Genomic DNA, 245,933 nt, shown 5'->3' with positions numbered 1-245,933 from the left:
AGCATCCGACTTCAGCTGAGGTCATGATCTCATGGTTCGTGGGTTCCAGCCCCGCGTCAGGCTCTGTGCTGACAGCTCGGATAAAAATTACTCACTTTTAGAAGTGAATAAGGAAAGAACTAATCACCCGATAGAAACAACGGACAAAAACACAGAACTCAGCACTTCAGAGATAAGCCACAAACAATGAGATGTTCAGCTTTCTCTGTAAGTAGGGAATTCAAATCAAAATTGTAGTTCGATACTATTTCACATCCAACTGACTGGCAGAATAAAGAATTTTGCAAAATAGTGAGTATCGAGGGGATAAGGATCAAGAGGGTGGGTCCCGCTCAAGGGAGGAAGTGTAAATTTGTTTGGGAAAGTTTGACGTCACTTGGCAAAGTTGGACGTTATCCACCCTCGGACCTCGGATTCCAATCCTAACTCTGTGCTCAGAGTTCATCTGAGCACCAGGACGCATGTATAAACACGTTCACGACAGCAGCGTTTATAATGGCAAACACATGAGAACAACTCAAGTGTCTACAGGCAGGAGAATGAATACGTACATCATGGCGTAATCGCCAAATGGAATATTACACAGTCATTTGAACCACGACAGCATGGTTGAATCTTAGACATCGAATATTAAACGAAAAAAAAAATCTCAGAAGATACCGCTTTTATTTATTTTTATTTTTTTGATAGCGTTTTTATAAAGCTAATAGTTAACTAAAATTAAGCAATATTTCAGCACCACGCACGTATGTGATAAACGCAAGAGACAGCCGTGCCAAGTGATGTCAACGAGTTGGCAGAAGAGGGGTTACCTACATCATCCTGGCACAGAATATTGATTTTGGAAACCAACCAGGGATGAGAGTATCTTTGTGGGAGTCCAGGAGTCCAGCGAAGTTCCAGCACCTTCTTGGAAGAAAACATTTGAGACACGCTGAAATGGATAAGATGATCAGTTTCACGTTCCCTCATGGCGCCTTCCCGAAGGCAGCACAGCCCAACGCGGAGAGAGACCCTCCCGCCCCAGCCCGTGATGTCTCCCAGGGGCTAAGGCGAACGCATGGTGAGCGGGTACCCAGTTCCCTCAGCGGTGCAGGACACTGCCCAAGGGACACTCTACTTCCCCGCCCCTCCCGCGATCCTGAGGTATTGGCAGGAGAAGGGGGTGGAGAGGCCGGGAGCACAGCAACCGAGGCTCAGAAGTCAGCAAAGGGCTGCCAACCTCAGAGTGTTCAAGGCATCTGTCAGGAAGCCTGTCCCCAGGCCGCTTAGAACAGGTGTACGAAAAGATGCTCAACATCACGGACCCTGAGGGAGATGCTGACCGAAGCTACGAGAGGCATCATTTCACACTTGTTAGGATGGCTACTGTCAAAACGGCAAAAGGTATGAAGTGCGGACAAGAGCGGGGAGCAAGGCCGACCTGGTGCGCGTTTGGTGGGAAGGTAAATTGCTTACAGCTGCCGTGGAAAACAGTCTAGCGTTTCCTCAAAAACTTCAAAATAGAACCACTATATGATCCGGCACTCGCGATTCTGGGTATAAACCCAAAGGGAATGAAATCACACTCTCGAAAAGGTAGCCACACCCCCGTCTTTACGGCGGCATTATTCACAATAGCCAAGGCGGGGAAGTGAACCAAATGTCCACTGATGGATGAATGGATAAAGGAAATGGGGTGCGTACATACAATGGCGTATTCTTCAGCCTTACAAAGGAAGGAAACCCTGCCACTTGCAACAGTGTGGATGAGACTAGAGGACACAATGCTAAGAGAAGCCAGACGCAGAAAGATAAAAACGACGCGATCTCACTCCCATGTGGCATCTTAAAAAGGTGAGTGGTGGTGGCCAGGGGCTGGGGGAAGGGGGGAAGGGGGAAATGGGAACAGGTTGGTCACTTACAGTTATGAGATGAACAGATTCTGGAGACCTGATGTACAACACGGGGACTAGAGTTGATAACGATGTATTGTGCGCTTGAAATTGGCCAAGGGAACAGATTTCGCCTGTTGTCACCACACACATGTGAGGTGATCGATCTGTTAATTAGCTTGATGGGGGTAATCATTTCGCAGCGTATACATATATCAAATTATTGTGTTGTGCACATTAAAAATTTTGTTTTGTTTATTTAAGTACCTCCATACTCAACGTGGGGCTCAAACTCATGACCTCTGAGATCAAAAGCCCCATGCTCTTCTGACTGAGCCAGCCCGGTGCCCCCATGATGTATATCTTCAATATATATATAATTTAATCTGTCGATCATACTTTAATAAAGGTGGGGAAGCAAGAAAGAGTTAATGCAAGATTCAGGATGGTGATCACTGTGTGTTGGGGCTGTCAGGGAAGCTGGTTGGTGAGAGGCACATAGGTAGACACGAGTTCTAATCAGTGTTTTCTTATTTTTTATTTATTTTTAATTTTTTTAATTTTTATTTTTTTAATTTTTATTTTTTTAACATTTATTTATTTTTGAGACAGAGAGAGACAGAGCATGAACGGGGGAGGGGCAGAGAGAGAGGGAGACACAGAATCGGAAGCAGGCTCCAGGCTCTGAGCCATCAGCCCAGAGCCTGACGCGGGGCTCGAACTCACGAACCATGAGATCATGACCTGAGTCGAAGTCGGACGCTCAACCGACTGAGCCACCCCGGCGCCCCTATTTTTAGTTTTTTAAATGTGTATTTTTTTTTTTTTTTTTGAGAGCGACAGAGTGTGAGTGGGGGAGGGGCAGAGAGCGAGGGAGAGAGAGAATACCAAGCAGGTTCTGAGCTGTCAGCACAAAGCCAACACGGGGCTCGAACCCACAAACTGTTGAGATCACGACCCGAGCCCAAGTCAGGCACTCAACCGACTGAGCCACTCAGGCTTCCCTTAAAAAGAAAAGCTTTAAAAAAAAAAAAAAAAAAAAGAGACTGGAGAAACATTCTTTTTAAGATCTGGAATGAGACAAGTGTGACCTCTGTTGCCTCCATTCTCCAAGAAAAAAGCCTGCTCAGACTCCTTCGTGACCTTTATGTGAATTGCGCGACAGAGACACCAGAATGCCAGACTCCCACAAACCCTAAATGCCTCCTCTGCTGGCAAGTTCTGAAAAAGATCCCATTTGTGAAAGGCAGGAAAGGACATTGGGAACTTGAGAAGCAGAAGGGTGACTTCGGGAAGAAGCCACGCCCCCTGCCAAGCAGGCCTCTGCCGGGTTCCCACGGAAGGCACCACAAATGTGATCTTGTCTACTCTGTGTCCAAATTTCCAAAATTGCAACATCAGACGCGAATCCTTTTTGGAAGCAGAAAAAGAGAGCCAGGGTTCCGAGGGGCGGCCGCAGTTTGACATTTTCCTCTCTGCCGTATCTGAGTCTATCTTCATACTGTGTTTTGACTTTTAGTACGGCTTGTAAATTTTTGTCCGCAAGCCAGACAGCAGGCGCGGGGTGAAAGAGACGGCTATAAATAGACCTTTAGTGATGCGCCCGCCAGGTGTGGGGGAGGGGAGCCCTGTTAGCGAGCCTGGGTTCCCTGGGCTGTAAGCTTCACAGGTGCTTCTCAGTTACTGTTTTTAACTGGAGTTTCGTTTGTTCCTTGATTACTTTTTAAGTTTTATTTATTTAATCTCTACGCTCAGCATGAGGCTCCAATTGACGACCTCAAATTCAAGAGTCAGATGTTCTACCCCCTGAGCCAACCGGGCGCCCCAAGTTTGTTCAAAAAATTGTTTAAATGTTTATTTTGGGGGCGCCTGGGTGGCTCAGTCGGTTGGGCATCCGACTTCGGCTCAGGTCATGATCTCGCGGTCCGTGAGTTCGAGCCCCGCATCGGGCTCTGTGCTGACAGCTCAGAGCCTGGAGCCTGTTTCAGATTCTGTGTCTCCCTCTCTCTCTGACCCTCCCCCGTTCATGCTCTCTCTCTGTCTCAAAAATAAATAAACGTAAAAAAAATAATTTAAAAAAAAATAAATGTTTATTTTTGAGAGACAGAGCATGAGTGGGGGAGGGGCAGAGAGAGAGAGAGAGAGAGGGAGACACAGAATCCGAAGCAGGCTCCAGGCCCTGAGCTGTCATCACAGAGCCTGACGCGGGGCTTGAACTCACGACCTGGAGATTAAGAGTCGCATACTCTAGCCACCCTGGAGCCTAGTTGAGCCACATGTATTACACACATTAGTTTCAGGTGCAGCAAGCTTCCCGTTCTTTCTCCCCCTCGGGAGGGCCAGAACCACTAGGGAGGGCTGGGAGTGGGTATTTCCCTCCTGCCAGGTGAGTTAGGTTGTGATTACATTTCAGTAGGTTAGGCTCTGGTAAAATAGCTTCTCTGGAGGCCAGGCCTTGGCAAGAAGGACGGAATGTTCCGGATATATTTCAAAACGGCTACTTTTCCCTCCCCTGCGAGGCGCAGAGGGGGATTTCCTCCCCATCTTCACTGTAAGAACCTAGTGGGGCTCTTGGAGGGGGGCTCGAACTCGCAGTCCCGAGATCAAGAGTTGAGTTCTGTTCCCGCTGAGCCAGCCGGGCACCCCTCTCCCTGGGGTTTTTAACTCTCGGACTTGTCTACACTGAGCCCCCAGCAATTCCTCAAGAGCCACTCAGTTGCCCCCCAACCTGATGGAGGTTTCTGCTCTGGTAAGTTGTAATTCTTAAAAAAAAAAAAATTTTTTTTTTTTAATGTTTATTAGAAAGAGAGAGAGCGAGGGAGGGGCAGAGAGAGAGAGGGAAACACAGAATCCGAAGCAGATTCCAGTCTCCGAGCTGTCAGCGCAGAGCCCGACCCCGGGCTCGAACTCACACACCGTGAGATCGTGACCTGAGGGCGGAAGTCAGACGCAAGTTGTAATCCTTTGTATCTGCCCGTCCGTCTCTCCATTTCGGGGTGACAGCAGCTTGCTGCCGTGACCTCAGTTCTCAGATGAGTCTAAGAGTTGTCGGTGTTTGCTCTGTTCGGCTTTCTACCTGTTAGGCTGGAGTGACAACCCCCAAGCTCCTTAACACGCAGGACGGGAAACTGGAAGTCTCTCTCTCTCTCTCTCTCTCTCTCTCTCTCTCTCTCTCTCTCTCTTTTTGAATGGCAGCTTTACCGACACGTAACCCGTATCCCATCAACTCTGCCCTTTTGGGGTGTTAAGACTTGGTGATTTTCAGCATATTCACAACGTTGGGCGCCCGTCACCACCAGCCAATTTCAGAACATTTTTATCATCCCAGGAAGAAACTCCATGGGCAATCGATTCCCTATTCCCCCTTCTCCCAGCCCTAGGCAACCGCTCTTCCTGTCTCTATGGATTTGCCTGTTCCAGAAGTGTGATATAAATGGAATCGTAATATGCGGCCTTTTGGGTCTGGTTTCTTTCACGATGTTCTCAAGGCTCACCTATGTTGTGCCCGCATGAGGACTTCGTCCCTTTTTATGCTCAAATCATACTCCGTTGTAGGGCCCCACCGCGTGTTACGTATCCTTTCGTCAGTTGATGGACATTTGGGTTGCTTCTGTTTTTTGGCGGTTGTGAATAATGCTGCTTTGAACATTCCATGTGCAGACTTTTGTGCAAACGTGTTTTTAATTTCCTCGGGTAGACACCGGGGTGTGGAATTGCTGGGTCGTACGGAAGCCTGTAGTTAACATTTTGAGGAACTGTGTTCATTGGCCGTTTTCACATCTTCTTTAGAGAAATGCCTGGGAAAATCTTTTGCCCATTTTTTTCTCCTTCCCTGTCCATCTTTTTTAATGTTCGTTTATTTTGAGAAAGAGAGCGGGAGAGCGTGCGAGCAGGGGAGGGGGAGAGAGAGAGGGAGATGGAGAATCTCGAGCAGGCTCCGCACAGAGCCCCATGTGGGGCTCGATCCCACAAGTCATGAGATCATGACTTGAGCCAAATCAAGAGTTGGTCGCTTGACCGACTGAGCCGCCCAGGCACCCCAAATTATTTTGGGTTTTGATTTTTCCCTAAGTAACCTCTACGCCCAATGTGGGGCTTGAACTCACAACCCCAAGATCAAGAGTTGTGAGTTCAAGCCAGCCCCACACTGGACATACAGCTTACTTAAAAAAAAAAACAAAAAAATCACATGCTGTACCCACTGATCCAGCCATGTGTCCCTGATTTGAAAGAGGAGGACGCCTGGTGGGTGTCTAGGGAAAGCTTGCCCCAGGCCAGTGGTTCTCAGCCAGTGGTGATTCTGCCCTCTTACCCCAAAGGGGTGATTTTTGCCAATGTCTGAAGACCTGTGTTTGCTTGTCACGACTCAGGCTGGAGGAGAGTGTAGTAGGGAGGGGCCCTTGACATCCTACAATGCACAGGACGGCCCCCACAACAAGGAATCATCTGGCCCAAAGAGTCAGTAGTGCCCAGGTTGAGAGACTCTGGCCTAGTGCAGGGAACAGCCGGTGCAAGGGGCCTGTGGCTCACGTACCTGGTGCTTGCAAAACTGCTGAGAGCCCGCAGGGCTGGAGGGAGACAACAGCAGCCAAGTTCGGAGGGGATGGGCCACCCGACCTAGGGCAGGGAGGCCCTGTGAGGACTTTTACGGCGGCGCTCTTTGTGACAAGAGGAAGGACCTGAAGTCGGGGAGTGATGTCATCTCACGGAATGTTTTAGAGGCTTAGCTGGCTGCTGGGTCGGGAACAGGCGGAGAGACAGAGCTGTGTCAGTGGAGGGACAGGAGCCACAGGAGGCCAATGCTGGGACCCCAGGAGCCAGCCGGCCGCCTGTTTGGAGTCTTCTCTCCCCTGAGGACCTCACCTCGGGCTCCAGAGTTTGAAAAACGGCAGCTGTCAGCTTGGACTTAGCCTTTCCCCCCCCCTCCAGACCTCCAATCCTGCAGGCCCTCGCCTTCAACACACAGCCCGCCTCTGATCCCTCCCACGTAAGCTACAAACAGCCCAAATACACAAAACTGCGCTTCAACCCCGGAAACTCCGGATGGGGTCCCCTCTCAGTGCAAACCTTCTGCGCCCTTGAATTCCTCTATGATGAAGGGCCCTAGGGTTCCCGCCATCTCCCAGAAGCATGCGTTCCTTTTGCAAGTAAAACAGAAGGGGAGAATTTTAAATATTTGACCAAAAAAACCCAAACAGCAACAACAAACTGATCAGATCTACTAGATAACACCCTCCCACCTGCCCCGGGGCGGGGGGGCCTTTGGGTACCACCTGCCCCCAATATCTGCCACCTTCTCCCCTTGGGGTCCAACCGCTGCTTTCCCACCTGCGCCCAGACTGTCCTAACCGGCCTGTGAGATCTGCACGGCGGACCCCTCCCCCTCCCTGCCTCCCTCTGCTGGTGGGGGTGGGGGTACTGCTCCCCGGGGTGCAGGGAGTTCAGCCTGACTCTCCCCGCCCCCCTTGATCCTCCCCCTGGGCTTGAAGTGCCATGTATTTAAAATATCGCTTCTACCCTCAGCCTGGCTGCAGCCCGGAACACCCGGGGTGCCAGCCAGATCTCGCAGAGGACAGCGCCTTTGTCTGCAATGCCTTCCTCCCCCGGGGTCCGCGGCTCCCTGTCCGTGCGGCACCCACGTCCACCCAGAGGCCTGAGCCGCCAGAGCCCGCCTCCGCCTCCGCCTCCGCCTCCGGGACGGCGTCCAGGTCGTGCGCTGTGCGGGTTCAGGCCGAATGCGCCTCCAGGCAGCCCACACCCTCCGTTCCCACCGCCTCCCACTTTGCCTAAACTGCCAGCATTCCCCGCCCCGCCAGCTGCGGGGCCTCTAACCCGGCTGCTTTGCTTCGCGTGATCTTTGTCGGATCAAGTCTCCTCCCTCCCGGGCTCCCAGCCGGTTTAATGGCTTCCCTCTGTCCTCAGGGTAAACTCCGAGCTGTTGAGGACGGTCTGAAGGCGGGCAGTTCCCTCATCGTGACCCCAGGGGGGGGCCTTCATCTGCCGTCTGGGGATGCTCTTCCCCACCCCACCCCATATATTATCTAGGTTAACATATTTCTTACCGGTTTTTCAAATTTTTTTAATTGTAGGGGGCGCATGGGTGGCTTGGTGGGTTGAGTGCCGGACTGGCTTACAGCTCAGGTCACGATCTCACAGTTGGTGAGTTGGTGAGTTCGAGCCCTGCGTGGGGCTCCGTGATGAGCATGGAACCTGCTTGGGATTCTCTCTCTCTCTCTCTCTCTCTCTCTCAAAATAAATTTATAAAATATTCTAAATTGTGGTAAGACATGCATAACATAAAATTTATCACTGTACCCATTTTTTATCTCAACCATTTAAAAAAATTTTTAATGTGTTTTTTGTTTTTGTTTTTGTTTTTTTGAGAGAGAGAGAGAGACAGAGACAGAGTACAAGCAGGGGAGGGACACACAGAATCCGAAGCAGGCTCTAGGCTCCGAGCTGGCAGCACGGGGCCCGACGTGGGGGCTCGAACCCGTGAACCCCCGAGATCATGACCTGAGCCACCCAGGCGCCCCCGCCATGCTGTTTTCTCTAGCAGCTGCGCCCTTTTATGTTCCCACCATCAGGGCACAAAGGTCCCACCTTCCCTGCCTCCCTGCCAACACTTTTATCTCGTGGGTCTTTTGTAGGTTTCCAATGGGTGTGAGGCGGTATCTCACTGTGGTTTTGATTTGCATTTTCCTAATGACTAGAAATCATTGCCAAGCTTTCTCCCTGGTGTGTTTTCTTCCAAGAGTTTTAGAGTCGTAGCTGGGAATGTTCATAAACTTCTCTCTCCCTGGCTAATTCCAATTCCAGTTTTGCTGCGTGACGAATTTCCTTCCCGGGAGGCCATGTTGCCACTTGCCCTGTGACATTTTCTCATGGCCCACACAGTACATCCTTCCCTTCGTGGCCCTTTGCACGAGTGCGCTGAGGTTTTTTAATTGGCGGGCATTTATGGTCTTGAAGATAGGAGTCTCTTGTTCTCGACAACCAACACCCAGTACGGCACCTGCTACCTCCCGGGTACATTTTTGTTGAGTGAATGGACGGCTGAATGAATGCATGAGTCAAGTCAATGGGACAGACAACCACAGGGGGAGGGTAAAGTCTGTGGTCAGAAAGAGGAGAAATCTGAGCTAAGCCTTGAAGACCAGGAAAGGTTTGGAAAGAAAAGAAGTTTGGGAAGGGCTTCTGGCCGGAGGGAACAGCACAGCCACGGAGATGACAATGAGCAAGGCCATCTGACATCGATAGGTGGCCAGCCTGGCAGGAGCAGGGCGAAGGGGGCTGGGCGGTCCCGCCTGCCCTGGGCACATGAGTCTGACCAGAGGGATGAGGGGAGCCAGCGAGGGGTCAGATCCACCCTGTGACAGACTAAGATGCTGCTTCTTGGGGCGCCTGGGTGGCTCAGTCAGTTGAGCCTCGGACTTCCGCTCCGGTCCTGATCTCACAGTTTGTGAGTTCGAGCCCCGCCTCAGGCTCTGTGCTGACGGCTCAGAGCCTGGAGCCTGCTTCGGATTCTGTGTCTCCCTCTCTCTCTGCCCCTCTCCTACTCATGCTCTGTCTCACTCTCTCTCAAAAATAAATAAATAAGCCAACAAATTTTTGTAAAATGCTGCTTCTGGAAGATTCTCTGGCAGCAGGGTGCAGGATGGCTGTGAGTGGGGGAGGAGCTGGAGATACAGAGGCCAGCATGGAAACCTCTGCTCCTTTGAAACCTTTTCCACACTGAGAACCAAGCTCGTTTCTTTCTTTTTTCTTTTCTTTTCCTTGCCTTTCTTTTCTCTTTTCTTTCCTTTTCCCTTTCCTTTCCTTTTCTCTCTTAATGTTTATATTTGAGAGAGAGAGAGAAAGGCAGTGCATGAGTGGGGGGTGGGGGGAGAGAGAGACACAGAATCCGAAGCAGCTCCAGGCTCTGAGCCGTCAGCACGGAGCCTGACGTGGGGCTCGAACCCTCGAACCCACGAGCCCTGAGATGACCTGAGCCGAAGTCGCCCAACCGACTGAGCCCCCCAGGCGCCCCCCAAACGTGTTCCTTCAGCGCTGTGGCCTTTCAAGCTTTTGCAGACCTCTTTGCTGATTCAGCTCTTTGCTGGTTCTGTCCCTGTCCCCGCACCCTCCCAGTGGGATGCGTGGCGGGCCTGGAACGACAGGTCAGGTGGATGGATGCTTTAACACAGGGGTTTTTTCAGCTCCCTGCAAAACGGGGCCTGTCCTTCTGTGGCACTTTAAGAGAGAAGCCTGAAAGGTTTCCTCAGAATAAAGCCTGGCCGGGCAGGACACCGGATACGTTCCTTGTATTCAGCTACCATTTCCTGTGTGTGAAAACCGTACGAGCAAATTGCCTCTTACAGCTCCTTGCATGCGAGTGAGGGCTCAGCAAATGAGTGTTAGCGGGAACAGTGCCTCACGAATTGGCTGACTAGCCCAAGCATGACTCAAGAACATAAGAATAGAAGCAAACCTCAGCATCCAGCAAAAGCCCGGGGACAACGCTGCCATCGGTGTGGACATTTGGTGTTCAATGGCGACCCAAGGTCTAACCACCACGTCTGGGGCATTAGGAGATGGAGCTTTGCACCCTCGCTGGAGGCCTCAAAGCCAGAGATTTGCTTTCCCAGCATCCCTTGCAGCTGAATGGGGGGGGGGGGGGCACATGACATAATCCATCCGTCTTGGGGCCAGTGGCGCCCTCCAGAGTCTGGGGCCAGCGGTGCTGGCCTTCCTGGCTGTGTGTCTGTCCTGCCGGGCCTGTGGCAGGTGTGTCCTCATCAGGGCAGATCGGCAGTGAGCTTTGGCCCCTGTCCATGCTGCAGGTTTCTTATCCAGCCTTTCTGGTGGTTCCAGAAGCTACCTCTGGCCTTCCAGTAAACTCCTTTCCTGCTGAAGATTACCGGGGCGCTTTTGAATTGTAAAAACTCTCATGGTTCCAGCACAGACAAGAACTTGAACGTGAAAAAAAAAAAAACAAAAAAAACTTGAACTCGAGCTGGAGGCTTTTAGTCCTGCTGGTCTGAGGGCCATGCATCGGTTTAGGGCCTAGACTCCATCCAGGGGCCCCCTCCAGTGGAGCGTGAGCAGGACCCCGTAGCTGCAGGGACAGGCAGAGAAAGCCTCACCAGCAGCACATCCTGAAACGCGAATTCTCCTTCCAGCCACGCAGAATCAGAAACCCTGGGGAGAAGGCCCGGCAGCTGGTGTTTTCACAGGCCCTCTAGTGATGCACATGCCCCCCAAAATGTGCCCTAGCTCCTCAAGGAGGAGCCGTGTGCTCCAGAAAAAGCAACAGACACAAATCAGAGACCCTCGGGGCGCCTGGTGGTTCAGTGGTTAAGCATCAGATCCTGGCTCAGATCATGATCTCGTGGTTCATGGGTTCGAGCTCCTGATAGAGTTTGGCACTGACAGTGCAGAGCCTGCTTGGGATTCTCCCTCGGCCTCTCCCCCACTGGCAGGCCCTCTCTCTCTCTCAAAATAAATAAACTTAAAAAAAAAAAAATCAGGGACCCATTTCTAGCCCTTGACTCATTGGCCTTGTACACGTTTGCCTTACCTCTGAATCTACTCTTTCATTTGGAAAATGGGCATCATTGTATCACCAGAGAAGTTTTTCTAAGGATTAAATTAAATAATACTGGGGCGCCTGGGTGGCTCTGTCGGTTGAGTGACCAGCTCAGGTCATGATCTCGCAGTTCGTGGGTTCGAGCCCTGCATCGGGGTCTGTGCTGATGGCTCAGTGTCTCCCTCTCTCTCTGCGCCTCCCCTCCTCTGTCCCTGTCTTTCAAAAATAAATAAATATTTGAAAAAATTTTTTAAATTAAATAATACTGTATCCATACAGTGCCCGGCACTCGGCAGGGAAAAGCAAAAAAGAAGGGAAAAGAAGGGAAAAGCAAAAAAGAAGGGAAAAGAAGGGGAAAAAAAAAAAAAGAAAAAGAAATATCCTGCCTACTAGACGCGAGCACAAGATGAGGTGGGGCTCACTGTGGGCTTGCTGTTTAGCAGCCCCTGGGCTCCTCCCGAGCACGGGAACCGTGCATTAGACACTGGGGACCAGCAGTGACCTGGCAGATATGTTCTCTGCCCTTGAGGCTGCTTGTAATTTCATTTTCCACTCCTTCAGACCTGACTAGACCGCTTATATTTCTACAATGGAACATTTATATATAGGTATGGACATAAATATGCTTATATACATTTATAACTACAAAACTCTCTTTCTCCATCATATATATACATTTGTCTCTCTCTGTGTTAAATACGTATATGTGTAGGGGCGCCTGGGTGGCTCAGTTGGTTAAGCGTCCAACTCTTTTTTTTTTTTTTTTTAATGTTTTATTTATTTTTGAGACAGAGAGAGACAGAGCACGAGCAGAGGAGGGGCAGAGAGAGAGAGGGAGACACAGAATCCGAAACAGGCTCCAGGCTGTTAGGTCATGGGACCACGACTGGAACCAAAATCAGGAGTCGGACACTCAACCGACCGAGCCACCCAGGCACCCCCCTCCTGCCCCCCCCGCCCCCCCCCCAATTCCTTTTCAACCGAAGAAGCTGTTGGTAGCAGTTTCTTGTGTCTCCTTCCAGACGCACAGGCTGTGCCCGCACAAGAGTGCAAGACGTGTGTGCGTTCCACGTTTTTGTTTTCCACTTTGCCGTGTACGTGAGAGCTTGTTTCTAAAATGGTGCACGTGTACGTTAGGTTTTGTCCGGTGTCTCTACCACAAACAGTTGTACAATGAAAAAACACACTGTTTTAGAGTGGGCCGCGAGGGGACCCCAGCTCTCCGCTCCCGCAGAGCGCTGCCCTCACCCGGGTCGGATTTCTTTCCAGCTCGTTTTCCCTTCCGAGACCCAAGGGGCTGGGTGGTCCACCCAAGGCCTTGCCAAAGTCCAGAAGCCAGTGGAGCCCGGAATCCAGGTTCCTCGTTTACCAGCTCACCTCTGGCCACGAGGTGAATGGCTGTTGGCCATACAGGCTTTTGATTTTTTTTTTAACTAATTTCTGCATTTACATTTGACTTCCCTAAATGGTCTGAGGCGGCTGCCATTGAGGTATCGGGAGGTATGTTTGCTTTTACCACATTCTCTCCTGCATACAGGGGGGCCGGATGGTCTGGCCCATCAGAGCCAAGCTAGGACGGAGACGAAGCTGTCAGCTCGGGGCCAAGGCTACGGCAGGTGCCAAGGGCCAGGGGCCGACACGGCCGAGTCTGAGCTTCAGGCCAGAAGGCCAGAGGGTAGACTCACCTCCTGGCCCCCTCCTGACACCCAGTTCTTGTCTGGGCTCAATCTTCCTTACTTTGCGACACGTATGTGATGGATGGAGAGCTGGGACAAAAGTTAAACCGTGTGACCCAGGAATCTCTGAAACAGAGAAGGTGCAAAAGCCAAAGAAGCCGATGAAAGGCAGGCGACTGCCCACCGGGCCTTGAAATGCTGACCCCGCCTCCTCGCTCACGACATCCTCCCTCGTCTTCAAAGCTGGGTCCTCTTTCCCCTGTGGAAAGGAATGGAAGCTTCGAGGAGAGACGAGGTCTGAATTCTGGTGCCTTCACTGCCAGCTTGTGGCATCTGAGCAAAATCACTCGTCTAATGCAGCAGATGTCCACGGGATACCTGCCGTGGGTAAGGCACTTGGCCGGGTTCGGGGACACAAAGGCAAATAGGTCACAGTTCCCGCACCCAGGAAGCTGACAGTAGGACGGCGGGGTGAGTGACATGATGGGGATGGCGAGGGTCGGGCTGAGCGCGGGCAGCACAAGGCAGGGGGAGGCCCTAACCAGGGAGAGCACAGGCAGAGCCCCTGAAAGGCCCCTTGGGGCACTCCCTGGGACCGGCCGAGGAAAAGCAGCCGTTCATCCAACAAATACACAAAGTGCCTACCGCGCACCAAGCAAGGCGCTCGAGACACAAGGGTGCTCAAGGCAGACATGTCCCCGGCGCTCAGGGAACTTGACATTCAAGTGAGGGAGACGGGCAGCAAATATAAACTGTGGTAAACAGTGGTAGAAACACAGTGTCGTGAATAGGCATACGGGGGAGGGGATGCGAACACGGGGCGGGTCATGAGGAGGAACCTGGAGGTGTCGGACCAGGATCACAGGTGACATTACACTTTTATTATACGATATTTACATATCCTACCTCTGTCTGACAAAGGAGCCTACAGTCGGTGACACTTCCAGGAGAACGGAGTTCTTCTGTGACCTTGGCTTCTCAATAACCTTGTCCGTGACGGGAAACAGAGTTCCTCGAAGAAATGGCTGCTGATCCCAGAGCTGGTGCTGCAGAAGGACGAAGCGTGCCTAGAACATCGTATGGTGGCAGAAGAGAGAAGGCAGAGACAGAGGAGGGGGGGGAGGAGGAGGACGAAGGCAGGAGGCGGGGAAGGAAGCGCTCAGAAACTGTAGAGGACCTAGGAACCAGATGGAAAAATTGGGAACAATATAAATATTAAAATGATAATAATTTAATGGATTACAATACATTAAAAAATACAGGGGCGCCTGGGCGGCTCAGTCGTTTGAACTTCCGACTCTTGGTTTCCCCTCAGGTCATGATCTCCCGGTTCTTGCGTTGGTGGTGCAGAGCCTGCTTGGGTTTCTCTCTCTCCCTCTCCCCGTGCCCCACTTGCGCACACGCTCTCTCTCTCTCTCAAAATAAAGCAATACAATTTAAAAAATAATGAAATACAAATTAAAAAATACCCAAGTAAAGAGTGCATGGTTGTGCTAAAAATAAAAACAAATAGATGGGGGAGAAGGGCGATTACTGTCGAATGTATTTAATACGTGTAGAGGGAGAAGTAAGAAATCTGATCTCAAACCAACAGAGTCATCGTTGATTCAGGCAAGAATCACTTACAGATGCTAAAATCTTTAGGTAGAAGTTTGATGGAGAACAGGATCCTGGAGAACAGTCTCAAATGTCTTTCCACAGACTATTCATTGCAAAGACGATTGTAACTTTAGGGTAGAGAAGCCTGGTACACGTGACCTTGAGCAAGGGCATCAAAGTTAGCATCACCAGTAATGGAGTGAATTGATGTCCTGGGCTAGGACATCAATTTTTTTTTTAATCTTTATTTATTTATTTATTTTTTTTTTTTTTAATTTTTTTTCAACGTTTTTTATTTATTTTTGGGACAGAGAGAGACAGAGCGTGAACGGGGGAGGGGCAGAGAGAGAGGGAGACACAGAATCAGAAACAGGCTCCAGGCTCCGAGCCATCAGCCCAGAGCCCGACGCGGGGCTCGAACTCACGGACCGCGAGATCGTCACCTGGCTGAAGTCGGACGCTTAACCGACTGCGCCACCCAGGCGCCCCAATCTTTATTTATTTTTGAGAGAGAAAAAGCAGCAGCGGGGAGGGGCAGAGAGAGAGAGGGACACAGAATCCGAAGCAGGTTCCAGGCTCCGAGCTGACCGCGCAGAGCCCGATGCGGGGTTCGAACCCATGAACCGTGAGATCACAACCTGAGCCAAAGTCGGACCCTTAACTGAGCCACCCAGGCGCCCCAAAGATGAATAAATATTTAAAAATAAAATAAAAATCCGCAACCTGAATTTAACCGTAAGAGAAAAATGAGGGGACATTCTGTGCTCTTGTGATTTATACTAAATACAGAATTTCACTCTTGTCCTGATCTCTGGCACAGACCTCCTAAAACCCTTGGAACAATAAGGACAACGGGAGCATCTGTTGGGCTCTTGGGGTTTGTCATCCGGGTTCCGGGGAAAGCGCTCCCGAGCCAAAAGAGGTGAAAGGCGTGTCGGGTGTCCTAACAGCCCCTGTCAACCACACCCGACTTTATGTCAATGAATTAGATTAATGGAAGCTCTTAAAGGTGGGCTGGTTGCCAGGAGGATCCTGGCGATGATAGGGTTGGGACTTTCTCCCCCACCTCCCACCTCCGGGGAGGGAAGAGGGACTAAAAGGTTGAGTCCGGTCACCAAGGACTGGGGATTTAACCCACGGGGCCTCGTGTAATGAAGCCTCCATAAAACCCCCAGAGCCCCTGGGGGAGGTGTGGGGAGGGGGGCGCCCCCCCCCCCCCCACATGCACCTCGCCCGGTGCACCTCTCCCTCTGCCTGTCCCGGAGTCGTGCCCTCTGGTAATAAAACCTTGGTAAGTGAACTGCGTTCTTGAGTTCCGTGAGCTGCTGGAACGGATTAATCAAACCCGAGGAGGAAGTCTTGGGAACCTCCGATAGCCCGCCAGCCAGAAGCACGGGGGCCAACTTGGACTTGTTGACTGTGTCTGGAGTGTGTGGGGGCGGGGAGAGCCCCTCCTTCACCTGCAGGCCCCACAGCTGTCTCTCAGAATAGAGTCGGTCATCTGATGAGGGAGCCTCGGGCCAGCCGAGGGCCAAGTGCAAGCCAGCCCCGCCCAGCCCCCCAGATGGATGCGTGTGACATTCCTCAGGCACTCCCGGCCACCCGAGAAGAAAGGAGGGGAAAGAAAACCGAATGGTTAACTGATAGAGATTACAGTAATCGTGCCCATCAGTTTACAAATACCGTAGTAAATACAAGAAAAAGGCAATCTTATCAATGGCCTCATCTCCAGACACCTGTAGACTCAGTTTCCTGGAGCCCCAGCATCACCCTCCCCTCCACAGTGATGTGGGGAACAGAGGCAGGAAAAAATGGCAGTGACGTTAAATGTCCTGATAACCGGCAGCCCATTGAGGCAAATCCAGAGAACATTCCTCCAGGAAGCCCCTACCGTCCTCCTGTCGATGCCTCGCTGGAGGGGAAAACAGCCTTAGCCTGACAATGGCTGGGCCTTGGGTATCTTAGGAGTCCTCTTTGGCGTATCAAAGTCCTTCTGGAAACCTCCCCAACCCCTTAGTATATAAGCAGCCTTCACAGCCCCAGGGCAGCTCTTTCTCCCCAGGGGAGCTTTAATAAAATCACTGTTTTTGCACCAAAGACATCTCAAGAATTCTTCCTTGGGTCAGTTCAGCTCCGAACCCCCATCTCTCCAAAAACCCATCACATAGGCGGCTCAGTCGGTGTCGCAGAATCGGTCGATGGGTGGGAAACCCACGTACCTGCCGTCGGAAGTAAAGCCGTGTAGCACGGAGAGTAGAGGAGACACACGCAGAAGTGAGTGGGTCCCTTACACAGTCTAGAAAACAACAGACCTGTGTTCAAAAATGTCAACGTCACAGGGGCTGGCTGACTCAGTCGGTTAAGCATCCAGCTCTCGGTTTCAGTTCAGGACATGATCTCACGGTTCATGAGATCGAGCCGCGCGTCAGGCTCTGGGCTGAGAGCCGTGAGCCTGCTTGGGATTCTCTCTCTCACTCTCTTTGCCCCTCCCCTGCTTGTGCTCCCTCTCTCTCTCCCCCTCCCTCAAAATACATAAATAAACCAAAAAAAAGAAAAAATCAATGTCACAGGGGCACCTGGCTGGCTCAAGCTGGTAGAAGATGGAGTGCTTGATCTTGGGGTTGTGTTGGGAGTTCGAGCCCCATGTTGGGTGTAGAGGTCACCAAAAATAAAAGATAAACTTAAAAAACATTTTAGGGGTGCCCGGGTGACTCAGTGGGTTAAGTGTCTGACTTTTGCTCACGTCGTGATCTCATTGTTCATGGGTTCAAGCCCTGCGTCGGGCTCCGTGCTGACAGCTGAGAGCCTGGAGCCTGCTTCTGATTCTGTGTCTCCCTCCCTCTCTCTCTGCCCCTCCCCTACTTGTGTGCATGCGAACACTCCCTCCCTCTCTCTCTTAAATTAAAATTTTTTTCTTTTAAAGCATTCCCAGTGTAAAATACTCTAGGGTGAATTCAGCGATCAATTACGGAATGTGTATGTAGACTCTTGTTAAAAAACAAATTTCAACCAAGTAAATTTGAAGAGCTCATTGGCATTATTACTTTTTATTTATTTATTTAATGTTTTATTTATTTTTGAGAGAGAGAGAGACAGAGACAGAGTGCAAGCAGGGGAGGGGCAGAGAGCGAGGGACACAGAATCTGAAGCAGGCTCCAGGCTCGGAGCCATCAGCACAGAGCCTGATGCAGGGCTCGAACCTGCAAACTATGAGATCGTGACCCGAGCCGAAGTCAGACGCTTAACCGACTGAGCCAACCAGGCACCCCCACTTTTTTTTTCTTTTTATGTAATCTCTTAGCTCCACGTGGGGCTCGAACCCAGGACTCAGAGATCAAGAGTCACAGCCAGGCGTCCCTCTCGTTGGTTTCATTAAAGAGAAACCATTCACGAATGGGGCAGCAGGACGGGATCCAGCAAGGAGAGAGACACGGGGAAGGGTAGTACAAAACAGAGGCTTTTATAGGAGGAGGGTGGGGCCAGAAAGTTATTGGCAAAAGAAAGGATTGTTCCAGGCAGGCCTGCTTTCTCGGGTGGCGGAGGAGTGGGGAGCAAGGTGTCTCACTGTGCACAGGGCCTCATCCTTCCCTGAACGACAGGGATGAGGAAGGGGGGTGGTGGCCCTCTCCCGCCAGACCCCAAATCCCTGGATGACGTTAGGACTACATTTCTGGGGGAGGTTAAAAGAAATGATGTACAGAACACTGCTTTGGGGACTCTGAGTGATACCATTTGGGGCCTGCGATGTCTTTTTTAACACGTTCAACAAACTTTTGCTGGCACGGAAAACACGAGGCCAGCGGAACGTTCCCAGCCCCCACCCTTACAGACCGTGGGAAATTCCTTCTCTGCACATAAGCGATATCAATCAAACTGGGCCTCTAAAAACAAAACAAAACAAAACAAAAAAGCAAAACGAACAACAACAAAAACCCCCAAACCCCCAAAGCCTTACTTTCTCTCGTGATAATGGTAGAAACTTTGAGAAGAAACGCGTAAAAAGCCAGAGGAAAACAAATCACAGTGACGATTTCCTTTCGGTATTTTTCCTACGATTCCCTCTTTTCCCCAGTCACTTCCACTTGGTGTCCAAAGAAATGCAAGTTAATTCTCGCATTGGCCACAAACCAAGAGCAAAAAGGTTAAACGTACTGAATGAATTTTTCAAGCCAAAGTTAAAGGCTCAGAGGGCGATGTGCGGTCTCCAAGGGTCCAATCCCTGTTTTTTTCCATTAGCAGGTGTGACCCCAGGCCTGGCGGAGGCCACATGGCTCTCCCCCGCTCAGCAAGATTCCTGCTTTCTTTTGCAATTTTTTTTTTCTTTCTACAAACTGAAATGCTGCGTTCACTTGATAGCAAATCCAGCAGAACAGAGATTTCCATGGAAAACAACACTGCCTCACGCCTTCCCATCCAGTCTCACCCCGCCCCACCCCTTCGACCTAGACACAAGCACCGTTAACGGTTCCTGCTCCTGCTTCTTCTGGAAGTTATTTCCGAAACCCTAGCTAAAACGAGCGTACTTGGATTTGTTTTCTATATTGCCTTTAGCGAATATTGACTTTCCGACACACAACGTGAGGCCTTTAACTCACCCCTACTTCTTCGTCCCCTTTTTCCAGTGATCACTGCTTGTATAAATATTTTTGTTTTTGTATTACTCATTTCTCTTAAAGAGGTGAGCCTCTGTTCTAATTTTATCAGTGCCTTTGGCGAGAGAAGCCAGCTCGTAACTCCTCTTTCTCCACTTCCACAGGCAACCTTTTCTTGCCTCACAGTTACAAGGTTTAAGATTTTGAGTATCAACAGTCTTTCCTGCAACCATAACCAAGTGTTCTGGAATTTTCTACAGGTTGACTCTAAAACACAAGCCGTACATGTCCTACTTCCTGCATGCAATCCTACAGTCCAGGAGAACGTTTCAAGCATTCAGGGTCATTCATTAAAAGTGTATCAGTTAGGGGCACATGAGTGAGTCAGTTAAGCTCCTAACTCTTGATCTCAGCGTCCTGAGTTCAGGCCCTGCATTCGGCTCTGTGCTGGGCATAAAGCCTACTTTAAAAAAATTAAAAAAAAAAAGCATATCAATATTATGTAAGGATTTTCTTTTCTTTTCTTTTCTTTTCTTTTCTTTTCTTTTCTTTTCTTTTCTTTTCTTTTCTTTTCTTTTCTTTTCTTTTCAGGTAGGCTCCACACCCCACATGGATCCCTATCTTACTTTTCGTTTAAATGAAGAGTTTCTTGGGGCACCCAGCTGGCTCAGTCAATGGAGCATGTGACTCTTGATCTCTGGGTGGTGAGTTCAAACCTCACATTGGGAGTAGAGATTACTTAAAAATAAAATCTTAGCAGCACTCAGCTGGCTCAGTCAGAAGAACAATTCTTGATCTTGGAGTCGTGAGTTCGAGTCCCATGCTGGGTGTAGAGATTACTAAGAAAATAAATTAAGAAAGAGCTTCTTCTTCAGTTTTGGAATTTTTCTACTAGAGATTCCAATTGTTTTTCTCTCTTCTTGTACTCTTTACCTATATAATATCTTTTTTGTTTGTTTTTTTAAAGTTTATGGGGTGCCTGGGTGGCTCAGTCGGTTAAGTGTCTGACTTTGGCTCGGATCATGATCTCACAGTTCGTGGGTTCGAGCCCCGCGTCGGGCTCTGTGCTGACAGCTTGGAGCCCGGAGCCTGCTTCGGATTCCGTGTCTCCCTCCCTCTCTGCCCCTCCACCCCTCATGCTCTGTCTCTCAAAAATGAATAAATATTTTTTAAAAATTAAAACAAAATAAAAATAAAGTTTATTTAAAACCTCAGGGCACCTGGGTGACCAGTGGGTTGGGCATGGGACTCTTGATCTCAGCTCAGGTCATGATCTCACGGTTCATGAGTTCGAGCCCCACATTGGGCTTTGCACTGACAGTGCTGAGCCTGTCTGAGATTCTCTCTCTCCCTCTTTCTCTGTCCCTCCCCTGCACATGTGCGCGCGCTCTCTCTCTAAATAAAAATAAACATTTTTAAAAAATAAATAAAGCTATGTAAAACCAGACCAGTTTCAGCCATTCGCTGCTGATGAATCCAAAGGCAGAGAGATCCGTGGTGGTGAAGCAAGAAAGGACTTTATTTCAGGGAGGCCAGCACCAAGAGCATACAGTGTCTCAAAGACTGCGCTGAAAAGACTTGTAGGTTTACGGAAGGAAAATTGGGATAAAAGATGGTGTGTGCGGGCAGCTGGCTGGACCACTGTCTTCAGGTCGGTCAGGCAGGGTCATGCGGGCTCAGGGCAGTACTTATGGTTCAAGGGGATGGTTGGGTTCCCATCTGGGGATGCTTTGCCTCCAGGGTCTTTAGGCCAAGTTAAGAGATGCGCTGGAAAGAGGAACTTCATCAATTAGAACATTCAAGGTCATCGTGGAGGTACTCAAGGCCCTCATTCCAAAACTGCAGGAATTTCTCAGGGCACCCAGGTGGTTCAGTCATTAAGCATCTGTCTTGATTTCGGTCATGATCTCATAGTTCGGGGGATCGAGCCCCCGTTGGGCTCTGTGCTGATGGTGTGGAGCCTGCTATGGATTCTCTCTCTCTGCCCCTTCTCATGCTCTCAAGCACTCTCTCCCTCTCTCTTGGCTCCTGTTCCTTTGGAGACAATTTGTTTCTTCTCTTTAGAAACTTTTAACATCTGGGGCGGCCGGGTGGCTCGGTCGGTTAAGCGTCTGACTTCGGCTCAGGTCACGATCTCGCGGTCCGTGAGTTCGAGCCCCGCGTCGGGCTCTGTGCTGACAGCTCAGAGCCTGGAGCCTGTTTCGGATTCTGTGTCTCCCTCTCTCTGACCCTCCCCCGTTCATGCTCTGTCTCAAAAATAAATAAACATTAAAAAAAAGAAAATTTTAACATCTTCCCTTTATTCCTGATGTTGTGAAATTTCACGAGGAAGTATCTACACATGGATAATTTTTCATTCATTAGCTTGAGCACACAACAGACCCGTCCAGAATGAAGACAAGCCTTTCAGTTCTGGAAATTATCTCTGATCGTTTCCTAAGATATTTTTCTTCCCTCCCTTTTATTCAAATTCATTTCCTAGGATTCCTAATAACCGTATAGTCCTCCTGGATTGGTCCTCTGCGTTTGCTATCTTCTCTCCCTGATTTCCCGCTTTTCATCTTTTTTGCTCTCTACAGTTGTTTTCCTCAACTCTGGTTTTGTTTTTCTTTTTTTAAGATTTTAATTTTAAGTTATCTCTACGCCCAATGTGGGGCTCAAACTTACAACAGCAAAAACAAAACAAAAAAACAAAAAAAAACCCTTACAACCACGAGATCAAGAGTCACGTGCTCCACTAACTGAGCCAGCCAGGTCTCTGTTTTTAATCTTTCTATGAAACATTTTATTTTTATGGTGCCGCCTGGCTCGCTTAGTCGGAAGAGTGTGCAACTCTTGATCTTGGGGTGTGGGTTTGAGCCCCAGGTTGAGTGTAGAGATTACTAAAAAAAAAATAGGGGCGCCTGGGTGGCGCAGTCGGTTAAGCGTCCGACTTCAGCTCAGGTCACGATCTCGCGGTCCGTGAGTTCGAGCCCCGCGTCAGGCTCTGGGCTGATGGCTCGGAGCCTGGAGCCTGTTTCCGATTCTGTGTCTCCCTCTCTCTCTGCCCCTCCCCCGTTCATGCTCTGTCTCTCTCTGTCCCAAAAATAAATAAAAAACGTTGAAAAAAAAAATTTAAAAAAATAAATAAATAAAAATTGTAAACAATTAACAAGAGGCACCTGGTGGCTCAGTTGGTTGAGTCCAACTCTTGGTCTCAGCTCAGGTCTTGACTTCAGGGTTGTGAGTTCAAGCCCTGCATTGGGCTCTGCACTGGCATGAAACCTACTTAAAATTATTTTATTTTATTTTGCAACCATATTTTTAGCCACTGGGAAATATTGCTTTCTGATTGTTCCTTTTTCATGTAGTATCTACTTATGTTATGAATGCTTTGTCTTCTTCAATCTCTTTAAGGGACGCCTGGGGGGCTCAGTCGGTTAAGCATCTCACTTCCGCTCTGGCTCTCTCTCTCTGCCCCTCCCCTGCTCGTGCTCTGTCTCTCTCTCTCTCTCTCTCTCTCAAAAATAAATTTAAAAAAAATAATAAAAACATTAAAAACAACAGCAAAAAACAATCAGGGGCACCTGGCTGGCTCGTCGGGTAGAGCATGTAACTCCTGACCTCAAGGACATGAGTTTGAGCCCCGTTTTGGGTGTAGAGATTACCTTAAAAAAAAAAAAAAAAAAAGGCTAAAACAAATCAGCTGATTATCAACTGACCGGTTACACTTTAAGAGTATTTGAGCCTCTCACCTTGTTGTGTAAATTCTCCATGATTCCACCCTAACCCTTACCTACCTTAATCAACAACCCCTGTTCCTGCCCCTGCATGGGAACACCTGCTTGAAACCAGACTTCAAGGTCTCAATAAATGTCATGGGCTTGCCCATTTCCCTATGAGGTGTCAGACCTTTGAGGGGCAAGCAATCAAGTCTAATTTGTCTTCTCAACAGTTTGTTCTAGTGACGTTTGGGGAACCAGCATCTGACAAGGTGCTGGGAACATAGTGAATAATAAAGTCCTCATAGAATTTACCTCCTAGAAATAGACGCTTCTTCTAGAAGCAGAAGCCAGAAAAGATATCATTTTATACTTTACAATGTAGATGGGGAGATAGTAGCCAAATCTATCATTATAAATTGTGAGAGCTGAGAAACCGATAAGGGGTACCAGAACAGAGAATGAGGGAAGTTTGGATCCTGTTTAGAAAAGATGATCTGGAAAACCCTCCAAAATGACTTTGAGCTGGGGTGGTCTGAGTGTCCCAAGTATGGGGAATAAAAGTGACAAGACCCTGAAGGAGGAAGGTAGGTCAGCAGGTTCCAGAACAAAAGGGCAGGACGACACCGAGCCTCAAGGCAGAAGGTTCTCCATATACTTCCCTTAGAATCACTGCTTTATCCTATTTAATTATTCCTCTTGCAACAGAATTGTTTGCTAATCCTTTTTGACTGCAAATGTGCAGAAGTGAATGTTAACAGGTGAAATGCATTCTTTTTAGTTTTTTTATTTATTTATTTTGAGAGCGAGGGAGAGACAGTCCTAGTGAGGGGAGGGCAGAGAGAGGAAGAGAGAGAATCCCAAGCAGGCTTTGCACGCTCACCGAGGAGCCCGGCGAGGGGCTCGAACGCAGGAAACCGTGAGATCACGACAGGAGCTGAAACCAAGAATCCGAGGAGCCACTCAGGCGCCCCATGTGTTAAATGCGTTCTTGAGGGTCCGGCTTTTACCAAATTCACTTATAGGGCTCTCGTAGCTCTCCTTGAGCTCATTTAGGCCCTGTGATTACCGGAAGCAGCCCTTGTGTTTCCAGACACACGCATTTGGGGAACACTAACGGGGCGGAGGATGACGCAACCCACCGCCAGATGCTCACGTTTTTCAACGGACCGCCAACTGATCTGCCCAGAGTAGTGAAAACAGGACCCGCGTTAACCATGTCCTCAGGTTCTTTTCCAGTTCCTCGTGATGGGGTTTTGAAGAGGGCAGGGGGTTCAGAGCTGAGCTGACAGCCAAGAAAGAATTCTTGAGACATCATTGGTGCAAAACAAGATGATTTTATTAAAGCACGGGGACAGGACCCCTGGGTAGAAAGAGCTGCCCCGGGGGGTTGTGAAGGCTGCTTATATACTAAGGAGTTGGGGAGGTTTCCAGAAGGACTTTGATATGCCAAAGAGGACTCCTAAGATACCCAAGGCCCAGCCATTGTCAGGCTAAGGCTGTTTTCCCCTCCAGCGAGGCATGGACGGGAGGACGTAGGGGCTTCCTGGAAAAATGTTCTCTGGATTTGCCTCAATGGGCTGCCGGTTATCAGGGCATTTAATGTCACCTGCCATTTCCTTCTTTTTTTTTTTTTTTAATTTTTAATGTTTTATTTTACACTTGAGACAGAGAGAGAGCAGGGGAGGGGAGGGGCAGAGAGACGCAGACAGAATCTGAAGCAGGCTCCAGGCTCGGAGCTGTCAGCACAGAGTTCCAAGCAAGGCTTGAACTCACAGTGAGTTCATGACCTGACCCCAAGTCGGAGGCTTAATCCACGGAGCCACCCAGGCGCCCCATACCTGCTATTTCCTTCTCGCCTGTGTTCCCCACATCACTAGGGAGGGGAGGGTGATGCTGGGGCTCAGGAAACTGAGTCTACAGGTGTCTGGAGATGAGGCTATCCATAAGATTGCCTTTTTCTTGTATTTTACTAAAATATTTACAGGCTGATGGGAGACTCAGGTCCTGCACGACTGTGATCTCTATCAGTTAACCATTCGTTTTTCTTTCCTCTCCTTTGTTCTCGGGCGGCCGGGAGTGCCTGAGGAATAGCACACACATCCCATGTCGGGGGTGGGGGCAGGGGAGGGCGGGGAGTGGGGGGATCGGGCTGGCTTGCGCTTGGCCCTCAATGGGCCTTAGGCTCTCTCATCACTTGCACGGAAGTACCGGCCTGCGGTGCAGCCGATAAAGCCCCAACTTGCTCTGGCCCCAACCACACCGCGCGGTGACCTCGGGCAGGAGCCTGAAATCAACTAGACCCGTCGGAGGCGCGGGGGTCCCGCCGCCAACGCCGCCGCCGCCGCCCCCGGGCCGGGTGGAGGCCCCGCGCGCCGCGCCCCCCGCCGCCCGCGCCGCCCCCCACCCCCCCCCCACCCACCACCCCCCCCCGGGCCGGGGCCCCTCCCGCCAACCCCGGCCCCGCGGGCGCACGGGGCCGACGGCGCGGGCCTCCTCCCGGGGTCCGCGCGGTGCACGCGCCCGGCCGCCCGCGCCCCGGCGCACGAGCAGCGTCCGGCTTCCTGAGCGCTCCCCTCCCCGGGCGCGTCCGTCGCCCCTCCCTCTCCGCCGCCCGCTCCGCCCGCTCCCCCTCCCTCGCCCCCGCGGGTCCCGGAGGGGGGGGCGGCGCGGCAGGCACAGCCCCCCGCCCCCATGGCCGGGCCGTCGGAGCCAGAGGCGGAGGGGGCTCCTGGGGGAGCCGGGCACCGCCCTGCTGGCCCCGCTCGCGCTGGGCCTGGGCCTGGCGCTCGCCTGCCTCGGCCTCCTGCTGGCCGCGGTCAGCCTGGGGCGCCGGCCCCCCGCCGCCCGCCCAGGTGAGGCCCCTGCGGCGCAGCCCTCCCGGGGCCGGCCCGGAGCCGCGTCTGCGGAGCGGCGGGCGCGGCCGGGTGGGCCGAGGGCTCGGGGGCCAGGAAGATGGGTGGAGGGTGAGATGTCAGGTGGAGGAGGGCTGGGTGACGCTGCCTCCTTCCCAGCAGGAGCCTTCCCAGGGGGAGCTGGTGGCAGAGGAGGACCCGGACCCGCCGGTGAGTGGCCGTGGGCGGCGGGCGCGCGCGTCTGGGCGTGGGGAGCGTGTGCGAGCGGAGGGTGCGGGGTGTGCCCTGGCGGCGCCGGCCGCGCGTGTGCGCGGGGGTGTGCACCGCCGTGCACGGGTAAGCGAGGGGGAGAGAGGGTGACGGCTGCGTGCAAGGGGTCTGGGTCACCCGAGTACGGAGTGTTTATTGGCCGCGGGTGAAGTGGGGGTATGAGACGGGGTGGGGGGGGGGGAGCCCGCCGCCGGAGGAGGAGGAGGAGGAGGAGGAGGAGGGATGCTCGTGATGTGTGCGTGCGGGGCGTGTGCCCACCGTGCACACTGACTGGGTGTGGGCGCGTGTGCCATGTGCCTATCGCGCCCAAGGGTCTGTGCTCGTTGTGTGTGGTGGGGGGCTCGGGAGGGGGCGCGGTGAGGGCTGGGGCAGGCCTGACCCCCGGACCTTGCCTCCCCTTGGACCCCCCCCCCCCCCCCCCCCCAAGGCTTCTGTGCCTGCTGCTGGCTGGTGCCTCTTCTGACGGGGCCCCCTGTCGGTCTCAGTTTACGTCTCTGCTGGTCCCCAGGCAAGACCCTGGTTTAGCCCTGCCCTTAATTCCCTTAGGAAATGAATCTCCAGATAGAGGAAAGCCGAGATGCCGGGCCTTTCCTGAAGCGGCTGGCGCGGCCTCGCAGAAGCGGTGAGCACCCCCTTATCCCACCTTCCGGAATAGGAACAGTGACGGGTCTGCCGTGGCTTCTGCACTCATTATTGCGTTTGCTTGCCCTAATAGCCCCACAAAGCGGGCAGAGCCGAAACCACGAACCTCACTGACAGGCAGGATGGAGAAACTGAGGCACAGACAGTGTTGGGGCGGGGCGGGGGGGGGGGCGTTCACAGTCATGCAGCTAACCAGTTGAGGCACGCTCAAACCTAGAATTCTGGCCCTCTCTCTGAAGCCTGTTCCATCACTTGGACCTGCTTCTCATTTCAAACCCTACACCAAATAGGAAGGAGGGACGGTCTGGGGTTAGGAGAGCCCCTGGGGTCCTGATGGAGACACAGAGGGGCGTTGGGGAGTCAGGGGCCCCGGGCCCAAATAAGCTAAGAAACTTCTGAATGGGATGATCGTATGACTACAGGCCCAGGTTTGCACGGGACTGTCCCAGCTTACAAGTGTTTTGTCAGTGCGATTATTAATAGCAAGACTTTTGTTCTCAGAAACAACCCAGTTTGGATGAGAAATCATATAGTCGAGGAGATAAGGCCTGAGGTTCTGAGGACAGGAGCCTGGACCAGAAGGGGGATGCTGGGCTTCTGAGAGGGAGAAGGGGCTGGAGAGTGGCTTCTGGGCACTCTTTTGCCCATCTGTCTTTCCTTGATTCTCAGCACCCAAAGGCCGGAAAGCAAGGGCTCGCAGAGCGATCGCAGCTCACTATGAAGGTGAGTGATGGGGGAGCTATGCCCAGGGAGGGCGGGTGGTGGAGGGGCAGGCCAGGTCTCACCCACCCTTTCCTGTGTCTTACAGTTCACCCACGACCGGGACAGGACGGAGCGCAGGCCGGTGAGACCCCATTCCCACCTGCCCCTGCTCTCCCCTGCCCCCCCACAGCACTGACCTCCTGGACAAGGAGCCCCTCAAAACCTTTCCCTTCCCACCATCCTCCCTGCCTTCAGCTGGGGAACCCCAGAAGCCAGTTCAAGAAAATCTTCAGGGCCTCGGTTCTCTCAGCCCCCAAACCTGGACTTTGTCTGTGACCCAGGTGTGGGAACCCGGGCAGTCTGCCCCCACCCAACCATTAGGCCTCGCTCTTGTGCAAGAAGCACATTGGATCCTTCCCTCCTCTCCCCCGCCACCCCCCTCCCGTATTCTATGAATCTTCACCACTCTGATCACTTTTCTCAAAATGTTTCTACTGGGCTCTTCTTTTCCACCTTTACCCGACCTCCCAACTCAGCACTATGACCTCAGAACCTCAAACCCAGTCTCTGGCCCCTTCCCCTCCCAGACTCTCCCCCCCCCCCCCCACTACTCCATCCCACCTGCGTTGCCAAGGCCTCTAAGTGAAGTAGGTAGATTCGGTATGTGGCTTGAGGCTAGCGGCTTGCTTATGAGTCGGCTGTGCGGGGGAAGGGGAAGGAAGGAATCACAAATGACTTCTCGGTTTTGAACTTGGGCATCTTTGGGAATCGTGATGCCATTTATTTTTTTTTAACGTTTATTTATTATTGAGAGAGAGAGACAGAGCACGAGCAGGGGAGAGGCAGAGAGAGAGGGAGACACAGAATCCGAAGCACGCTCCAGGCTCCGAGCTGTCAGCGCAGGGCCCGACGCGGGGCTCGAACCCAGGAACCGCGAGATCATGACCTGAGCTGAAGTCAAGACGCTTAACCGACTGAGCCACCCAGGCGCCCCTAATGATGCCATTTATTGAGGTGGCGTTAACCAGGGGAGAAATGGGTTGGGAGATACGTAAATTAATCATGAAGTGTTTAATAATCAGCCAGTGGCTTCCACAAATAGCTGGCCGGACATCGTGGGCCGGCTCAGGCTAGGTCAGGACGCGAACAGTCAGGAGTCACAGCCACAGACGTGGTATTTAGAGCTGTAGGGTTGGATGAAACACCGCGAGGAAGAAGCACCCCCAGAGTGAGTTCCTGAGGCTCTCGGACATCCAGAGGGGAGGCCAAAGACAGCCCAGTGGACGCTGAGAAAAGCAGCCGGACAGAAGGGAAGAAACCGGGGAGGGGAGTGTCCTGTGATCTGGGAGAAGACTCGGTCTCACCCAGGAGGGTGTGGCCATCTGTGCCCCATGCAGCTGAGTGGTCACATGAGATGACCGCTGGGTTTGGTAACCTTAAAAGTCAGCTGGTGACCTGGACATGGGCGGTTTCAGTGGCCCGTTAGGATGGACGCCAGTGTGGATTGGGTTAAGAGAAAATGGGAACTAGGAATTGGAGACGGTGACAACCCTTTCTAGAAGTTTCTCTGTGACGAGCGGAGCAACAGGCCAGTAGCTGGAGGGAGCTATGTATGGAGGAAGGGTGCAGTCCTTCTGGTGGTGAGCAACCCTACAGGGGTCTTAGCCAACGGCTACTGAATGGAACATTCATCCAGTCTCTGCAATAGCCCTAAAAGGAAGCTGTCAGCACGGAGCCCGATGCGGGGCTCGATCTCACGAACTGCGAGATCATGACCTAAGCCAAAGCCGAGAGGTGGGCGCTTAACCGACTGAGCCACCCAGGCAGTCCGGTAGATAGAGGCCACTTAACCTGCGTGAGGCCTCGAGGATACCCAGGGGTGGAGCCCGGGTTTGAACCCAGCCAGCGCGGGCTTGTGTCCCGGACATGCCTGGTGCGGGGGTGGGGGGAGCCTGCAGGGCAGCGTCCAGGAAGGGGGCCAGGGGTGGGTTCCAGAACCGAGAGAGGAACACATCATCCCCTGGAGAGTGTGACGACAGGTCAGTTTTTAGTGCTGGTGGGGGGACGTGAGGGAGCCCTTGCATGATGACTTCTAGGTCCTCGGGGAGCATGACGAGGGAGGGGGGGGGTGGTGAGCAGAGGTGGTACAAAACGCTTATCTTGAGGACTACAAGAGCGAGCTTCGTGGGGGAGGAGCAGGAAGGCTGCCAGGCTATAAAGAATGTCCATTTGAGGTTTGTGGTGGTGACATTGGCGGACATCGTGGTCCCAGGGACCCCGTGCCCCCTGGCCACAACCAGCCTTCGCCCAGGCTGGTCCCATAGTGGGGCGCGCCCTCCCTCCTCTCCCCCTCCTCTTCAGGCCCCGGGCCAGCCTTCCTCCCCTCCAGATGGGCCATTTATTTTAGCCCAGACATTCATTCGTCCCCTGACGGAACACACACGCACTGAGCACCTGCTGTTGGTAAGGACCGGGCCGGGCGCCCACGGGGGATGATACCCAGACCTGTTCTCGAGAAAAAGTCACCGTCTCGGAGAGGAGACAGGCATAGGGATTTGCAAGTTACGGTAGGCTGGGACAGGAACAAGAATGAAAGTAGCCAGAGGGAGGCGGTGGCGGAGAGGAAGACACCCAGCTTTACAGTGGAGTCGGGATTCCTGTCTCAAAAAGGCGTGGACCCTGCAGCACGAATGTAAGATGGACCGGGGGTCAAGGGCGCGCCAGGTGGAAGGAGCCGCTTGTGCCAAAGCCCCGAGTCTGGCAAGAGGATGATGAGGCCGGGCGACCAGGAGAAGCCCAGCGTGGTCGGAGGGAATTGGTGGCGGAACAGCATGAGACTCGAGGTTGGACGAAAACGTGGAGCCGGGCCACACAGGCGTTCTGGAAGTCGTTCCAAGGTCAAAGCAAGTAGAGGCAGGCTCACATCTGCGTTTTTGAAACCTCACTCCCCGTGGCTGTGTGTAGGGAATATACTGGAGCCGGGGACCGGGGAGACCGGGGGAGGGGGGGGGCCAAGGAGGAAGGAGGCTGGGAAGAATCCCTGTGAGAGTGGCGGAGACCACACTGCGGGGGGCAGAGAGGGGCCTGGGTACCCCGTGGGGGCAAGAACCCGGAGCTAGATGCGGGCACAGAGACAGAAAGCGAGGCCGGGGTGGAGGGGCCGCGCTCAGTTTGGGTCCGGATGATATTACGGTCCGATGGTGACGGCACAGTGAGCGGGGTGGGGGAGGACGCAGGAAAGAGCGGGGCTGGAGGCCCACATGGGAGTCTGCAGGGTGACGGGTATCTCGTAGGTGGGCAGGAGAACGCCCGGCAAGCGTTACCACGTCCTTGCGCAAAGTAGCAAGGACAGCGCCCCGGGGCCGGCAGAGGGGGAAGGCCGCCAGCGAGGCCCGGGACAGCAGCCGCCAGAGCCACACGAAGCCAGAGCCGGGGGGCCGCGTTGGCCACCCCCCCTCCTTCCTCCCACCAGTGTCCCCTGGGCGCCCACTCCGAGCAGGCCCAGCCCCGGGGGCCACGGCACAGTAGACAGTAAGGCCGGGTGGGACCCCCCACTTCCTCCTGTGTAACTAAACCGGATGACTTCCTGCGACGGCGGCTGCTCCGAAGGCGGGGGGCCGTGGCGAGCAGGTGAAAGACAGGCCGGACTGGCCACACCAGGGTGGCCGGGGAAGGGTTCCCAGCGGAGTCGGGATCTGGCCGAGGGAAGGTGCCAGGTGTGCGGCGGGAACAGGAAGGAGGCGGGAGTCCTGTGAGCTGGCGCAGCGAGAGAGGGGTGACATTGGAGAGGTGGACTGGGGCGGGCCTGGGAGGACCCGGGAAGCCACTTGAGTTGTGCTCTGTCGTTTTACTATTTACCTTCTTTGCAATTTGTAACTGGTCCAGTTCTAGAGTGGTGTTTTTTTGTTTGTTTGTTTTGTTTTTCCGGTACATCTTTATGGAGCTATGCTTCAGGGTCCATACAATTCGCCCATTTAAACTCTATTTTTAAAAGTTTACTTATTTTGGGGTGGGGGGGCAGAGAGAGGGGGCAAGAGAGAGAATCCCAAGCAGGCCCCACGATCCCAGAGGAGCCCGACAAAGGGCTCAATCCCACGACCCTGGGATCACGATCTGAACCAAAATCAAGAGTTGGACGCTCAATTGGCTGAGCCAGCCAGGCGCCCCCATAGCATTTCTTTTGGGGGTTGAATAATTTCTCATTGTATGGATATACCACAATTTTCCTTACCCATTCATCGTCTGATGGACACTTGGGTACCACTTTTTTTTAAATGTTTATTTATTTTTGAGAGAGAGAGAGAGAGAGAGAGAGAGAGAGAGAGAGAGCACAAGCAGGGGAGGGTCAGAGAGAGAGGGAGACACAGAATCCAAAGCAGACTCCAGGCTCTGAGCTGCAGGCACAGAGCCCGATGCGGGGCTCGAACTCACGGACCGTGAGATCATGACCTGAGCTGAAGCCGGATGCCCAACCGTCTGAGCCACCCAGGTGCCCCTTGTTATTTTCAATTTTAATAATCCCAGTAATATACGATTCAAGTACCGTATATGGTCTCAAAACAGACAAACAGTAGAGACACAGGGGCTTCCGGGTGGCTCAGTTGGTCAAGCATCTGACCTTTGCTTTCAGCTCAGGTCATGATCTCAGGGTTCGTGGGATCAAGCCCCTCGACAGACTGCGCTGAATATGGAGCCTGCTTGGGATTGGGATTCTCTCTCTCTCTCTCTCTCTCTCCCTCCCTCCCTCCCTCTGCTCTCCCCCCACTCGTGCTCACTCCCCCCCCCCAAATAAATATTTTAAAAAATATTTAAAAAATTAGAGACACAAAATATCAACCCCCCCCCCCACCTCTCCTTCCATCTGGCTCTTCTCCCCAGAAGTGGCTGGTGACGGGTTGCTCCCGACCCCTCTGGTCACACATACGTTGCATTTCTGCACAGAACTTCCTATGGCACTACAGGCTCCGTGGGCCGTGACTCCACCCGGGGCCTGGGGCCACGTGTCTGTCTTCTGGGCCCAGCGGGCCCCCGAGACTTCTGTACCCGATGGGTCTTTGGGGAGTGTGAGGAAGTCCTGGAGAGGGACTCTCCCCGATCTCTGAACACCCACATTCAGGTGTGGACGGGACGGTGAGTGGCTGGGAGGAGGCCAAAATCAACAGCTCCAACCCACTGCGCTATGACCGCCAGAGCGGGGAATTTACAGTCACTCGGGCTGGGCTCTACTACCTGTACAGTCAGGTAAGCCCCACCTGGCTCCGGGGGGGGGGGGACGCGGGAACCGGGGGACAAGGGTCCGGGTCACGGGGCGGGGGCAGCTCCAGGTGGGCGGGGAGCTCGGGCTTTGGGCTGGGGTTGGGGGGGGTGGGGGGGGTGGATCCCTGGGTCACCGAGGACAGGGGACACGGAGACCGTGTCGCCTCCCCGTAGGTGCACTTTGACGAGGGGAAGGCCGTCTACCTGAAGCTCGATTTGCTGGTGGACGACGCGCTGGCCCTGCGCTGCCTGGAAGAATTCTCCGCCACGGCCGCCAGCTCCCCGGGGTCCCAGGTCCGCCTCTGCCACGTGTCTGGGCTGTTGCCCCTCCGGCCAGGGTCCTCCCTGCGGATCCGCACCCTCCCCTGGGCCCATCTCAAGGCCGCCCCCTTCCTCACCTACTTCGGACTCTTTCAGGTTCACTGAGGGGCCCTGGTGGCGCCCCGGGCCCCACCCTCCGCTGCTCCTCGCCCCAGACCCGCCCCCCCCCTGCAGGCTGCTTGGACTGTTCACGTGTTGCCACGCCACGTAGACAACCCCCTTCTCCTCTGACACCCACTCCCCCTCCCCCCTGCACCTCACTAGCTCCTGAATCCCTGGTCTTTCGACGCCCCCCCCCCCCCCCATTTATCTCCTGACTCCCTGCCCTGGCCACAACCTCCCCACCCTGCCCCCGGACACTGTGTCTACTCTACCCTGGGTGAGGGTGGGTCCCCACCGCCTGTTCAGGCACTAAGAGGGGCTGGACGCCAGGGAGACTGAGACGGGGCCAGGAGTTCCCAAACGTGAGGGCTAAGAGCAAGACGAGATCCTTCCCGATAATTCCCTGTGGATTTTTAAAACAGATATTATTTTTATTATTATTGTGACAAAATGTTGATAAGTGAATATTAAAGAGAATAAGCCACGGTCTCTCTCTTTTTTTTTTTTTTTTTAATGTTTTTGAGAGAGAGGGAGAGAGAGAGACAATGCACGAGTAGGGGAGGGGCAGAGAGAGAGAGAGACACACACAGAATGTGAAGCAGGCTGCAGGCTCCGAGCTGTCCGCACAGATCCGCACGCGGGGCCCGAACCCATGAACCGTGAGATCGTGACCTGAGCCGAAGTCGGAAGCTTAACTGACTGAGCCACCCAGGCGCCCCCACGGTCTCTCTATTGGGACTTAGGGAACAGTTCTCAGGGTAGCCGAGGGCCACGGCAAGGGGGGCCGGGCATCGAAGGGTGGGGTGCGGGACGGCTGGGACTCCAGGGCAATGTACAGGCTCGGGAATGGGGACCCACATGCTTCTGACCCCTGAGGCATGAACAGAGAGTCAAAAGGCAAACTGCCAGGAAAAAAAATCAATCCTCTGCCCAAGGTCCAGCAGAAGCCGCCTCATTTACCTAGGAGGCGGGCTTCCTCCCGAGGGTGATCCCTGGCTGGGAGGAGCGGGAGCCTCTGGACATTCAGCAGGTGCGGGCCCAAGCCCTGGCCTGGATGTGGGGTGGGAGCAGGCTCGCAGGGGAGCTCGGGGTCAGGAAGCAGGACGTGGCCGGGGGAGTGGGGGGGGGGGCCTGGGTCCAGGGGAGGAACCTTCCAGCGGTAGGGTGCTTGGGGCTGTCTCTTTCTCTCTTTGACCAGAGCCTTATGTAAGAGCTTTTCTCGGGAAACAGGAAGTCCTGCTTGCCAAGTTCAGCACAGGGAGTAGCGCAGGCCTTATTCCAACACACCCGGCCTGGCCCTAACCCCAGAACTCGGCCAGTTTCTGGCTTCCGCGACCCTGGTTCTCCTCCCCATCCGCCCCCTCCCCTCCTTTTGCACGTTCAGTCATTCCCAGCCAACTTGCCCAGAGACCTCTCCTGTGGCTCAGCCAGAGGGTCTCCCGCCCTCACCCCTTGACCCCCAAGCTGCCCAGCTTGTCCCTCCATCCCTGCTCTTGGCACTGTGCCCCGGGGCAGCCGACCTTCCCTCCCCCACTCCTGGGGCCCTCCCAGGGTTCCCGTGCTCGGGCTGCTTCCTGGGTGTCACTGGCAGTCCCGTCCTTCCCAGACAGATTGTCACCAAATTCTCCTGAGGCTGGAGAAGGGTGTGGGGGGGAGGGGGGCGGGGGAGCGTGTCTCAAGACGCCACCGGCCCCGCAGTGGGGTGCCAGGAGCTCCAGCAGTGCCCCTAGCCGGTTTTCCTCCTCCTTCCTTTTTATTCTCAAGTTCCTTTTTATTTCTCCCTTGCGTAACACTCTTCTTCTTCCCTTCTGCACCCCCACCCTCCCCACCACCTCCTCGCCACCCCACTCCTGAGGCCACTGCTCTCTGCAGGGTCCCCAGCTCATGCCAGCCTCGTCTCCTTCCTTGCCAGCCCCCAGAGGGCCACCGGGAGACATGGGGGCCCCGGCCCGAGAGCCGGCGCTCTCAGTCGCCCTCTGGTTGAGTTGGGGGGCGGCTCTAGGGGCTGTGGCGTGTGCCATGGCCCTGCTGACCCAGCAAACAGAGCTGCAAAATCTAAGGAGAGAGGTGACTCGGCTGCAGAGGACTGGAGGGCCCTGCAAGGAGGAAGAAGGGCATCCGTGGCCGAGCCTCCGGGAGCAGGTGAGTGAGGGGAGAAGGGCGTGGGGGAGTAAGGGATGGATGGCGGGGCCATCTCCAGACCTCTTGGTTCTAGCCTCTCGGTCTGTAAAGTTTTGAGTAGGTGCAAGAGAGGGTCCCAGGTTTGGAGGTCAAGGGAGCAGCCATTCCAGGAAAGGAAATTGTTAAAGATTAATGCTTCTCGTACCTAACAGATCCTGGAGGAGAGCCAGCACCGAGACTCAGGTTGCTGGGGAAAAGTGCATGAGAGATGTGAGGCACTCCTGGGGCGGAGGGAGGGGGCGGGCTGGGAAGAGAGGCTGCCTGGGACCCTTGCATCTCAGCCTAACCCCGACCCTCTTTCCGTGAGCAGAGCCCTGACGCCCTGGAAGCCTGGGAGAATGGGGAGAGGTCCCGGAGAAAGAGAGCAGTGCTCACCCATAAACAGAAGAGTGAGGCCTCGGGGGTGCAGCCGGGGAGGGAGGTGACCCAGCCGCATGGGGATCTGGGGACAGTTATCCGCAGCCAGGGTGAGGGTGGAGGGGCTGAGCACAGGGCGGCCGGGGCAGGTGGGCACTGCTCAGATTCCCTTCTCTCCTCAGAGAAGCACTCCGTTCTGCACCTTGTCCCCATCAACATCACCTCCAAGGGTGAGCAGTTTTCTTCGATAACGGCTTTCGGGGAGGGGCCGGATTGGGGAACTGGGGGGCTGGCACCTGGGCCCAAGAGACTCCTGGGGGCGAAGAGTGTCTGAGAATGCAGGGAGATCCTGACTGCCCCACCCCTCACCCCCAGAGGACTCTGATGTGACAGAGGTGATCTGGCAACCAGCTCTTAAGCGTGGGAGAAGCCTGGAGGCCCAAGGATACGTTGTTCGAGTCTGGGACACTGGAGTTTATCTGCTGTATAGCCAGGTAATCCCAAACATACCCTACGCCTCATGTGGGGGGCCGGAGGTCTGTTCTCCCAGGGCCCGTAAGTCCTGCTACTGAGAATTCCCGACCCTTCTGTTCATACCAAACTTAGAAGACCCTCCTTCCTTCCTTGGCTCTCTTGTCCAGGCTCCCGAGGCCTCCCAGCACTGAGCCATCTCGTTTCTCCTCCGTTCCCTGCCAGGTCCTGTTCCACGATGTGACTTTCACCATGGGTCAGGTGGTGTCCCGGGAGGGCCGGGGAAGGCAGGAGACGCTATTCCGTTGTATACGAAGTATGCCTTCCAATCCGGACTGGGCCTACAATAGTTGCTACAGTGCAGGTGGGAGCCCTGTGGGCGGTGGAGGGGGTGGGGGTCGTGAGAAGAGCAGGGTCTCTCTGACCCCGGGGGGGGGGGGGGGGGTGATGAGGAAGCTCCGGCAGGGGGTTGGAAGCCTGGGTGGAGAGGTGGGTCTGGAATGAAGGACAGAAAGCGCAAAAGAGGTTGAGCTGGAGAAGGGAAGGGAGACGTCAGTCTGCGCGACCGTGACCTCACTGAGCATCTCTTCTCTCCTCTCAGGTGTCTTCCACCTACACCAAGGGGATATTTTGAGTGTCACAATCCCCCGGGGAAGGGCGAAGCTTAGCCTCTCGCCATCTGGAACCTTCCTGGGCTTTGTGAAACTGTGATTTTGAGGTGGTCTCAAGCTCGGAAGACTGGGGTGGGGACATACTGGAGGCAGCCAAGAGCTAACAGGAACAGAGGCCTCTTCCAGGGTTGACTGGAACCCGGGGTTTGACGACTCACGAATCTCCGTGCCTCCCTTTTCCCTTTCCGTCCCCATCCCCTGGACTTCGACTTCACGGATATTAAAGAAGTGTAATCTCTTGCTCTCGTCCCCATCCAGCCCCACATTCTTGGGGGGTGGGGGGAGAAATGGGGGGCAATGCCAGGCCTTGGTGGAGACCTACTTTAAGTCCCACTGGAATGCTTCCAGAACAGCACCACCATCTAGCGGCAGCTTGAGAGAAGCAGCCTGCCTGTTGGCAGAAGCCCACGAAGCCTCCCTCCACTCAGGAAACTCCTGGTTCCCCACGCCACACCTCTCTCCAGGTACCCGCTGCCTCCTCCCTCCACAAGAAGCCCCGCCCTCACCTCCCTCTCCACCAACGGGGCCCCGGGCTCGGCTCCCATCACTATCTCCAGGGGTGTGTTTATTGTGCGCCCGTCTGGGGGGGGGGGGGTGCCCGACGACGACGACGACAGTCCCTTTGCAGACACACCACCCTACGGGTGCCAAGTTCCGCCTTTCCTGCCCTCCGCTCCCCTAGCGTGACGGGCCCTCCAAGCCTCTCGGGGCTGGGACGGGTCGCCGGGCAGCCTCGGGTAAATCTTAGGCCCGAATGCTGGTCTTCCTTCACTCCTCGAGCTTTCTTTCTGCTCAAGACCCGCTTAAACTTAAATAGGAGAGTAAACGACTTCCACTTCCCCCGCTGCCTTGCCTCAGCCCCGTCCCTGTACCGGGATCTCCCCGCCCTCCCGGCTGTCCTCCGGCGCGCCGCCGGGGACCGAGGTACCAAGGCCCCGGGGTTCGGGCCCCGCCAGCGCGGAGAAGCGCTACGCAGCGGGACACGCAGCGGTGGGGGACGCGCAGGCGCAAAAGGGAGCGCGATGGGCTAGTCGCGCGCGGCCGGGAGCAGCGAGCGTGCGCAGGCGCAGCCCTGCACGGGGCTCGGGGGCGGGACGGTCCCGTGGCGTCTACGTTCGGGGGTAGGCGGGACTAGGCGCGCGCTGGCCGCGCCGGCGCTGTTCGCCGGCTGTGACGTACTAATCGTGCGCCGCCAGCGCCGGTGGGCCTGGGGCTCGCGGGAGGGGAAGGAGGAGAAGGAGGAGGAGGAGGGGGAGGTGGTGGAGGTGGAGGCTGGAGCAGAGCAAGCGGCGGCCGCGGCGGGGCGGCTCGGCGGCGCGGCGCGCGGCCCAGAAGCGTTGGAATCCTGAATTGAGAGGGCTGCGCCTGAAGACAGCAGGAGTGGCGGGGCCGCCGCCGTCGCCGGAGAGATGAGCCGGGAAGCTTGAGGCCGGAGACGCCCGCCCTCGGGCCCGTCCGCCCGGCTTCCCCGCTCCCGGTGAGGACGCCCCCTACCCTTCCCCCAGCCCTGCCGCGGCCTCTCCCATTCCTGGATCTCATTCCCACCAAACCGGGGCCCAGGAGGCCCTCGAAGGGGCTTCTTCAGGCCCTCGGGCGCCGAACTGTCCAGGACCAAACCGGTGTGGGACGCATTCTGGCCCCCGGGAGCGGAGCAGGAGAGGGGGCTGGGCCAACCTGGCTCACGCGGCTCAGTTCTGTCCCAGCGGCTTGATCCGGCTGCCTGAGCACCGGTTGGGTTCTCTTTCAGTTTCCCTTAACATTCTTCCGTTTTCGTTAGATTTTACTACCTGAACCATAGCCCTGGGATCCCCATTCCCTCCTGCGACGACCTGAGCATGCCCGTACCCTCCCCACCCCACCCCATTCATTCCGAGGTGGTAGAGCACTCTCTCCCCACTCTAGACCCCGGTTTCCCCGTGGAAGCTGTGTTCTCAGGTATCTCTTTATCATGTCAGGAGTCTCCTGCTGAGCCATTGCCCTTACTAGGTTCTCAGTTAGGATACTCCTGGTGGCATTAAATACTGACAACAGTGGCTTTAACCTGGGGGGTCCGAGAAATAAGATCCTGCCGCTTAGCCATTCTCCCTTGCTCCTCTGTGGTTGGGGGAGAGATGGTGGCATGGACTCTGAAGGGCCCTGCGGATCTTGTTAACCGAAAAGATCGGAAATTCGTAGGGGTTTTGCGCTTTTTCCTCTTTTCTTAGGTCATTCATATCTGATTCCAGAGGAGGCATGCTGAGGAAGAGAGGCAGGATCTGGGGTGCGGGGTGTTTGCATTCTGACACTCTAACCGTTGTTTTACAGGCTACCGGAAAATGAAAGAGACTATACAAGGGACCGGGTCTTGGGGGCCTGAGCCTCCTGGACCTGGCGTGGCCCCGGCTTACTCAAGTCCCAGGCGGGAGCGTCTTCGTTGGCCCCCACCCCCTAAACCCCGACTTAAATCAGGTGGAGGGTTTGGGCCAGATCCTGGGTCAGGGACCACAGTGCCAGCCAGACGCCTCCCTGTCCCTCGGCCCTCTTTTGATGCGTCAGCTAGTGAAGAGGAGGAGGAAGAAGAGGACGATGAGGATGAAGATGAGGAAGAGGAAGGGGCAGCTTGGAGGCTGCCCCCCAGATGGGGTCAGCTGGGAACCTCCCAGCGGCCTCGCCCTCCTCGCCCTACTCATCGGAAAACCTGCTCCCAGCGCCGCCGCAGAGCCATGCGAGCCTTCCGGATGCTGCTGTACTCAAAAAGCACCTCGTTGACATTCCACTGGAAGCTTTGGGGGCGCCACCGGGGCCGGCGGCGGAGCCTCGCACACCCCAAGAACCATCTTTCACCCCAGGAAGGGGGTGCGACACCACAGCTGCCATCCCCCTGCTGTCGTTTTGACTCCCCTCGGGGGCCACCTCCGCCCCGGCTCGGTCTGCTAGGTGCTCTCATGGCTGAGGATGGGGTGAGAGGGTCTCCACCAATGTCCTCTGGGCCCCCAGTGGAGGAAGATGGATTAAGGTGGACTCCAAAGTCTCCTCTGGACCCTGACTCCGGTAAGGTGGGAATGGGGTGTGGGAAGGGTGGGGGCAGGGTTCAGATCCAGGAGGATTGGGAGCCTCTTGCTGTGGTGAGAGCCGGGCCTAAGGACAGTGGGACGGCAGAGCGAGGGGGTCCAGAATAGCTGTGAAATATCTTAAGCCCCACTTTGAGCAAGATCTAAGTCTGGGGAGACGGTCAAGGCCGGGTGACAGAGTCCCCGAGCCGAGTAGGCGTCCTGTGTACAGATGAGAACGGGAGATGAGGTTTAGAAAAGTTAGTCTTATTATCCACGCAAGCTCCCTTTTCGTTTGGCCTTTCCGAATAAAGGGGCCCTTGCCTGTGCATCTGTGAAGGGTGCTACTCTGGTACTGGGATGGGATTTCTCTGCAGTTACCACCTGTATAGCCGTGTGTGACATTCGCACTCGGGATGTTTCTTTCGGGGACGCAAGCAGACAATGTCGGGCTGTGTTTTTATCAGTCCCTGGAGTATTTATCGAGCCTTCGGTGTGCACCGGGTGCCGTACTCGGTGCTAGGTATACGGTGGTGGTAAATGTCTCGGACGCGTGCCTCTCTCCGAGTCTGTCTTTTCTTGCTTCTGTCCTATGACGAGCACCTCTTCTCTTCAGTTCCTCTGTAACCTGTTAGACATGCTTCTCTCGCGCTTTACGGTTTCCATCCCCTAGAGTTCCTATCGGGAGATTCCGTTTCGGTTCCTCCCCGTGCTCTTAGAATTTGTATCGTTTGATCTCACCATTGTTCCTTGATCTTAGCCAATTTCTCATCCCCATCCTGTTTCCCCTGCGCTGTAGGCCTCCTCTCCTGTACTCTTCCCAATGGCTTTGGGGGACCGCCCGGGCCAGAAGGGGAGCGAGGCCTGGCACCCCCTGACGCCAGCATCCTCATCAGCAATGTGTGCAGCATCGGGGACCACGTGGCCCAGGAACTTTTTCAGGGCTCAGACCTGGGCACCGCAGAAGAGGCGGAGCGGCCCGGGGAGAAGGCCGGCCAGCACAGCCCCCTGCGAGAGGAGCATGTGACCTGCGTGCAGAGTAAGGGAGCCCGGACGGCCGGGCCTTCTCTTCTCTCCGCCAGCTCCTGAGTTGGAGTGCGGAGGCCTCACACTCTCCTCTTCCTCTCCGCTCAGGCATCTTGGATGAATTCCTTCAGACTTACGGCAGCCTCATTCCCCTCAGCACTGATGAGGTGGTGGAGAAACTGGAGGACATCTTTCAGCAGGAGTTCTCTACACCTTCCAGGTGAGGCAGGACAGAGGGGTCCTCAGGAGAGGGCCGGGGCCTGAGGGGCCCGAGGGGTCAGGGGTCGGGAGAGAATGCCGCCCAGAGGGACCGACTCAGGGGAGGAGGAGGGAGCAGGGACCGAGGGGGAGGAATCTGCGGGTGAAGCGCGAAGCCCCTGTGAGCAGATGGGGCGGTCCTTCCCCGGGGCCCTGAAATATGCCCGGTGCTCACGTGCCTCCTTCCCAGGAGCGGGCCCTTCAGCAGGCCCTCGGAAGGCTACGCGAGCCCCAGCGGGGACTAGTTGAGACAGATCCCGATTCTGGGCAGCAGAAGGTCCTTCTGTACGCCCTAGCCCCTCGTCTCTTGTGTGACTCCGCCCTTGGCCTACTCAGGAAGGGCCTGGTGCTGCAGCTCATCCAGTCGTACCAGCGCATGCCAGGCAACGCCATGGTGAGGGGCTTCCGAGTGGCCTATAAGCGGCACGTGCTGACGATGGACGACCTGGGGACTTTGTACGGACAGAACTGGCTCAATGACCAGGTGAGGAGGAGGGAGAAACGGGCCCCGGAGGGGGTTTGGGGAGTGGGGTGTCTGGGGCCCTCTGCTCGGGGGAGCCCTGTGCCCATGCCGCACCCTCCATGGCAAGTTGCCGCCCGTCTTCTCCCCAGGTGATGAACATGTACGGAGACCTGGTCATGGACACGGTCCCTGAAAAGGTAGGCCTGACAGGGTACTTCAGTCCCCAGGAGAACCTCTGCAGATCCCAGCAGCTTTTCACTCCCTTTGATCTCTTCCCTTTTCACGGAGGGAGGATCTTTGTTTGGGGGAGAGGTGGTAAAAGGCGGTCTGTTAAATTCAGACCTGTAACCTAGGTCCCGAACTTCTCTGTTCCTTTCCCCCCAGTCGGCAGTGGTTCTCCCCGTGGCTCACCCCACCAGTTGGGAGGGGCAGCAGGAAGAGAATTGGGTTTCTGCCCCCAGTGGAGTGCAGTGGAGGTTGTTGAAACTGGCCCTCGGAGCCCCAGTGACATGGGGCGGGGACTGGGCGGAGGAGACTTGGCAGGGAGGCCTGAAGCTCTTTTGACTCCATCCAGCTCTTTTGTGTCATTGGCACAGGTGCATTTCTTCAACAGTTTCTTCTACGATAAACTCCGTACCAAGGGTTATGATGGGGTGAAAAGGTGGACCAAAAACGTGAGTTGCCAGTTCACGTGTATGTGGGTAACGCCTTCCCTGTAAAGGATTAGAGTTCCGCTTTCTAGGAGTCCCTTCCCCGAGGCTGCTCACTCAGTCTTTCAAGTAACATGGGTCTTCTGTGCGTTCGGTACTGTCGTGGGCAGCAAGGACTCGGTGTTAAGTAAGGAAGACTTCTCGCCTTCGTGGAGTGTGAATAAGTAAGTTAAATTTCAGCTAGTGTTAGGCACCATGAACAAATTAAAAGGGAGACGTAGTAGCGTGGAATGTGGGTGGCTCCAGGAAGGCCACTCTTCTCTGAGCCTGGAATGATGAGGGCCTGGTCACGTGTGGCTCGGGGGCAAGAGTGGTTTAGGCAGAGGGGACGGCGAGTACATGGGACACAAGGTGAGACTGTGGGGGGCCCAGAAGGCCCACAGGAGTGTCTGCTGTGGTTGGGGCAGGGTGAGGGGGGGGAATATGATCAGAAGCTTGGCCAGGGCTGATCGCGTGGGGCGTGGAGGCCGCTGTCACCGTGTGGCTGAGGCGCCGTTGACGAGCCTTAAGCAGGCTGGGAAGAGCCTCCTGTTTTGTTGGAGATTGGAAGTGGGGCAAGAGTGGCAGCAGGCAGACTAACTAGGAGGCGAGCAAAGAAGGCCAGACAGACACTTGACCAGGATGCTGAGGGAGGAGCAGGAGCGCTCTCTAGGATGGGTTTTGCAGGTAGAATCGAAGTACTTTCTGGCGGGTTGGACGAGATAACGAAGAAAAGCTCAGAATCAGGGTGATGCCTGGGTTTGTAGCAGACGTTACTGGGGAAGACAGGAGAGAGCACGTTTGGCGAGGGGGAAAAGATCGTTCTCGTTAGTTTCCCTGCCCTGCAATTCCAAGGCCAGGAAATTTCTACAGTGAGGTAGGACCATGGGCTGCAGCATTTCTTAGTTTCTGTCCCCGGGCTCAGGAGCTCACACCCTCCCCGACCTGGCAGGCCTACTGCTCCCGATAGAGGTGGGGGGACCTACAGTGAAAGAACTTGGCCTCTGCATACTGCATCTGAGTCCCACCTCTGCCCCTTCCGTGGCCTTCAGCAAGTTGCCTAGTCTTCTAAGCTGCTGTTTCCTCCGTTAGATCGAGGGAGAGAACTTCCTCAGAGGATGGTTGTGGTAACTGACCGACCACTTGCCGGGGACCCAGCGTTGTCCTCGGTGTGACTTAATTCTCAGAACAAACAGAGGAGGTAGCGGCTATCGTTTCCAGCCTTTTACGGTGAAGAGAACTGAGGCATGTAGAGTGGCTCGCCCATGGCCACGAGCTAGGAAAGGCAGGAGCTAGATCTAAACCCCCGCAGTCTGGCTCCAGAGTGCTGAGCCTCGGTCCTTCGCTACTGAGCGCCGGTACCTTTAATGTGTGGAAAGTCCCCGGGCCATCCTGGGCTCTCAGGTGTGTGCTCTGACACCGCCCCTTCCGGTGGAGGGCTGGGCCTTGTGCCCTCCCATGCGGCTTCCTGCCAGCGCCTCCACTCGTCTCTAGACCCCTCATGACAGTAGGCAGGACTCTCGTGCCCTCTGACCAGACCCCTGGCACTGCCCCCCTTAGGTGGACATCTTCAATAAGGAGCTACTGCTGATCCCCATCCACCTGGAGGTGCATTGGTCCCTCATCTCGGTTGACGTGAGGCGACGCACCATCACCTACTTTGACTCGCAGCGCACCCTGAACCGCCGCTGCCCTAAGGTCTGAGTGGGAAGGAGGGAGGGGGGAAGAGTGGGGAGGAAAGCCAGTGGCGGCACTCGCGGCGGAGGGGTGGGCCTGGGGGCTCTGAGGAGCAAACCTGGGCTCGGTGCCCGTGACCACCATACCCCGGGCTCCTGGGGGAGACACCGGGCATCGCTCCCTCCTTTTCTCCGTCTGCACAGCATATTGCCAAGTACCTACAGGCAGAGGCCGTGAAGAAAGACCGGCTGGATTTCCACCAGGGCTGGAAAGGTTACTTCAAAATGGTAAGTTTCTAGAGGGAGGAGTACGGGGTGGTGACAGAGGTAAGGCAGGAGGCAGAAGTTGAGGCCACGCCCCTAGGAGCCTCTAAATGAAGGGCCTGCCTTCTTCTCCTTTTCTAGAATGTGGCCAGGCAGAATAATGACAGCGACTGCGGTGCCTTCGTGTTACAGGTAAGCAGATGGCAGTTGGATTAAAGGGCTGGGCAAGAGGAGGGAGGCTGTCCTGCAACCCGCCCCTGCCCCATTGCCCACAGCCCCTTGTGGAGCAGAGGGTAACCTTAGGTGTCAGAGAGCACAAACATGGATTTCGTTGGCTCTCCTGGCTTCCCCGTCCCACATCGGGACTGGGTCTCTTGCTCCTTGGTTTCTGGCCCTAAGGAGAGTTGCCTCCTAACCGCCAATGCAGAGTATTTTAACACCGGGCATCTCAGGTACCGAGAGCAGTGATGTTAGACTTTGAGCCCCAGGCTGGGGCACCTTGGCTCCCTTTGTGAAATGTGGATGTTCTCTGAAAGTTCCAGGGAGGTGGATCTCACTCACGCGAAGGGGGTAGTACGGGTCCTGACTTGGGGGGCGGGGGATGCTCACGGCCTGCTTTGTTAACACCCAGTACTGCAAGCACCTGGCGCTGGCCCAGCCGTTCAGCTTCACCCAGCAGGACATGCCCAAACTTCGTCGGCAGATCTACAAGGAGCTGTGTCACTGCAAACTCACTGTGTGAGCCTTGGATCCCAGGCCTCAAGCCCGTTTATGAATGGGCGTGAGGACATGGGGGACCCTTCCTTCCCAAGAAACTCCCATTCCTTTCCTCTCTTGCCTCTCCCCACCCAGTTCCCTTTTGGTTTTTCATATTTAAATGTTTTAATTGATTTCTGTATTTTTTTTTTTCCTTTTGAGAGAATACTTGTTGATTTCTGATGTTCAGGGGTGGCCGTGAAAAAGCCTCTTTTTTCTCTGTGCCCTGGGGGAGCGTGGCCTGGCGGCCTGGGTGGGGCACCCATCCATCCCCCTTCTGTGTGCAGGGACGGGGGCAGGAAAATCTGTGCTGGGGGTGGAGGGCGGGCAAAGGGATTCCGGCCTGCCAGATCTTCAAACTTTTTTTTATATATATATATAAATGCCACGGTCCTGCTCTGGTCAATAAAGGATCCTTTGGAGATACACAGTGGTGGTCGTCCTTAAGGGGCATCAAACTAGTGCGTATGCTCGCGCTCAGGCTTTGATTCAGCAGCCCCTGTTAGCTCCCCTTTTCGTGGTCATGGAGACCTCAGCCTTCCACCCCTGGCTCGCTGGCCAGCACCCTGTCTTCATCATCCCTAAAGAGTCCCGTAAGGGAGCTTGAGAGGTGCTGGAGCTGGGCAACAGGACACTTAAGAGAGCCAGCCAAAGTTCATGACAGCGACCCCAAATGCTGGGGAAGCCAGGAAGTCGGCTGTTCCATCCCTGTCCCTCCCTGTGGCCCGGGGGGGGGGGGGGGGGGGGGGGGCCTGTCGCGGGGGCGTCCCGCCTGATCCCATCATCCCCGGCACCTCCGGAACGGGCGGGACGGTGTCCGATCTACCTTTGCTCCGGGAGAGAACGGAACAGAATGTAGGTCCAGAGCAGACTCAGAGCAGAGGCGAAGGGAAGCGGCGGTCTCTGGAGCCCGGAAGTCCCCGGAGGCTGAAGCCTCGCCCCTCTCGCGTGATAGGGCGCGCCGGGCCACATGACCGAGGCGCTCTCGCCTCCGCACGTGTAGGGGCGCTGGGCCCCAAGATGGCTGCCAGGCCTCGAGGCCCGACTCCCATATGTCACTTCCGTACCGGCGAGAAAGGCGGGCCCCAGAGCCAATGGGGCCGCGGGGCGGGTCTTCCCCTTGACAGATGTCCAGGCGGTCCAATGGTGGCCGCGTGCCGGAGCTCCTGCGAGCTGACGTCACGCCGAGTCGCTGAACGCCGGCAGGCGGGGCCGAGGTGGCCAAGCCAATGCGATGGCTGGGGCGGGGTCGGGCGCTCTATAAGTTGTCGATAGGCGGGCACTCCGCCCTAGTTTCTAAGGATCATGTCTGCGAGTCAGGATTCCCGGTAAGAAACCCTTTTGCAAGAGGTCGAGGCTACTTACCCAGCCGCTCCCTCCCGAGGGCCCCGCGGGGGGAGCTGAGGCCCACCGCCCTGGGCACCCCTCCCCCCACCCGGGGTTGCGGGGCAGCCACGCCGGGAGGCCCGGTCCTGGGGAGCGAGTAGGCGCGGCCCGCCGGGAGGCCGGCGCCGAGCGCCAGGCGAGGCCGCGGCCGGGCGTGGGAGGCGGAGGCGGAGGCGGCCGCCGCCGCGTGTGGCCCGAGCCGGCGGGTCCGGGCGCCTCTCTGCCTGAGGGAGGGCTCGCGCGCGCTCGGGATTCCGGAGGGTTCCGACGGGACCACTGGCCGGAGCGGGGACGCCCGGGTCCTGCGAGCCGGGCGCGTCGTCGCGCGGAGCGATGGGTCGGGGCGGAAGAAGCCGGCCGTTCAGTGTGCTGGTTTTCTTGACGGCCAGGACCGAGCCTGACCCCGAGGAGCGGCCGCGTGAGGCACCGGGAGCCCACCCGGCGCCGGGCGGGCGGGTCCATTTTGCCGCACGAGCCGGGCAATTGGCAAACTGCGGATGGGCAGGTCCACTTTCCTTCGGGGGTGAGCGGCCTGAGGTATGGGAGGGCGACGCCATTTCGCGACGGGGGCGGGCGGGATGTGGATTGTGCCGTGGCGGGGGGCGGGGGGAGACGCCGCTGGGTGGTCGAGGGAGCGAGCACATGGCGGCCCGAGGGGCTCCCCTCCCCCAGCCCGCTTCGCTTCTCAGTGTTGTGCAATCGCCCCCTTCGCTAGCTCGGCTGGGGCTCATTGTGCGCGAGGCCGCCACCGCCCGCGGCCTCCCACATCCGGGCACCGCGAGGGGGGGAGACGGGCTGGAGGGGGTGGGGGAGGGCGCGGGCGGAGTGACGTGGGGGGAAGGGGATGTCCTACCCTCGCATCGGGGAGGTGCGGGGCGGGACTTCCGGCGCGCCGGGGCCGCGGTGGGAGGTGCGCGCGCTCGGACTCGGAGCGGCCCGGCCCCGGACACGTGGGCCCGGCCGCGGGGACCACCTCCGGTCCCCCGGAAGCGCCGACGCCGTTCCTTCCAGCCTCCGGGCCTTCGGGGGTTGGGTCGTCCCCTCGGTGGCGGGGCCAGAGGCCTGATTCGGTTGTAAATTGAGCACTGTGTCTCCTGGGGTCCAGGATGGGGTCGGGTCGGGGAGCGTGGGCTGATGGCATCGTGCGAGGCCGGTTGCTGGTAGGAAGAGCCTGGCCGTCGGGATTTCTGGCGTCTCAGTCGGCCTACTTCTACTTTAAACCAACAGATCCAGAGACAATGGCCCCGATGGGATGGAGCCCGAAGGCGTCATCGAGGTGAGATGGCACTCCTGCGCCACTGTCTTTAGTCCCTGGGAAAGGCAGTGTCTCTAGCAGCGTCTCCTGGTTTCTGGAGAGCTGCTTGCCTAACTGCCAAGTAGATGACTTCTCCTACCCATCCTAAGTCCTTTCCAGTGATCTGTTCCAAATCGGTAGGTCCCTGAGTGTGTGTGAAACACGTCCTGTGTGTTGAGTCTCCCCTCTCCTATGCTGTCCAGCCTCTCCTCTTACAAGTGGACCGGCCCCTTAGAGTGACTTCCCAGACCGCGTAGAGCCAACCAGCTTCCCAGGTGGGAGGAGAGGCTGTGGGCTCTGGAGCTTTGGTCGTTTGCTCCACTTCTGGGACACCGCGTCGCCTCTTCTACCATTTGAATTGTTTTGTGCCCCACAGAGTAATTGGAACGAGATCGTTGACAGCTTTGACGACATGAACCTCTCCGAGTCCCTTCTCCGGGGCATCTATGCCTATGGTTTCGAGAAGCCTTCTGCCATCCAGCAGCGAGCCATTCTTCCTTGTATCAAGGGTAAGATAAGATCCCTCTGCCCCAGAATGAGTTCTGCATGGTCCCTGACCTGGGTGGAGTGGCACCTGGTCAGTGGTGCCAGCCTCATATCAGTCTGGGGCAAAGCAATTCCTTGTTTATCCCAGCTTGGCTTTTGGTTTGTGCCGGTGCCTGGTTCATGCCCTGGACACATGGATGGTTGGTTGGATTTCAGTAAGGTGGTATTTTAGCCAGTTCTTCACTGCTATTGGTATTTTAGGTCAAAGGTCAATTCTGGGCAGTCCTAAATGAATGAATAATCTAACTTGGTTTCCAGATGTTCCCATTTGGGCACTAGGTTGTGGCGCGGTAAAGTCTGGGAGGCACTAAGTGCTTGGCACTTAGCTCTTATCAACTGCTTGTTGATGGAGCAGAGCCTTGAACATCTCCTGTTAGCAACACGTACGTACTCTCACGTCAAGTTTCTTCTACTCTGTTTAGGTTATGATGTGATCGCTCAAGCCCAGTCTGGGACTGGGAAAACAGCCACTTTTGCCATATCGATTCTGCAACAGATTGAATTGGATCTAAAGGCCACACAGGCCTTGGTCCTGGCGCCCACTAGAGAGCTGGCTCAGCAGGTGAGCGTGTGGCTTCCCTCCCCTGGAGGGTGCTCTGGGAAGGAGCATAATCAGAAAGTCCGAGGTGTGCTCCCTAAGGGCCACCACCTCAAGGGCCACCACCTCAAGATCCGAAGCGTTGGGGAAGAGAGATCTAAAGAAAATGAGCCAAGGACTGCTGGATCTCTGGAGGCTGGCTGGGGTTAATTACATCCCCTTTCCTAACGAACAATAAGCATCGTTTCCTCCGCCCATTTCCTGAGTCCAGGGAAAAGGCAGCTAGGTGGAGCCCGGCTGGCTGAGCAAGTTTGGTGGCTGTTGTGTGAACCAACCCCCTGGTGATGGGCAAAGAGACACCTCGCTGATGGTGCTGCTCTTATATCAGCCTGGGGCAGAGCAGACGCAGTCCTTTGTTCATCCTAGCTTGATGCCTGGGTTGGTGGCCAGAGCTGTTTCATGCCTGGGGCACATGAAATCCTAGTGATAGACTTTTCTTGGGTCTTGGAGGAGAGAGAATGAGAAACATTCGTTTCCTAAGGATTCCTTAGGGCATTAATGGGCAGAACACACTTTTTTCAAGAGCGAACATGGCATCTAGTATCGATCGGTTCAGTGGCAGAAGGACGCAGGTAGAGGTCATTCTGTTCATTGGGATCTAACGAATGGGTCGCTCTTGGCTTTTGGAAAGGGCCGTTACTGTGAATCCTTGTATTCTTTGGGACCAGACAAGTTCAGATCCTGTGCCTGCCCCTTCTTGGCAGTGTGGTCTTAAATGAAGTCGTCTGCTCGTTTCTTGTCCGGGAAGTGAGTTTCACGGCGCACGTGCGATCTGCAGAGAGTGACACGAGAAGCCTTTCCGGGGGGCCTGGCACGGTTGTAGCTAATCTGCGGGTCCTTCTCTTTCTCTGGGTTCAGATACAGAAGGTGGTCATGGCGTTGGGAGATTACATGGGTGCCTCCTGCCATGCCTGCATCGGAGGGACCAACGTACGTGCCGAGGTGCAGAAGCTTCAGATGGAAGCACCCCATATCATCGTGGGGACCCCGGGACGTGTGTTCGACATGCTTAACCGGAGATACTTATGTGAGTGTCAGCTTTCTGCTTCCCCGTCTTCCCGGTCCTCACCTGACTACAACCTCGTCCCCTAGGCCGTCTGTTTTCGCCCGTGGAAGAGTTGCTCTGTGATGAACCCATGCGTGTCATCTGAGCCTGGCTTGGCTCCCCTGTCTTCTCAGCCCGGGGAGTGTTCTACTTCCCAGGCCTGTCGCCTGGCCTGGCACGGGGGTCCCAGGCAAAGGATCAGCCTTTGTATTCTGAGAGCAGACCTCTCGTCCGTTCTTTCTCTGGAGGTTGAAGCCTGACTTCATAGTTCTCTAGTTTTGTTACCTGTTGTTTTTCCTGCCGTAGCTCCCAAATACATCAAGATGTTTGTGCTGGACGAAGCTGACGAAATGTTAAGCCGCGGGTTCAAGGACCAGATCTATGACATATTCCAGAAGCTTAACAGTAACACCCAGGTGAGCAAGCCGTTAGAGACTGGTGGGGGGTGGGGGGGATAGGACAGCGATGGCAAGTGCCAGAGAAACCATAGGAAGGAATTCCGGTGTCTCGCTTCGGGCCTCTTTACACGCCGGCTTCTGTTTGAGGGGGCAGGCATCGTGGAGGAGCCCCTACCCCGAGGCTTCTCTCTTCCCTTAGGTGGTCTTGCTGTCTGCTACGATGCCTTCCGACGTGCTCGAGGTGACCAAGAAGTTCATGAGGGACCCCATTCGAATTCTGGTCAAGAAGGAGGAGTTGACCCTGGAGGGTATCCGCCAGTTCTACATCAATGTGGAACGAGAGGTGGGGCCCCGGGGCAGGGGGCGGGCCTGGTGGTGCGTCGTTGGTACAGCCCCTGACTGATCTCCCCGCCCCCGCCCCGCCCCCCCTCCAGGAGTGGAAGCTGGACACACTGTGCGACTTGTACGAGACCCTGACCATCACGCAGGCTGTCATCTTCATCAACACCCGAAGGAAGGTCGATTGGCTCACTGAGAAGATGCACGCCCGAGACTTCACCGTGTCCGCGATGGTGAGTTCTGTCCACCTGGCTCCCGGCAGCGCGTGCGTCCGCGCCCTGCTCACCACTGGTCCTCAGGACGCACCCTCCATTTCCTGTTCCAGCACGGAGACATGGACCAAAAGGAGCGAGACGTTATCATGAGGGAGTTCCGCTCTGGCTCTAGCAGAGTATTGATCACCACTGACCTGCTGGTGAGTAGAGCGGACTCGGGAGAAGACTGGGAAGGAAGAAGGGAAAATCCAAGGTGATTCCCTCTCCAAGGGGCCTGCTCGTGCCCCTCTTCAGGAAAGTAGCAGCTTGGAACAGAACCTGGCAAGCCTCAGGCCGTCGGGGGAGGGGAGCTTTGTTTCCTTTGCCTGCCTTCGGCTGCCTACACCGCGCTCCAGTCCCTCCTGCGCCGGGACTGTGCTCCTCTCTTTTCCCTTGCTCGCCTCTCGTTCACACGCTGACCCATCCTCTCCTTTGCCCCAGGCCAGAGGCATTGACGTCCAGCAGGTTTCCTTAGTCATCAACTACGACCTTCCCACCAACAGGGAAAACTACATCCACAGGTAAGTGTGGCTCCGAAACGCGGCCTCCCCTCTCCCTGCGCCGTGGCTCCCCCCCCCCCCCCCCCCCCCGGCTCCCCTTCCCTTCATCCTACCTACCGAGGCGTCCTGTTTTCCACCAGAATTGGTCGCGGTGGACGATTTGGCCGTAAGGGTGTGGCTATCAACATGGTGACAGAAGAGGACAAGAGGACACTTCGAGACATCGAGACCTTCTACAACACCTCCATTGAGGAGATGCCCCTCAATGTTGCTGACCTCATCTGAGGGGCTGTCCTGCGCCCTGGCCCTACCCAGGCTTCAGTCCTTGGGGGGCTGAAGAGGAGCAGGAGGGGGGAGGGAAGGGAGCCAAGGGATGGACATCTTGTCATTTTTTTTCTTTTTTTTTTTTTCTTTGAATAAATGTCACTTTTTGAGGCAAAAGGAGGAACCGTGAACATTTTAGACACCCTTTTCTTTGGGGCAGATTCCTGCCCCAGGCGCCGTCTCTTCTCCCGAAAACACTAATCCATGTCCGTAACCCACTCAGCCTCCAAACCCCAGAGGCTCTCCCCCACCCAGCTGCCCGCCTCTAAAGAGGATTCAAGGGGCTATAGTGTCACCCAACCTCATTTGCTGGACCAAATCTGGAGAACCCTTGAGCTAGGTGGCCCATGGGGTTGTCCCCAGGTGGGGGGAGCAGGGGAGAGAAAATGGTAGCCATTTTTACATTGTTTTGTATAGTATTTATTGATTCAGGAAACAAACAACAAAATTCTGAATAAAATGACTTGGAAACTGCCTGTTGGGCTTCTCATTTCTTGCCTCCCCTTCCCTCCCACCTGTTACTGGGTACATCTCTGGCTGGGTCCCCAGCTACTACCCTTCTAGATTTCCCTTGTGTCGCTGCTTCCCAACTATGTGACCGGGAAATGGTCACGATGACTGGGTAACATGACCATCTGTACGTGGTCGGGTGCGGGCACCATCACAAGTGCCTCACGTGTCTCCAAGAGGAAGTAACGGAGGGAAGAGGGAGTAAACCGCCCCCCCCCTTCCTCCTAGAGAGCGGGGAGGGAAGAGGCCATCTCCCCCCCTAACAGCTTGGAATCCCTCCCCTCAGGGCTTTCCTAAAGCAGACAAGTGAGTCCCCATGGGACAGCTGCCCCCTAACTCCCTGTGGCTCATTCGTGCAGCCAGGGCCAATCCCCTAATTTGGTGACGACAGTTCAATGACTAAGTGGTGGCTGGGGCTGAGGTGCCTGAGTCAGGTTGGGGACAGGCACTGTCTCAGTTGCAGGAAGTCATAAGCTTAATTCCTCCTTTTCCAAAAGAGCGGAGGGAACAGGGTTGAGCAAGCAGCTGGGACTGACTGAACCTACCTGGACGGACTGGGTGAGGCTGTCCTGCCATGAGGCTGGTGGTGGTTTTCTCGGGGGCCTTGTTGGGGCTTCTAGTCGGTAAGGAGACAGGCCCAAAGGGGAGGGAACCTGGGGGGAGCGCGCCCCTGGGCCGCTAACCAGGCTGTTCCTCCGCCCAAAGCCCAGGGGACAGTGAATAGCTGTCCTCACAAAAAATCGGCCACTCTGCTGCCATCCTTCACGGTGACACCCACAGCTACAGAAAGCACAGCAAGGCCTGCGACCACCAGCCACAGAACCACCACCGCGGGCGCCACCAGCCACGAGCCCACAACGGCCACCCACCATACGGTCACCACCCCCAGTCACGGGAACGCCACAGTTCACCCGACGACAAACAACAGCACGGCCGCCAGCCCGAGAGCCCCCACCAGTGCCCCCCACCCGGGACCCCCTCCACCCCCTCCAAGCCCGAGCCCAGGCTCCAAGGGCGCTGTAGGGGACTACACATGGACTAATGGCTCCCAGCCCTGCGTCCGGCTCCAAAGCCAGATCCAGATCGGAATTCTGTACCCGACCCAGGGCGGAGGAAAGGTAAAAGCTCGGGGACCGTGGACACGAGGGGAAGCCAGTGAGGCCACAGGCCGTGGCTCAGAAGGAAGAGTGAAGGAGGGCGCAGGGTGGGGATGGAGGAGACCTCGGATGGCACGGCTGCGTTGTCTTACGAAACTGCTGAACTTCTGCAGGCCTGGGGCATCTCGGTGCTGAACCCCAACAAAACCAAGGCGCAGGGGGACTGTGAGGGTGCCCAAACCCACCTGCTTCTCTCGTTCCCCTACGGACAGCTCAGCTTTGGATTCAAGCAGGTACTTCCCCCTCAGCCCTCACCCTCCACGCGCCCTTTCCCTACCCGTCCCTCGCTGTGCTCCCGACCCCACGGACACGGACGCCACTCCCCCCAGCCACCCTGAGCCTTCCCGGTCCCCTTCCCAGGAGCCACAGCAGAGCGCTGTCTACCTGAGCTACGTGGCTCTGGAGTACAACGTGTCCCTCCCACAGGCGGCACGTGAGTGACCTCCCCTCCCGTCGTCCCTCGCACTGGCTGCCCGCGCTCCTGCGAGGGGGTGGGGGGCTGAGCCGAGGGGTGGGGACACGGACACAGAGCTGACCCTTCCTCACTCTTCCAGAGTGGACGTTCTCCGTTGAGAACTCATCCCTTCACGCTCTCCAAGCCCCCCTGGGCCAGAGCTTCAGCTGCGGGAACGCAAGCCTGTCTCTCTCCCCAGCACTGCGCCTTGACCTGCTACACCTGAGGCTCCAGGCTGCCCAGCTGCCCCCCTCAGGGGCCTTTGGGCCAAGTAAGACCTACTCCTTGCCTTACCCGCCCCCCACCCCCACCCCGTCCCTGTCGGCCCCGCCCCACCCCAGGCCTCCCTGCTCCCACCCTGAACTTTCCTTCCTCTCTCAGGCTGCTCGTAACTATAGAGCACGTGTTCGTCCTCCAGAAGACTCTGTCCCCTTCTCCCCTTTTATCTACTGCTCAGAGTCAGCTAGGAGAGCTCCTCCCCAGTCCCCCTACTTCCCTACGAGCGCCACCTCCCCTCCACCCTCTTCCCACCTGTCCCCAGCACCGCCGCCACGCCTCCCTGCCCTCCCCTTCGGCCAGGTTTCCCTTGTCCGACTGACCAGTTCCTCCTGCTGCCCCTCGTCATTGGCCTGGTCTCCCTGGGCCTCCTCGCCCTGGTGCTCGCTACGTTCTGCATCGTCCGGAGACGCCCGCCCACCTACCAGCCCCTCTGAGCTCGAGGCCCAGGGGCTGCCTTCACTCCTCACCACTCAGCTGACTCAGAAACAAAGCGGCCTTCCTTCCCTCTCAGTCTTTGAGAACAAAAGTACAGATAATGCAACCTGGGGGGGGGGGGGGGCGAGAGGAAAGAGGTTAATTGAATGTGATGAGTTTCTCCTCCCCCGTCCCCGGAAAAATAAAACCTGCTCCAACCTCTGTCCTTGCTTTCCCCCGTCCTTCTGGCTGGGATGAAAAGCCGTGAGTTTCTTGTCCCGTGCCTTTCTGCGCCTTCTGCGGTTGAGTCTCAGGGAGCCAGACAGCTAGTGAGGGACGAAAACACTATGCGTGACCACATGTCCTCACGGGTTCGCCCCCCCAGCCGCCACCGCAGCCAACCTGGCAGAGGCTGGTGGAGGGTCTGCCTCCACCCCTTCCTCCTCCTCTGGTTCCCCCACCCCTCCAATCCTGTTAGGCAAATACAGATGAAGCAGATAGGAGATCACACCTGTGCCATTTCCTTTCCCAAGGCTCCTTAGCAACGGAATGCTCTGCCTTGCCCGTGCTCCTCTCTCACCTGCAAAGGGTTTCATCAGCTCTGGCAGCAGCGGGTACTCTGCCCTGCACGTGCAAATCCCCTCTGTGCTCCTAGGAACAACCTGCCTCCAGCCTGAGCCACCCACCAAGCCGACCCTGAAGTCCTCCCAGTGGCGGTCTCCCTGGTGGGAGTGGGTGGCACCCCAGGACAGCCAGTGTCCAGAATCCAGAAAGGGCTCCCGTACAGCCACGGCCTGCACCATGACTGAGGGTCACGGGGCAGTGGCTGGGGAGCAGGACACGACCGTTCCGGTCTCGTAGCCTAGTATAAGGCCCAACATCCACCCCGCTGGGGGCGGCCTGCTCGCGGCGCGTCTCCCCAGCAGCCCCACCACCACCGCGTCCCCGACGTCCCGTGTGACCCTGCTGAGTATGGCCAAGAACGGCCGCTCGACAGCGTGGTGGCTGCGGCGGCGCCCGGCCGCCAGGGTGTCACGGCCAGGCCCACCTCCATCAGGAGGGCTGAGAGCTGGGGTCCCAGCGCTGGGGGGCGGAGGGCATCGTTCCCACCCGGCGGTCCGAGGGCCCCTTTCCCAAGAGGGGCTGCTGGGCCCGCCGGCCCCGCTGCTGTTCACGCCCAGCACGCGGCGGGGCCGACGGGGTGGGAGAGAGCCCTCGGGCATGTGCCGGGCCTCGCGGGGCCTGGGCTCGCCTTCCCCGCCGCCTCCTCTTCCGCTCCGCGGTCCCGGCCCAGCAGCTGCCCAAGCACCCAGCCTCGGAGGCCCGGGCGAACCGGGGGAGAGAGACACACGGGCCCTGCGCGCAGCTTCGGCGCCGACCGTCCTGCTCCCGCCGGCGCCGTTCCTTCTGGAGACGCCGAGAGCACAGGAGACGGGGAGCCACGCCTCCCCCACCCAACGCCCTTTCGCAGACTCCCGCTCCTTCTCTCTCAACTTCGAACAAGGCGAGGTCTGCCGGGCGAAGACAAGATGGCGCCGCGCAGCAGGCGCCGAGAGGAGGCTAAATGTGGCCTCCGAATTGGAAGCGTAAACAAAGGCGCGAAAGATGGAACTGCGCAGGCGCACAGCCTTAGCACGCCGCAACACTCGAACCCGGAGGGCGCGTCCAAAACGTGGTCTCTGGACGAGACCTATTTCACGCTGCAGAAAGCGGGGAGGAGTAAGAAAAAGCGGGGAACAGGGGGCGGTACAGCTTAGTCGCGGGGAGGTAGGGGGCGGAGTGTCCAGAGCGCGCATGCGCACCGTACGTCAATGGCGGCCAGGAGAGACTGGCGGAAGCTAGTTTTGCAACATGGCGGCCGAGGCGGACGGCCCGCTCAAACGAGTGCTGGTGCCGCTTCTCTTACCTGAAAAATGCTACGACCAAATTTTCGTCCAGTGGGACTTGCTTCACGGTGAGTTTAATTCGGCATCCTATCAAAGTTCTGCTCGAGCGCCCTCGGCCGTAAGCGGGGCGTGACCGCGGGTTAGGTGGCCGCGACTGCGGCCCCGCAGCGCTGGGCGGAAGTCACTCCAGACCGGGCCGGAAGTGCCTCGGTCTCCTTAGAGGGAGCTCGCCATATTTGGGCGGGAGGAAGGCGGAACCACTCCTTTGTGAGGCTCGCGCTTTAGCGATGGTCCCGGACCGAGGGACTCAAATTTTACAAAACAAAGTTAAAATCTGACCAAATCGTTCCAGTCTTTAATAGGTCACTATTCTTTCAGGGGCCAAGTTACACTTGTTTCAAAGGCTCCTTCCACCCTCCGCTTCTGCTCTTGGTTTACTTTTGGAACAACCCGCCTTCTTACTCCCGTCTGTCAGGCAGTTGCACACAAAGCCCACCTCAGACACCAGACCCTTTAGGAGGCCTTCCCAGTCTGTTCTGGTCAGTTCCTGGTCCACCACCGCGCTCCTGGGACACGATTTGGTCGAAGTCATGACTCCCACTTGGCTAACCAGGCTCCTTGGGCGGGTAGAGCTTCCAGGATGGGAAGATGCGGGCCAGGGACAGAGGGTTCAGGCATGAGGGACAGGGAGACCTGTCTTTGGAATGGATCCTAGTTGTTCAGGAGAATAAAGGCTTGGAGGACTCTTGGGCATTGCTCAGCTTTTCAGTGAAGCAATGGAGAGCCTTGGAAGTCAGAAGACCAAGAAGTTTAGCTGTAATCTGTACGGTATAAACTGTTTTGGAAAGTCACCTGCCTGACAGTGATAGGATTTGAAGCAGGAAGGGCCGTACAGCCCAGGGCTTCCTTGTGTGGGTAGGTCAGGGTCTAAAGGAGCAGCGACAAGCATAGGAGCATGAAAATCCTTTATTTACCCCTGGCCTGGGTGCCAGGGACCTCCTTCCATGTACCCCTTTTTCTCTTCTCAGTTCCCTGTCTCAAGATTCTCCTCAGCAAAGGCCTGGGTCTGGGCATCGTGGCTGGGTCTGTGCTGGGTATGTATCTTCTCTTCTCTTCCAGTTGTGGGGATGAGGGTGGAGGGCTGAGAGTCTGTGAACTGGGCGGGTCCCTTGACCAGAACCGGGGTTAACACGCTTCCCAGGCCGCTCTGTAGCTGTTGAGTTGCACTCCCACGGGATGTCGTCTCCTCATCCCTGTCCTTCTCATCCTTTCTCTTAGTAAAACTGCCCCAGGTGTTCAAAATTCTGAGAGCCAAGAGTGCCGAAGGGTTGAGCCTTCAGTCCGTGATGTTAGAACTGGTGGCGTTGACAGGCACCATGGTCTACAGCATCACCAACAACTTCCCCTTCAGGTGAGGGGGGCTGCCCTTTACCCCCCAGGCTGAATGCTGACAACTCTAACGGGGCGTTGGGGAGAGGCAGATGCAGGGGCAGGAAGCCTTAAGATTTCCTCCTGGAAATCTGGCCATTGTTTGTGGCCGTGATGAGAGGAGGTGAGCCTCCCAAGAATGCCCGGGATCTAGACTGAGTCAGTCGGGTGGGGGCTGTTTGGAAACCAGTAGGGCTGTGGAGGACAGGGAGCGATCAGAAGTGTGTCCCCGGATGGACGGGCCGTGGAGGCTCTCCCTGCCTCCTTCCAGGCCCGCCTTTCTTCTTCCCCACTCTTGACTCCGCAGCTCTTGGGGCGAAGCCCTGTTCCTGACGCTCCAGACAGTCACCATCTGCTTCCTGGTCCTGCACTACAGAGGACAGACTGCCAAAGGTGCTGGGGATTTACCCGAGAGCGGAGTGTGGCTCTTGGGGGCCCTGCCGGGAACTCGCGCTTGGGGAAGGAAGCCAGAGCACCGGAGAGGTTGATCGGGACTCCTTATCTCCCCGACCCCCAGGTGTCACTTTCCTAGTGTGCTATGCACTGGTCCTGCTGGTCCTGCTGTCACCACTAACGCCCCTGTCCGTGGTCACCCTGCTCCAGGCCTCCAACGTGCCTGCTGTAGTAGGGGGGAGGGTGAGTACCGGGAGCAAGAGAAGGATATTGCATGGGGGGAGCGTGGTAAGAGTTCACATGACAGAACCGAGTCTCAATTCCCCCCCTAGCTGCTCCAGGCAGCCACTAACTACCGGAACGGGCACACAGGCCAGCTCTCCGCTGTCACGGTCTTTCTGCTCTTTGGGGGCTCCTTGGCCAGAATCTTCACCTCCGTTCAGGTGAGTGCACCTTCTGCCCTCTAGAGGGCACTAAAACCTGGTCTCCTGGCTCTCCAGGGAGGACTGCTCAAGTGACCCCGGCTGTCTCTCACCTAGGAGACCGGAGACCCCCTCATGGCTGGAACCTTCGTGGTCTCTTCCCTCTGCAATGGCCTCATTGCTTCCCAGCTCATCTATTACTGGAACGTCAAGGCCCCCATCCAGAAGAAAAAGCAGTAGGGATGAGCCGGCTACTGGAGTCCGCTCCACGTTTCCACCCACCCACCCACCCTCAGGGCCATTCTCATCCGAACCAGTCCGCTGGTGTGACTTCTGATCATTCATTCCACTGCAACTGTAAAATTCTGAGCCAGAGTTTTAGTGGGACTGCAGATCCTTAGAAGGGGTAGGGATTTCCAGGCTGACGTCTGGCAGTTACTGCCCGCTGTCCCGTGCATGTACTACCGGTTCATTTATTTTGCCTGAGATTCCTCCTACTTAGGTATTCTGGGGCCAAGGTCTGCCCTGTCCTCCCCATCTCCCTACTTCCCTGATGGCCTAGAGGACGGAGTCTGGCCAGTGGAAGGAACTAGGGGTTTGCGGCCGCCTCCCTCCCTGAACCTGGTTGGGACGGTCTCCAGGACCCCAGTGCCGGGTAGGGTGTGGGGAAGGGGGACGAGAATGACTCAGGCAGGGCCCCAGGGTGGGGTGAGGAGGTTCCTGCTCTGGCAGGTCCAGGCGGAAGGGAGTGGAGGCTGCCGGTTCCTGCTGCAGTGAAGGGGAACAGAAGTGGGGCAATAAAGACTCAGAGACCTGGTTTAATCATAAAAACTGTGTTCGTCCTAAAAAAAACCACGTGTTGTATTTTGGGGGCAGGGCGAGGGAACCGCAGCACAGGCTTCTGAACTGTGGGCCAACAGGGTTCTAAAGAAGGGTTTGCAGCCTGGGGTGGGAGGTTCTGGGTGAAAAAGGAGAGTGAAGCCGTTCCTGGGAGGTCCATGTTCATGAGAGTTAGAGGTGGGTCAGGGGCATGGGGGTCCCTGACAGGGGAGGGTTGTACGCAGTGGGGGAGCCTGGGGGTAGGTAGGGGCTGTAGTGGGGGAGCAGCTCACCCTGGAGCCTCGGGTTACTCTGAGGGAGGGAGCACGGCGACGAGGCCTCTGGTTTGCAGTGGGAAGAGCTGCAAAGAGAGAGACACTGGGGTTAGAGAGCGCGTTTCTGGGTTGGGAGGGGCCAGCAGGGCCCCCCAACTCACAATTGGGGGCGGGGCGCCTCAGCTCTAGCCAACGGAGGCAGAACCTGTCACCCACGTACCCCTCTCCCTGGCTCTCCGGGCCCCACTGGGTACCGCGGGTTCAGAACCAGAGCCCAGGATGGCTTAAGAGCAGTGCAGCGGCCGTGTCGGGGCACGCTCCGGAGCCGGCTTGCGTGCTGCGCCTGTTTTCCTCTTTCGGGGCAGCAGGCCAGGAAGGGGCAGAGTTGGGCCTGGCCTCTCCTTGCCCCGCGGGCTGGGAGAGGAAGCCGGGTCACGGGAGGGCCAGAAGCGGGGAGGAAACGGGAAATTCAGGTAACCAGAACGTGATCACGTCCGGGGGAGGGGGTATGTCCTGCGGGGCTGCCCCTATCGGGCCAGGATGGAAACATCCTTCAGGGAAACCTGGGCCACCGGAGCGCTCCCGGCCCAGGCTTCACGGGGCACCGGGGGGTGGGGTGGGTGGGTGTGCCCCCGCTCTCTCCCGGGAACGACCTCTGCACGGGGCGTACTCGGGGCCCCTGCCCGTCCCTCACCGCGCGTCCCAGGCACTCACCCGTAACCGGCAGGCAGGTAAGCTGTCGAGTAGTTGGGCGGCTGGTACCCAAAGCCTCTGCTCCCCTGCGTGGTCGCGTACCCGGGACCCCACACCGGCCCGCCGCCAGCCACGCCGCCGCCTCCCTGGCCGAAGTGGGGCGGCCCGGCGGCCGCGCTCTTGGTCTTGCGCCGAGGCCGGTACTTGTAGTCGGGGTAGTCGCGCAGGTGCCGCGCCCGGAGCCGCTTGGCCTCTTCCACGAAGGGCCGCTTCTCGTCCTCGCCCAGCAGCTTCCACTGCGCGCCCAGGCGCTTGGAGATCTCCGAGTTGTGCATCTTTGGGTTCTGCTGCGCCATCTGGCGGCGCTGCGCGGAGCTCCACACCATGAACGCGTTCATGGGTCGCTTCACCTTCTCCAGGGGAAGCCCCCCGGACACCACCGGGCTGCCGGCGCCTTCCCGCTCCTGGCAGCCCGAGGACGAGTTGGTAGGAGCAGCGGGAGCGGGCGGCTCCAAGCCCCAGGCCTGGTCGTGTGAGGAGCCGGGAAGCGCCATGGGGGCCGGTGGGGTGCAGGGAAGGCTTTAGAGGGCGTCCTACACGCCCTCCCCTCCAAAGTGAAACGCTGATGCCCAGGACCGGTGTCCTGATGACGGAAGGGTCTCCCTGGTCTGGAGTCGTCCCAGAGAAACTCACGGCCTTAAGAAGTTTACGTCGTCCCCAAGTTCAGAGTCTTTAGAATGGAGCGCCTGCTCCCAACCAATCAGGCACCCTCTGGAGAGCCAGGCGCTGAATCCGCTGCCCCGTACCCCGCAGGGGAGGGGATGCCCTCTCCGGCCCTTGACGCCGCGGGGTCCCGGACCCAGCCCGCTGCCCCGCGGTCGCGCTCCCGGTCCCTGGAGTCCTGGAGTCCCGCGGCCGGATCGCCGCAGCCCCTCTCACCTGGCCTCAGCGTCTGTGGCTGGCGGGTGGGCCAGGCCGGGAACGGCTTTTAACCAGACTCCTCCCCGCTCCCTCCCAGCAGACCGCGCCTCCTTAAGGGCGCCAACGTTCCCCCTCCCTTAGGCAAACCCAGGTGTCCCGGCCCTCCCAGCCCCCAACGCTCCCCCTGGGGCACCACGCCCCCTCCCCACCCAAGACCCAGATGTAGAGCCTTCCGCCCCTGGTAGCTCTGATCCGCTTCCCCTCCCTTCTTGAGCTTTGGCAATTTAAAGTCAATTTTTTGGCACAATGGGATCAAGCACAGGAGAATCAAAAGCCCTCAGGGTCACAATTGAGCCTGGAGGAAGTTGGGAACACCCCACCCCCTACCCCAAACCCTTTTCTAGTGCCTACTGCTCCTCCAAACCCCTGACCTGGCCCTGGGGCAAGAAAGGCAGTCGGGAGGCAGGCCATTTTTGTTTCCTGAGTCATCCCAGCAGGTGCTCAAGTGATGATTCAGCCCCTTTCTCCAGGTGAGAAAACTTCAACCCTCCCAACTCCAGCCCCCAAACCGTGGTCTCTCCACTGCCTGTTCTATCTCCAAACCGGAGTCTGAAGGCAGGGAGCCAGGGACCCCAAGACAACCCACCCCCAGGACTGAGCAGTCAGCAGCGTGGATGCCAGAGACAAAGCCTGCATCCAGAGCAGAGAACCAGCAGGAGCGAGAGCTGGCCACCTAAGTCGCAGAGGCTGTCGTGAGGGAACCCTGCTCCCCATCCCGCCCCAGGCCCAGCCCAAGCCCCAGGCCTCAGGTAATCGGATTAAACAGCCGGCCTTGGCTCTCAGCAGAAACGGGCTGGAGCCCGAGCGCGGAGCAGCCCTACCTAGCCTGCGGTGACTCAGGGTGAAGGAGTGGCCCAGCTCTCCTACCAGCAACCCTGGGGGAGGGGAGAAGCCAGAAGCCACAGGCCACGGTCCTCCGGACTTGAAAGCGACCAGGGCCTGGAGAACCTAGGCATGTCAGGAATTCCCAGAAGTAGACAATCTTTGGAACCCTAGAGAAGCCAGGTGTGGAGAAAACGGAAATGAGGGCCGGGGCAAGTCAAGCCTAGAGAAACCGATGTGCCAAACTTGGCACAAAGAAGGCGCGAGAACCACAGAGCCATTTGGATTTTTTTATTCTCTTTTTAAATACTGTACAGTGAAAAATAAATACGCCTTCTCATCCACCAGACAAGGTTGGTCCCCCCTCCCCTGGGGGACCTTGTCACCCCCCTTCATACACACCCCTGGTTCTACTCCAAAACCTTCCCCATGCCTCCCACCCACTTATACCCTTACTATCCCCGTCTTCCACAGTGATGAGGCCCCAGAAATGGGGGGTACAGGATGGGAGGAGGGATAGCAGGGGAGCCCCCCTGAACTGTCAAATCTGGGTGGATCAAGGAGCACCCCGCACCAGCAGGCGGAGAATGGGGGTGTTCAGAGAGATCGGGGCATTGGAGGATAAAGGCACATCCAGTCTGATGGGGAAGGAGAGAGGCTCCCCTCACCCTGGGGGTAAGGGTGGACAAGAGGGAGGGGGGTATGACCCTGTTACACACCCCTCCACGAGCTCCTGGAGGTTGAGGGGGGACCCAAGCTGCTGTGCCACCCCCCTCCCCCCTAGATAAGAGCAGCTCCAGCGCAGGTCAGTCGGGCCTGTGAGGCCATGGTGTTGGGCAGCAAGCGAGATGGAGAAGGGAGGGATGCGGGCTGGAGGTTTTATGAAACCCCATTCACCAAACTACCCAACTCCAGGGGGGCGGAGAGCTCCCCGTTCTCTGAGGGGCCCTTAGGAAGCTTGCTGACAGAGTCGCCCTGGGGAGGAAGTGGGAAAGGAGGGAGGATGGTCAGTAGAAATTCAGGTAAGACATCCCTCACCATCCTAGTGCTGTGGCATCTGGCGCCCCAACGGCTTGTCCCCTGACCGGAGGCTCTAGTAACTCTCACAAAGAGTCCAGAAGCACCCTAACAAACCTCCCTCTGTCCTGCTCAAACTTTCCACTATTCTAGACGGCGGTCTAGACTGCAGACATCGCTTCCTCTGCGATTTAGCAAGAGGTTCCTTTGCGAATGCCTTGTGCCCGCCCGGCGGAGAAAAGGAGGTGGACTGAAGGACATCTCGCCCGCCTACCTTCTGTCCTGAAAGAGAGTCCTCGGAGGGTTTAGTGCGTTCCAGGGGCGGCCGCTGGCGGCTCTGAGACTCTGCTCGGGAGATGTAGTCAGCCACAGTCACTGGGAAAGGCAGAGGACCAAGAGTTTCAGAAGGAACCAGGTGTCTAGCTCCCGGACACCCACCAGACCCCAACCCCCCGTTTTCATACGGTGGGAGGCAGCCCGTTCTCTCAGCTCCGAGGAAGGACGCCGGCACCCAGTGTGAGCTGACCTGGCTGCCGGTCTCCACTGATGGAGCCATCGGTCCTGTTCCCACGGTTACGGCGACGGCGGCTCCGGTTCCGACGCTGGGGTCTTGACTCGTCTTCTGCGGGACAGAGAAAAACCAAGCCGTGCACCTCATCTCCCACACCTCCGTTCCTGCCCAGCTCGAACTCTTTGAGACCCCAGGCGGAGCCCTTACCCAGGCCATTCTCCGTCATGCTGGGCCCGTCCGATTCCAGGCCTCCGTCCATGACAGTCCTGTCGTCGTCTGTGCGGCGGCGGCGGGAGCGGCGGCGCCTGGCGCTTGCTGGGGGGGGTTCCCCGGGCTCTGAATCAACCGGGGGCTCTGGTTCAGACGTGTCCAGTAGGCTGTAGGGGTTACTGTCTGGATCTTTCAGCACTGGTTACAGGAAGAGGAGGACCTGGTCATCACGTGTCCATCATTTTCCCTTTCGGCCTACGCTCTCGAACCCAGCTGTCTGATACTGGTACCTGAGCTAATAGACGAAGCGTTGTATCTTGTGGTGGGCCGGGGGGCAGGTGGGGGCCCCCTACCCCGGCCCCCAATCGGCCGCCTCCGGCTTTCTTCCCCCCGGGTTGGGGGGTCCCGGTCACCAGGCCCAGCTCTGTTGGGCTCCTCCCTCTTCTCGGACTCCGTCTCAGAAGCTGTGGATGGGTCTGAGCTGGGGCCTGAAGGACACAGCGGGCTTCAGTCAGGGTCACTCACCCCACCCCTCCCACTCACAAGTCCCCCAGCCAAGCGCATCTTCAATGTGTCCATCGCCCTTCCCTGGAGATTCCGCCCAGACCCCTGCTTCTCCAAGGCCCACCGCTGTTCACCTCCGGCAGCCGTCTTACCGTAGGCGGGACCGCCCGTCCTCCGGCCGCGGCCCCGGCCCCCATAGCTGCCCCCGTAGGTTCGGGTGGTGTGGAGGGAAGAGGAGGAGCTCTCATCCGTGGCATAGCCAGCCTTGTCACTGCCACCGCTGCCGCGCCCGCTCCCGGGAGGGCGGAAGCCCAGCCCGATCTGGCGAAGCTGTTCGTCAATCTGCAGCCTCTCCAAGCGAAGCTGCTCCACCTCCTGGTTGGGTGGGAGATGGAGAAAGATACCGAAGGGGGAACAGACGTGAGCTCGACGACCAATCCTCACTCAGGCTTCTCCGCCCCGACCGTCCCCATACGCCTAAACTCTCGGGAATGCGAGACGGAAGACACTGGCTAAGCAAGGAAGATTCTGCGGTCCAACCCTACAGCCCCAGATCTCCATTCAGTGCTTTCTGTTCTACTCAAGATACAAACTGGGCGTCACAACTGCTAACTTTAGCCACCAGTAGCCTTCGTCTCCTTCCTACACCCAGATCTCTCCCGTCCCAGGCTTCCGGCTCGGGTACCTGCAGGTAGGAGAGATGATATTCCAGCAGAGCCTGGGCATTACTGATATTCTCCCGGGTGCCAACAAATATGAAGGGAACCATGCCCTGCGCGGCAGAGAGGACGGGAGGGTTAGGAGGGTCGATGCGAGTAGTAAGTCCACCCTGGCCCCTCCGGAAGCTCAGCCAGGGGGACCGCTCTGGGCTCTGCATCTCCTGGAGGACACGAGTCCCCATCCTCCACCCCTAGAGATCCCGGCCCACGGAGAGGGGGCTCTGCGAACAACCCCACCTACTCCTGGAAACCAATCTCCAGATGCAGACGCCCCGTACCTCCTCCCTGGGGTTCTTCTTGTCATTGTCACCTTCTACGCGAACCCTCACCACACCAGATTTATCCACAATCTCCTGGATCACTTTCCCGTTCTTCCCAATCACTTTGCCTGAATGGGTAAAGGAGGAATTAGGCCTTTTTTTTTAACAGAAAAGAAAAAAAGTAAAAACAGATCAACAGTTTTCCAGCTTCTATATATGGATTCGGTTTAAGTCTTCTCCTGCTTCTAAGTCTCTGGTGAGTTTTCACAGGACAAGTTTACGATCCCTGGAAATCCGTTCTTCCATTTCCGTCAGTCCTACAAGACTGCTGGCCCTGTCCTTGTGAAGCTGGGAGTCCGCAGGGAGGCGCCAGGCCTAGAACCCCTTCAGGGAATCTCACACCGAGCCCCGCCTGTATCCTTTTATCTGCACACACCCTCCACTCACCAACAAGGTTCCTGGGCACTTGCACGGAGTCCTCAGAAAACTCCAGGTAGCTTCGGGCCTGGCGGCACGCCTCAGGAGTCTACAGACAGCAGCGGGGAGCAGTTACTCACACAGGGGCCCTGGATCTCAATCGTCTTCCTGCCACCCTCTGCCTTTGGGAAAGCGTGCTGCCACCAAGTCAGAGAAGGAGGTGGACAGGACTCGGGCTTCCTTGCCACCGCACCCTTTCTTCTCTCTACCCCCAAGCCACCTAAGCGACAGCTGGCTTTTGCTGACCTCCCCATAGATGCGGAAAGTGCAGGTCTCTTCACCCAACTCAATGGCGGTCACCCCAGGTACTTTTCGGGCCTGCTGGATGTTGGCACCGTGAGTCCCAATCGCCAGTCCCATCAGGTCCTCTCGCACCGTGAACTCCTCCTGGAAGGCTGCCGCCAGCTGCTTACTTGTCTGAAAGGAAAAGGCGCTGCCGGATCCCTGGTGGCGGAACCCCACACACCCGTCCCAGGCACCTGACGCTCGGCATGACTTCGATGAGAGAAAGACGTGTGGAAACAAGTCAGAACTACCCCAGATCCACTGACCCCAGGACCTGCACAGAGAATTCGGGAATCTTTCATTCCACTCCTACCTTGCGGACGCCAATGGCCTGGCGGGGAGAGGAGGTAAATGAGGGCAGAGTTTGGCTGGCAGCCGCCAAAGTTCTGGATTTGGCTCTAACGTGATCTGGCTATGTGATCCTAAACAAAACACGCTCTCTGCGTCTCTATTCTGTCACCTGCTAAATGATTACACCTGACTTACCCCATTCCCAGACTAGCAAGAGGATTAAGTAAAGTCAGTGAGAAAGGACCTTTCACAAGGTAAACGCAAGGCTAAGGAACTACTGTTACCTTAACCAAACTATTATCAACCCCCAAAATAAAACCCGACAAGTGGAGTAGAAAGCAGGGGTTGAAAAAGCGGGAAAGGAGCCGTGGACCACCACACCACCTCATTTCGCAACCTGCTCTTAGAGAGACACCTGGGTACCAGGGCAGGAAGACAGGGAAGGTTCTAGAGGAGGGAGTCCTAGGTTGGAAGCCCCAAACAAGAAAGATTTCTGAAAAGGGACACTCCTGATTGCAGTCCACTACTTCCTACTTCCACGACAGATGAGGTTGTGCCACGGCAACGACTTACACTGAGGCAAAAAGAGAAAGCTGAATAAAAGGGACCACACTGGGCATTCAAAATAAAAGAATTAGGGAGGGAAGAAGAGGATTTACAATGATTTACAAATGTCCTCTAGAGAAGTTCGCCAAGGGTTTTATTTCTTTTTTTTTTTTTTTTTTTTTTTTATTTTTGGGACAGAGAGAGACAGAGCATGAACGGGGGAGGGTCAGAGAGAGAGGGAGACACAGAATCGGAAACAGGCTCCAGGCTCCGAGCCATCAGCCCAGAGCCTGACGCGGGGCTCGAACTCACGGACCGCGAGATCGTTGCGGGGCTCGAACTCACGGACCGCGAGATCGTGACCTGGCTGAAGTCGGACGCTTAACCTTAACCAACTGCGCCACCCAGGCGCCCCAAGGGTTTTATTTCTTAGACGGCCTGATGAGTACATGGCCACTTGTATTTTTTCCTTTGCAATGTTTCAAAACAATTAGAAAAAAAAAAAAAAAGGCCAAAAAATAAGAGCAATTCTCTCAAAAACAAAGACATGCTCCTATTCTTTTTTTTAAATGTTTATTTTTGAGAGAGAAGAGCACACATGCACACATGAGGGACAGGCAGAGAGAGGGAGGGAGACAGAGGATTCGAAGCAGGCTCCGTGCTGAGCAAAGAACCCGATGTGGGGCTCAAACCCACTAACCTCGGGGTCATGACCTGAGCCAAAGTCGGACGCTTAACCGAGTCACCCAAGCACCCCTATTTTTTTAATTTAACTTTTAATGTTTTTATTTATTTTTGAGAGAGAGCAAGACAGAGTGTGAGCAGGGGAGGGACAGATAGAGAGGGAGACACAGAATCCAAAGCAGGCTCCAGGCTCCGAGCTGTCAGCAGACAGCTCCATGCAGGGCCCAAATCCACAAGCTATGAGATCATGACCCGAGCCCAGGTCGGACGCTTAACCAACTGAGTCACCCAGGTGCCCCCTATTTTTTTTTTTTTTTTTTTTCTGAGTAAGCTCCACGCCCAACGTGGGGCTTGAACTCACAATCCTGAGATCGAGTCGGATACTCTGACTGAGCTAGCCAGGCGCCCTGACGTGTTCCTATTCTTAAGACCTTGCACATATGGCTAACTTAGTATCTGGCACACTTTGCCACACTGATCAATACACCCAGGTCCTAGGAGAGTTGAACAGTCTACTTTCGGTCACCAGAGAATCTGCTCGCTGGGACCTGGAGCAGACAGAATTTGTATCATCTGGGGGAAAAGGTGAATTTTTAACTGCCAGGGCTCTGAGTAGCATCCCTGCAAAAGTGAAAGATTAGCATGATCCGGAATTTGTTCAAGCTCAGAGAAAAGCCTCCCCAAGAGCTCAGTTCTCTTGATAAATGGAAACACACACCCACCCTGCTTGTTTAGGACAGTATACTACCTAAGGAAAGAGAATCTGACCATAAGATATCAGAGCTGGAAAAGACCTTGTAGGAATATTCTAGTCTAACTACCTCATTATCACAGATGGAGACAAAGCCCACAGAAATCAAATGATCTGCCAAAGGTCAACATTTGACAAAACAAGACTTGGGATTCCAAGTCCAGCGGTCCTTCCAGCGTACAAATGGTTCTCACATATATCCTGCAAAGCATTTTGATTCCCAGAAGGGATATGGGGGAGGCTGGTGGAAGTCGAAGCCACACCCCCTCTTCTGCTTTTAGACAGAGCTGCTCTGATTGATCTGTTTTATGCATTGCGTTTTCAAGTAAAATTTCACTTGATCAAAAGGTCCCACAGTTAAGAAAAAAGTTTGAGAACGACTGTACTATTATAACACGATGGAGCTCTGCCATCTGGAGGAGTCTGGGATAACACAGTAGACGCAGGTTTAATGGCCCAGAAAGACCTTAGTCTTTCTATTCTGTAAACACAAGAGCATGAGTGAAGGATGGAGGTGGGACAGGGGGAGGACAACAATAGCATTCAGCAGGAAAAAGTGGAGCCAGAACTCACCTCTAGGTGTTTGGTAGCTTCTTCGTTGCGGGACATGAGTAGCAGTTTGGTGCGCAGGCTTCGAAAATGCATATCACCCAACAGGGACGCCCGCTTCACGGGAGCCTCTGTGGTTGACTGGAAGAAACCAATGGAAAAGTCATTTAAAAAAAGACTGAATACACACGGGGGGAGAGCCAAGAGCTGGGATATCTGGATGCCTGAATATCTAGAAAAGGACAGGTGGTATGAAATGAAGCTAAGGAAGAGAAAAATCATTGTCCGTCTCACAAGGGCCTACCATCTGAGGACCTAGGGGAAGTGATTTTAGGTAGCAAGCAGAGCTGAGAACCGTACAGTCTATTTGAGTCCAAATATGCAACGGAGGGTCCAGCCCAGATGGCAATACAATAGACAGGTTAAAAAAATAAATGATGGTTCTACACGAGGGAAACTAGGGAAACGTGGGCTACCTGGGCCCTCGGGGGTCAGGAACAATAAAGTCTCCTTTGACAAGTAAATATAAGCACCTCTGAGCTCCTTCCTTTCTGCAAAGGAGTTAAAAAGGTAGAAGGAAAAATTGCTAAAAGGGCTTACGTGAAACTCAGGTGGAGTAACTCACCAGAATGAAGAGCTCACTATTTGTGATGTTGAGAAAGATGCAGTTCGCTCCCAGCGCTTTCTTGAACTCTTTATGGACGTTTTCATTTGAGCAGCTGCAGAGGAAGAGAAGAGCGCTCAGAGGCACAGAGCAGAGTGCAGTCAGAGGCTCAGGGAAGAGGGGGGGATGACAAAAACAAGAAAAGAGGAAGGACTGAGGTAGAGAACAGGGACGAAGAGAGGAACTGGGAGCAGAAGGGGCTCTGGAGAAGACAGGACGGAGAGCGCTGGGAGAAATCAGGGCGGAGGAGGAATGTCAAGGGGGCCCCCTCGCGACACCAATAACTCACGCCTCTCTCAGATCCTCAGGCACGGCCATGGTCACTTTGAAGAAGCTGCCTTTGGTTGCAAGAGGATTGGGATTGACTGGCCGGAGCCGCTCCAGGGTGACAATCTCATTGTAAGTGGCATCACAGGCAGCATATTCGATGACATAGAACTGGCAGAAAGGGAGAAAGAATGGAGAAGTTGGGGATGACCTGAGCACCTGTCTCCCACGTGGTCACCTTCTGTGACCACGGTCTTTGCCTCAACAGCTCTCCAAGGGCCTCCGAGTCAACTCACATCTCCCTTCATCATCCGCACCCTGGCCAGCCACCAGCCGCAAGGTTCCTGTTCGTTGGCTCGAGAATAAACCTGAAGAAAAGTTGAAAATAAAAGACTTACTGAGGACCATCCCCAAACATCACGAGTTGAAGAAGCATTCAGACACCTGACTGGCGCGCTACGCCAAGACAAAGGAAACTAGAGGAAGGAGCAAACTAAAAATCAGACTGTGATTTTATGTGCCGTTACCATAGATGGAGGAAAAGTGACTCCTCGAAACTGGGAAGCCCCTGAGAGTCTGGTTGGACACACAGTGACAGGGAACCGGTGCAGTTCACTTTTTCACAGGCCACCGGGCTGGGTGTAGCGGCTCAGCATGGAGAGGGAAGGAGAGTGAACCAAGCAGTGAGGAGCCTAGGGTACGAGTATCAGGGCAAGGAAGATGGCAGAATCCTGGGAAAAGTGACATCTAGAAAGGGTGGGCCCCGTGGCCCTTACCTCAACCTCATCCCCTTCTGTGATCTCTTTATTATAGTCAGCTGGAGGCGGTAGCCGGACGTCCCCAAAGGGAATCTGTCTCTCACTCTGCCAGCTGCAAGGGAAACCGTGACATGAAAGCCATTCGGGCCAATGTGGTTGCCCGTTTCTTCAGGAGGGGGTTATGGCCTCTTCTGGGCAATTGCCACCTTCTCTGGTGATCGGAGGCTAAATGCCAGGTCCTCCTCCATACTGGTGTCTTCTGTCGCTTGCTAGCACCTAAATACTAGGTCAAATGTCCCCCACCCTCACCTGGGATCCACAGAAGTTGACCGCCCCTCCCCCAAAGCCCTGGCTCTCTCCCACCTATTACAGGCCTCATAGGACTCAGCCACCCCTTCTTCTCCACTCTCCTTCTAGGACCCAGTATGCTGCATTCTCTATTCCCAAGGTCTTACTTGTTTTCAAAGAAGATGGTGACAGAGTCTTCATGGACATCCTTCACAAAGCCCTAGAATGGATTTTAGGACAAATTAGAGAAAAGAAAAGAAAAGAAAAGAAAAGAAAAGAAAAGAAAAGAAAAGAAAAGAAAAGAAAAGAAAAGAAGGAAGGAAAGAAGGAAGGAAGGAAGGAAAGAAAGAAAGAAAAGAAAGAAAAGAAAAGAAAAGAAAAGAAAAGAAAAGAAAAGAAAAGAAAAGAAAGAGAAAGAAAATGACAATTTACCACCACTGTGGCCATCAAGGGAACAGAGATATTTAGAGGCCGTTACCTAGAGTATTAGATGGGGACAGAAGCAATCTAAAGATAGGGCCGGAAAAACCTGTACTGGGGAAAAAGTACGAAATGTTGAGATAGAGACAAAGGACATGGTACTGGCATGGAAAGAAAAGTGGCAAAATCCACAGATAAGATGAGACAGAAGTTAAATAGAAGGGGGACAAACCACCTCCATCAGAACAGCTTGGAAACCGACGGTCTAGCATGGCTCCCACAGGGGCCTCCCTATCTGTCTGTCTCCTGTTGTGCTGAGCAACTTGCCAGAGTTCAATTAAAATACCAACAACACTCAGCAGGGCTAAGAATATCCCATGAGACAGTGTGAGGCTGTCCTGGAACACCTAGAGGACATCAGGATCCGCCAAGAGAGAGGAGGGTCTAGCGCCCCGATGCAGCAAGAGACCTGAGCAAACTTGGTGCCTTCACGGCTGGGTCCTAAGTGGATAATCGGGACACTGGTGTTCAAAACGATGAACACAATTTACAGAAGGAAAAATCGTGACTTCAGTGATCTGAGATTCTGGAATCCTAGACTGTGATACACTGCCATGAATATGAAAAGGATAAAATTTGTAGAAAACCCCAATCTTGAGATCATGACATGGGAGAGGAACAGGGATGACGGACTAGCCGGTCCACTTCCTACTGCCTGTGTCCTCACTGAAGAGGCCAAGGCTGTGTGTTCCCCCATTTTTCTACCTTCTCTCTCGATTTTTCACATACTCAAAATTAGGGACTAACTCTGAAAGTCTAACTTATCAATCTGTTCTTTTAGAATTGAGCTTTTAGTTTCCTAAGAAACCTTTGCCTAATCTAAGGCGACAAGGTTTTCTTATATTTCTTCCTCTGAAGTTTCATAGTTTTTATTTTACATTTAGGTTTGTGATCCACTTTGAGTTGAATTCTGCATATGGTGCAAGATATGATCAAAAGCCATTTTTTATCCATGAATAGCCAGTTATTTGAACACCATTTGTTGAAAAGACTACCCTTTCGCTACTGAATTGCCTTTTCACTTTAGTTCAAAAATCAGGAAGTGCAAATTAATTTATTAATGACAGAAAGCAGATCCATGATTGACAGGGAACTTTTGGGAGTGAAGGAAATATCTTGATTGTGGTCACGGTCTGACATAGATCTATACAGATATTTAGAAAGATATACGTATGTCAAAACTTTAACAAACTGTATTTTGAATACAGGTACTTCACTGTTTATACCTCAATAAAGCTGTTTCTAAAAATTAGGGGTTTCAGGGGCACCTGGGTGGCTCAGTCGGTTAGGCGTCCAACTTCGGTTCAGGTCATGATCTCACAGGCCGTAAGTTCGAGCCCCGAGCCCCGCGTCGGGCTCTGTGCTGACAGCTCAGAGCCTGGAGCCTGCTTTGGATTCTGTGTCTCCCTCTCTCTCTGCTCCTCCCCCACTCATGCTGTCTCTCTGTCTCTCAAAAATAAAATAAAACATTAACAAAAAATTTTTTTAAATAAAAATTTAAAAATTAGGGGTTTCAAAAGGCTAATGCACAAGAACTATTCCCAAGCTTTGCGGCTAGGCACAAAAGCTGAGCTCAGGAGAGAAAATACCAAAAATGCAGACTCGTCTCCCTCGCACCTGCAAGAACCGGTCAAGCACATTTTACTGTACTGCTGTTTCCTTACGGTGGGAAAAGCGAAATCCAGATTTCACTCTCGATACCGGCTGACCGCCCTTCCCTTCTTTCGGCATAGATCTTACGGCACCTTCCTACTGTCCAGGGAACTTAGTACTCCCGGGGCTGCCCGGCCTCTTCCTCACCCGTACTTTACTCTTCTCTGTCATTCCCCTCCCCAGACAGGTTTTCTCCACTCTTCATTCAGCTCCATCAATACCCACTCCTACTATTCTCCACGCCAAGTCTTCTGACACAGTTTTGCTCCTCAGTTATTTGCCCAAGTCCTTCTTGCCTTTTGGGTCCTCCTCCCATAAACACTCACACTGCATCTCTGGCTTCCCTCTTCTTTTCTCCCTTTATGAGGGTCTGTCTGGATTTCTAGAGACATTTCAACCAGCCTCTTCTGCTGACTTTATCCAATTCTTTGTCCCAAAACGTCTATCTCCAACCTTGGAAAATAGTGTGAGGGCGAGAGCTATTCTCAAAACATTTAGGGATGAGATACAAGGCAGTGGAAGAGACAGAAGAAGAGAACCACTTGTCTTCTCCCTTGGGAAGAGGTTCCCACTCCTAGATATACTCACCCACAAAAGATATGCCTACAGCCCTAATCCACTTCTCCCCCAATATGTCAGGGTTGGCCCTCGGGCAGAAGTAGCAATCCCTGTGTTTTCAGCTACCATCATCCCCAAGGCAGAAACGTAGAGCTCAGAAATGGAGTTTCTCTACACACTACTCAGCAGTTCAACCAAATGCCACACACTCTTATACTTCCAGGGTCTTTTTCCTTCAAATATTCTCCCAAACAAGCTTGCTCCTCGACTTCATCTTCCAACCCAGTCTCTGCTCCTTACTCTCACCTGCATCACCAGTCTGTTTTCCTCCAAAGATACCAGTGGAAGAAGGTGAGCTCCCAGTTCTGCTCAGTCCATGCTCATTAAGAAGATAAGCAGGTGAGGGCAGGAGCAGGTGAGTCAATCTCTACAAGGCCAACTAGATGCAAAGATGACTCAATTCGGCGGCCATGGCATATGGTGGCTTTGGCTTATAGGGCCTAGGACCAGACAGAAGAGTGACCCAGGTTTCTAGATGCTTGTTTCCTCAGATTACAAAGTATGCAATTAGCCCTCACCTCCATCCTAGTCCTGGGCTCTGAGAGGAGGGACTTCTGGGAGAAAAGCAGGCAGGGCCTGGGTAAAAAGCACAGGTTGAGGCTGAGAATGCTAAATTTCCTGAGAAAGGAATGGAAATTTGGGTACCCAGGCAAGGCCTGGGAACTTGATAACTGCGCCCTGAAAGGTGAACAGACGTTTCATCTGAGAGTACAGCTCAGAGAATAAAATACACTTAAGAGCCGGCGGAAAGAGAAGAGTTGGCGGGATAGCTACAGGAGAAGCGAGGTCCCAGACCCGACCTCTGTCCTGACTTGGGAGGATCGACAGCAGGACCCAATTCTAAGACAGGAGAAAGGGGCCTTCCCAAATTCATAATTCTAGAAACATGGTAAACACTCTTTGACCCACACCAAAGTTTGCTGAGTCATGAATATTAAATCAGTAGCAAGGTCAGAATGGCTAAGTATCTATATGGCACTGAAAAGTTGAAGAAAGATTAGTCTGAATTTACGGATTTGTTTGTTTTTAACTGTGCCATGGGGCACAAAATGCTAACGTGGCCTGAACAGAAAACCCACATCACCTGGCTTTCAGCTCAACTGCAAACTCTACTCTCTGATTTCAAAATATCCTCTCCCTGATTCTCCCAAGCCCATCACTGCCAGGGCCCACAGCAGAAAAAAGGAAAAACTCAGACAGAGATTTCAGTCTGACGCTTACACGTGGAGAGGGAAACGTCTCCCTTCCCATTCGTCTCACACAGTTACTCTGAACTAGGTACCAATCTTTCCCAGCGATGCTTAGCTCCTATGCTTCCTAGAACAAAAGCAAACATCGTCTCTCAATCTCAAACACTAAGCATCACTTTTCTTGGAACCCAGAGTTTAGGAGTGGGACAGACCAGGATGAAGGACAAAACAGTGGGGAACACGGGGCTAAAATCTTAGCAGGAAGGGCCTTTCAACAAAGGTAACGCAAGTTTGAAGAAAAAGGAGACAAGAGACAAATGTACTCGATCGGAATCAGAAAGGAATTAGAGACTTTTGCCAAAGAAAACAGAAATGCTATGGAGGCAGGCTAGAAGAAAAAGTCTCATGTTAGAAAAGTATGCAGAAAAAGATGACAGAAGAGATCTTCTGGGAGTTTCCTTCAGACTTGGAATAAGGTGGTTCCTGGGGGAATACACTGGAACACAGAAGTGGTGGATAAAACGCCAAAGACTGAACTTGATGGGATAAGTTAAGACAGATAAGAGTAGCCAGAGGCACTGACTATAAAGAAATCTGGGGAGGGAGGCCAGGCAGAAATGCACAGGCATTTAGGGTGGGTAACAAAGGCTGCACTGAACTGATCACCTGAAGCTGGGGCAGAAACCTTCCACCACAAGGGCAAATTCGAGACCCTTTCCACCTACACGCCTTCACAGGAGAAGAGCTGGAGAAAGTCATTTCCAAGGGCATGAAGGTGGAGCCATCTACTAAGGGAGAGAAGGCCCGAAAAGAAGTGAAAGAAAGGGGGCCCTTCTCCAGACCTGTGATGTTACAAGAAGCTATCTCTGCTGTTGCTCCTCAGGGCAAAATGAAAGAAGGCGGGGAAATCAGAAAAGTCTCTGCGGCGATTCCAGGCACAAAAGTCCAAAGGAGGCTCAAAATAACAACAGTCACACAAAGAAAAATTCCTGGGCGGCAAGAGGAGTCTCCCTCTGGCTTCATCTAAATGAGGGGAAGAAGAAAAAAAGAAAAAAAAAAAAAAAGTCCTAGAAAATGGATTCGGAATAAAGAAGGTGGTAGTAAAAGGAGTTGTAAGGAACCCAACAAGGACCCTTTACAACCCCCTTCTCCAAAAGAAGGCGGATCAGATTCCCAAATTGAGAGAGTCGGCCAAGAAGTCTTCTAGAAGTGGAAACCCTTAAGATCCTTAAGGAAAATCCCCACACGTTCCCCCCTTCAGAGGTTACAGATGGTGAACACGAAGCCTGCACCCGCCGAGATGCGAAGAACCTACAAGAACGATCTGAAGACCTCGGAGGTCAAAATGAGATGACAAAAAGAACCCCATCCCCGTAGAACCGTAGAGCAGCTAGCCTTGGGATAAAGGGGTGGGGTGAGACACTCGTGAAAAGATGCCACCTTACGGCTAGGAGGGAACTTGACCGGCACAACCCAGAGTTGCCGAGGTCACAGATAGCAAATGTCACAAATGGATTCCGACCGTTTCTCCTTGGGTTGGGAGCAGAAACGTAACACGAAAGTGGGGTGAGTCTTCCAGGGCCAGGAGGCAGAGGCCTCTGTTGAGGAAGATAAAAGGATCTAATATGGGACGGCCTTCCCAAGGGGGTAATAGGGAAGAAGAAAGAGAATTCTCCATGTGCTTGGACCGTGCGGAAGAGGGGGGTGGGGGGTGGGATGTGATGCAGGTCTAAGGCAGGTCTCCTACTAGGAAACAAGAAAAGTCAATGAGAAGCGGGGAAAATGGGGTCTCGGTTGCGGGGGAGGTGGGGGGGTGGGGGGGGGAGCGGACGCTGATCCAAGCACAATAATGAACACCGATGTTCATTCTCTCCGAGACCGGGGTCAAGAGCAGGTGTAATTAATAGAGAGACCAAAAACAGGAGGAAGGGGGTGAACTTCCAGAGGTCTCCCCGGGAGGGCTGCGGGTGGGAGCGTGGGTCTAAGGTTCGAAGGGCCAGGACTTCGGTCCAGAGGCGCGATCCCGCCCCACTCTCCCCCTCCCTGGCTGGGGGGAGGGCGCCGAAGACCGGTGTCCCCGGCCGGCGCGCCGCCTCACCTTGTAGAAGGCCCCGTTGGAGCCGCGCACCTCGACGGGCAGTCCCGGCTCCACGTCCCCCCCGGAGGCCAGGCCGCCCATGGCGCCGCCGCCGCCTCCGACTGCCCCGGCGGCGGCTGCAGCGGCGGTCTGAGTCCGGGCCGGGCCGGGCCCCCGGCGTCTCCCCGGGGGAGGAGCCGGAGGGGGAGCCGCGGGGGGCGGGAGCCGGGCCGGCCCCACGGCGGCCCTGCCACAGCCAACGAGCAGGGGGCCGGGGCCGGGCCGCTCCCCGTCCGCCGCCGCCGCCTTGGTCTCCGCCACCGTGAGGGAAACGGCCGCCGCCGCCGCTGCCTTCGTCACCTCAGCTTCCGCCTGCCGCCGCCCCCGCTGCTGCCTCAGTCCCGGGACCCGCTGCTGCCGCTGCCGCTCCACGGCCTCCACCTCCCCCTGCCGCCGCCGCCTACTGCGCAGGCGCACCGGGCACCCGCCCGCCGCGCGCGGGGCCCCGAGGGCCACGGCGCAGGCGTCAAGGCTGGCGACCCAGCTCGCGCTCGCCAGCGCACCAGGGCTTCCACACTCCCTTTTGCTCTCTCACGCCCTCTCCTGGTCGCCCCCTTGCGCCTGCGCAGAGCCAGACGGCTCTCTTTCTTCGCCACCCCCCCCCCCCGCCCCACTCCACCGCCCACATCTCTTCCTTTCCCCGCCCCACAACACTGATAACTAACCAATCGTGCGGAGGGAGGGGCCGAGCCCACTCAGTCGGATTGGGTTTCTGCTGCTCCCGGGCAGGCCACACCCACTTCGCCGCTGTGAGCTTCCCGGGGCTGGGGCAAGTGAGGGATGGGCATGCGCCTGAATGACTGCTTGGTCACTTTCCCCACCTTTGTCTTTCTCGGTGCGCACGCTCCAAAGGAAAAAATAAAAAGAGGAGTCAAAGGAAAGAAAAAAAAAAAGGCCTGGTGCGCGTGCGCTGTGCTTAATCGTCCACAAGCACGTATCGACTCCCGGGAGCATGTGTGACTCTGTGCTGTAGATTGAAGAGTCGCGTTCTTGCCCGGAGAAGATTCCGATCATGCATATAATGAAAGGTTAATTTCAAGGCAGTACCAAAAAGCAAAGGCAACTTACATTGGCACAAGATTTGGTATCCAAATGCTGAGGATGTTAAAAATAGGAAAGAATGTTACGGAGTAAGGGTAGTAGAGGGAAAACTCCGGATTCTTCAACTGAGATAGGGAATTTAGTTGCAGAAATAAATAAAGTAGCACAGAAATTAGGATCACGTGTTGTGCATTTGATCAGTTAGCAAGTGTTTATATCGACCTCACTGTGTTCCAACAGCCTTAATAAGTGCCAGGGATACAAAGACAAGATGTAGTAGTCCCCCCCCCCCCCAAGGATTTTATAATACATTGGGGAAGGGACTGACAAGTTTAAACAAATTAACAAATAAGTGCATCGGGTTCCACTGACGTTTTGATAGAGATAAGGACTAGGTAGAGAGGGAATCCCAATGAGACAATGAAAAGTTGTTCTTCAGAGTAACCTTCAGGAAAGTCTTCAGGAAAGACCGAGGAGGGGAAGTGAATGGAGAGGTGGGGGCTGAGTAAGCGTTTGCTAGAGGAAAAGTGCAGTAAAAGGATTCTTGAGATATCAGGAATTACAGTGATGGAGAGAAGCAGAAAGCATGTCCTTTGGGGAACCACAACCAGTTCAAGTAGCATTTGGCTTGAGGAGCTACGGGAAGGTAGGCTGTGAGGGACTTGTAAATCAGATGAAGGAGAATGGCTTTTCCCTTATCAATACTGAAGAGCCACTGAAAGATGTTAAGCAGTGTGATCGGATAAGATTTTCATTCTACAACTATGGAGGATAAAGAGTAAGGGTGGTCCCAAGGCGCGGGACCCCGTGAAGAGCTATTGATTGCAGGAAAGAGAGAGGCTGAGGACCTAACTTGGATGAGGGCTGCCAGCAACAGAGGGACAAGCTGGTCTGAGCCTGTTCCGTTTGCAGCGGGACCAACGAGAATTGGTGATGAGGGTGGAGTGGGGTGGGGTCAGGAGTCCATGAAGAAGTACTCAGGGTTACTGAGTGAATGGTGATGCCAAACATGGAAGAAAGAACTCAGGAGGCAAAGTTTTGGAAGACAGGTTGATGAGTTTGAGGGTCCACCATTCAGGGGGACATCTCTTGTCTTCAACAAACGTTTCATTCAACATATATAATTTCTTTTAGTCTTCCACTGTGCCTATACTGGGTTGGTTCTTTCTTTTTTTTTTTTTTTTTTTTTTAATTTTTTTTTTCAACGTTTTTTATTTATTTTTGGGACAGAGAGAGACAGAGCATGAACAGGGGAGGGGCAGAGAGAGGGAGACACAGAATCGGAAACAGGCTCCAGGCTCCGAGCCGTCAGCCCAGAGCCTGACGCGGGGCTCGAACTCACGGACCGCGAGATCGTGACCTGGCTGAAGTCGGACGCTTAACCGACTGCGCCACCCAGGCGCCCCTGGGTTGGTTCTTTCATCTCACACTGCCAAAGCATCCTATACTCCTTTGGGGTGCTCATCGTGGTTGTAGTATTAATAATTTGTCCAGCGTCTGTCTTGTGCCATCTGTGAGGTCCGTGAGGCCAGAGACTGGGTTCCGTGTCTGTCTGTGCCCACCATTGTATACCCGGTACCTAGCACAGTTCCTGGCCTGGCAAATATTAACCGAAATGAAGGGATCAATGCTCTGCAGGTCAATCGACACACATGTGCTTCCTCCAGGAGAGGTCTCGGCTGGAGAGATGGATGTTGGAATCATCGGCATATGAGTCGTAGTTAAAGCTATAAAACAAAAATAAACCTTGGGGCGCCTGGGTGGCTCAGTTAAGCATCTGACTCTTGATTTCACGGTTCACGAGATAGAGCCCCGGGTTGGGTTTAGGCGGTGCAGGAGTTCAAGCCCCAGGTAGGGCTCTGTGCTGCCGGGTTCGGAGCCTGGAGCCTGCTTCGGATTCTGTGTTTCCCTCTCTGGACTCCTCCCCCACTTGTGCGTGCTCGCTTGCGCGCTCTCTCTCTCTCTCCCTCCCCCCCCCAAAAAGAAATAAAATTTTTAAAAAAGAAGAGTACAGGCCGTCAGACTGGAGACTTTGAATTTGGGCTCTTAAGCAATAGCAGTAGCTGAATTTTGTTTTAGAAGTGACACCGTCACCAACTTCCGAGCCTCTGACACCAACAGTCCTTTCGGGTTTAACTTTTGTTCACCGGCTGTAGTCATTGTTCATTCAGGCAAAGGACAGGAGTGGGAAAAAGGAGAACATTTCCGATGGGGAATGGCATATTCACAAGGCCCAGAGGGGAGAGTACAGTGCCTCTGAGGTACAGAGGTTAGACTGTATAGAGTCTAACTAACATGGTTATAACCAACATGGACGGGAAACACGTGGCCGGAAGGGTCGGGCCAAAGTTTGCAGGGACTGGAACATATTTAGAAGTTTGGACTTTCTACTGAGAGAAGTGGGAACCATTACAGGACTTTCAGCCAAACTGCCTTTTAGTAAGATTACTCTAGCTGGATGATGAAGGATGTGTCAGAAGAATGGCCCAGCTTGTCTTTGGACTTCTAAGTACATAGGGATTGGGAGGAAGACAGAATGATGGATAGATTGCTAGATGAATGTTGGCTAGATACTGAAAATGGGAACTAAATGGAAGTTTACATACTGAATGTTGAGACTTGCCTCAGATTTCTTCTTCACCCAGCTCTAAGAATATGTACAGACTGGGCCGCCCAGCTGGCTCAGTTTTTGGAGCACGAGACTCTTGATCTTACGGTCGTGAGTTCAAACTCCTTGTCGGGTGTAGAGATTACTGAAATAAGTAAAATTTAAAAGAAGAAGAAGAATATATATACCCAAGCTTCTACCTTCCAAATGGGAGTCTGGGGGGCGCCTGGGTGGCTCAGTCGGTTAAGCGTCCGACTTCAGCTCAGGTCACGATCTCGCGGTCCGTGAGTTCGAGCCCCGTGTCGGGCTCTGGGCTGATGGCTCAGAGCCTGGAGCCTGCTTCCGGTTCTGTGTCTCCCTCTCTCTCTGCCCCTCCCCCGTTCATGCTCTGTCTCTCTCTGTCTCAAAAATAAATAACGTTAAAAAAAATTAATTTAAAAAATTCAAATGGGAGTCTAGAAGAGTCTTCTGGTAAATCTGATCAGATGAGAAAAAAGAAGAAGGATACTGGCATTAGGGGTTCCTCAAAGAAATGGCCTAGTGGATCACCCTAGAGTGAAGTCCACAGTCAACACACCTCCTTATCTGCCACACACACACACACACACACGAGTTTCTACTTGTACCTTAGCATCCCAATCTTAAATATGAGCAGACAACTGAGGACTGCCTGACATTTGAGGAAAGCCTCTAAAGTGAAAGATTATGCAAGACGAAAAACATTTTTAAAAAAAATATCATATCCTCAGAAAGATGAAAATATATATCCATGAAGCAACAGAATGTTTTTAAAATGCAAAGAACAAAAAACAAAGAAAGATCTCCTAGAAATTAAAAACATGAAAGCAGACATAAAAATTCAATAGAAGTGTTAGGAAATAAAAATTTAAAAATCTCCCAGAGGGGTACCCGGGTGGCTCAATTTTTTTCTACATTTATTTATTTCTGCTAGAGACAGAGCACAAGTGGGGGAGGGGCAGAGAGAGAAGGAGACACAGAAACCGAAGCAGGCTCCAGGCTCCAGGCTCCCAGCTGTCAGCACAGAGCCCGACGCGGGGCTCGAACCCACAAACCGTGAGATCATGACCTGAGCCAAAGTCGGACGCTCAACTGACTGAGCCACCCAGGTGCCCCAAAAACAATAATAATTTAAAGAATGTTTTTCTGTAACTGAAGAACATGAGTTTCGAGATGGCAAAGACCCAGTGGGTCCACACTAAAACATTTCCACATAAGATGTCAGAAGGCGAGGAAAAACTGAAGATCCTAAAAGTTGTGGTTGGGGGAAAAGAGAAGGAGAATAAAAACAGGCTTCATACAAAGACTCCAGAATAAGAAACTTTTCAGGCTTCTTGGTAAGAGGCAACAGCAGAAGCTTGAAGGCCATGGAGAAATGCCTTCAAAATTCTTAGGGCAAATTATTTCCAACCTAGTGTTAGATACCCAGCCACGCTGTCAAGTACAAGAGTAGAACAAAAACATTTTCAGACTTGCAAGGTCCCAACAAATTTTCTTTGTAGTTTTTATTTAAGCAATCTCTACACCCAATGTCAGGTTCAAACTCACGACCCTGACACCTTGGATCAAGAGTTGCATTCTCTTCCAACCCAGCCAGCCAGGTGCCCCGAGGTCCCAACAAATTTATCTCCCAAGTATCTTTTCTTTTTTTTTTTTTTTAATTTTTTTTTTTCAACGTTTTTTTATTTATTTTTGGGACAGAGAGAGACAGAGCATGAACGGGGGAGGGGCAGAGAGAGAGAGGGAGACACAGAATCGGAAACAGGCTCCAGGCTCCCGAGCCATCAGCCCAGAGCCTGACGCGGGGCTCGAACTCACGGACCGCGAGATCGTGACCTGGCTGAAGTCGGATGCTTAACCGACTGCGCCACCCAGGCGCCCCCCAAGTATCTTTTCTTAAGAAGCTCCATCAAGGGGCACCTGGGTGGCTCAGTCGGTTAAGCAACTGACTTCGGCTCAGGTCATGATCTCACGGTTTGTGGGTCCGAGCCTCGCATCCGGTACTGTGCTGACAGCTCAGAGCCTGGAGCCTGCTTCAGATTCTGTGTCTCCCTCTCTCTGCCCCTCCCCTACTTGTGCGTGTGCGTGCTCTCTATCAAAAATAAATAAAATGTAAAAAAAAAAAAAAAAAAAAAAGCAGCAGCTCTATCAAAATAAACTAAGGAAAAGATGGAAGAGACAGGTATCCCGCAAGGGAATCCAGAAGGCGGGCGCCCGGGGGGGCTCAGTTGGTTAAGTGTCTCTCGATTTCAGTTCAGGTCGTGATCTCACGGTGTGTGAGTTCGAGCCCCACGCTGGGCTCTGTGCTGATGGTGTGGAGCCTGCTTGGAATTCTCTCTCTCTCTCTCTCTCTCTCTTTGTCTCTCTGCCCTTCCCCCGTGCTCACTCTCTCTCTCAGAATAAATAAATGAAAACTTAAAAGAAAAGATGGCTGTGCAGGGAGAACCCGCAGTGTGGTCTAAAGATCAGCCACTCTGTTGGAGCAAGCAGGTCTAAAGGCTCCGCCAGAAGATTCTTCAAATGGAAGAGATCAAATTCCTTACGTGTTTGTATACCCTTAGAGCACAGGTAACACAACTAAAGGAGAATTTGGGGGGCGCAGTACACAGAAAACGAAGCAAACAAAAAGGACAAAAAAAAGTATCAGTTCCAGAAAACACATAAATGGCTGGGGGTGGGGGGAAGGATCCACAGGGCTCGACTGTGCAGAGCATTTGCATAATCACGGCAGTGTAAACACCCAACAGATCCATCCGGAATTGTGATACAATGTTGGAAGCACGGGCAGGCTGGGGAATGGGGGTGGGGTGGCGGTGGCGGCCGCACAGAGAGTGAGCGGTGGGAAGTCAGTGCTCGTGCTAAAGCAGAAGCATGGAGAAGCCGCAGCATTTGGGTGCTATTTTTAGTCTGACATATACAGATGAGTCCAAGACAAAACATAGTAACAATTTAAACACTCACTTGAACCAATGGTCTTTCGAGAACCTCGGGAGTTGTAAGACTACTGTTTTTTTCTATCAGCGGTAGAGCAGTATGGGACTCTTTAAATAGTACCAAGTAGGGGCGCCTGGGTGTAGCTCAGTTGATTGAGCAGCTGACTTGGGCTCTGGTCGGGTCTCAGGGCCTCAGGGTTGGTGAGTTCCAGCCCGGCATCTGGCTCACCGCTGTCAGCGTGGAGCCTGCTTTGGATCCTCTCTGTCCCCTTCCTTGCCCCAACCCGCTTGCACTCTCTCTCTCTCAAAAATAAATTAAAAAAAAAACAACAAAAAAAAAACCCACAACATTTTAGGTAAATAATAGATAAATAAATAACATGCATAACTATGATTAAAAAAAAAAAATACCGGGGCCCCTGGGTGGCTCCGTCAATTAAACATCTGACTTCGGCTCAGGTCATGGTCTTGCGGTTTGTGCCGAGTGGGATTCTGTGCTGACAGCCCCGAGCCTGCTTTGGATTCCGTGTCTCCCTCTCTCCCTGCCCCTCCCCTGCTCGTGCTCTCTCTCTGTCTCAAAAAATATGTATTAAAAAAATATTAATAACCTCATGGAAGGGGGCTCTTACAGGAGGGGGCTGGGAAGTCAGGAGGCTACGGCAACTTTCAAAGAGTGGTGACAGCAATGTGCAGGTTTGACAGATTTGAGAGTTGTCTGAATGATGCTTTCTCAAGGCTCCCTTTAAAAAGCCCTCCTCCTCAGTGCCCTCCCCTCTGTTCTCCCGGCCATGGCCAGAACCCAGGGCCTTATCACCTCATACAGATCAGCCCGAACGTCTAACAGAATCACCTCGCAGGAGGCTCATACAGTGATGAGTGGGCAGGAACCCAAGGCCGGCTGTGGCTGCAGGACAGAGCGATGCTGGAGTACAGACATCCTGCCAGAACTGGCTGAGAGAATAACATGAAAACCGTGCACACCAAGAAGCAAAGGCAAAACAAGATGGGGACAAGAGAAATTTGGGAAACGTTACGTTTCCTAGTTTATGCCCTTTTCTTCTGCATTAAACATTTTTTTTAAATTTATTTATTTATTTTGAGAGAGGGAGAGAGCGCAGAAGCAGAGAGGAGAGACAGAATCCCAAGCAGCAGAGCCTGATGCGGGGCTCGAACCCACGAATGGTGAGATCATGACCTGAGATCAAGAGTTGGTCACTTAACCCTACGGAGGCACCCAGGTGCCCCTGCATTGAGTTTTACTTATGTAGCCTTTTGTTTGAAGAAGAAGAAGAAGAAGAAGAAGAAGAAGAAGAAGAAGAAGAAGAAGAAGAAGAAGAAGTGAAACCTGGCATGGCAGCAAACTCAGGAAATCTGAACTAGCAAGTGGGAAAATCTGTCCCCTGGACACCCAGACCCCTTCCTCAGAAGCAACTACACTCTCTTTATGCATCTCTCCAGAAAGGATGCATTCCAATGCAATTGACATTTAAAAACAGCCCCATCACTAGATAAGTTGATCACGTCCAAAAGATGTAAATCCTGTCAGATTGAGATGAGCCAAGGAGCCATAGGAGAATGGATTTTTCTGGCTCCCATCTGGGGGAGGGGTTGACCAGCTTCATTATCTCCTGATCAAGATTGTCCTAAGGCCCATCTGCTCTAAATTGGTGTGAAGGGCCCAAAATTGGAATCATTCAAGAATTGAGCCCCTGATGTGTTCTCTTTGGCTGAATCTTTTTTTTTTTTTTTAAGATTTCATCTTTAAGTAATGTCTACACCCAACGTGGGGCTCCAACTCACGACCCTGACATCAAGAGTTGCACGCTCTTCAGGCACCCCTCTTTTGTTTTTATAATTTAGATTTTAAGGTGGATCGTCAACCTTTTGTTTTTGTTTTTAGTGTTTGCTTATTTTTGAGAGACACAATGGAACAGAGAGAGAGGGAGACAAAATCCGAAGCAGGCTTTGCACTAACAGCAGACATGGGGCTTGAACCCACAAACCACGAGATCATGACCTCTGACCTCTGATCATGAGCTGAAGATGGACACTCAGTCAACCGACTGAGCCACCCAGACACCCCGGATCTTCAATTCTTTACGTTGCCGTAGAAGTCTCGAGATTGTGTTTCTTACAGTTTATACGTTTATGTTACTTGCCTGCCCTCATTCAGTGTCTAAATTATGACCAATGGTTCATCAACAAAAAGAATAATATGCCATCAGGGGCGCCTGGGTGGCTCAGTCAGTTAGGTGTCCCACTTCGGCTCAGGTCATGATCTCACAGTTCATAGGTTCGAGCCCCGCGTCAGCCTCTGTGCCGACAGCTCGGAGCCTGGAGCCTGCTTCGGAATCTGTGACTCCCTCTTTCTCTGCTCCTCCCCCACTCACACTCTGTCTCTCTTTCTCAAAAATAAATAAACATTAAAAAAAAACTTAAAAAAAAAAGAAGAATATGCCACCCACAAAAGTGACGACGGATGTACGTTTAATAGCACAGGGAGATGGGTCTGATATATTGTTGGAAAGTATACGATCCCACCTCTACTCACTTAACTACTCATGTGTATGTATGGACATTGAAAATTCTAAAGAGTTGATACCAGAGGATTAATGACAGTTATATAAGTAAGATCACAAATTCTGCTTTTTTTTTTCTTTTTCAGTGAAGCCCAACATAGGGCTTGAACTCACAACCCTGAGATCAAGACCTGAGCTGAGATCAAGAGTCAGATGCTCAACCGACTGGGCCACCCAGGCGCCCCTACGCATTCTATTTTTGTTTCACGCGAACATTCCACGTTTTCTACAACGAACCCGCGTTATCTGTGTAATAAGATAGTACGAAAGTAGGACGTAAGCTCGTTTCCTTCCTTGTCTCCATGGGTCCTTTGGTTTTGCTGAACTGAAAATACGGACTTTGTGACTTCTGGGGAAAAGAAAAAAAAAAGCACTGGCAGGCTGAGCAGACTTTTTTTTTTTTTAAGTGGAGGCCAGTGGTCCTTCCCAGGGCCCCCGAAACACCACCAGCAGGTGGCATCCTGCTCCAAATGTTGAGCCAGCGGGCCAGCCTCAGTCCCGCGTCCTGTAGCGTGCAGTTCGGACACTGGAGGCCTTTGTCTGAGTCCCAAATGTGACCAACAAGCCTGATGTGCCAAGCTGGCACTTTGCTCTTCTTTTCTCCATGTTCCACAGCCCGGAGCCGGGGCTCTGGCCCACGGAGGGTGAGCGAAAGTCACCTTGGGCCCACCTTTCCCCCCCCCCCCCCCGCAGCAGCCTCCACCAAGCAGGGCACTCGAGAAGGGTCCTGAAGGGGCCGGAGCTTTATTGCACCATCAACTCCTCCTCCACCAGCACCACATCGGGGCTCAGCAATTCTCATCCTCAACAGGGAGATGGAAGGGCCTCTCCCTCAATTCTGCTCTTTCTGTACTTCCGGTTGAGCGGCTCCCAACCTCTCTTCCTTCCGGGAGGCCTCTGTCAGTGCCTGAGCAGGTGGGGAGGGAGGAGGCCAAAGACAGAGATGCCCAAGGAACGGCGTCACTTTCCTGCCAACTCCCTCATCGCCTCTTCTTCGAAGCGGAAGGAGTGCCAGCCCTCGGCTTCAGTCAGGTCTCGGGCACCCAGGGCCTTGTACAAGTCCATGGCCCCCTTGTTCCAGTCCAGGACTGTGAGGCACAACTGGGAGCAGCCCCTTTCCAGGGCCACCTGTGGGAGAAGACATCACTTAGTCTTTCTCTCAAAAGGAAGCTTTCCTCACCATTCAACCCGAGGCGGGGTTGGGCTCCTCTCATACATGCTTGCTTTTCCGGAACCCGGCCGCTGGCCCCATCCCTCTCCTCACCTCAGCCACCTTTTTGATTATTTTGGAACCAATCCCCTGACCTGTTGTGGGGGAAAAGAGACCAAAAAAACAAAACAAAACAAAACAAAGAAGATTGTTTCAGTTGAAGGGGATCTGAAAAGGCCATAAGGCTGGGATTAGGAGCCAGGGGATGCTGGTGGGTCTGGGTTGATTTCCTACCACCCCAGCCTCAGCCCCCCCCCCCCCGTACCCCGGTATTCGGGCTTCACATAGATGTCTTCCAGATAAACGCTGCGCCCCTTCCAAGTGCTATAGATGAAGTAGTATAGCCCATAGCCCACCACCACACAGGGCCCTGAGAAGGAGAGAAAAAAAAGGGCTCAGGCCTCTGCGCCCCTGCGGGAGACCTCTGAGAGGGACAGGCGAGGGGAACCCCCCAGGTCCCAGGGTTCTTACCCTGTGGCTCCCCGGGGGCGGGAAGAAGTTCAGCCACCAAACAGCAATAGAAAGGATTCTCTCCGAAGCCGTCTGCTCTCAGGGCTGCGGAGATCCGAGTGGTGGGAAAGAGAGAAAAAGCCTGGGTGTGTGCCTGGCCTGGGAACCCATCCATCCCTTACCTCCTCCCCAGCCTCCATCAGGATGCCGGTGCTGGGCCCCCACCTTCCTCACTGATCTTCACCTGGTCCGAGAGTTTCTCGTACTCGGCTAGTTCCTAGGGTGTGGGGGACAGAGGCTGGGTCAGGGCAGGGGGTCCCGGCGTGGGGAGAAAGGCTGGGTCAGGGCAGGGGATCCCGGCAAGGGGACAGAAGCTGGATCAGGGCAGGGGGTCCCGGCGTGGGGACAGAGGCTGGGTCAGGGCAGGGGGTCCCGGCGTGGGGACAGAAGCTGGATCAGGGCAGGGGGTCCCGGCGTGGGGACAGAGGCTGGATCAGGGCAGCACCCTCCCCAGGCGCGCCCCTCCCACTGCAGCCTGGCCTCCCCGCCCCCACCCGCGGCCAGGCTACCGGGACCCCCTCCGGGCCCCCGGTTTCCGGCCCGCCGCCGTCACCCGAATCAGCTTCAGGATATTTCCACAGTCTCCCTCCTCGGCCTGTCGGATCCGCACGGAAGCCATCGCCATCCCCACCGTCTGGGACTGAAGTCCGGGACCCTCCCTTCCGTTCCGCACACGCGGCTGAAAAGCAGGTAGCTCTCGAACGGGCCCGCACACCGGGCCCCGAAGAGCTGGGGGCGCCGCGGGCAGCGGCCGCGGGAGCGGTGGGCGCCCCCCTCCCCCCCCCGCCCCGCACCCTGCCCCGGGCGCGCCCCCGCCAGCCAATCAGCTGGCAGAGCAGGCTCGCCCCGCCCCGCCCCCCCCAGCCCTGGCCCCCCCCCCCCCCCCCCCCCCCCGCCACCGCCAGCCCCGTGACTGGGCCCCCGGGCAGGGGTCAAGGCTGGACTGCGGGCTCCCTCGCTGTGGTTGCCTGGGTGCTGGTCGTCCCGTGGTGCTGTTCAGCCTCTGTGGTTGAAACCGCATGGATCAAAAGTCACCTGCCACCCGGCCCCGAGTCCCCCCCCAACCGCCACCACCCCTGCTCCAGCTGTGAGAGCTGTTTCCTAGGGGTCTTGAGTGGCTCCGAGTGGCCCTGCCCTCGGCAACAGTAGTATTTCAACACGGGTCAGGGAGGGGGTGATGAATTTCTATCGGTACGTGGTAAGATAATGAGGAGCGGCGGACGGGGCCTCTTTGGAGCCACTAAATCACCCTCCGGGACGGTACCTCCCCGCTGAGGCGAGCCTCCGAGGCCTGGGAAGATAGTGAGGGAGGAGCTCAGAGCAGATACCAGGCCCTGTGCCTGCATGATCTCCATGAATCGTCATTCGCAGTCACCCCGTAAAGTAGGTATTATTTTTCACATTTTGTCCGCAAGGACACTACAGCACCATGGTGGAGGGACTTGTGCAGAGGCACCCAGCTAGATATTTGGTATTCCACATTTCAGCTGTATTTCTTTCTGTCTTTCTTTCTTTCTTTTTTAAAATTTATTTGTGATGTTTATTTATTTTTGAGGCAGGGGAGGAGCAGAGAGAGAGGGAGACAAAGGATCCCAAACAGCCTGTGGCTGATAGCAGAGAGCCCCAGGTTGGGGCTGGAACTCACCAATGGTGAGATCAGGACCTGAGCTGAAGCCGGAGGCTTAACCCACCGAGCCACCCACCCAGGCGCCCCTCCGCTGTTGTTCTGATGGAGGATGCTGCTTGGGGTGCAGGGCAGGACTGTGTCTGGACCCCGGGCCTGGGGAGGCAGCCTCCTCAGGTGGGCAAAAGACTTCGAGGGCCCAGGTCAGGCTCTAGAGGAGGAGAGGGGAAAATGGGGTATCTGTCCTGGCTCCTACACTTTCCCAGCAGGGGGAGCATAAGTGGACGAGCCCTGTCCCTCCCCCGATTTGTCCGCAGAGGGGGCAGAGGGTGAGTGCCCAGTCTCCTGCCCCCCTTCTTTCCACCCCGCCCCTGCCCAGGGACAACCTTTAACCCAACACCAACTGCCTGTCCCCAACACATTCTCCCCAGGGTGATCTGAGCCACAGAGAGGACCGCGGCCGATTATGGAGAGCAGAGGCCCACTGGCCGCATCGCCGGGGCTGCTGCTGCTGTTGCTGCTGCCGCTGCCACCTCACGGCCACCAGGTACGGGCCCTGAGACAGTCTCTCTACCCAGGTGCAGGATTAGGACAAGGTGCTCAGCCCGTGTGTGCGTAGAAATGAGCTACCCTTCGGCTCTGCCCTCTTCCTTCCTCTCCTCTTCGTGCGGTAGCCTGTGTCTCTCCTGCTGTCGTCGCTGGGTCGCTGGGTCTCTGGCGTGTCTTCCTACCTTGTTTATTTTCTCTCTCTGATAGAGGATCCAGGACCCTCCTGCTGTGCACCTCAGCAGTGGTTCAGGACAAGAGCCTATCACCATCATGACCTTTGACTTCACCAAGATCAGGAAGTATGAGGTTGACATAGCCCCTTGACCTGGTCCCCTGACCCTACCTTCTGTGCCTCGGATCTTCTCTTCCCTGCTTCCCTCTCCGCCGCTTCACCATCCCTGACCCCGCTTTTGTCCCCACAGGCCATGCCCCACGCACCATCTTTCCTTCTATGTCCTTCCAGAACCTCTTCCTCCTTTGAGCTTCGAACCTGGGATCCAGAGGGAGTGATTTTTTATGGCGATACCAACCCCCAGGAGGACTGGTTTGTGCTGGGGCTTCGAGATGGCAGGCCCGAGATCCAAATGCACAACCACTTGGCCCAGCTTACGGTGGGCGCCGGGCCCCGGCTGGACGATGGGAAGTGGCACCAGGTGAGCCAGGTCCGGGCCCGCGCTGGCCTGCGGAAGGGGAACAGAACCGGGTCTCCGGGCAACCCCTTACCACCGTCGTCTTATTTGACCCGCAACAAAACCGCCATGGAGTTGCGATTCTTGTCTCCGTTTTTTGAGAGGGGGATTTGAGGCTCAGGTCCCGAGTGAGCCCAGGATGCTAGCTGCCTCCACAAGTCCACGTTCTTTCTGCTATACTTGGCTGCCTCTGCAGAAGGCGGTGGAGGCAGGCCCCAGGGGCCTCTGATTCAGCTTTGCTTCGCCCCGTCCGGCAGGTGGAAGTGAAGGTCCTCGGGGATTCACTGCGGCTGAGTGTGGATGGGGAGGAGGTGCTGTGCCTGAGACAGGTCTCTGGGCCTCTGGGCAGCAAAGTCCAGCCTGTCGTGAGGATTGCACTGGGGGGACTGTTGTTCCCTGTCTCCAGTCTCCGTTTGCCGGTAACCGACAGCACGAGGGTGGGAACCCACCCCAGGTGGTAAAGTGCTGCTGCCCCGGGGGGACCACGGGGGTCTAAGTCCACACTCTTAAAGGAGAGGGGACAGCCTGATAGCTGCGTGGGAGAGGCCAAAGGCTTGTGTCTCAGAGGAGAATAAACTGAGCGTGGAGAGGCTGGGACAGGGGTTCACGTGTCTTGATTGCCACATCCCCACATCTTCCCTTCCCTGCGCCGGCTCCAGCTGGTCCCCACCCTGGATGGCTGTCTGCGCCGGGAAAATTGGCTGGACCAACAGGCCCAGACCTCGGTGTCTGCCCTTACCAGCAGCCTCAGAAGCTGCGCTGCAGAGTCCCAGCCTGGCACGTTCTTCCCTCCGGGGACTCGAGCAGAATTCAGTCTCCAAGGTAAAGGCGGTTTTTCCCTCCATGGCCGGCCCTGTGTCTGCCTTCCCCTGTCTCCCTCCACCACTAGTTTGCCTCCTTCCTTGAGTCCCCAGCCTCGAGTCCTCAGAAAGGGTCACTTCTCCCCCCACCCCAGACATCCCCCAGCCTCATGCAGAGCCCTGGGCCTTCTCTCTGGACCTGGGACTCCAGCTGGCAGCAGGTTCTGGCCACCTCCTTGCCCTTGGGACCCCAGAAAACCCTCCTTGGCTCAGCCTCCAGCTCCAAGATCAAGTAAGAGGGGGTGTTGCCTGTATTCAGTGGAGCCTGGGAGTGGCAGGGGGAAAGGGGGACCCCAAACTGTCAATATTAGGAAAGCTTAAGGTGGAGGGTAGGGACATATCTTGACACGGACCAGGGGCGCCTGGGTGGCTCGGTCGGTTGAGCGTCCGGCTTCAGCTCAGGTCATGATCTCACGGTCCGTGAGTTCAAGCCCCAAGTCGGGCTCTGTGCTGACAGCTCGGAGCCCGGAGCCTGCTTCGGATTCTGGGTCTCCCTCTCTCTCGGCTCCTCCCTTGCTCGTGCTCTGTCTCTGTCTCTCTCAAAAATAAATAAACATTTAAAAAAAAAAAGAAAAAAATAAACTGCCCACAGCAAGCAAATGGCATTTATTTATTTATATTTGTTATTTATTTATTTATTTATTTTTTTAAGATTTATTATTTATTTTAGAAAGAGAGAGCATGTGCATGTGCTAGCGGGGGAGAGGAGCCAAGAGGGGGAGAGAGAGAATCCCGAGCAGGCTCCATGCTCAGTGAGGAACCCACCGCGGGGCTCGATCCCATGATCCTGGGATCGTGACCTGAGCCAAAATCGAGAGTCGGATGCTCAATGGATTCAGCCTCCCCAGGCGCCCCGAGATTTTATTTTTACGTAATCTCTACACCCAACGTGGGGCTTGAACTTATAGCCCCAAGATCAAGAGTCACATGCTCTACCGAGTGAGCCAGCCAGGTGCCCCTACAAATGGCTTTTATCTGGATCGTATTTACTTGGCATCGGTGTGGTTTTACGGAACATCAAGCCAGGAAGATTGGGGCAGCACGTAGGGGGCGGAAATGGTTGGTAGACAGAAGGTACCGCTCAGAGGCCCGACAGAGGCAGCAAGGGGTGTGGGGCCACAAGGGTCCAGGCGGTTTGTTCTTTCCTCCCCCGGTCACGTCCCTGTTCCACACACTCTGCAGAAAGTGGTGCTGTCCTCTGCGTCGGGCCCACAGCTGGATCTGCCTCTGGTCTTGGGACCCCCTCTTCAGCTGAAGCTGGGCGAGTCTGGGGCAGTCTTGAGCCAGAGGCCTAAGAAGGAGATCCTTGCCCTGCCTCTCTTGGATCCTGCCTCCCTCCTCAACCTCTGGGTCCAGCCACAGGGGCGCCTCTTCCTGGGGGCTCTGCCAGGTAAGAGCGATGTCCACGCTCCTCAGCACGCCGTTGGAATCAGCTAGAGGGAGAGGAGAAGACAGGCAAGGCCGTGTTTTTAGGGAAAGGAAACTTCTGGGAGCCTAGAAGGAAAGGCCACAAGAAGAGAGGGGATAAAGGACCAGTGAGAGGAAGTGCTTTAGAAAATTTAGGTCAGAGAGCTGGGGTGGGGAGGAGCTTTGTGGGTCCAAGCTGCCCTCATGACCCCTCTGTGTCCCCTCCCTCTAGGAGAGGCTTCTTCGGCCTCCTTTTGCTTGGATGGCCTTTGGGCACAAGGCCAGAAGTTGGACATGGACCGGGCCCTGAGCAGAAGTCAGAACATCTGGACTCACAGCTGTCCCCAGAGCCTAGGCAATGACACGGACGGCACCCATTAAACCCCCACCTAAGAATCCCCTCGAATGTCACTCGTTCATTTACTCGACACATCTTTACGGGGTATCTGCAACGTACCAGGCACTGCGCTGAGCGATGGGCTGTGCTGATGAGTAACCCCCCCCCACCCCCCCTCCCCACCCCCCCCCCACCCCCCCCTCCCCACCCCCCCACCCCCCCACCCCCTCCCCACCCCCCCACCCCCCACCCCCTCCCCACCCCCCCCACCCCCCACCCCCTCCCCACCCCCCCCACCCCCCACCCCCTCCCCACCCCCCCCCACCCCCCCACCCCCCCACCCCCCCACCCCCCCCACCCCCCACCCCCACCCCCCCACCCCCACCCCCCCACCCCCTCCCCACCCCCCCCACCCCCTCCCCACCCCCCCCACCCCCTCCCCACCCCCCCCACCCCCTCCCCACCCCCCCCCACCCCCCCACCCCCCACCCCCACCCCCCCACCCCACCCCCACCCCCCCACCCCCCACCCCCACCCCCCCCCACCCCCCCCCCCCCCCCCCGCCTTGGTTCCTGCCCTCTGGCTGCTCAAGGTCCCCTGGGGGAGGCAGACATCCATCAAAGACTAACAAGTAAGTGGAAAAAGCTTGGAGACCAGGGGCCTTAACCTAGGCTGGGGGTCCAGGCAAGCTTCCCGAGGAGGAGGAGGCCGTGACTTCTCAGCCTGGGAGTTCAGCAGCACCGACAGGCAGACGTGCGCACCAGATACGGGTCACTTTCTGGGAGCCAGGAGCCCCCCTCCTTCCCCAGCATTTCCTGCCTGTGGGGCTTTAGCATTCCCCTCGCGGAGCCTGGTCCTGAGAGGCCTGGAAGGAAGGGAAGAAATGGAATCCTGCTGTTCCCTTAGCCGGGCCACTGCTGTGCAAAGAAGGAGCAGCAGGGGGCATGGGAGAGCCCTAGAGGGAGGGGGGCAGGGGTTCTGGGGACCGGGGCGGAAGCAGCAGGGAGAAGGAAAAAGGGAGTGGGGCAGAGGGCGAAGCAGCCGGCATCTCTCCTAGTCTCGTCTCCGTCCCCTTGCTGCCTTCCCAGACGAATCCGTCTCTAGTCCATTCAAGGAGAGCTGGTTTATGCTGGTCCCAGCTGGGAAAAACAGATTCAGGAATATCTCTGCCCTCAGAGAATGTGGTGACCCAGTCCTCCGCCCCTTCCCGTCGCCTTGGCAGAATCTTGGTGTCCCAACCTCTACTTGGGGTACCCTCGGGAGCCCTGGCACCTGTTCTCCATCCTCTCCTCTCGAGGACTGTTAGCCCATCCCCCAACCCCACAACCCATGGGGATCCCAGTGTCCCAGCCTCCTGGCTTCTTAAAATGATTTTCCTACCAGTCACCCTGTTGCCAGGGGTGACTCACTCATTGGACCTGTCATCCCCTTCTGCAGGGATCAGCCAGGACCTAAGTGACCCCAGGGTAAGGAGGCTCCAGGACTGTGTCTGGGGTGGAAGACAGCCTAGGCTTCTCCTTGGACCCTCCCAGTCTCGAGTTTGCTGGTCTACAGCTGCTGCCACACGGGCAGAGCGCCTTTGGAGCGTCCTCAGCATGGCCAGGAAGCCCAAATTCAACTCTGGTCCCCTGGGCAATGTTTGGGGCCCACCTGGGCCATTGGGTATGTCCATTCGACCGATAGTCACTGAGGACCTACTGGGTATCAGGCATCGTTCTAGACACTGAGGATGCCTGGATGAGAAAGTGCCTGCTTTTGTGGAGCTCACATTGGCGGGGAGGCGGGGGTGGGGGGGATGGGCGGGGGGGGGGTGGGCAGGGGTAGACGGCCCGTAAGAAAAATAAATAAGCAAGATCATTTCAGATAGTGGTTAGTGCTATAAAGGGAATAATATCCTGTAACGTAATAGAGGGCGGCAGTCGACAGACAGCCTTAGCCGGGTGGTCAGGGAAGGCCTCTCTAAGGCAGTGTTACTTGAGCGAAGACTTGAATAATGAAAAGAAACCAGTCCCCGTGGGGGCCTCCGGTGTGAGCCAGTGGGGGGTGGGGAGGGAGAGTTAAAAGATCCACACACACCTGGGTTCCCATCAAGGGGTTGTTCTGAGCGGCAGCTTCGTGAATTTTTGTCCCTGAGGGTTCTTCCCCGGGGCTGGCTTTTCTCTCTCGTCCCTGCACCCCGCCCCGTCCGGGACACCGTGCCCCCAACCTCTCTTTCTCCAGGCTGTCCTAGATTCCAGGATTCCTGATTACCATCCAGAGCTGTCTACACTCTTTCATTAAGACTGACTTTGCTCCGACACAGACCCTGCCAGGCCCCCACCAAGGGCACCTACGGCGTCTGCCCAGTGTCCCCTGCCTCTCCCCCACCCTTGCGGACCTTTCCGGAACTTGGCAGGATACCCCACAGCCTCCCATCCTGAAACACCGAAGCTCTGTCCCCGTTAAATAATAACCCCCCACCCCCACGCACACACACACGCACCCACATCTGTGTGTTAGAGCCCGCTTCTTTCCTTGTTCTTGTCTCTGCTCGGGGCACGCAGACCTCATGACAGACTCTGGATCTGGGAGAGGGGCCGTGGGAGTTTTTCTTCCCTTCCCTTGTTTCTGGAGATGCCGGAGGCAGGACTGGGTTCCGGGAAGAGGTTGGTTCTTTGGCCCCCATTCCTTCCTTCCTTAGCCAACTTCCCCGTGAACACCGATGCAGCAATTAATAGCAATGCTCCCTCCATCACACCCCTCCTCATGCTGACCCTCACAGGGGAAGATGTGCAAGGAACAGCAGGTCCCACAGCCTTCCCCTGAAACGTACAGACGCGTTCATTCTTTTCCGAGGGTGCACAGGGCAGAACTGAGCTAGCAGTCTGGAGGGCATCCCCAGGCCAGTGTCTGCCAGGCTGTGTGTGTTGAGGGTAGGGTCTAGGCCTCATCTCTCCAGATCGGACCCAGCTCATTTTGGTTCTCCTTGTCTCATGGAGGAAAGGGCAAGTTGCTTCCCCGCAGTTTCTAGCAGAAGGAGGCATTCCATGGCTAAGTCCAATTCGGCAACCGGATGCTGTTTTCCATAGCTCTGTGGAGTGCTCGGGCATAGAGGATATATACGACAGGGTATATAAGACAGAGGCCTGTTCTCGAAATGCTTGCAACCTGGTTGAAAAGATAAAATACCCTAAGAGTCAGGGCGCCCGGGGGGCTCAGTGGGTTAAGCATCCAACTCTTGATTTCGGCTCAGATCATGATCTCACGGTTCGTGGGTTCCGGCCCCGCGTCGGGCTCTGTGCTGACAGCTCGGAGCCTGGAGCCTGACTCAGATTCTGTATCTCCCTCTCTCTCTGCCCCTCCCCTGCTCATGCTCTGTCTCTCTCTCTCCCTCTCAAACATAAATAAACGTTTAAAAAAAAAATCCAAACTATGCCCTTTGGCCTACAAGGACCTGTATGATGTGCCTACCTCTCGGATCTCTTGCTGCATTAATCTTGCTTTCCCTCATCTGAAGCCCAGCTTTTGCACTTAGACTTTCCTCCTCCTGGAAGATTCTTCTCCTACAGTTCCCCGTGGCTCCTTGGGTTCCTTGGGTCTCACACTGAACGTTAGCTCTCCAGTAAGGCCCTCCCTGCCCATGCACGGGCTCTCTGGCACACCACCCTGTTTTATTTTTTCTGCGTAATATTATACTACGTTGTTTTAGTTGTTTGCTTGTTTTTTTCGTTTATTGGGACGAGAGTCCCAGGAGCACAGGGACCAGGACAGGGCCTGGCTCTAAGTAAATGCTCATTAGATACGCACTGAATGAATGAATGGGAGATGCGGCTGGACTCTGAAGGGCGGGCAGCCTTCCAGGACAAGGGAATGAAATGCACAAAGGTGTGAAGTCAGGAGTCAGCACAGCCTGTCCTAGGAGTGGCCGGGTCAGGCTCAGCTCCAGCAGAGGATCAGTTGGGTCCTGGTGGGAAAGGGGGCTGGGGACACAGGCTGGGGCCGGGCACTGGAATGCCCTGAGGGTTAGACAAAAGAATCAGGACTCCGTCCTGCACAGGGTGACGGGAAGCCAGTGAAGACCTTTGAGCTGAGGAGTGGCCTAATTAAAACTGTATCTGGAGAAAATTAATGCGGAGCCTGCGGAAGGGGCTAAGCAGAGCCCGCTGTATAATTTGCAGGACCCGGTCCAAAACGAAGATGTGGGATCCCTTGTTCAGAAAGCAGGAAAAAAGTGCCGCTCACGGTACTGAAAGAGAACATGTTTTCATTTCTTCCGTGGTTCTTTTCTCAACTTCTCATGGTTTTTTTTTTTTGTTTTTTTTTTGCTATTTAACGTTGTTTGAAATAAAGAAAAATCAACTTTTTTCTGCCCTCGGCTTACTAATGAGCACGGAAGGACTAGAAGCCAAAGGAATTATGGGCAGCTCAGCTTTTCCCTCTCCTTCCCTGTCATCGTCGTCAGCAGAAGTGGTTGGCTGAATCAGGAAACAGCGGGACCCAGAAAGGGGAGAAGAAGAAGATGCCTCAGTCACCCGTGTCTCCTAGAAGGCCATCGCCTTCTAGGGTTCAAGGTCATTCAGCTGGACGCATAACACGCTTGCTGTGTCTTAACTCTGAGTCTTGCTGAGCTCGCACGCACGATGGGTCCGCTGGAGTTCTACACCGGGCGGCCTCTCGGATGGCACGTTACATATATCTCCTCGCTCACACACGTCCTCCGTTGTCCCGTTGGACTTCACGCACAAATTACAAGTTCAAAGATAAAATTATGAAGAGTTACGAGATGGTGAAAGCACCAAACCAGCCACATGGGCCATTCTGAGTGGGAGCTTTGGTTGAACAGACCCCCAAGTCCGTAAAGCTGGGCTGGAGGGAGAGAATTTGAGGCGGAGGGCGAGAGTCAGAACCTGGCACTGGTGAGGACTAGAGCCAAGGAAATTGGGTGAGAGGCCGAAGGAGAAGAAACCCCTCTCCAAGGCAAAGCGACAAGATCTGAAGAGAGATGAAAAGAGAGAGATCATGATTCTTAACTCGAGGTCTTTAGAGGCTCTTGTACCCCCCCCCCCCAACTAGACTGTGGGTCTCTGGAGCCCCGTGAGAACTGCGAGGTTGCCTCCCCAGGGCTAGAGTTGCACAAAGTCTCTAACAGGTGCTCAAATGGGCCATGTCTGTGGACCCCAATGGGCAAATGGGGAGGGGGAGTTCACGCCTGGGGGTTGGGGGGGGGACACAACACCTGAGGAGATCTGGATCCCGGCTGGGGCCTCCGGGCAATGCTAGGGGCTAGGGATGTGGTGACGGGGAGAGTTGGGTGGGGACATGGGGAAGCCCCTAGGCTTGGAGAGAACCAGGGGCTGTGGGATTGGAGAAGGAGGTGTTGGGGGGAGCTGGTAGCGGCTCCCCCAAAGGGAATTTCCCTCCTGTGGTGGCCTCTCTCCATCCTGTGTGGCCTGTTCTAGCTTCCATCCCGGCGGGTCTAGCGCCCTGGCTGGTGCCTTCTGTTTTTCTTGGTCTCTGGCTCTTTCTCTGTCCCTCTCACATTTGGCCCTGTCTGTCTCCGGATCTTAGTCTCCAACGGCCGGCCTGGGGCCCCTTCGCCGCAAAGATCGGCTTCCCTCTCCAGCTCTGTCTCTCTCAGGGGTTCCCTTTCCCTCCACTCCGCCCGGACACGCCCTCCATCCCCTTCTTCCACCTGATCCAGTGTGGTACCTGGGGTGGGGGGAGGGGAGAGACCTCCGGGTCTTAAAGAGGCGGCAGGGGGGCGGACCCAATCCCTCTCTCCATATTTGCATATGCATGAGGTCGCCCGGGCCAGCGGCGAGGAGGCGGGGCTTCTGGGGGTGGGAAGGGGGCGGGCCCCCCACCGCCGCCGAGTATAAAGACTGCGCGCCGCGACTGCCGGCCCCGCACTGCTGAGGAGCGGAGCCTCCGCCCGGGGGACCCCCATCCCTGGCTGTCCCCCAATTGCGCGTCCCTGCCCCACCCCCGCGGCCGAGCCACCACTGGTGTGGCGGTCTCCGCTTGGCGGAAGAGCCTTGAGCGGCCACCCGGTCCCTCCCCACGGCCTCTTTGCATCTTGGATTTCGGGGCAGCCCCCTCCCCCACCCCTCCCTCGCCTCCTTGCACCCCTATTTTTTCTGCGCCTCGCTCGGGTTTTGCAGCCGTCTGTTTTTGCATCCCTTTTCATTTTGTTTCTAGAAGGTTTGGGGGGTGAGGCTGCGTCGCACCCCTTCCTCTTTCTCACCTCCCCTGCTCTGACAGCCCCCTTTTCATCGGAGCCCGGGGGCGGGGTGGGGGGGCGCTAGGATCAGTGCATCCCACGCCGCGCTGCCAGCACCCCGCAGCGCGTGGCCGTGCACCCCGGAATTTGCAGCGGCTGCCCATCTGAGGAGGGTCTCCCTCGCCCCCGCTGCCTTCGCTCCCCGCGCGTTCCGGAGCGTGGCGGGGGGGCTTCTGCGCGCCGCACCCCAGCTTCTCCGCAGCCCCCCGCCCGGCGCGGGACTCGCCCCCCGCCGCCGAGATGGTCATCCAGAAGGAGACGAAGAGCTGCGGGCAGGTGGTTGAGGAGTGGAAGGAGTTCGTGTGGAACCCGAGGACGCACCAGTTCATGGGCCGCACCGGGACCAGCTGGGGTACGCAGGGCGGGCCGCGCGCGGGGCGGGGCGGGGGTCCTCCGGGCGACGCCCCGGGGGGCACCAGGTCCCGCGGGCTCGGCCCCGGTTCCCTTCCCGGGTCCCCGGCGTCCTGCCCTGCCCCCCCACCCCCCCGCCCTGCCTGGCTCCGGCCTGGGAGGGGGCCGAATCGCCGGTCTAATCTCCCCGGCCGGCCGCTGCGGAGGCGGAGAAAGTAGGTCACTGCCGCCTTCCCGCCCCCCGCGGAGCCCCCTCGCGCGGGGGGTCGCGGGCTCTGCGCGCGTGTCCGCGCCGCGGTGCTGGCGCTCCCTCTCCGGGCAGGTCCGCTGCACACGGCCGCCCCCCCCCTTCCCCAGAAGAGCGCCCCTTCCCTCCCTCTGGCTCTCACTAGCTCGCCAAGCCCGTCTATTTTTAGCTCGTGCCCATCCCCTGGACCCTGGGAACATTCATGAGGGGGCGGGTCTTGGAGAGGTGGGGGGGACCGCGGGGGGGGGGCTCTTCACAGCGGAAGTTGTCAGTATCCCGCTGCTGTTTGGAGCTTTCTCTGTGGCTGCTTTGTGGGTGGGGGGCTGTTGGAGAGGGGTGGCCCTGGGAGGTTTTGGAGGTTGGAGGTCCGGCTCCGATGTCGCAGGCGGAGGGAGGAGTGGTCACCAGTGGTGAGACGTGCGCATACATCATCCGGCAGAGTGTCCAGACCTTCCCAAGCCACAGCGGGACTGCGAGACTCGGGTGTAGAGGGAGTTGTCCCCAGGCGAGGGTCTGGTGCTGGGCTTGAGTGCAGGTGAAGGGTGGCATTCTTCCAAAAGGGATTGTTAAGCTGGGAGGTCAAGCATAGGGGAGCCTGTTGTGACCCAACCTACGATTCCTCCACACCGGTTGAACACTGTTCCCATCAGCCCACCCACCAGGGCAGTCCTCGCCTTCAGGAAACTGGGGAGTCCGGTCCCTGGGGTTGAAGGGATCCGTGATGGCTCGGGGGAAACCTGGAGAAGCTTCATGGGGACAGTGTCATCTGAGATAGAAGGACAGGGGTTCCTGGGTGGTGGCAACAGCAGACACTTAGGCTGAGGAGTGACAGAGTTACATGTCACATACAGCAAGGACCTGCTCCCCGCCCGGAAGCTTCCGGGACATTCTACCTTTGCTCAACCGCCTCTCCCCGGGTGCTGTGCGTGAACTGGGGGGTGGGGTGACCGCTGAAGGTTCCGGGCAGCTCTGAGCGATTTCGTAGCTAGACGGCAGCTGCGTCCAAGGTGCCACTTCTGTGGGGCGCCAGCAGAGAGAAGAGCTTGCTGTCTGAACGTGAGGGTCCGCGCTCTGAGGGGTGGGGTGAGAGTTTGGTTGCGAATGGTGGCCAGGGTCAGCTTGGAAACTCGTTGCGCCGGACAGCTTTAAGCACGAGGACCCATGAGGCAGTAACAGGTGCTGTGCCTTTGTAGGGCCGCGAATGGTTGACAAGTTGGGAACGGAATCTGATGCCGAATGACCGCGGCCTGTACTTGGGGTTGGCCCAGCAACGAGAAGTTAGGTCTCTTGCGGCCTCCACGAGGCTGGGCTTCACTATGGGACCGGAGGGGGTGGGGGTCATGGCTGGACGCCAGACACCAGGGCCTGCTTCCAGCTCATCTCATTTTGCTCCCAGGGGCAGGCTCTCGGATGTCCCCGAGACTCTGTGACCCGTCCCGATGCAGGACGTCTGAGTGGGAGAGGGGTCTGCGGGGAGAGGTGAGGTCATCTTGGAACCCGCTGACCCTGTTTCCTCCTCCCCAGCCTTTATCCTCCTCTTCTACCTCGTCTTCTATGGCTTCCTCACGGCCATGTTCACCCTCACCATGTGGGTCATGCTGCAGACGGTCTCTGACCATACCCCCAAGTACCAGGACCGACTGACCACACCGGGTGAGTGATGCGGCTTCTGATGACCCGGTTACCGCGTGCGGGGAAGTCCTTGAAGTCCGCCTCCTTCCCGTTTCCCGCAGCTGAGAGCTTTGTGATCTGGGAAGGTGCTGTGGGGTCACAGGAGATCTCCCCCTGTCCTCACCCCGGCCATCACCCTGCTGCTCCCTGTGTCTGGCTTCCTCCCTCCGTGTGTGGTCCCTCGTCGGATATGCATACGTATACGTATATCTACTTGTCTGGTACAGGCTTGATGATTCGCCCCAAGACTGAGAACCTTGATGTCATTGTCAACGTCAGTGACACTGAAAGCTGGGACCAGCATGTCCAGAAGCTCAACAAGTTTTTGGAGCGTGAGTGAGGGGCCGCTGATGTGGCCGTGCAGGGGCTTGGGCAGGCGATCGGGGGACCCTGGAAGCAGAACACTGGCCCCGTGACTCTCTCTCTCTCTCCCCCGCCTCCTTAGCTTACAATGATTCCATCCAAGCCCAGAAGAATGACGTCTGCCGCCCTGGGCGCTATTACGAACAGCCAGACAATGGAGTCCTCAACTACCCGAAGCGTGCCTGCCAGTTCAACCGGACCCAGCTGGGCGACTGCTCTGGCATCGGGGACCCGACCCACTATGGTTACAGCACCGGGCAGCCCTGTGTCTTCATCAAGATGAACCGGGTACGTGTGACCTTGGTCACCAGGGAGAATGAAGGAGGGGGCTGGGGTCATCATCTGCGGGCAGTTGCTTCCTTTCACTGGGGCGATCTGGGGAGGTTTGAGCGGCTTCGAGAACCAGAGGCGTGGGGCCGTGGGAGGCCAGGTTCTGTGGAGGGCGGGAGGCTGGACACGTGTGTCTTCGCCACCTTGTTTCTCTAACTCCTCGTCCTCTCTCTTCATTCCAGGTCATCAACTTCTACGCGGGAGCGAATCAGAGCATGAATGTTACCTGTGTGGGGAAGGTGAGTTTGTGGGGCCCTGTCCACCTGCCCATCTGTTTGCCTTTCTTGGCCTGCACGTAATTCACTCGTGTCTTTCTGTCTCCTTCGCTGTCAGAGGCCCCGTCACTCTAGGGACAAGGGGGTAAGAGGGCGCGCCAGCGTGGCTCCAACTCCCAGGGGCTCCCACCACTCTCGCTTCTCTCTAGATGCTCTCGCGTGGCTGGACACCCACCTCTCTGAGCCCACCCAAGCAGAAGCCTCGGCCTCTGCTTCTATGCCTGACCCCTTCCACCTTCTCCAGTCCCTGATCACCGTGTCTTCCGCTCCCCCTCCCGTGTCTCACCTTGCTCTTCAGTTCTTTTCAGGTTTCTGGTAGTTAGGGCCACCTGCCACCACTCAGTTGTCCTGGGAACCCTGCGGCCCCCTCCTCTGTCCTTTCTAGAAACTTCCCGTCCCCCTTCACACACGCGCACGCACACACCCTCCCCTTCCTTCTGAGCCCTTACTCACTTATCTGTTCTCTCTTGGCTCTGCTCCAGAAACCGATTGCTGAGACCGGGGTAAGAAGGTGGTGTGGGAGGATAAGGGGGCGGCTCCAGGGTCATTAACACCCTTCAGGACTTCCCAGTCTGACGGAGAGACAGGACAGCCCCTGCTGCACACACGCACACACAGACTCACAGCCCAAGGGAAGCAGATTGGAGCCAGAAATCACTTGGGGCGAAGGAAGAGTAGAGGGCAGTCTGGAGAGCTTCTGGGTTCCTGCCGCCCCTAACCCGCTCTCCCCCTACCCTCCTGCTCCCCCACAGCGGGACGAAGATGCTGAGAACCTCGGCCACTTTGTCATGTTCCCTGCCAACGGCAGCATCGACCTCATGTACTTCCCTTACTATGGCAAAAAGTTCCATGTAAGTATCGTGGGAGGCCCGGCCCGGTGGCTCCTCCCGGGGAGCGGGGTCCTTGGGGAGGAGGCTGGAGTTGCCAAGGGCCTGGACCTGTGCTCTCCTCCTCTGGCCCAGGTGAACTACACGCAGCCCCTGGTGGCCGTGAAGTTCCTGAACGTGACCCCCAATGTGGAGGTGAACGTAGAATGCCGGATCAATGCCGCCAACATCGCCACAGACGATGAGCGGGACAAGTTCGCGGGCCGCGTGGCCTTCAAACTCCGCATCAACAAAACCTGAGGCCCCTTCCTCCTGCCCCCACCTCTTTCCTATGGATGCCTCTGGAATGTCCCTGACCCTGCCTGATCCCTCCCTCACCCGCCCCAAAGGTATTTTTTATAACAGAGCTATGACTTGTTTGAGCCTCACGCCCCTTTTCTTTACTTGTGAACCCAGCCTGATGGCCATTGTGGTCCCCTGACTTCCCTCCCGTCTCCACCCTCCCCTCCGGATTCCAGCTCCGTCAGAGGCAGGGAGGCAGGATCCCAGGAAGGCCGGCCCGAGGAGTTGGGGGCCATTCTGGTTCTGGCTTAGCTGTGAGTGGGGGGTCTCCACCCCCGCTGTCCCCAGAGAGCAATAGAAAATGCCTGCCTGCCCGCCCACCTTCCCACCTGCCCACCTTCGCACCTGCCTTCACCCTCATCCACCTCCCCCCCGCCCCCCACACATCTCATTCCATCCCTGGTTTGCAGACACGAACGTGGCCCTCCATTCACCTTCCTCTGTCTCTCCCACGCTTTCTGCCTCATCGACACCGTCACCGTCTTGGTGGCTACTGACTTTACCCGGCTCCTCCGGCATTGGCAGGGGTGTCCCCATGTCCTCTCCATCCCCGTTCCCTCCTCCGAACGACAGCTGTCTGTAACTGAGGACGAGGTGGCTCGGTGGCCTTTTCCCTGTCTTCTGGCACATTTTTCTCCTCACCCTGCGGTGGCTGGCGCGAGCTGGGAACGAGGGTCTGGAAGAGGAGTCCCTGTTGGTTCTTCTTGAAAGTTCTCTTCCTGTCACCCAAACAGGCACTCCTCGGAGGGATGGGGTTGACCTAGGCTGAACATCCACTTTGTTTTTTTGCCGCCGACGGCTCACTGTCTCCCTGTTTGTGTTCCCAGAATATCCTTCAAGTTCCCTTTCCCTGGAGCGCTGGGGGAGGGCAGCCATTTTGGCTGGGTCCCCAGTGGCCACCTTGGAAACGTCAGCTGGCTATGGGACTGTTTCACCTCCTTCCCCTGGGCCCGGAGCCACCCCCCTCCTCCCTCTGGCTTCTCTTAGCACGTTATCAACTAATCACTAGCTCCTCCCCTCTCCTCTGCCCCTCGGCCCTAAACGCTGCCAATAGCTCCCCCCCAGTCTAGGCTCTGAACTTCTTGGCCCATCTCCTTCGGGACCCCTTGGCGTTTTTAAACGACCCTGTAGTGCCCATAGAATGTCACATGAGGGGCCTCTGGTGTTCTTGAGTGATCGTGCCCTTCGTTTCTGCCCTCTCTAACTCCCCATTTCTTTTCTGACCCTGCAGCCTCCACACCGCCCCCCCCCTTCAGATGGACCCTTCCCTCCTCCCCTCTCGCTGGATCTGAGTCTCTTCCCTCGGGGTCCCCATGTTTTCCTGCATTCCCCTCACCCCAGTGGTCTCTCTCTGCAGTTATTTAATGCCTGTGTCGGATCTACTGTAAAAAGAGGATAAAGTACAATAGAATGAGAGCAATTATATATATAAATATATATCACACACGGAGCCCTGCGTGTGGGTTATTCCTTTCTGAGCATTCGGAAGAGCTCTGGGAAGGGGAGGGAGGCCATCTGGGTGATTTGGGGGTCGCCTGGGCCTCGGGGGTCCTGCTTCCCAGCTTTGACTTCTTCATCCAGTGTCCAAGCGTCTACCTTCCAGATCGCTCCTTCTTTCATACTGTCTTTGAGATGGCCCAGGGCAAGAGAGGCAGGAAGCCTACATCCCTTTGTTGGGCGATACTTATGAAGTGCCTACTGTGTGCATTCTAGGCGCCGTGAAGATACACTTATGAAAGAGACAGACTTCCTGCTCCCAAGGAGCTCCCCAGTTTAACGGGAGAGGTGAGGAATACACGAGAAACTCTCCTGCCAGGTGGACCTCAACGTGCCTCCAGGGAGGGGAGGAAGCCAGTGAGGAGAATATTCAGAACGGTCAACGGCTTTCTACTCAGGGGCTTCCAATGGCAGGTTTCTTAGAGCCTTAAAGGGTGGGGTGGTTGGGGAGAGAGAACAGCCTCAGCAAATGCCCAGGGACATGGGGAAAGTGGACCGGAAGAAACAGATCTCAAAAAACAATGTGAACCGTTAGGACCCTGATTGGGGTGAAAGTATACACACAAGCGTAGGAAAAAAAAAAAACAACAACAAAGGGACGGACAGGTGCACAGTACGGTGTTTACTGTGACCTACGTGGATGGGTTTAGAGCTACTTTTTATTTTCTTGGGCTTTATTTCTGTTGGTTTGCCTGCAACGAGTTAGGATTTGCCTTGAAAGATAGCTTTATTGCACAAGCATCCGTATACACAATTTCATCACGAATGAGTTGTATACGCACACGCGAATGCACGCGCACAACCTGCTGGGGTTTGCTCGTTTTCATGCCAGAACTGGATCCTATTAGACCCACTTCTGTGCATTTCACTGTTTTTCACTCAATAAATTTCTTGTGCCATTATGTCACCTGGTAGAGCTCGAATGCGTATATTTATTTATTTATTTATTTAACTTATTAAACATTTTTTTTAATGTTTATTTATTTTTGAGAGAGACAGAGACAGAACGCGAGTGGGTGAGGGGCGGAGAGAGAGGGAGACACAGAATCCGAAGCAGGCCCCAGGCTCCGAGCTGTCAGCACCAGAGCCCGACGCGGGGCTTGAACTCACAAGCTGTGAGATCATGACCTGAGCCGAAGTCGGACACTCAACCGGTTGAGCCACCCGGGCGCCCTGCATATATATTTTTCAGATGGCTGCGTGGTATTTTTTTCCGTTGGGTCATTCTTCCCTGAATCTGTTCAAGCTCCTTGACAGCTACAGATAGAAACTGTTTTCTGCATTGCAAAATTCTGCCCTGCCCCCCTGCCCTAAGCAATGTTTGCCTCTTTGTTAAAAAGTGTTAGGTCTTCCTTCACATGTCTAGTTTTTTTGTAGTTTCTGGGTGTCCAGTCACTAGAGTATATTCCTATTGTCTAGATTTTTGTGGGTGTTGGCGGGGGGGCGGGGGGAGACTGGATTTTAATTTCATTAAAATTTTTATTTTCCCTTCAATTCCCCTGATCTTTATTTCTTTTTATGTGTGGTGTAATTCAGAGTCCGGTTTTACTTTTTAGTTTTCTCAACCTCACTTTACTTTTAAAAAAATCTAGGGAGCCTGGCAGGCTTAGTTGGTAGGACGTGTGGTTCTTGACCTTGGGGTTGGTGAGTTTGAGCCAAATGTTGGGCATAGAGTTTAGTCAATAAGAAAACTATTTATTTATTTATTTATTATTATTTAGAAATCTTTTTTTAAGTTTATTTACTTATTTTAAGAGAGAGAGCATGGCGGTGGGTAGAGAGAGAGGAGAGAGGGAATCCCAAGCAGGCTCTGTATTGACCGTGCAGAGCCCAATGTGGGGCTCGAACTCATGAACTGTGAGATCATGACCTGAGCTGAAGTCGTATGCTCAACTGACTCAGCCATCCAGGAGCTCCAAGGGGGAAAAAAAAATTTTTTTTAATGTTTATCATTTATTTTGAAAGAGAGAGAGACAGACAGACAGAGAGTGAGCAGGGGAGGGGCAGAGAGGGAGGGAGAGAGAGAATCCCAGGCAGGGTCCACGCTATCAGCCCTGAGCCCGATGCGGGGCTCAAACTCATGAACTGTGAGATCACAACCTGAGCCGAAATCGAGAGCCAGACTCTCAACCAACTGAGCCATGCAGGCGCCCCATACACCAAGCTATATTCATTTGATTTAGGTAGTTTTCACAGTGTGTTTTCTGTTATGTGGCAAAGTAAGTAGGTTTCCCTCCATCCTTTTTTTTTTTTTTTTTTTTTAAGTAATCTCTACATCCGACACAGGGCTCAAACTCATGACCCCGAGATGTTTAAAACATTTGTTTATTTACTTTTTAAAAAGGTAATCTCTACGCCCAACATGGGCTTGAACTCACGACCCTGAGGTCAAGTGTTCGTGCTGTTCTGAGCCAGCCTGGTTCCCCTCTCTGTGACTTTTTGAGAAGATAAAAAATATTTACCTACTATCTAACTTATTAAATTCTAACTCCAAGAGTTGTTTATTATGGTCTCTAGAGTGCTTAGGCGCATAGTCCTGTGATCAAAAAAGCAAAGAGATACTTAACCAGTGTTGTTTTCTTTCTTTCTTTGATCCTCTTGAATGCATTATAACATTGTCCGTATGCATCCCTGTATGGTTCTTTAATCGAAATTCTCTTAGTGTTTAGCCATTAGGATATCCCCTGTATTCTTAATTTTTTTTTGAAGGAATGGATGCTGACATTTAATCAAATTCCTTTCAGCATTTCTCGACATGATCATATTTTTCTTCCTTAATTTGTTAATGTCACGAATTACGTTGATAGCTTTCTCTACAAAATCAACTTTGTGCCCCCGGAATGAACCTTTACTTACAGCGTTAATCTTCTTTTAATTCATCAATGTATTCTGATACTATGTTGAGAGTTTTGCTTCTAAGTTAATTTAGCTTCTAGGTTTTTACAGTCTTTATTATCAGGTTTTATATTCATGAAACCACAACTTTACATAAATTGGAGATTTCATTCTTTTCCTGTGGCACAGAATAGTTTAAGTTGCATTGGGCCAATCAATGGTCCTTGCTGTGCTTTCAACAAGCCCTTGAGTTTTTTAAAATTATTATTTCATTTTTAAGTAAACTCTACGCCCAACGTGGGGCTCGAACTCATAACCCCGAGATCAAGAGTCACATGTGCTGACTGAGCCAGCCAGGCGCCCCTTCTTTTCCTTTTATAAATTTATCTTTTTTCTAAACTCCTGCTTTTGGGGGTGCCTGGATGGCTCAGTTAGTTGAGCGTCCAACTCCAGCTCAGGTCATGATCTTTCTTGCATTCTGTGAGTTCCAGCCCCGCGTCAGGCTCTATGCCGACAGCTCAGAGCCTGGAGCCTGCTTCGGCTTCTGTGTCTCCCTCTCTTTCTGCCCCTCCCCACTCACGCTCTTTCTTTCAAAAATAAAATAAAAACATAAAAAAAAATAACCTCCTACTTTTGGATTTTACCCTTTCAACCAAGTTTGCTTTCTCTTTCAACAATTTGTATCATTTTTAGGATGCATGCTAGGTTCCTTTGGTTTCTCTTTCTCCTTTTTTAATATTTATTTATTCTTGAGAGAGACAGAGCGTGAGCAGGGGAGGGGCAGAGAGAGAAGGAGACACAGAATCGGAAGCAGCCTCCAGGCTCCCAGCTGTCAGCACAGAGCTCGATGCGGGGCTCGAACTCACAAACCGTGAGATCATGACCTGAGCCGAAGTTGGACGCTTAACCGAGCGAGCCACCCAGGCATCCCAAGAAATATCCCAAATCCCAGTGGTACAGGGCTTGGGCTCTGAACTTGAGAGCAGGGGCCACGTCTGCCATGGGCCCCCACGTTCTAGAACAGAGCCAGGCAGAGGAAGGCACCGGTGAGTGCCTGTAGCCTAGACAGATGCCTGGATGAACGCGAGGGAAGGAAGGCAGGTAGGACCAGAGAGTCAGGGACCCAGCACAGGTCACCTCTGCCCATCGCAGAGTTGGCCTGCGAACCCAGCCTTGTTCCCAGCCCAGTGATCTATCGGCTCATGAGGCTTTGGGCAGAGCCGGATCGGATCTGCTTTCTGAAGGAGCAGAGCAGAAACGGACCCGGTCCCGTTGCTGGGGACGCAGTCTAGGAAGATGCGAGTCAGGGGTGCCGGGTGCTGGTCAGAAGGCACTTTCAAGGTGACCCATCTGGAGGGGTGAGGAGAGGGAAGAAGTTTCGAGAGCGCTGGTTTGCCAAGGCCCCGGAGGGTGGGGAGAGATGGTGAAGCTTAAGGTCTCTGAGAGAGATGGTTCCAGGTCTCCCGGGGAGCGTTTGGCGTTCCCCGGTGAGAGAAAGAGAAAGAAGGTGGTCTTGAGGCCAGGGGGGCTGGTGGGTGCAGGGCCATCTGGGACCCTTGGGGCAGGCCACGCCGCTCCCCACAGGCACCCTCAGCCTGGTTGAGGAAGCTGAGAGGACGCTGGCCCCAGAACCCTCTCTGGACCTTAGCACCCCTCCCTCTGCCTCCAGGGAGGAGGTGGGCCAAGCCATGTCCCCAGTGTCTGGCCGCCCCTCCAAGCGCTGGCTCTGGCAGCAGTGGGTGATGGAGAGAGCTCCCCCCCCCCAGCCCCCCTCCCTGGGAGCCAGCAGCACCGAGGAACAGGACAGGCGGGGGAGCAGAGCTCCCCAACCTCAGCTCTCCTCCCTACCCCAAGAAGCCCTTTGAGGTTTTCCTGGCAGAGTTTAAAGCTTCAATTCATTGAATTGCCTGGCCTGAGGCCCAGGATGAGGGGATGCCGGGAAGGCCCCAGCCCCGCACCCCGGCCCTCACCTTAGCCGCCCCCACTTTCCTGGGACCCTGGCTGGCAGGCCTCCCCGGCTGTCTTCATCCAACGGCGCCCACCATCTTCCTCCTCGGGGACCCAGGTATCCTGCCCCTTTCTTGTGAGCAGATGGCCACCCCAGAGGCTCAGGCTTGCTAAATCAGACATTTAAATCCCATAATCCTTGGTGAGAGGCTGACAGAGGGGGGCAGCAGCCCAATCCTAGAAGCAGGGGCAGGAGAGAACCGTGTGCCAGCCCTGGTAGGGCAGGGGGGCGGGGGAGGAGGGACAGTTGGTTCCCGAGTTATGAATGGAGTCCCCCCCTCCCTTGTTGTCATGCAGCCCGCAGACTGACCCAGTCTCCAGCTTTTGTTCTCCTCCCGGAACCCCGGCGTGGCACCCCCCTTCCCCCCCCACCCCCAGCCCCCACTCCCCGGACACTCAGGTGGCTGCCTCCCAACATCACCTCCTGACTCGCCCCTGCGGCATGGCAGGCCCCACGCAGCCTCCACGGGCACCCGCCCCTCAGACACACAGGTGTTAGCAAAATTTTATTGTAAAATAAGAAACCGATATAAAAAGGGGATATAAAAAGGGGAGAGGGGGAAGGGTGTGGGGATATACGCAGATGTGCCTCAAAGAGTGCAAAAGAAATTGATCCTGAGGAGTCGGGGGCAGGGAACAGACCTTGGTAGATACAGACCCTACACCAGGGATCGGATCCCTCGCGGGTGTAGGACAGAGTCAGACTTCCTTTTAGGAAGTGAGGTTCGGCGAAAGGGGAGACAGGATTCGGCCGGGCCAGCAAGGAGGGGACCCCTGACCAGCTGTCCCGGTCGTAGGAACTTGATCATCCCATCCGCCAACAGGGACGTTAGGGAATCAGCACCCGTGAAGGCACCAAGTCTCAGACATCGTGTAATAAAAAAACTGTTTGGGGGCAAGACATATATCATTTCATTAACCCTCACAACAAACACCGTGAGGTAGGTATGGTTATTAGCATTTCATAAAAATGGACAATAAAATCAGGACAAATTCAATAGCTGGTTAAAATGGTAGAGAACTGGGCTCGTGGCCCAGCGTATGATTGGTTCTAGAACGCTCTTTATAGGCAGGAACATTCTCCTACCTCCCTCGCGGTTCCTCATAGTAAAACATCTTAAAAAACTCGGTTGGAAGGTCCCACCTCCCCCTACTAACCAACTACGTGGGCCAACTTTGTTAGCAGAGCCTTAGGCTAAGGTAAGTGGAAAAATTCATGGTGTTTCTGAGGCATACCTGTACCAAGCAGGGCAACAGACCAAGCTTGTGTGTTCAAGCTCCCAAGTCCCAAAAATGCCAGGGAAGGAGGACAAGGGTGAGGGGGCCGGGGGGGGGGGGGGGGACCGGAAGCGGAAGGACATCAGTCTGAGTCGAGCCCCTCTCTCTTGAACATTGGCTTTTTATGGCGGGAGGTAGACTGCCCCTTCTTAGCCTTCAGGTGGCTGTTGGCGAGACAAGGGGCAGGGAAAGAGATGACGTCAGTGAGTGGGAGGTGTGTCTCAGATCCAGGTTCTGAAGGGCCCCAGGCAGGAGCAGGGGAATTTAAGCTGAAATGGTCACCACCACCCGCGGATGTGTTTACTGAGCACCCGGGGTACTTCTGGGTCGTGTCGTCGTCTTTCCCCACCCCGTCTGACAAACAAGGAAACTGAGCCCAATAAAGGGAGTCGCGAAGCCACGCAGACCTGCTGGTGGTCGGCAGGGCTGGGGGACTGTCTCAACCCTGCGGTGTCTCATACTCCCACACGGTTATCAGGCCTCTATTTGGGACCCCAGCTCTGAGCTAGGGGTTGCTGGAAATGACCAAGAGGCACGAAAGGGGGTGCAGGATACAACTGGGGGAAGACTGAAGGATGACTGAGCAGGGCAGGTCCCACCTGGTCAGGGCACCAGTTCCTTTTTGCCTTGAAAGTGGGATTAGAATGGAGTCCTGTGGCCTTTCGCGGCAGGAAGGCAGGGGAGCGGGGCTGGGAGAGGGCCCAGGTCACTCACCTGGAGTGAGCCCTGCTTCCGCCTGGCTCCTTCCCACTCTGGGCATCCTTCAGCTCCAAGGCCTCATTCAGCTCTCGGAACATCTCGAAGCGTTCACGCCCACGGATCTGCGGCAGGGGAGGAGGGGGATAAAGAAGTATTACAGTACCACTTAACGCACCTTGTGACTGGAGATCTGAAGTTAGGCACAGCCTTGAGCCATTGTCTTGAGGCACCACCGCCCCCTGCTGGCAAACGCCCTAATTGCAAGCAAAGCAGTCCAGCAGAAAACCACATTTTGAAACAAATCTTCAACCCAGTAATATTAACTTCAAAGGAATCAGGGCACCTGGGTGGCTCAATGGGTTAAGCATCCCACCCTTGATTACCTGAAGGGTGAAATATTCTCCATCCAGTGGCTTCTTCTTTTGTGGGGGAGTAGAGCTGGTGCTGGGGGGCAGTGCTGGGAAAGAGGTGAGGAACGGGGAGAGAAGAGTAAATTTTGAGCCGAACTGCACCCTCCCTGCCTCCTCTTGTCCTGCCCGCTTACCTCGCTTAGTGCTCCCAGGGGGCGGCTCAGGGCAAGGCTCCCCCTTCTTGCGGAAATTTTCCTCCTCCGTGCGCCGGTCTCTCCCAGGACAGGCACAAACTCGTACCTCGAAGCTGTTCCGTCCCAGCAGCTTCCCACTACCCACGTAAGAAGACAGAAGCTGGAGGCAGTGAGGGAGATGGGGCCCCCCTTACTCCCCACTTCCTTCATCCTATGCGGAGCCTAAAAGCCTAAGGAGTATCGAGAAGCCAGGTAAGAGAAGGTCCCAAAGCCAGAGAAAAGAAAACTTGGAGGCGGAGGGTGGGGGACAGCAGAGGAGATTCCATAGGCGGGGATGGGAACGAGCGGGAAGGACGGGACGGGCGGTAGCACGGGAGAGAGTGGCCTGGGGCAGGGTGGCGTGCGGGTCCCTACTTGGAATCTTCCAGGGTGATGATGGTGATGATGGGCCTCCGGTTCATGCCCCCCATGCAGGAACTGTTACACATGAAATTGTAGTGGATGGTGGTACAGTCAGAGCCGACCTGGGAGAGACGATCGGGCCGAGTGAGGCCACCCAGCGCCAGGCAGGCCTGCCGTGTGTAGGCTGGTTTCCTCAACCGTGGATTGGGGATCACCCGGCTGGCGGTGCACACCGCACGCGGCCGTGGGGAGGTTGCATAAGAAGGAGAAAGCCCCCCCACCACCATCTCCCACCTGGACGGTCGCTGACAACCCCCCGCCCCCCCGAGACCCCAGACGCCAAAGCAGACCTCGGGCGGCTCGTAGGGCACCACGACGCTATGTCGGAAAGTGTTTCTGTCGTCCAGGTACTTGGCATGCAAGTTTCCTTCCACTCGGATGAGATGCTGGGGAGGCGCCAGACCTGAGAGCGATCGGGGAGGAATCAGGGGCCGGGGGACCCTAGCAGCAGGCCCTGCCCCATCTGTAGCCCCCGACGGCTCACCATCGCTACTGTCAGGGCAGCGCTCGTGGTGGGGACAGCGCCTCACGACCTCTGTCATGAACTCTGACTTCTTATAAATGGCCATGGCGCGGACACAGGTTCCCGGTGGGGGCGGCGATCGGACCCACAGCTGCACGGGGCAGGTCTTCGCCAGCTGGCAAAACAGCTTGTTGAGGGGAGGGGAGTACTGTGAGGGAAGGAGAAGGGATGGACAGGTCAGGGGACGAGTGCCCGGGGTGGGGGGGTCACATGCACCACTTACACACCAACTGGAAGCCGTGGGGGAAAGGTGGCTCCGGATGGCGGGGTTGGGGGCCTTTATCCCAGAAGCTCACTTACAAAAGCCAAGAAAGGAAGGAGTGGAGGAAAAAAGAAAAGTTCCACGGCCCCGTGAGCGAGGCTGACTGGAACAGGACTGGTGACGGAAGCCCAAGGTCAAAGTGGAAATGTCAACTTTGGGACAGGGGCAAGGCCAGAGGTCACGGGCCAAACTAAATAGGTCAGATGTAGGAAGACTGACAAGAAGGTAAGAGAGGAGGAATCCCGAAGTTCTGAACAGAGAAAGCCAGGGGGGCTACGGCCTGGAAACCGGCCCCTCAGGGCCACTGACCGTGCAAGTAACAGACTTGGCTGTCCCCGACTGCAGGAACCCTAAATGGAAACCATAGGCGCCCGGGTAGGTCTTCTGCGAAGGGACAAAGGATGACAGGGGCCAGGAGATGGCTGGCGCAGGGGTGGCTGGCGCAGGGGCTGCTGGTGCCGGAACCACTGACATTCCGGAAGCATCATCTGGTGCTTCATCCAGCCAGTTTGCGACATCTTCCGAGAGCGGCAGCTCATTCATCGCCGAGGACAGCTCGGAAGACTGCAGGGGGGAGAGGCAGGAGTCAGAGGGCCAGGTCTCCGGCCCCTGTCCCCATAGTGTCCCCCCCCAGCAACCCCCCACCTCCAGTCCTTACCAGAACATTGTTTTCGGGAAGTCTGAAAGAGAAGAGCAGAACGTCAGTGCTGGGGTTTGTTTTCTACAGAGGCTCCACCGGGGGGCTGGGGAATGGGGCGGGTGGGCAGGACTGGGGGGTCCTGGGGGGCTGGCAGGGAGCCCGCCCCGCCCCCCACTTACAGGTTCCACAATTCCGAAAACGTCTCCTGGCTCAGAGGGGGCTCGATGGTGAGTTCCAACGGCGGCTCCTGCATTGTGGCTCCTGGGAGGACAGTGCGGCCGCTGTGGAGGGAACGAGGGTCCGGCCTGAGACACACCCAACCCCGGGGTCCCCCGTCTTCCCGGGAACAGGGCCGCCCCTGCCCGACCCTTTGCCAGCCCCTCGCACATGTCCTCCAGACACAAAGGTACCCAGAGAGGGAATCCCAACCTTCCCACCACTGAACCCACGAGCCTTCGTGGAAGGGTACCCTACTTCTGCTCTCTTTCCTGGTAAGAAGGATGAAGTGACTGTCAGCCACTCCTTCCACCTGGGCGACGATCCCTCCATGGACCCCTGACATTCCCCGCCAGATCCCTTCATCACAAAGCCTTCTTCTTTCTTTGTTTTTTTTAAATGTTTATTTATTGTTGAAGGAGAGAGGGACAGAGCGTGAGCAGGGGAGGGGCAGAGAGAGAAGGACACAGAATCCAAAGCAGGCTCCAAGTTCTGAGCTGTCAGCACAGAGCCCGACGCGGGGCTCGAACTCACGAACGGTGAGGTTCAAGAACCTTTGACAGGTGTCCTGTCAAAGAACCACCAGCCAAACTCTGTCATCCGACTCTAATTCCAGTGTGGTATGCCATCAGACACCTTTTCTTATTCCTTTCGGCTGTTGCCTCTGGGGGACTAGAAACTTCCTCAGTGCAGCCACGTTATCTGTTGTGCTCACCTCAGTAATGTAGGTAATGCCAGATGCCTTGCATCTGGTTGGGCTCTCTAACTGTAAGTGAATTGTCATGCCCAAGCCATGAGCAAGCGGGCTGTGAGTGGTCCAAGGGGCAGGCGAGTTCAGAGGGGTGGTCCCAGTCCGGGCTGGGGCACTTGCCACCATCTCGTGACACCTTCCCTGACTCCAAGTTTATCAGCTTTGCGAGAAAACACACCTGCCGCGTGGGTCCAGGTTCATTGCTTTTTTGCTGCTGTCTCGTAGGTCCCTGACAAACTATCACCCCCCACCCTCGTCCCAAGCAGCTTTTTCCATTATAATCTCCCTTAACATTCGCCTCCACCTGCGTGGGATCCAGGGCGCGCTTTCTTGTGGGTTCGGTTTGTGAAATCCTTTCAAGCGCCTCGTCTCATTTGTCTCGGTCACCTGACAGGCGAGGAAGCCCGAGTCCCAGCGAGAGGTGAAGTGAACTGCGTGCCCGACACACAGGCGAATGAATGAGCTTTTATTAAAAACGACCGTTCAAACGTCTAGGAGTAAGATGCTTACTTCGTCACAGACGACTCTGCAGAGCCCTCTTTTGTAATCGGTTAAGGCTGGAGGTGCAGACTTGGGTTGACAAAAGTCCTTGGATTAAGAGGTTGGCAAAGGGCTACTTGTCACGGCGGCTAACGCTGGCTGACGGGGGTATTGGCTACGCACGTGCGTGGAAGGAAGCAAGAGAGGGCCCCAGCGGGGAGTGATCCCAAACATTTAATTTGTGGGGCCGGACCAGGACCCCTCCTCCATCAGTGATCAAAAGAACTTTGAGATTTTATGGACGGGAGCTCGAGAGAACGGCGAGGGGGCTCAGAAGTCAGAAGGGTTGAAATTGCACTGTTACTTACATTTGCTGGGTGACTTTACCTGTCTTAACAGGCTAGCCTTTTGGCTTCCCTGCATACAGGCAGTGAGTTTTTGTGTGTTTAGTGAAAAGTCCCCAGGACCAGGGAACATAGAGCGGCTGTAGCAGACAGATCACGGGCTCGGGAGCCGGACAGGCTAGGCCTGCATCCCAGGCGCACCACCTAATATTCGCAGGATTTGGGGAGGTGAGGGTTAGGGTTAGGGTAACTTAACCTCTCGGAGCCTTAAGTGTCCTTTGCTCTAAAACTGCACCTTACTTATTACGGATGATGTAAGGAGCTGAGAAAAGTGCCTGGCGCGTAGGAAGAGCCCAAAATGTGCCACAACGGGCTCTGTGGCAATGGTTAAGTCCGAGACTCAGTCCCGCTGGGAGGGACACAGCCCCACGGACAGAGGTCTCCCTCTCTTGGTCCCGGGCAGCAACTAAATTCTCAATGTTTCTCTCTCGAAAATGCACGATCACTAGGAAACCTTTTCAGAGCAGGTACTCCCCACGGAGAAGAGCCTCAAGGGCCATTAAATGAAACTGTCAGAAGCGGAACCAGACTTTCCGAATGGCTGGGGAGGCAGCACTTGACATTGATATCCCTGGCGGGAAGGCCAGAAACTCAGCTGGGGCTCCAAGGGCAGGCCCTCCCCACAGGGGCCCACTGCTTTCGCTGGCTCATCTCATTAATCCTCTCAAGAAGCCTATAAGGTAGGTGTCATCAGCCGAGGGAACCCGAGGTTAAAGTAATTAAGTCACTCACCCGGGCTCAGGGCCAGGGATTTGAACCTGGGCTGCCCACAGCCACCTCCAAGCTCTAAATAATTATGTCCCCCCCACCCCCACCCCCGGGGGCTTCATCCAGAGGCTTGTGCCAAAAACATTTGTTTTGGCTGAAAGCTATTTGATTGGGGGGGGGGGGGGGAAGAAAAAAAGAAAGAGGGTTCTGGAAGGTAGTCAGGGCAGCATCTGGTAAAACGGAACACCTTAATACTTTGTACCAGGAGGCTAGCGCAAAAATGTTCGTCAGTATGGTTCCCAGACGGCAGGTGATAAGAGACAATGTTACTGTCTGTCAGCAGGGAGTGGCTAAATGACAGTGGTATCCTCCCGAGAGAAATTTACTACAGCAATTTAAGGAAATTGAATTTATTGGTATATGTGTAACTGGATATAGCTCAGAAACCTGTGGATTAAAAAAATACAATTTGCAGGGCGGGAGGCGGGGAAGAGTCAAACACAGGAAAATATACGTAGTTCATGTAAATTAAAAATACAAAGACTACAGTTGACCCTTGAACAAGGGTGGGTGGGGGTTAGGGGTACCAACCCCCTGTGCTGTTGAAAATCCGAGTGTATCTTTTGACTCCCCCCAAGTTTAACTACTAATGACCTACTGGTGAGCTCTGATCGTTTTGATAGGATAGTAATGGTTTCAGAGAAAGGGGGATATGTATGCTTATGGGAGGGCGGGTACTGTCAAAGGGTTCTAGCTTGATTAATGAAGAAAAAAAGGGGGTGCCCCGGTGGCTCAGTCGGTTGAGCGACTGACTTTGGCCCAGGTCACGATCTCGGTTTGTGAGTTCAAGCCCCACATCGGGCTCTCTGCTCTCAGCGCAGAGCCCGCTTCGGATTCCTCTGCCCTTTTCTCTCTGCCCCTCCCCTGCTTGCGCGGTCTCCAAAATATAAAAAAAAATTAAAAAAAGATGGTAGTCATACATGTGTAATTAACATACGGACTCAGATAAGACAAAATATTGTTATAATTATTTGGTGTACTTATTTGGTGGGAATATAAGTGTTGTGTATTTTTCTAAAACAAAGCTAAAGAAGGAAATGACATAATACTCTGGACAATTTCACAAACGTATGTCTAGCTGCTCCCCAGAAGCCCACCAATGTTTCTGAGGTAAAAAATCTACATAAGTCGAAATGCATAATTTTACCATTTAGATAGCAAAATTGGACAAATTGATACAAGCTTGTGACCCAGCCCTATCAAGCCCAAGATACTTTGCCATATTTCCTTCTAACAGTCGTACAGCACCATTTATTCAGACTTTCCTTTCCCCACGGATTCATTTTGGGGCCTTTGTAGAGGACCATTTGACCACACTCATGTGTCTTTTCCTGGGCTCTAGTCTGTTCGTGGTTGTCGTCCGACTGTAGCTTTATAGGAATCTTGAGGTCAGGTAGTTTAAGACTTCCAACTTTGTACTACACTTTCATTTCGGAGTCAGCTTATCAATTTCTACAAACGAACCTGCTAGGATTTTGAGTGGGATTGAATTAAATCATTTTTGACCTCTCAACACTATTGAGTGTTCCATCCATGAATATGGTACTCTGTTATCTACAACTTCCGTAAATTCTCTCAGCAATATTTCGTAGTTTTTAATATAGAACTCTCGTCCCTTTTTTGTTCAATTTATCCCCAGGATGCCATGTTTCGGATGTTACTATAAGTGGCATTGTTTTTACAATTCATTTTCTGACTTCAGATTCAATGGTTGCTATTATATAAAAATACAGTTTATGTGTATTACCTTTAAAACCTGTGACCTTGTTATAATCATTTATCAGTCATGGTAGCTTTGCTTTTTTTAAGATTTTAGGGGCGCCTGGGTGGCTCGGTCGGTTAAGCATCCGACTTCGGCTCAGGTCATGATCTCACGGTCCGTGAGTTCGAGCCCCGCGTCGGGTTCTGTGCTGACCGCTCAGAGCCTGGAGCCTGTTTCAGATTCTGTGTCTCCCTCTCTCTCTCTGCCCCTCCCCTGTTCATGCTCTGTCTCTCTCTGTCTCAAAAATAAATAAACGTTAAAAATTTTTTTTTAAGGATTTTATTGTTTAAGTAATCTCTACACCCAACGTGGGGCTCGATCTTACAACCCTGAGGCCAAGAATTGCATGCTTTAGCAACTGAGCCAGCCAGGCAGTGCCCTTCATGATAGTTTTTCAATGAATTTTCTATTAGCCTGGCTAACACCTTCGGTACAATGTTGAAGGGGTGAGAGGCCAACCCTTTTCTATTTCCTGGTCTTAGAGGACAAGCATTCGGTCTCTCACTATTATGTATTGATGGTAACTCGATTGGAGGTGCCTTTGAACAGACTTAAGTTTTCCTTTTTCTGGTTTGCTGGGGGGTTGGCTTTTCTATCATGAAAAGGTATTGCATAATGTCAAGTGTTTTTTATGCAGCTGTTGAAATCATCACAGGATTTTTATCCTTCAATCCATTAATGTGGCAAATTACACCGATCGATTTTTTGAATGTTAATCATCATTGCAGTCTAGAGATAAACTCCACTTGGTCAGGATGTTTTATCATTTTTATATACTATCGGATTTGATTTGCTAAAATTTGTCACATTTTTGCATATATATGTGCTAGCAGGAATATGGGTCTAAATGTTCTTTTCTTGCAATGTCCCTGTCTGGTTTTGGTATCAGGATTCTGAGGATTATCATAAAATTAGTTTGGAAATGTTACCTCTTCTTTATTCTGAAAGAGTTTGTGTTAGATTGGTATTGTTTCTTCCTCAAAGTTAGAGAAGAACAAAGGAGAGATAGAATAGAAAATAGCATTAAGATGGCCGACTTAAACCCAAATTTTACAATAATCGCATTACATTTAAATGGGCCAAACACTCCAATTAAAAGCAATTTAATGGGGAAAGGAAGGCTGTTAGGAACTAGAAGAACTGTACACCCATATAGGAAAAACCAAAAATAAAAACAAAACCTTGACCCGTATGTCCCATCATGATAAAAATTATTTTAAAATTAGTCAATTAATTATGGCTCATAGACCTAAGTATAAAGCCTAAAACCCTAAAGGTTCTAGAGAAAAATATCCTAGAGTATCTCATGACCTTGGGGTCAAGCAAAGGTTTTTCTAAACAGGTCACAGAAAATATTTGAAAGATAAAAAGAATCTTCTGCTGCTCCTCTTCAACAAACAGGCAAGCAACAGGTCAAACACAGGAGAAAACACTTGACAAAAGACTCCTATCCAGGATATATAAAGAACTGCCTGCAACTGAACACAATTTTTAAAAAGCACATACACCAACTTAAAGAAATGGGGGGAAAGATCTAAAGAGTCACTTCCCTTAAGACGTAGGAATGGCCAGTAAGCAGGTGGAAATGGATCATAGTGCAGAGGACTGCAAATTAACACCACAACGATGTACACAATATTAGGAAGACTGACAAACCACACACATGTGAGGAAGGACAGATCTTGCTGGTGGGAATGCAAAACGGGACAACCGCTTTGAAATATAGGAATTTGCAAGTTTACATCTCCTCTCTTACCTAGCAGTTCCACTCCTAAGTAGTCGTCCAAAAAAAAAAAAAAAAAAAAATTGTACAAGAATGTTAAAAGCAGCTTTATTAAGAATAGCCCCAAACGGGAAACATCTCAAAAGGTCATCATAAGAAGAATGGATAAACAATCCATCGTTTATTCATCCAATGGAGTAGGCTACATACAAAGCAGCAAAGCATTGATACAAGACTGATACACGCAGGAATGTCACACGGGTGAATGTCACAGGCATTACGCTGCAGGCGAGAAGCCTACACAAAGGAGCACATACTGTGTGATTCCATTTACAGGACGTTCTCCAAAGGGCAAAACTGGTGACAGAACCCAAAGATGAGGGTCAGAGATCGACTAGGAAGAGAGGCACGTCCACCTTCTCCGGGGCGATGACAATGTGTATTTTGACGGGCTTTACGCGGTGGTTAGTTGCCACGACTCGTCTAATTGCAGTCGGCGGAAACGCTACCCCAATTTCGGAACAAGCAGCACGCAAGCACCGCGCGCGGTGTCCAGGACGCAGCAGGTGCGCGGACCGCGAGCGCAGGCTGGAAACACCGCGCCCCAAGTGACTGACAGGCGGGAGGCCGGCCCCCCGCCCCCTCGGCTCGGCGGGCCCCGCCCCCTCCAGGCCCGCCCCTTCCGCCCCCGCGACGTTCGCTCTGCGTCCGAAATCGGAATGGCTGGGCTGCAGCCGGATGCCGGAGAAACCGTGTCTCCGCCACAGACGGACGGCCCATCGTCGCCCGCTTTCACCATTTAATTCTCAAACGTACCCGTTCTCGAAAATACCCAGGGCTTGCCCTCGGCACGCTTTTTAAAACCCCGTCGCACGCAATGGTAGCGTCCGTCCAGATGGCAGGCAACGGGGTGGAGCACACCATTCAAAGAGGGGGAGGGACTGAGGTTTGCATCAAAACAAATACCCCTTCCCTCCCCAAAGCGGCTGCTAAGTAGCTCGGGAAGGACACAAAAAAAGTAGAGGAGGGGGCTAGTAGCCTCCCTCCGCAAGTTAGAGGAGCCCGTCGGAATGACATTTTCTCTCTACGCCCTCTCATCGGGTGCACAGTGAGCTGCTCCGGAAAAAGAAACCGGAAGCGCTCCTGTAAGTGGCAAAATGTAAATGCAGAGCCAAACAATAACAGGGCTCGTGGGCCTCTCCGGCCCGGACAGTCCTCCCGGGCTTCGCGGGCAAGTCTCTCGTTGAGCACTTCCCACTTCCACAACTGACAGTCTAATTGGATTTGCTCCATCTAGCGGAGCCGGGGACCGGTTGGAAAGATCACTCCAGGAAGGACAAAGGTCCGGAAGTTATGGGACCCGAGCAGCTTGGGCTTCCCGGATCATCCCCCGAATAATCATTTGGGAACGGAGCCCGAGGTTCCACCAGGATGCTGTGGGCCCTAAAATCTCGGATCACGGGTCCCCCAACCAAATTCCGAGATCCGAGCGTCTCATATCCTGATGCTTTGTGCGTCCTGTTTCAGGGTTCCCCACACCCAGCCCTGGGATGGGGGTGGGGTGGGGGAAGAGCCCTTTAGGCCGGCTGAAGGTCCCACTCTCCTGTTCAGCTCTGAGTTCGGCTGGTCCTAACATCCCCATCATCCACACCGAGGCCTCCCAACATTGCATTCCTATGTCGGTGCCGTCAACCAAGCGTCCATTCCCCCAAATCGCTAAGTCCCCAGTGCCCCATCCCCAGACCCCACAATTCTCCCAAGCTGAAAATACACGGAGCCAAGAGCCGGTGACTCAGAGAGGACTCATCTGGCTCAGTCAGGAGCTTACCCGAACCTCAGGGGAGCGTGTCACCGTCCTGGGAAGCACGCTCCGAGGCCGGACGCCAGAGGACCCCGGAGCCCAGCAGCTACCTGCGCCTAGTATGGTGGCTCTGGACTTTTGAGAAGCTCAAAACTTTTAGCGCCAGACAGAGCACATGGGAGGGGAAAATCCCAATCCCAGCAACCCCCGCGAGGCTCCTGGCACAAAGCTGGACAGTCGCCATGACAAGTAAGGGCAAGCAGTTCGCCGGGGGGCGGTGGGAGTGAGACAGGATTCTCGTCGTGCTGGTGCTGCAGCTACTTGACACTGGGGTGGGGAAGTTCGACCAGCCAGAACTGGGAGGGCAGAATCGGTGGAAACCATTTTGGAAGACTCCCGCCACTGTGTCAAATATGAAGGTGGAAGAAAGAAAGACGCTTGCCATCCCTCTCCCAGATAGCTGGATAGTTTCTTCTCATCGGCTAAGATGCCACCTTTTTAGGAAGGACTTCCTTAATATCCCAATCCAACGTATTCCTTCAGATACCCTGTATCACACCATCTTGTTTAATTTCCTTCACAGCCCTTGCCGCTCTCTGCAAAGATGTGTTCCTTGCCTTAAATACACAGCAACGTCAGCCTTTTAGGGAGGGCAGAACCCTTGGGCTGCTCTCTTACTCATTGTTGTATTTCTCAGTGCCTGGTACAGTACTGGGTCGCAAGGAAGAGCTCAATAATAAATACTGACTGAATGAATGAAAAGGGACGGAAGTGTGAGGAATTTGTCGAATGAGAAGCAAAAGGATCAAAATCAAGTATAGCGCTAGCGCCCTCTTGCAGGTGAGGGGGGAGTAGGTGCTTTAAGAGTGACGGAGGGAGACGGCAGGGGGAGCTCAAGCCCTTCAAACAGAGGCGGAAGCTTTCGGACTACGACACCCAGCAGCCACCGGGAGCCCCAGGGCGTGATGGGTACGGTAAACCCTCGTGACCTGTTACGTGCTTGCCCCGCCCCTCTCCCGGGTCGCCCGCGAAATCCGATCGGGAGGCGGAGGTCCAATTGAGAGGTGCGGCCAAATCCCGCGAGAGCGCGTGGCTCTTAGGGACCGAGCGGGTCGAGGAACGCCGAGCTTGCCACCTTGGTGTCCCTGTGTCCGCCTCGCCTTCCCGGGGTCTTCCGCCCCCTCCCGGAGGAAGGAGGCAGGCGCAGGTAGGTGCTCCAGTTCGGCGTCCGGAGCCTTGCGAACTCTGCGGCGGGGCGAGGGTTGCCCGGCCGAGGCCAGTGTGGCCGCGCGTCCTCGGCAGCATGAACGCGCCGGAGGCGCCCGTGTTAGCCCCGGACCCGGCCCCGGCCCCCGCCCCGGCCCGCCTCTCTCCTCAAGCTTCCCTGACGGATAAAGACCCGGACCCTGAACCGATACCACCGCCGGCCGATGGGGACGAGCCGCCCCGCTTGTCCCCAGATCCCAAGGCCGGTTCAGTTGGTTCCCAGGAGACGGGAGAGGGAGGCCCAGCTTCTATCTCCGCCCCCCCGGAAACGGGGTTCGGTACTCCTAGGGAGCCGAGCCCTCCAGTCGAGGAGCCAGAACTTTCTGAGAATGTGAGCCCTCCTGCAGAAGAGACGGACAGGCCGGAGCTGGGGCCCGGAGAGCCCACAGCAGGCGTGTCTGAGGAAGCTCCTCCGGAGGATGAGGGATTCAGGTAAGTGGTGATGGCGTGGACGCAGAGATCCGGGGAGATGGGGAGCGTGAGAGGTGTGCTTCTTCGCGGGTCTTGGGGCCCACTTCACCAGGCCCCTTTCCTCCTTGCCTTGTTGTCTCCCCATCTTCCTTCCAGCACCTGGAGCTATAGCTTCTCCCAGCTACCTCGATTTCTCAGTGGTTCCTGGTCCGAGTTCAGCGCCCAGCCCGAGAACTTCTTGAAGGGCTGTAAGTGGTAAGTTAAGGGTAATGGGGCGGGGGGATAACCGTGCCCAGGATTTTTACCATAAAAAGGTCTCCAGTTACCTTGGGGAAGAGCCCATCGAGGGGGGAGTTGGGAAGAAAGTAAAAGTTCCTCTTGGACTGAGCTTACGTTTCACCTAGAAATATGTGTCTTCCACTTTTCTCAGGGTCTTGGGGTGCTTACCTACCCCCAGGGGGAGCCTGGCACTTGGAAAATAGAGCCCTGCCCAGCTTTCTAACTCTTTCCTATTTCTAGGGCCCCTGATGGTTCCTGCATCTTGACCAACAGTGCTGATAACATCCTGCGTATTTATAACCTCCCCCCAGAGCTGTACAATGAGGGGGAACAGCTGGAATATGCAGAAATGGTAAGGGTAGGGGCTGCCTCTGTCCCGTCACCGGACGCTGCACGGGTCAGCCCTGCGCATGGCTGGAGAAAGTTGAGCCCACGTGTTTCCTGACCGCAAACAGAACGTTTCTTCACGAACGTTCACAGGTAGCACGTTCTACCCTGGACGCGGAGATATTTAAGGCGGTGTTTGCCCGTTCTTTACTCGTGAATGTGTGTTTTCCATCAAAGAACGGTGGGTTTGTCGTGGCGGTATTTAGTTGACTTACAGGTAATTATTGAGCGACTGCCAATGTGTCAGTTACCGTATTTGGTGCCGGCATAAAGTGCTGAAGGAGACAGAAGAGTTGGTTTGCTGTCTTGTGTGGGAGACAGACAACAGACGTGGAAACTGACAAACGAGGAAGTTCGTTACAAAGGATAGCAAGTGGTGTGAAGGAAATAAATAGAACGAGGAGGAAGTAACGAGAGGACGCCACTTTACTTACTTATGTATTTTAAGTTTATTTAGAGAGAGCTCGAGCACGAGCGTGCACAAGTGGAGGAGGGGCTGGGAGAAGGAGAGAAGAAGCCCAAGCGGGCTCCGCACCGTCGGTGCAGATCCCGACCGCGGGCTCAAACTCATGAACTGTGAGATCATGATCTGGGCCGAGATCAAGATGTTGAAGCGAGCCAGCCAGGTGCCCCTAGAGGAGACCACTTGAGATAAACTGGTCAGGAAGGAGCTCTGAGCAGGAGACGGTTGAGTTGAGACGTGAAGGGTGATGGGGTCAGTTATGTGAAGAACGTCCCGGGAAGAGGCAATGATTTTACAGAGGCCCAGGGCTAAGAGGGAGCTTTGTGTGTTCCAGGAACGGAAAGTAGGCCAGTGTGCCTGGACTGAGGCCAGTGAGGGGGAGAGTGTGGTGAGGACGGATTCCACAACCCATATCGGGTTGGATCTGGTGGGTAGGCCATTTGGGGTTTATCTGGGAAGCCAGGGGAGAGTTTTAAGACAGAAGAGTGTGGGGCGCCTGGGTGGCTCAGTCTGTGAAGCGTCTGAGTTCATTCAGCCCAGGTGAAGATCTCACGGTTCGTGAGTTCAAGCCCTGCATTGGGCTCTGTGCTCCTTTTCTGCTCTCTCTCTGTCTCTCTCTCAAGCATGAATAAATGTTAAACACACACACACACACACAGAAGAGTGAAGGGAAGGCCAAAGTTTAGAGAGCGGATCGTGGTGAGCAAGAGTGAAATCGGGGGGATCCATCAGGATGAGTTTATCACGGTCCAGGTGAGAGACGGTGGTGGCTGGGGCCAGGCGGTGGCAGGAGACGTGGAGAGGTGTGGATGGGCTTGAAGCGTATTTTGTAGGACGTGGACGGTACAGGGAAGGAGGCAATCACTGGCGACGTCCGGGTTCTCGCAGCCCCGGGGGGACAGGGGTACGATTTACTCAGAGGAGGAAACAGATAGGAGGAGGCCTCAGACAAGTGAAGCGTTTTGAGGTCTGTGTGAAACGTGAAGCCAGGGGAGAAGGCGGGGCTGGGATGTACTTTGGGAAGTAGAGGAGCACGTGGACGGGATCTGGCCTCTTGTGAACGATTCAGTGTCAGGACCGTGTGGCTGGAGGGGGAGGAGGCTCACACAGAGCCCGGAGCGCTCGAGCAGATGGGGGTGGCGTGCAGGACGGATGGCAGAGGCCGAGGCAGGGTCAGGTCCGATGCCGCCGAGGGCGAGACGCAGAGAGTGGCGGAAGGCGTTAGTGGCCTTAGCGGGAGCGCTTTGAGAAAAGCAATGGAGGCAGAAGCCCAGGTAGCGTGGGTAGAGGAGGTACAGACGGTTCTTTGGAAAGTTTTCTTGCGGAAGGGTGTCGAGAAACGGAATGGCGGCCAGAGGGAACGTGGGGCCAAAGAAGGGTTCGCGGGGTGCTTCTGCAGCATCAGGAATAACCCCGTAGACACGGAGGAATGGATGCTGAAGGGGAGAGGCGGGTAACAGGTCCCTGAGAGGCTGGCCGAGGGCAGGATCCGGAGCCCATCAGAGGACTTGGTTCGGTGGGGAACGCTCTCTCGAGGTAGGAAGAGAGGCAGCCGTTTGGGGGTCGGAGAGTTTGTGGGTCTCCTCTCTTGGCTTCTCAGGGAAGCAGAGAGGGAGCTGACCTGCTGAAGGAAGGGGGTCTGTGGGGAGAGAGCAGGAGGCGGGGATGACTGGTCCCGGCGAGTCGAAGATCCAAACCGGCGAGGAATGCGGTAACGGCGCTGTTCTGCGGTAACGTCGCTGTTCTGTGCTCAGCGCCCTCTAGGAATTTGTTGCCGTCCGTTTAAGGTGAGATCCGTTAACTTCCTTGTGCGTCGCTTCCCAGCAAGCGAATCGAGCCCGTTTTTCCTGTGTGTGACATGAGGATGACAGCAACAGCACCCACCCCACACAGCCGTCGGGAGCAGCAAAAGAATTAGCGGGCCGTGTTCGAACCAGCGCCTTTTCTGTGTTCGGTGAACACCGCTGGCGGGTGTGAGCTGGGTCAAGCGCGGCAGAGGAGGCTGGTGTGGCTGGGGTTTGCCGGCGAGAAAGGCGGGTGTCTTGAGAGCGTCTGCAGGGGCATCCGGGCGGCGGCGGACTCGAATGGAAAGCGGACGAGGAGGTGGATCGTAAATGTGTTTTTGATGAAGCAGAATAATTGTCGTGGTGGAAAGAGAGCACGTTACCTGGCCAGGTGGGAGACGGTGGCCAGAGATGGTGCGGCGACAGGAGCATCTGCGGGGAGCGAGGCAGTGAATCGGAGAGGGTGACGGAAAGGTGGGGGGCCGGTGTGGTGGCAAGGAGTACGGCCGGGGCTCCTGGCTGGCTCAGTAGAGCGTGGTGAGCCTTGATCTCGGGGTTGTGAGCTCGAGCCCCACATTGGGCGTTGAGATCACTTAAAAATAAAATCTTAAGGTGCACCTGGGTGGCTCAGTCGGCTGAGTGTGTGAGTCTCGATTTTGGCTCAGGTCGTGATCCCAGGGTCATGGGATTGAGCCCCAAGTCCGGCTCCGTGCTGAGCTTGGAGCCTGCCTAAGACCCTCTCTCTCTCTCTGTCTCTCTCTGTCTCTCTCTGTCTCTCTCTGTCTCTCCTCCCACTTTCTCTTCCTCTCTCTCCCATCCCTCCCCTCTCCCCTGCTCATGCGCGCTCTCTCTCTCTCTCTCTCTCTCTAAAATAAAAGTAAAATCTTAAAAAAAGAGCTTAAGGCAGTGCCTGGGTGGCACAGTTGGTTAAGCATCTGACTCTTGATTTCGGCTCAGGTCACTATCTAGTGGTTCATGGGATGGAGCCTGGAGTCAAGCTCTGAGCTGACAGCATGGGACCTGCTTGGGATTCTGTCTCTCTCTCTCTCTGTCTGTCTCTCTCTCTCACATACACAAAATAAATAAATAAATATTTTTTAAATGCGGAGAAGCTGGAGTTTGGGGAAGCGAAAAGATTTGGAAATGGCTACCGTGAGCAAGGTTGACACTCACCCCGCCCCCTCCTGTCCCTGAGGTGTGCCCTGGGGAGGAGGAGAACGAGAGAAAGTGGCGACGGCCGCCTTGAAGATGGGGACTGAGAGAAAGTGGTGACGGCCGCCTCGAAGATGGGGGCCCAGTCCCGGGGACGGCTTGGTCGCTCACCTAACCGGCAGAGGCCGCCCCTGTTGGCGATCTCTGTGCGACATGCAGGGCGCTCCAGGCCCCGTTCTTGCAGGTGTTGTCTCGGGGGCCGGGTGGGCATGGTGGGCCGTCCCGAAAGAGCTCAGGAGCAGGGGTCGTTAGAAGAGCTTCTGGAAGCGCGGCAGGGTGAGAATTTATTGCACCATTCGTTTAGGAAAAACGGGAATGGTGAAAGAGAAAAGGCATCATTAGCCACCACTGTACAAAATTCAGCCTTTAAATTATCCCCTCTTCTTTCGGCCTGTACAGTATGGAGGCTTTTTATGTGGTTGTGTTCCTACGGTAGCTGGTTTTGTACGCTGCTTTTTTGTTTTGTTAACAGTCGGCTCCTAAGTGATTTCCGTGGTGCTTCGGTCTCCATAGTTACCGTATTTAATGGTGTATGAGACTACACCGAGTGCCCGCGATTGATGATTTTCATACCTATTCCCCTGCTTTGGGCATTTGGGTTGTTTCCAGGATTTTTGTATCCTAAATTATTCAGTGAACATCTTCATGTGCTTTGACGGAGATTCTTTTCCTAAGAGAAGTTTGATGAGTAAGAAATACTCTAGGTCAAAAGTATCAATATTTGTTCTACATCTTGTAGACAGATACCCAGTCTGTTTTCAAAAGCTCTTCTTTTTTTTTTTTAAACTGCTGTTAGCCGTGTGTACGAGTCGTATCACAAGTGCACGCATCAGATGATTACACTTCATGTGTCTGCAAGTTTAGGATTTGGAAATGGATACAGTTAGTGTAGGTGGGGAAATGGGAGGAGGTCACTTTTGAGTATTGTCATACACTCGTTTCTTTCTTTTTTTTTTTTTTTTTTTTTTTTTTTTTAGTGTTTATTTATTTTTGAGAGACGGAGTGCGAGCAGGGGAGGGGCAGAGAGAGAGGGAGACACAGAATCCGAGCAGGCTCCAGGCTCTGCGCTGACAGCTCAGATGCGGGGCTTGAACCACGAACTGTGAGATCATGACCTTAGCCGAAACGGGACATTTAACCAACCGAGCTACCCAGGCGCCCCTCCCTCCATGCACCTGTTTCTTCTTCCCAGCATGCTTTCTTAATTCCTCTCCTCCCTTCTGTGCCTTTTCACGGAGCTTTCTGGAACTCCTATCCCTAACTCCCCAGCCTCAGTCCTGAGTTCTGTCCCTGCCCTGGGGCCCTTGCCCGAGGCTTTCGCTCCCTATAGCCCTACCCAGGGGAACCTGCACATCTCAGGTTTGGAGGGGGGCTGTCCTCATCCCCCAAATGCTGCATCCAGATACTTGTGCTCTCTCTTGTAAAAACTTTTCCTTTGAGGCTTGTGCCGTTTGGTTCTCCCTCATTCACCAAGGACATGGGCACCTCATGGCTGTCCTGTGCACCCCAAGTCTTTCTACCGTCGTGGTGACGTCAGGTATCCACACCAGAAGGCTGGTCTCATCCTTTCATTTTCCCTGACCCTTCCCCCCCTCCACCCCATCGAGTCCCCTTATCTCTCGGTTCCATCTGCTTCTCCCTACTCCACTGTCCCCGCTTTAAGTCAGGTCACTATTGGGGGCCTCATGTTACTGGAACCGTCTTCTGTCTTCGCTCATCAGAACATTTCTTTCTGACTGCCGATGATACGCTAGGTGTTGGGGAAAACGTGGTGAGCCGGACAGGTGTGACTGTTGCCTCCTCAGATGGGTACGACGCAGGGCGAGGGGCAGAGGGCTGTAGGAACACGGAGCGGGGCTCCTTGCTCCACAGGAGGGGTTAGGGGAGGCTTTGCAGGGGAAGACGCCTCCAAGAGACCGGAAGCGTGATCGGCATTCAGCCAGGAGGAATTGTTGAGGGGAGCGAAGGAGGAACATTCCAGACCTGGATGCTGGCGTGTGTGAAAGCCTGTCGATCGGGAGTACGGTACGTTGGCACCTTCTGGGAGCTGGGAGTCCCACCGGGATGTGGAGATTCTAAAGGGGTGAGTACGGAGGGGTGCGCCATGAGAGGTGGGTAGGGGCCAACACCTGGTAAGGAGATTGGGTCTCGTACTGAGGGTCACCCGGAGTCACTGGACGTTTTAAGCAGGAGAGTGACGCGGGGCCGGATTCCAGCCCGATGAGGTCTCCGTGGCCCGCTCGTGGCTGCAGCGTGGAGAACGGGCGGGCAGGCTGGGGTGCGGCGGTGCGGGGAGGCCCGGAGAACACGCAGACTCGCACAAATGCTGGCAGGAAGGCGGTGGCTTCGGTGGGAACGAAAGGGCGTGGACACGTTCGAGAGACCCCGGGCGGCGGACCCGGCAAGATTTTGGATCGGCGGCCGCTACTTGGTTTTGCGCGGGCTGGACCAGGAGTGGAAAGTGGGTGAGGGGTAGGAGTGGTCAAGGCTGCCGCTCAGATTTGCGGCTTCCACACTTGGATGTGGAGCCCCGGGTGGGGGGGGGACGGGGGGAGTAGGTTTGAAGGAGGCGGAAGCCGGGTCTGTCACAGACAAGCCGAGCGTGAGGTGCCCGTGGGATGTGTGAGCGGAGCGTTGTGCCAGGCGGCCTGACGTGTGTGTTCGGAGCGGGGGCCGAGGGCATGGGTGCGTGACGTCGCGCCCAGGGCCAGCGAATAACTGACAAAGGGCTGTTACCCAGACGATTGAAAGACTCCCTTCCGATCAGTAAGGAGAAGCCAGTAACTTGGGAAAGTGAGCAGAACCTACGAAGAGGTGTGCCTAAGCGGATACTGAACGTCTGACCCTAGTGGTCATGGGGGAAAGGCAACTTCGTAGTCCAGTGAAGTTCTGCTTCACAGCCTTTAAAAATAAGTTTTTTTAAATGCTTATTTTGTATTTGAGAGAGAAAGAGACAGCACGAGCAGGGGAGGGGAGGGGCAGAGAGAGAGGGAGGCAGAGAACCCGAGGCAGGCTCCAGGCTCCGAGCCGTCAGCGCAGAGCCCGACGCCGGGCTCGAACTCACAAACCGTGAGATCGTGACCTGAGCCGAAGTCGGACGCTCAACCGACTGAGCCCCCCAGGCGCCAGCACAGCCTTTTATTGGCAAAAACTTGGAGGTCTGGCCGCACCAAGGGGCCGCGGGCACTCCCTTGCACGCCGCACAGCGGCGGTGGGAGAGTGAATGCGGATGATCCCTCTGGGCCAACGGGTGACCCCGATCGGCAGAGTTGGCAGAGTGGGTGCCACAGAGCCCGGTCATCTGGCAGAAGCTGCGGAGAGGCCCTCCCACACGCGTACCAGAATGCTCAAAGCCCTCCACCCAACATATGGAAAAACGTGGGTGACTGTCAGCAGAGAAGGATAGTGTGTGGGGTGCTGCCCGGCGGTGAAGGTGCCTGAGTTAGAGCTAAGCGTGTCACTGCGGTGAAATCCCCCAGTCACAAAGGGATGCAAAAGGTCTGGTGCCTTCGGTATTAAAGATAAAGGCCACGCAAGACCACGGTAGACGACGTCGTCTGGGTGTTTCTCGTATGAATACATTTCTAAAGAAATGCACGAATACCTCTGAGGGAGGGTGTCCTTGGGAAGAAGTTTTAACTGCCTTGTATTTTCCTTTTTTAAGCTGGGTGGAGGAGTCACAGGAAGTTTTAAATCTACTTCTTTGCATGTTTGAACTGTTTAATACGATTTTTTAAAGGATCTAACGGCATCTAGTAGGTGCTCGGTAAATATTGGTATCAATGGTTTGTAGTTTTTGTTTCTTTTCTTTACTTTTCTCTTTTTTCTTTTGTTTTTTCCTTCCTTTTTTGCTTTAAGTTTATGTATTTTGGGGCACCTGGGTGGCTCAGTTGGTTAAGCATCAGACTTCGGCTTGAGTCATGATCTCACGGCTTGTGAGTTTGAGCTCCATTTTGGGTGAGCATAAGACCTGCTTCTCTCTCTCTCTCCTTCTTTCTCTCTCCCACTCTCCCTCTCCCTCTCCGTCTACCCCTCGCTCATGCCCTCTCTCAAAAAAAAAAATTTAAAAAATAAAGTTTAAGAATTTTTTGAGAGAGACAGACGTCACAAGCAGGGGAGGGGCAGAGAGAGAGGGGGACAGAGGCTCCAAAGCGGGCTCCCCTCTGACAGCAGAGGGCCTGATGTGGGGCTCGAACTCATGAGCTGTGAAATCATGACCTGAGCTGAAGTCAGATGCAGGCTCAACCAACTGAGCCACCAGGCTTGTTTCTTCTTAAGTGTTTAAAAAGCAAAAGAAGTCTGTATGGCATTTGGTGGCCCAAATCCGACACGACAGTCTGAGCTGATCCTTGACTGTTGAGATCAGGATTCTGTTCTTCGTATCGACACCATCTGCCTTCTCCCCCCGGTTAAGTGCCGACAGACAGTCCCCCTTTGGCATAAAGCTTCTGTAGCACGAGTCTGCCTCCTTTTCCTGCCAGTGACCCAGGCGTTCCTGCATCTCTGTCCAGGCCCCCGTCCTTCGAATGGTGGAAGGTGACACCATCTACGATTACTGCTGGTATTCGCTGATGTCTTCAACTGAGCCAGACACCTCCTAGTAAGTGATGTCCTTTGCCTCCCCTCCGCCTTCCCCTCTCAGCGTCCCTCCCCCCCCCCCCCCACAAGTTTCAAGGGGATCCTCTACGGAGAGCGAGCGAGGGACTGGCAGGGGGCTCGGGAGGAGGGAAGGCTGCTGTACCCTTCGATGCGGGCTGAGAGGGCCGGCCAGTTGGCTTCCTCCCCTTCCTTCGACAGCACCGGGGCCTCAGTGTCCGTGTCTCTCTCAGCGTGGCCAGCAGCAGCCGGGAGAACCCCATTCACATCTGGGATGCGTTCACCGGACAGCTCCGGGCTTCCTTCCGTGCCTACAACCACCTGGTAGGGGCCTCCCCGCCCGTCCCAGGGCTCGTCCTCGCCCAGCTCCTTCCCGGGGGCCACCTGAGGCTGTTTGCACGGCTTTCCTGCCTTTAGGACGAGCTGACGGCAGCCCACTCGCTCTGCTTCTCCCCGGACGGCTCCCAGCTCTTCTGTGGCTTCAACAGGACCGTGCGTGTCTTTTCCACGGCCCGGCCTGGCCGTGACTGCGAGGTCCGAGCCACGTTTGGTGAGCATCTGTGCCTCCCAGGAGAGGAGGAAGGGGGAGGACACTGCCACGTGCAGAGGGGCCTCGTGTGAGCCGGGGGACCGGGCCCGTCACGTCGTCTTCAGTACAGCCCAGGGAGGCAGGTCCTACTCGGGGGGCAGAGGAGAAAACAGATTCAGGGAGGGGGCGAAACTCTCCCAAGGTCAGCCTGGTTCACTCCTGAGCCCGTGCCCTGTCGGCCGTGTGCCTCTTGATCTCTAAAATCTTGGTCTCTCTGGGAAATCGGAAGTGAGGTGGATTTCATTTTCCTATGAGCCTTTAGGTTTCCATCCCTTCGAGGAGAAACAGATTTGAGAAGGAAGAAATAAGTCTTGAAGAAGAAATTTAGGTCCTTTGCGGGGATAGAAGGATCTGGGGAGCATCGGGATCTTTAGCCTGCTTGAGGCAGACGGGACAGGGGAGGCCCTGGTTCCCTGCACGTGGAACAAGAGACAGAGATGCACCCCTGATCAGCCCGGTTAATGTCCGGTGTCCTTGCCCCGTCCCCAACTTTGTTCCGTCCCTTTCTAGCAAAAAAGCAGGGCCAGAGTGGCATCATCTCCTGCATAGCCTTCAGCCCAGCCCAGCCGCTCTATGCCTGTGGCTCCTACGGCCGTTCCCTGGGTCTGTATGCCTGCGACGACGGCTCCCCTCTTGCCTTGCTGGGAGGACACCAAGGAGGCGTCACTCACCTTTGCTTTCACCCCGATGGCAACCGCTTCTTCTCAGGAGCCCGCAAGGTAGGGGTCACGTCCTGAGATCGCAAAGAGGGCGCACAGAAGGCAGCAGTGGGGATGCAGTCTGTGACGTGTTGGGGTCGGACGTGGGAAAAAACTAAGCCAAGCTAAGGGAGTGTCTGCAAACCTTGGGGACGAGCGGGGACGTCTCGTGCGGGAGGGGGAATGGACTCCAGGCCCCTGGTCTGTGTCTTCAGGATGCTGAGCTTCTGTGCTGGGATCTCCGGCAGCCCGGTCATCCACTGTGGTCCCTGAGTCGAGAGGTGACCACCAATCAGCGCGTCTACTTCGATCTGGACCCGTGAGTGACCGAGTCCTTCCTGCCCAGCGTCCCAGTGCCCCCGGGATGTCAGAGCCCAGCCGTAGGTCCCAGCCCCTGGCCGTGAGGGGTTCCTGCCCCCGGGGGTGATGACTCCGTGTCAACAGGCTTCTCTTCTCCCCAGGACTGGGCAGTTCTTAGTGAGCGGAAGCACCAACGGGGCGGTGTCCGTGTGGGACACCAGCGGGGCCGGACGCGAGGGGAAGCCGGAGCCAGTGCTGAGTTTTCTGCCCCAGAAGGACTGCACCAACGGAGTGAGGTCGTCGGTTAATGCCACAGATCTTGGGGCTCGGGCTGGGGAGGGACGGGGGTGCCGAGGGAACAGGCATCCTCTCTCAGGATGCTGACAGGCCCTGCCTGTCTCTCCCTGCAGCCTGCACCCCAGCCTGCCATTGCTGGCCACCGCGTCGGGTCAGCGTGTGTTTCCGGAGCCCACGGACAGTGAGGACGAAGGGGAGCAGCGGGGGGACCTTCCTCTGCTTTCCATGCGCCACGTCCGCTTTGAAAGTCAGCTTCAGCTCTGGTGGTGTGGGGGGGGCCCGGACACCGGGGTCGCTGACGCTCACCGGGACGGGCAGGGACAGGGAGGGACAGAGGAAGGTGGGGGCGAGTTGATATAAAAAGGTTTTATATGGTACCAGAGTCTTCGTGTCTTTGGGGGGAGGCAAATGCTGGGGATGGGGCCGGGTGGGGTCCAGGTGGGCCCCCTTGTCCAGCAGCGGTGGGGGCTGGCGGCTCCTTCCCGACACCGACACCGGGGTTGAGAGGTGGGACTAGGCGGGAGCCAATGGGGCTGCGGGGCTCGGTGTGAAGTCAAGGGAGTGGGGGTGGGGCTTCATGCCATTGACTGGCCAGTTGCTAGGCAACTCGGTAAACTGAAGGGGGGGGGGAACCTGTTTGAAATCTCGGTCCCAAGGTGGGGGCGGCAGGGGTCAGGGTGAGCGGTGGCTGAGCAGGAGTGGCAGGAGCGGTGTGTCAGACTGTTGGGTGTGACTGCGTGAGACTGTGCAGACGGTGACAGACAAGACACCCGCTCACTCGCGCTCGACACTGTTTACCACCATCCGGCAGCAGAGGGACCATTACTCAGCTCTGGGGGAAGGGGAGCAGGAGCACCCGCCTCTCCCCTGGACTCCCCCAGGAGGCAGGCGACTGAGTGGCCAGAGTCAAGGACACATACGAAAGAGTAAAGGTGCCTCCCGAGAAACCACAGGCGTCACATTCCGTATTTCGGATAGATGCGGGACAAGGGCGGGAGCCTTCCATTGGGCAGCTGTCCCTGGTCCCGCTTCTCCATCCATCCGCTTGATTGGGGGTTGGGGTGGGGGGGGGGGAGAGTATGTTATTTCAGGCAGTGGCTCTGCCCCACCCCCTCCCTCGCCAGACACTGAGAAGGGGGCTCTGAAGAGACTGTCAGCGGGGGATCTGCTTTGGGACCTCACCATCAGAGGGAAGGGACTGGGGGCCTGTGACGGCAGAGGGGAGAGGAATGTCACCTCTGCCCAGAGATGCTGAAAGCGAGGGAGGGTTCTTACACCCAAAAAGGCAAACCCTCCTCCCTTCCCCCAGGATAATTGGAAACAGCCCTTCCGGCTGAATGTGGGTTTGGGGAAAGGTACTGCCTTCCCTCCCCCAGCCCCGCTTCTCCCCACAGCCGTCCAAGAAGGGCCCGAGTTTACCCCCTTAAACCCTCGCCTTCCACCCAATCCCAGGTAACAGGAGAGGGCCCAGGAGCCCGGGACCAAAAAAAACCCAAAAACAACGACCCCAGGAGGAGGAGTTGAGCGACCTGGGTTGGGTTTCCGCCTTTACCCCAGACTCCCCGTGTGACCTTGGGCAAGTCACGGGGCCTGCCCGAGCCTCAGTTTCTCTCCCCCCCTGCAATGGGGAGCCTGCGGCTCTGCCCCTCCCACTCGACCCAGGTAGTCGCGACGGCCAACTCAGCCCACTTCGCAAAGTGCGGAGCCTTCAAGGTTATTACTATTCTCTCCAGACCCGCCGGGAGCCGCGGCGGCGCTCCGGGCTGGGGGAGGAGGCGGCGGCTGCGGGAGCCACGGGGGCCGGGCTCCTCCGGGTGGCGAGGGCGAGGGCCTTTCTGGATCCGAGAGCGGAAGGTTCCAGCCGCTCGGGCGGCCCGGGGGCCGGCGGGGGAGACGCGGCGGGGGGCGGCGGGGACAAAGGGGGCGCGGGGGGCCGCGCGGGCGGCCGGGGCGGGGCGGCGGGGCGCGGCGGCGGCGGCGGCGGGGCGGGCGGGAGGTGCGCGAGGTGAGGGCGGCGTGGGGGGCGTGGGCTGCGGGCTCCGCCGCCCGCTCCGCCGCGCGCTCCAGCTCCGGCTTTTCCCTCCGCCAGCCTCTCCCCCTCCCCGCCACTCCTTTAACTCCCCCCTCCTGGGCTCGGGACTGGTTTCCTCCCTTAGCCCGCTGCCCTCAATCCCGGCGAGGCTGGGGCTCCGGCTCGCGCCCCTCCCGCGCTCCCTCGTGCGGCGCCCCATGCCGCCCCCGCCCGGGCCCCGGCCGCCCCAGTCCCCCACTTAGGCCGGCGCTGCGATCCCGGGGCGCTGGAGCGTGGGCCGGGGGCGTAGGGCGCCTGCAGGCGGCCCCGGGAAGGGCTCTAGCGGGCTGAGCGCTCCGCGGCAGGGGCGCGGGCAGAGCAGGAAGCGGGTCCGCGTGGGAGCAGGGGGGCGGCCGCCACCGGGGTGGTCGGGGCCGGATCGCCGGGGCAGCCGAGGCGGGCACGGCAGGGGGGTGAGCGACTTTGGGGGAGTTGGTGCCCCGCCCCCCCCAGGCCTTGGCGGGGTCATGGGGGCCCCCCGTTCTGGGCCGGGGGGCGTGCGAGTCGGGGCCCTGCTGCTGCTCGGCGTTTTGGGGCTGGTGTCTGGGCTCAGCCTGGAGCCTGTCTACTGGAATTCGGCGAATAAGAGGTGAGTGGCCCCGGGCTGGGGAGACCCCCACACCCTTCGGGCAGGGAGGAGGGAAGCTTCGGGGGTTCGGGGTGGGGAGCTGACTTCTCTGAGCTGGGAGGAGGCTGGAGGGAGGGTGCCAGTGCTCCGATGCGAGCCGATGGGTAACGAGACAGAGGTGATCTTGGGAGCCAGACTCCTGGGTCGCCAACAGACACGGCTGGATGTGGGTGGTGATCACCATGTGTCGGGAGTTGGAAAGACCCCACAGGGGGCAAGGATCGCAAAGTTCACGGGTAGCCGCGGGGAGGGTAGTGGAGTGGTTATTTGGGTTTGTGAAAGACGCGTGTCCTGTCGGGGGCTGGGCTTGGAGGGAGCCTGGTTAATGTCAGCTCTCCGGAGAGCCGCGGAGTAGGTGCCGCTGAGCGCGCTGGGGAAGGGGCAGGGTGCCTCCCTCCCCAGAAGGGACTCGGCCGCGGGAGGGAAGGGGGCTCAGTTTGGGGGCTCCGGGGGACAGCTCACCCAAGGCTTCTCGGCTCTGTCCACACCGTCTGTCCCCTAACTCTTGCCCACAGCCAGAGGGTCAGTGAGCCCTTGGCGGATCCAGTTCCCAAACCAGAAGATACTCCTGCCTTCCTGGCTTGGAGACTTTTTTTTCTGGAAGAAGCCTGGAGCCCCCTAAAGCCTCCTTCTTTCTCTTGCATCTGGAGTCCTGAGGACTCCTTTGCCACACACCCCCCCCCCCCCATCTGTGTTGCAAACTCTTCCATCAGACCCCTCTGTTCCTTGGCATGCTTGCTTTGCTCTGAAAAAAGGCCAGGGGTCACATGAAGCTTCTCATCACACAGGGTAAGACAGAACCCCTGGGAGGTCATCTAGGACCCTGGCCTCCATGCAGATCCCACTCCCGCTGGGCAAAAGAGTTCTGTGTTTTGAAAACTTCCTGCCTCCCTGGGGAGCCTGTGTGAGGCCAAGGGAAGGGGGTCGGCTTCGGCTTCGGAGCCCATCGGATCCGAGGTCTTAATCCGAGCTCCGCTGCTTTCCGCTGTGTGGCCTTGGGCCACTTAACCTTTCTGAGTCTGTAGTCTCCATCCTTACACCTTTTATGAGGATTAGAGGTAAGGTGTTTGAACGTATTACATGCTCATTAGAGGAGAACTAGAATTATCAGTTGTGTTCTCTTGACTTCCCAGCCTCCCCTCCCTCCCTCCCTGCTATGTCTCTTTGGGTATAATCTCAAATGTCTTTCCTCCGGCTCCTACCCACCAACTCCCAGCTGCAGTTTGAGTTATCAGGTGCAGCCTGAGGAAGTAAGTTAGGCTTATTCTGATAGGGTTGAGGAAAGGGGGGGTACGGTGTTCTGGGGGCTCTTTGGGATGTTGGCGGGGAGGGGGTGGGTCCTTTGGGAGTCTGGGAAGATAATGAGCAGCGGTCCCCGGGGACCCAGCTCTGAGACCTCGTGGCCGTTAATGCACAGGGAGGGGTCACAGGCGTTGGCAAGTGGCAGTGCTGGGCCAGCGGATGGCTGGGTTGAGGGAGATGTGGGCTCTAGGCTGTGGTTAGAAAGGTCAACTCCCTGAATTCCACAGCAATAAGGCACTTTCCCTAGGAAGTCCGAGACCTGGAGGAGGAGGGGTAACTGAGCAGGGGGGGTGTCTGGGGCTCCTGGCCCCCAGACCGTGGTTCCCGTTAGCCTCACGTAGGGCCATGGCCAGGCCAGGCATTTAACTCCTGGCGCGTCCCCTGGCTGACTTGGGACGCTGGTCTGGATTCCCCTCCCCGGCCCACCCCTGGTGCCTCCCTTGCCCTGAGATCCCTCAAATTCAGTGGTGGCCTGGGGGAGGGGAGGCTCTGCCCCCATGGCCGTGCAATAGTGAAATCACCTGGGATGGGTGGGCTGTGTGGTTCCAGAGAGGCCAGCTCCTTGGTAACTGGCATCCTGTTGCCATGGCAACGGGGCTAGTGATGGAGGAGAGATGACAGTGTGCATGTGGTGAGGGCGGGCTGGAGAGTGCATTTGGGCACCGAGGGCCTAGAGACCCGTGCGCCTGGCCTCCCACCGCTTCCGAGCCCTGAGCGCCTGCCCTGTCGGAACAGACTTTCCACTCAGACGAAGGCCAAAGGCCGGCCTGCCAGGGATGTGGCGTGAGGGAGGCAAAGCTCTGGGGGCCAGACCTTTAACACCTCTCCTTGTCCACCTCGCCCTCCTGACAGATTCCAGGCAGAGGGGGGTTACGTGCTCTACCCTCAGATCGGGGACCGGCTTGACCTTCTCTGCCCCCGGGCCCGGCCTCCTGGCCCCCACTCCTCTCCTAATTACGAGTTCTACAAGTTGTACCTGGTAGGGGGTGCCCAGGGCCGGCGCTGCGAGGCACCCCCTGCCCCAAACCTGCTTCTCACTTGTGACCGGCCGGACCTGGATCTCCGCTTCACCATCAAGTTCCAGGAGTACAGCCCTAACCTCTGGGGCCACGAGTTCCGCTCACACCACGATTACTACATCATTGGTACTGCTGGGCGGAGGGCGGGGTCCGCGGGGAGGCTCTCCCCCACCCAACCCCAAGACGGAGGGGCAGGGGAGGAGCCGCCGAGAGAGACCCCTGATGCCCCCCGGGGTGGTGTCAGGGCCAGGGAATGGGGACGGAAGAGGGGCTCGACTCTGGAGTGCCAACTTCTCCGTCTGGCTCTTCTCTCCCAGCCACGTCGGATGGGACCCGGGAAGGCCTGGAGAGCTTGCAGGGAGGTGTATGCCTCACTCGGGGCATGAAGGTGCTTCTCCGAGTAGGACAGAGTGAGTGGGGGGCCCGGGGCGCACCTCCTAGGAGCCGAGGGAGGTTGGGGCAGCACCGTCAGGGCCCGGGGGCTGCTGTCTCAGCCCCCGCTGTCGGGTCTCCCCCATTTCCAGGCCCCCGAGGAGGGGCTGCCCCCAGAAAGCCTGTGTCTGAGATGCCCATGGAGAGAGACCGGGGGGCAGCTCACAGCCTGGAGCCCGGGAAGGAGAACATGCCAGGTAGGAACCGGGGGTCCAGTCTCCTGCCTTCCCCCCCCACCCCGCCCCAACCTCCTCTGCTCTCGGACCCCAGCTGCCCGCCTTCACCCTCTCCCTCCGCCTTCAGTTTTTGTTGTTGTTTTTTTTTGGGGGGGGGGGTGATACAGGAAACAGAAGAGGGGATGGGAGGGTGGGAGGGGAGTGGAAGCCGAGTGAGGAAAAGACTCAATTAGAAGTAATTACCCGAGCCAGTGTTTCAATCAGTGCAGTCAGAGAAGTGGGGGAAGGCTGCTTCGCGCCCAGCTGAAGGGCTGGACCCACCTGGATTCTGAGTGGGATTTCGGGGGGAAGGGGAGGCGGGGTCCCCAGGGGGCTCGGGCGCTGCCGGGGAAACCCACGGGGACCCCCGAGGCCGGGTGTCCGGAGGCCCAGGTGGCTCCTTCAGCCCCTCCCCCTCTTTCCTCCTTCACCCCTTCCCTGCCAGGTGACCCCACCAGCAATGCAACCTCCCGGGGTGCTGAAGGCCCCCTGCCCCCTCCCAGCATGCCCGCGGTGGCCGGGGCCGCGGGGGGGCTGGCGCTGCTGTTGCTGGGCGTGGCAGGGGCTGGGGGCGCCATGTGTTGGCGGAGACGGCGGGCCAAGCCTTCGGAGAGTCGCCACCCTGGTCCCGGCTCCTTCGGGAGGGGAGGGTCTCTGGGCCTGGGGGGTGGCGCTGTGATGGGACCTCGGGAGGCCGAGCCTGGGGAGCTAGGGATAGCTCTACGGGGTGGAGGGGCTGCAGACCCCCCGTTCTGTCCCCACTATGAGAAGGTGAGTGGTGACTACGGGCACCCTGTGTACATCGTGCAGGATGGGCCCCCCCAGAGCCCTCCAAACATCTACTACAAGGTATGAGGGCTTCTCCTCCCGGGCTCTCCTGGATCCAGCCCTCCTCGGGTGCTCCTCCGGTTTAAGTCCCGGTTGGAGGGCCACCTCTGGCATCTCCTCGGCCCCTCTGCGCCCCCGCCCCCCGCCCCCAGCTTCTGTGCTCCTGGCTGTTGTCGCCCTCTTCTCCACTCTTAGGATTCCTTAAGACTCCTGCCCTCGGTTGGCCACGTGAGCCCCCCTCCGTCTCTGTGCTCCTGGGTCCTCTTTCCTTGGGGAGGGGGCAGGGACTCAGCCTCCTCTCCTGACCGCGACCCGGCGATCCCTGTGCCCCTCACACGCCGAGAGCCAGGGGCGGGAACAGTCTGTCTTTTGTCGGCATCCCTTCCTTTCTGCCTCTCACTGGTTTTCTCTTCTTGTCTCTTCTCTCTCTTATTCTGTCTCTGTCTCTCTCTCTTCTGCCTCTAGGTCTGTTCCCCTTCCCTAGCACCCCCCTCCCTACGCCTCCTCTTACCCTCTTGGCTTCTTTCCTCCGCCTCTCCCATCTCCCCCGGGTGGGGGTATGTAAGCATTCGTGCCCTCGGCCCCCTCTTCTGACCTCTCTCACCGACCCTCCCCTCAGTCTGCCAAAAACGGGGGCCTTAATGGGGAAGGCTCCGGCACTCCACCCCAGCTCTCCGGGCGTGGGCAGCGGGGCCTCCTTCTCTGCCCTGCCCCGGGCCCCCACGTACGTCCTCCGGCCATGTTGGGGTGGTTGGGTCATGACAGCCGCCATGAGAAGAAGTGTCCTGTTTTGTCAGTGGCCCATAGCAAGATGCGAACCGGTCGGGGCACGGCGTGGATTTGGTCTGACGCCGAGCGGGCCACTGGGGACAGGAAGTGACTTGCTCCAGACGGGCAGTGGCAGAAGCAGTGCGGCAGAAACTGGAAGTGCCTTCGTCTGAAATAGGAAGTGGTCCGGCTGGAACTCCAAGTGGCTTAGTCTGGGGGGGGCTCGTTGGGAGGGGGCGGGGGGGGCAAGGGGGAGGCGGCTGGTTCTTACTCTGTGGGGGGGGGGCGGGCAGGAAGAACTTCCTGTTTGAGGAGGAAGCTGGAACTCACGGACTGTGAGAAGGTAGGGTGGCCTGAGAAGGATCTTGCTTCCCCGGATCTCCCTTCCCTGTTCTCTGCGCTGCTTTCGGGACAGCGAAAGCGACTGCCATCAGCTGTGGTGGGCCCAACTTGTCATGTTCTTCTTCCCTTTCCCTACCCCGGTATAATCTCTGTCAATCAACGGGACTGTCCCAAGAACCCACGTGTTGTCCCCAGTAACCCGGAGGGCTGTCTTGTTCAGCACACCCTCCTACCTTCTAGTCCTTTCCGACTCCACGCGGCTCCCTTCTTAGTGACCAAAATGGTGGCCTACTGACCGGTCTAGCTGACCGTGGTACCTAGCAACCGTTTCCGTAGTGGCCAGCTTGTACCTCTTCCTGCCCTCTAGTGCACCGTGGGCCTCAGTTTCCCCCCAGCTCAGTCTCATGAGACCAGAGCTGCCCTTGGGCACCGAGTCGGCCACCTTCATCACCAGCCAAGACGGTTACTTTGTCCGCCAGAGGTCACGTCACCTCTCTGGTGCGGTAGCTCCCAGCTCCTTCCTGATTTTTCTGTACCGCTCCTTCCAGAGAACAGGAAGTTGATATTGCCATGGGGGAGGTGGCGGGGCATGGCCGTCACCTCGATAGTTTTACTGTAAAAGGGAAATTTGAACAACAAAAACCAAAAAAAGAAAAAAAAAAGGAATAAAAAAGAATAAAAAACTTCAAAAGTTGACAAGAAGGCTGGAGAGTGACTGGGGGTGAGTTGGAAGAGAACTGGTAGCGGGCGGCGGGGTGGGAGGGGCGCTTTCCATCTGAGCTGGATCTCATGAAGCCAAGGGGAAGGGTAGGGAGACAGCTGGGTCGGAGGGGGGAGGTGGGCAGTAGGTGGGGAAGGGGTGATGGGCTGGGTGAGAAGGCCGAGGCAGGGGAGGGAGAGATGGCCGATACATCCGATGGGGACGCACGTGGACACGCGTTCACGCGTGTCTGTTGCTAAACCAAAGCACCAGAGACGAGGCAAGTGGCGGTCAGAGACAAAGTGCACCAAACACGTTCGCAGGTTCAGGTCTCCCCGCCTACCCTCCCCGCCCAAGGCACCTGTGACTTGGGGAGTTTTGCCGTTGGGGACCAGTGTGGGGAGAAGCGCCGTGTGAGTACCCGCAAGACGCAGGGACCCGGGCGTCACGCTGCCCGCCCCCCTCCCCGGCTCCCTGCGTACCCATCACCCGGGCTCTTCTCCCCCCCCAAAAACCCTGGTGCCCAGCCCCCTAGACTCAGCCCCATTCTCCGACCACAAAAGCAGCCTGTCAGGAGCATGGCTGGAGCCGGTCGGCAGGGGTCACAACCTCTGCCCCGCCCGCCCCTCCCCTGACTTTAGGTGCCCTCCCGCTGTCTCCCATCTGCCTGGAGGTCAAGGGGTCCTCCTGCCCGGCTCTGTCCAACGGGACCCCTGCCCCTCCTCCTGTTTGAGCAGGATGCCTGGGTCCTGAGAGGCGCAGGTGCTCTGGGAGGGGAGTCGAAAACTGAGGCCAGGTGCTGGGCTGTCTGGAATTCACTCCTGTCTTCTGAGCCCCGCACTGGAGAAGCCCGAGGTGGGGAGGCTCGAGGGGGGTGGAAAGGCTGGTCCCTGCCCCTTAGTGGGGGTTGGTGGTCATGGCAACATCCCCTTCTCCACACAATGGGAAGCCCCCCTCAGCCTCCCGCGTGGATGGAGCCGACAGCCCCATCGCTGGCTATCAGCCTCAGGGACTTGGCAACCGTCACCATGGCAACCCAGAGCCCAGCAACAGGGCCCAGTGTGAAAGGGAGGGGTCCCAGACCCGGGCAGGGCTGTGTGTGTGAGGGGGCAAGGGAGCCGAGGGAGGGCCCCCCCCTGCACCACACACACACGCGCGCACACACACACACACACACACATCTAGAGACACAGGTGGAGGAAAGAGAAGTGGGGATAAATACTCTGTGACGAACACCTCGCCAAACAAGACATCATAACGTGCTGAGAGACAGGAAGACACCTGGGGACAGATGCACAGCTGGGGAGAGGAGCAGCACGTTCAGCACCACCCCCTGAAGTACACCCCCTCGCCACTCTGGCATCCGCGGACTCCCCCCTGCACGCACTCCCGTTAACAACACGAGACCTGCCGCCTGCCCCACGCGTGGCGGCTTGTGCATCTCCCGAGCGATTTGAAAGCACTGGTGACTTCCACACGGAACGACACATGCCGTCCTGTCCTCTTTCCGGGTACAAGTACGCAAACATGCTCCTCGGGCGATAAGCACAATAAAGCCAGGAGAGGGGAGGGAAGACGTTCCTTTTCTGTTTTTTGGTTTTTTGTTTTTTTTTTCATTCACTTATCCACTCAGCATCACGTAAAGTGTCTATTTGGTCCCAGGCACCGTCTCGGGCACTGAGACTATAGATTAAATAAAGTCCCTGCTTTCACAAAGTCCGCATCCTGGTGGGGAACAACATAGTAACATCTCCGGGCAGTGACAAGCGGTGTAAACAAAACGGAGTAACAGCGTGGAGAGGATAGAGATTCGCAGGGAAGATGCTTTAGGAGGTCAGGAAGGTCCCTCTGAAGAGGTGACCTTTGAGTCAGACCTTGAGTGAGGTGGGGGAAGGGCACGCCCCGGAGGAGGGAACAGCAAATGCAAAGGGTAGAGGTGAACTTGGGACATGTTTGGGAACATCCACAGCCTTGTGGATGTTCCAGATGTGTCCTGTCCTTCCCCAGCCTCAGCCTGGCGGGGAGCAAGTCACGTAGGGTCTAGAATCCACATGCAGGAAGCTGGTCTAATTCGGTATGCCCCCCCCTTTTGTTTCTTGGGCGTGCGGTGTGTTTTCCTCCAGTAGAGTTTAAGCGCTGGGTGGGCAAGGGTGATGCTCTGAGCTTTTGCGGGGGGCTGGGGGACCGCTGCTCGTAGAGGGTCTAGAGCAGGGAGGCAGGGAGGAACTAAAGGGACTGAGAGGCTGGAGACCACGGATTGTGAAACTGCCCCCACCCCTGTCCCAAACAGCAGAGCCTGTCCTGGCTGGGGGCTCACACTCTGCAGTATGTAAATTAGGTTCAGGTGTGTGTGTGTGTGTGTGTGTGTGTGTGTGTGTGTGTGGTTTATGGTGGGGGTTTTCAGGAAAGAGCTGCGGTGGGAATTTCTGATGGGGAATGGTTGACATCGTAAGTGGGGTTTCAGTTAGAAAGAAAAATGGAGTTTCCTAAGGGGCTATATGGGGAATCAGGAACATAGGGCGCACCCCCCGTTCCCCCCCCCCCCCGCCTCCCGGGAAAGTTTCAAGATCGGGCTGGGAGAAATATGGCGGGCTGGGATACCCTCAGAGAGTGGGGGGGGGGGGGTCTGAAGAGGAGCGAAAACCGGGCAGGAGGAGAGAGGTCAGAAAGGTGGCAGGGAAGGTGGGGTCCTCAAACGAGTTCTGAGGGCACCGGGTCTGAGGAACCCCCCGACTCCCGCGGTGGATTGAAGCATCTGGGGTCCTGGTTCCCCCTCTTCCCCCGGTTGCCCTCAGAAGCCCAGGCATCAGCTCCCTGCAGCCCCAGTGCTGGCGGTGAGACTGAGCAGCCTTGGGGGGCGGCAGCTGGCGAGTGGGGAGGAATCTGTGTGCTCAGCAAACAGCAACCTCCTTGGTGCCCTGGTGGCTGCCTCCTCCCTCATCAATCAGCCCCAGCCAAATGTCCTAGTATTCCCACCACCCCAAGGGGACTGGGGCTGGGCCAGGGTCCCCAGGGGAGTGGGATGGGGATGGGTGGGGGGAGGTGGGGGTGGCGCCTGGCTCCCCATCTCTTGGCCTCTGTTCTCTCCTCCTCTGGAAGCTCTCAGCCCTTCGTGTTCCGGAACGACTCTCTCCTGGCCCCTGCCATTGTGAGGGCATCAGCTACAAATCACCTGTGGGGGTCTGCTGGGGGACAAGGGGGGAAGAGGGATGAGTCAGGGCTGGAGAGAAATCTACTCTGGTTCTCACGGGACCGGCCCAGGGCACGGTCAGCAGGAGGCTGCTGGCACAGAGGCCCGGTCCCCCCACGCTGGCCTCTCCATCCCTGACGGATGCTCTGGACAACAGGCCGGGACCCTGACTCCCTGAATGTCCTTGCTTCCCACCTTCTCCCAGCCCCCATCCCCTACTTCCCGCCAAGATCCAGAGGTCCGGCCCCCGGCTCACCCCAAATCTGCTGCTCCCCACTGGGGACTGAGGCCTCTAGACCTTAGCCTGTGGCTCTCTCCCCCTCCTCAGCCCTTGCTCCCCTCGGGGACCCAGGCGTCCTGCCCGCTCTTTTCACCATAACAACCATTCTTTTGGAATTGCTTAAGACTTTAATATCATTTCATTAAGTCAGCTAGTTAGAGAAGGTTGGGGGCACAAAGAGACTGGGGTGGGCAAAGGACGGCCAAGGTAGGGGGGAAGCAAGGGAAGAGTCCCCCTCTCTCCGTGGAGATGGCTCTGAGACATCAAATATTGACAGTGAGAGAACAGAACTTATTAAATCTGGGACAGGGGTGTGTGTAGCTGTGGGAATGGCCGGATGCCTGGGTTCTGAGGGTAATGAAGGTCTGGGGGGAGGGGAAGGCCTGGCTGAGGCTGGGGGGTGCGGCAAGAGTAAGGGGCTTGTGGGCACAACCCTCCAGTCCCTCTCCTTTGGGAGGTATTGAGTCTCGGTACCCTGGCCGTGTGTCTCAGCTGTCCCCTTCATTCCCCCAGGGACAAGACCCCCGTCACAGCTGTGGTTGGCTCCCCTTCATCCCTCCCCCCTACCTCCACCTCTGTTGATGAGCTTTCGGCAGCGTTTAATCGGATTGAGCAGTAATTAGCAAAGCGAGATGTTTGATTACCTATTTAGCATAATGGAGGGGGCTGGGATCCCTAGGTACAGCCAAGGTTGGGGGGGGGGCAGGCAGAAAAGACACGGGGTCTACACTGCATTCTTTTCCCCCCGGGGAGCCAGGAGCCCTGCCTATAAGACTCCCCACCCAATGCCTCCCCTCAAATCTTCACTCCTTGGGGACTTTTCCCTGGGGGATCTGGCCAATCATGCCACCTCTCTCTGCCACCCGCTGCCTCTTTGGTTAGGGGATCTATCACCCACTTAGCCCTACTCGCTGCGCAGCTGGCTAGGGGTGTGGCAGGACCCCTCACTACTTCAATCCTTGCTTTCAGCCGGGACTCCGGCCCAGGCAGGGGGCCAGCAGAGCCCAGGAACCTACCTCCAGGATGGCAGGGGTGGGGAGTGCCCAGGCCAGGGGCTACCAATGCTGGAGATTAGGATAGGTGGGGTGCAGAGATTAGGATGGGTGTGCATTAACCCAAGGGCCCTTCAGGGGTACCCGAGACGGCCTTGCAGCGGTGGACGGGCAGAAGGAGATCTGTCAGGTGTGAACGGCAACCAGAAAAAGGGGGAACTGAGGTCCCAGCTTCTCCCCCCTCCGCATCCGGCAAAGAAAATGTCATCAATTTAGCTCCTCATGGAAATGTAATCAGTGCGCTGGCTGCTGGCTTTGTCTTAATTAGGCACTATTGATGGAAGCAGGGAGGGTGCCTACCCATTCCCCTGACTCAGCCTCCCCCCCTAGATCTCCGAGGCCTCCTTCCAGCTTCTGGCGCCGCAGGTACGGCCCGGGCTTGCAGGCGCCCCCTCCGCGGCCCCGGCCCGCAGCGCCCCCTAGCACCGGCTGAGGTCTGCCCCCCCATGGCACACCCCTCTCCTCTGGCTTCCCCAGGACTCAGCCTTTGTTCTCACGGAAAGCCGAGCCCCTCCCCGGCCCGGTCACCTTCCCCAGGGAGTCCCCGCCTCCCGTTCCCCCCAAAACGGGCGACGCTTCCCAGAGCCGATCCTCAGGTTCCAAAGACTCCAGTTCCGTTCTTCCCTCCCCTCCCCCGCCCCGCGCCGCCAGGCGCTCCGAGACCCCAGTCCGAGCTCAGACGAGGGAAACCAGCGGGAGGGCAGGGGTGCTCCAGCCCCGGTTTTTCCCCCGGACCCAGCTGCAGCCGCGGCTGCCTCGAAATCCTGGAGCGCCTTCTAGAGCGTCCACGAGCCCCGCAGGCGGGACGCCGGGCGCCACCTGCTGGACGCGCTCGGGAGCGCGCCCGCAGACCGGGGCGCGGGGTCGGTGCGGGGGCTCCGCCGGCGCTCTCGCCGTCCCGCGGGAGGGTGGCTCGTGGCCTCAGCCTCGGCCCTTCCAGACTGTCCTCGGGCCGAACCCCGCCTCGTCCGGCCTGCCGGCCACGGTGGCTCTCGCCGGGCCCTCCGGCCCCCGCTCCCCGCGGGGCGCACGCGGGCCGGGGCGGGCTGCCGGGCGGCGGAGCGGAGCCGCCCTGCGCCTGCGCCGAGGACGCCGGGCTCGCGGGCACGCGCCCGGGCCGCTCACCCGTCCCGGCCCGTGGTTGCCTTGGCGACGCGTGCAGGCGCGGGCGGGAGCGGGCCTCTCGGGGCAACTTCCCAGACGGAGTGGCCGGTCCGGCGGCCTAGGGAGGACGGGGTCGGCGTAGTGAGGTGTGTGTCGGGGGCGAAGAGGAGGAGGGGAGACGGGGGAAGCTTCGGGGAGAAGGGGCAGCTGTGGGGGAGGGGAGGGCGGCCGTGTCCGGGGAGAAGGGGCAGGGGAGGTGGAGAAAGGGCAGATGTGGGGGAGGGGAGAAGAAGGGGCGGTTGGGGTTGAGACGGAGCAGCGGGGGGGGGGGGGGGGGGGGGGGGCAGTTGTGACCGTGGGGTGAGGAAGCCCCTGCAAGGGCAGGTTTGTCGACGACAGGCAGCCACTTTGAGGACCTGGCCGCTGGTCCCCTGCGTCCTTCCTGAGTGGCGGCGCGAGCCCTCAGGCTGCTGGAGCGGCCCCTCCTGGGGTCGGCCCTGGCGGATCTGGGGGTGAGCCCCTGGGAAGGGTGCTCCCGGCCTCGCCCGCGGACGCCCCCCCCTTCCCCCCTCGGGAGGCTCCAGCCGCAGGCCGCTTCTCTGGAGGCCCCTGTCTGGGCTGCGGTTGGTTTTATCGATGCGTCGGCCTAACAGAACGCTTCCCCTTGGAGCAAAGCACGCATCCTTCAAGTCTGGAACTCATAACCTGTGATCAATGCCTGTGGCAGCCACAGGTGGCTGTCGGGCTGGAGTCGGAAGGCCCGGCCAATCACACGGTGCCCCTGGGCCGCCGCGAACGCCTCTGCTTCCACCCGAGAGGCCTTCCTCCTGCCCCATTTTCTTCTCCCCCCCACACAATTGGAAATTCCGTGTCGGGTGACTTTTCTCCTTCCTTCTGCCAGTCTGTTCTCGGCCTTAGGAGTCAAATGAGGTTGGGCTTCACTGTGGCCTAGTTCAGGGTTCCTCGGTCAACTATGCGAAGAGATGTTTTCAGCACCCACAAACCGGAGTTCCTAACCCCCCAGCAATGAAAACCTAAAGAGATGTGTTGCAAATACCGTTTCTCTTTTTCTTGATATGTTTTGAGAGACAGCACGTGAGCAAGGGAGGGGCAGAGAGAGAGAGAGAGGGAGACCGAGAATCTCAAGCAGGCTCCTTGCTGTCAGCACGGAGCCCGACTCGGGGCTTGAACTCGCTCACGGGGAGATCATGACCTGAGTTGGATGCTTAACCCACTGAACCACCCAGGCGACCCTCAAATACTGCGTTTCTTTGTTTAAGGGGGTGGCACATTTTAGCGTGGGTAGGAGGAGAATTTTCCACGTCCCCCCCCACCCCGTTGCTGGGGGTATCGCAGGAGGAAAGGAGGGTTGGAGGAGAATCATCTTGGTTTGCTTGGGTGACTTGATATGACAAGGGATGGGGGGACGGCCTTCCCCTCCCCGGGCCTTCTCTCCACCCATGGCCCTGAGGGGTAAAGTGGCTGAAGGTGTGTGTGACCACGCCTGGCTGGTTGATGGAGCAGGGTGAGGTATCCCCAGATAGGAGTATGATATGGGGAGGGGGTCTCAGTTTATGAATTCAAAAGGGACCGCGTGTATGGAGGGGGGACGGGCTGGGAGGCGTGGATCCGGTTGTGGACCCCCAGCTGCCCGTGTGTCCGCAGGTGTCGCCCGCGCCATGTCCAGCAAAGAAGAGAAGCAGAGACTGAGTGGCCAGGGAAGCGCCAGCCGTGGTGCCCGCCAAAGAGCCTCCGAGGCCACCCTGGCCTCGAAGCCTGGGGACGCCGCCCTGCCTCCCCAGCCGGAGTCCGATTCCTTCAAGGAGGAGCTTGGTGGGTACACGCTGGGGAGGAGCTCGGAGGCAGAATGTGTGTCTTCAAAGAGGGTCTGAGGGTTGTGGGGGAGTTGAGTGGAGTGTCAGGCCCGATGCTGGGCTCCTGTCTCTGTGTTTTCCTCCTGGCCAGCCTTGTCCTGTTCTTTCCCTCCTCGCAGTACCCCCCCTCCAACCCCCAACCACCCAGTGACCCCGGAGCTCACTAGCCGGTCCTTTCTTTCTCCTAGCCTCTTCTTCCTCCTCACTTCTAGTGTTCCAGGTTGCTCTGACCACACCGAAGAGGGTTTGATCTCTTCCTTTTTCCCATCTTCACCCTGGGTGGCAAAACAAATAACGTTTTTCTTCCATTAAGCCCATCACCATGGAGACTCAGCCTGCTTCGCCGCCCTTTGAATCCTCAGCCTGAGCGCTGCTTTCTCCCATCTGTTCAAGGCTCTTGCGTCTCTGCCTTCATTTTGGCGGAGCCTTGGTAGACTCAGGAGGGTCAGGTTCAGGGCCACACACACAAAAAGAAGCCCCATGTCTGGATGGAGGGAGCAGAGAGTTTAAAGAGGCTGCCTCCTGCGGCTTTGATCTCAGGGATGCCTCTCCTGTGGGTTGGAAGGTTTTTTTGGTAGCAGTTGCTGTCGCCGGGCCGTGCCTTGGAGCTCTGGCCGGTGTAGATAGGACTGTGAACTAAGTATAGCCCCCACATTTTCCCACTGCAAGCAGCCTGTGAAGAGGGACAGAAATAGAATCCTCTTTTCGTATTAACAGTGGTTAAGCATGGGTGTGGGAGAGAGGTCCGGGGTCCACAGGATACCTAGGATCCAGAGGTTAGAGACCAGCAAAATGTTCTGTTCTGAGTTCTCCCAGAAGCCTTAAAAATGGAACTAGCTCCTGGAGGCTGGGCGCCTGGACCAGGGATGCGGAGGGAGCAGGAGGCGCAGCGAGGTTCAACCTGGAGACTCCTCCAGTGTGAGAAGGGAAGGAGATTCTCAGTGAAAGCCTTGACCATCCAATACAAAGAATCTATGACTCCCTTAGCTCTAAGCCTTTTTGTCGTTTGGTGGGGAGCTTTCCAGCTGACCCAGCAGAGGTTCAGAGGAGATGGGGACCTCCACAGCATCCCTGACACCCACAGTGATCCCTGTACTCTTTGGAGCTGGGGAGGGGATTGAGGTCTGTCCCTGCTGGAGACAGAGGGGCTGGCCATGGTCTGAATGTTTTGTTCCCCTCCCTCCCCCAATTCATATGTTGAAATCTTAACGCCCGATGTGATGTGATTAGTGGGTAGGGGCTTTGGGAGGTGCTCTGATCAGATCAGGAGGGTGGGACCATCATGGATGGGATAAGTGCCTTGGGAAGGTGGTTCCAGAGAGATCCCTTGCCTCAGTCCTCCATGTGAGGACACGGTGAGAAGTCTGTGACCCAGAGGAAGGGTCTCGGTGACCATGCTGCATCCTGGTTTAGGACTTGCAGCCAACAACCCAGTCTGTGCTGTTTTTTTTTTTTTTTAATGTTTATTTTTGACACAGAGACAGAGCATGAACAGGGGAGGGTCAGAGAGAGAAGGAGACACAGAATCTGAAACAGGCTCCAGGCTCTGAGCTGTCTGCAGAGAGCTGGACGTGGGGCTCGAACTCACGGACCGCGCAATCATGACCTGAGCTGAAGTCGGATGACTAACCAACTGAGCCACCCAAGCGCCCCCGTGCTGTTTTGTTATGGCAGATGCAGGGATAAAGGGGGAGGGCCTAAAACACATTGGTAAAGGTGGGTAAGTGGGCAAACACCCTTTGGAGGTCTCTGTTGACAACCTTTGCTTCCTTAGGTGTTCCTCAACTCCCATTAAGAAAAGGAGGACAGGTTTATAATCCCACATTTGTAGTTTTATTTGTTTGTTCATTTGTTTATTTTGAGAGAGTAGTTGTGCGTGTGTGTGCAACCAGGGAAGGGGCAGAGAGAGAGAGAGGGAGAGAATCCCAAGCAGGCTCCGAGCCGAGCAAGTACTCGATTGGGACTCCTCCGGACGCGGGACTCCATCCCGCATCTGTGAGATCGAGATCTGAGCCGAAATCAAGAGTTGGGTGCTTAACCGACTGAGCCACCCAGGTGCCCCCATATTGTAATTTTAATTATGTATGTATGTATGTGTTTAATTTTTTTACGTTAAGAAATTTTTTTAAGGGGCGCCTGGGTGGCTCAGTCGGTTGAGCGTCCGACTTCAGCTCAGGTCACGATCTCGCGGTCCGTGAGTTCGAGCCCCGCGTCGGGCTCTGTGCTGACGGGTCAAAGCCTGGAGCCTGCTTCCGATTCTGTGTCTCCCTCTCTCTCTGCCCCTCCCCCGTTCATGCTCTGTCTCTCTCTGTCTCAAAAATAAATAAACGTTAAAAAAAAAATTAAAAAAAATTTTTTTAATGTTTCTTTTTATTTTTGAGAGAGACAGAGCATGAGTGGGGGAGTAGCGGAGAGATAGGGAGACACAGAATCCGACGCAGAATCCGAAGCAGGCTCCAGGCTCTGAGCTGTCAGTACAGAGCCCGACAAGGGGCTCAAACCTGGGAACAGTGAGATCATGACCTGGGCTGAAGTTGGACGCTTAGCCGACTGAGCCACCCGGGCTCCCCCATATTTGTAATTAAAAAAAAAAAAAAAAAAAGAAAAGAAAAACTTTAAGGGCTAACCAGTTTTTTTTCCCACAGAGTTTGGCATCCAAACTTATTTGGTGGTAATATATAAACCAAACTGGCAGGAGAGTACTTACAGTCAATGTAACCACTTAGTGTGTATTTTCGAATGTTTTCCTGCGGTGCTCCTGACTGTAAAAGTTAGATTGTGGCGTGTTGGTCGAGAGTCTGCCGGAGGCGGTGGGGGGAGGGGGATCGTGTGTCATACTCCGTTGACAATTGTACATTCTGAAGTCTACGCCACCCCAAGGTTTTGGATAAGCTATAGACCCGTATTTCAGGCAAGTCAGGAAAAGTATAGGGAATAACAGAATGGACCCCCATGTACCCATCACCCAATGACGGCTACATTGTGGCCGTGAGTCCTTCCATTTGCCACATCTCCCCCAGCTCTTCTCTCTCTGTCCAGATGCCACCATTATCCTGAGTTGGTGTTTGTCATCCTCAAGCTTGCTTTTTAAAACAATCAATTTTTTTTTAATGTTTGTTTATTTTTGAGAAGGAGAGACAGAGAGAAGGAGACAGAATCGGAAGCAGGCTCCAGGCTCCGAGCTGTCAGCACAGAGCCCGACGCGGGGCTCGAGCTCCCGGTCCGCGAGATCGTGACCTGAACGGAAGTCAGCCACTTAACTGACCGAGCCACCCAGGCGCCCCCTCAAGCTTGCTATTTACATTTTTACTGCATATCTCATGACTTGGATTTTATATATATAACTTGTGTTGTAGGAGACGAAACCGATATACTCTTTAAGCAACGTTTTTTTTTTTTTTTTCTTTTTCGAGTTTACTCCTCTACTTGGAGAGTGCAGGCGTGCAATCATGAGCGGGTGAGAGGCAGAGAGAGAATCCCAAGCAGGCTCCCTGCTGTCAGCACAGAGCTCTATGTGGGGCTCCATCCTACAAACCCGTGAGATCATGACCTGGGCCGAAATCAAGAGCCAGATGCTTAACTGACTGAGCCCCCAGGCGCCCCCCCACCCCCAACTTACCCTTGAGGTTGCCTCAGTCTTCCTCCCCTTGGCCTTGGTTCCATCTGGCATCTTGAATGCCTTCAGTTTTCTCAAAGGGCATTAGATTTCTTGGTTACCCATCTCACCACCGCCAAGCTCCTGGAACCGTCTGTCCCATCTTTTTCATGATTTTCTTTCTTGGCTTCTGTGCCTCAGTCTCCCCTCTTGGGATTCCTTTCTGAAGTCGGAGTGTCCTGTTCCCCAAAGTCTTTTGGCTCCGTCTCATTTGCTGCTGCTTCCTTTCGGCCCATGGCGGGTGGGAAACCCACCGGCTTTACCCGTCTCTTGTGTGAGCAGCAGATCAGGAGGTAGAAACACACCCTCCTGGGTATTTTCGGCGTCCAGAGTGGGTGCGGCAGAAACGAGTGCGACAACTGAGCTGGGCCGGTTTCCGTGGGCCCCAGCTTTTGCGTGTGGGAAGAGCAATGGAAGGCCAGAAGCTGAAGGCCTAGAATAATCTTAGTACTGCTTGGCCTTCATTCCCCTGCCTCCCTCCACTCGTCTACTCCTGCCCTTGTCAGCTTTTTCTTTCTTTATTAATTAAAAAAGATTTTTTTAACACTTATTTATTATTGAGAGACAGAGAGACACAGAGCATGAGCAAGGAGGGAAAGGGCAGAGAGAGAGGGAGACACAGAATTCAAAGCAGGCTCCAGGCTCTGAGCTGTCAGCACAGATCCCGACGTGGGGCTCGAACTCACAAACTGTGAGATTGTGACCTGAGCCGAAGTCGGATGCTTAACCGACTGAGCCACCCAGGTGCCCCCCTCGTCGGCTTTTTAACAGAAAATTGGGATAGAATTCACTTACTATAAAATTCATGCCTTTAAATTTTTTTCCCTAAATGTTTGTTTATTTTTGAGAGAGAGAGAGAGAGAGACAGAGGGTGAGTGGGGGACGGGCAGTGAGAGAGGGAGACACAGAATCGGAAGCAGGCTCCAGGCTCTGAGCTGTCACCACAGAGCCCGACGCGGGGCTCGAACCCACGAACTGTGAGATCATGAGCTGAGCCGAAGTCGGCCGCTTAACCGACTGAGCCACCCAGGCGCCCCATGGAACGCCCTCATTTTTGAATTTTTGTTCTTCCCAGAGCCAACATCGGAGGAGCCCGAGGCACAGAAAGAATTGTCGGAGGCTGAGGCGGATGTGGTAAGTTAGGGATTTCCCTGAGCCAACTCTTCCTCCCCGGGAGCCAGTCAGTCCGAGGTTAGCTGTAAAATGGAGGACGAGGAGGTCTCTCCAATCTGTCGCTGGCGTCTACTCCCTCTCCACTGGGAGCCTGCTTGCCACGGATCCAGCTCGCTGAGTCACGAGAAAGTTCTCCGTGCCCCGCACCCCTCCAGAGGGACAGGGCTTTGCGCGAGGGACAGGGCTCTTCACTTTCCCTTCCTTGTGTCCCGCCTTTTTTTGTTTGTTGCTTTTTCAAATGTCTTTAATTTTTATTTTTCAGTGTTTGTTTATCAGAGAGAGAGGGACAGAGGGTGGGAGAGAGCGAGGGAGACACAGGTTCCGAAGCAGGCTCCGGGCTCCGAGCTGTCAGCACAGAGCCCGACGCAGGGCTGGAACTCGTGAACTAGGAGATGGTGACCTGAGCTGACGTCAGATGCTCAACCGACTGAGCCACCCAGGCGCCCCGCCCCTTGTCTCCCCTGCCTTGAATCAAACGGGGACAGGCTCACCGCGTGAGGCCCAGCTGTGCGCGCTGTGGCTTCGTGCCAGGAACAAGAACTCTCCGGGCCCGGGTGTTAGCAGCCGAGCACTGTGTGCTATATCCTTGCTATTTTTATTTGTACTTCTTTGATTTCAAGTGACACTGAACGGTTTTTTCATAGTTTCAGTTTCTCTTTTTGCGACACGACACGTCCGTTTGCGTCCGTTTATTTCCTGGGGTGGTCGCGTTTTCCTCGTTGGTCCACCCTTGGCTCTACATGGGAGACATTTAATTTTTTTTTTAACGTTTATTTATTTTTGAGACAGAGAGAGACAGAGCATGAACGGGGGAGGGGGGCAGAGAGAGAGGGAGACCCAGAATTGGAAGCAGGCTCCAGGCTCTGAGCCATCAGCCCAGAGCCCGATGCGGGGCTCGAACTCACGGACCGCGAGATCGTGACCTGAGCCGAAGTCGGACGCTCAACCGACTGAGCCACCCAGGCGCCCCTCTACATGGGAGACATTTTAGAGCATGAAGCTTTCTCGACTTGGAAACTTCAGGTGAAAGAGATTCCTTCTCATCTTCCGGGAGCACCGGGAGAAGGACAGGGTGACTCCTCACGTTTGTCCTCATGTCTTCCGGTTCCTTTAATTATTTAGAGGAGTTCTCCAGACTTTTTTTTTTTTTTTCTAGTCACCACTTACAATTTTTTTGCCGTCTAACTCGTGTGTTCTTTGGTGTTTCCCAGTCTTGTCTCTTCCCCTTCGTTCTCCCTTTCTGCTAATGCTAGTTTGCTTTTTTTTTTTTTTTTAAGTTTATTTACTTCGAAAGAGAGAGAGAGACAGGGAATGCACTCACAGGAGGAGCAGAGAAAAAGGGAGAGACAGAGACAGGGTAGAGCCTGACTTGGGGCTCGAACCCGCAAACCATAAGATGATGAACTGAGCCGAAATCAAGAGTCAGACACTTAACCGACTGAGCTCCCCAGGCGCCCCTGCCAGTTGGCTTTGCCTTGACGTCTCCCGTTCAGTGTCCCCCCACCGGGCAGGCTGCACCCTTCTCCTTTTTCCAGCTCATCATCTTGGAGCCTGATTGCCTGCTTTAGGCTCCTACCCTACAGGGTCCCTCGATGGAGTTTTACCCCGAGGTCGAGGATTGCTGGGCGAGGTGTCTTTGCAACCACGGGCGTAAAGGAGATATCTTGGGAAGATCGTGTCCCCCGTTTTCCTCTGTGGTCCGTCTAGTTTCACTCGGAGCAAGGGAATCTCACTGTCTGCCTTCTTCAGAAGCTTGAAACCCGCCATTCGGCTTCTCTGCAGCCTTCCCTTCAGCATCCTGGAGCCGTCAGGCTTCTCGCCTCGTGTCCCGTGTCCCCACGCGCGCTTGTGAATGGGGGAAAGGACTCCTCCTAACAGCTGTACCTGCTTCGGCCCTCTGCTCCCCTCCCGTAGAAGCCCCTTTTCCTGTCCCGAGCCGTGCTGACGGGACTGGCGGGTGCGGAATGGACAGCGGAGCACGACGCCGTCCTGGAGCACTTCGCCCGGGACCCTTCGGAACCCATCGTCACCATCTTCATCGACCCCTGTGTGGGGCTGACGCTGGAGCGGGGCATGCCTGTACAGGTGGGTGCTCGGCTCTCCCGGACCCCGAGGGGGTCGGCCAGGGAGCTGAGGGCTTGCGGCCCTCCGTCATCTGAGTCTTACCTCCTGTGCCCCAGGTGTGTTGGGCCCCGCGGTGGGTCCGCTTGACGGAATACAGAGGCATGAGGCAGGGTTTTGCTTCCGGCGATCTCGTGGTCTGGTGGGGGAGACAGACGTATAGAAACTATTCACAATGTGTTAGGATGCACGGGCGGAGCTGAATAGGAACTTTATGGGGACAGTATAGCCAGGGGGATGCTGGCAAGGCCTGGCGACAGAGGTGACATTCGAGCTGGAAAAGAGAGGTAAGTCCGATTTCATCGCGTCTGGGTGAGAGCTGTGTCGGCAGAGAACACTTTATGTGCAAAGAAAAGAGCTGTGGGAGGCGATCCTGAAGAGGCGGGCTGGGGTCACTTCGCGGAGGGCCTTGTGTTTACGCTGGAGAATTTGGCTAGCGCAGCCTTTCGTGGATTAGAGAGAGAACGCTTTCAACCGTGTGGAAGACACATCGGCGAGGGGTAAGCCACGGGTAGGGAGACGGTGAAAAGACGGGCAGAGTAGAACGTTAGTGGTGGAATCTGGGCAGTGGGTATATAGGTCATTGTTGTAAACCTCCTGTAACTTTTCTGTATGTTCGAAGCCTTTGAAATAAAGTGTTGGAAAAGAGAAAGGCCTTTGCTTTGCTTTTATTGGCAGCACGTACACAAAACGATAACGATAACGAAGGTGAACGTGGCCGTGGGCCGTGACACGATTTGGGAAATGTTCCAGATCAAACAAAAGCAAAAATAGCTTGCGGCTTTTTCCTGTACGTTGGCGTCAGGCAGCTACAAAACATCATGGGAAAAAAAAGAAAAGATCTCGTTCGTAAAAGGAAGAGGAGTTTGCCAAAAATGTGTAGGATTTATATGAAAGAAAGCAAGTTTGTTGCAGGCCATGAAACCATGAGAGAAGGTTTGACTGAATAGCCATATCCTGTTTCTGGGTGGGAATCTTAATATTATAAAGATCCTTTATCTAAAAAGAAATGTACCATTTTAATGCAACTCCCACCACAGTGCCAAAGTCCCTAAATCCCTTACGTGAAGATTTAAAAATATATCCAGTCGGGACGCCTGGGTGGCTCAGTCGGTTGGGCATCTGACTTCAGCTCAGGTCATGCTCTCCTGGATCATGAGCTCGAGCCCCGCGTTGGGCTCTGTGCTGACAGCTCGGAGCCTGGAGCCTGCTTGGGATTCTGTGTCTCCCTCTCTCTGCCCTTCCCCCGCTCACGTTCTGTCTGTCTCTCAAAAATAAACATTAAAAAATATGTATCCAGAAATATGCATGAAGAAGGAAAGTAATGTTGGAGAGTTGTGAATACGAAAATCTCTTCTAATTAAACTGAAGTAATTACAACAGAGCTGTACTGGGACAGGAACATACATTGATATGCAACGTTAAAGACACCAAGCACAGACGCATATATGTAAGCATTTTCTCTGAAAATTGCATTTAAAATCTGTGGGGAAGAACAGATCCTTCGGTGAATAGAATTGGGAAATATAGAAAAGTTTTCCATTAAAAATCGAATCAGCTGGGGAGAGCAGGGGGAAACAGGCAGATGTTGGTCAGAGGGCACGAGGAGATCAAAAGCAGAGGCCACAAAGCAAAAATACACACATGGGACTACATCAAATCCAAAAGCTTCTGCACAGCAAAGCTGCTTCCATCAACAAAATGAAAAGGCAAACCTAAGGATTGGGAGAAAATATGTGTAAATCGTCTATCTGATCAAAGGTTAATATCCAAAGTATATAAAGAACTCCTACAATCCAATAGCAAAAAGAACAGCCTGATCACAAAATGAGCAGAGGGATTGAAGAGACATTTTCCCAAAGAAGACCTACAAATGGCCAACGGGTGTTTGAAAAGGTGCCTCCATATCATCACTGGGAGAAATGCAAGTGAAAATCGCAGCGAGGTATCAGATACCACCTGACACTTGTCAGAATGGCCATCGTCAAATAGACTCCCAAGAGGCAGCAAATGTTGGTGAAGATGTGCAGGAGAGGGAACCCTCGTGCACTGTTAGTGGGAATGTGAGTTGGTGCGGTCGCTCTGGAGAATGGGATGGACGTTCCTCAGAAAATTGAAAACAGGACTACCCTATGATCTGGCAGTCGAGTTGTGGGCATCCATCCAAAGGAAATGAAATCACTGTCTCAAAAAGATACCCGTACCCCACGTTCGTTGCAGCATTATTTACAATAGCCAAGCTATGGGAGCAGCCTAAGTGTCCACCGATGGATGAATGGATAAAGAAAGTTCCATGTACACACGATGGAACAGTATTCAGCAGTGAGAAAGAAAAGAAGCCCGGGGCGCCTGGGTGGCTCAGTTGGTTAAGCAGCGGGCTCTTGGTTTAGGCTCAGGTCATGATCTTGTGGTTCATGGCACTGAGCCCCGCATCAGGCTCCACACCGACAGTGCGTGGAGATGGTCTCTGATTCTCAGTTTTTTTTTCTCCTAAAAAAAGTTAAAAACAGAAAGAAAGAAAAGAGAATCTTGCTACTTGCAATATCCTGGATGGAACTTGAGGGCATTATGCTGAAATAAGTCAGAGGAACGTAAATACTGTATGATCTCACTCATGTGTGGAATCTAGGGGGGGCAAACCCCAACCTCACAGAAACAGAACAGATTGGCGGTTGCTAGAGCGAGGGGGTGGGCAGGTAGGGGAAATGGTTGAAGGCGGTCAAAAGATACAAACCTCCAGTTTTAAGAGAAATCAGTTCTGGTGATATAATGTACAACACGGTGACTATCGTCAGCAAGAGCATGTATTTGAAAGTTGCTAAGGGGGTAGATCTTAAAAAGCTCTCAAGATGAGACGGAAAAAATTGTAAGTGCGTGAGGTGACGGATGTTAACTAAACTTACTGTGATCATCACTTTACATATATCAAATCACGTTGTACGCGTTAACAGTGTTATCGGTCAGTTATATCTCAACACAACCGGAGGGAAAGGGTACAGTTTCATTTATGCAAGGCGAATGGTTCCGGAGATCTCTTAGCACGGTAACCACAATTACCATGTGTGTTCACCTGCAGTTTGCTAAGAGGGTACGTCTTCAGTGTTCTCACTGCACACACACATGCACACGAGAAGAAAAAGAAAAAAAGGGTACCTACCGAGATAGTGGATATATTCATTCGGTTGATTATGCTGATCATTTCACAGGGTATACATACATCAAAGCATCAGGTTGTATACCCTAAGTCTATACATTTTCATTTGTCAATTATGCCTCAAGGAAGAGAAAATTTATTTGGTATGCTGAAATACATTCTAAACGAGATTACAGCCTTAGTTGTATGCTTCTGGGTCAAGATGGCCAGTTGAACTTCCTTAAAGAATTATTACTCTTGGGGTGCCTGGGTGGCCCAGTCGCTTAAGCGTCCGACTTTGACTCAGGTCATGGTCTCACAAGTTTGTGAGTTCAAGCCCTGTGTCGGGCTCTGTGCTGACAGCTCAGAGCCTGGAGCCTGGTTCGGATTCTGTGTCTCCCCCCTCTCATGCTCTGTCTCTCTCTTTCAAAAATAAATAAACATTAAAAAATTTTTTTAAAAGAATTATTACTCTTGATAAAAGGAGCAAAAGGTAAAACCAGAAAAAAAAAATAAACAACACCCAAGAGTAAAGAAGGAAAGAAGCATAATCTAATCTAAGAAACTTGATGAAGTGGGGACCAATGAAAGGTCTGTGCTCTGAGTGACAGAAATGTTCTTCCCAGGGGAATGGTGGACCCCCAGCAAGATGGGACCCTCAGGGCATGTAACAAAAACCTGAAAAGGAAGAAAGCGCCCAGGTATTTTCTCAGAGATTTTACGTTCTTTTGAAATTAGCCTGAACCACCCGCCCATCCCCTCATGCTATCCTCTTAGAGGGAATAAAGCGTAAAATACGCGATCCTTTCACTTGGAGGGGGGAAAGAAACACGCTCTCCCAGCAGGACATCAAGGAGTCACCCACAGTCTGTTAGAGCAGAAAAGATGGGGTCACAGAAACTGCTCACGCATGTGGAAGGCGGAGAGGAATTGCGTGGCAACCGCAGGCATATTACATCCAGGGGACACAAATGGAACAAAGCAGACACAGGAGGAAAAGAGCCAAGCAGAAGGAAATTCCTCACAACAGAATTTGTGCTAGGAACAAACCTAACAAGAGCATGAATTCAATTTTTAAAAAGCTGGGAGGTGAAATGATGCAACATGGGAAATACATAAAACGGAGATTGCAAATTTTAGGAAATGAACATAGCAGCAGGTGACAAAACCCGGTAGGTTAGAAACAGCGAGGGACTGACGAGCGATCGCTGCGGACCCGAGTTGCCGGGGAAGAGAGGCTCGAGATCATCATAGTGCACGAGGAAGAGAAAGCCAATGACAACTCGATTAAAGGAACGTTAATAAGACAGGTGATCTACTATAGAGTGCCAACGAATGAGACAATAGAAATTTAAAGATAAAACACAAAGAATTTCCTTGACCTGCAGAAGGACCTGAATCTGGGAATTGGCAGAGCATACTTTTCTTCCACAAAATTTGTTACACAATGTTTAATGTCAACACACGTCTTAGGTAAGCTACTGAGCTCCAAGGGAATTAATTCTTTGGGAACATCGCCTAGGTGGTATTCCTGCCAAGAAGATTTAACCTGCATCTAATACTGAGGAAACAATCAGATAAATCCAAGTTAAGGGACATTTTGGAAAACAACTGGCCTGGACTGTTAGAAAGATCAGTGCCATGGAAGAAAGAAAAAGACAGGGGTGGTGGGGGGGGGGCGCCTGGGTGGCTCAGGTCGGCTCAGATCATGGTCTCACGGTTCGTGAGTTTGAGCCCCACGTTGGGCTCTGCGCTGGTGGCGCGGAGCCTGCTTGGTATTCTCTCCCTCTCTCTCTCTCTGCCTCTTCCCCATCTGCACTCTCTCTCAAAATAGGTAAATAAACTAAAAAGAAAAAGAAAAAGAAAAAAAAAGGAAAAGACCGGAGAACCGTGTGGAATGCAAGGAAACTGAGGAGACACGGCTGTGTGTGATCCTGGATTGGGTCCTGGGTGGCAAAGAACAGCCGTATGTGACGTTATTTGGACCACTGGGGAAAATTGAACATGGATTGGGTATTATATCAAGTATTGTATGAAGTTCAGTCTTCTGAGTGTGTGATAATTATGGTGTTGGATGTGTTGGAGAATAGCCTTTTTCAGAGCTATACGCCAAAGTATTTAAGGGCGCCCTATCACGATGTCTACTGCTAACTCTCAAATGGCTCAGCTGGGAGAGGGAGCGAGCAAGAGGGTTCCCTCAAGCACAGATGTTGACAATAATGAGTCTAGATGGAGGGTGTGCTGTTCATTGGATTTTTCTTGCAGTTTCTCTATGAGTTGGAATTATTTAAAACACAAAACTTTGGGAAAAAATGACTTAGCCCTCGCCAAAAAACAAATAGTCTGCCACGAGGAAACATGAGGCTGGTCGCCCACTTCTCTGATCACCAGGAAGAACACACTCAGAGTTCTCTCGGAAGGACAGTGTGCCCCAAGGGTATTATACCCAGCCGAGATGGTCAAATACAATGGCAACAAAGAGGTGGTCATTTTCAATCTTGAAAGAACCCTACTTAAAAAAAATATATATTTATCATCAGTGGAAGTCTATTCCATTAAGAAATGAACCAAATAGGGGCTCCTGGCTGGCTCACGCAGTGGAGCGTGAGACTCTTGATCTGGGGTCATGAGTTTGAGCCCCACGTTGGGTGTAGAGATTACTCAAAAATAAAATCTTAGAAAAGAAAGAAATGAACCAAATAAAGAACTCAGGAATAAAGAATCTAGGAACGTTCAACTCATTTAAATAAAAATTAATACTAGGGGTGCCTGGGTGGCTTAGTTGGTTAAGCATCCAACTCTTGACATTCAACTGACAGCCACCCAGGTGCCAAAAGATTTTATGTTTTTATTTATTTAATTTTTATTTATTTATTTTGAGGGGGAGGAGGGAGGGGCAGAGAGAGAGAGAGGGAGAGAGAGAGACTCCCAAGCAGGTTCAGCACTGTCAATGCAGAGCCCAACGCAGGGCTCGATCCCATGAACCTTGAGATCATCACCTGAACCAAAATCAAGAGCCAGATGCTTAACTGACCAAGCCACCCAGGTGCCTCAAAGATATTTTATTTTATTAAAAAAATTTTAATGTTTATTTGTGAGAGAGAGACAGTGTGAGCAGGGAAGGGGCAGAGAGAGTGGGAGACACAGAATCGGAAACAGGCTCCAGGCTTCCAGCTGTCAGCACAGAGCCCGACGTGGGGCTCGAACTCACAAACTGCGAGATCATGACCCGAGCTGAAGTCGGACGCTCAACTGACTGAGCCACCCAGGCGCCCCAAAGATATTTTTAAGTGATCTCTATGCCCCAGATGGAGCTCAAACTCATAACCCCAGGTCCAAGAGTCACATGCTCTATTGACTGAGCCAGCCAGGGGCTCCTCCCCCGCCTTTTAAAAAGTTTTTATTTTAATCGCCCTGTGCTCAGCATGGCAAGTGCTCTCCTTAATTCCTGTCACCTATTACACCCATCTTCCCGCCCACCTCCCCTCTGGAAAGTATCAGTTTCTTCCCTATAGTTTAAAGTCTGTTTCTTTCTCTCTCTTTTTTAAGTTTATTTATTTATTCTAGTACTCTCTACATCCAACGTGGGGCTCGAACTCACAACCCCAAGATCGAGAGTTGCATGCACTCTCACTCATACATACCACACTTACACCACACACACAGGCAAACCACACGTATCCTAGAATCACGCCAATGTGCACCACACACGTACCGCACAATATACCACACACACTCACTAATCTTAACACGTACACACCAGTAATCCAGCACACAAAAGCCAGCTGAGCCAGCCAGGCACCCCAAGAGTCTGGTTCTTGGTTTGCTCCTCTTTCTGTTTTCCCCCTTGCTCGTTTTATTTCTTGAATACTGCACAGGAGGGAAATCATACGGTATTACATACATATATCATTTTAAGAAAAATAATAGTGTTAAGCTTTAAAAAAAAAAAAAGACCCAAAATGCCAAAATTTAATTCTGGGCAGTGGGAAGATGGATGGTTATTTATTTCTTCTTTGTGCTTCATTTTCAGTTTTTGGAATGAACTAAATTGTAAAGAGTAGTCAAATGCACGCCCACACGAAAGGCAGATCTGATCTTAGGGAGGAATGGTCTTTCTAAGCATGTAGGGAAGTCAGGAACTTGAAAATTGTAAAGTTTTAACTACACGAAAGCTGTACATTTCTGGACGTGGGCAACGACAACAGCCACACAAACTCACCATTAACCAAGTTGAGGGGTAAATGGAAAATTGGGAGAGAAGTTTATGCAACTGAAATGGAAACACCCAAGTCAATTGCCTGTTAATTCCATTCCTCTCCTTCCGGCTTTCCCTATACCTACAAGTGCTTCCCCCATTCTATCCCTTTCATTCCATCCCATCTGTCCAACATTTATGGAACATCTAATGTGTCCCAGTCAACTGTACTAGGTTCCGGAACCAAGTTGGACAGAATACACAGTCCCTCCCTCCCTTCAAGACATGCTCTCTGCACTTCCTCCCTGTGGTTCTGGGTGTGGACTCTGTTATGTCCCCTGAAAGACACAGGAAGCACACCGTGACACATTTGGAGAGGAGTCAGGATGCCCTAAGGGAACGTGACAGAGACCTCAGCCAGGCCTTCGTGATTGGCGCCTCAGATTCTGTGGGGTACCATGCTGGGGTCTGGACGCTGATCTCTGACCTACTGTCTTCCATGCAGACGCAGAACCAGATCGTCTACTTCATACGCCAGGCGCCGGTTCCCATCACTCCAGAGAACTTCGAGGCCACCGTGCAGTTTGGGACGGTGCGTGGTTCCTACATCCCGGCCCTGCTTCGGCTGCTCAGTGGCGTCTTTGCCCCTCAGATCTTTGCAAACGCAACCTGGCCTGAGAGTATTCGAAATCATTTTGCTTCTCACTTGCACAGATTCTTGGCCTGCCTGACAGGTGAGCGGAAAACCTCCCGTGCCTGGTTCCTGTCTGGGGCCCCACTGACGGGAGGGGCGAGCGAGGCGGGTGGGAGATTCATCCCGAGTACCTGTGCGGCCCGGCACGGAGTCGGTGCCTGTGTGCGTTTGCTGAATGTGTGGGTCAGGGTGCAGAATTTGCCTCCCAGTACAGGTACGGTTTTCTGCCGTCGACGGTTGACCGGATCCGCTCAAACGTAGAGTTGGGTATTTCATGAGTACACGTGGGGTCAGGGGAAACGCGGGCGGTATGGGGCTCCTGGGGGGAGCGCATGCATCGTAGAAGAGAACGTTGAAGACGCGGTCCAGATCTTTGACCTTATTTTATGACAATCTCTTGTTTTACCTCAACGAGGTTTCCCTCTTGCCTTCTGTCATTTTCCCTCTTGATGTCAAAAAATTAGGAGTCGTAGTTTCTTTTGCCCGTTCTCCTGAAATCCCCCATACTTCCTGGGCCCTGGAATACCAACCACTGTTGGAACTGGGGTAGCATAAACTCATTCCCGTCTGTGAACTTCCGCGGTCCTTTCCTTTCCTTTCGGTAGATACTCGCTACAAACTGGAGGGGCACACGGTTCTCTACATTCCTGCAGAGGCCATGAACATGGAGCCTGAGGTGGTAGTTAAGGACAAGGAGCTGGTGCAGCGTCTGGAGAGTGAGTGGCTGGCATTGCCAGTGTGTTGCGGGGCCCAGGGGACAGCAGAGGGGCAGCCCAGAGGCCGAGGAAGGAGCTGGGTTGGGAGGGCTGCGCGGGCGGCGGCGGGAAGGACACACGGGGGGGGGGCCGTTTAAAGACGCGCAAGAGGTTTTGTGCTCTCCCCCGCAGCCTCCATGATCCACTGGACCCGGCAGATAAAGGAGGTGCTCAGTGCCCAGGAGTCTGTGGAGATAGGAGAAAATTTAGGTCCTTTGGAGGAGATTGAGTTCTGGCGCAATCGGTGCATGGACCTGTCTGGCATCAGTAAACAGCTGGTGAAGGAGGGAGTGAAGCACATCGAGTCCATCCTGCACCTTGCCAAGTCGTCCTACTTGGCACCCTTTATGAAACTGGCCCAGCAGATCCAGGTTGGGGAGCGGGCCAGAGGATGGAGGCTTAAGGGGCCGCCCGGGGTGGGGGCTCAGCCGGTTAAGCGTCCGACTTCGGCTCGGGCCGTGATCTCGCCGTTCGTGAGTTCGAGCCCCGCGTGGGGCTCTGGGCTGACGGCTCGGAGCCCGGAGCCTGCTTCGGATTCCGGGTCTCCCTCTCTCTCCGCCCCGCCCCTGCTCACACTCTCGATCTCTCTCTCTCACTCTCTCAAAAATAAATAAACGTTAAAAAAAAAGAAAGGATAGAGGCTTAGCAGAAAGTGGACGGTGGTTGGGACAACATCAGGTGCTAAGGAGAAGGAGCCAGAGTAAGCATCCACCCAGTGTTTGGACTTGCACTTGGGCGGGGGGGGGGGGGGCGGGAGTACACGAGGAGGAAAACACAAGGTCCCAAGGAGCTTATGGTTTAATTAGGGAGACTGCAGTCAGTCAACAAATAAAAACTGAGTACCTTCTATGAGCCCCACCCCTATAATCTGTCTCCATGAGCCCCACCCCTACAGTCCAGCTCGGAAAATAAGGCTTCCACAAGACAGAATCACTAGATGGCATGGGGTCAAAGAGGAACCCATAGGGTTCAGCCAAGAGAATTGCAAGACAGACACTTAAAAAATAAATTTAATAAAGCGTGACGAGATGATTCTGTTAGCTTTGGGGACACGCAGAAGGGCAGAGTGATCTGTGGAATACGGGCAGAGAAGGCGGAGGCCTTCTCTTCCCGGGCAGGATTTTGAGCTAGGTCTTAAGGGAACTGAGCCACAGCTACGTGGAAAAGTTTAGAACCCTGCTTGAGACCAGGGCGGTGAGGGATACCGGGTGAAACCGCGAGGGTGTGCGGTCAGTCGATCAACAGTTATTGAGCGGTGCGCGGTTCTGAATTCAGCTGGAGACGCTGGGAGGTCCAGGGAGATGGCGAGGACCATCCCTGAGCTCACAAACCCTGAGCGTAGGGAATCCCAGTCTGGTGGGAGAGATGGGACTCCCCACGAGAAAAGGCACCAAGGCCCCGTGGTGGGAAGCACGAACCCAAGCGGACAGGTATGAACTCGGGTCTTGAGGGCCCACGGAGACCTGAGATGCCTGGCTAGGCTCTGAGAGAGGCAGGTCAGGGCGGGGTTCCAGATGGGCAAACGGTGCTGGCTCTGGGCCGCTTCTTTCCAACGGACGGGACTCACTCCCGGTTGGTCTTCCCTGCCAGGATGGCTTCCAACAAGCCCAGTCAAACCTGACGTTTCTGTCGATCCTGAAGGAGCCCTACCAGGAGCTGGCCTACATGCAGCCTAAGGACATCTCCAGTAAGCTCCCCAAGTTGATCAGCCTCATCCGCGTCATCTGGGTCAACTCTCCCCACTACAACACTCGGGAGAGGCTGACCTCCCTCTTCCGAAAGGTGCGTGTTCCGCAGGGGCGGGGCGGAGGGCTTTAGCAGAGGGGCCCGATTTGCTGAGGAAGGGGCATCGCTAGGCAGAAAGTCTGCAGTTTCGGGCAGTGAGGAGCGGCCCGGGGGTGGGGGTGGGGGCCTGGGCTGGACAGCCTGCTTCCGTGGTGGGGGGGGCAGGCGGCACAGACGCCCAGGCTGAGCTGGGCAGGAGGCGAAGGCCCTTGTTTTCTCGTCTCCAAAGCCGGGCATGGCAGTGGGCGAGAGGCAGGTTTGGGAAGGGACGCCGGCTTTTGAGGAGCGGGACCCACGTTCCATCTGGGCTGACTGAGACAGGGCGCTGAGCCGGGAAGTGAGCCAGGGAGCGGCGGGGAAGGGGTGGGTGCCACTCGGGCCACCCATCCGCCCGTCCACCCGTCCGCAGATGAGCAACGAGATCATCCGCCTGTGCTGTCACGCCATCTCCCTGGACCGTATCTTCGAGGGCTACGTCACTTCCAGCAAGGAGGACCTCCAGGGCTGCATCTCGTGCTGCCAGGCCTGGAAAGACCACTACCTACAGGCTGTGCAGATGCATACCCAGTACGCCGTGCGTCCCCCACGGTCCCGTCTGTCACCCCTGCCACTCCCGCTGAGCGCAGATGTTTAAAGCCTACGGATTCCGGTTCCGAGACCCGGTCCCAGTTCTCTCCGGATGCAGATACTCTAGTGCCTAGCCCTGGCTCCTCCTCTCCCTCGTCCTGGGAATCCTTCCTGGCTCACTCCTCCTTTCTTGGATTTCTTGGCTTTCTTGGCCCGAAAGTCTGAAGTTCTAAAACTTCTAGAACGGAGATGCTTTGTCTCCTCTCTGCTTCTCCTCATCTTGCGTCTCCTCCCTTCAGGGCTCAGGAAAACTGCCTCTGGGGGTCCCCTTTTCTAAGGCCCCCCAAACCCAGGACTCCCAGTTGGAGCTTCGCGCAGGCCGTTTCCTACATTTTCATCCGGTCCACCTTTCTCTGGATGTAGGTTCTCCAACCGGGGCTGGGTCCTGGACCAGACCAGCATATTCGCTCAGGTGGATGCCTTTGTGCAGCGCTGCAAGGACCTCATTGAGGTGGGCAGACTGTCAGGGAGGGAGGGGCGGGCACAGTGGACCCCAGACCCCGGCCAGGGGCCGAGGAGACAGGGCAGAGGCTGAGCCGGGAGCTTACTGCTTGGACTCTGCATAACTGTGTGCCCCACCTCTGTCCCGTCCTTTTAGACCCTTGCCTGTAATCACTGCCCGGGTGTCTTCTAGTTCATTCTGCAGCCCCAATTCATCCCAGTAGCTCCTTGTGTCTGGTGGGTCCTCCCTGGTGTTTAGACATCTTGAGCCAAACCGAAGAGCTCAGGGCCTGCGAGGTCAGAAACAAGAGCAGGGAGGCCTGACGCTCGCTGACTTCGTTGTAGGTCTGTGACTGCCAGTATCATTTTGCCCGCTGGGAAGACGGCAAGCAGGGTCCCCTTCCCTGCTTCTTTGGGGCCCAGGGGCCCCAGATCACACGGAACCTGCTGGAGATCGAGGACATCTTTCATAAAAACCTCCATATGCTGCGGGCTGTCCGCGGGGGCATCCTGGATGTCAAGAACACGTCCTGGCACGAAGACTACAACAGGTGAGAGTGGCACCCCCCCCCCCCCACATCCCACCCCTGCCCCGGGCTGGGGAGGAGGGGGGTGGGGCAGGGCACAGGGGGCGGGGCTGGAGGAGGGCCCGCAGTAGGTGATGCTGGGCACACCCCGTTAACCAGTGAGAGCCTGTTTCCTCCACTAAAACAGAGGGCCTAGTGGTAGAACCCAACCTCACTGTATCGCTTTGCGGAACGAACGGAGTCGGGCACGTGACGCCCTTGGTGCCTGGCACCGGGGAGGCCCTCGGTATCAGCCCGGGGGGAGTCTCACTCGGGGCGTGGCCTTGAGGCAGGTGAGGGCGCCTGCCAGTCACTGGTCATCACGCTCATCACGCGTCTCTAACGGCGCAGGTTTCGTTCTGGAGTCAAGGACCTGGAGGTGATGACTCAGAACCTGATCACCTCCGCCTTCGAGTTAGTCCGAGATGTGGAGCAGGGAGTGTTACTGCTGGACACCTTCCACCGGCTCGCGTCGCGGGAGGTGCCGCCCCCCCCCCCCGCCCCGCCCCACCCGGCTTCTCCTCTGCCTCCTTCAGTTCTTCCTGATCCTTCCCGACTCCGTGCTACCTCCAGTCGTGCCTTCCCACGTCCCCCCCCGCGTCCTCCACCGCCAGAGCCTCTTCTTCCCTCTGCTCCCCGAGTTTCCAGATGGCCCCGGGAGAAGGTGTCCTCCAGCTTGAGTCCCTGGGGGGGACCCTGGATCCGCCGGGGCGCGGGTTCAGGCTCTCTCCCTTCTTCCTTAGGCCATCAAGCGCACCTACGACAAGAAGGCGGTGGACCTGTACATGCTGTTCAATAGCGAGCTGGCCCTCGTGAACCGGGAGCTGAACAAGAAATGGCCGTACCTGGAGCCCTACGTGGCCCAGTTCTCTGGGCAGGCGCGCCGGGTGCGGATCCTGCGGCGGCGCATCGACAGAGTCATGAACGTGAGCGCCTGGCCTCTCCCCAGACTCGTTCTCGTGAGGCGGTGGAGGTGGGGGGCTGTGCCCCGTGCTGGCCGGGGACCCGCCCCGGGAGTTTCCCCAGAGCGTCTCCACGGTGGGAGGCCGGGGTGGGCCGGGGGACTGGCAGGTGCGGGGCCCGGACAGGACGGGGCCGGAGCTTGGGATTCACAGCGACGGCGGGCGTGGTGGGTGGAACGTGAGTCCCGCTAGGATTTTCCTGTCAAGCTGGAGAGGAGGAGCCGGCCCAGCATCTGGGAAGCTGGGCCGTCAGAGGAGGAATACGACCTTGGGCAGCTGTGGCCCTTGAAGGGCCTGGTCTAGAACAGCAGGCATGAAGAACCAGAAAAAACCCAACAACCTCTAAAGGGCAGTTTTGGGCGCGTAGGTCTAACGCTCTTGAGGTATCTGCCGTCGTGTGATTGGTTCTGGTGAGAACCAGGCGGCCTGTGGACAGCAGAGGCCGCTTCACGGTCGCTGAGCTGGGACTTGGGGAGGAAGGGCCCGTACTGGTTTTCAACGTCGTACCTCTTCTGTCCTCACCTCCCGTGATTTACTTTTTTTGCCAACTTCTCCTGACCCGAGTTTCCGTGCTTCCCCTGCGCGCTGCTGACTCCCTGGCCGCCTCCTGTCACCTGTGCGTGTGGCCCAACTCCCCCCGGGCGGTCGGGGCCGGCCTCCGCCACAGGCCGCACCCTGTGTGGGCCCGCGGGCGGGGAGACGGTGCCTCGGAGGATGGTGGCCAGCGGGCTCCAGCCACCCGTTGTCCCCACCCCCCCCCCCCCCTTAGTGTCTCTCTAGTGCCCACTTCCTGCCCCACATCGGGACCGGAGAGGAGAGTGTGCACGCCTACCAGCAGATGGTTCAGGCCATCGATGAATTGGTTCGAAAGACTTTCCAAGACTGGACGTCAACGCTGGACAAGGACTGTATTCGGCGGCTGGATACACCGCTGTTACGGGTCAGCCAGGAGAAGGCGGGCATGCTGGATGTCAACTTTGACAAGTACGGGACCCAGTCCCACCCCTGTCCCTGTGCTCGGCCGTCTCCCCCGCCGCTCCCTGCGCCCCGCTCTCCCGAGGCCTTAAGGCCCTGCCCTAGGTTCCTCGCGCCATTCCCGCTTCGAAGTCTCTCTTATGCTGTGATGTGCGTGCTGTCACTTCCTAACTTCAGTTCTGCGCTTCATCTCCAAAGCGCAGCCCCCGGTAACCCCCTGGGCCGGCGATGTAGGCGTTCGGCCACTAGATGGCCACGACGGCTCAGCTAAGTCATCCGACCGCGAGCCGAGGTGCGGGCTTTCCTGGGAATCCGTCAGGCCCTCTCCTACGGCTTTTACAACGATGACGTTTTCAGGTTCCAGTGATTTAAAATGTAGTTAATTCATGTAATCGTTACTCAGAAAGATACACTCAGGGCCCTCTGTGTGCTGGGAACCGAGTTAGGCACTGGGACTGTGTCAGATGGCAAAGCCCGTGCCCTCTGCCACTCTGGAAGGGAACTGGGGCCGTACTGCCTTCCGTTCCGTAGAAGATGCAGACGGGAAAAATAAAGAAGGAGCTATGCAAGACATCTGTCTGTAGAGATTGCAAGCCTTCTGGTGACAGTTTTTTCTTATTTGGAAGGAAATAACTTTCCACTTGATTGGTTTGGCTCCCTCTTGTCATCAGCCAGGCCCTGTGATAAGAGCTGCTTCCTGGGCTTCTAAGGCTGTTGCCACGGGCACTGGCTTTACCTCCCAGAATGTCCTTATTTGTTGGGCACGCGTGGCAGGGGCTCTGCTAGAGAAGGCCTGCGTGGAGATGGAGTCCGGGGCGGGGGGGAGGGGGCGGACGGAACTAACCGGGGGGGGGGAGAGGTCACGTCGTGATCGAGGAAGGAAGGGGAGACCCAGGCAGTCGTTGAGAAGGGCAGAGACGCTCGAGGCCGGACATGAGTGTTGGGCTGGGGAGGGGCGTCAGACAACGGCTTTGCTCAGGCTCGTGAGGTTTGGAGGTGTAACCAAGCAGGATCCTAGAAAAATGGCCTCATACATCAACACCCCGCTTTGGACGAGACAGAGGGGGAGGCCGGGCTTACCCCGGCCGTGACATTTGCAGGCGCGTAACGGGGCTGGATCTGCAGGGCGCATTGTCCCGTCAGGCTGGGTGCTCCCGAAGGCGCCGTGTTGGGACAGGCGCCCAGACGCACCTGGCCTTGCAATGACACGAATACTTAACCCGCGCGGCCCGATGGTTGTCCTTTCCCCCGGAATTCAAGGCCTGCCTTCACGTGACGGAATTTTCTAAAGTCCCAACGATCCGTGTGTACGTTTTGAGCGTGAGAGAGGCCCAAGGTAAGCATGGGCTGGTGGCTCTGCCTCCGCCCCATCCTCAGGGCCAGACACAGCAGGGTCTCACCGCGGGAGGCGACCGGTCTGCCGCGTGACCTCGGGCAGGCCGCCAAGCTCCTCTGGGCCTGCGGTTCCTTATCTACCCGAAAAATCCACTTGCGAGACTGTCATGAGGAGAGCTGGCTTGTGTGGCAGCCCTCCCAAAGAACAAGCAATAAACACAGTTTTCCTTTCAGGAGAATTGCCCGTAAAACTCGGTGAACACAGTGTATTCGAAGCAAATTTAGCAAGGTGGTAGAATACGTAATGTTATTATTTTTTTAATAATAGTTTTGATTTTTAAAACAGTCAAACCTTTTACAAGGGGTGATGTGAGGTACACGTTACAAAATTGACAAGTTGCACTAGGGTAGAGAATGGAGAATCTCGCTCCACGGCTGCCCCCCTCCCCCGGCTTGACTCAGTTTCTCTTTACAGAGTCAGTGTTACCAGTTTCTTGTGTAACATTCCAGAGATAAGAGTCTATGTGGACATAAATAGCTTTTTTTATGTAAATAGTAGCATGCTATCTACGCTGTTTTGTATATCCAAAGTGTTTTCAAAATGATTTTTTTTTTCCCATTATAAAATCATCAACAATCGTAGAAAGTTTGCAAAATGCAGGGAAATAGAAGAGAGCAAAAACATTTCCCCAAAGACAACCCCTCTTAACAGTTCGGTATGTTTTTTTCCACTTTTTTTTTTTTTTTTTAAACATTCATTTATTTTTTGAGAGACAGAGACAGAGTGTGAGCAGGGGAGGGGCAGAGAGAGAGACACACACACACAGAATCCGAAGCAAGCTTCCAGGCTCCGAGCTGTCAGCACAGAGCCCAACGCGGGGCTCGAACCCACGAACTGAGAGATGGTGACCTGAGCCAAAGTCAGTCGCTCAACAGACTGAGCCACCCACTCACCTTTTTCCACTCTTTTTTTTAACCCCCTACTTAATGTATTTGTGTGTGTGTGTGTGTGTGTGTGTGTGTGTGTGTGTGTGTGTTTTATTTTTAAAATCTTTAGTGGGTATTTTATTTTATTGTTTTTTTTTTTAATTTTTTTTTCAACGTTTTTTATTTATTTTTGGGACAGAGAGAGACAGAGCATGAACGGGGGAGGGGCAGAGAGAGAGGGAGACACAGAATCAGAAACAGGCTCCAGGCTCCGAGCCATCAGCCCAGAGCCCGATGCGGGGCTCAAACTCACGGACCGCGAGATCGTGACCTGGCTGAAGTCGGACGCTTAACCGACTGCGCCACCCAGACGCCCCATGGGTATTTTAAAATTATAAAAATTGTGCATGCTCACTGTAAAAAAAAAAAAAAAAAACTTGACGTAGAGGTATATACAGGAAACTGAAAAATCCAGCCCCCAGCCCCCTGCTCCCTAGAAGTAATCCTGATTACCATGTAATTAAAAATAAACACCGCACACAAAATAGAATCACCCTGTAAACAGGATTTTTGTAACCTGCTGCTTTTTAAGGGTTAACAAGGTGCATGGGGGGTTTTCGTTCTGTATGCGGAGAAGTATGTTTTCCATGGTTTATAGCAGCCCATAGTTTGGCTTATAAGTTGTACAGCTTCTGTGAGGTTTGTGAATAGTTTCTAGCAGAGGATTTCAAGGGGGCCTCCTGTACCTTGTTGCCACCCCTCCACAGCGTGTGTTTGCCTGATGTCCGCGCATCCTGTCCGTCGGGGAGAAAACTTTCCTGGGTGCTGTGACCACCTCCCGTCAAGGAGCATGTTTGATACTCATCTAAACTGCCATTTGCATAATCTTTATAGCAGAGCTTTACAAGGCAGCTTCGGGCCAAATATTTATGGCCTAGGTTTAACTGAAACCCAAATAACGGCCAGACGCTTCTTCCAGGGAGAAATGATTCCTCTGGAGTTGTTTTCCAGAGGGATCTGTCAGAAGCTGCTTTACATTTTTGTGGTTTTAAGATAAAACTGCCTCAGTAAATAACGTATGGGGCAAAAACAAAAACAAAAACGAACAAAAAAAAACCCCCCAAAAACCAAACCCGTGATCGTAGAGAAGGACTTTGAAGAGTCCGGGCTCATCAAGCCAGCAGAGAAATCCAAGGTGGTTTCAGCTCTTCTGAAGCATCACTGCTCCCCGGACGGGGGTGCAGACGACTGCGTATGAGGCTCACTCTCCTGGGCTCACGGTCTAGATAAGATCTCGAAATAAGCATGCTTCTCAGATGGCCTGACTGTTGCGCAGAATTTCCTGCCTCTGCCTTAGTTCTGGGAGCCTTCCAGTCCCTAATGGCACCTGTTTTATTTCACCGGGGGCTTTGTTATCCCACCTTATATCCCAAATATTTGAACTCCGGAGTCTGAATTGGCTTTGGCCGACGTTTTATGGCCGGACCAGCCTTACAGACTGCACTTAACTCAAACATATCCCAGATGCCGCCTGTCCCCTGGCTGAAGAGAGCTGTGTTATCACAGTATACACAGCAGACGCCTCTGTGCAGCGCGGTGTCCCCAGAGCAGGACAGGGGCCACGGGCGTCTGTCAGTGTTCCGGGTGTAGGGCTTTGACTTCCTCCTTTCCTCCCAGCCACGCGGGGCCTTCTCTCCGGGGTCAGTTCATTCTGGGCTGTCAGCACTAGCCTCGGCTGGCCTCACTTTCCTGCCTCTACTGCCTGACCAATGCTGTGGGGATGAATTATGAAATATTTTACAGAAATAATTTCCCAGACTATTTTTTTTTTTTTAAGAAATTTTCTTTGTCAGGGGCTCCTGGGTGGTTCAGTTGGTTAAGTGTCTGACTTGATTTCAGTTCAGATTATGATCTCGTGGTGAGTGGGTTTGAGCCCCGAGTCAGGCTCTGTGCTGACAGCTCGGAGCCTGGAGCCTGTTTCAGATTCTGTCTCTCCCTCTCTCTCTGCCCCCCCCCCCTTTCTCTCTCTCAAAAATAAATACAGGTTAAAATTTTTTGAAAAAAATCTTGTCAAGATGAGGAAATGAAACATTTTGATGCGCTGGTGGGTAGTACGTGCTCAAGCGGGCTGGCTGTGATGTTTAGGGAGACAAATTCAGGGCCTCCAGCTTGAAAAACAGAGGAAGATATGCTTATGCAGCTCGAAATATTCCCACATATGTTTGTACCCCTCTATCCTAACCTCTAACCCATCTACAATTTTTTTAATGTTTATTCATTTTTGAGAGAGAGAGAAAGACAGAGACAGAGACAGAGCGTGAGCAGGGGAGGGGCAGAGAGAGAGGGGGACACGGAATCCGAAGCAGGCTCCAGGCTCCGAGCTGCCAGCACAGAGCCCGACGCGGGGCTCGAGCCCACAAACCGCGAGATCATGATCTGAGCCGAAGTCGAATGCTCAACTGACTGAGCCCACCCCCCACCCCAGGCACCCCCTCTCCTACAATTTTTGACCAAGTCAGTATCTAGTGTTTATCTTAACATGACTCTGTTCGTATCGTTGACCACCGAGCCGAGGAATTTTCTGTTACAGTTCTTTCCTCGCTTGTCTGATGTGTCGCTCTTCTTGGAGTTAATAATTACCTTGCTATTTTTGTTAGCACACCGTTCACCACCGTGACTTCTCCGGGACCAGCCATATTTTTCCTTCCTCCCTGACTGTAAGGTGGGTTGTGGGCATCATGTTTTTCTTGGGAGTTTCCCTTGCTGGACCTCCCTTTCCTCCTGCTGTGGGACGACTCTTTGGTTTCCGAAGGCCTGCTACGCAGGGGTCAGCCTGGAGCTTCCCCTCTGCCCAACCCACCCCCCCCCCCCCCCCGGCCTCTTTTGTTGGATTTCCTATTTCCTTGTCTTCCTCTCTCTTGGTTTGTACCCTTGTTTTGGTGGAGCACACTCTTTAGTAGCTTTCTGAGAAATGGTGCACGGGAAGCAAATGTTTTGAGTTCTTATGTGAGTGACCACGGTGGTTTCCTGCCCTCTACCTGTCGGGCGTTTGGCTGGACTTGGAGTGCCGGATTAAAAGTAATTTTCCTTTTGTTTTCACCTCTTTTACTTTGGAGGCTGTCCTTAGCTGCCTGGTAATCCACTGTTCATTCACATTGGAGACACTCTCCTTCGCTCGAAAATAATTTCCCTCGCCAGAAGTTTGCTCTCCCGTAGAGGTGAAAATATAATCCTTTGCAAAACTTCAAATGTGATATTATTTTCTTATACTGTCATTTCAGTGCTTGCCTGTAGAACAGACACGAAACATTCTGGAATTTTCACCTCGATATTCTTCCAAGTAACATTTCAGTAATATTCAGAACATAGAGTTTTGTGAGAGCATCTTCAGATTGTGGGGCTTTTTGTTGTCTGTGATTAAAAAGTGCAATTTAAAGGAAGGAAGGAAGGAAGGAAGGAAGGAAGGAAGGAAGGAAGGAAGGAGAAAGGAAGAAAGAAAGAAAAAGAAACCACACGGATTTTAAAAGTCAGGTCATTTTTATTCAAGGTTTTTTATTTTGAAAATATTCTATGTTTCCTTCTGGTATTTTATTCTTTACATTAGATGTTTGATCCATTTGAAATTTATTTTGATGGAGGGAGACAAGTTCAGGGGCAACTTGGGTGGTTGTTTTTTTTTTGTTCAGTCCCCAGGTGGCTGGCCAGGTGACCTGACCTCATTTACACCATAAAACAAATTCCCGAATAGAATTGTGTGTCTATTTTGGGATTCACCATTCTGTTCTGGTCTCTCTGTCTGTCTGTCTGTCTGTCCATAGGAAGGAACCAAACTGCTTACTTTCTGACCTCATTGCTCTCCCTTTTCAGAATTTTCCGGGTTATTTTTAGTATTTATTTCCCGTAAGAACTTGAGAATCAATCTGTGTAATTCCACAAATAGTTCCGTGCCTATTTTTAAAGGAACAAGGATTGGGTTGAATTTATAGGTTAATTTAAGAAGAATGAACATCTTTAAGATTTGAGTCTTTTCTACCCAAGAATAGCATTTTTTCTTTCAATGTATTTGAATCCATATAAAATGTCTATAAATCGTTTTTTTCCAAATAAATTAACCAGTTAACAAGAAACGTCATAATATATATAAAAATTTGTTTGCATACAAATGTTACATATAAATATTTCTTGTTAATTTGTTAATCATTTTATTTATCTTATTTTATTTTATTTTATTTTATTTTTTTAATGTTTATTTTTGAGAAAGAGAGAGAGACACAGAGCGAGTGGGGAGGGGCAGAGAGAGAGGGAGACACAGAATCCGAACCAGCCTCCAGGCTCTGAGCTGTCAGCACAGAACCCTGCGCAGGAGCTGGAACTCACAAGTGATGAGACCATGACCTGAGCCAAAGTCGGACGCTCAACCGACTGAGTCACCTGGGCGCCCTGTACTTTATTTTTCTTGCTTTAATTGTCCTGGGTCTCTTTTCCTCCACGATAATGTTCAACTGGTTACAGTTTTTCTATTGGAAGACTGCGATTTTAATAAGCTAATTCTGTATCCAGCCACTTTTACAAATAATCTCATGGTTTAAACTAGTTTTCCCCTCCAAATAGCATTTCTTGTTGTGAGGTGTATCGTGCACACAGACAAGTACTTAAAGCTTATGCTACCACCTTAACAAACGGGCACGAAATAAATGCCCTGGCAGCGATGGCCCAGCTCACGGAGAGCACATTGCTGGCAGTTCAGAAGCCTCCCATCTGTAATTATTTCTCAGTTGAATTAGTCGTCAGCGCTTAAAATGCAGGCGATTTGATATGAAAACTGGCTTTCTGGCCTCTCTTGAAGAGTCAGACCCTGCACTCAGGCTGGGCTGGGCCCCTCCTTCCCACCTGGCGGCCCGTGCCTGGAGCCTTGACTCTTTTAGATGACCTTGCGCTGTTGAACGCAACTTTAGGCCGATGTCAGCTGCCACCGAGCATCGCACGTGGGGGACATGTGCCTTGGGGACGGCGGAAGTTCCGAACTTTGCTTTGACCGTAAAACCTGACCAAGTCGGTGGTTGGTTGGATGCTGGAAGGTGAGGCTCTGGTTCAGGCAGCAGGACGGCGCTGTTCCCCGAGACAGGGGCTCCCCCTCCTGACCCCCAAGTGCAGAGCGCACGATGAGCCTGTTTCTGGACGTGTGCAAGGCACTTGGGGCAAGGTGGGGAGATATCCAGGAGGCCGTTGGGCGTACGAGCCTAGAGCTCACGTTAGCTCTATAGATCTGGGGGCCAGCAACTTCTAGAAGGCAGCTGAAGCCTTGGGCACGGACAGGATCATCCCAGGGAGAGCGCTGGACGTGCAGGACTTCCAGGAGCCTTCGCTCCTGAAGACAGTGTGGAGTGTCCAGTGCCTGGCTGAGTGGTATTTCCAGGGGACACTAGAAAGAGAAGGACACTTCTACAGCCAGGCAGGGCAGCCACAAGGACAGCTGTGGCCCAGGAGCGAGACAAGAGCGTGTCCAAGGACGGCGAGGCAGGGAGGAGTCCAGCATGAGGTTCAGGCCTGCAGAGAGAGGAGGCAGGGCCAGGCCTGAGGAGGCCGGCAGGGTTTGGTGACAAGATGTCTGGGGGAGACTTGATGCGGGCAGGTGTGGAGGTGAGGGGACCGAGGAGTTTGCGAGGACAGTTCTGTGTGGAAGGCGTGTGGTAAAGGGGCGGTAATGGGGTGCAGGGCGCGGTACCCGCGGGAGGAGGTGGAGTCCGGGCCAGGTGGGGAGAGGAGGGTGGGTGTGCGTGTGTTGGTTTTGTTTCAGTTCTTCCAAGATTGTAGGAACTCGGCCTTCCCTGACTGTTGATGGACGGAGCTGGCAGGTCGAGGAAGCAGGAGGACCCCGGGTTAGGACGCGGAGCCCAGGAGGAGGGTCAGCCTTGGGTGGGAGGAGGGCTTCTTCTGTCAGAAACGGGAGGAACCCTGTGTGTGATGCGAGTACTCGGGCTCGTAGGGTTCGTAGCAGGAGTGCTCGAACACCAAGTGCTCGCCTCATGGCTCCTGGATCTCTGTGCTGAAGGAGGTGAGGCTTTCCACAGAGACGGGGGCAGGGGGGTAGATCTGAGAGAGTGGGGAGGCTCTGGTGTGACAGCAGGAGGGAGGGCAGACCAGGGAGACCTCCAGGATGCAGGGTAGAGGGCCCTCGGTGCGCCCATCTGTGTGGTCCCGCCTCGCTCGGCCGCCGTCCGGGTGCGCAGCGGGGATGACGACAGATTTAGCCAGGGTGGGGGTTCCGCCAGGTGGCTTACACTGATGAGCCAGCCAAGCCGGTGAGGATGGCAGGAGGGCGGTGGAAGTGACAGATGGCAGGGTCTGTGGTGGAGGAGGCAGTGATGGGAGGGGACACATAGCTGGGAAGAGAGCCCAGAGTCAGTGGTCTGAAGGTGTCTGGGAGGTCAAAGAACAGGTCCTTTGGGAGGGCTTGAGGGCTAGTCCCTGGACAGGGGTGTGGGGGGGGGGGCAGCTGGGCTCCGGCAGAGCCGAGTCTGAGTGGCTGATCCCCGAGGTGGAGGACACAGGACCTGGGAATGATGGCTGGCTGGTAGAGAAGGGGTTGAAGCTCACTGGGTAGGAGGGCCACAAATGCAATTAAAATTTCTCTGGCATTTGGGGCGCCTGGGTGGCTCAGTCAGTTGAGCGTCCAACTTCAGGTCAGGTCATGATTTCACGGTTTGTGGGTTGGAGCCCCGCATCGGGCTCTGTGCTGACAGTTCGGAGCCTGGAGTCTGCTTCGGACTCTGTGTCTCCTCCTCTCTCTGCCCCTCCCATGCTCGTGCTCTGTCTCTCTCTGTCTCTCAGTAACAAATAAACGTTAAAAAAATTGTTTTTTAGATTTCTCTGGCATTGTGTTTAACAAAGGAACAAGAAACAATTGAAATCAAAGTTTTAAAAAGTTTACTTGTTTATTTTGAGAGAGATAGAGCACAAGTTGGGGAGGGGCAGAGAGAGAGAGAGGGGAGAAAATCCTAACCTGGCTCCTCTCTGTTAGTGCAGAGCCTTTTGTGGGGCTCGAACTCACAAAACTGTGAGATCATGACCTGAGCCAAAACCAAGAGTTGGACACTTAACCAGCTCAGCCCCCCAGGTGCCCCTAAAGTCAATTTTAATACTCAGGCCAATATTCCCCAAGTATTATCATTCCAGCGTGTAATATAAAACTTACTAATGGTGAGTTTTCTATGCTTTTTTTTCCCCCTTGCAAAGTCCTCTCTGTCTTCCATCTCTGTGTCTTTTTCTTTACTTTCCAAGAAATTTCTGTCAATTTTATTGTTAATGGGCTTGTTTTCTGCTATCACCTTTAATTTCCAAGAACCATTTAGGTGTTCCCTTCTAAAGCATCTTGGTTTTGTTTCACGGATATTCTTTTGTATCTTTTATCTCTCTCAGGGTGTTAGCGACAGTTGCGTTTAGTTTTCTTACTTGGTGTGCACAGTCTTCTTTCTGTGGCCTCTGTCCCGTCTTGTTTCCTTCTCGTTGCCTTTTGTGTTTTCCTTCCTCTGTTTGTTTTGGTTCCTGCCTTTTGTGCCAGGAAGGACAGAGCCTAATGTTTTTTGATCCTTGGTTGTCCATATTTAAGGACAGGGAGCTGGAAAGCAGATTGGATGCTCGGCTGAGCAGGTGAGCAGGTAGTGGGGCTAATCAACAGTGAGCCTCAGGTTTATCTGGTGGGCTGTTTTCAGGGGACTCCTGAGATCACTGTCCTTGGGACTTGGCCTCTCAGGCTGGCCAGAGGTCACAGAAAACAGTCTGAGTGGCTCAGTCGGTTGAGTGTCTGACTTTGGCTCAGGTCATGATCTCACTGTTTTGTGTGTTTGAGCCCCGCATCAGGCTCTGCATTGACAGCGTGGAGCCTGCTTGGTTCTCTCTCTGCCCCTCCCCCCCACATGTGCGAGTACATGTTCTCTCTCTCTCTCAAAATAAATACATAAACATTTAAAAAAAAAACAGGAAAAAAAAGAAAGAAAATAGTCTTTCAAACTTTGTTCTGGAGGGTGCTGATCCAGTGGCCTGAGAGCCGGTTGCTGGGTGGGGAAAAGAAAGCAGGGGGGGGGTCTTAACATTCATTGTGCATATGGGCCCTTAATGTCCCCTTCTGTCAGTATGTTACCCTCTCCTTCAGCTGGGCCTGGGGTCCCCAGTCTAGGTCAGGCACTTGAGCTGCTTTGCTTTACTTCCCCCCACCCTTGCCCCCAGGTCCCTGCTGATTCTCTTTGTGGAGATCGACTACTGGGAAAGGCTGCTCTTTGAGACCCCCCATTACGTGGTGAATGTCGCTGAGCGAGCAGAGGACCTGCGCATTCTTCGGGAAAACCTGCTCCTGGTGGCTCGAGACTACAATCGGTAAGGCGGCCTCCCGCATGCACTCTGTGCCCCCTCTGTGTCTTATCTGCCCCATGATGTCATCTAGCTCCTACACTATCTGTCCTTTACCTTTTACTGGCTCAAAAAAAAAAAAAAAAAAAAAAAGCTTTCTCCTATTCTCTGGTATGGCCCCGTGATTGCTCCTGGCCCTTGCTCTTATCTTCTAGCTTCAGAGCAGAGGGCAAAAACAACCGCGTCCCCTGCAACCCCACAGGGCACTTGGATCACGTATATCGCGGGCCTAGGTCACTTTTCCAGGAATGAAACTGGGGGCATTAGGATTACGAGCACAGTGTCATATCAGATGTGTTGAATCAAGGCCACGCTGGCACCCCTTTTCTTGATACCCTTGGCACTTGTCTCTGGAGTGAGGCTTTGTTCTGGGACGGGTACCTTTCTGGGTCCGGTTAAAGCCCAAGTGGGTGGAACCACAGTTCAAGTGTCTGTCTAGAACCGCACTGTCCAATATAGTGGCCACCAGTCGCACGTGGCTCTATTTTTTTTAAATAAAAAAAATCTTTTAGTGTTTATTTATTTTTGAGAGAGATAAAAAGACAGAGTGCAAGTAGGGGAGGGGCAGACACAGCATCGGAAGCAGGCTCCAGGCTCTGAGCCGTCGGCACAGAGCCCGACGCGGGGCTCGAGCCCGCAAACCGTGAGATCATGACCTGAGCCGATGTTGGACGCTTAACCGACCGAGCCACCCAGGCGCCCCACTTTCTATTTTAATTAATTAGTTGGAATTAAATAAGAATTTTAAATTGAGCTGTTCACTCGCGCAGGCCACATGTCAAGTGCCCCACCGCCACGTGTGGTTAGTGGTGACCCTGCTGGACAGCACAAACTGTAGAAGGGTTTCCATTATCGCCAAGAGTTTTATTGGAAAACACAGCCCGGCTCGCGAACTTTCAGATTTCTCCACCGAGTGTCCTGGTGTGGGGGAGGGGTCTGCAGCGTGTGTCCGGCCGGCTGCCAGCCTTCCCTCGCCCACAGGATCATCGCCATGCTGTCCCCAGATGAGCAGGCCCTCTTCAAAGAACGTATCCGATTTCTGGATAAGAAGATCCGCCCTGGACTCAAGAAACTGCATTGGGCCTTGAAGGGGGCCAGCGCCTTCTTCATCACGGAGTGCCGTATCCACGCCAGCAAGGTGGGTCATGGTCCTGAGACTCGGAGGGTCTGTGAGGCTGACCCAGAGGCCGCTGCATGAATCATCGGGGCCCGAGTCTCGGGTGGTGGCGGAGAGACAGAGAGAGGTGTGTGTGCTTAGAGGCAAAGCGTGCTTAGGGAAGGACCTGTCCTTTGTTCTTGTTTTTGTTTTTCACATCAGCCACTCTAGCCAGAGGACAGGTGGGGGGGCTCGGGCTAAGCGGGGAGGGTCTGTCCCCACGCTGAAGCCGTGAGTCTGTCCCCCACGGGTGTGGTCTGCCCACAGGTGCAGACCATCGTGAATGACTTCAAGGCCTCCACTCTGACCATCGGCTGGCGAGCCCAAGAAATATCCGAGACGCTGCTGGTGCGCATCAGCGGCAAACGGGTGTACAGGGACCTGGAGTTCGAGGAGGACCAGAGGGAGCACCGGGTGGCCGTGCAGCAGAAACTGATGGGCCTGTACCAGGACGTGGTGGCCATCATGACCAACTCCTACGAAGTCTTCAAGAACGACGGCCCTGAGGTGGGGGTCCTCTGGGCGGGGCTTTGTGGCTCAGCGAGCCCCCCCCCGCCACCCCGCCGGGGCCACCGGACCTGTCTCGCGGTTTCTGCCTCCTACCCTTAGTGGGTGCTTCTCAGATGTCCCGTTCCAGTCTTGGTTCCGCCCAACCTCCCGCCTTTCCAACCTTCTTCCTTCGGGACTCCGCATCCTACGGGCTCGTTTCCTTCCCCGCTGGCTGGTTCTCGTCTCCCAGGACCTGCCCTGTGTGTCCTGAGGGTTTCCCTGTCCCCCCCGCCCCCCCCCCCCCGCTCCCCGCCAGATCCAGCAGCAATGGATACTGTACACGATTCGCTTGAACCGCATGATGGAGGATGCCCTGCGCCTCAATGTGAAGTGGTCACTGTTGGAACTGTCCAAGGCCATCAACGGGGATGGAAAGGCCATGCCCAACCCGCTCTTCCGAGTGCTGGTCATCCTCCAGAACGACCTACAGGGAGGTGTGGCGCAGGTGGGGGCCGCTACCCCTACCGTCCACAACTCCAAACTTTATTTTCCGTTTCCCTCGATCCTGAAACTTGGCCCTTGGCCTCGACTTTATCCTGAGGGCCTTGGGGGCCCATGCTGAGGTGTTTTTCCACCTTGCCAGTCCTGGGGCTGGTCTCCTCCACGGCCTGTGCTGAGGCCACCTCCGCTGTGCTCCCCCTCTCCCCTCCGCCCCCGCAGGTGGAATTCTCACCCTCTCTGCAGACCCTGGCGGGCGTGGTCAACGACATTGGCAGCCACCTCTTCTCCACCATCTCGGTCTTCCGCCACCTCCCTGAAATTCTCATCAGGCGCAAGTTTCAGCGCGACCCCATCCACGTCATCGTGGGTGAGTGGGCGGTGGGGAGGGCGCCGGGCGCAGGGGCGTCAGGGGCTCGGAGGGCAGGGTTGGGCGGGGCCGGCAGGAGAGGCCAGGGCCGCTTCCGGACACGCGGACACGCGGGGGGCCGGGGAACCCGGGGTGGGGGTCAGACCGGGGAAGGTGGCGAGGGCGGGCCGCGGCAGGCGGAAGTTGGGGGACTAACGCCCGGGGGCTCCGGGCCCGGGGCGGAGGTGAGTGCGGCGCGCTTTGCTGGCTCTTGAAGAGGGAGACGAGGACATCAGGAAGATCCAGGCCCAGATAAGCGGCGGCATGGCCAGCAACGCGAGCCTGCTGCAGACCTACCTCAAGACCTGGGACTTGTACCGGGAGATCTGGGAGATCAACAAGGACTCTTTCATCCGCCGCTACCAGCGCCTCAACCCCCCCGTGTCTTCCTTTGATGCCGACATCGCCCGGTGAGGGGCCGAGGTGTCCGGGAGGCGCAGAGCCCCGGGCACGGGGCTGGGCTGGGGAGCGCCGCCGAAGCGCGTGCCCTCCGCTCCGGGCGAAGACCGCCAACCGGCAGGCGGCCCGTGCCCCCTGGGCCCCCAGGGTCCTGGGAAGCAGGTGTGACCCTTTCCTACCTGCCAAGGTTGCGAGGTCATCGAGTATACGAGAAAGCGCCTCGCGGGCCCCGAAGCCCCGTGCGGAGGTGCTCATTACCCAGGCTTCAGGGGGTGAGGGCCGTGGCTCAGGCATGCGGGGCGCCGGGGCGGTGGGGTTGGAAGGAGAGGGAGTCCAGCCGGGACATCAGGAGAGGCTTCGTGAAGGGGGTGACGGGAGGCTGGGCTCGCCCGAGTGGGCAGGGTTTCCACAGGCAGACGTGGGCAGCGGGGAGGGCATTCCGGGCGGAGACAACAGCGCCCGAAAGGCATAAAGACGGGAACACATGAGCGTGTTCAGCAGGGAGCGAGCGGTCTCGGACACAGGTACAGGAGCGGAGGTGTGCAGGGGGCTTTAGACCGAGCAGACAATGTCACCCTCCCAAGAGCAGTAGGGGTTCTGTTCACATCGCCGTGTGATCGATGGGAAATCGGGGCTCAGGACAGTGTAAATAACCTGTCCGAGGTCGCCGAGCCTGGGAGCAGCGGTGGGCGCTCAACTCAGATTCGTGCGACTTTAAAGCCTTGAATGCCAGACTGAGGAGTCTGACTGGCGGCCCCCGGGGCAGCAGTTGGGAAAATGACGTGATCTCAGCCGTAAGGCTGGGCTGCACTGACGCGGGAGCAGGGGGGGATGCCTCAGAGCTGCCACACGGGTCTGGGGGGTAAGAGACCGGAACCGGGACTGGCCGCGGGGCCGTGGGCTCGGCCGCCGCTGGCCCGGCCCGAACGAGCGGGAACGTGGGTCCTCGCAGCTACGCCGAGGTGGCTAACAACGTGCAGAAGGAGGAGACGGTCCTCAACATCCAGTTTGTGCTGCTGGACTGCTCACACCTCAAGTTCTCGCTGGTGCAGCACTGCAACGAGTGGCAGGGCAAGTTCACGGCCCTGCTCAAGGAGATGGCGGCCCGGCGCCTCCTGGAGCTTCACACCTACCTGAGGGAGAACACGGAGAAGTAGGCGCACAGGCTGGGGCGGCAGGGGTGCGGGGAGGGCGGGCTCGGCCTCTCCCACTCGCAGGCTCTCTCCCCGCCTGCCTCCAGAATCAGCCACCCTCCCCAGACGCTGGAGGAGCTGGGGGTCAGTCTGCAACTCCTGGAGACCCTGCAGCACGACCTGTCTGGCCTGGAGGCCCAGATCCCCCCCATCCACGAGCAGTTTGCCATCCTCGAGAAGTACGAGGTGCCCGTCCAGGACAGCGTGAGTGCCCGTGTGCGGTCCAGCCGGGGCGGGCCCGCACCAGCGGCGGGGCGTGCAGGACGTGGGCCCCCAGGGGGTGGGTCCCATGCGGTCCCGGGGGACCGCTGAAGAGCCAGCCGGGCAGCAGGTGCGAGGTTCCGGGGCCCCCGTGAGCCAAAGCCAACTCCGTGATAATCTGGGTCAGCTTCTGGATTTCTCTGAGGCCCGGCGGCTTGTGGCTTCATTTCTTTGGGCCTCGTGGCAAGTGGAACTTGGCCACAGACTCTGGTCCGGAGGATCAGAACGGAGGCCTTGAAAGCATTGGTGAGAGGGGCAGACCCCCTGCTCGTGGGCCATGGTCCCCTCGTCGACGTCCCCAGGTCCTGGAGATGCTGGACAGCCTCAACGGGGAGTGGGTCATCTTCCAACAAACGCTGCTGGACAGTGAGCAGATGCTAAAGAGACACAAGGAGAAGTTCAAAACGGGCCTCATCCACTCGGCCGATGATTTCAAGAAGAAAGCCCACAACCTTCTGGAAGACTTTGAATCCAAAGGTACCCCTTTCTCGACTCTTCTCCCCCTACCTCTGTTGCGACCCAGCCTTTCTAAGCCCAGGACCCCAGGGAGGCAGGAACAAGGATGAGCAGAGGGAGGACGGTGCTGCGGAGGGGAAGGAGCCCTGGCACCTGCCTTTGGGGCCGCGCCTGCCATCGCCGACTGTTGGTCGGAGCGCACCCGAATTTCTAGTTTTCTCACGCCTTCCCGTGGCCTGCCCATTTCTGCTTCTCAAGCCACGTCTGAGAGTTTTTGCTAAGATTGACCGTCTTGCTTTCCCTCTTGTTTTCCTCCCCCTCCTCGTGTGAGGAGAGGGAGATGTGCCCACCGAGAGGTAGGAGAGCCGCGACGGGCCTTCCCGGGGACGACGGCCTCGAGCAGGGGATGTGAGCCTCACCCTGGTCTCCCACAGGCCCCTTCACCAGTAACGTGGGACATCAGTCCGCCCTAGAGCAGATTGCCCAAGTGCGGGCCATGCTGAATGCCATGCGGGAGGAAGAACAGAGTCTCCGCTCCAACCTGGGCATCTTCAAGATCGAACAGCCAGTCTCCAAGGACCTGCAGAACCTGGAGAAGGTGGTGTGCCGGGCCGGGCCCTTGTGGTAACCAAAGGACGGGGCAGGGGAAGGAGCTTGCGGCCTAAGGGCCCGACCAGTGCCCACCAGCAACGTAGTACGAGGCTTCCGTTTCTCCGCGGCCTCGCGGACACATGGTCACCGCACGCCCCTTCTTGGGGCCAGCCGTCCTGCTGGGCCTGGACATTGAGGACGAGCCCCTAAGGCAAGACGGCGGAGAAAGGGACGTGACCTGATGAGGCGGCCCTGTGACGCGGAGTGAACGAGGGGGGCAGAGGACCCGCGTGTCTGTCAGGGAGGAAGAGGGGGGGAGTCCTGCCACCCAATGCATCTTCTGCCCTTGGCCGTGAAGGAACTAGACGCCCTGCAGCAAGTCTGGGAGATCACGCGGGACTGGGAGGAGAACTGGAACCAGTGGAAGATGGGCCGGTTCCTGACCCTGAAGACAGAGGCCATGGAGACCATGGCCCACGGGCTGTTCCGCCGCCTCACCAGACTAGCCAAAGAGTACAAGGTGCGTGGAGGACCGAGTCAGGGCCGGGGGATGGGCCCGTGCGGGGAAGGCGGTCAGGGCTTCTGACGTCTTCCGTTGTTTTGCCCAGGACCGCAACTGGGAAGTTATCGAAACCACTCGCTGGAAAATAGAGCAGTTCAAGAGGACCATGCCTCTCATCTCGGACCTGCGAAACCCGGCCCTTAGAGAGAGGTGAGGCCGCTCCTTCGCTCCTGGGGGCCGCCCCTGGCCTGTGCCGTCACCTGGTCCTCTCAGTGTCCCCTCCCCGTGTGCGTGGCTCTCCCCGCCCCCGCACACAAGCACCCTTCTTGAAGCCTTCGCGAGAGCCTGCCGCGTCCTCTGTCTTTCCGCTATCGCTGTCCCTGCTCCTCTGGCCTTCCGGCTCCTTCTGTCTTTCCTTCCCGCCGTGTCTGCCCTCGTTTCATGTTCTGTCACGGCTCAGCTTGACACCTTCTGTCATGCAAACGGTTGTATTCTTTTTTTTAATTTTTAAAAAACGTTTATTTTTGAGAGAGAGACAGAGACAGAGCACAAGCAGGGGAGGGGCAGAGAGAGAGAGGGAGACAGACTCTGAAGCAGGCTCCAGGCTCTGAGCTGTCAGCACGGAGCCTGATGTGACCCTCAAACCCACGAACCGCAAGATCATGACCTGAGCTGAAGTCGGACGCTTAACTGACTGAGCCACCCAGGTGCCCCATTCTTTTTTTTTTTTTTCTTTTTAAGTTTATTTATTTATTTTGAGAGAGAGAGCGAGCGGGCGGGCATGTGCAAGTGTGCACGCGAGCGGGGTAGGGGCAGAGAGAGAGAATCCCCAGCAGGCTCCACGCTGTCAGGGAGGCTGGAACTCACAAACTTCTAGATCACGACCTGAGCCGAAATCTACAGTCTGACACTTAACCGACTGGAGCCACCCAGGCGCCCCCAAAAGGTTTTATTCTGATGTAGTCCAAGGTATCACTTTCTTCCTTCATAGTTTTTGGTTTTGGACCTTGTTTAAGAAGACCTCCCTTTGGGGCGCTTGGGTGGCTCAGTCGGTTAAGTGTCAGACTCTTGATTTCGGCTCAGGTCATGATCTCACAGTTTGTGAGTTTGAGCCCCGCATTGGGCTCTGTGCTGACAGCATGAAGCCTGCTCGAGATTCTCCCTCTCTCTCTGCCCCTCTCCAACTCGCACCCTCTGTGCCTCTCTCAAAATAAATAAGTAAGCTTAAAAAAAAAGTAAAAAAACACCTCCCCTGCCTAGAGTTACACATGCATTTTCTCCATACTTTCTTCTAATACTTTATAATTTTATTTTGCAAGTTTTTACTCTTTGTATGCATCCGGAACCCACTGGATGATAGAAGAAGGCTTTGCAGCCGTTGAGGGTGGAATAAACGGTTTTATGAGAGGCATTTTAACAATCATCTATTCCTCTGGAAGGAAGTAATCGTACTTCGTTTGCATTGTGTCCAGTGTAGTGTTTCTGGGCCATGCTTCCCTGTCCAGTGTTCTGTGCTTAAGTCCAACTTGACCGCTTCACTTGCTTAACGCCCCCCTGGCCTCAGTTTCCTCACGTACAGATGGAAGAGCTAAAAGTCCGCGTGTATGTGGGTCGAGAGCATTAAATGAGCTGTTTCACGCAAGACGCCTAGCCCTGCCTGTTGTCGACGGTAAACCCGCCGTTATCAGTCTCAACTGTCTCTCCAGAGAGTCACCGGCTCCGTCTCTGTATTTCCCCACCGTGCCTAAGATTGCGTTTAGGGCCCGTTTAGTAAATACCTGTTGAATCGCGAATCAATTCATGTACAGAATCGTACTGTCCCAGCGGGAGCAAGGAAGCCTGTGGGCTGATGCTGACGCTTTTCAGTAGGCCCTCGCGGCCGGCCCCGTGGTCTGACCTCCTGTCCCTGGCTGCAGGCACTGGGACCAGGTGAGGGAAGAGGTCCAGAGGGAGTTCGATCAGGAATCTGAGAGCTTCACCCTGGAGCAGATTGTGGAGCTCGGGATGGACCAGCACGTGGAGAAAATCGGCGAGATCTCCGCCTCAGCCACCAAAGAGCTGGCTATAGAGTTGGTATGACAGAGCCCCCTTCCGTACCCTCCCCCCGCTCCCGGGACACCCCCCACCGTGCCAAGCTTTCCACCATCTAACGGCCCCTCCGCGTTCCTGTTCCCTTTGGGCACTACCAGATCGCTCTGTCCCCCAATTTCTTTCCGCAGGCCTTAGAGAACATCGCCAAGACCTGGGATGGGATTCAGCTAGACATAGCTCCCTACAAGGACAAGGGTCATCACCGGCTCAGGTAGACGGGGCCTCGGCGCGCCGGGCGAGGGCAGGGCCGTGTGGCCTGGGCTGCAGACCGGGCCCGAGGGCTGGCAGGTGGGAACGGACTCCGATTTGGATGCCTCCCCGCTGCCCCCTCCGACACACAGAGGCACGGAGGAGGTGTTCCAGGCACTGGAGGACAACCAGGTGGCCCTGTCCAGCATGAAGGCCTCCCGTTTCGTCAAGGCCTTTGAGAGGGAAGTGGACCACTGGGAGCGCTGCCTCTCCCTCATTTTGGAGGCCGTCGAGACGGTGCTCATGGTGCAGCGGCAGTGGATGTACCTGGAGGTCAGGACTCACGCCCGAGCGGCTCCGCAAACCCTTTCCTCCCCCCTCTCTCTCTGCAGGTCTGACGCATTTGCCCTGTTACCAGCCTCGTTTCCTCGCTCTGAAGTCATTCCTTTTTTTTTTTTTTTTAATTTACTTTGAGAGAGAGAGAGAAACAGCACACACAAGCAGGAGAGGGGCAGAGACAGAGAGAGAGAGAGAGAGAGGGAGGGAAAGAATTCCAAGAAGACTCTGGACTGTCAGCTCGATCCCACAAACCCGCGAGATCATGACTTGAGCCGAAATCAAGAGCTGGACACAGGGCGCCTGGGTGGCTCAGTCGGTTAAGTGTCCGACGTCAGCTCAGGTCGCGATCTCGCGGTCCGTGACTGTGAGCCCCGCGTCGGGCTCTGTGCTGACGGCTCAGAGCCTGGAGCCTGCTTCCGATTCTGTGTCTCTCCCTCTCTCTGCCCCTCCCCTGCTTGTGCTCTGTCTCTCTGTTTCAAAAATAGACAAAACTATTAAAAAAATTAAAAAAAAAAAAGAGTTGGAGACTTACCCGACTTAGACACCCAGGTGCCATATCTTTTTTTAAAAGTTTGTTTATTTATTCTAAAGTCATTCTTCCATCTCGGCCCTGAGCATCTGACTCTCGGTGATTGCCTTTTGTCTTCAGTTCCCTCCTTGAAAAGCCTTTGCTCTCTTTTCGTTTTTCTTCTCGGACCAAGTATCTGGCCTCCCAACCCCAACTTGCCTTCCCCAACTTGGGGCGTCTTGCCCTTTGGCTCCTTCTCTTCCTCCCACTATCACTCCTGGTCTGGGAGCAGGGAGTGTGGGAGACACAGCCTCTCACCCCGGTCCTTGGCCCCTCAGAATATCTTCCTGGGAGAGGACATCCGTAAGCAGCTGCCCAGTGAATCAGCCCTGTTTGACCAGATCAACAGCACCTGGAAATCCGTCATGGACCGCATGAACAAGGACAGCAATGCTCTCCGGGCCACCCACCACCCAGGTCTGTCGAGCTCCACCCGGGCGGGGGCCCGCTGTGCGTGGAGGCCGGGGCCGCGTGCTTCAGCGGTCAGAGGACTGACAGTCGTCCCTGGCCTCCGTCCCGTGACCCTCGCCTCTTCCAAGCTTTAGAATAACAGTTCAGCAAAACAAACTAACTCATCTCGTATTTGGGTGGAGTGTACTATAAGCTTATAGGGAGTGGGATACAGAGTCAGAGTTGAGTTCAAAATCGGCCTCCTGCCTTCCAGCCAGTGTGGTTTCGGGGGGCTTCCTCCACGCCACGGTCTCCTCCCTGCAGCGGGGGCGGGGGCTCGCGGCAGCTCTTTCTTAGCCTTCCTGCGAGGCTCGTGGAGGCGTATGTAATACTCAGTACGGGGTCTGGCGTGTGCTCAGTTGCTAGCACTGTGCCTCAGGAACCTTCGCCGAGCTGGTTCACTCAACGGGACGATACAGGTAAATGAGGTAACGCAAATCGAGCGCTTACCACGTCAGGGGCGCAGGGTAAGCCCTTGGTGACTGTTAGCTGTTGTCATCGTTACCTTGACTTTAATTGGTTTATCAGGTTAACTGGTCTTGATTGTAGATCCTTTGGTAAGCGTGGGGATGGGGTGAGGGGGTGGGGGAGAGACGCACACACAGAAGGGCCTGTTTGATTGTGGTAGGCTGGGGTAAAGAATCAGCGAGCGAGGTTTGGCGATGGGCACCAAGAACGGGTATCCTGGGAAGAGTTGTGTCAGGGGCTGTGGAGAACTTCTTTATTTTGCTTTGGGCCAACTTCACAAAAATGTTAAAGAATGTTTATTCATTTTTGGGATTCAGAGAGACAGAGCACGAGTGGGGCAGGGGCAGAGAGAGAGAGGGAGACAGAATCCGAAGCAGGCTCCGGGCTCTGAGCCGTCAGCACAGAGCCCAACGCGGGGCTCGAACCCACGAGCTCTGAAATCGTGAGCCAGAGTTGGATGCTTAACTGACTGAGCCACTCGGGTGCCCCAACAATTTTTCATTTTCCCGAGAACCTTGAGTGTACGTATTGAAAAAAACCATAGTTTTAATTATTCTGGTAAAACACAAGTATTAGGCTGTGCAAAGTTGAACAACAACATGCATTTGTTAGAGATAGTATTGGAGATCATTGGCAGAATTTCATTTTGGAACAATTTGTAAACAAAGCCGTAGAAACAAGTATCCCTGGGCTGAAGACGAAAACCACACTCCTCTCGGCCGTGGCCACGGAGCCTCCTGTGGTCTCTGCGGGCCACTTGGACGCCCAGCAGCCCACGGACTCTGTTCTTGGATGTGTGAGGATCCCCTCAGGGTTCAGATTCCAGGGCACTCATACTTTCTTCAGAATGCTAGAAATTGGGCAAACAAGGAGACCTAAGGTTAGGAGGAAGCTGGGATTGCTGAGAACCTGCCAACGTGAATCCTTTTTTTTTAAGTTTATTTATTTTGAGGGGGGGGTGGGGAGAGAGAGAGAGAGAGAGAGAGAGAGAGAGAGAGAGAGAGAGAGAGAATCCCAGTAGGCTCCACACTGTCAGCGCAGAGCCCGACATGGGGCTCGGACTCATGAACCGTAAGATAATGACCTGAGCCGAAATCAAGAGCCTGACTCTCAACCCACCGAGCCACCCGGGTGCCCCCTTGAATCCATTTTGTTTAGTGCCTTGAGCTGTTCTTTGAGGTGGGTGTTGTGATTGTTTTATGGACAAAGAGGTAAAAGCTCAATGAGGTGAACTGACAGGCTAATTAGTGGAAGAGCAGCCGTGTTTGAATGGCTGCCGTCTGTCCCTCAGTCTAGCGCCCCTGTCGCTACGCCTCTAGGGACGCTGGCATCCCGGTGGTCGCAGACCTCTGGCACTGCGTGCGTCTGATCTACCTTTACCTCTCACGGGTTAACATGCTGGACTGTGTGCATGCGGAACAGTCTCTTAATTTGCAGAAGCTTTTGGGGTGACCTCAGAGCCCCGAATTCCTCGCAGGAACCGGACCGTTGTTCTAAGACCGTAGGGAGATGGGATGTAGTGATGTTCACAGAACCACACACGCCGCGTAACTAACGCTTGGCGTACGAACGCATCGTAGTGTGTAATAAACACCGGTAACGAATTAACGAAGAGCGTGGGATAAGTGTGATAGAGTGGCTCGGAGACACTTCTCGGCTTCCGGAAACGCTTATGGCAACACGTCCCCCAACGTTCGAGCGCTGGCAAAGTGCATACAGGGGGACGCCCCAACTCTACTCCGGGCGATGGTGAAGGGCCAGCAAATGTCACTCACTGCTCTTCCCCCAGGCCTCCTGGACACGCTGATCAAAATGAACACGATTCTGGAAGACATTCAGAAGTCTCTGGATATGTATCTGGAGACCAAGCGCCATACTTTCCCCCGCTTCTACTTCCTGTCCAACGATGACCTCCTGGAGATTCTGGGCCAGTCCCGCAACCCGGAGGCCGTGCAGCCACACCTCAAAAAATGCTTTGACAACATCAAATTGCTGAGAATGCAGAAGGTCGGGGGAGCTGGCCGGGACGGGGTGGAGGGCAGGGGACAGATGCCGATGTCACCGTAGTCAAGGCTTTGGAGGGGACCGTGCCCTCCACACAGGAGGGGGGTGGTCATGATTCTGGATCATCTGGGATAGGACTTGTCAGGACTGGTAATTTTGGGGGGCGGGGAGAGGAGCGGAGACCACCCCCAGAGGGCCCACGTACCTTCCGGGGGGATGTCAGGGGTGGGCGGGCCATACCGTTAACGCTTCCCGTTTTCGCAGGTTGGGGGCCCCAGCAGCAGGTGGGAGGCTGTGGGGATGTTCTCGGGCGACGGCGAGTATGTGGACCTCCTGCACTCAGTCCTCTTAGAAGGGCCCGTGGAGGTGAGCTGTGGCGAGGGTCGAAGCGTCTGGCCGATGCCTTTTCCCCTCGGAGAGTTCGCTCGGCTCCGTGACGAGGGAACGTCCCTGGGAAGGGACATCGGCCACTCTCCGCCTCCTGAAAACTCTAGCCTCTGCCCTGAACCTGCAAACCACACAGGCCGCCCCCCCCTCGCCTCTGCTTCCCTCGGGGGCCCGGCCAGCGGCTGCCTGATCCTGCTTGTCCCCCCGCCCCCGGGCCCAGAGTCCCAGGGTCCTGTTTCCTGAGCCCCTGCCCTCTGGGGACGCTTGTCCCCAGCCCCGAGGCCCAGCCGCTCTGCCCTCTCGCCTCCCCCAGTCCTGGCTTGGCGACGTGGAGCGGACCATGCGGGTGACCCTGCGCGACCTTCTCCGGAACTGCCGTGTGGCCCTCAAGAAGTTTCTCAACAAGAGGGACAAGTGGGTGAAGGAGTGGGCTGGCCAGGTGAGCTGGGCCAGGGCAGGTGGGGAGACGAGAAAGACGGAGCCGCACGGGAGCAGCAGATAGAAAAAGGCAGGACCTTGTGTCTTGTTCCCCCCACCCCGTTCTGGGCTCGGGCCTGGCTTCCCTGTGCGCCGGCCCCTTAGCTCCTGCCCTTGGACGCGTGCCCGTCCCTCGGGGCAGATATTGAGACAGGAGTCGCGCCGGGTCCTGGAAGGGGCCGGGGGCGGGGGCAGAGGTGTGGACACCGCCTCTGCGCACCCCAGATGGTGATCACTGCCAGTCAGATCCAGTGGACGGCTGACGTCACCAAGTGCTTGCTGACGTCCAAGGAGCGGGGAGACAAGAAGATCCTCAAGGTCATGAAGAAGAAGCAGGTGGGGGGCCTACAAGTACGGGGTGGGCCTGCTGGGGGTTGGAGGGGTTAACGCCGGAGTCAGAGGTCAAGGTCGGAACGAGGGTGCTTGGTGGCGGAAGTCCAGCCAAGAAGGTCCGGCAGACGCTGGGGATCAGGCGTTTCGGGAGCTGAAAGTCGTGTGAGGCTGGGATGAGGCGTGTTGGGGTTTGGTTGAGTTGCCCCCCCCCCCACTCTGCCCCCTAACCCCCCGACAGGTGTCAGTGCTGAATAAGTATTCAGAGGCCATCCGGGGGAACTTGACCAAAATCACGCGGCTTAAGATCGTGGCCCTGGTGACGATAGAAATTCATGCCCGGGATGTGCTGGAGAAGCTTTATAAGAGCGGCCTCATGGACATCAGCTCCTTCGACTGGCTCAGCCAGCTGCGCTTCTACTGGGAGAAGGTGCGGGGGGCCCGGTGCTCCCGCTCAGTCCACGGTCCCCGCCGCGCCGGCACCCCAACGCTCCGTCCCGCCTCAGTTCCCTCAGCCGGCTCCACTCTGTTGCCTCCCGAATCAGGACCGACCGTCGCTACAGTCGGGGCCCACTGGGGCCCTCGCTTGACCGGGATCCCGAGAGGCTGCGGCCGGCCGTTGCCGTGGGTCGGGGCGTTCGTGCGGCGCGAAGCCCCCACCCCCGTTTTCCATCTGGGCCGTACGCCCTTCCCTCCAAACTCTGAACCGAACCCCTCATCTTCTAACCGCCGCCTCCCCACCTCCTCGGTCGTTGTCTCTGTCCGGCTCCAAGCCCACCTCTGTCCTCCTCTGCCCCGTTTCCCCAGGATCTCGACGACTGTGTGATCCGCCAGACCAACACGCAATTCCAGTATGGCTACGAGTACTTGGGGAACTCCGGCCGGCTTGTCATCACCCCCCTGACAGACAGGTCGGCTGTGCGCGGCGGCCACCAGGGGGCCGGGGCGGGGGCAGCACCTGCTTCGGGCGGGCTCCCGGGGGTCAGATAGGCCCTGTCCTCCGTCCTCAGGTGTTACATGACGCTGACCACGGCGCTGCACCTGCATCGGGGGGGCTCCCCCAAAGGTCCGGCGGGCACGGGGAAGACCGAGACCGTCAAGGATCTGGGCAAGGCCCTCGGCACGTACGTCATCGTGGTCAACTGCTCCGAGGGCCTGGACTATAAGTCCATGGGCAGGATGTACTCGGGCCTGGCCCAGGTCAGTGCCCTGCCGCCCTGCCCCAGAGGCCCCGGGTTCTCGTTTAGCCCCAGAAAGTGAACCGAAAGCCGGTCTGGTTCACTACTTTGTGGCTGACGCCGCCGCATCGCCTCTCGCCTCGGGTGGCTCTTCCCGTCGGGGGTGTCCCTGCACCTCCCTCAGCTTCCCTCAGGGCTGAGTCTTGCTTATTTGAAAAACGGACAGATCCTGTAAGTGTTAAGTGAGGTGACGTACGTCAACTGGGGCGTGGTTAGGCACTCGGTGCTCACAAGATCCCCTGCCCCAGTCCCTTTGCAACCCACACCTTTTGTGACTCTCCCCGACACCGTCCCGTCTGCTGGAATGTTCTGGAATGTGGCCAGAAACCACAACAGGGCTACGCTGCCCCCAGCCCACCCCGATAGCACACACGTTTTGGAGGCCGCCCCACCTATCAGAGCGTTCCGGGCAGGGCGTGCTAGTTTCTAGCGTCTCCCCGTGTGCGGAGGGGGGGGGGGGGTACGTCTCTCGCTTCCAGCGACTCTGCACCCCCCCCCCCCCCCCCCCCCCCCCGCCCACAGACCGGCGCCTGGGGCTGCTTTGATGAGTTTAACCGAATCAACGTGGAGGTGCTGTCGGTGGTGGCCCAGCAGATCCTGTCCATCCTGTCGGCCCTGGCCGCCAGCCTCCTCCACTTCTACTTCGAAGGCTTTGAAATAAACCTGGTGTGGTCCTGTGGGATCTTCATCACCATGAATCCCGGTATGGGGTGGGGGCCACGGAGCCGCCGAGGCTCTGGGGGGGAGCACTGGGTGTCCGCCCCCACCCCCTTCCAGGCCGGTGTGTTTAGCCAAGGGAGACGTGGCTAAAGACAATACAGTGTGAGACAAGGGTAAACACGCGACTTTCTGGGAGAACGGGAGGCAATGTTACGTCCTCCCTGAATGGGCTGACGGCCACTTGCGTGTGTATGTACGTCCCTGGTCCTCTGAGATGCTTCTCTGTCTTCTCCCGGTGGGCGAGCTCCCCGAGTTCTGGCCTTCCTGCCATCCCTTTCCCAGAAATAGGGAATCTCTCCCAACATGCAGACCCTCGTTCCCCGGGAACAGCTCCGGGAGAAGGGTCCGCGGGGAAAACAGGGAAGGGTCTAGGTACCGAAAGAGTCCGAGAAACAGCGGTGATTTTCCATCAGGACTGTCGTGAGTCACACACGGAGCTTGGACAGATGGGAAATTGTCAGCTCGTGATTGGAGTTTGAAACAGGGCCACGCGGAGAGGAGGGAAGGGGCCAGAGTTAGGAGAGCAGGGCCAGGGCCGAGGTGGGGGGCGGGGAGAGCATGTGGTCGGAGTTGGGGAGACTGGGGGGAAGGCCAGGGTTGGGGAGGGTGGGGCTGAGTGGGGAGTAGTTTGGGCTCTTAAGAAATGGCGCTGTTTTCCAGGCTACGCCGGGCGCACAGAACTGCCCGAGAACCTTAAATCCATGTTCCGCCCGATCGCCATGGTGGTGCCGGACTCTACCCTCATCGCGGAGATCATTCTCTTCGGGGAGGGCTTCGGCAACTGCAAGGTAGGCCGATGACGTCCTTTCGGAATTCTCTTACTTCCCTTCTCGGGCTATTCCCTGGACGGAGGAGCGCCCCAGCCTCCCAGTCAGCTTATCCTACGGGGAAGGGAGGCTGTCGTCGGTAGGATGTGGGGGCGGGAGAGCTCGGAGGAGGGAGGTCTCCCCTCCGTGAAGCCCCTAACCCGCGTTGGGACCGGTCCCGAGATCTTTCCCGCTAGAATTGTCCACAGAGCGCATCCTGGCCGCCTCAGGTCCCAGGGCCGGGCTTCCTGTATCTGTAACCGTCCCGCGTGAAGGAGAAGGGTTTCTGGGGTGCTCGACGCTCCCCCCCCCCCCTTTTCGGCTCCCCAGATCCTGGCCAAGAAGGTATACACGCTGTACTCGCTGGCCGTGCAGCAGCTGTCCAGACAGGACCATTACGACTTCGGCCTGCGCGCGCTCACCTCCCTCCTGCGCTATGCCGGCAAGAAGCGTCGGCTGCAGCCCGACCTGTCTGATGAAGAGGTGGGTCAGGGACACGGCCCCTGGGACTCAACCTCCGCCGTCACGGGGCCCGTGCGCCCTCACCGAAGCTTTCCAGGTCCTGTCCCCGGTTGGGATCCCCGCCCCCCGCCCCACCCACCCCCCCGACTTCTGCCGTCCCCCGTGTGACCTGTCGTACTGGTGAACATGCGTTGTTCCTGCCCCTGAGCTTCGCCCCTGCGCCTCGCCCCCTGCGCCTCGCCCCTTTGGAGAGGAAGGGCCCGGTGAGAACCCAGGCCCTGGCCGCTCAGGCCCGAGGCTCCGTCTTTTCCCGCCCAGGTTTTGCTGCTCTCCATGCGAGACATGAACATTGCCAAGCTGACCTCGGCCGACGCGCCGCTCTTCAACGCCATCGTGCGAGATCTGTTCCCCAGCACGGAGCTGCCCGTCGTTGACTACGGCAAGGTATCTGTCCCCCCGTCCTCCCCCACCCTCCCGTGTGAAGCGAATGTCTTTGTTCTGCCCTCCACTGGCCGTGACCTCCTGTGGGACGGTTGACCTCTCCGGGCTTCCTCATCTCCGGGACCTCTCAGACACTCCGCTCTCTTGCTTCAGCCCCCCGCCCTCCTGACTCGCTTCACGGAGCCCTCTGAGGCCTTCTATTTGCTCTGTGCCCAGCACCGCCCCCTGCCTCGACTTCTCTCCTCACAGGGAGGTGGGGGGCAGGGTGCTGAGAGGCGGCCAGGAGCTGCTGATGCGTGGAGCCATAGAATGGAAAGGGTGGGCCGGAGGGTTCTAGAAAGTACAGAGATCTCCTTCTCCTGGAACGATAGTTTAGATCCCCTGAGTGCTCCTTTCTACTGAAACCACGACCATGCTGGATAGAAATACGTCTTTGTCGATGCGTTGCCGAACTGGCGAGAAAGACCATTTCCGGGACGGGGGGGGGGGGGGGTAAAAGTAGGGAGATAGTGCAACAACCTTACAAGGAAAGCGTCCTCGTTATTCCCGTTTTACAGGTGAGGAAACTGAGGCTCAGAGGAGGCAACTTTCTCGGGTTCACGTAGCTGAAGCTGGGGCCCCAGGCAGGCTGGCCCGGAGCCCGGTCCCTCCACTCCACACTGGGCCCGTCCACGGCCAGAGTGCAGGGGGCCCCGGTGCCGTATCTGCCGGGCTGAACGTGAGCCTCCAGGCACTGGGGACCCCGTGAGAGTCCCTTACGGGCCTCATCCTTTCTCCCTGCGTCTTGGCTTCCCTCAGCTGCGGGAGACCATCGAGCAGGAGACCCGCGATATGGGGCTGCAGGCCACGCCGTTCACGCTCACCAAGGTGATCCAGCTGTACGAGACCAAGAACTCCCGCCACTCGGCCATGATCGTGGGCGGCACGGGCAGCGGCAAGACGGCCTCGTGGCGGATCCTACAGTCCTCCCTGTCCTCCCTGTGCCGCGCTGGAGACCCCAACTTCAATATCGTTCGGGTGCGGAGCTGGGACAGCAAAGCCCCCCGTGGACGGCCAGGGAGGGTGGGGGCAGGAATGCAAAGGGTCGGTGGGGGGTGGGGGGCAGTGCGGACCAGGAGGGCAGGGCTGGGGGAGATGAGAGAGAGCAGGGTGGGCACAGAGCCCTGGATATAAAGGGGGCGGGTGGAAATAAGACGACGTCTTGGGGTGGCGCCTGCCGGCACCTCAACACCTCCTCCTGTGTCGCTTCCAGGAGTTCCCCCTGAACCCTAAGGCCTTGTCCTTGGGGGAGCTCTATGGGGAGTACGACCTCAACACTAACGAGTGGACAGACGGCATCTTGTCCAGCGTCATGCGGGCGGCGTGTGCAGGTGCCCAGAGGGTCACGGGGTGGGGACGGCAGGTGCCGGAGTCGCCCGAGGGGTTGGGCGGGGGTGGGGTGGGGGGGCTGGAAGGCTCACATTTGGGAGACGACCGCGTGGGGCCTGCTGAGTACAAGGTGGCTCGCGCCTGCCTCTCCGGGGACACGGGTGGGAAGGGAGGTCTGGGGAGAAAGTCCTGGCTTCCTGACCATCCTCCTCCTACCAAGATGAGAAGCCCGATGAGAAGTGGATCCTTTTCGACGGCCCCGTGGACACGCTGTGGATCGAGAGCATGAACTCTGTCATGGACGATAACAAAGTCCTGACCCTCATCAACGGGGAGCGTATCGCGATGCCCGAACAGGTGCCGGCCCTGCGGAGCTGGGGACCCGGGGCACGAGGCAGGGCTCGGTGGGGGGGAAGGGGCAGCTCTGAGGGACCAGGAAGGGGGAGGATGCCTGGGCTCAGGGAGACCCGGCTCCCACGGACGGTGGGAACAGCTGATAGGAAAGAAGTCCGTGCCGCCTTCGCCGACTGCCCGGGGTCGCGTGTTCACCGGCTGTGAAGCCCACCCTTCTCCACCCACCCACCCACGCAATGCAAGCGAGCCAGCGAGAGAGAGAGACAGAGACAGAGACAGAGAGGTCTTCCATAAGCTTAACCTTGAACGAGCTCTAAATTCTTTTAAAACGCAAGTCATTTGTAAGCCATAGGCCATCAATCACCCTGCCCCGCTCGGCGCTCGGACAGAGACACTTGGGGGCATCGAGTCCCGAGTGATTTCTCCTGATGGGAGTGGGGTGGCCGAAGGGTGAAGCTCTGACCCAGCGTGTCCTCAGGTGTCGCTGCTGTTCGAGGTGGAGAACTTGGCCGTGGCCTCTCCCGCCACCGTGTCTCGCTGCGGGATGGTCTACACTGACTACGCTGACCTGGGCTGGAAGCCGTATGTTCAGTCCTGGCTGGAGAGGAGACCGAAGGTGTGCAGGGTGGGGTGAGGAGAGGGCGGGTAACCGGTGCGGCCTGCGGGACGTAGAGCGAGAGCCCTCTCTCGCGGACTCCAGGCTGAGGCCGAGCCCCTTCAGCGCATGTTCGAGAAGTTCATCGACAAGATGCTGACCTTCAAGAAGGATTATTGCAACGAGCTGGTGCCCCTCCCGGAATACAGTGGGATCATCTCCCTCTGCAAGCTGTACTCGGCCCTGGCCACGCCAGAGAACGGGGTGAGTGGGGGCGGCGGAGCGGGGCCCGGGCCGGGGGGCTCGTGACCTTGCGGGGCCGACTCCGGGGAACGGGGTGTCTGAGACGCGGTTTGTACACAGACCTGAGTGGAGCGGGGACCCCAGGGGGAGGCCTCACTGACCTCGCGCACGTGCCTGGCTGTGTGTGCCTGTGCACACGTGGTCGAATGCCAGACTCAGGCCTCTGACGGCTGATGGTACACAGTGAAGTGTCACTATAATTTCCTACCCGTATTGGGGAGCCGAGGAGAGTTCGTTTTGTTCCTCATTTGTCCGTCCTTTCAAAAAATAGATATTAAGTTTTGGTCTCCGGGAGGCCCTGGGCTGCTGTTCCTGCGGGAAGGAGCTCCCGGCCTAATCTGATGAGGGGGCTTTGGACATTTTCACATTAATTGACGTTTAAGAGCAATGTCGTCCAGTTCAGCATTCTGGAGTAAGGACCAAAGTGGGATATCTGTCTGTTGAGCTTAAATCACTGCCTAAAAGTGGTTTGTATCGTTTTCGAAGACATCACCACACAACCAAACCCTTGACATGAGGTCGTAGAACAGTGAGGACCTCTGGCAGGGTATGCCATTCCTGGCACAGCTGATACAAACCGAACCTGTGTGGATGGACTGGCACGGTGATGGATGGACGAAGGTCGTCCATACGGTGTCAGCCGCGCGGGCGCCGAGGAGGGCTGGCCAGGTGGCGGGGCCCGGCGTCGCGTGCAGAGGCCCGGAGGGCGGGATGGTGGGACGCGTCGTGAGCTGGGATGAGCTGGACGGATAGGCCAAGGAGTCTGGACCGACTGTGATGGACGGCAAAGCTTCGGCATGGCTTCCCGCCTACATCTTGGGACTGAGGAGTGTTCGGTATTCCGGACGGGGCAGCATCTTCTGTGTGCCCTTATCTGTCATTCTCGGAGTCTTCATTCAGAACCATCCTCAAGAGCTTTTCACGCACGGCCTGAGGCTGTTTCCACGGAGCCCGTTAGAGACCGGGCGAACCGTGCCGAGTTAGCCCCGTGTGCGCTGCACGCCCGGCTCCAGCAACAGTACCTGCCACGTGCCCCCAGGGGTCTAAACGTGCTGTCTCTCGGGGCGCCTGGCTGGCTTGGCCGGTGACCCTTGATCTTGGAGTCATGAACTCGGGGCCCACGCTGGGCCTAGAACTTCCTTAAGCAAAGCAAAACAAAACCAAACAAAACATAAGGGGCGCCTGGGTGGCTCAGTCGGTTAAGCGTCCGACTCTGGCTCAGGTCATGATCTCACGGTTCGTGAGTTCGAGCCCCGCGTCGGGCTCTGGGCTGACGGCTCAGAGCCTGGAGCCTGCTTCAGATTCTGTGTCTCCCTCTCTCTTTGCCCCTCCCCTGCTCATGCTCGCGCTCTCTCTCTCTCTCTCTCTCTCTCTCTCTCAAAAATAAACATTAAAAAAACCCTTTTTTTAAAAACACAAAAAAATAAACATGCTGTTTCTGCTATGAACTTGGTACATTTTCAATTTTGATTTTTAATTACACAAGGAATAGTTAACTCTGGTTTACTTTCTAAAAATTGAAAATTTTCACATAGGGACGCCTGGGTGGCTCAGTCGGTTAAGCATCTGACCCTCGGTCTCGGCTCAAGTCATGATCTCACGGTTTGTGGTTTTGAACCCCACGTCAAGCTACTCTGCTACGGGTAGCTCAGAGTCTGCCTGGGATTCTCTCTCTCTGCCCCTCCCCTACTCACGTGTGCTCTCTCTCAAGATAAAGAAACTTTTTTTAATGTTTATTTATTCTTGAGAGATAGAGACAGAGCATGAGCAGGGAGAGAGAGAGACACAGAACCTGAAGCAGGCTCCAGGCTCCGAGCTGTCAGCAGAGAGCCCAACGTGGAGCTCGAACACACGAACGGTGAGATCGTGACCTAAGCCAAAGTCGGACACTTAACCAACTAAGCCACCCAGGTGCCCCAAGGTAAATAAACTTAAAAAAAATTTTTTTTAAATGTTTTATTTATTTTTGAGACAGAGAGAGACAGAGCACGAGCAGGGGAGGGGCAGAGAGAGAGGGAGACACAGAATCCGAAGCAGACTCCAGGCTCTGAGCCGTCAGCACAGAGCCCGACGCGGGGCTCGAGCTCACAAACCGTGAGATCACGACCTGAGCCGAAGTCGGACGCTTAACTGACTGAGCCACCCAGGTGCCCCTTAAAAATAAAAAATAAAAATTGGGACGCCTGGGTGGCTCAGTTGGTTGAGCGTCCGACTTCAGCTCAGGTTGTGATCTCACAGCTCGTGAGTTTGAGCCCCGCATCGGGCTCTGAGCTGAGCCTGTTTCCGATTCTGCGTCTCCCTCTCCCTCTGCCCCTCCCCCGGCTCATACTCTCTCTCTCTCAAAAATAAATAAACATTAAAAAAAAATGTTAAATAAATAAAAATAAATAAAAATAAAAATTTTCATATTAAGCTAGAGACCTTTTTGATCATCTCTGTCCTCCCAGTGCTGGTCTGCAACCCCCTTTAGATGAATAACTACTGTGGGATGTGTGCACGTATCATTCCAGACCTTTCCAATACATATTGACATACAGGCCTGTAGGCAGTCGTAGAAAATGTGATATTTAAAAAACACATCAGGGGCACCTGGGTGGCTCATTCGGTTAAGCATCTGACTTCAGCTCAGGTCATGAGCTCACGGTCCGTGGGTTCGAGCCCCGCGTCGGGCTCTGGGCTGACCGCTCGGAGCCTGGAGCCCGCTTCCGATTCTGTGTCTCCCTCGCTCTCTCTGCCCCTCCCCCAGTTGTGCTCTGTCTCTCAAAAAAAATGTAAAAAAAAAAATTTTTTTTAATAAAAAATAAAAACCATATCATGTTATACACCTCATGTACACATACAGCAATATGGGTTTGAGTTCTGTATCGGTATCCGTAGATTGATTTTATTGCTTTTAAGCCTTGCACGCTGTTCCACTGTAGAACATGGCATTTTCTTTTTTCATCCCTCTACTGGTGGACATTTAGGTCATCTCGTTTTTTTGCAATTTACAGACAAGTTGCCACGACGCCCCGGGCCCCGGGCCCTAGGGCACCTGTGGGCACTTCTTCAGGGCAGACGTGGTGTGGCCACGTCACTGCTGTGCCTTCGTGACACAGCAGCAGAGAGCGTCAGGGCAGCTGCCGACTTACCAGGACTTTCAGGTCCATCTGAACGCTTTAGGTTTAGGTATACCTACAACCACACGGTGTCTCCAAATAAAACCAGGAAGGGAGGAAAACTCTAAGCTCTTGCTGCATTCGCCACAATAGATCCCCCTCCTTTTCTTACGGATGGAGACCGAGTCCCTTCTCCTGTTCCATCCAGGTGAACCCAGCCGACGGCGAAAACTACGTGACCATGGTAGAGCTGACCTTCGTGTTCAGCATGATCTGGTCCGTGTGCGCCTCCGTGGACGAGGAGGGACGCGAGAAGATCGACAGCTACCTCCGAGAGATTGAGGGCTCCTTTCCCAATAAGGCGAGGACGCTCGGACCCAGCCGTCCGACGTTTCCTGTTTTTCTAGCACCCACGAGGTTCCCTACGCCAGGCTCTGCTTGAGTTTCAGCCGTGCCAACCCGGCCCTCTTTCTTTCACCCAGCGGGCTGTGCAAACTCCCGGCCGGCGGGGGACAGCCGGAGAAGGCTTTGGTGGCCTCACACGTGTTCCCTCCTTAGGACACGGTGTACGAGTACTTTGTGGACCCCAAGATGCGAAGCTGGACGTCGTTTGAGGAAAAGCTCCCTAAGACTTGGCGTTACCCCCCAAAGTGAGAGCGGGGCCTGTGGGGGGTCGGGCTTGGGGCTGTGGTTGGTGGGAGATGTGGGCAGAGAGCCGGGGCCTCGAGGCAGATGTGCGCTGCAGAGGAGGGGGGCTGGCTCCCAGAGGAGGCGGCTCTGGAACGCCGGAAGCAGGACGCCCGGCCTCCGGGCCCCTCAGGAGGCAGGGTGGGTGACGTCTGAGGGAGATAAACGTCAGGAGGCGGGAGGAAGCGGGCGTTTGAAAGGAGGTGGCCGGGCCCCTTGGACAGGGTTCGCTTTCCTCCCCAGTTCCCCCTTCTACAAGATCATGGTGCCCACGGTTGACACTGTTCGCTACAACTACCTGGTGAGCGCCTTGGTGGCCAACCAGAATCCCACCCTGCTGGTGGGTCCCGTGGGGACCGGAAAGACGTCCATCGCCCAGAGCGTCCTGCAGTCCTTGCCTTCCAGCCAGTGGTCTGTGCTCACCGTCAACATGTCTGCACAGGTGCGTCGTGGGGCCCAGACCCTCCCTGCCTTCCGCGCCCTCCCTCGGGATCCAAGTGCCTGACGACACTCCTCCCGAACCCCGAGTTTCTCCCGGGAGACCCAAGCACTCACCCCGTACCCCTTCCACCAGACCACGTCCAATAACGTGCAGAGCATCATCGAGAGCAGGGTGGAGAAGCGAACCAAGGGGGTCTATGTGCCGCTTGGGGGCAAAAGCATGGTCACCTTTATGGATGACCTAAACATGCCGGCGAAGGACATGTTTGGGTCCCAGCCCCCCCTGGAGCTGATCCGTCTCTGGCTTGACTACGGCTTCTGGTACGATCGCTCGAAGCAGACCATCAAGTACATCCGAGTAAGCATCCGGGAGACGGGGAGACTCCTGCGATCCTATATTCCTCTCCACACGGGTGGGGCCGGCCGCCTCCGGCCCCAGACTCCCGGCTCCTCAATTATCAGTCCCTGTTGCGAACTCTCCTCAGTGACTCTGCCCTGTGCTTTGTGGCCAAAGGGTCCCGTCCTCCACCTCCACGCCTTCCCCACGCTCACGTGACTCCCCTGCTGCCGTCCAGGGTGTCCCTGACTCGGGTCCCGCCTCCCCACGTCCCCCTACGGGGCACCCCCAGGCAGTCTGCACCCACAGGATTCTGAGCATCTTGTTTCTTTTTTCCAAATCCACGGGCAGCAGCCCTTCCATCCCTCCCACCGGGGGGTGGGGGGGGTCCGTCTGTCTGGCACTCAGGGTCAGAAGCTCTCCTGACGGCTAGTGTATTCTTGTGTTTCTGGGAAAGAACACGCATGCACACACACATACACGCTGGAAAAAGAGGGTGGAAAAAAAACGAAGTCTAGAAAACATAGTAAAACTTTAAAAAAAATCTTTTTTAATGTTTATTTTTGAGACAGAGAGAGACAGAACGTGAGCAGGGGAGGGGCAGAGAGAGAGGGAGACACAGAATCCGAACCAGGCTCCAGGCTCTGAGCTGTCAGCACAGAGCCTGACGTGGGGCTCGAACCCACGAACCGTGAGATCGTGACCCGAGCCGAAGTCAGACGCTTAACTGACTAAGCCACTCAGGTGCCCCATAGTCAAACGTTTTTTAAGTTACTTCCATTTTCTGATTTTGGTACATGGATTATAATGAAATTAAAACAAATACGTCATTTTAATAATTCCAAACAAACTGTCCCTAATCCCTTCCTTCCCTTCACCCTCCCTGTTCCCTTTCTGCTGTCCTGGCCCCTCTCCTCTCCCCTTACTGCCCTCATCCGGCCCCTCTGACATCCTCCATATTCCTGTGCCCTGTGTTGCCCCTTTCCTGCCTGTCTCTGCTCTCCAGGACATGTTCCTGATGGCTGCCATGGGCCCTCCCGGGGGCGGACGGACCATCATCTCCCCCAGACTGCAGAGCCGCTTCAACGTCATCAACATGACCTTCCCCACAGTGAGGGCGCGATGGGGGCCCGGGGAGGGGGGGCCGTAAGAGGCAAGCCATCCGTGTCCCAGAGAACCAGGAGGCAGATCCAGGAGGGGTGGGGGGGCCTCCGAGCGGAGGCGTGCACAGGGAGCAGTAACACGGTGGGGGGCTGCTATTTGTGGGAGCCCTTGCTTGTCCTGAGCCAGAAGAGTGTGGCTGGCCATCTCTGGCCTGTGCAGCCTTGTGGTCCTGGGGGAGGCGGACTCAGGGGCCCCAAAGACGCTAAGGAACGCCAGGGTTCGGGGAGGTGAGTGAGGCCTCCGGGGCACCCCGGAAGCCCCAGTCATCAAGATACATAACATTCGAATGCAACATTAAATAGTCAAAGCCAAGAATTCGTAGTGAACAAACACCCCAATGTTAAATAAATCCGAGACCGGTGGTTGCTGAGGGATCTCAGAGCCTGAGGCAAAAGGAAACTGCAACAATCCTGACCCCATCTTTATTTAAAATGTGTGTATTTATTCACCATGGATATTTTGCATTAATTTCAATTTTTCTTTCTTAATTTTTAAATGTTTGTTTACTTTTGAGAGAGAGGGGGAGAGGGGGAGAAGAGAGAGGGAGAGGGAGACTCCCAAGCAGGCTGTGTGGTGACAGCACGGAGCCCGACGCCGGCCTCGATCCCACAAACTAGGAGATCGTGACCTGAGGCGAAACCAAGAGTCAGATGCTTAACCAACTGAGCCACCCGGGCGCCCCTGAATTTGACTTTTATTATTTTTTTAATTTTTAAAAAATTTTTTTTAAACGTTTATTTATTTTTGAGACAGAGAGAGACAGAGCACGAACAGGGGAGGGTCAGAGAGAGGGAGACACAGAATGTGAAACAGGCTCCAGGCTCTGAGCGGTCAGCACAGAGCCCAACGCGGGGCTCGAACTCATGGCGCTGGAGATCGTGACCTGAGCCGAAGTCGGCCGCTTAACCGACTGAGCCACCCAGGCGCCCCTGAATTTGACTTTGAGCATTCAGATGTTATGTCTCTTGATTTTGTGGGTTTTGCGCCCCTTTATGTTCGGCCCCCCCCTGGGATGAGTACTTAACTCCCCTCGCCGGGGTCCAGGCCCTGGCGGCCAGGCCGGGAGCCTGCGGGAGTGAGCGTGAGGGCCTGTTCCCAGGAGTCCCAGATCATCCGGATATTCGGCACCATGATCAATCAGAAGCTTCAGGACTTCGAGGAAGAGGTGAAGCCCATCGGCAACGTGGTGACCGAGGCCACGCTGGACATGTACAACACGGTGGTGCAGCGCTTCCTGCCCACGCCCGCTAAGATCCACTACCTCTTCAACCTGCGGGACATCTCCAAGGTGAAGCTCCCTCGCCGGAACGGCTTTCTCGGCTTCCTCTCCACGCCTGGGACGGGGTCTCTTCCCTCCCGCCATCCCACCGCCCCGCCTCTCCCCCAGGTGTTCCAGGGCATGCTTCGGGCCAACAAGGACTTTCACGACACCAAGTCCAGCATCACACGACTCTGGATCCATGAGTGTTTCAGGTGCGACGGCCCGTCCCACCACCGGCCCAGGGGGCCGCCCCTCCTCCGTATGCCCCGCCCAGGGGGCCGCCCCTCCTCCGTATGCCCCGCCCCCACCCCACCCGCCCAGGGGGCCGCCCCTCCTCCGTATGCCCCGCCCCCACCCCACCCGCCCAGGGGGCCCCTCTCCTCCTCCGTATGCCCCGCCCCCACCCCACCCGCCCAGGGGGGCCCCTCTCCTCCTCCGTATGCCCCGCCCCACCCCACCCGCCCAGGGGGCCCCTCTCCTCCTCCGTATGCCCCGCCCCCACCCCACCCGCCCAGGGGGCCCCTCTCCTCCTCCGTATGCCCCGCCCCCACCCCACCCGCCCAGGGGGCCCCCCCCTCCTCCGTATGCGCCGCCCCCACCCCCACCCGCCCAGGGGGCCGCCTCTCCCCTGTATGCCCCGCCCCCACCCCACCCGCCCAGGGGGCCCCCCCTCCTCCGTATGCCCCGCCCCCACCCCACCCGCCCAGGGGGCCCCCTCCTCCGTATGCCCCAGCCTCACCCCACTCACTCCCTCCCGACAGAGTCTTCTCTGACCGGCTGGTGGATGCTGCAGACCTGGAGGCCTTCGTGGGCATCATCAGCGACAAACTTGGCTCCTTCTTTGACCTCACGTTGCATAATCTTTGTCCCAACAAACGTCCTCCCGTCTTTGGTGAGCTGGCGCCCCCCACCGCGGGCTGCGGGCTCCCGGGCTGCGGGCTGCGGGTGTTGGGAGGCCCCCCGGGGGGAGGGCTGGGCCATGGGGTCCCTGGGGGAGCCTGGCCACGACCGGGCCGTGGAGATCTGAGCCCGCTTCCCGCGGCCCAGGGGACTTCATGCGGGAGCCCAAGGTGTACGAGGACCTGACAGACCCGGCTGCGCTGAAGGCGGCCATGGAGACGGCCCTCAGGGAGTACAACCTGTCCTCCGCCATCGTCCCCATGCAGCTGGTACTCTTCCGGGAGGCTATCGAACACAGTGAGCACTTCCTCCGCCCGGCCCGGCCCGGCCCGCGCCCTAGCTCCCGGCGTGGGCTCTTCCCGAGGCTGCTTTCCTTTCTGGCCCCAGGTGGCCAGTGGCGACGGTGGGGCTCTTCCTCGACGAGGCTGTGGTGTCGGGCAGACGGGGCTGCGCTCGCGGTGGACTCGCTGCCTCGGCCTCAGGCACCGGCCGCTCCCCCCGCTTCGCGTCCCTGTACTTCAGTTTCGGGCACCCCGGTCTCTAGGTCTCTAGCGTAGGGCCGGTGGTCCCCCGGGGTGTCCCAGAGGCCTCACCGCCCTCGTCTCCCGCCCCCCAGTCACACGGATCGTCGCGGGTCATCGGACAGCCTCGGGGCAACATGCTGTTGGTGGGCATCGGGGGCAGCGGGCGCCAGAGTCTGGCCCGCTTGGCCTCTTCCATCTGTGAGTACGCCACCTTCCAGATCGAGGTCAGCAAACATTACCGAAGCAGGAGTTCCGAGAAGGTAGCGCGAAAGATCCCCCGGTGACCGGGAGCGGAGAGGTGGAAGCCGGTAGCCAGCCGTGCCAGGCGCGCGGGGGGCGCGCCGGGCTCGGGTCGCAGGCTGGGGGCGGGTTCCCACCTCTCAGAGGGGGGGACAAGGGACGGGATGGTGAGTCTGAAGTCCGTCTGTCCCCCTCCCTCCTGCCCTCTTCTGGCCCAGATATCAAGCGTCTATACCGCCAGGCGGGGGTAGAGCTCAAGCCCACGTCCTTCCTCTTCGTGGACACCCAGATTGCGGATGAGTCGTTCCTGGAGGACATCAACAACATCCTGAGCTCGGGCGAGGTCCCCAATCTCTACAAGACTGATGAATTTGAAGAGGTTCGAACCCTTCCCTACCCTCCACCAGCTTGAAGAAGCGCAGATCCCAGAATGCGCTCCCTCGGGGCCCTCTGTCCGTCCCTCCCCCGCGTCGGGGGCGAGAGCCCGCTCCTCCTCCGTCACCCCCAGGTGGCTTTAAAAGCCGCACCCCGTCCCGTCCGCCCAGCCTCGGCCCCCACCCCTCCGCCTCCGCTCGGGAACCGTGGCTCCCCCAAGCGCGTGTGGCTTCCACGCAGATCCAGACGCTCATCTCGGAGCAGGCCAAGGCCGAGCAGGTGCCCCAGTCCTCCGACAGCCTCTTCGCCTACCTCATTGAGCGCTGTGCGCAACAACCTGCACATCGTTCTCTGCCTCAGCCCCGTGGGCAACTCCTTCAGGTGAGTCCGGGGACAGCCTCTCCCTGCCTGTCTGTCCTGCCCCCCCCCCCCACCTTCCCCCGCACCCTCTGGGGTCCTGAATAGCCCGCTCTCCCGCCCTGCCCGCCCTAGACCTCTGCTCCTTTCAGGTTATTCCTGCTGCTACATGGGAGTTGTCTGCTCCCTTGTGCTGTGACTGCACTGTTTCGTTATCACTTTGTTTTGTTTTAACATTAAAGAAAAAAAATTTAATGTTTGTTTGTTTTTGAGAGAGACAAAGACAGGGCATGAGCGGGGAGGGACAGAGAGCGAGGGAGACACAGAATCCAAAGCAGGCTCCAGGCTCTGAGCCGTCAGCACGGAGCCAGACGCGGGGCTTGAACCCACCAACCGTTGAGATCGTAACCTGAGCCAAAGTTGGACGCTCAACCAACTGAACCACCCAGCGCCCCTGTTTTAAATTTTTTAATCATGAGTTTAAAAATGCAAAATTACATACAATTTACCATCATCACCGGTTTTCAGGTGTAGGGCACAGTGTCATTAAGCATGTTCACATCAGTGTGTGACAGATTTCTAGAACTTTCTCATCTTGCAGAATTGAAACTCTACACCTGTTGAATAATCCCCCATTTCTTCACACACCACCCCCGCCCACTCCCCGCCCCGGTCTCTGACCACCACTGACCCCTTTCTGTTTCTGTGAGTGACTACTCTAGATACCTCCCGTAAGTGGAGTCATACGGTTTTTGTCTTTGTCTGTTTCGCTTGTTTCGCTCAGCTCAGAGTTCTCAAGCTTCATCCATTCCTTCATCCAAGGAAGTCAGCACTTCCTTACTGTTTAAGGCTGAGTAATAGTCCGTTATGTGTATATGCCATGGTTTGCTTACCCGTTCTTCGCGTGACCGGGTTTTAAGGGCATCAGAGAGGAGGAGGGAGACAGAATTGTACGGAGAGGCCATTTGGGCCACCCTTTTGTTTGGTTTTATATTAATGGTATTACCGTGCCAGGCACTGCGCTAAGCGTTTTACACGTGTCGCCTCCTGACCTGAGTCAGCGAACAGCCCTGGTTGGTATTCCTGTTGTTCCCATTTTATTTACTTATTTTTTAAAAAATTTTTAACGTTTATTTATTTCTGAGACAGGGAGAGACAGAGCATGAACAGGGGAGGGTCAGAGAGAGGGAGACACAGAACATGAAGCAGGCTCCAGGCTCTGAGCTGTCAGCACAGAGCCCGACGCGGGGCTAGAACTCACGGACGGTGAGATCATGACCTGAGCCGAAGTCGGCCGCCCAACCGACTGAGCCACCCAGGCGCCCCGCTGTTCCCATTTTAGAGATGAGGAAAGTGATGTTCCCTTGCTCAAGATCCACAGCTGGGTGTGAACCAGGCCGTCTGTCCCTAAATGCTACACTGAGCCAGCTCTGAGGGGAGCCGGACCTGGACGGGTGGTGGGGGGGACACAGGCGCATGAGGAGGGGACACGTGGGTTTCTGGAAAGCGGCCGGACCCGTGAGGGAGCCAGGAGCTGGAGGCTGCCTCTCTGGATGGGACTGACCTCTTCTCGAAACCCATCACCAGGAACTGGATCCGCCAGTACCCGGCCCTGGTGAACTGCACCACCATCAACTGGTTCTCCGAGTGGCCCCACGAGGCCCTGCTGGAGGTGGCCGAGAAGTACCTCCAAGGAGTGGACCTGGGCACAGAGGACAATGTGAGGCCCTCCCCACACGCCCAGCCCCGACCTCCCTCCCACGTCCCTTCTCTGTGTGCCGTCACTGTCCGTCTTGTGTCCTTTTCCGTGGGCCTCAGATCCACAGGAAGGTGGCCCAAGATCTTTGTCGCCATGCACTGGTCCGTGGGGCAGTACTCCCAGAAGATGTTGCTGGAGCTGTGGAGATACAACTATGTCACACCCACCAACTACCTGGAGCTCGTGTCGGGATATAAGAAGTATGGGGAAGAGTGGGGGAGGGCGGGGAGGGCCAGGGAGCTTGGTAGCTTTCGAGGGCGAAGGGCCGAATGATGTCATGGAAATATCCAGGAGCCGCCCCCCCCCCCCCCCCCCCCCCCGCCGCCCCGGGGCTGGCTCCACGACCCAGGTGCTGACCCTGGAAGGCAGGGATGTGGGGTGGGGGTCTCCTCCTGTGCAGGGAGTTAACAAAAGAGAGACGGGGTTCCCTGGGTGCGGGGCCATTTCCAGAGCCCTCTGGCCTCGGCTCTTCCCTACACCCTCTCTGTCCTTATTTCTGGAACGATGTGTCTTTTTCGAACCTCAGTACAATGGGGACATCGCCGTATATACCAACGATATGTGTATCAGCCCTGAATGTTTTCTAGACTTTCTTTTTTTTTTTTTTTTTTTTTTAATTTTTTTTTTTAACGTTTATTTATTTTTGAGACAGGGAGAGACAGAGCATGAACGGGGAGGGTCAGAGAGAGGGAGACACAGAATCTGAAACAGGCTCCAGGCTCTGAGCTGTCAGCACAGAGCCTGACGCGGGGCTCGAACTCACAGAGTGCGAGATCGTGACCTGAGCCGAAGTCGGCCGCTTAACCGACTGAGCCACCCAGGTGCCCCTGTTTTCTAGACTTTCTATCCCCCTCAAGAATTATATATTCATTTGTTAAGTCATATCGAGTATCTTTTTACGTACCCAACACAATAATAGTTTGCTTTGAAAGATGTAAAAGAAATGTGAAAAAAGGGCTCCCCTTATTTATTAGATTCAGTGTTTTGATCAAGGTGAAGGACAAGCCATTTGTGAAAAGAACGGTCATCCTCATTCATATCGTTCATTCGTTCGTTCATTCCTTCCACACGTATTTTTGAGCATCTGCCACGTGGCACTCACTGTTCCAGGCACTTGCAGCGGTTGGCAAAGTCAAGTCCTGGCCTTCCCTTGGCGCCCAGGCTTCCAGCCTGTTTACTGTTTGCCCAGACATTATGCTAAGCCTTTGATGCACATTTCCTCGCTCGGTCCAGAAAATAATCCTGCACAGATGCTATTTTTTTTTTTTTTTTGGTCTGTATAACGTTCAAAACTTTTTGAGTAAGCTGCTAACATTTAAAATGGGAGGCTTAGAAAAATCCGGGTTTCCAGGTTTTCTTTAAAAATGAGACATTTCGGGGCACCTGGGTGGTTCCGCTGGTTGAGGGTGCGACTCTTTTTTTTTTTTTTTTTTTCAACGTTTTTTTTATTTATTTTTGGGACAGAGAGAGACAGAGCATGAACAGGGGAGGGGCAGAGAGAGAGGGAGACACAGAATCGGAAACAGGCTCCAGGCTCCGAGCCATCAGCCCAGAGCCTGACGCGGGGCTCGAACTCACGGACCGCGAGATCGTGACCTGGCTGAAGGAGGGTGCGACTCTTGATTTCGGCTCAAGTCATGATCTCATGGTTCAAGAGATGGAGCCCTGAGTCGGGCTCTGTGCTGACAGCATGGAGCCTGCTTGGGATTCTCTCTCTCTGTCTCTCTCTCTCTCTCTCTCTCTCTCCCTCTCCCCCCGTCCCCTGCTGGTACACGCGCGCTGTCTCTCTCTCTCAAAATAAATTAAAAAAAAAAATCATGCACTGTGGCAATACGGAGCCCACATTCCTTCCCACGTGGGGAAACCAGGGTGGAGATGGGTGAGAGGTGGTCACCCCCTTGGGACAGGCTTGTGTCGTCTGGTTCACCGCAGCCCCCTGCTTGCTGCGCACGGGGTTGGGGGGTGGGCAGTGGGAGAGCCTCAAGTAGGGACACGGCGATGACAACAGTGTCTACCAAGCTGCTTTGACAGTAGTGCGTGGAATAAATCAGAGGGATGAGGGTCTGGAAGCAGGAAAGCCAGCTGGGAAGCTGTTAGCAGGGATTCAGGCAGGAAATGCTAAAAACCTGACTGTGGTGGCGGTGGTAACAGGCGGGAAGGGGGGGGTGCCCAGCCTCCCCAGGCACCTGACCCTACTCTGCGCCCCAGGTTGCTGGGAGAGAAGCGGCAGGAGCTGCTGGGCCAGGCCAACAAGCTGCGGACGGGATTGTTTAAGATCGACGAGACCAGGGAGAAGGTGGAGGTGATGTCCCTGGAGCTGGAGGAGGCCAAGAAGAAGGTGGCTGAGTTCCAGAAGCAGTGTGAGGAGTACCTGGTCATCATTGTGCAGCAGAAGCGGGAAGCAGATGAGCAGCAGAAGGTGGGGGGGGGGGGGCGGTGTCCCTGTGGCCTGGTTCTGCCCCCCACGCACCCCACCACTAGTGACCAGGGGGCAGGGGCTGCCCCGGGCACCGTCAGCGACCGTGTCAGGGCCCCTCGCATCTTCTTTAACCTTATCTCTGATCACTGTCGCTTCCCTGACACTGGCCCCTACTCTCGCCCAGGGCGAAGACAAAACCCCGCCCCCTGTGCCTCCCTAGGCCGTGACAGCCAATAGTGAGAAGATCGCAATCGAGGAAGTCAAGTGCCAGGCACTGGCCGACAATGCCCAGAAGGATCTAGAAGAGGCGTTGCCAGCCCTGGAAGAAGCCATGCGGGTACGAAGGCCCAGGGAAGGGAATGGGACCAGCCTTCTGTGTCCTTGAAGTCCCTGGGGACGTGGGAGGAAGAGGGCGTCTCGGTGGGCCACCCCCCCCCCCTCCCCCCCCCCCCCCCCCCCCCGTGTCAAGCGCCTGTCCCGCCCCCTGAGTTGCACGGCCCTGCTCCCTGAGCGAGTCCCTTTGCCCAGGCTCTGGAGTCTCTGAACAAGAAGGACATAGGAGAGATCAAGTCTTACGGACGGCCCCCCGCCCAAGTGGAGATGGTCATGCAGGCAGTCATGATTCTTCGAGGCAACGAGCCCACCTGGGCGGAGGCCAAGAGGCAGCTAGGTAAGCTAGAGACCCAAGGCGCACTCAGCGCCAGTTCGCCCCGTGCCTCTTAATCGTCTGCCGTGCGCCAGGAGCTCGGAGAGGCGGAGACGAACGAGGCATCGCACCGACGCTCCAGGGCAGGTGGAGCCTCGTACGAACGAGGAGACGTAAAGATCAGTCAAGATTCTTTGGCTGTAAGGAACAGAAAACAGCTCCCCTTCATTTAAGCAGAAAATAAAAATAAAAAAATAATAATAATAAAATAAAATTGAAGATATGGGACCATATCCCAGAATCCAAAGAAAGGCAGGAATACCTCTGGGGCCCTCAAAAGCATGAGAGTCAGAAAATGCAAAACAAGGGTCCTTGTGTTTCGTTCTCGTGGTTTTCGCGGCTTTGAGCTCCCTTGGCGGAATAAAGTCTGCGGGCCGTAGTTCAGCGACCCCTGCCCTGACGAGAATGTGCAAAGAGTGGGGAAGTAACGATGTGTGTGTGTTGGGGCAGGGACTTTGGCCCAGGGCGTCCGAGGTAGGTGGCTGGTGGGAGATGGGGCTGGGAAGACTGTAGGGCGTCCTGGGGGCTTGGAGGTTCTGGGGAGGGAGGTGAGGGCCGCGGGAGGAAGTGGGGATGAGGTCAGTGCTCTGGGCTGGGGAGCCAAGCCCGGGGGTGGGGGTGGGGTGGGGGTGGGGGCAGGAACTGCGCCCAAGCAGTGGAGGCGAGGCCTGGAGGAGGAGGGTCAGGCCCTCTGGCTGAGGCCCCCGGTTTCCATCCCACAGGGGAGCAGAACTTCATCAAGTCACTGATCCACTTTGATAAAGACAATATCTCAGACAAGGTTCTGAAGAAGATCGGGGCCTACTGCGCCCAGCCCGACTTCCAGCCCGACATCATCGGCCGGGTCTCGCTGGCGGCCAAGTCCCTGTGCATGTGGGTGCGGGCCATGGAGGTGAGCGGGGCGCGGGCGGGAAGCGGGGCGGGAGCCCCGGGCTGGGGTGGGGGGGGAGCCCCGGGCGGAGGAGGGGGCAGCGGCCGCTGCAGCCGGACTGTCTCCCCACAGCTGTACGGGCGGCTGTACCGCGTGGTGGAGCCCAAGCGGGTCAGGATGAACGTGGCCTTGGCCCAGCTTCAGGAGAAGCAAGCCGCGCTGGCTGAGGCCCAGGAGAAGCTGCGGGAGGTGAGCCGAGCCTCGCGCCCGTCTTTTCCGTGGCGGTCCCTCTCCCCGGTTCCCGGGATGCTCCGTTGCCATCGATTTCTCCCCTCCTCCCCTCTGCCTTCCAGTCCCGTCCGCCTCCCGCTCTGCGCCCTTCCAGACGGGCTGCCTCTGGCTCAGAAGCTGATCCCCCCCAACCCCCCCCTCAACCCCCCCCAACCCCCCCCCCGCCCCCACGGAGGGTTATGAAGGCACGGCTGGAGCCCTTCCCTTCCCAACTCGACTCGGAGCTGGCGGGCTCTCTCGTGGGCTTTGGGGCCGGGCCCGGAGATGGGTTAAGTGACGAAATCCGGGTGGCAAGTCGGTGTTTGCCAGGGCAGGGGGACAGGGCAAGAGTGTGATGCGGGGGGCCGCAGGCCGGGAAGACTGTGCTTGGCTGGGGGTGGTGCCGCGCTGGAGGGAGAGGGAGTTCCTCACTGGGAGCGGGCTGGACACCCGCAAGGTGACTTCCTCCAAGACATGGGGACAAGTGGGGTGCCCGGGGGGCTCAGTCGGTTGAGCATCTGACTCTTGAGCTCGGCTCAGCTGTCTGTCGGCGGGCCCTGAGTTCACGCCCCACGTCGATCTCCACGCTGGGCGTAAACCCTACTTAAGGACGTGCGGGTGAACGGCTCCCGCAGGCAGGGTGCAGAGTGCTATTATCAGGAGTCCGAGAGTCTCCTCGCGGATCCGGTACGTTTTCCATCCCTGCTTCGGTAGGATTTCATATCCACGCGGTGCGAAATTCAGAAGGTAGAAGGAGCAGCCGGCGGGACGCCTCCCTCTCACCCCCTGCTGCCCTTCCTTGGAAACAGCCTCTCTCACAACTTCTCGCGTGTCCGCCCAGGGGCGTCCACGCTCAGATAAGGAAGTGATTTTCATTTCTGTACCTGAGCTCGTTCCATTCTGGTACTTGTGAGCTTGTGCTGCCCTTGGACCCTGAGCGGGGTTCCAGCGGGCGGTGGCCCTGGCTTGCGTGGCCGTTCCCCTTTCTGACAGGCAGATGCATCGTTTCCAAGCTCCAGATCTGATGCGATCTTTGGCCGTATGGAGGCCTTTGAGTTTTCATACAGCCAAAGCCGGTCACACCGTTTCCGGACGTTTCACCCGCCACCACGTATGGACAGCACGCAGGTCTAATGTCCTCAAATCAGATGAGGACCCTGAGGTTTAGCGAGATGAAGGGACTTTCGAGGTGCCGGCGGAGCTGGGCTGGAGCCCATGCTGCCTGACCCCGAGCCCCGCTCGCCCCCGTCTTTACTGCCAAGTGCAGCGGCCCTCGGGGCCTCTTCCGACCCCTTCTGTGCAGAAGCAGCCAGGCCGGGTGAGGGGGCTTCTGTCCTCACGCCCTCCTTCCCTGCCCCGTCCCTGCGGCCACTGTTACCCCCCAGCCTCTCTCGGGCCGGTCACCCTTTCACCGTCTCTTTCGAGAGTGAACAATCCAGGGCTGGCGATTGGTGTGGGAAGGTTTCTCGCCCCTGGATGGTTCCTATCCTGGGACAAATAATTACGTGTGACAAGTGGGGCCGTGGGGTCGGCTGCCGACAGCATCATTCACCGAAGAGTGTTTGTAGAGCACCCCACGTTAGGTCTCTTGAGAGCCCCTAGCCGGTAAGAGGAAGCAGACGGGGACCCCAGCTTTGCCCTCTGCCTCTGAAAAAGCTGTGGAGTCAGAGGGAAACGTACCTTTCGACAGGCCAGGCCTGCCTCCCCGCCCACTTGCAGGTGGCCCCGAGCCGATGCGGGGCTCCCCCACAGACCGGCCGGTACACATCTCTGGCAGAGCCTGAGCATTTTGAAAGCATCTTGAAAACTTCCAAGTCGGAGCCAGCCGGGGGTGGGAGAGCCTGTACTCAGTGCCAGGGCCCAGCGGTTTGCAAAGAGGCCCCGAGCTCAACTACATCGCTTATCAACTCAAATCTGGAGTAAATAGTTACTCACTTGCTGGGGACCCTGAAAATATATTTTCCCGATTCTGACAGGCAGCAAGGGTTACAAACCACTGGCTTAGAAATTGTCTCGGGCACCTGGGTGGCTCAGTCGGTGAAGCATCTGACTCTTGACTTCAGCTCAGGCCACGATCTCCTCGTTCGTGAGATTGAGCCACGCGTCGGGCTCTGTGCTGACAACGCAGAGCCTGCTTGGGATTCTATTCTCTCTCTGCCTCTCTCTCTGTCCTTCCCCTGTACATGCCTGCTCTCTCTCTCTCTCTCTCTCTCTCTCTCTCTCTCTCATCTCCCCCTCCCCCACTCGTGCTCTCTTTCTGTCTCTAAATAAATAAACTTAAAAAAAAAAAAAAAAGGAATTGCCCCAGAAGGCCCTGAAATGGGCCAAAACAGAAGCCTAATCTACTGAACATTCACCTTCTTTCTCTCTCGCATCCCAGTCCTGGTCGTGACATCATCCCGTATAGCGTATCGCAGGCCGTGTGCCGAGACCGTGGGATGGCAGCCAAATGCTACAGAGTAATGACACACACAGATTCCACACATTTGACTACGACCCTGAGGGAGGGTGTTAAATTTCAAAGGTTAAGTCCCTGAGTAAACTAAAGTCCAAGTAAATTAAAATCTGAAAGCAAATCATCCTGCTTTTTCAGAGTTAAAAATCAAGAAGCCAACATTCTCAAGTCAAAGTCCCCAAACCATCCAGTCTCTTATTCTGCTCGGTCTCAGCTGTGCCCTCAGTATCTGGGGAGAATCTGTTTCCTTAAGCTGCGGCCAGGACGGGCCGTCAGTCCCTAGAAACGGATGTCATTCCTGTGGGACCTCAGAGCCTGCCGCGGCTCCAAATGCTGTCTCTTGTGAGCATCATTTGAAACTAAAAAGATTCAAGGGGCGCCTGCGTGGCTTAGTAGGTTAAGCATCCGACTCGATTTCAGCTCAGGTCGTGATCTCAGGGTTTGTGAGTTCGAGCCCCGCGTCGGGCTCTGTGTGCTGACGGTGCAGAGCCTGCTGGGGATTCTCTCTTTCCCTCTCTCTCTCTCTCTCTGCCCCTCCCCTGCTTGCACGCTTGTGCTCTTTCTCAAATAAACTTAAAAAAGAAAAAAAAGGGCCCAGGAGTTAACATACAGGATTTACAGACAAAGTTACGCTCCCAGGAACCAACAATTCTTGTCGCTCCAGAGACCACGGTAAACACTCGGTGGTGTTTGCGGGAACGAGGATACGTGGAGAAAAGCTTGGTTTTTAGCTTCACCAGAATGGCGGTTATCTGGAAATCATGACCTGTGAGCTTATGTCAAACTGGGAGACACCCTCCCGCGATAGATTAATATGAGATACGATCCAACCAAACAGCATTTACCGTGCCGGGGGCAGGTTGGAAGCCCACACGTGTGTACGTATTTCTTGGAGACGGCAGTTATTGTGGCTAAAAAATACATGTAAGCTTTACCACTGTAAATCCACCGTCGCCCATCGTGAAGTGTGGGGTTAGGGAGCATTAAGATGTCCCCTGTGTTGTGCAGCCACATGGAAACGCCAAACAGAAATCCCGGCTGTGTCCTTTCAAGTATCTGACCCTCCCCCCCACCCCCCACCCCCCCCGCCGTGAACACCACGTCCCCCGCTCTGTGTCGCGACCAGGCGCGGTCACCCCACACCACGGTGGCTCATGGTGCTGGCTGTCTTTGTGGATTTGCCGAGGCCCTACGAGAACCGCCTCATGGGCAAGGTTTTCACCTCGCCCCGTGCTTTTCCTCACTGGAAAGTCACCTCCGGCGCATTCCTGAACCGAAGCTGCTGTTGCTGCTGCTGAAGCTTGTGCCCCGGGGACCTGGCCAGGCACAAGTCCTCTGCCGTCCGTGTCTCAAGACGCAGCTTTTCCCTCCGGAACCCCCCAAGTTGTTCTGGCATGCTCCCTTAAGGCACAGATAATATTTGCACGCCACCTGCCCTGTGTCACCGGGAATCTCAGAACGGAACCCCTCCCTTGTCCCAAGGCTGTGGATGAGCCACGATTGCCTCTTTAGCCCTGAATTAAAAAAAAAAAAACAAAACAAAAAACTGAAAAAATGAGACAGCTGCTCTAGTGCCACGTAGGCTTGGCCAAAGCCATTGAAAGCTAGAACCCATAGTACACGCAGAATGTACAGTCTTGCCGTTGAAAACCAGCAAATGTCATCGTCCAGCCGTCAGTGCCCGGAAACTCCCCGACTTCAAGCTGGTCAGCGTGTTGGCCGCTTCTGTGCCGAGGCCACGGCAGACCTCATCCTGCGGCCACCCTCCAGCCCAAGCCCAGTGTCCACGAGGCTGCTCTGTTTCAAGCAGTCCTGCCTCTGCAGAAACGGCCACTCACCTGTGGACGAAGCCACGGTCATCTGTCAAGGTCAGAATATCACAGCGTCGGCTTAAAGCCTTTCACCCAGGCGACAGCCAGACCACCGTAAGAACTCAGTGTGCCCAGTGGGAGCCTGTGCAAACCCTCCAAGTCAAAGCACGCGTCCATACCCCAAAGTCTGCCCTTGAGACCCCCAAGGCCCGCCCAAAGTTTCTCAGTGTGTTTCCCGGTCTGCAAATACACTCTGAAGGGATCTGCGAACTAGCAGCCTTCTGTGCCTGGGGGTTCTAAACACACTGAGACGTGAAACAAAAGGGGTCTGGCCAAAACATCACCTTCGGAGAGCAGGTGGGAGGATGCGGCTGACATTGTGGGCAGGTGGGCCCACGAGGAGTGACCCCGTCGTCAGATGGACAGACTCGGACTCAGTCTTGGGCGTCGCTGGGGGGCAGAGTGGAAACGGCCTGAGCTCGGTGGAGCATTCCAGCTTATTCTTCGCTGATTGCACCAGTCAGATGAGCCACGCACCTCCCTCCGGAGAAGGAGTATGTAAAGGCGTGGTGAAAGTCTTCCCACACACAAGGGAATGGCCAAGATAAAAAAAAAAAAAAAAATGATTACAAAACATGACGCCAGAAGACACAATAAACCCGGGGATGATTCATCCTACCGAGAAGCACTTACAAAGCAAATCTAATGGAAAAATTGGTGTCACCAGAGGGTAAATAAGGAAGAGATGACACCCAGAGAGCAGAAAGAGGACGGTAAGAGAAAAATCGCAGAGAACCGGGAAGAATTCTGGGAAAACGAAAAACGGTCAAAGGATGGGCTGTTTGGCAGACGGTAGAGTCAAGGAATGTAAACAGCCACGCCAACGAGAAACCCAAACAACATACAAGAGAGATTGGAGACACGACCCAACCGATCGGAATTTCTGCAAGACAGAAGCACAGAATCCGGGGTGATAGGAAGCTATTTCACAACCGGTTCAGTGTGCACAGCGGCCCGTCGGCCGGCCCCCAGGCGCGCACGGCACCGGCCCGGTCGTGGTCACGGAGGTGCGTGCTGTTGCACTGTTTGTGGCCTAGAGACGGAGCGCAGAAGGCTGTGACTTCTGAGCGGGAACGTTGTTGTCAGCCTTGACGACATAAAAATGAAAGTACAGGGGCGCCTGGGTGGCTCAGTCGGTTAAGCGTCTGACCTCAGCTCAGGTCACGATCTCACAGTTGGTGATTTCGAGCCCCGCGTCGGGCTCTGTGCCGACGGCTCGGATCCCGGAGCCTGCTTCCGACTCTGTGTCTCCCTCTCTCTCTGCCCCTCCCCCACTCGTGCTCTGTCTCCCTCTGTCTCTGTCTCTCTCTCTCCCTCAAACATAAATGTTAAAAATTTTTTTTTTAAATCTTAAAAGTACAGCTAAAAAAAAAGTGGGAGCTGGGTGTCGGTGGGGGTGGGGTAAAGATCGGGCAATGCTTTTGTAGGAGATAAAGCAGGGTTTTAAGACGGTATTTGGCGATAGGAAGGTAAGGAGTTGAAGCATTCTCATGGGCAGGAACAGGGAGGAAGAAGTGTAGTCTGGAGGGGAAAGGGTCACCCCTGCATCCATGGTAGCGTAGAGGCCATAGAAATAGTTTCAAATGGACGAACCAGGAAACAGCAGTATGGAATATACCCGAGTGTGTGCAAAACGCCTCTTGCGGAATATTCAAGAAGCAGGTCGCGTTGGCTACCTCGAGGAGGGAGCAGGGTGGGGGGGGGGGCGAGGCAGAGAGACTTTTCATGCCCATAATTATCCCTTTTGAATTTTTAAGTCACTTATTCACAAAGCAAACAAAATAAAAAAGAGACAGCAGTGTACAAGGACGTTCATTCCAGCATTGTTAATAATAGAACATGCTGGAAAGACACACATGTCTATCAGAAGGAGACTTGTTATATAAATTACGGTTCAGTCATTCACAAGATTATTTTGCAGCTGTTAAGGAGAATGAGGCGGCTTGACGAGAACCGATTTGGAGACAAGAAAAAAAATAAAGTACAGTAGTATGTTAGCATTTATCTTTATGAAAAAAATTCATCCAAAGAGATACTTCCCGAGCGCCCGGCACTCTTTCAAGTGCGGGGATTTGGTGGCGAGCAAGGGCCTGCCTTCACCATGCATGTAGTTATTACCGGTGGACCCTACGCACGGACTCTGTCTGGAAAGCTATAGGAGAAACGGGCTGGGGCTGGGGTTGGGGCAGGGGCACAGGCTGGGGCAGGGGCTGGGGCGGGAGCGGGAGGAAGCCAGATCCTTCACCATGTGTGTTTTTTTCCCTTCTGATGTGGATTCACTCTTTACAAAAAGACATAAAAGAGGAAAATCATGTTTTAAAAAAAGGCAAAGTGGCGGTGAGGTGTGATAATGGTGTTACGATCGCGGGGGAGATGTCCTTGTTTTGTTCTAGATCTGCACTGGGAAGGCTTGAGGCTTGACGTTTCATGAGTCTGTAACTTCCTCTAAGACACTTTGGCAAAGAACAGTAGATGAAGTGAAACCGGCGGAATGTTAACAACTGTTGAATATATGTGGCGGGCGTAGAGGTATTCATTGTATGGTTCTTTGTCCTAGGTTTGCAACTTTCCATAATTTTTGAGTTAAAAAGACAAAAACTGCAAACAGATTAATGTATGTATAAATATGCATGTATGTATTTTAAAAATAGTAGCCTGAGCATAATATTCAGAGATAGGGAGGCAGCTGCCAGAAGAAATAAAAAGAGAAATAGTTAAAAATAATTTGCTACTGAAGAACGGGACCAGGAGTGGAAGAGGTTTTGTTATAACTCCTTTTTATCGTATTATTTAGGTCTTTAACCTTATGCGTACATTTCTTGTATAAAAAATAGAAACAGTGAAGACAACACCACATGCAAAATAAGTAATGAAATCCAGAACGATCGTGGGCTGGCTGCTTCCCCACAGACACAGCTCCGCGGGAAGCCCAATTATAATCAGTGTTGCTGACGAGCCTGGACTGCGCGGGCGGGGGGAGGCAGTCACGTGAACCTGGCGACAGGTGGCACGCAGGGAAGACCGCCGGACAGCATGGCCTCCAGCGGGTTGAAGCCCACCTGTGCCAGTGCAAGGGCGCCCCTCTCTTTCTAGACCCCCAGCCGGTGTTTCGTCCCTGAGTGGCCCGGCTGACTCACCCCTTCGGAGTGACCCCTTCTTTCCCTGGATGTTAATACCTTCTAACATCACTACCCAGGCTTGACCTGGAAGGCGTGCTGTCACCCGAAGGTGACATTTGGGACCTCCACTTTGCCTTTTTTTTTTTTTTTTAATGTTTATTTATTGTTAAGAAAGAGACAGAGCGTGAGCAGGGGAGGGGCAGAGACCAAGGGAGACAGAATCCGAAGCAGGTTCCAGGCTCTGAGCCATCAGCACAGAGCCTGACATGGGGCTCGAACCCCTGAACCGTGAGATCATGACCTGAGCTGAACCCGGATGCTTACCCGACTGAGCCACGCAGCTGCCCTGGGTGCTTTTGCTTTAAAGACAGTTTCTTGGGGAGTTAATCTATTGCATTTCCAGGGTCTTTTGGAGGTCAACCTCAGTGGTTGGGCCCATGTCCTGCGCCCTGTGCCCTCCTTCCCACAGCCCAGATGAGGCCCGGTCAGGGGCACCAGGCCAGCACGTGAACTCAGCACAGTTGGATCCCCATCCCTGTGTGCGTCCTTGCACCTGGGCCTTTGCCCCAGATGGAGTCCCTCTTCCTCTCTCCAACAGTTTCTAGATTTTTCTTTCTCTCTCGAGGTCCTGCCTTAGGGCCATGCCACACTGGCGTGGGGCTGGCAGTCGTTTCTGTGCCCTCTGATCCTCTCTTGCCAGTGCGACTCATGTGGCTTATTATGCTCCAAGGGGACTGTCTTCCTACCCGGCCTTGAGTTTCATGACAAGAAGTTTCCTGGCCCAAGAAAAGAGTGGCGGAGGGGAAGGGACAGAAGACCTCACGTCACCACACATATTTTGTCTTGTTTTCTGTCTGCGACAGCCCTACGGGGTAGGGGTTAGCATCGTCACATGGCACACCGGGCCACGGAGGCCCCAAGGCCTCGAAACGCCAGATGGGCCACCGGAACCCCCGAGCGGCGCGGCCACAGAGTGGCGTTTGAGCCGTTCGCTCTGGTCCCTCCCAGGTGGCCGAGAAGCTAGAGATGCTGAAGAAGCAGTACGACGAGAAGCTGGCCCAGAAGGAGGAGCTCCGCAAGAAGTCCGAGGACATGGAAATGAAGCTGGAGCGAGCGGGCTTGCTGGTGTCAGGGCTGGCCAGCGAGAAGGCGCGCTGGGAGGAGACGGTCAAGGTGAGCTCTGGGGGCCCCGCGCGGCTCTCCTCCCTGCCCGCCAGGTCCCAGAGCTCCACCCCCTGTCGGCTGAGGGACACTCGGGGGGACATGGGGACCCCTGGGTGCAGGGACATCCAGGAACGGGGGACGGGAGCTCCCCCCCCCCCCCACCGTCCTACATGGTGCGAGCAGCGGAAAGCGAGTCTGTGCCATTGGGAGGCGGCTCCCGTGTTTGCACAGGCCTGGGGAGCGAGCGCCAGCAGGGCCTTTGCTGAAGCCCACGGACTTGATGACTTTACAGAAACAGTCCCCCCCCCCCCCACCCAGCATCCTGTCTCCGCCTTTATGGAGCCCCTGGCTTCAGGAAAGGGTTAGGCCTTATCACCAGAATGTAAACAGGATCACTGTGAAAGGCGGCAACTCCGAAGTGATTAGAACCAGGTTGGACTCCTCAGGGCCGAAGGTTTAGGACAAAGCACCTCTTTGATGGAGCCAGTGTCCGGGGGAGAGAGCTGGCGCTCCCCAGTGCCCGGGGCCCTCCTTACACCCCCTGCCCGCCCCCCGCCCCCCACCCAGGGCCTGGAGGAGGATCTGGGCTACCTGGTAGGTGACTGTCTCCTGGCCGCCGCCTTCCTGTCCTACATGGGCCCCTTCCTGACCAACTACCGGGATGAGATCGTCACCCAGATATGGATCAGGAAGGTGAGGCAGGGCTCAGGTCCTCGTGAGCTCTTGGGCTCCGAGACCAGGGCTGTGGGGAGGTCGGGGAGACACCCGGCAGGGGCCGGGGCCGGGGGCAGGGGCCCCGGAGCGGGGAGTGGGGAGCGGGGCTCGGGCCTCCAGGCTGACGTCCGGGGCTCTTCCCCGCCCAGATCTGGGAGCTGGAGGTGCCGTGCTCACCGCGCTTCACCTTCGATAACTTCCTGTCCAATCCTACCAAAGTTCGAGACTGGAACCTCCAAGGGTTGCCCTCGGATGCCTTTTCCACAGAGAATGGCATCATCGTCACCCGAGGCAACAGGTGAGGAGGCCGCCGGGAGCGGGGGCGGGGCAAGGGCGGAGCCTGTCTTCTGACTGACCGCCCTCCTTCAGGTGGGCACTGATGATTGACCCTCAGGCCCAGGCCCTGAAGTGGATCAAGAACATGGAAGGAAACCAGGTAAAGGCTGGCGGGAGGGGCAGGGCGGGGGCTGCTCTTGTGCCCCTGGCGTCTCTTCCCAAGCCTGCCTCTTCCTGAGGCCCGACCCGGAGTCAGATTTTACTCTGGGCCCCTCAGCGTGTCTCCCGTCTCTTTCCCTTGCTCTCTAGGGCCTCCAGATTATCGACCTGCAGATGAGCAATTACCTTCAGATTCTAGAAAAGGCCATCCAGTTTGGATATCCAGTGCTGCTCCAGAACGTTCAGGAGTATCTGGACCCCACGCTTAACCCTGTGCTCAACAAATCTGTAGCTCGAATCGGTGAGGGTCCAGGCTTCCTATGGGGTTGGGCTGGGGGACAAATCCTAGAGACCAGCCAGCTGGGCCACGAGGTGAGGGGTTGGAGGGGGAGGGCCGGCCCTCAGACTGTGGCCCTCCGCTCACACAGCCCCGGGCTGGGCCCATTAGGGCAGCTGGATGCCGGCTGGGGGCTGGGCCAGCCCACACCTGGTCACCGGGGCTCCTTTGCCCTTGACCCTGGCCTGGCTGCAGGCGGCCGGCTGCTGATGCGCATCGCAGACAAGGAGGTGGAGTACAACAGCAATTTCCGTTTCTACATCACCACCAAGCTCTCCAACCCCCACTACAGTCCTGAGACCTCGGCCAAGACCACCATCGTCAACTTTGCCGTCAAGGAACAGGTGGGGGCGGGGGCTGCAGCCTGGACGCAGCTACCGAGGAGCAGGAAGCACCCGGAGAGTCGAGTCGGCGGGGTGGAGACAAAGGCCCCCTGCGCTGGGCGGCGGGGGACAGGTGGGGGGAGGCGTGACCGGTTGCCAGGGGTGTGCCTTCACCAGAGCGCGAGTCCCACCGCGCGTCCCCGTGCTCCCAGGGCCTGGAGGCTCAGCTGCTGGGCATCGTGGTGCGGAAGGAGCGGCCGGAGCTGGAGGAACAGAAGGACTCGCTGGTCATCAACATCGCTGCCGGCAAGAGGAAGCTCAAGGAGCTGGAGGACGAGATCCTTCGGTGAGGGTGCACCCGCCGCTGCCACCCACCGCCCGGCCCAGCCAGAATCCCGGGTGCGGGCGGGCTGGGGCGGGAGGACTCCCCACCTCCCCGCCCGCCTACCTGTGCTTCCCTTCAGGCTGCTGAATGAGGCCACGGGCTCCCTGCTCGACGACGTGCAGCTGGTGAACACCCTTCGTACCTCCAAGATGACCGCCACCGAGGTGACCGAGCAGCTGGAGACCAGCGAGACCACAGAGATCAACATCGACTTGGCCCGCGAGGTGAGCCTCGCCCCTCGCTCCGCGCCCAGCCCCGTGGCCACTGCCCCCCCCCCCCCGCAATTCCACTCCCCCCAGCACCGTGGCCGCTTCCCCCCCACCCCTGCCCTGACTCTGTCCCCACCCAGCACCGTGGCCGCTCCCCACCACCCTGCCCTGACCCTGTCCCCCACCCACCCCCCCAGCCCCTGCCCACCTCCCCGGCCCCGTGGCCACTTCCCCCCGACCCCTGCCCTGACCCTGTCCCCCGTCCAACCCCCCAGCCCCGTGGCCGCCTCCCCTCCCCACCCCGGCCCTGACCCTGTCCCCCACCCAACCCCCAGCCCCGTGGTCGCTCCCCCGCCACCCTGCCCTGACTCTGCCCCTCCGTAGGCTTACCGCCCATGTGCCCAGAGGGCGTCGGTTCTGTTCTTCGTGCTCAACGACATGGGCCGTATCGACCCCATGTACCAGTTCTCGCTGGACGCCTACATCAACCTCTTCGTCCTCAGCATCGACAAGAGCCACCGCAGCAACAAGCTGGAGGACCGCATCGACTACCTGAACGAGTACCACACCTACGCCGTGTACAGGTGTGCGCCCCGCGCTTCTGGAGCCCCCCACCTCCCCCGCATCTGCCAGGACGCTCCCGCGCCAGTGCTGCCCGGCGCCACGGCCACTGGCCTGTCCCCTGCTCCCCGTGGCGACAGAGCACGAGCTCCTTGAGCCGTGCTCGTATCCGCTAGGGTCCACGCTGCCCGCGCATCTCCAGTGGCCACGTGCCCCACAAGCACTGGGAATCTCGGTGAAATCCAGATCCACATCCAGCAGGCTGGGGCGGGGCCTGGTCCCGGGTAGGGGGCGGGTGGGGGACCACACTCTTTGTCCTCCTGCTTCCTTCAGGGTCCTGGCCCCTGACCGGCGCCCACACCCTCCTCCTGGCCACCCAGGCCTTGAGCCCCGCGGGTTCACTTGTGAATCTTTCTGCAGACCGTCCCTGCTCGGCTCCCCACGGCTGCTCCAAGGCCCATTAGCTTATGCTCCAGCTCTCCCGGGAGTCCTCCCTGCTCCTCCTCTCCCACGCCTGCACTGGGCGGCTCCTCTCAGAAACTGTCCAGTGGGGGCCCCCTGCCCTGCCATCCCTCGGAGGCCCGCCCACCCCGTACAGGACCCATCACATCACCGCTTAATCGGTGGGCTCTCTGTCTGTCCTCCCTCTTCTGCTGACTTCCTCCAGGACAGAGGCTGGGGCTCAGAGATGACTCTGCCTTTAGGACCTACACAGAGTAGGGGTCAAATTGATGCTGCGTGTTGTTTAATGGAAATGAATGACTGGTTTCACCAGTGAGCTCTCTAGGTCCCTGAGGGTTTGGCCGTGGACAAAAGGTTTGGGCTAGATGCCGATTAAGGCCCTGCTTGTGCGTAAGGCTCCGCGATTGTAGGACCCGCAGTCAGTAACCATTCACGTTGTGCTTCCTGTCCCCTCCGCCCTCCGGGTGCCCGTCTCTCAGGTACACCTGCCGCACCCTTTTTGAGCGCCACAAGCTACTATTCAGCTTCCAGATGTGTGCCAAAATCCTGGAGACCTCTGGCAAGCTCAACATGGACGAGTACAACTTCTTTCTCCGCGGGGGTGTGGTGAGTCGGTCAGAGGCGTCAAGGTTGGGGACGGGGACATGTATGACCAGGACTCCGGGCCGGACCGTCAGGCCCAAGGCTCCAGCGAACGAGCCAAGGAAAAGTGCCAGGAGCAGGTGTGTCCGGCTCCCTGGGGATGCGGTGGGTGGGGGGGGCCTCTCACATTACAGGTGATGACTTGGGGCCCCTCTTACCTGTGACCCACTGACAGGTGTGGTCTCTCGCCTCTTGCACTGCTGCTCAAGCCCCTCCTTTCCCAGCCTGGGTTCCATGGTCACCGTTACATGCTCCCCCCCGCCCCCCCCCCCGCAGGCACCCTCAGCGCCCACTCCCGTATTGCTTTTGCTTGGCGAAACCACCACTCTGGCTCGATCTTGCTCTCCTGTTCCTGTGTGGCCCAGGAGGCTGGGCCTAGCTGGAGAAAAACACTCCCACACCGAATGGACTCCCTTTAAATCCATTAGGCCCTTAAAACTGCCAGACAGGGGCTCCTGGGTGGCTCAGTCAGTTAAGCGTCCGACTTCGGCTCAGGTCATGATCTCACGGTCGGTGAGTTGGAGCCCCGCGTCGGGCTCTGTGCTGACAGCTCGGAGCCTGGAGCCTGCTTCCGATTCTGGGTCTCCCTCTCTCTCTGCCCCTCCGCTGCTCCTACTCACTCTCTCTCTCTCTCTCTCTCTCTCTCTCTCTCAAAAATGAATAAACTTTGAAAACAAATTTAAAAACACCTGCCAGACGGTGACACCACGTTTCCTGGGCCGGCCTCTCTCCACCCCCCTGGACAATGCCGGGCACTTCTCCTCTCATCCGGGTTACCAATAACTAAGAGCCTCCCAATGCTCCCCACCCCCAGTCTGTCAGCATGCCCACCTCCCTGGTGTCACCTCCCATGGCCTGCCCTGCCCCCCCCCCCCCAGGGCTCCTGCATTCGCTGTCCCTTCTGCCACAGGTGCACCCGCAGCTCCCACTCACCAACTTTAACGCTGGATTCAGATTGCGCCTCCCCGAGACCTCCTTGACTTTCCTATTTAGTACTTCAAACTACCCCCAGAACTCCCAATCTTTTGTATGCCGTTCAGCTCATTCTACTGTGGCGCGACCTTGCCACCTTCACCTAGCACTGGATAACTTAATTATTTATGTCTTTGGCTCATTATCTGCCCTCCCATGTTGGAAAATAAGCCCCTCAGGGGCAGAGATATGTGCCCTTTATATTCAGCGCCGCGTCCCAGTGCTCAGAACACACAGTGGGTGAGCAGAGAGTATTTGCTGAAGAGGGTGAAGAAGGCAGGGGGCCTTTCTGCAGGGCGAGGTCATTAGGGCGAGAGACAGTGTCACCAGGAAGCCAGCAGAGGGCGCCAGCTCCCCAAATTTGCACCGTGAGGTGTCCGCTCGGTGCCGGGGAGACCCTGCCCCGCCCCCCCCACCCCCCCCAACTGACTTCCCCAGTCCAGGCAGAGCCCAGTGCCTCTGGGACTCCCATAGTCCTTTCCTCGTGGTGCCCGATGCAGGGTCTCGGCTGCCTCATCATTAAATGCTTTGGAGGGGTTCCGGTCAGTCCCCTTCCTCCTCTCTCCTTGCCCAGGTCCTGGATCGCGAGGGCCAGATGGATAACCCGTGTACGAGCTGGCTCGCCGACGCCTACTGGGACAACATCACAGAGCTGGACAAACTGACCAACTTCCACGGGCTCATGAACTCCTTCGAGCAATACCCTCGTGACTGGCACCTGTGGTATACCAGCGCCACCCCGGAGAAGGCCATGCTGCCAGGTGCCCCCTCCCCGCCGGGCCCTTCCCCTCGCTCCCTGGCCCTGGTCCCTCCGAGCGAACGAGCGTCTGCTTCCCGGCCCTCTCCGTCCCCAGGCGAGTGGGAAAACGCCTGCAATGAGATGCAGCGAATGCTGATCGTGCGCTCCCTGCGCCAGGACCGGGTGGCCTTCTGTGTCGCCTCGTTCATCGTCTCCAACCTCGGCTCCCGCTTCGTGGAGCCGCCCGTGCTCAACATGAAGCTGGTCAGTGGCTTGGTTTCCTCCTTGCCCCCCCCCGCCCCGCACCCCCGGGCCTTCCTGCCTCGCTCTGCGGTGCCCCCAACCTCTGCTCCTGGGCAGTCCCCGCTCCCCCCACCCCGCCTCACGTGGCCTTCTCACACCCCATGCTTCTGGCAGGTTCTGGAGGATTCGACCCCACGCACCCCGCTGGTGTTCATCCTGTCTCCCGGTGTGGACCCCTCCGGCGCCCTGCTCCAGCTGGCGGAGCACATGGGCATGGCCCAGCGTTTCCACGCCCTGTCCCTGGGCCAGGGCCAGGCCCCCATTGCCGCCCGGCTCCTGCGAGAGGGGGTCCTCCAGGGTCAGCGTCCCGTCCTGCTCCCCCACCCCCGTCCCTGGTGCGCGTCTCACTCCCCGGAGGCCCCGGCCTCCGTCACACTACCGTGACCGCAGCCCCCGCTTCTCCGGAGGGCCCCCGGCACCCCCTCCCCCCGCACGCGCGGAATCGGGTGCGACGTGTGGGGACACACAGGGCTCGGGGAAGGGCTCCCGCCGAATCCAGTGCCCCCTTGCAGGACACTGGGTGTTCCTAGCTAACTGCCACCTGTCGCTGTCTTGGATGCCCAACCTGGACAAGCTGGTGGAGCAGCTGCAGGTGGAGGAACCTCACCCTTCCTTCCGCCTCTGGCTCAGCTCCAGCCCCCACCCGGACTTCCCCATCTCCATCCTGCAGGCCAGCATCAAGATGACCACGGAACCGCCAAAGGTACGGCGCTGGCCGTGCGGCCTGGCCCGGCTCTCCGGCGGCCGGCGCCAGCGGGAGGCCCAGCCTCCACAGCCGCCTGGCCTCCGGGCTCCGCTCGCCTCTCTCGAGAGAACCCCCCCCCCCCCCCCCGCCTCTTCCCTCCGGGCGCCAGGCTCTTAGCACAGAGCGGTAGGATCCAACACCGCTAGCCGGTTACCCGTGCCCGGCATCGTCCCTTTACCAAATTCGTTGAGAACACACACACCCTCTCAGGTAGGTGCCGTCACCCCCATTTTACAGAGAGGAGACTGAGGCACAGAAGAGTAAACAACTGGTCCACAGGACCTCCCTGCCTCCCGGCATTTCCTTCCACCTCTCCCCAGTGCCCCCGGCTGCCGGCCCTTCTCCCTCCAGCTCTGCTGAAATGTTTTTCTCCAGCCCGGAGGTCACCGCTGAATGCGGCCACACCGATCGCGCTCCTGTGTCCCCCCTGTTCACCTCTGCTTACGCCGCTCGAGTAGCTTTTCGGTGCTTTTAGTCGAGACGGAAACCCTTGCTGACCCGGCCTGTGAGCCCCCCTCCCCCCACCCTGTGCCTCTGGGCCCCACCTACCCCTTCTCCCTTCCCTCTCTTCGCTCCACCCTCAATTCTTAAAATATCTTGTTCCTCTTCCTCCAGACTCTGCACCGTCCTGCCCCAAGGCTTCCGCACAAGCTGCTGGGCACCCCCACCCCCACCCCGCCGCCCCCTCCTTCGCCCCTTCAGGCCTCGGCCCTCCTCGTTGAGCTCAGCATCCCAGTGATACACTCTCATAGAACCTTCCTGCTGGTCCTTTTACCGTGTGAGCTTGGTTCTGACGAATGCCCGCTGTCTTCTCTAGACTGGAAACTCCGCGAGGCCAGAGGACACATCTTTTGCCTCTCTCTCTCTCTCTCTCTCTCTCTGTCTTGCTCACCTTGTGACTAGCACCTGTACGTAATAGGTACTCAACCAGTAAGTCTGGACACACGTCTTTCATCATGTAAATCCTCCTCGCCTGCCTTGGGGCAGTTGACGCCGTGAACTGTCCCCCCCCACCCTTTCCCTGACACGCGCTTGGGGTTCGCCCTCTGTCTCCCGCCACGTCACTTATCACGCCTGTGTTTCCTTTTCCTCTTGGCCTCTGATCGTATCTCCAGGCTCGGTCCTTGACCTCCAACTTGGCTCATTCTCCGTTTCCCCCTTTCACAACTCGATGGAGAAATTGTCCTCTTCCTGATCCTGCCCAGTCCTCGTCTCTGGCCCCGGGAAGCAAACGCACTCCCGGGTCTGAATTCCATCTGGCGACGAGGCGTTTCCTCCTGGCACGCCAGAACCATAAATCCCGTACTCTCGGAGCAAGTGGCCAGCCCGCCACCGCAGATGATCTCCTCGGCCCAGTGCTGTTAGCCGCGCCTCCGTTTTTCGAAGAACCTCTTTTTGCTTTCCAAGAAAGGTGTATGCCTTGGTGGCAGAGGGCCCTCTGTTGGCTGAGCGCCCCGCGAGGGGCACAGGTGTGTCAGAGCGGAGGCAGGTGCTACTTCTGGCCGCATAAGAAGGTGGAGGCCACCTGGAATCTGGGGGCGGCCTGGGAGGAGGGGGGATGGTCTGCGGGGGGGGGGGGGGGAGGGGGGAGGGGAGGCTCGCCCCGGCTCCACCCAGGGGAGATTTGTCCCCACCACCCGGGGTCTGCAGAACCTCCGGGCGGGAGCCAGAGCTTCAGGGAAGGCCGAACATTCACGGCATACTTGTTTGCAACAGGATTTCTCTCGGTGGCGAAGAGGGCACTATTTTTAAATGTTTTACTTGGAAATCATTGGAAACTTACGCAAGAGTTGTAAGAACAAGACTACTCTAGGGTTCCTGGCTGGCTCCATTGGCAAAGAGTGTGACCCTTGGTCTCAGGGTGTTGAGTTCAAGCCCCACACTGGGCCTGGAGCCTACTTCAAACAAACAAACAAACAAACAAACAAACAAACAAAAACAGAAGAAGAAGAACACAAACACTGTGTCCTCACAGCCTCACAGCCGTGGACTCATTACCCAGACTCTTCCATTTTTAACATTTTGCCTCACCGGCCTTATCATTTGATCTCTCTCTGCGTCTCCACACACACATGCTTTCTCCGAACGCCGAGAGTAAACTGGGAAAGACATCATGGTCTTTTCCCACTAATACTTCAGTGTATTTTGGCATAAAGGGCTCAATCCTGAGAAGGATTTTTATTTTTTTTTCAATACACACTACAGCACAGCTGCCCAACTTCAGTAAACGGATAGAGCGTTTGAACCCAATCTATTATATATTCCGATTGTGGTAAAGGACCCAGTCATGTCCTTTTTAAAATTCTCCCCCAGCACAGGATCTGTTCTAGGTCAGGTATTGCAATTTTGTTGTCCTGTGAAAGAGGCCAGTGTTTGCATCGGGATACACGAGAGCAGCCCCAATAGTCAAGGGGATGGTGGCTCATTTGAGTCTTACAAGTAAGAAGGTCCCCATGACCACAGCCCCCAGTCGCCGGTTTGGGTGCGATTCTGGAGTGGTATTCTTGGTTGGATCACTGCCTGCCTTCTAGTCCTTTCCTTTTCATTAAATATTAAGCAGATACAAAAGAATATAAAATCCACGCAAGAGGGGGTGCCTGGGTGGCTCGGTGCGTTGAGCGTCCGACTCTTGATTTCAGCTCCGATCACGATCCCAGAGTCAAGGGATCAAGCCCCGCATCAGGCTCCGTGCTGAGTGTAGAGCCTGCTTGGGATTCTCTCTCTCCCTCCCTCCGCCCCTCTCCCCTACACCTGTTTGCACCCTCTCTCTCAAAAAAAAAAAAAAATTCTAAAATATATGCAAAGATATAAAGGATCCCCATTCATTTTTAAAAACATTTTAAACATCTTTATTTAGTTTTGAGAGACAGAGCGTGAGCGGGGGAGGGGCAGAGAGAAGAGAGAGAGGGAGACACAGGATCTGAAGCAGGCTCCGAGCTGTCAGCACAGAGCCCGACAGAGCCCCACGTGGGGCTTGAACCCAGCAACTATGAGATCCTGACCTGAGCCGAAGTCGGATGCTCAACCGACTGAGCCACCCGGGCGCCCCCATGGGTCCCAATTCAATACACACAGGTGTGCCCATCTTCCTGTGTAAGAAAGACGATTCCCGTTCCCACCGCCCTCCCCACTCGGCTGCAGCCACTTTTCTCAAGGTGCGTCTGGCTTGTTTCGTTCAGCGCTGGGTACTTGACATTGATTCACGCTGCTTATGTTTCACGGTTCCTCATATGCTCCACAACCTAATCCTTCGTCCGCTTTGTGTTTTGCGGGTTGTCTTTTCTCCCCCCCCCCCCCTTGTTAACTATTATTATTGGTGAATGGAGATCCTTAATTTGTATGAGATGGAATTTAGCTCTTCTCTTCTTTATGGCTTGTGCTCCTAGGTCTCGTTCAAGAAATCTTTGCTCACTGCGAGGTTGTAAAGGCACTCCCCCGTCTTCAAAACCGTTTTATAGGGGCACTGGGTGGCTCCGTCGGTTAAGCGTCCGACCTCGGCTCAGGTCACGACCTCACGGTTTGTGAGTTCGAGCCCCACATCGGGCTCTGTGCCGAGAGCTCAGAGCCTGGAGCCTGCTTCGGATTGTGTGGCTCCCTCTCTCTCTGTCCTTCCCCTGCTCGCTCGCTCCCTCCCTCTTCCTCTCAAAAATAAACAAACATAAAAAGAAAGAGTTTTATACCCTTTCACATTCATGTGTCTTAACCACTTGAGACGGATCCTTGTGAGTGTGGAATGAGGCAGAAGTCTAATTTTGTTGCCCCCCAGCCCCCCACGTAGATAACCCATTCTCCCAGTACCATCATCGAATAGCCCACCATCACCCTTCCGACGTTCGATGCCTGCCAGGCCTTAACTCCCCTTTACGCACACCTAAGTTTCTGGGCCCTTTATCTCTCTGTTCATTGGTCGGGTTGATTATATTCGGGTCAGGAGGTACCGTCTTAGTTCCTGTTTGGCTCCATAATAATGCTCGCTAGCTGGTAAGGCAAGTCTCTTTACCTCATTCTTCTTCAGGCTATGCCATGGCCTTTGATTCTCCAGCAGAAATGTTGGAATTAGCTTGTCGAGTTCCACAAACAAAACCCTGTGGATCACTTTGGAGGAAATCGACGTCCTTAGTAGATCGAGTCTCCCACTCCATGATTATAGTACGTCTCTCTCCACGTAATCTTTATTTCAGTGAAGTTTTGTCATTCTCTCTATAAAGATCTGTACATTCTCACTGGACTTATTCCTAGACACGTTACATATTTTGATGTTACAAATGACAATATTCTTGCTTACGTATTTTCCCGACTCCATTCTGTCCCTCATAGACGGGGCTTCTTAAAGCACCGTTTCAACCTGTTGTGGTAGTACTCGAGACAGAAAGTGGCCCCGTGACTCCTGGTGAGCCACGGCCCTTCTGACCCCACCTGAGTCCTCGAGCTTGACTTCAGTTAGAGCCATCTCCTCACTTATTCTCCCCTTTGTGCCTTTATTCCCTCAATTCTTTCCATCTCCAGGAGACCGAGGCCCTCCTCTCAGCCTGGTGACCTCCTTCCCGTTTGTGAGACTTAGTCCAAATCCCGACCTGTTCTTGAAGCCTGATAAATCTATCACGTGGCATGCCCCTCCTCGATGATACACTACGGCTCCTCTAATCTACACTGAACCTCTGTACCTAATGGTGTACGTTTTTGTCCGTTAATAGTTGCACGGATAGGTCCTCATGTTTTCTGGTATTCCCAAATCGAGCCGGCCTGCCCGCCGTCGAGAACATCATGGCTGAGAGGATCAAAAGTGGGGGGACAAGGAGGCAGAGCTCCCAGTAGCCCACACAGTGCCCGCGTACAAGTTAGAGAAAGGCGCCCACCCAGTCCCGTGCATCAGTGCACATCCTGGCGCGCAGGTCAAGGGCTGCACTGCAGCCCTCGCTGACCTCTTCGGCCAGTGCCCTCGTGCAGTCAGCAGCCTCCGCAACTGTGGCGGTGCTACTGGCAGGGCTTGGCACGATGCACGGCACCCCACCTCCGCGCTGCACTGTCCCCAGGGCCTAAAGGCCAACATGACGCGCCTCTACCAGCTGATGACGGAATCGCAGTTTTCCCGCTGCTCCAAACCTGCCAAGTATAAGAAGCTTCTGTTTGCCCTCTGCTTCTTCCATTCCGTGTTGCTGGAGCGCAAAAAGTTCCTGCAGCTCGGCTGGAACATCGTCTACGGCTTCAATGACTCTGACTTTGAGGTTTGTGCTAGCAGGGGGCCGGCATCCCAGCGCCCCCTCTCCTTGCACTTCCTGCCTTGCGGCTCCTCCCCCTCCCACCCCCCACCCCCCCCCCCCCGCCCCCCGCCCCCTGCCACCGAGGGAAGTTCCTCCCCTAACTGTGTGTGGGGGTGGGGGTGGGGGCTGGGACCACGCACAGGTGTCGGAGAACTTGCTGAGTCTCTACCTGGAGGAGTACGAGGAGACACCCTGGGATGCCCTCAAGTACCTCATCGCCGGCGTCAACTACGGCGGGCACGTCACGGATGACTGGGACCGGCGGCTGCTCACCACCTACATCAACGACTATTTCTGTGACCAGACTCTCTCAACCCCCTTCTACCGGTGAGGGGGAGGTGGCGCCGAACAGGGGGCCAGAGGACACCCGGCAGGCCAGGTGGCAGGACTGGGGTTGGGGGGAGCGTTGGAGGGGAGGCCAGGAGGCGGGGTTTGTGGGGCCGGGAGGGGAGCAGGTGCAGGGAGCCGGCGGAGGGGGCACACGCGCCTGCAGAGGGGCCAGGGGCTTGGCCTGGCGCCGAAGCCCCAGGGTGCGGCCCACAGCGTGGTGAGAATTATGCTGTGGGTCGCCAGGTTGTCCGCACTGGAGACTTACTTCATCCCCAAAGATGGGAGTCTGGCCTCTTACAAGGAGTACATCAGCATGTTGCCCACCATGGACCCCCCTGAGGCCTTTGGCCAGCACCCCAACGCGGATGTGGCCTCCCAGATCACTGAGGCGCGAACTCTCTTTGAGACTCTGCTGTCCCTGCAACCCCAGATTACACCCACCAGGGCGGGAGGCCAGAGCCGAGAAGAGAAGGTAGGCAGGGGTGGGTGCCGGGGAGGGGGGGGCAGTGGGGGTGCGGGGAGGAGAGGGCCCCCCCCCCCCCCCCACTCAGAGCCCCTGCCCGGGTCAGGTCCTCGAGCTGGCTGCGGATGTGAAACAGAAAATCCCTGAAATGATCGACTATGAGGGGACCCGGAAACTGCTGGCCATGGACCCCTCCCCCCTCAACGTGGTCCTCCTGCAGGAAATCCAGAGATACAACAAGCTTATGGAGACCATCCTGTAAGATGGAGAGGGGCTCGGTGGGGAGGGGGCGGGAGGAAAGGCGCCCCCCAGCCCCCCACCTGAGATGGCTCTGCCAGGCCCTTCTCTAAGCTCCCACCTCACCCTGCCCAGGTTTTCCCTGACAGATCTAGAAAAAGGCATCCAGGGCCTCATCGTCATGTCTACAAGCCTGGAAGAGATTTTCAGCTGCATCTTCGATGCCCATGTCCCGCCACTCTGGGGGAAGGCAAGATGACCTAGCTGTCGATCCTCCTGCAACAATGAGCTGACCTCTGGCCCCGGTGCCCCCAGCCTCCCGGTTGTAGGAGCAAAACCAGGGAGCCTGGGTTTTGGAGCCAGACAGATTCAAAGCTGAAAGCTGGCTTTGCGGTTACTAACTCAGGGACTTAGGGCGAGTCGCTAACCTCTCCGAAGACGCGTCAGGGATTCCTAGTGCTGTGCGCAGCTCTCAGTAGGTGCTTCGTTCACGGTAACCGGACAGCACTGTTGCTGGCCTGGTTAACTAGTGGTCGCTTTATGCTCCTTTCCCGGGAGGGGGCTTTTGGAGACAGCTTTGCCTGCCGTAACGGGGGACCCGGCTGACACCACATCTCCTCCTATCTGCCCCGAGTGCACCAAGTAAAGATCGGCACGCGTGAACGAATGAACGCGTACACACGCACCGCCTCCCCCTCCCCCAGGCGTATCCCTCACAAAAGCCACTGGCCTCGTGGACACGGGACTTGGCCACACGTGTGGAGCAGTTTGAGCTGTGGGCCAGCCGGGCCCGGCCTCCCGTGATCTTCTGGCTGTCCGGCTTCACCTTCCCCACCGGCTTCCTCACTGCCGTGCTGCAGGCCTCAGCTCGCCAAAATAACGTGAGCCACATGCTAAGTGTGACGGGGGGACCGGGGGGGGGGGGCTGGTCACCTGGGCTCGCTCCTCTCTGGGGCCCCCCCCTTATTCTCGCCTTCCATCCCCAGATTTCGGTGGACAGCCTCTCCTGGGAGTTTATCGTTTCCACCGTGGATGACAGCAACCTCGTGTACCCACCCAAGGTGGGAGCCAGATGTGCTCCGACTGGGAACAAAGGCGGGTCTGGTGGAGGAGGGCGCTGGGAGCAAAGGGGGGAAACAGCTGGTTGGCAAGGGAGAAGGGAGGCCAGAGGCCAGGGGTGCTGGCAGCCTCGGGTCCAGACTTCTCCCCGTGTCTTCCCAGGACGGCGTGTGGGTCCGGGGCCTGTACCTGGAGGGCGCCGGCTGGGACTGGAAGAACTCCTGCCTGGTGGAGGCGGACCCCATGCAGCTCGTCTGCCCCATGCCCACCATCCACTTCAGGCCGGCAGAAAGCCGAAAGAAGAGCGCCAAGGGTGGGATGGCGCCCTCAGACCCACCTTCCGCCCCCGAGTTTGGATCCCAGCCCCTCCTCTGCCCCGCCCCTCCCCCCACACCTGTGCCTGCTCTCCCAGAGGCCCCAGCGCTCTGACTCCCATCCCCTCTCCTTTCCCGCAGGCATGTACTCCTGTCCCTGCTATTACTATCCCAACCGGGCAGGCAGCTCAGACCGAGCCTCCTTCGTCATTGGCATCGACCTCCGGTCCGGGACCATGACATCTGATCACTGGATCAAGAGGGGCACCGCTCTACTCATGAGCCTGGACAACTGAGGAGGCCTCCTCTTCCTCCCCGCCTGAGGGAGGGTCGGGGACTCTAGGGACTCTAATGCACTTCGGACCAGGGCTGGACTTAACTCTGGCCTTGGCCGTGGTCGAATGCGCCGCGGGATGGGGCCCTGGAGATAGCTAGCCTTTAATAAAGGTGGAAGGATTGTCTTGGAGCTCAGAGCAGGAAAACACCCGCAACCACAAGCCTTAAGCCTCTCAATGGGGTGGTGGGGGGTTGGGGAGGGAGGAAGCCCGGATCTCACAGAGGAAGCGAACCCCTGCGAGCTACTGCTTTTGGACTGGGAAAGGAGCTTGGGAAGCGGGAGGTGTGGCCTTGAACGAGGGGGCAGGGCTGTGGGGCCTAAACCGGGTGTGGCTAAATCTCGGGGCTGGACTTGGGCGGGTGGGGCGGGGCTTATTTTGGGAAACGCGCGTGATCCGAATGGAATAGGGGTTCGTCCGGCAGGGATCGGGGCCGGACCCAGTAGGTTGCACCCAGCACCCGGCACCGGGTATCCTGTTCGGCACGTGCGCTGAGGCGAGCGGCACAGGAGGAGGAGGGGCGGGGCCCGAGAGGGGGGGGACTTCGGCGCGAGGGGAGGCGGGACCATGGGAAGGGGGCGGGGCTGGGGCGCAGGGGGGGCGGTGTTTGTGTTGGAAAATCCAACTGCGCCACGGGGCGGAGCGGCCCCCCCAGCCCCGGCCTGGGAGAGGGGGGGGGCCGCTCGACCCCCTGGGAGACCTTGGGGAGCCTGAGCACCTGGGACACCCCAGAACCAGGTAACGGGGGGCCGCGGGGGCGTCTGGAAAGAGGGAAACCATCTCCGCGCAGGGGGGCGGGACGCCTGAGTCTCAGACTTGTAGAGCTGGGGGTGGACGTTTCGGTCCCTGCAAAGGCACTGGCAAGAAGATCGGGGCGCAGGACGCCAGGGTTCCCCAGAATGCAGGGCGGTGTGGGGGAAGAGCGGGCGGGCAGAAGCCTTGGGTTCGGATGTCAAGAAGGGCCTGAAAGGACTCGCAGTTCCCCTGGGGCCGGGATTTCCCCTCCGCAACACTAGGTCGGGGCGGGGCGCGACGGTGCCTAACAGAAGGGCAGGACTGAAGGTCAGAGTCTGCAGATAGGCCAGGGCGATGGCCCTCTGAGGTCGGGTGTGGTCGGGCAGGGGTGCGCCTCCGGTCCCGGGGCCACTTCGGGTCTCCCTCCAGTCCCTCCCACGGTGAGGTGTGTCGCCTCAGCTTTGACCCTCGCGCCAGGAGCGCCGGGAGCCAGCCTCCCCGCGGGAGTCTTCGTGTCCACGCACCCCGCCGCCCCTCCATCCGTGGTCCCGCTACCCCACTCTGATGCTCCTCGCCTTCGCCCGGCTCGGGCCCTGCTCCGTGCGGACCTTCCCAGCGCAGCCACGAGATGGCGAGGGCGAGACGCCGCAGCCCGAGCCGCGGGAGCGAGGTGGGGGGGTGGGGGGGGATGTGGCCGGCGGAGGGGCTGAAGCCCCCCGCCCGGCCAGAGAGAAAGGTGGGCCGAGGTGGGCGTCTGACTTCCTGTCATCTCGGCCCCTCACAGGAAATTGTGGGCGGGAGGGCGAAGGGCAGAGGCTGGGGAGGGGGCTGGACTCTCGTCTCCGCCTCCCTGCGCTGGAGTAAATAGTGGGGAGGGGGCACGCGGCTTGGTTACCAAGCAACGCAGATTCGCTTCCTGTCTGCTGTGGCTTGTGGCTGTGACCTGGGGGCGGGGCGACTGCGGGGAAGGTCGGGGGCAGGACGCCTCGTTCTCGGGACGGTACGAGCCCGGGAAGGACGGAGGGGAGGCCGCGAGCTGCGCTGCCGCCGAAGGGGGCTCGGCGGTCGTCCGGAGGGAGGCGGGACCCGGGCGCCACAAGGAGCGCCGCTCCGCCGACCTCCCGGGGGTTGCTTGCCCCGTTGCCGGAGTAACCGGAGAGCCAGACTCGGGAGCCGGATTCCCGAACTCTCGTGTCGGGCCAATCGGCTCCCGCGGAGGCCCCTGACGTCAGGGCCCTGGCAGCCAATGTGGAGGAGGCTTTATAGAGCGACAGGAAAAGGGAGAGGGGAGGGGGAGAGGTGGAGGAAGGGAGGGGGAAGCTGCTCGGGACCCGCACGTGCACTCCCACACGCTCGCGCCCACCCCCCTCCCTCCTCCGCACGCGCCCTAGTAGCCCCCTGCGCCTGCGCGGCGAGTCGCAGCTTGCAGCACTACCGCCGCACCCCCCCCCCCCCCCCCCCCCCCCGCCTCCCCGCATTTGAATGTGTGTTTGCAAACTAGTCCCGGGCTGCGCTCCTCAGCCCCTCGGGATCCAGGCGTCTGGATCCGCCTGTCCCCTCTCGCTGGGTCTCCAACCACCACTGCCCAGCCTTGCGTGGGAGGGGTCGGCTACCTGTTTCCCACCGACCCCCAGCTGGCGCCCCACTCTCCCAGGTGGGCTGGGCGGAGCTGCGGTTTCCGGCCCCTTCTGCTCCGCCGGCGCCTTCCCGGGCTCTGGCTTAGGTTGCCTCCCCAGGGGGAACGGAACGGGTATCTGCGCCCCTTTGCGAGGCTTCAGTCGCCTGGGCTCAGCTGCCGTTGGCGGCGCGGGAGGGCGCTGCGGGGAAGTCCCGGCCGGCCCAGGTGACTCCCGCCGGGCCACCACGCCCCTTTTTCGCGTGGATGCCTCCTCTTTGATGCACCCCCAACCCTTCCCATCCCTAGCGTGTCTTCCCCACTCCTCCTCGTGCTCATGCACTTCCCCGGGCTCCTCTCGGGCTGTCTGTCCCGGGCTCCACTCGTCCTTCTCGGCTTCTCCCGGTTATATAACTCTTCCCCTCGCCGTGTCCTGGTTTCAACTCCACAGACTCCGCCCTGGAACGGCGCGGGGAGGGGCAGGAGAGTTGGGGACCCAGACAGGTTCCGGCTGGCGGCCGGCTGGGCCACGGGGGATCCCGCAGATGGGAGACGGAGCCCCGCGGGACCCGGTGCCCCCGCCCCCCACCTGCTGCCCCCCACCCGAGATCTCGCCCGGGAGAGAGAAGGCACAGTATCTGCGAGAGGCGTGTCGGGACTCCGTCAGAAATGTGGGTTGGGAGGTCAGGGCTGGAGGCGGGGAGGAGGGGCCGAGAAGCCCGAGTCCCTGGGGCTGGAGTGGTACTGGGAGTAAAAGAGATAAAGGCAAGCCGCCTGGGTTCCTTCTTCTTCTCCTTTTTGGGTTCCCAGAATTCCTAAGGCTATTTCCCAGGAAGCTTAGCCAAAGGCCCCTTTCCGCCCCTAGGGGTCAAAGGTCTGTGTTAGAGGTGGCCTGGGATGATGTCACCAGTGCACGTGCCCTGGGACGGTTGCCAGGCCGGAGGCCTCCTCCCCTTTCCATTCCGCCTCCCCCTCTCCCCCCCCCCCCCCACCTCTGCCCCGAGTCCGATTCCAACCCCGGGCCATCTTTTCCCCCTCTCCCTTCCCTTGGCCGTAGCAGCCTGCAGGTGGGAAACCCTGGCCTGGAGTTTTGTGAGGGGGAGGGGCACGGGTGTGGTGTGGCCCAAAGACTTTGCCCCTTTGCTGGGCTACGGGAACCCGGGGTCACTTTTCCCCAGGTGGGTATGAGAACTCTCCTTCCCAGCCCCCTCCGCCCCGTGAAGGAGCCTCCCAGCAGTCTTGCCGCTTTCCCACCTGCTGCATTGCTAAGTGTCCTATTGCCCCCCTCCCCATTTTGAGTTGAAGTGGGAGTGGTCGCAAGATAGCTACTCCCAGGAGAAGAGCTGTGTGTGGTTTGTGGCGTTCTGTAGACGGCAGCTCATCTCTGATCGTAATTAGTGACACCCCAACAGTGACGAAAAGGGTCAGGAAGCAGTGTTAGGCTGAAGAGTACCGGTCTTTATTCTGTGTAGGTGGGTGGGTCACTTTCCTGAGGGAGGGGGACTCGGTTGATAGTTATGACCGCCTTTCCCTATGGAGTTAAGTTCCCGGGTTTGGTTATGATCTTAGAAAAAATTGGTTTTTCTCTTAAAGTGTTTCGGAGCTTGGGCTGTCAGGTCAGACCCGGATTCTGTTCCCAGCTCTGCCACTTAGTGGCTATAGGGACTTGGAAAGGTCACCACCTCCCAGAGCCTCACATTCTTCATCTGGAAAATTTAAATATCAATACATACCTTCTTGGCTGTTGGGGAGGTGGGGGGGGGGGGGGATGAGATAATTTATGCAAAGCACTTGGCAAGGTGGCGGGTGCAGAATAAATACTGAATGAAGGCTTGTTATAAAATGCTTATTATTGTGGTTAAATAGTGATAGTTATGATTTTTGTGACTGTAGTTGTTAGGCCTGGTTCCAGCCGGCCAGGACCTTAGGAGTTGGTTCTGGAGGAGTGGAGAGTCGGTCTTAATTTGGCGGGTGGGAGGGAGGGGGCTGGGGATTAGCTCCCGCTGCTTTGTGCACTTTATTTGATGAGGGCTTTAGTCAGATTTGTATTGCTTTCTTTAGGATTATTTTTTCCCCCCCTCTTGGAGAAGAAACAGCTAAGACTATTCCTCTGGCCGTGAAAATAAATAATTGTATTGTGGTTCTTGATTTTTAAGCAAGACCCCAGTCCCCTCCCATGTTCTCTGGAGCCTTTCAATTTTGCAAAGGGACTCTACAGCGGGGACGGGGCTTGGCTGAGGGGTGTGTAAAAAGGTTGGGGTGGGTGGGTGGAGAGAGACTAGTGCTGGGGGCTGGGGGGGGGGCGGGTAGTTAAAGGAAGAGACCGGAAGGGAGGAGGAGGGAGCCTGCTGGTGGGGAGGGAGGGAGGGGAGGAGGAGGTGGAGGAGGAGGAGGAGGAGGAGGAGGAGGAGGAGGAGGAGGAGGAGGAGGAGGGAGGGGGTTGGGGAGAGCCTGCTACAGTTCTTTGTTTGACTCCGGGACTCAGGGACGGGGAGGAGGAGGGAGGGAGGCAGAGGCTGCGAGCGCCGGGGCAGGCCCAGGAGGCAGAGGAGGGACCGTCTCCCCCGCCCCCCCAGCCCCCACTCCCCCCCCTGCTGC

General features: G+C 56.0%; 16 protein-coding genes, 2 long non-coding RNA genes and 4 other non-coding genes across 35 annotated transcripts; 16 read left to right on the top strand and 6 right to left on the bottom strand.

Annotated features, from left to right (window-relative positions):
* Positions 1-25,421: 25,421 nt before the first annotated feature.
* On the top strand, positions 25,422-33,647 carry TNFSF12 (TNF superfamily member 12; the record flags this gene model as incomplete). Its single annotated transcript, XM_019413845.2, has 7 exons — positions 25,422-25,865; positions 26,028-26,075; positions 26,682-26,757; positions 27,447-27,500; positions 27,586-27,621; positions 32,596-32,720; positions 32,910-33,647. Coding segments are annotated over 7 exons (1,035 nt in total), but the record flags the coding sequence as incomplete, so codon positions are not given.
* Positions 33,648-33,969: 322 nt separating this feature from the next.
* Positions 33,970-37,080, top strand: TNFSF13 (TNF superfamily member 13). 3 transcript variants are annotated; one of them, XM_053893113.1, is made up of 7 exons: positions 33,970-34,188; positions 35,031-35,300; positions 35,650-35,728; positions 35,879-35,926; positions 36,072-36,190; positions 36,393-36,531; positions 36,769-37,080. In XM_053893113.1, exons 2-7 carry the CDS (start codon positions 35,043-35,045, stop codon positions 36,876-36,878), a joined length of 753 nt encoding a protein of 250 aa, XP_053749088.1. In that variant the 5' UTR covers positions 33,970-34,188; positions 35,031-35,042; the 3' UTR covers positions 36,879-37,080. The 3 variants fall into 3 exon arrangements, with proteins under 3 accessions (XP_053749088.1, XP_053749089.1, XP_019269137.2); XM_053893114.1 differs by having other exon boundaries at positions 33,977-34,188; positions 35,071-35,300; XM_019413592.2 differs by lacking the exon at positions 33,970-34,188 and having other exon boundaries at positions 34,277-35,300.
* Positions 37,081-38,109: 1,029 nt separating this feature from the next.
* Positions 38,110-45,425, top strand: SENP3 (SUMO specific peptidase 3). The gene is made up of 11 exons (XM_019413581.2): positions 38,110-38,315; positions 39,143-39,868; positions 40,667-40,906; positions 41,002-41,113; positions 41,488-41,635; positions 41,764-41,811; positions 42,211-42,288; positions 43,864-44,001; positions 44,184-44,267; positions 44,385-44,435; positions 44,875-45,425. Exons 2-11 carry the CDS (start codon positions 39,154-39,156, stop codon positions 44,983-44,985), a joined length of 1,725 nt encoding a protein of 574 aa, XP_019269126.1. The 5' UTR covers positions 38,110-38,315; positions 39,143-39,153; the 3' UTR covers positions 44,986-45,425.
* Positions 45,426-46,254: 829 nt separating this feature from the next.
* Positions 46,255-52,159, top strand: EIF4A1 (eukaryotic translation initiation factor 4A1). Its single transcript, XM_053893110.1, has 11 exons — positions 46,255-46,327; positions 47,613-47,661; positions 48,056-48,188; positions 48,648-48,787; positions 49,682-49,850; positions 50,175-50,284; positions 50,466-50,609; positions 50,701-50,838; positions 50,931-51,020; positions 51,301-51,380; positions 51,500-52,159. The coding sequence occupies exons 1-11, from the start codon at positions 46,305-46,307 to the stop codon at positions 51,642-51,644; spliced, it is 1,221 nt and encodes a 406-aa protein (XP_053749085.1). The 5' UTR covers positions 46,255-46,304; the 3' UTR covers positions 51,645-52,159.
* On the top strand, positions 48,228-48,362 carry LOC128774374 (small nucleolar RNA SNORA48). Its single transcript, XR_008418952.1, has one exon. It is a non-coding gene; the product is annotated as a small nucleolar RNA SNORA48 (small nucleolar RNA).
* Positions 49,098-49,239, top strand: LOC128774375 (small nucleolar RNA SNORA48). Its single transcript, XR_008418953.1, has one exon. It is a non-coding gene; the product is annotated as a small nucleolar RNA SNORA48 (small nucleolar RNA).
* Positions 49,944-50,088, top strand: LOC128774383 (small nucleolar RNA SNORD10). The gene has a single exon (XR_008418961.1). It is a non-coding gene; the product is annotated as a small nucleolar RNA SNORD10 (small nucleolar RNA).
* Positions 50,374-56,293, bottom strand: LOC109245942 (transcription initiation factor TFIID subunit 4-like). Of its 4 annotated transcripts, none has more exons than XM_019413585.2 (3): positions 55,009-56,293; positions 54,717-54,823; positions 50,374-50,921 (listed from the first exon to the last, which is right to left on the bottom strand). In XM_019413585.2, exon 1 carries the CDS (start codon positions 56,291-56,293, stop codon positions 55,310-55,312), a length of 984 nt encoding a protein of 327 aa, XP_019269130.2. In that variant the 3' UTR covers positions 50,374-50,921; positions 54,717-54,823; positions 55,009-55,309. The 4 variants fall into 4 exon arrangements, with proteins under 4 accessions (XP_019269130.2, XP_053749086.1, XP_019269129.2 ...); XM_053893111.1 differs by lacking the exon at positions 50,374-50,921 and adding an exon at positions 54,519-54,625; XM_019413584.2 differs by lacking the exon at positions 50,374-50,921 and having other exon boundaries at positions 54,634-54,823.
* On the top strand, positions 51,067-51,207 carry LOC128774356 (small nucleolar RNA SNORA67). The gene has a single exon (XR_008418934.1). It is a non-coding gene; the product is annotated as a small nucleolar RNA SNORA67 (small nucleolar RNA).
* CD68 (CD68 molecule) lies at positions 52,255-54,719 on the top strand. Its single transcript, XM_053893112.1, has 6 exons — positions 52,255-52,816; positions 52,899-53,311; positions 53,464-53,583; positions 53,711-53,783; positions 53,905-54,075; positions 54,384-54,719. The coding sequence occupies exons 1-6, from the start codon at positions 52,768-52,770 to the stop codon at positions 54,515-54,517; spliced, it is 960 nt and encodes a 319-aa protein (XP_053749087.1). The 5' UTR covers positions 52,255-52,767; the 3' UTR covers positions 54,518-54,719.
* Positions 56,294-56,299: 6 nt separating the features above from the next.
* On the top strand, positions 56,300-59,457 carry MPDU1 (mannose-P-dolichol utilization defect 1). The gene is made up of 7 exons (XM_019413590.2): positions 56,300-56,451; positions 57,412-57,477; positions 57,662-57,794; positions 58,119-58,204; positions 58,329-58,447; positions 58,537-58,647; positions 58,744-59,457. The coding sequence occupies exons 1-7, from the start codon at positions 56,349-56,351 to the stop codon at positions 58,864-58,866; spliced, it is 741 nt and encodes a 246-aa protein (XP_019269135.2). The 5' UTR covers positions 56,300-56,348; the 3' UTR covers positions 58,867-59,457.
* On the bottom strand, positions 59,444-61,395 carry SOX15 (SRY-box transcription factor 15). The gene is made up of 2 exons (XM_019413591.2): positions 60,435-61,395; positions 59,444-59,806 (listed from the first exon to the last, which is right to left on the bottom strand). Exons 1-2 carry the CDS (start codon positions 60,965-60,967, stop codon positions 59,638-59,640), a joined length of 702 nt encoding a protein of 233 aa, XP_019269136.2. The 5' UTR covers positions 60,968-61,395; the 3' UTR covers positions 59,444-59,637.
* A 1,097-nt stretch (positions 61,396-62,492) lies between these two features.
* FXR2 (FMR1 autosomal homolog 2) lies at positions 62,493-77,275 on the bottom strand. The gene is made up of 17 exons (XM_053893109.1): positions 77,037-77,275; positions 71,165-71,217; positions 70,728-70,821; positions 70,248-70,319; positions 69,974-70,122; positions 69,646-69,739; positions 69,045-69,161; positions 66,161-66,331; positions 65,885-65,963; positions 65,456-65,565; positions 65,144-65,230; positions 64,611-64,833; positions 64,245-64,442; positions 63,952-64,152; positions 63,760-63,855; positions 63,508-63,608; positions 62,493-63,191 (listed from the first exon to the last, which is right to left on the bottom strand). The coding sequence occupies exons 1-17, from the start codon at positions 77,115-77,117 to the stop codon at positions 63,096-63,098; spliced, it is 2,022 nt and encodes a 673-aa protein (XP_053749084.1). The 5' UTR covers positions 77,118-77,275; the 3' UTR covers positions 62,493-63,095.
* On the top strand, positions 66,329-67,580 carry LOC128774276 (uncharacterized). The gene is made up of 2 exons (XR_008418828.1): positions 66,329-67,176; positions 67,445-67,580. It is a non-coding gene; the product is annotated as an uncharacterized LOC128774276 (long non-coding RNA).
* Positions 77,276-86,145: 8,870 nt separating the features above from the next.
* Positions 86,146-88,712, bottom strand: SAT2 (spermidine/spermine N1-acetyltransferase family member 2). Its single transcript, XM_019413579.2, has 6 exons — positions 88,528-88,712; positions 88,140-88,191; positions 87,936-88,019; positions 87,730-87,834; positions 87,519-87,559; positions 86,146-87,382 (listed from the first exon to the last, which is right to left on the bottom strand). Exons 1-6 carry the CDS (start codon positions 88,597-88,599, stop codon positions 87,215-87,217), a joined length of 522 nt encoding a protein of 173 aa, XP_019269124.1. The 5' UTR covers positions 88,600-88,712; the 3' UTR covers positions 86,146-87,214.
* Positions 88,713-89,243: 531 nt separating this feature from the next.
* Positions 89,244-93,503, top strand: SHBG (sex hormone binding globulin). 4 transcript variants are annotated; one of them, XM_019413576.2, is made up of 9 exons: positions 89,244-89,357; positions 90,030-90,145; positions 90,355-90,446; positions 90,611-90,800; positions 91,094-91,255; positions 91,496-91,658; positions 91,792-91,928; positions 92,879-93,086; positions 93,336-93,503. In XM_019413576.2, exons 2-9 carry the CDS (start codon positions 90,065-90,067, stop codon positions 93,482-93,484), a joined length of 1,182 nt encoding a protein of 393 aa, XP_019269121.1. In that variant the 5' UTR covers positions 89,244-89,357; positions 90,030-90,064; the 3' UTR covers positions 93,485-93,503. The 4 variants fall into 4 exon arrangements, with proteins under 4 accessions (XP_019269121.1, XP_019269120.1, XP_019269122.1 ...); XM_019413575.2 differs by lacking the exon at positions 89,244-89,357 and adding an exon at positions 89,662-89,775; XM_019413577.1 differs by lacking the exons at positions 89,244-89,357; positions 90,030-90,145 and having other exon boundaries at positions 90,355-90,453.
* Positions 93,504-99,309: 5,806 nt separating this feature from the next.
* ATP1B2 (ATPase Na+/K+ transporting subunit beta 2) lies at positions 99,310-105,555 on the top strand. 5 transcript variants are annotated; one of them, XM_019413570.2, is made up of 9 exons: positions 99,311-100,051; positions 101,822-101,950; positions 102,196-102,300; positions 102,414-102,619; positions 102,844-102,900; positions 102,995-103,021; positions 103,419-103,439; positions 103,689-103,787; positions 103,899-105,555. In XM_019413570.2, the coding sequence occupies exons 1-9, from the start codon at positions 99,940-99,942 to the stop codon at positions 104,061-104,063; spliced, it is 921 nt and encodes a 306-aa protein (XP_019269115.1). In that variant the 5' UTR covers positions 99,311-99,939; the 3' UTR covers positions 104,064-105,555. The 5 variants fall into 5 exon arrangements, with proteins under 5 accessions (XP_019269119.1, XP_019269115.1, XP_019269116.1 ...); XM_019413573.2 differs by lacking the exon at positions 99,311-100,051 and adding an exon at positions 100,643-101,473; XM_019413571.2 differs by lacking the exon at positions 103,419-103,439 and having other exon boundaries at positions 99,312-100,051.
* Positions 105,556-110,937: 5,382 nt separating this feature from the next.
* On the bottom strand, positions 110,938-122,919 carry TP53 (tumor protein p53). Its single transcript, XM_019413568.2, has 11 exons — positions 122,785-122,919; positions 115,032-115,133; positions 114,871-114,892; positions 114,522-114,776; positions 113,912-114,098; positions 113,718-113,830; positions 113,380-113,489; positions 112,966-113,102; positions 112,805-112,878; positions 112,437-112,543; positions 110,938-111,886 (listed from the first exon to the last, which is right to left on the bottom strand). The coding sequence occupies exons 2-11, from the start codon at positions 115,103-115,105 to the stop codon at positions 111,805-111,807; spliced, it is 1,161 nt and encodes a 386-aa protein (XP_019269113.2). The 5' UTR covers positions 115,106-115,133; positions 122,785-122,919; the 3' UTR covers positions 110,938-111,804.
* Positions 122,920-123,476: 557 nt separating this feature from the next.
* On the top strand, positions 123,477-135,405 carry WRAP53 (WD repeat containing antisense to TP53). The gene is made up of 10 exons (XM_053892521.1): positions 123,477-124,455; positions 124,591-124,689; positions 124,954-125,065; positions 133,071-133,159; positions 133,389-133,479; positions 133,573-133,705; positions 134,255-134,463; positions 134,658-134,761; positions 134,904-135,038; positions 135,153-135,405. Exons 1-10 carry the CDS (start codon positions 124,061-124,063, stop codon positions 135,397-135,399), a joined length of 1,614 nt encoding a protein of 537 aa, XP_053748496.1. The 5' UTR covers positions 123,477-124,060; the 3' UTR covers positions 135,400-135,405.
* A 1,583-nt stretch (positions 135,406-136,988) lies between these two features.
* On the top strand, positions 136,989-142,517 carry EFNB3 (ephrin B3). Of its 2 annotated transcripts, none has more exons than XM_019413558.2 (5): positions 136,989-137,699; positions 139,893-140,185; positions 140,377-140,469; positions 140,584-140,688; positions 141,152-142,117. In XM_019413558.2, exons 1-5 carry the CDS (start codon positions 137,578-137,580, stop codon positions 141,559-141,561), a joined length of 1,023 nt encoding a protein of 340 aa, XP_019269103.1. In that variant the 5' UTR covers positions 136,989-137,577; the 3' UTR covers positions 141,562-142,117. The 2 variants fall into 2 exon arrangements, with proteins under 2 accessions (XP_019269103.1, XP_019269102.2); XM_019413557.2 differs by having other exon boundaries at positions 137,002-137,699; positions 142,000-142,517.
* A 6,222-nt stretch (positions 142,518-148,739) lies between these two features.
* DNAH2 (dynein axonemal heavy chain 2) lies at positions 148,740-241,141 on the top strand. The gene is given in 92 exon segments (XM_053892166.1): positions 148,740-149,116; positions 150,636-150,803; positions 155,575-155,633; positions 157,587-157,757; positions 165,630-165,858; positions 166,424-166,534; positions 166,706-166,944; positions 168,164-168,355; positions 168,768-168,925; positions 169,349-169,436; positions 169,772-169,977; positions 170,344-170,473; positions 170,736-170,918; positions 171,724-171,938; positions 182,418-182,564; positions 183,579-183,735; positions 184,021-184,260; positions 184,559-184,747; positions 184,963-185,110; positions 185,367-185,559; positions 186,501-186,701; positions 186,789-186,945; positions 187,305-187,479; positions 187,893-188,056; positions 188,408-188,569; positions 188,658-188,761; positions 190,468-190,624; positions 190,771-190,853; positions 190,984-191,164; positions 192,017-192,155; positions 194,446-194,663; positions 194,925-195,026; positions 195,361-195,486; positions 195,750-195,860; positions 196,096-196,284; positions 196,662-196,765; positions 196,865-197,054; positions 197,615-197,795; positions 198,473-198,600; positions 198,949-199,101; positions 199,399-199,524; positions 200,320-200,538; positions 200,774-200,891; positions 201,110-201,246; positions 201,722-201,859; positions 201,944-202,102; positions 205,448-205,600; positions 205,798-205,889; positions 206,170-206,368; positions 206,501-206,725; positions 207,711-207,815; positions 208,968-209,156; positions 209,256-209,341; positions 209,891-210,021; positions 210,177-210,326; positions 210,646-210,659; positions 210,661-210,793; positions 210,796-210,813; positions 211,012-211,172; positions 211,409-211,492; positions 211,494-211,549; positions 213,113-213,245; positions 213,344-213,364; positions 213,366-213,484; positions 215,493-215,703; positions 215,924-216,040; positions 216,232-216,373; positions 217,132-217,301; positions 217,413-217,529; positions 226,004-226,168; positions 226,727-226,852; positions 227,023-227,171; positions 227,243-227,309; positions 227,459-227,609; positions 227,841-227,989; positions 228,181-228,314; positions 228,433-228,577; positions 228,947-229,146; positions 230,065-230,191; positions 231,774-231,960; positions 232,054-232,202; positions 232,356-232,539; positions 232,754-232,944; positions 238,020-238,211; positions 238,390-238,574; positions 238,821-239,049; positions 239,147-239,298; positions 239,413-239,527; positions 239,982-240,158; positions 240,264-240,338; positions 240,499-240,649; positions 240,792-241,141. Coding segments are annotated over 91 exon segments (13,512 nt in total). The 5' UTR covers positions 148,740-149,116; positions 150,636-150,649; the 3' UTR covers positions 240,947-241,141.
* On the bottom strand, positions 225,820-229,061 carry LOC109245929 (uncharacterized). Its single transcript, XR_002071157.2, has 5 exons — positions 228,953-229,061; positions 228,417-228,529; positions 227,495-228,231; positions 226,536-227,276; positions 225,820-226,149 (listed from the first exon to the last, which is right to left on the bottom strand). It is a non-coding gene; the product is annotated as an uncharacterized LOC109245929 (long non-coding RNA).
* Positions 241,142-245,933: the final 4,792 nt, after the last annotated feature.

The sequence above is a fragment of the Panthera pardus genome, unplaced genomic scaffold (assembly GCF_024362965.1).
Source record: "Panthera pardus isolate Hobbes unplaced genomic scaffold, ASM2436296v1 HiC_scaffold_3, whole genome shotgun sequence".
Classification (NCBI taxonomy): domain Eukaryota; kingdom Metazoa; phylum Chordata; class Mammalia; order Carnivora; family Felidae; genus Panthera; species Panthera pardus.
Note: the sequence above shows the minus strand (reverse complement) of the source record. Positions and strands in the feature narration are given on the sequence as shown.

Bases quoted from the DNA above. Each gene is read 5' to 3' on its own strand.
- ATP1B2 (XM_019413570.2), top strand. From the start codon at position 99,940: ATGGTCATCCAGAAGGAGACGAAGAGCTGCGGGCAGGTGGTTGAGGAG. The intron at 101,951-102,195 runs GTGAGTGATGCG...TGTCTGGTACAG, and splicing joins GGACCGACTGACCACACCGG to GCTTGATGATTCGCCCCAAG. The intron at 102,901-102,994 runs GTGAGTTTGTGG...CTTCGCTGTCAG, and splicing joins ATGTTACCTGTGTGGGGAAG to AGGCCCCGTCACTCTAGGGA.
- LOC109245942 (XM_019413585.2), bottom strand. From the start codon at position 56,293: ATGCGCGCTCTGGACACTCCGCCCCCTACCTCCCCGCGACTAAGCTGT.
- EIF4A1 (XM_053893110.1), top strand. From the start codon at position 46,305: ATGTCTGCGAGTCAGGATTCCCG. The intron at 48,788-49,681 runs GTGAGCGTGTGG...CTCTGGGTTCAG, and splicing joins CTAGAGAGCTGGCTCAGCAG to ATACAGAAGGTGGTCATGGC. The intron at 50,285-50,465 runs GTGAGCAAGCCG...CTCTTCCCTTAG, and splicing joins AGCTTAACAGTAACACCCAG to GTGGTCTTGCTGTCTGCTAC.
- WRAP53 (XM_053892521.1), top strand. From the start codon at position 124,061: ATGAACGCGCCGGAGGCGCCCGTGTTAGCCCCGGACCCGGCCCCGGCC. The intron at 124,456-124,590 runs GTAAGTGGTGAT...TCTTCCTTCCAG, and splicing joins CCGGAGGATGAGGGATTCAG to CACCTGGAGCTATAGCTTCT. The intron at 133,706-134,254 runs GTGAGCATCTGT...GTCCCTTTCTAG, and splicing joins CGAGGTCCGAGCCACGTTTG to CAAAAAAGCAGGGCCAGAGT.
- SHBG (XM_019413576.2), top strand. From the start codon at position 90,065: ATGGAGAGCAGAGGCCCACTGGCCGCATCGCCGGGGCTGCTGCTGCTG. The intron at 90,447-90,610 runs GTATGAGGTTGA...ATGTCCTTCCAG, and splicing joins GACTTCACCAAGATCAGGAA to AACCTCTTCCTCCTTTGAGC. The intron at 93,087-93,335 runs GTAAGAGCGATG...CCCTCCCTCTAG, and splicing joins CTTCCTGGGGGCTCTGCCAG to GAGAGGCTTCTTCGGCCTCC.
- TP53 (XM_019413568.2), bottom strand. From the start codon at position 115,105: ATGCAGGAGCCGCCGTTGGAACTCACCATCGAGCCCCCTCTGAGCCAG. The intron at 112,879-112,965 runs GTAAGCGGGCAG...CCTCTTTCCCAG, and splicing joins CCCTGGGAGCACTAAGCGAG to CACTGCCCCCCAGCACCAGC. The intron at 112,544-112,804 runs GTAATCAAGGGT...CCCCTGCCGCAG, and splicing joins GAGAATATTTCACCCTTCAG to ATCCGTGGGCGTGAACGCTT.
- CD68 (XM_053893112.1), top strand. From the start codon at position 52,768: ATGAGGCTGGTGGTGGTTTTCTCGGGGGCCTTGTTGGGGCTTCTAGTC. The intron at 52,817-52,898 runs GTAAGGAGACAG...CTCCGCCCAAAG, and splicing joins CTTGTTGGGGCTTCTAGTCG to CCCAGGGGACAGTGAATAGC. The intron at 53,784-53,904 runs GTGAGTGACCTC...TCACTCTTCCAG, and splicing joins GTCCCTCCCACAGGCGGCAC to AGTGGACGTTCTCCGTTGAG.
- FXR2 (XM_053893109.1), bottom strand. From the start codon at position 77,117: ATGGGCGGCCTGGCCTCCGGGGGGGACGTGGAGCCGGGACTGCCCGTC. The intron at 63,609-63,759 runs GTCAGCTCACAC...TGCCTTTCCCAG, and splicing joins CAGTGGAGACCGGCAGCCAG to TGACTGTGGCTGACTACATC. The intron at 63,192-63,507 runs GTAGGCGGGCGA...CTTCCTCCCCAG, and splicing joins ACTCTCTTTCAGGACAGAAG to GGCGACTCTGTCAGCAAGCT.
- EFNB3 (XM_019413557.2), top strand. From the start codon at position 137,578: ATGGGGGCCCCCCGTTCTGGGCCGGGGGGCGTGCGAGTCGGGGCCCTG. The intron at 140,186-140,376 runs GTACTGCTGGGC...CTTCTCTCCCAG, and splicing joins CCACGATTACTACATCATTG to CCACGTCGGATGGGACCCGG. The intron at 140,470-140,583 runs GTGAGTGGGGGG...CCCCATTTCCAG, and splicing joins GCTTCTCCGAGTAGGACAGA to GCCCCCGAGGAGGGGCTGCC.
- SAT2 (XM_019413579.2), bottom strand. From the start codon at position 88,599: ATGGCGATGGCTTCCGTGCGGATCCGACAGGCCGAGGAGGGAGACTGT. The intron at 88,192-88,527 runs GTGACGGCGGCG...CCCACACCCTAG, and splicing joins ATATCCTGAAGCTGATTCGG to GAACTAGCCGAGTACGAGAA. The intron at 88,020-88,139 runs GTGGGGGCCCAG...GGATCTCCGCAG, and splicing joins GGTGAAGATCAGTGAGGAAG to CCCTGAGAGCAGACGGCTTC.
- MPDU1 (XM_019413590.2), top strand. From the start codon at position 56,349: ATGGCGGCCGAGGCGGACGGCCCGCTCAAACGAGTGCTGGTGCCGCTT. The intron at 57,795-58,118 runs GTGAGGGGGGCT...TTGACTCCGCAG, and splicing joins ACCAACAACTTCCCCTTCAG to CTCTTGGGGCGAAGCCCTGT. The intron at 58,448-58,536 runs GTGAGTACCGGG...TTCCCCCCCTAG, and splicing joins CTGCTGTAGTAGGGGGGAGG to CTGCTCCAGGCAGCCACTAA.
- SOX15 (XM_019413591.2), bottom strand. From the start codon at position 60,967: ATGGCGCTTCCCGGCTCCTCACACGACCAGGCCTGGGGCTTGGAGCCG. The intron at 59,807-60,434 runs GTGAGTGCCTGG...CTCTCTTTGCAG, and splicing joins TACCTGCCTGCCGGTTACGG to CTCTTCCCACTGCAAACCAG.
- SENP3 (XM_019413581.2), top strand. From the start codon at position 39,154: ATGAAAGAGACTATACAAGGGACCGGGTCTTGGGGGCCTGAGCCTCCT. The intron at 41,812-42,210 runs GTAGGCCTGACA...TCATTGGCACAG, and splicing joins TGGACACGGTCCCTGAAAAG to GTGCATTTCTTCAACAGTTT. The intron at 42,289-43,863 runs GTGAGTTGCCAG...TGCCCCCCTTAG, and splicing joins TGAAAAGGTGGACCAAAAAC to GTGGACATCTTCAATAAGGA.
- TNFSF13 (XM_053893113.1), top strand. From the start codon at position 35,043: ATGCCAGCCTCGTCTCCTTCCTTGCCAGCCCCCAGAGGGCCACCGGGA. The intron at 35,301-35,649 runs GTGAGTGAGGGG...TTCCGTGAGCAG, and splicing joins GGCCGAGCCTCCGGGAGCAG to AGCCCTGACGCCCTGGAAGC. The intron at 35,729-35,878 runs GTGAGGCCTCGG...TTCTCTCCTCAG, and splicing joins GCTCACCCATAAACAGAAGA to AGAAGCACTCCGTTCTGCAC.